Here is a 246,973-nt window from a genome sequence, read left to right as displayed (position 1 = left end):
TATTTGGCAAAAGAAGTAAAAGTGATGTGCTGAAAAATATTTTCACCCAGACCATGGTTGGAGTCTGGAAATGACTTCCTGAGAGAGTGTTGGAGGCAGGTCCGATTGAATTATTCTAAAGGAATTGGATTGCCAGCTGAAAAGAAAGAATAAGGGATAAGGCTAGGGAGTCGGACTGGGCAGAATGCTCTTTCAGAGAGCTAGTGCAGGTCAATGAGCTGAATGGCCTCCTTCTGCACTGTGAAGGTTCTTGATTTGATTTGATTTGATTTATTATTGTCACATATATTAACATACAGTGAAAAGTATTGTTTCTTGCGCGCTAGACAGACAAAACATACCATTCACAGAGAAGGAAACGAGAGAGTGCAAAATGTAGTGTTACAGTCATAGCTAGGGTGTAGAGACAGCTCAACTTAATGTAAGGTAAGTCCATTCAAAAGTCTGACAGCAGCAGGGAAGAAGCTGTTCTTGAGTCGGTTGGTACGTGACCTCAGACATTTGCATCTTTTTCCCGAAGGAAGAAGGTGGAAGCGAGAATGTCCAGGGTGCGTGGGGTCCTTAATTATGCTGGCTGCTTTGCCGAGGCAGCGGGAAGTGTAGACAGAGTCAAAGGATGGGGGGCTGGTTTGCGTGATGGATTGGGCTACGTTCACGACCTTTTGTAGTTCCTTGCGGTCTCAGGCAGAGCAGGAGCCATACCAAGCTGTGATACAACCAGAAAGAATGCGCTCTATGGTGCATCCGTAAAAGTTGGTGAAAGTCATAGCTGACATGCCAAATTTCCTTAGTCTTCTGAGAAAGTAGAGGCGTTGGTGGGTTTTCATAACGATATTGTCAGCATGGGGGGATCAGGACAGATTTTTGGTGACCTGGACACCTAAAAACTTGAAGCTCTAGACCCTTTCTACTTCGTCCCCATTGATGTAGACAGGGGCATGTTCTCCTCTACGCTTCCTGAAGTTGATGACAATCTTCTTAGTTTTGTTGACATTGAGGGAGACATTATTGTTGCCGCACCAGTTCACCAGATTCTCTATCTCGTTCCCATACTCTGTCTCGTCATTGTTTGAGATCCGACCCACTACGATGGTGCCGCCGGCAAACTTGAAAATCGAATTGGAGTGGAATTTGGCTGCACAGTCATAGGTGTATAAGGAATATAGTAGCGGGCTGAGAACACAGCCTTGTGGGGCACTGGTATTGAGGATGATTGGGGAGGAGGTATTGTTGCCTATCCTTACTGATTGTGGTCTGTGAGTTAGGAAGTTCAGGATCCAGTCACAGAGGGAGGTGCCAAGACCCAGGCCACAGAGTTTGGAGATGAGTTTCATGGGAATAATGGTGTTGAAGGCTGAGCTGTAGTCAATAAATAGGAGTCTGACATAGGTGTCCTTGTTATCTAGGTGTTCCAGAGTTGAGTGCAGGGCCAGGGAAATGGCGTTTGCTGTGGACCTGTTGCAGCAGTAGGAAAACTGTGGTGGATCCAGGTTGTCCAGGAGGCTGGAATTGATTTGTGCCATGACTAATCTTTCAACGTACTTCATAATGATGGATGTCAGAGCCACCAGCCAATAGTCATTAAGGCACGCCGCTTGGTTTTTCTTAGGAAGATGGTCATCTTCTTGAAGCAGATAGGGAACTCAGATTGTTGTAAAGAGAGATCAAAGATATCTGTGAATACCCCCGCCAGCTAATCCGCGCAGGATCTAAGTGCACGTCCAGGTATCCCATCCGGGCCAGTCGCTTTCCATAGGTTGACCTTCAAGAAAGCTGCTCTGACATCTGCAATGGTGACCCCAGATGCAGGTTCATCCAGGGCTTCTAGGATGGAGGGCATGCTCTCGCTGACCTTTTGCTCAAAACGGGCGTAGAATGCATTGAGCTCATCAGGGAGGGGTGCGTTGGAGCTGGTGATTTTACATGCCTTTATCTTGTAGCCAGTTATGTCATGCAAACCTTGCCATAGTCGGCGGGTGTCGGTGTGGCTAGCCACAGATTCTGTGATCTGTCTGGTACCTCAGCTGCTAACAATTAACTCAACAAGAACCAGGGACTGAACACAAAACCTTTCTGGTCCTAATGGCTCAGTCACCCACTGGTGTGTGCATTTAACATCATAGGATCCTATTAATTTAAATATCTGCATAGCAGCGGATTCATTGTGGGAACATTTACAAATTATAATATGTTTACAAAAAAGTCAATTAATTCAATTTTTTTATTTGTTTATGGGATGTGGGTGTCACTGGCTGGGCCAATATTTATTGCCCATCCCGAGTTGCCCTTCAACTGAATGATATGCTCGGCCATTTCAGAGGATAGTTGAGAGTCCTCCCAGTTAAACATCACAGATTGAGCCATCTTCCTCTAACAAATATCATGCATCAATTTGTAATTGTATATACAAAACTAATAGATGTCACACAAGCTTCAATTAATAAATTCATTTTGAAATGTTTCTGACTCAACAGTTCCAATTTCAGGACTTGCACACTCTGTTGCCTTTATCTTTATTTCTGCCGCCTGCTGTATCTGGCCATCCTCTATAGTACCAATTCAGAGCCAGTTTTGTGTTGTGGTCCACTAGGGATGGGAGTAGACTCTCCAAACTCATCCTTACATTCAGGGGAGTCTTTCATTTCATTACATTGGAGCTGTTGAAACAGGGTCCCAAAACTGAAAGTTATGAAGAAGTGAACTGTCGAAACAATTGAAAAGCACAATGCGAGTCAGGTTTGCGTTTCTAGAAGCAACGTGTATAATGTGTTCACTCAGTGGCTTGATTATCCATCATGACAACAAAGAAATGTTTTCTTGCTTTGTATCTCCAGATAGCTCTTTATAGCTTCTGTCAAAATTAAATGTAACAACTCTGGCTATAAAAATGCCAATTTAACTGGCATTATTTAGACATGAAAAATAAATTTGAGTCATTCTTTGTCTGTTGAGGCCTTCAATTTGCTGTAGTCCCATCCTCTTGTATGCATTATAGTTTTATTAAGTTGGCTGTGGGAGTTTTAAATATTGTAACTTATAATATAGCCTAGCATTTGTTTAGCCAGATGTATCCAACGCAAATCTATTCCGTGAGCATGTTCATTCCTCTCCAAAATACAATTGCTGCTGTGGCCAGATTGATGATATTTTTCATAAGGCACTCATTGATATGAATTTAGGTCAAATGCTTTGAATGCTTTGCCTTTAGTTGTATATTTCAGGGTGGCATTGTGGCACAGTGGTTAGCACTGCTGCCTCACGGTGCCAGGGACCCGGGTTTGATTCCCGGCTTGGGTCACTGTCTGTGTGGATTTGCACATACTCCCCGTGTCTGTGTGGGTTTTCTCCGGGTGCTCCGGTTTCCCCCCACACTTCAAAAGATGTGCAGATTAGGTGGCTAGGCCATGCTAAATTGCCTCTTAGTGTCAGGGGGACTAGCTAGGGTAAATGTATGGGGTTATGGGAATAGGACCTGGGTGGGATTGTGGTCAGTGCAGACTTGATGGGCCGAATGGCCTCCTTCTGCACTGCAGGATTCTATGTCGGTGGGATAATTGGAGCTCTATATGTTGGATAGGATATGATTTTATAACTGTTATCCTTACCATTAATAAATTCATAATTTCAGCTGATGATCAGGGCATTCATTCCCCGCGTCATCATGTGCACAACAACTCTGTACTGGAAATATCTAAATGACCTTATCAGAGCAGATAAGATAAGAGGAATCAACCACGCAGTCCAGTTCAGGATTCCTGTGCATCTTCTTTTCTACAAAAAGGTGGTGAATTATGCTAAAGATTATATTTTGAAACAATACGTTGGCCAAGCCCACATCCCATGAAATGATTAAAAAAACATAAAAATATACGTGTCTTGTTCTTGAGCAAACTGATTTCTTCAGTTAGTAGAATCTAGGTGAGATTTGATTACTATTGCTACTCTTTGATATTCACAGAGAAGTGCCAAGCTTCAGGAATGGAATGTAAAATAACAAAGGGTACGGAAGGATAAAAAGAGTTAGTAAAAAACACAGAAATAACAAAGGTAGCACCTTTGTAAAGTGGTTCACCTTGAAGAACTAAAGACTGCATTCCTCAAATCATTTTCTCTACTAAATAACACTTCAAAGTTAACATTTCCCAATGCAACCAATTGTTTCAAATGCAGTTTTCCATTTTTGAGGTAATTGAAACAAAAGGGATTCACACTGAAATAGAGTTCCACAGGTGATGTTCCAGGAAAAAACAAAAGAGCTTGCATTTATATATTGCTATTCACAAGCCAAAGTGCTTTTCAGTCAATGAGGTAGCTCTGGAGGCATGAGCACTGTCATAATGTAGGAAGCAAAGCTGGCAGCCTAAATTTTCCATTCAGGCAAAATATCAACTAGAGATGGGCAGATACAATATAGCTCCTCCAATCAGCCCTATTTAAGTAATGATGATATGCTTCAGAGTTAGGGATGCCCATTACTTGGACCAATGTTCTGCTTTAGTACTTAAAAGCCAACAGAACTTTAAAGAGGCAATGCAGGACTGCAGGAAGGCCTTGGTCTTTAGCTTCACTGATGAAGATGTAGAAGTATTTTTTCGATGAAGTTAAACAAAGGAAGGGAAAGACACACAGGGATGCAGTACTGTTAGCTGATGATCAGGGCATTCATTCCCCATGTCATCATGTGCACAACAACTCTGTACTGGAAATATCTAAATGACCTTATCAGAGCAGATAAGATAAGAGGAATCAACCACGCAGTCCAGTTCAGGATTCCTGTGCATCTTCTTTTCTACAAAAAGGTGGTGAATTATGCTAAAGATTATATTTTGAAACAATACGTTGGCCAAGCCCACATCCCATGAAATGATTAAAAAACATAAAAATATACGTGTCTTGTTCTTGAGCAAACTGATTTCTTCAGTTAGTAGAATCTAGGTGAGATTTGATTACTATTGTTATTCTTTGATATTCATCTCGTGAAAAGGAGAAGCTTAATGATTTGTATCTATTCTTGGTTCACCAGATGTTTCAGTCTATCTGCGAAAAGTTTGGATTACAAAAAGACTTGGTTGTTACAACTCCCTACCAAGCTAGTGCTAGAACAACTTGTGTTTATACCACATATTTAATGCAATAAAACATCCCAAGGTGCTTCACAGGAACATTAAAAAACAAAATATGAGACTGAGCGAAGGAGACAGACATTAGGGCAGATGACATTTGTATCCCTAGATCTCTTTGTTCTGTAACTCTCCCCAATGCCCTACCATTAACTGAGTAAGTCCTGCCCTGGTTCAATCAACCAAAATGCATCACCTCGCATTTATCTAAATTAAACTCCATCTGCCATTCGTCAGCCCACTGGCCCAATTGATCAAGATCCTGTTGCAATCGGAGATAACTTTCTTCACTGTCCACTATGCCACCAATCTTGTTGTCATCTGCAAACTTACCTCCATGCCTCCTATTTTCTCATCCAAATCATTAATATAAATGACAAATAACAGTGGACCCTGAACTGATCCCTGGACACCCCACTGGCAACAGGCCTCCAGTTTTAAAAACAACCCTTTACAACCACCCTTTGGCTTCTGTCATCAAGCCAATTTTGTATCCATTTAACTACCTCATCGTGGATCCCGTGAGATTTAACCTTATGCAACAACCTATCATGCAGTACCTTGTCAAAGGCCTTGCTAAAGTCCATGTAGACAACATCAATTGCACTGCCCTCATCGACCTTCTTGGTTACCCCTTCAAAAAACTCAATCAAATTTGTGAGACATGATTTTCCACTCACAAAGCCATGCTGACTGTCCCTAAAGCATTGTGTCTCTAAATGCCTGTAGATCCTGTCTCTCAAAATACCTTCCAACAATTTACCCACCACAGATGTGAGGCTCACTGGCCTGTAATTCCCAGCTTTTCCCTGCAGCCCTTTTTAAACAAAGGTACAACATTTGCCACCCTCCAATCTTTAGGAACCTCACCTGTGACTATCGATGATTCAAATATCTCTGCTAGGGGACCTGCAATTTCCTCCCTAGCCTCCCACAATGTCCTGGGATACACTTCATCAGGTCCCGGGGATTTATCTACCTTGATGCACTTTAAGACTTCCAGCACCTCCTTCTCTGTAATATGTACACTCCTCAAGACATCACTATTTCTTTCCCCAAGTTCCCTAACATCCATGCTTTTCTCAACAGTAAATAAACTGTCGCCACTGTTAACGTCAACCTTTCCGTCAAAATCATGTGCAGATTTAAATATGGCTCTATGATTAGAGTTTCACTGATAATATTTGTTCCCTTTCTCAGTGTAAAGAACAATCAGAAATAAACAATCTTTTGAAAAGTAACAGCTGCAAATGGCAACAATTGTTGGTTCAAGGATTTGTGTCTAGGTGCTGCAGACAGCGTGACTCACAGTTGATTAAAGACATTGATCTATCCACATGTTCTGCTTCAATCTAAACACCTTCTGGGCAAAATTCCCTCTAATATTATCTATTTAGTTAAACCGATAAACTCTAAACTTAATGAAATAAATACGTTGACTAATTAAAAACTAAAACAGCATCCTGAAACAAATTGGATAATAAATATGGCTTCAAACAACGTCACAAGGTTAATTGGCCAACTATAAGTAGCCATTTAATTAATGTCAGTTAAACAGACACAGGGAGTCACCTTTATGAGTTTATGTGAACAAGTACAATATCAAATGAGATATCAAAAAATGCACCCCTTCAACATCCGGAATAAAGCCTCCAGACTCAATTCACTGAAAGACAGAATTACCTGGATCTAGAGGAGCAATCTGCAACTTAAGTATTGACCTAATAAAGGTTAGAAGCTGGCAAACCAGATTCTGAAATGAAATTCAATCTGGATTGAAATTAATCACCTCTTCTACAGTACAATGAGCATTCGTCATTACATTGAGCATCATCCCTCCAATTAACCCAAACCGCCCACTTAGCCCCTTCACCTGCCATATAACAACCATCGATTTTTTAATATTAAGGCACGGATGCTTACCTCGGTGGCTTAGGGCAAGTAACACATCAAATCAAATGTGTAAACAGAAAGCCCAAGACAAATGCTTTATTGTTTTGAGAAAGAGTATACAAAGTTGGAATGGGAATGTGAGGAGTGCATAGCATCGACAGGGAACAGAATGATTTATATACTACATTCTAAATGCAATTTAGAACATACACTTGACTTTGTATACTGCCTCTAAACACACATCCATAATGCAAGTTATGACATTCTAAATATCATTAAAGCATTTAAAAGATCATACAGGTGGGGAATAACCATGAATTGCACTAGTGGCCTAACACATTTGCTCAGCTGTTATTTAAGAGTGATGCCTTGCTTTGAGGTAATTTTTCTGTGAACTGTGGTAATTTCTTGGCTACATACGCTGTCAACATTTTTTATTTTAAAGTCAAAGTAAATCCCTTTGACATTCACCCAGAGAGTGGTCAGCCTGTGGAATTCACTACCACAGAAAGTAGTTGAGGCCAAAACATTAAGAAGCAGTTAAATATAGCACTCAAAGCGAAGGGGGTCAAAGGATATGTGGGGAAGGTGGGATTAGGATATTGAGTTGGATGATCAACCATGATCATAATGAATGGCATTGCTGGCTCAAAGGGCCAAATGGCCTCCCCGTGCTCCTATTTTTTATGTTTCTACAGAAAATGGCAGAAATTACAAGGTTCTGGAAAGAGAAAATAATAATCTTGGGTTTTCACCATTTGAAAACCTTGCCATGTACCAAATTAATCCCAATTGTATGGATAAGACTTTCCTTATTTATGCCTAGAGAGATGGACAATCTTGGCTTAACTTGGGTGTAAGTTACAAGCATTATAGATGACAAATTGTCCACAACATTTTGGTCCAGATTTTGCAGTCAGCACCACTTTTGAGTTGCTACATCTGTTCTAAATCTGTTCCATTTAACACGGTGGTAGTGCCACACAATACAATAAAGAGTATACTCAAGTTAGGACTTGGTCGACTGTAAGGTGGTTCACTCCCACTAATACTGTCATGGACAGGTGTAAATGCCAGACATAGATTGCTGAAGATGAGGTCAACTAGGTTTTTCCCTCTTGTTGGTTACCTCACCACCTACCACAGGACTTTTCCAGCAGTGATGTCCTTCAGAATTCAGCCTGCTCAGTCAGTAGTGTTGCAATTGAACCATTCTTGGTGATGGACACTGAAATCTCCGACCTGTAGTACATCTGAAGCCTTGCCACCTTAGAGCTTATTCAGTTGGTGTTAAACATGGAAGGGTACTGATTCATCTGCTGAGGGGTTTGGCGGCGGGGGGAGGGGAGGGTGGTGTTGGTGGTGAGGGGAAGTGCAGTATGTGGGAATACCATCACCAGCAAATTCCCCATCAAGGTGCATACCATCGTGACTGCAAACCATATTGCCATTCCTTCACTGTTGCTGGTTCAAAATCATGGGACTCTCTTCATAATAACATTGTGAGTGTACCTGCACTAGTGGATTGCAGCGGTTCGAGAAGGTAACTCACCATGACCTTCTCAAGAGCAATTATGATGGACAACAGATGATAGCGTTCTCAGTGCCACACACACCACATGAAAGAATAAAGACAACAGGTTTTCCATGTTTGACCCGATGCTATGGGATATCATGGGGCCAGAAGTCAATGTTGCTGAATCCCTTGGCAACTCACTTCCAACTGTATACGAGCTTGCATCCATCTCTAGTGGATGTGTCCTGCCTGTGGGACATGACATTCAAACAGATGGTGATGGTGGTGTCTAGAACATTGTTAGGTATGACTCAGTGAGTATGACTATGTCAGGCTTGACTAATCTGTGAGACAACTCTTGCAATTTTGACACAAGCTCCCAGGTTGTTAGTAAGAAGGACTTTGAAGGGCTGAAAGAGCTGAGTGTGCCACGCTCTGATGCCTAGATCTATGCAGGGTGGTCGATCCAGTTTCATTCCTTTCTCAGTTTTCTGTAGAAGTTACTACCCAGTTGCTTGCTAGACCATTTCAGAGAGCAGTTAAGAGTCACCATATTACTGTGGGTCTGGAATCACATCTAGATCAGACCAGTTAAGGATGGCAACTTTCTTTCCCTAAAGGACCAAAGATCCTAAAGATCCAACAATTGGCAATAGTTTCAAGGTCACGAATACCAGACCAGTTTTTAATCAGACTTACTAATTAATTGAATTCAAATTCCACCTGCTGACTTGGTGAGATTTGAACCCATGTCCCCAGAGCATTCGCTTGGCCCCCTGGATTACCAGTCCAGTGAATTTACTACTCTGCCACCACCTGAAGGCCTTCTTTCAGGGATAACATATATCAAAGAGTGGGTTTGCTCAAACAATGGGTTGACATCTTTTCTGGTTGTTTAACAAATTAAACTCTGAGCGACATAAACTACAAATATTAGAATAAACAGGCCTTTTTCCAAATGGCAAGCAATGACTAGCAGGATACTGCAAGGATTGGTGCTAGGGCCCCAGCTAATCACATTATATTAATGATTTAGATGAGGGAACTAAAGGCAATATCTCCAAATTTGCAGGTGACATAAAGCTCGGTGGGAGAGTGAGCAGTGAGGAGCTTGCAGAGATGCTTCAATGTGATTTGGACAAGTTGACAGAGTGGGCAAATGCATGGCAGATACAGTATAATGTGGATAAATACAAGGTTATCCACTTTGGTAGCAAAACAGGAGAGCAGATTATTATCTGGCTATAAATTGAGAGAGGTGAGTGTGCAATGAGACCTGGGTGTCCTAGTACACCATCACTGAAAGTAAACTTGCAGGTTGTAATGTCCTAATTATGTTAGGTGTTGTGGTTTTTAACAGAAAAAGAAAAGATTTGATTTGCACACATAGATTCAAACAAACACAAAACAGGTTTCATTGAAGTGCTGTTCTCTGTGCACTGCAGAATAAAAAACTGAAAATAATACAGCAACCTAAGCACACACTCAAATGACATCACCATCAAGTCATGTGATCATCTCTTAAAGTAACCTGTAACCCTATTAAATATATAACACAAGTGCAGCAGGCGCTAAAGAAGGAAAATTGTATTTTGGCTTTCATAGTGAGAGAATTCAAATACAGGTGATAATGCCTTGCTCCAATTATACAGGGCCTTAGTGAGGCCACACCTGGAATATTGTGTGCAGTTTTGGTCTCTTTATCTGAGGAAGGATGTTCTTGCTATAGAGGAGGTGCAGCAAAGGTTTACCAGACTGATTCCTGGGATGGTAGGACTGAAGTACGAGGAGAGATTGAGGCGATTAGGATTGTATTCATTGGAGTTCAGAAGAATGAGGGGGGAATCTCATAGAAACCTATAAAATTCTTCCAGGATTAGACATGGTAGATGCAGGAAGGATGTTCCCATTGGTGGGGGAGTCCAGAACCAGGGGTCATAGTCTAAGGATAAGGGTAAACCTTTCAAGACTGAGATGCGGAGAAATTTCTTCAGCCAGACAGTGGTAAGCCCATGAAATTTGCTAACACAAAAAGCAGTTGAGGCCAAAACATTCTGTTTCCAAGGACATGGATATAACTCTTGGGGTGAAAAGTATCAAAGGATATGGGAGAAAAGCAGGATCAGGATATTGAGTTGGATGATCAGCCATGATCATTCTGAATTGCAGAGCAAGCTTGAAGTGTGAACAGCCTTCTACTGCTCCTATTTTCTATGAAAGGCAAACCACAATGTCCTGCGAATATACCACAGCTGTTGCGACATTTTAAAAAGACATATTGGCCCATAAACCCCAGTAGAATGGCATATGAGTTGGATTTCCCCTCCACTCCTAGTTACTTACCTTGAAATCCAACCACTCATATCTGACCTGACCTTCCAGCTCAGGCCGGGCAAGATTGGTACAGCACAGCGAGTTCTTGTGGCCTGCATTTGAGAGCAGTTCAGTTGAAGATAAGTAAGCCATTATTGGCAGCACCAGCTATTGTAAACCTGGTACATATAAAGATCCAGTCATTTGACAAACCAGTAGGAAAGTATATCTATGAGGTAAGGTGGGTAGGATTTTGGGGGCTGGGGTTGGGGTGGGCCTGGGCAAGAGGTTGTGTAGTCTGGGCAAGGAAGAGTTGGGGAGGGAAGGTAATCAAAGAGTCCTATGGAGGTGGGGTCATTCGTTGAATGGTAGTGAGGAGGGGTTGGGAGTGTTCTGTAAGAGTTTGGGTGACCCATGGGTGTTGGGGGGGTCATACTGAAGGTCGGGGGGAGAGGGGAGGGTTCTGGGGAAGTCAGTACAACAGTTAATCAGAAGCTAGAATTCCTCTAACTTTTTATGGGTAACAATTGCTGTATGACAGTCGGAACCATTGAAAGTTTGTGATTTTAATCACATTTTCAGTTGGTTCCCAGTGAGGGGGAAATTGCCAAAAGGAAGTTTGAACTTCTCAGGCAATTACCATGCAGTCCTTACCTGGGAATGTCTGAGGCGATGATCCCCAGTGCATCATTGAGGTACCCTCCACCCCAATACACTGCCCTGGAACTCAGTTATGCACTAATAAAGAGATAAAAATTGACAGATGTGTGGGGATTATCTTCGTGAGACATCTAAAAATTTAAGTTCCACCAACCATTTGCCATCTCTTTTACTTTTGCATTGAATTTTTGGCTGATGGTGGGATTTCTGTTCCAACAAACAGAACACTTTTTCATTTTAGACTCCCTAAAACACACGCCAACATCTGGCAGGGTACGATTATGAATGTAACCTCTTCTGTCCACCTGAACAACGTGACTTATTTCAAACCAGAACAGCAGCCCACACAAGAAGCAGAACACAAAATTACAAATTGCCCACCAGTTTTCCCTTCTCCTGCCCCTCTTCTGTTAAAGGATTGTGAATTTATTACAGATAATCAAGTTAATATTTTAAATCAGATAGCAACCCACACAAGAAGCAGAACAGTAGAAAAATGCCCACTTGTTAGCTCCCTCCAGCACCTCTTCCTTTATTAAAGGGTTTATTAAATGTAACTAAATTAATATTAAACATCCTTTACTAATAAAGCTAATAAAAAATTCATAAGTGAGATAATTGTATGTGACAGTTTACTTGAGACTGGAGGGTATTTGTGGGTCATTAGTTCTATTGATTTATTTTAATATGGAATCCAAATCTACTGTCAAAATAATAACTAGGTGAGTGGCGCTTACTGTTAATTATGCATAAATGGGATAGCAATTTCACAATAAGAGCTGATGCAAGATTAAATGCCAATACCAAATAGTTGTGGTCTAATTTGCGATCTTCCACCATTAGCTTATTGGATGGGATTTTACGGACTCGCTCATCCTGAAACCGTAAAATCCCACCCGAGGTCAATGGACCTTTCCATTGTCCACCTCTCGTCCACTCCGATTCCCATGGCAGGCGGGGCGGTAAGATTTCGGCCAGCATCGCACTGTCTGTCTCACCAATGAATTGCATCAAATGGTATGAAGTTGTTGATTTGCATTGTGGATATGATCAGAATTCCAGGTGGTCTTGGAATTTCAATGAAAGTAACATTTTAAAGATGTAATAATACTTGATTTATTGCCTATCAACATCGCTGCCACTGCAAACTAACTATTACAGGTATAGACTCTCATTCCTTCAGATATTAATTGTTGTTGGAAATTTTAAAGTATGAAACTTAATTTTCTTTACTTTTCCTTTCTGTCCTCTTTTCCCTTCTCGCTTAGTCCAAACTTTCTAACCCCCCCATTTATTTTTGTTTCTGCCTGACTTGACATTGCATTCACCCACCCTAATTTATATTTCCATCCTGCCTCCTGTCTACTTCTCAAGCCTCAAACCTAAGGATTTACACAATTGCTTGCCTATTCACCAAAGTCCAGAAGCCCTGTATCCCCCACTGTGCTGTTATCACACATTCAACCACTTGCCATGCAAAAAATATAATACCTAAACATTCTAGTCTATGTCTAACTACTGATGCCTTGCTACATCAATGTTTTGGCCACTGAGTTGTCCAAGACACACCCACAAGTTCTTTTTTATCAATCATGCAAAGCACTTTCCAATTTCTTCCTTATTTGCATGCGTGTCCATGTCAAATTCTACTTGGTCTCAGTTCTTGGAACCATCTGAGGCTAAGAGCATTTCTGATTGGCAGATTTATAGTATATTTGTATGCATGAATGCATGGCTAATTGACCAAAGACATAAAAATGCATCTCTTTTCAATTAAGTTCATTTTTCCAAATATGGATGAGATTTGCTAATACTGGATTTCAGCTTTTCAAATAGTCCCTGAAATATATTGGACTGAATTTTGCAGTAATAATAATGGCATTGCTATCATCATTCACCATCATCTTGGGGTAAATTGGATAGCAACTTCTGGTGTCCACTTATACATAATGAATGGTGCGCTGCTCACCTAATTCATTATGCAGTCGGGAGGATTATGTCACATGGTGGGGCAGGCATGAGATTACGCACCCCACCACCATGTCTGGGTGCCATATTTAAAAGGCATCCAGACAGCAAATAAATAATCAAAACAGGAGTCCAGGGCACGTTCCAGAAAGCAGCAAGAACCACCCCACCATTCAGTGATGGCTCTCTGGAGACTCTCCGACAGGCCAGAGATGGGAGCAGGAAGCCCACCAGATTCAAGGAGAGGTGGTGGCAAAGTGTAATTGTTGCTGGACTAGTAATCCACAGACCCAGGTAACATTCTGGGGACCCAGGTTTGAATCCCACCATGGAATATAAATCTGTAATTAAAAGATGACCATGAAACCATTTTTGAATGTCATAAAAACCCATATAATTCAGTAATGTCCTTCAGGGAAGGAAATCTGCCATCTTTTCCTGCTCTGACTCCAGATCTCGTTGCACATCCCACTGCCCCCTCTAACAATTACAGTGCCTTCCCAACACCAGTACCCTTGGTTTGCCCCTTAAGATTCTAACAGACTCATCCCTCTGAACATTCCCACCCCTTCAAGGCTCCCTGGGTTTGCAGCCCCATCCCGCCTTTGTTTCCAGCTGGAGGACAAAGTGGGAGGCTGGTTACTGGCAAGTGAAACTGGATGAAAGCAGCAGCTTTCTAACTAAATTCTGGATGCTGTGTAGGAGATGCACATGGTTACACATGCTAAAAGAGTATCATAGCAGACAGCATGCGTCAGTGATGTTCCTGGAGTGGAAACCAGAGTGGATGACCCGCTAATCCATGGATGTGGAAACACAATGAAAGAAGCCGCAGCTAACCAGGATCAGAATTTAATATAACTGTTGGCAAGAGCTTGCCAATGAACCTGAAGTTAAAGAAGAAGAAATTACAATTGAAGAAGCTTTAAGTCAAGTACATAGGCAATGTACTGACAGCAAAACGTTTTTGCCTGAATCCCGACAAGATGAGAGCTATGGCAGCAATGCAGTGACCAAAAGGTGTAAAAGCAGTGCAATAATTTGTTGGATTCATGAACTATTTAGCAAAATTTCTGTCTAATTTGTTGAAGTGTGAACCATTATGCAAGCTCACTGCCAAGAGTGTGCAGTGGTATTGGGGAACACAATAAGAAGCTGCAAATCAGATCAAACAACTAGTGGTGACAAGGCCTACGCTGAGGTACCATGACGTTAATGATGAAGTCACCTTGCAGCAGGACGCCATTGAGACAGGTTTTGGAGCAACCCTAATGCCGCAAGGGTAACCAGTCTCGTTTGTATCCAGGGCACTAATGCAAACTAACAACACAACACTCAGATTGAGAAGGAGCGCCTGTCCATTGTTTTTGCTTGTGAGCATTTTCATCAATATCTGCCTGTGGGAGACAAAGTAACAGTGGAGTCCGACAACAAGCCACTTCAAAGCATTGTTCTCAAACTGCTACTACCTACCTCATAGCATTTGCAAAGAATGTCACTTCATTGACAGAGATATCCTCTGTATGTGGCACACAGGGTAAGGGAAAATGATGTACATTGCTGACATGATGTCAAGAGCAGCACTCCCCAGGAAGTAAGTTGAGGATGCTACAACAGAAGGCAACATCTTCTAGATTCAATGTAGTGCAACAGTGAGACATGCTCTGGCAGTTATCAAACCAGCAGGGACATTGAATCCAACAGACAAGCACCTTGCTCAAATTAAACTACTCAACAAGATGCAACTCTCCAACTGCTACAACAGGTAGTGCTGAAAAGATGGTCTGACAGCATCAAAGACATGCTTGTGATCACAAGAGCACGTTGGGCATATTGAGATGAACCGACAGCCCAAGATGGATATATAAAAGGGGATATTTGGATGTCCAAAGGCATTTGATATGGTGCCCTATAAAAGGTTATCACATTATGATGTTGGAAGTAATATATTAGCATGGAAAGAAGATTGGCTAACTAATAAAAAAGAGTCAAGATAAATGGGTCATTTTCAGGTTGGCAAAATGTAACTGGTGGGATCTGTAACTGTCACAGGGATCAGTGCTGGAACCTTGATTATCAACAATTTACATTAATAACTTGGGTGAAGGGACCAAGAACATTGTAACCAAGTGTTCTGGTGAATCAAAGACAGTTAGGAAAGCAAGTTGAGGAGGACACAAAAGGCCTGCAAGAGGTGTAGATAGGTTAAGTGAGCGGACAAAAATTTGGCAGATGAAATATAATGTGGGAATCTGTGAGGTTGTCTGCTTTGATGGGAAGGATGAAAAGCATATTATTTAAATGGAGAGAGACTGCAGAATGCTGTGGTGCAGAGGGATCAGGGTGCCTTCATACATCAATCATAAAAAGTTGGCATGCAGGTACAGCAAGTAATACAGAAGGCAAATTGAATGTTAGCCTTTATTGCAAGAGGGATTCAGTGTAAAGAGGTTTGGTGTGAGGCCATACCTAGAGTACTGTGTACAGGTTTGGTCTCCTTATTTCATGAGATATACTTGCATCGGGTGCAGCTCAGAGAAGCTTCATACGATTGATTCCTGGGATGAAAGATTGAGCAGATTACGCTTATACTCACTGAAGTTTAGAAGAATGCGAGGTGATCTTGTTGAATTATCAAATTCAGGGTTTCACAGGGTAGAAACACAAGGATGCATCCCTTTGTGGGAGAATCAAGAACTGGTGGGAGGAGGTCAGAGTTTCAAAATAAGGGGTTTCCCATTAAGATGGAGATGAGGATGAATTTCCTCTCTAGAAGTTGTTTGGTAGCACAGAACTGGAGTATTGCTGAAAGAGACATACTATTACAATTTATACTGTATGAGAAGATAGTGTTGACTGATTGGAATATGAACTCTGTGACTGGTGGAGATGTTGCCACGGAGAATGCAGCAGAGAACAGTTAACTGCTAATTGCTACATTTTTGTTTCAAATTCAAATCAGGCAGGTTAACTCAAATTGGTTAAGGTATTGCCGTACAGAGACTGTGTCATCCACTGAGCCCCCTCCACAGGACGTCTCGAGTGTGCCTGCTGCATGGAAATAAAGTCAGTAAGAAGTCTCACAACACCAGGTTAAAGTCCAACAGGTTTATCTTGTAGCAAAAGCCACTAGCTTTCGGAGTGCTGCCCCTGACGAAGGACTTTAACCTGGTGTTGTGAGACTTCTTACTGTGTTTACCCCAGTCCAACGCCGGCATCTCCACATCATGGAAATAAAGTGCCACTGACACTTTCGATGCAACAGGCATCAGATAGCCCCCGAGTCAGTTGGATGTGATTTCACTTGCGAGCAACTCACAGTCATATTATAGTCACCCATGAAAACCTAAGTCTTCTTCTGCACGGAGTCTCATCATAATACACTCCACAAAGTGGGAAAAACTTCAGATCTCAGAATGTAAAACTTCAGCTCATTAACTCTGTTTCTCTCTCCACAGATGTCGCCAGACTTTCCAGCATTTTTGTTTTTATTTGGTTTTAACAAATCTATGTGGCTTTTCCTTTTACACCCAGAGGGTGGTAAGCCTGTGGAATTTTCTACCACAGAAAGTAGTTGAGGCCAAAACACTGTTTGTTTCCAAGAAGGAGTTAGATATAGTTCTTGGCATGAAAAGGATCGAAGAATTTGGGAGGAAAGATGGGATTAGGCTATTGAGTTGGATGATGGGTCATGATCATAATGAATGGTGGAGCAGGCTCAAAGGGCCAAATAACCTCCTCCTGCTCCTATGTTCTATGTTTCTATATTTGCTTGCCAGACTATCCAAACTTCCGCCATTTCTCTTCTTGTCCTTTTCTTCTTTTAACTTCCTTTGCAACAGATGTAACTTGTTGCCTAGTCCTTTCTATCTCTAAAATAGGACTTCACAAACATTTAGTTACTTAATTTTTTCTTACCCATTGTTTCCATCTTCAATTTGGAATTACAAACAAGTATTTTTAATAGGTTTTTAATTAGTTAAAAACTAACTTAGTACTTGCCAGAGCCTGACAATTCTTGGGCAAATAAACACAGCCAAGACGTTGGAAAATTAAATTAATTCCACATAATATTTTTAAAATCTTTTTCCAGGATTGTGCTTAATTATAGTTGTACAACTGATGCCAAGAAATATCTAGACCAGAGAGCCCAAACACAGTAACTGGATCCTTCCACTGAACCCATGTTAAAGCAGGGATATAACTTCTACACAATATGTACAACAAAATCATGAACCCATTTCTACAGAATAGATTTTGCCATTTTGTTACATATACTTGGAAGGAAATCTTTCTCATCAAAACCTTGGAGAAAGGGAGAATGACTGAGAACGAGTACTTTGCATCTGTCTTCACAAAAGAGGGCAATATAGCATCAAAGGAAGGTACAATAATGTTTTTGGATAGAATAAAATAGATAAAGAGGATGTACTTAATATGTTGCCAGTCCCTGAAATACACAAGTCATCAGCTTTGGATGCAATGCACCCTATTCAGGCATATAAGACTGGAAATTGAGGAGCCTCCAGCCACAATCTGTCATTTCTCCTTGGATCCAGGGATAGGCCACTATTTAACAAATGGGGACAGATGAAGACCTGGCAACACTAGTCAATCAATCTGGCGACAGTGTTGGGGAGCATTTAGAGACAACAAAATGGGTCAAAGTTAATTGGCTTTTGGGCAAATAAATGAAAGTCAGCATGGATTTAGCTAACTTACTAAAGTTCTTTGATGTGGTAACAAAGAGAGTTGATTAGGGTAATGCAGTTGATCTGGCATTTATCGACTTCCAAAAGTATACAAAACAGACTTGTTAACAAAATTAGAGCCTATGGAATTAGATACAGGCCGAAGGTGCAGATCTTATAGATAAGCATCTTGGTCCTGTGGGTCAATTTGTTGTTTTTGTGTGCCTGTTGTTGGTTGGCCAAAGTTAGTAGCTGTCATTTCAAGGCATATGTTGAATTCTCTATCAAGATCAAGGTTGTCACAATGGATCCAAGGTAGCAAGATTTACTGACTGTTTCTGATCACAATCTTGTTCTATAATTAGTTTTCTTGATGCTGATGGTGAGGGAGAACATGACATAAGCAGGGGACAGATAATCCATGAGCCTTTGGGTCAGGCCTGTCTGGATAACTAATGCAGCATCATGAACATACAGAAGCTCTCTGATCAGGACATGCTTGCATTTTGTCTTGGTTTTCAGTCTTGATAGGTTGAAAACTTTCCCATCTGATCATGTGCAGAGGTGCATTCATTTCATGTCAGCAGGGGAAGCTTACATCAGGATGAGAGAGAGAAAGATACAAAACAGAATAGCGGTAAAGATGCAGCCCCCCCCCCACTACCAAACTCCACCTCCAGCCATCAGTAAGCACTTCCCCATCTGCATTTTTCAAAGTAGCAGCTTTGGGGATAGTGGGGCTGAGTACTCTTCTGAAACTGTCAAACATAGCATGAAGGTTACGATTGCCTCTAGCAGTTTGTATTTCTTCATATAGATTGTTCCAACACTTGTTGGCACAGTACCTTGCTGTCATCTGCCCAAGTGCCTTGGCTAGCATGAGATTGTCACGTAGTTTAGGGTTAGGAGACAGGTTGTAACCAGGTGAGCTGTGCTCTTCACTACAATGACAGGAATAATGTCTGCAAGATGGGTCTTGAACCAATCTTTGTTTCTGTTTCTTCCTTTGCCAAACGAGGTTATTTCTGATTCATAGATGATTGACAACAAAGGTTTCCATTGCCTCATCAGCATTATCAGATAAATCTTCAGGTGGAAGGGGCTACCCAAGAGTTGAGAATTTCTGACCTTTCTCATCAGCCCTTGTGCATGAAATGTTGATATGTGGCTTGCCATTGTGTTTGGACATTTGTATTTTCTGTGGTTGCAATTTCATCCTGCTACTGACAAACAAATGACTGGTACCACAATCTTCACTCTGAAAATCCATATAGGCAGAATTTCCATTTGTCCAATCTGAGGTACAAATGCTCTCCTCATAGGCTGAAATCCCACTTACTTAAGGACAGGGAGCATAGGCACAAGTTGTCAGTATCATGGTTCAGTAGCCCCAAGAGTGCACAGAGGCACTGTTGGAGTTTAACCATCTGAAACCAGGCAACAAGGGTGTGGCTTTTGCTACCAAATAAACCTGTTGGACTTTAACCTGGTGTTGTTAAACTTCTTACTGTATTATATTTCTGCCTGTCTCAGGTTATTCGTTACGTGGAAAACTGCTTTATAACTCTGTGTTAGCATCCCAAACTTTGAGTACAAAGATATGATTATTTTGGTTTGAAGAATTTAGGCGGCACAGTGGTTAGCACTGCTGCCTCACAGCGCCAGAGACTGGGTTTGATTCCCGACTTGGGTCACTGTCTGTGTGGAGTTTGCACGTTCTCCCCATGTCTGTGTGGGTTTCCTCCCACAGTCCAAAGATGTGCAGGTTAGCTGGATTGGCCATGCTAAATTGCGCCTTAGTGTCAGGGGGACTAGCTAGGGTAAATGCATGGGGTTATGGGAATAGGGCCTGGTGGGATTGTGGTCGGTGCAGACTCGATGGGCCCAATAGCCTCTTTCTGCACTGTAGGATTCGATGATTCTATGAATTTGAGATTTTATTGCTAATGAGAGTGCAAATCAATAGCTGGCAGGAGGTATTCAGATACATCAAAAATCCTCTTGCGCAAGACACTGATGTGGAATTATGCCACACAGATCTAAAGGTCTAAACATTGACCTGTGGTTTGTATTGAGTTCCCTAATTTCAACTAGTCAGCAATTAGATCAGTAAAATAATCTCAGCAACTCTTCCTGTTCAATATTTATTTAAAAAACACTTAAAATAGCCAATGTTTCTAGTCCTGATTACGTCATCAGAGATTGTTACTGAACATTAGGTAAGATTAGGATCAGACTTAACTCTTGATGACTGAACAGATGAAATAGGAGCAGTAGTAAGCTATTCAGCCCCTTGAACCTGCTCTGGGATTTGACACTATCATGGCTGATCTGTTTGTGTTTTGAGTTCGACATTCCCATTTATTCCTAATAACCTTCGATTCCCTTACTTAACAAGAATCTATCTCTGCCTTAAAAATATTCAGCAGCTCCACTTCCACTGCCTTCTGAAGCAGGGAGTTCCAAAGTCACATAATCCTCAGAGCTAAAAATTCTCTTCATCTCAGTCCTATAAGGGTGACCCCTAATTTTAACACAGTATCCATTAGTTGGTCTCACCCACAAGAGGAAACATCCTTTCAACATCCACCTTATCAATACCATTCAGGTATTGTCACACTGGTGACAAGGATAAACTGATCAATGCTGTGTACTTCACCCTGGTTGCTGAGTACCTGGATGTTCAAAAACAGCTGGGATGTTTTAAAACGTTGGCAGGCTTGAAGGGTGCAGATTTGCAAAAACAGAACAAAGAATTGCCCTGAAGTCCAATAAATCGCTGCGGTGTTCTAAAACAGGAGACAGTTTTAAAAGTTTTTTTAAAAAGGGCATTGCTACAGAGTTGACAACTCGCAATATTGAAGAAAGCACACTTGCCGAGATTTCAAAAGCGCAGGAAAGTCAAGGACAGAGAAAGCTGATAGAATTCAAAATAAACTGGAAGAAAAAAATAAATCAATGTTCTTACCTTAAAAGTTTGGCAAGGAATGCGCATGGTTGCTGGGGAGTGTGCCTAAGTTAGAAAAGAGCGGGAAAAACATAGGGGCACAACCAACAAGCTGCAGAGACAGCTGAATGACTGCACCGATGCTCTTAAAGCAGCAACGCTATCAAAGCAATAGTAAGAAGTCTCACAACACCAGGTGACCTGATGAAGGAGCAACGCTCCGAAAGCTTGTGATTCCAAATAAACTAGATTTTAACCTGGTGTTGTGAGACTTCTTACTGTGCCCACCCAGTCCTACGCCGGCATCTCCACATCATCAAAGCAATAAACACACAAAAGTACACAGCCAGCAACTGCAGAAACAATAGAAAAAGACTTACTGATCTTGCCATTGTTCAGGAGGGTCGATCCATACAATGTAAATGCTGAGGATTGGGGTCAGTATGTCGAAATGTTCAGTTTCTGCTTCACGGTGAATGAAATTACTGATGAACGTTAAAGGTAGAGCTATCCCGCTGAACGTGTGTGAAAGTAAAAACGCATAACCTTATCAGGAATCTCACTGCTCCGGATGCACCAGGTATTAAGTCATACAACAACTTACTGGAGCTTGTGAAGTCCCGTTTTCAACCAAATTTTGCCAAATCCATTTGTAATTATGCAGCATTTCAAGTTCAAGATAAAAGTTCATGCTCCAGGAGAATTTATTGCTACCGTTACGGTGAACCATACCCATTTGATGTCTGCTGGAATTCCAGGGCTTTTGAAGAAATATGACATTGTTTTTCAGGATGAAAAAAGTTTATTTCAAAAGTTTATTTATTGGTCACAACCCAGGCTTACATTAAAACTTCAATGAAATTATTGTGAAAATTCCCTAGTCACCACACTCTAGCACCTGTTCGGGTACACTGAGGGAGAATTTAGCATGGCCAATACACCTAACCAGCACGTCTTTTGGACTGTGGGAGGAAACCAGAGCACCGAGAGGAAACTCACACAGACACAGGGAGAACGTACAAACTCCACACAGACAGTGACCCTAGCCAGGAATTGAACCCGGGTCCCTGGCGCTGTGAGGCAGCAGTGCTAACCACTGTGCCACCATGCCACCCAATTGGAAAAACTGAAAGGCATGCGAGCTAAAGTACACACTCTGAAGAAATGTTGTTGCCAGGGGATCGGCTAGGCTGGTGCATTACTCCCTAACAGAAAAAGTGGAAGCAGAATTGTGTAGGTTTGAAAACTTGGGGATAATTCAGCCTGTTCAGTTTTCTGAGTGGGCCGCAGCCATCGTCCTAGTGAGACCAGACAATACATCTATGTGGTGACTACAAACCGATGGTCAACAGAAAAGCAAAAATAGACAAGTACCTCATTCCCAAAATCAAAGATGTGTACTCCAAGTTAGCGGGAAGCAAGTAATTTACCAGCTAGATATGTCATACCTAGCAGTGGTTGGAGTTGGACAGCATGTCAAGAGAGGATGTGACAATCAATGCTCACAGAGACCTCTACCACTACACCCAGATCTCTTTTGGAGCTTAATCCACATGTGCCCTTTCTCAGTGAACCACGGAGTCTCCCGGTGGGACTTCCATGTGTGGCCGTGAACCTAGATATCACTGGACTGACTGAAGCTGAAAAGTTAGCTAACCTCGAGGAAGTGCTTAAAAGATTTATGGAAGCTGGTGTATGTTTGAAATGAGAGAAATGCACATTCCAGGCCTCTGATGTAACCTACTTGGGCCACAGAGTGGACACTATGAAGTTGAATCCTGTTGAAGACAAGGTTCAAGCCATTAAAGATGCACCATCACCCTGACAAAGTTTAAGTCATTCTTAGGGATATAAATTACTTCAGCAGTTTATTAATTAACCTGTCCACTGTGAAGGACACTCTACCTGTTACTGAGGAAGAACCACTGCTGGTCATGGGGTTCACAGCAAGAAAAGGCCTTCACAGCAGTGAAGAAACTTTCAGTCATTGTGTTTGGTGGTACGTTATAACCCAGCTAAAGAGCTAGTGTTGACATGTGACATTTTTCCCTATGGCATAGGAGCTGTACTGTACCATTGAATAGAGGATGGATCAGAAAAGTCCAGTGGCTATGTTTCGAGAACATTCTCCCAGGCTGAAAAGGGCTCTTGCCAGCTGGAGAAAGAAGCGCTGTTGTTTGTGTTTTGTGTCAAGAAGTTTCACCAATACCAGCACGGGTGACATTTTACACTTGTGTCTGACCATAAGCTGCTGACAGTGAATTATTCAGTGAAGACAAAAGTATTCCACCTATAGCTTCAACAAGAAACCAGCATTGAGCACTGATACTAATGCTTATGAAGACACATTCATGTACCACTCTGGCTCATATATAACCAATGCAGACATATTTAGTTGTCTTCCATTACCAGGTAGTTCTGCCAACACAGCCGTTCTTGGATTCATCACCCATATGCGTTAAAGGGATCAAGAATTGGATGAGCAGAGACCCAGTACTGTCGAAAGTTAAAGACTTTGTTTTACAAGGTTAGCCAGGTATTGTTGCGTCTGATGGCCTGCGCCCCTTTTATTCCAGAAGCACTGAACTGAGTTACAAGGATGGCATCTTGCTGTGGGGTTCCAGAGTCATAGTCTCTTCCCAGGAGAGGAATACTTTTGGCAGAGCTCCACAGCACATCAAAGATGATGGCACATAGTTATGACTGGTGGCCAGGGTTGGACAGTGGCATTCAGAACATGGTTACATGCTCTTCTCTTTACCAGAAGCAGCCTCCTTCAGCTCCCCTTACCCACGGGAACGGCCTGGATGTCCTTGGGTCAGGCTGCATATTGACTATTTGGGACAGCTTCTAGGCACCATGTTCCTGTTGGTCATTGACGTACATTCAAAGTGGCCTTGATGTCTATGAGGTAAAGATGTCAACCTCAGCTGCAACTATTGAGAAGCTGCATCATTCCTTTAGTATACATGGGTTGCCTGAGATTATTGTCTCTGACAATGGGACAGCTTTTACCAGCACAGAGTTGTTTCAGAGACTCACAGAACCTGAATGGCATCCAGCAAATAAAGACTGCCCCCTGGCATGAATAAGTTGTCTGGAGGTACTTTGGAGTCTTGTCTTTCCAGATTCCTTCTGAGTTACCACACAACACCACAGACTACTACTGGCTCCACGCCATCAGAGCTTCTGATGAAACATCACTTACCTACATGTCTGGGTTTGGTGTTTCGTAATTTAGGGGGGGGGGAAGGTAAGATGGGAAAACGCGATCAGAAACTAAACCACTACATGCACAGCAAGGCATCTACATTCAAAGTAGACGACTCTGGATCTTGACTGTTAGTCTGTTCTTTAGGTTTTTTCTCTCTTGCTCCTTCCTGCCAATCTCTGACCTTCATTTCTCATGTTACTGTTTTGCTCTCCTGCCATGACTAACTGTAACACTAGTTTACGCAACTGGACACTTGGATGAGATGTCAGACGCCACAGAAATGTTCTGCTTACAAAAGAGAAGAGAGAAAACTGGAAAGTAACAGGAATCTTTCTGCCAACTGATCACATGATAGCATTACTTTACTAAAGGATGCCTCCCTGTGCTGACCACCTTCTTCTCCCCAATAAAGTTGGAATTACAGAGAGAACCATCATGACTAACGTCCTAAACTGCAACAAATAATCAATAAAATGCAAACAATGACAATTCAATCATCCATCTTTAGCATTTTGACACCAATTAACTTGGAAAATCAGAAAGCCGTGAAGAGAGCAATATTACATAAATATTTAAAAATAACAATGCCTTTAAAATATGTTTGATAATGAACAGCATTGAATTTTTTAAAATTTTAATTTCATTGAAGACATTGAATGGGGTAACTGGCATCTTTTAAATATGGATTAAGCCACCTGAAAACAAATATTGCTTTAATTTTAACTCAATTATATCTGGTCTCAATATCCCTAAGGATGCAGTTATACAAGAGACACGTGGCCAAAGAAAATGGAACATTTCAAAAGAGTACTTAATACAAACATAGAGAACCTGACAAGTTAGCCTGCAGCAGAATTAAAATAAATGAACATTGTTTCACACGTCCTTACAGTGGCCTCACATTTATTACATAAGTTTGAATGAAATAACCTCTCACTTGAACTCACTAACAAAGCTATGTCAGAAAGAAAAGCAGAGATGATTCATACTATCCTTTTGTAGAAACTACATGATCCCCTATTGCAGCGCAACCACCTTTCCAGAGCTTTTGTCTTCAGTATCCTACCTGGAACACCATTCTGGATATTAATTTTCTCTCCTTCTGGGAAAATGTGGTTCCTAATATAATCCTGAATTTACTTTTCACCAGTTTGCATTTATATTCTCTGTGCTGCTGTCACAATCTAACCTGAAATAGGATTAACTCTTTTTAAACTTTTAAAGTTTATTCTCTTTCACATCCTTTCAACACTAGAAACCTCTCAATCGGAAACTAAAATCACTTCACATTGTTGGGAAATATGTAATACAGTTAGCATTAGCACCTTAATCTCTTCTTTCTTATCTACAGATTGAGAAATGTTTAAAATGGCCACTACCATCTGGAGCAGGCTTATTTATTAAGCTTCTCAGTTGCAGTCCAGTAATAAAAGGTGATGCAAGTTCAGTTTCTTCACAAACTCACTTTATTCTCTTTTACAACTCTGCAGCCTTATCCAACACCCAGTGCCACCTTTCTATATCCTAGTGAGTACTATTAAACAATTAACATACAAATTAGGTCTAAAGTGGAAGATTGCAGTTAACCCATTCCTGACATTGTTCAACCTTTTCGCACAGGGCCACATTTCAAAACTTTTCTCACTCAAGGTGCTGAGCAAATTTCAGAAAGATAAAAGTTCGGCACAACATTAAACATGAATTTCAAAAACAACCTTGAGGTATGAAAAGAAACAACTTGCTGAGCAAAAAAACCAATGAGTAGTAATTAAAGATGAGTGCTAGAGTGTGATAGGGTGAGAGTGCGTGTTTCCAGCTCACTCCCAGGTTCAGAATGCTCACTCAGTCACCCTCATCCACTGTGAGAGTGCATAATGGTGTGTGTGGGTGAAGGTGAGTGAGAATATTTCTTTCATACAGTCTCCAGTCACTCACTCAGTCAGTTTTGGATACTTTTGAGGGGGATAGCCTGTCAAGGGCAGAAGCCAGACCCGTGGCACCACAGCTGGTTCTGCTGTAGGGCAGGGTCGGGCAAAGAGCAAGCGATCAGTAGTAATAGGGGACTCGCTAGTTCGAGGCACAGACAGGCGTTTCTGTGACCACGATCGAGACTCCAGGATGGTGTGTTGCCTTCCTGGGGCCAGGGTCAAGGAAGTCTCTGAGCAGTTGCAGGACATTCTTAAGGGGGAGGGTGAGCAGCCAGAGGTCGTTGTACATATTGGTACCAACGACATAGGTAGGAAAAGGGATGAGGTCCTGAAGTGTGAATATAGAGAGTAAGGCAGAAGGCTAAAGTGCAGGACCTCGAAGTTAGTAATTTCTGGACTACTACCGGTGCCATGTGATAGTGAGAGTAGGAATAGGAAGATTAGACAGATGAATGTGTGGCTTGAGAACTGGTGCAGGGGGCAGGGATTTAGATTTTTGGATCATTGGGATCTCTTCTGGGGAAGGGGGTGACCTGTTCAAGAGGGACGGGTTACACCTGAACTGGAGGGGAGATTTGCTAGAGCCACTCGGGAGGGTTTAAACTAGTTTGGCGGGTGTGAGACCCAAAGCAATAGGGAGACAGAAGAGAAGGTTGAGGACAGCACAGAAGTTAAAGAGAGCACATTAAGTAGTAAAGGCAGTGTCAGTAATCCTATACCAGACAGATCAGGCAAAAGTAGAGCAGAGAGCAAGGGAAGTCCAGATTAAACTGCATTTATTTCAATGCAAAAGGCCTGACGGGCAAGGCAGATGAACTCAGGGCATGGATGGGTACATGGGACTGGGATATTATAGCAATTACTGAAACATGGCTAAGGGAGGGACAGGACTGGCAGCTCAATGTTCCAGGGAAAAGATACTACGGGAAAGATAGAACAGGAGGTAAGAGAGGAGGGGGAGTTGCATTTTTGATTAGGGAAAACATGACGGCAGTACTGAGAGGGGATATATCCGAGGGTTCGGCCACTGAGTCTATATGGGTAGAACTGAGAAATAAGAAGGGGGAAATCACTTTGATAAGGTTGTACTATAGGCCCCCAAATAGTCAGCAGGAAATTGAGGAGCAAATATGTCAGGAGGTTACAGATAGCTCCAAGAAAAATAGGGTGGTAATAGTAGGGGATTTTAACTTTCCCAACATTGACTGGGACAGCCATAGTATTAGAGGGTTAGATGGAGAGAAATTTGTTGAGTGTATTCAGGAGGAATTTCTCATTCAGTATTGGATGTCCTGACTCGAGAGGGGGCAAAACTTGACCTCCTCTTGGGAAATAAGGAAGGGCAGGTGACAGAAGTGTTAGTGAGGGATCACTTTGGGACCAGTGACCATAATTCTATTACTTTTAAGATAGCTATGGAGAATGATAGGTCTGGCCCAAAAGTTAAATTCTAAATTGGGCCAAGGCCAATTTTGATGGTATCAGCAGGAACCTTCAAAAGTTAATTAGGGGAGTCTGTGGGAAGGCAAAGGGATGTCTGGTAAGTGGGAGGCTTTCAAAAGTGTGTTAACCAGGGTTCAGGGTAACCACATTCCTCTTAGAGTGAAGGGCAGAAGTAGGGAACGCTGGATGACTCAGGATAGTGAGGTCCTGGTCAAGAAGAAGAAGGAGGCACATGCATAGGCAGCTGGGATCAAGTGAATCCCTTGAAGAGTATAGGGCGTGTAGGAATGGAGTTAAGAGAGAAATCAGGAGGGCAAAAAGGGGACATGAGATTGTTTTGGCAGATAAGGCAAAGGAGAATCCAAAGAACTTCTACAAATACATAAAGGACAAAAGAGTAACAAGGGAGAGATTAGGGCCTCTTAAGGATCCACAAGGTCATCTATGTGTGGATCCACAAGAAATGGGTGAGATCCTAAATTAATATTTCTCATCAGTATTTACTGTTGAGAAAAGCATGGATACTAGGGAACTTGGGGAAATAAATAGTGGTGTCTTGAGAAGTGTACATATTACAGAGAAGGGGATGCTGGAAGTCTTAAAGCACATCAAGGTAGATAAATCCCCAGGACCTGATGAAGTGTATCCCAGGACATTGTGGGAGGCTAGGGAGGAAATTGCAGAGATATTTGAATCATCAATAGTCACAGATGAGGTGCCTGCAGATTGGAGGGTGGCAAATGTTGTGCCTTTGTTTAAAAAGGGCTGCAGGGAAAAGCCGAGGAACTACAGGCCAGTGAGTCTCACATCTGTGGTGGGTAAGTTGTTGGAAGGTACTTTGAGAGACAGGATCTACAGGCATTTAGAGACACAAGTACTGATTAGGGACAGTCAGCATGGCTTTGTGAGTGGAAAATCATGTCTCACAAATTTGATTGAGTTTTTTGAAGGACTAACTAAAATGAGGGCAGTGCAGTTGATGTTGTCTACATGGACTTTAGCAAGGCCTTTGACAAGGTACTGCATGGTAGGTTGTTGCATAAGGTTAAATTTCGCGGGATCCAGGGTGAGGTAGCTAAATAGATACAAAATTGGCTTGATGACAGAAGCCAGAGGGTGTTTGTGGAGGGTTGTTTTTCAAACTGGAGACCTGTGACCAGCAGTGTGCCTCAGGGGTCGGTGCTGGTCCACTGTTATTTGTCATTTATGTTAATGATTTGGATGAGAAAATAGGAGGCATGATTAGTAAGTTTGCAGATGACACCAAGGTTGGTGGCATAGTGGACAATGATTGCAATGGGATCTTGATCAATTGGGCCAATGGGCTGACGAATGGCAGATGGAGTTTAATTCAGATAAATGCGAGGTGATGCATTTTGGTCGATCGAACCAGGGCAGGACTTATTCAGTTAATGGTAGTGTGTTGGGGAGGGGTACAGAACAAAGAGATCTAGGGGTACAGGTTCATAGCTCCTTGAAAGTGGAGTCACAGGTGGACAGAGTGGTAAAGAAGGCATTCAGTATGCTTGGTTTCATAGGTCAGAACATTGAATACAGGAATTGGGACATCTTGTTGAAGTTGTACAAGACATTGGTAAGGTCACATTTGGAATAATGTGTACAGTTCTGGTCACCCTATTGGACTGCGCTCATGCTGTCTTGTGCTCTGCAGGTGTTGAGGTCTAGTGAGAGGTTTGCGAGGTTGAGCAGCACTGAGGGAACATGGTGCTGCAGAACAGTGGGAGGCTGAGACCAGAGCAAGTGCAGGTCATGGATAACAACTACCTGTGAGTTTGACAATTTTTAGCAGTTGGGGAAGAGCGGGAATGACGGGGAACAAGTGTTAGTGCCAGCTTTTGGGGGATGAGAGATATCTCCAGTTAAAAACAGACCCAATAGAATTTCTGGGTGCTAGAATGTACCACTTGGTGGAGTGCTGATTAACAGATGTTTTACAGCAGTACATTAGATAAAAGATAACCAACAGATGCCGTACACTTAGATTTGCAAACGTTATTCGATAAGGTGCTACACAAAAGGTTAGTGCACAAGATATGCGCTCATGGAATTGTGAGTAGTATGTTAGCATGCATAGAGGATTGATTCATAGATAGGAACAGCGGGTCAAAATAAATGGGCATTTTCAAGTTGGCAGGTTGTGACTAATGGAGTGCCGCAAGGATCAGACTTAAATGAAGAGACCAAGAGTAGTGTTTCTAAATTTGCTAATGATACAAAGCTAGGTGGGAATGTAAACTGTGAGGAGGATACAGAGAGGCTACAAAGAGATATAGGCAGGTTAACTGAATGGGCAACAAGGTGATCAATAGAGTAAAATGTAGGGAAGTGTGAGGTTATTCACTTTAAGAAGGTAGACCATACATCGAGTCTGCTCCACCATTCAATTATGGCTGATCTGAGGTTTCAACTCTACTTTCCCACCTGCTCCTGATACCCCTATTTTCCTGAGAAACCAAAAATCTGTTTCAGCCTTAACTATATTCAACAATAGAGAACCATCAACCCTCTGGAGGTAGAGAATTCTAATGATTCTGTCAGAGCTAAAATGATATTCAGACACAGCACTGCAAGTGATGGATCCTTTATTGCCTTCTTGTCGATAAGGAGAGGAAAGCTAAAGAATTCCTAAGGCTTCTTCAGTCTGTTCTGCTCAATTGCGTACGGTCAGCTTTTTTTTATAGGGCACAACTTCTAGTAAAGATAATTGTTTCTAGTCACACACACACACCGGTAAATTATTTACATGTGACACAAAGAGGTAGGCCCGAGGCAATAGCTGTTTAATCGCATCCAATCGGTAACGTCATAATCTTTAGTGGTAGATGGATGGAATGTCCGTTCAGACAATGGTCATTTAATCATGTCTTTTATTACAGTTACGATGCTGTTAGCAAGGACATTCAGCTGTGCCCTGTTGATAGATATAGTGAAACATCCTCTTTGTCTGCGCTGACTATTTCATGTATATGCAGAGACAGCCAGTCTACAATGAGGTGCTGCTAATTTTCTTGGCCCCTTGGCTGACCCCCTGTCGAGCTCAGTTCTCCTCTCCCACAATTCACAACCCTTTGAATGACTTCTCAGCTCAGTTCTAAATGATCAGCCTCTTATCCTGAGACTCTGTTCCTGTGTTTTAGATCCCCAGTCATTGAAAACAACTACTCAGCCCTCTAGAGATAGGCTGGGAGGCAGGAGACTTAGTAAAATGGTGTAAGAAGGGAAGCCAGAGGATAGGTGGTCACATAAGATACTCAATTGGCTTATTGACAATCACTTTGTGCCTTTGCCAGCATTTTGCTAATATCAGGTAAAATTCTGATTGTTAACTCTGTTTCTCTTGACAGATGCTGGTATTTATTCTCAATACCATAGGACATGCAGCATTCACTCACTGAGACAATGGCAGAATTGTTGGCAATTTATTCTGTCAAGTGAGGAGATGCTGCATTTTGCCACGATTTACGTCCTCATCTGTTGTTCGTAAAGATAAAAATAAAGTTTGTCAAAAACTTTGATGAACCAAATGTACTTAAAATGATCAATTTGAATGCACTTGGGATACATTAATAAAAATTTATAACAGAAAAGTGAATTTGCTAAAATCTTTGACAGAGACATTAAGATAATAATTGCTAGTGAAATGAACTGTCAATATGTCAGTAGACTGTCTAAAGATCAAGTTTTTAATTCAAATGTTTAGGTGTGATGTGATTACTACTTTTATTGTAAAACCTAGGTAAAGAGGTCCAGGCATCTAATATAATGGAACATCAGCAATATTGAGGAGAGAAAGAGCAAACAAAGAAGCTGTGGTTGGGTGGTTTTGACTTTTAAAAACCTTTTGTTGTCAAAGGAAAGAATAACTGAAGGAGATGAAGAGTTCCACAGAATGGAATCCAGATAATTAAAAAGAATGAGTCAGAATGTGGGAAGATGTGAAAGGCCTTCATTTCAACATGTATAGAAATGGCTGAGTATGTGGGACAGGATAGAATCACAGAATGATTACGCACCGAAGGACACCATTTGATTCACCGGCTTTCCAAATGAACATCATGGGCAGGATTTTCTGGCCGCATTCACCCCAAGACCGAAAATCACGCCCGAAGTCAACAGACCTTTGCATGGTCTGTGTCCCGGACGCTACAGTTCCTGTAGTGGGTGGGGTGGAAAATTCCGCCCTATGACTTAGTGCCATTCCTCTGCCTTTTCCCCATACCCCTGCACATTGTTTAAATTCAAATAATCATCTAATGCCCTTTTGAATGCCTTGATTAAACCTGCCTCCCCACACTTCCAGACAGTGCATTCCATACCTAAACTACTCTTTGTGTGAAAAGATTTTTCTCGTCATATTTGCTTCTTTTCTAAATCATATTAAATCTTTTCTTTTGATCCCTTTCTGACAATAGTTGAAGCTCTGAAAGCAGGGAGCAAAGTATGAACGACCAACAGCTATAAGTGGATGTGAATGAATTTATGGCTCTACACTTTGGGCTCGCTTTTACCATCGTGTTGCACGAAAACTTGGTAAAGTCGGGCGTGAGGTGAGTAGCGTGATCTGCGCCCACCTCCGCACCGATTCCCCCTTTACCAAGGCCCGAAAATGGCCGCGATCGGGACTGTGACCGAAATGAGCGCAACGGCCATTTAAATGCATTTGCATGTGTTTAAATTTACGTAATGGGCTGCATGTCCAACCTTACCGGCACTTTCCCCTTTACCACCCCGTTTGCCCATCCAGAATCGGCGCGAAACAGACATGCTCCATAGAAGTCTGATTCGGACGCTCCAGTTAGTGAGGAGGTAAGTGCCGAGCGTCCGACAGCTCTCTGCTGGAGATCGGTGGGGGGAAGGGAGGGGGAGTCCACTGCCACTCTGCCTAAGATCAGTGAGGGGGAAGGGGGGGGATCCGTTGCCACGTTGCCTGAGATCAGTGGGGGGGAAGGGGGCGTTTGCTGTTACTCTGCCTGAGATCAGTGGAGGCGGGGGGGGGGGGGGGGGGGGGGGGGGGAGGGCGGTCCGCTGCCACTCTGCCTGAGATCAATGGGAGGGAAGGGGTGGTCCACTGCCACTCTGCCTGAGATCGGTGGGCGGAAGGGGGAAGGGGCCTGCAATCAGTCTGGGTGGCTGGGGGGGTGGGGTGATAAGGGGGTCAGTAATGTTGTGGGGGTGGGGCAATGTCTGTGAGGGCTAGGGGAAGGCATTATCTGGCCTGGAGGGATGTGGCAGGGGAGAGCATTCTATCTTTTTTTTCTGCACATGTGCAGTTGGAAACGTCAATCAGAGCTGCAGGATTTTGGGTACGTTAAGCCCCGCCCACAGGCTTGTGCAGCGCGATTCGGAATCGCTGATATTTTTTCAGGCAGAGTGCGTATGGGGGCGCCTGAGAACAGGTCTAAAAGTCAGATCTGAAACACTCCCAGTTTCAAGTCCGCCCAGCAATTAGAATCTAAATAGTAAAATAGGGCTTTTTGAGTACACGTCACACACTCCATACTATAAAATAACAAACGTTAATTTACTAGTAACACATTCTTAACACATGCTAACTGACTTCTAATCTCTGTAGTCCAATCCTCTCAATATAAATCCTTAAATTCTATTTGTTTTTTGATTACTTTTTGTACCACAACATTTTAATGAGGCATGTATATTGATCTCCAAGTCTTTTTGGACTGCCATGTATCTAGCTTTCACTATGCAGAAATTGTTCTGATCTTTCCATTTTTGGTCCAAAGTGGGTGATCTCACACTTGCCCACATTGAAATAAATTTGCCTAACAGTTTTGCCTATTCCCATATTCTATTCCTATCACATGTAATTTGATGATTTATGATTTACTGCTTGCAATGTTGTCTATCCTGTGTCACTGGCAAACTGGCTTATAGGTACTTGTACAGAGTGACTGAGAATGCAAATTGTGGAAAGGTCAGAAAGATGAAGGGAGAATTTTCCACCCCTGTTTTTGGGGGACAGGAAAGGCAGAAGGGACGAAGGATAGTGTGGGAGTCCCAAAACGGCTTTTGCACCAGTGGGATTTTCCTGATCAATTGTCTCTGTACCCTACTAATGACATAACTGAAATCCCAACATTTGCGTTCATTTAAATCTCATTATTAGGCTTTCACGCCTGATAGTTAACACACGTGAGGGCACACCGACATGAATCACAACAGGTTCCCCATGACATGTTCCTGGTCAGCAGAACATGTCAGAGGTGTACAGGTGAGTACAATCCCTGGGTGACAGGGTCAGACCCAAGAAGTAAGCTGGCAGTGCCTGGGCCCCAATTTTTCAAAAACCAAAGTTACTGGTGGGGTGACTCATTCAAAGGCTGTGCCATCAGCATGGCATCAGGGAACCCACCTCTTCACTTCTTTTTGGCAAAGTGTTCAAAAATACAGCGGGAAAACCTGACAGCACAGCCAGCGGGCTCTCCTCCGCCTGAGATGACACTTTGCCAAAAAAGTGGCAAAACCCACCTGAAGGGATATAAACAACAATATTTAAAGATACACAAGTGATGGAAATCATTCCCAATGAGCTTTCTCACCTCTGGATGAAAATGTTCCGTCTGTCTTGCTTTTCTTACTCCCCATCAAACAACAAATTGCTATTGCTTTGCCAGAGTGAATCAAATACTTCTGCCAATTGTGATAATTCCATCCAGAATCTTGAAACTTTTAAGTTCCCTCTTTTCAGACAGAGCTTTGTTCTTGGAAGTCCTGTCTACTAGGACACAGGTTAAGGCTATCTAAAGGATAATTTCATTTTAGGATGTCTCTACTCAATATAGAAAGGAAGATTTTACCCTATTACTGTGACCTGGATTCAAACCCAGGTTCAGAAATTGAAAGGATAGGAAGCCTACTTCTCGTGAAACATCAGAGGCGAGGTCAGAGCATTCACCGTATTCTACAGTTAATGATTAAACACAATTTTTTTAGAATCTAAAATTGATCATCAATGCTGAAAGTAACAGCCTGCTGCATAAAGTCTATTTTTGGAATTAGTGTTTTTGTTGGCATTTGTAATTGGCATATTGGTCTAAAGGAAATTCTTTGTGAATAAAATGATTGGGAAAGGTGGAAAAGAGTCTAAGAATTTGGACAAATATGCAGAACAATATAAAAGTTATTCATGCACATCTCTAGTTCCGTTGTTCTTTGAGCCACAAAGATTGAAAGCATTATCTTCTTAAATCTCTCTGCAACTCTCAGTATAATTGTTAGATTTACTTTTATGGCCTTAACAAAAAAGCTAAATGAACCAAACTGCATAAAGAACATTGCAATTGCTAGCTTAAAAAAATAGCAAGGCCAATTTAGTTCAACATCTGTTCTCCTGATGCAATGTTAATGGAGTTGTTGACTAATCGTAGCATATCAATGAATCTACAACAGACCCAGAAATGACACAAGAAAAATCCCAGTGGTGGAAAGATTTGGAAACCAGCAATCTAAGATCATCATTACCTCCCAAGCATGGAGCACTTATTACATGCCACATCTCATGTTCAGGAATGTTATTTTCTGAAGTATTCAATTCATTTGCACTTAAATTAATCTACAATTATTGCTTGCTTTGATTCTGTAGGGAATCAATTCAATGGATTCACTGGAATACTGGGGCAGATTTTGCTGTATTATGGTGAGGCTAACCGCACTCACTGTTGTTAATGCAAAACTTCCAATGGGCAGCAAAATACAGAAACCTATAAGTTGCTTTCCAAAACTTTCCTGAAAATGGTATCTTGCTGTTTGATTCACTATTCAAATACAATGGGGCCGATTTTACCAAAACTTCGCGCCCGTTTTCAGGCGTGAAATCACGGTAAAGTTCGGCGTCAGGTCTTTAACGCGATGCGCACCCGATTCCTAGCAGAGCACAGCTTTACCAACACCCGATTCAGTCGTGGGCATTTAAATTGACTTAATGAAGCGCGCACCCAACTCTACCACCAAATCCCACTTTACCACCGTGCGGCCCAATCCGTGAGCGTGTTTTTAACGACCTGGTAAATAAAAGTCGGAAGCTGGCGCTTCCTCAGTGAGGGTTGGCGAGGAGGTAGGCGCGTTGCGTTCGGAGGCTCCCCGGTACTTACGTGTGTCTTGAGTCGCGGCCATTCCGCTGTCCCGGGTCCATGGCGACTCTACGAGTGTGTGTGGGGGGGGAGGGGGGGCTGTTGCTGTGCACGAACTCCGATGTCCGTGTGGCAGCACGGACCTCGGGTCCTGCAGTGCAGCTGGGTCCTAGCACTGCAGCTCACTTCAGGCTGAAGGCTGAAGATGTGCACACAGTGCAGATAGCACTGCTGCAGCCTTCCAATGTTACCAGGGACTGTGACTGTGTGCTGCATGTGGCTGGGGGGGCTGGAGGGCATGGGGGGACTGTGACTGTGTGCTGCATGTGGCTGGGGGGGCTGGAGGGCATGGGGGGACTGTGACTGTGTGCTGCATGTGGCTGGGGGGCTGGGGGCATGGGGGGCAGATGGACTTGGGAGAATCTTGCAAACTGCAAATAATGTAGCATCCTCTTTGTGCTGCCTAATTAACTATGAGAAAAGTAATTAAACTACAGTGTCCTAGTGAGCAAGTACTGACCTGTATTATACATTTGTGGTCTGTAACGGGATTATTGATGCTCGAATGTTCAAAGTCCTGTGGTGAACTTGGCAGAATTGTCCCCGTGGTGGAACTTGGTTGGAAATAAGATTCAAGGAGATTACTACATCGGGAAACCAACCATAGTGAAAAGAAGTTTGTATTGGCAACTCTTTCTCACATGCCATGGGAGATGTGCCCCTACTTATGAATGTGATTTGCATGGGCAACATTGGGTGCAGCTAATCTGCCTCTGGAGCAGCCTTGGATCCTTTGTCATCTTGTTTTCATCTGAACATTGCACAGAATTAGAGGAATCCAGTTTGGAAGATAATGTCAAAGTTATAATCGCAGGGACTAAAAACCTGACAGTCAAAAATCTGGGATAATATTCCAGAACATGGACGGGGGGATATACATTTTGAAATACTATCCCAGATTTTTGACTGTCAGGTTTTTAGTCCCTGCGATTATAACTTTGACATTATCTTCCAAACTGGATTCCTCTAATTCTGTGCAATGTTCAGATGAAAACAAGATGACAAAGGACCCAAGGCTGCTCCAGAGGCAGAGTAGCTGCACACAACGTTGCCCATGCAAATCACATTCATAAGTAGGGTCACATCTGCCATGGCATGTGAGAGAAGAGTTGCCAATACAAGCTTCTTTTCACTATGGTTGGTTTCCCAGATGTAGTAATCTCCTTGAATCTTATTTCCAATCAAGTTCAACCACGGGGACAATTCTGCCAAGTTCACCACAGGACTCTGAACATCTGAGCATCAACCATCCAGTTACAGACCACATTATACAAGTCAGTACTTGGTCACTAGGACACTGTAGTTTAATTACCTTTCTCATAGATAATTAGGCAGCACAAAAAGTATGCTACATTATTTGCAGTTTGCAAGATTCTCCCAAGTCCATCCGTCCCCCCCTCTCTGCTCTCTCTGCTGTTTTGTATTTCGCACCCGGGCGCGCTGCTTCGTATTTTTTTCGAATTGCGCATGCGCAGTTCACAACTCAGATCGGTCCGCCAGCGCTAAGCACCGCCGACAGCGCACATCGGGCCAGAGCTGGCAAAACACGTATGGGCGCGCTGCAAAGAGGATTCCGGGCTCAGATCCGTATTATGCCCAGATCCCGCCTTTAGGCTCCGATTGGTAAAATCGGGCCCAATGAATGGCATAAAGTTGATTCAAGTTTTCAACCCATTGAAAAACTATTAGTTTCTCTCTAACTCTTCTAATTTTGCTATTCTTCCTACCTCATAAATGTAGACTAACTTGCCAGATGAAATAGGGATTGTAAATACCATTTTTTAAAGTATTCCACGATGGGGTGTGGGCATTGCCGGCAAGGCCAGCATTTTAATGGTGCTGTAAGTGTTAATTACTGCCAAACAAGCTGTCTGGTATTTTATCTTTCTGAACCTTTCATCTCTCTTCCTTAATCTCACATTTCTTTTCCTCTATTTTTTTTTAATGTACCTGATTTAAGATTGAATTTAATATTCCAACATAAACGTTCTCGTTTAGACTCTACTGTTCATTAAAAAACCACCAATCTGATTGGTTAATGAGATACACATTGTTTGCCCTGTTCACACAGATCCTAGATGGTCTGGAGAGCAGCATTTTCCAAGCAATTCTCCAATACAATCCCATTCTAACACTTGAAAATTAACATGACCCCAGATGCCATTAAAACCAAAACACCAATAAAGTAGCATTGTAACATCCAGTATATACTTAGTAAAGTTCACATACTATAGATCACTATATAATGCAAAGAAATATGAAAATTTGTGTTTTTAAAGCACATTGTAAAAATGTAATTATTGTATGTACTCACCAGATCATTACTTCATTTGAGCCACTTTAGCTTATGGACCTCAAATCAGGAATAAGCAGAAGTGCAAGTTGTGGGTCTTAAAATGGCTGATGTGGGAGCTCAGTTTGTTTTGCAGTGCTAGATTATGGGGTTGGGCTAAGATAGGCAGCGGCTCAGTACCAGAGGCTTTGCCACTGGGTTCTTGGTCAGGACCAGCTTTGAGAGTCAGTGAACCAGCCATGGACAGGAATCCATGGTGTGGAGAGAGACCAAGAGAAGAGCAGGCAAGGACAAGGTCAAACACCGCCTCTGTGCAGGGCACAGTCTTGAAAGAGGGAGGGGGAATTTATGATTCCAATTGCTGTTTCTGCAAATTGAGGTCATGACCCACAGTCTGGGAACTGCTAAATGTTCTGAACTTTTTGGTTGACTGCAACTTGCCACACACAAGCCCAAGACAAAAAGTCATAGACAAGCAAATGTCTGATCAACATCTATGCCCTTGATTCTGCTCAAAGTGAAATCTAGCCCAAGATTAGTTTTGTATGTATCCTGCTTTAAGCTTAGACAGAGTTCTCTTGTTCTACCAGTGTGGACAAGTTACAATAGATTTTATGGTCTACATTATCTTAGTCCCTTTGGATCTCTAAAATCCAGTGAAAATCTGTCCAATTTACATAATTGCTCCTCATAACCCAATCCCACCATTCTGCTGGCTCTCTTTCCTATCCTTTCAATCACTACAATACGCTTTTTGTACTGTGGCAACCGGAACTGCACAAGTATTCCAAGTGTGAATGCATCAGTGATTAAAAGTTACACGATTACTTTGCTTTTTCATCATTTTTTTTATTCATTCATGGGACATGGGCGTTGCTGGCTGGCCAGCATTTATTGCCCATCCCTAGTTGCCCTTGAGAAGGTGGTGGTGAGCTGCCTTCTTGAATCGCTGCAATCCACGTGTTGTGGGTTGACCCACAATGCTGTTGGAGAGAAATTTCAGGATTATCACCCAGCAACTGCAAAGGAAGGGTGATATATTTCCAAGTCAGGATGGTGAGTGGCTTGGAGGGGAACTTGCAGGTAGTGGTGTTCCCATATATCTGTTGTCCTTGTCCTTCTAGATGGAAGTGGTCATGGGTTTGGAAGATGCTGTCTAAATATCCTTGGTGAATTTCTGCAGTGCACCTTGTACACACTGCTGCTACTGAGCGTTGGTGGAGGAGGGAATGGATGTTTCTGGATGTGGTGCCAATCAAGCAGGCTACTTTGTCCTGGATGGTGTCTTCTCGAGTGTTGTTGGAGCTGCACCCATCCAGGCCAGTGGAGAGTATTCTATCACATTCCTGACTTGTGCCTTGTAGATGATTGGCAGGCTTTGGGAAGTCAGGAGGTGAGTTCCTCATCACAGTATTCCTAACTTCTGACCTGCTTTTGCAGCCACTATTTATGTGGCAAGTCAGGTTGAATTTCTGGTCAATGGTAGCCCCAAGGATGTTGACAGTGGGGGATTCAGTGATAGTAACACCATTAAATGTCAAAGGGCGGTGGTTAGAGTGTTCCTTATTGGTGAGAGTTATCGCCTGGCATTTGTGTGGTGCGAATATTACTTACCACTTGCTAACCCAAGCCTGGATATTGTCTAGATCTTGTTGCATTTGAACCTGGACTGCTTCTGTATCGGAGGAGCCGTGAATAGTGCTGAACATTGTGCATTCATCGGTGAACATCTCCACTTCTGACCTTGTGACGGAAGGAAGTTCATTGACAAAGCAGCTGAAGATTGTTGGGCCTAGGACATTACCCTGAGGGACTCCTGCAGAGATGTCCTGGAGCTGAGATGACTGACCCTCTACATCTCAATATTGGCTATTAATTTTGATTTGCATTACTCACTACTGCCAAGCATGTGGTTTCTTCTATTTATGTCAGTCAAGATTCCCCAGGGTTATTACATTTTCCATGCACATTAATTTCTTTCCATTTAAGTCTGAGTCCTTAATGCACTTTGCATTCTTTCTCTCTGCCTTCAGAGTTCAGGATGGAGTCCGCTCGCAAGACTGGATCCTGGAACACCGCAGCAGTGGGTCAGGAGTGCACTTGCAGATCAACCTTCCAGATTAGATGTCCTGGAAAGAGTCCATATTCTAGCCTCAGAACATTTCTAGAGTCCATCTTAATTCTCAGGAAGTCCATCTTCTGGTCTCCCAGAGATCTGTCTTCGTTATCAAGAGGTCCACTTTCTTTTTTCAATCTTGGATCAGTGCTGTTGGATGCCATTTCAATGTGGCACCCAGACACAGTGGCAGACTATGCATCATCCAGGTTTGCTCTACCACTGAATATGGCATGAAATACATATGAAGCTGGGACCAGAAGATTTGGCGTGTTTTCTCCCCAGACATCAAAACTGGACTCAGTCCCAGAATGGGAGAATTCAGCCCATAGAGTATAAACGCCAGAAGGTTGTGCTGGAGTTATAAAAGGGACTTTTTCAGCTCCAGCTGGAATATTATAATCATTTCTGAGAACCGCACTTTATCAAGGACATGAAGGTTTACAAAGGATACAGGAGGGGTGAGTTTTTACTTATTTACTTTTCTCTGTGTACCTTGGTATAAAGGGTCAAATATGAGTGTGAAGCCAGTGTGTTGTTCCCAGTGTAGGATGTGGGAGGTCCTGGAGGCACCTGGCCTCCCGGACATCCACATCTGTGAGGGGTGTGTCGAGCTGCAGTTCCTGAGGGGCCGTGTTACGGAGCTGGAACTGCAGCTCAAGGATCTTAGGCTGTTAAGGGAGAATGAGGAGGTGATAGACAAGAGCTATCATCAGGTGGTCACACCAGGGCCACGGGTGGAGGCCACGTGGGTGACGGCCAGGAAGGGTAAAGCTCGGGTGATTGAGAGCACCCCGGTGGATGTGCCCCTACACAACAAGTACTCCTGCCTGAGTACTGCTGGGGGGGGGACAGCCCGCCTGGGGAAAGCAGCAGTGGCCGTGTCTCCGGAGTGGAGTCTAAACACATGATTAAACACATTGACGAAGGGAAAGCGGTAGAAGTGGTTTATATGGATTTTAGCAAGGCGTTCGATAAGGTCCCCCATGCAAGGCTTCTAGAAAAAGTGAGAGGGCATGGGATCCAAGGGGCTGCTGCCCTGTGGATCCAGAACTGGCTTGCCCAAAGGAGGCAGAGAGTGGCTATAGATGGGTCTTTTTCTAAGTGGAGGTCGGTCACCAGTGGTGTGTCCCAGGGATCTGTTCTGGGACCCTTGCTGTTTGTCATTTTCACAAATGACCTGGATGAGGAAGTGGAGGGATGGGTTGGTAAGTTTGCCGATGACACGAAGGTTGGTGGGGTTGTGGATAGTCTGGAGGGATGTCAGAAGTTACAGAGGGACATAGATAGGATGCAAGACTGGGCGGAGAAGTGGCAGATGGACTTCAACCCAGATAAATGCGTAGTGGTCCATTTTGGCAGGTCAAATGGGATGAAGGAGTACAATATAAAGGGAAAGACTCTTAGTAATGTAGAGGATCAGAAGGACCTTGGGGTCCGGGTCCATAGGACTCTAAAATCGGCCTCGCAGGTGGAGGAGGTGGTTAAGAAGGCGTATGGTGTGCTGGCCTTTATCAATCGAGGGATTGAGTTTAGGAGTCCGGGGATAATGATGCAGCTTTATAAGACCCTCGTCAGACCCCACTTGGAGTACTGTGCTCAGTTCTGGTCGCCTCATTACAGGAAGGATGTGGAAAAGATTGAAAGGGTGCAGAGGAGATTTACAAGGATGTTGCCTGGATTGAGTGGCATGCCTTATGAGGATAGGCTGAGGGAGCTCGGTCTTTTCTCCTTGGAGAGACATAGGATGAGAGGAGACCTAATAGAGGTATACAAGATGTTGAGAGGCATAAATCGGGTGGACTGTCAGAGGCTTTTTCTCAGGGTGGAAATGTCTGCTACGAGAGGACACAGCTTTAAGGTGCTGGGGGGTAGGTACAGGGGAGACGTTAGGGGGAAGTTTTTCACACAGAGGGTGGAGGGTGAGTGGAATCGGCTGCCGTCAGTGGTGGTGGAGGCAAACTCAATAGGATCTTTTAAGAGATTCCTGGATGAGTACATGGGACTTAATAGGATGGAGGGTTATAGGTAAGCCTAAAAGGTAGGGATATGTTCGGCACAACTTGTGGGGCCGAAGGGCCTGTTTTGTGCTGTAGTTTTTCTATGTTTCTATGTTTCTTCTATGTTTCTATGAAAGAGTTATTTACTAGAATGGTTCCAGGACACAGGGATTTCAGCTACGCGAATAGACTAGAAAAGCTGGGTTATTCTCCTCACAGCACAGAAGGCTAACATAAGATTTGACAAAGGTGTTTAAAACACTTAAGAAGAAAAGAAAGATTTGAAATTGAATGGGAGTTTTAATGATCACTGAGTGTCCCAAAGCATTTCAAAGCCAATGAAATATTTTTCTGAAGTAATATCGCTAAATGTGATAACTGCACACTTACAAACCATATCAGTTTCAAACTTAATGGAATTTTCCATCATATTATGGTCACTCTTTCCTCAAGGCTCCTTTATAACAAGATTAATTAGCCTTTTCTCATTGCACAACACTAGATCTAAAATAGCCCTTTCTCTAATTGGTTCCCAAACATATTTTCTAGAAAACCATTGTGTATACTTTCCAGGAATTTGTCTTCCAGAACATTAGCACTAATTAGGTTTCCCCAGTCTATATGTAAATTGCAGATTACTGTATTACCCTTGTTACATGCACCTCCAATTTCCTGATTTATACCATGCCCTAAATTATCACCACTTCTACCAATGTTGCCTTTCCCTTGCTGTTTCTCAGCTCCAACAAACTAATTCTACATTCTGATCTTCCGATCTAAGATCCTCTTTCACTAATGGACTGATTTTATCCTTTATTAACAATCCCACCCCATTTACTCTTCTTTTTACCTATCATTCCTCAATGTAAAACAGCCTTGAACATTCAGCCTTGTAGCCATGTCTCCGGAATGGTAATTAGATCATACTCGTTACTTCTACTTGTGCTGTCAATTCACCTACCTTATTGTGGATACTGTATGCATTCAGATATAGTGCCTTTAATTTTGTCTTTTTTTATTTTTCGAACCTCTATCCATTTCGGCTGGTGCACTCCGAAGTTTGTAAGCTCTGTCCCTGTCACACTCAGATGATCAATTTCCTTTTCGCTACCTTGCTCTCTTGCCTTTTTCTCTCTCTTTAATTTATCACATCTTCCCTCAATCCCATGATTTAGTTTAAAGCCCTCTCTACTGCCCTAGTTGTCCAACTTGCCAGAACACTGGTCTCAGCAAAGTTCAGGTGAAGACCACCCCAATGATACAGTTCCCACTTTCCCCATTGCTGGTGTCAGTGCCCCATGAATCAAAACCCATTTCTCCCCCACAAATCATTGAGCCACACGTTTAACTCTCTCATCTTATTTACCCTACTCCAATTTTCCCGTGGCTCAGGTAATAGTCCAGAGTCTGTAGGGGATGTAGGAAAACTGTTTCCAGTGGATGAAGTCCACTGGTAACCAGAAAGCACAGATTTAAGGAGATTGGCAAAAGAATCAGACAACGGAGGTCATTCTCCCAGTGCAATGGGCCGGGAGACTCAAGCGCAGGCCGTGTACCGGGCTTCCCGCTGGGTGCGACGACCTCCGCGTGACTCTGGCCGCTGGATTTCCAGCACTGTCAGCTCCACGCCAGAAATCGATGCGGAGCTGCATGAATTATTTAAATGTTGATTTAAGTATAATTGGAGGGCCCGGGGCTGAAGTCTCCGGCCCGCTAGAGTCTCCCCCCGCCAGGAGTGTTTAACTCCATCGCGGTTTGCAATAGTTCCCCACTAGCAGGGGGCTGACATCCCAACCCCGTTGGAGTGAAGGGGGCCATCAAGGCCCAAAGGAGGTTGGGGAATGGGATGGTGCCACCTGGGTATTGCCAGCATGGCAGTGCTAGCCTGGCCCCCTGGCACTGCCCAAAGGGCAAAGTGCCAATGCCGAGGGTGCTCCTTGGCACTGCCCACTGGGCACCGGGCAGTGGCAAGGGGGTGAGTCCAGACTGGGAGCAGGGCCTAAAGGGAGCAGGGCCTCTGGGGGGAGATCAGTGCGGGTCATGTGTCCTGCTGCCACTGCATTCGGCGGTGACAGAGGGAGGGAGGTCAGTGATCGGGGCTGGCCATCGGAGTGGGGGGTGGTGGTCGGCCTGCTGGGTGGGTCGGGATGATGGGGGGGTGGTCGGGAGATCAGGACTGCTAGGGGCCGGGTTGGGGAGATAAAGGCAGGCCCAGGGGGTGCTGGGGGGTGGCTTGCTCAGACACTTTTGGGCAACCAGCAATCGGGGGTGGCAAGGATCGCATGGCCAGCGATGGAGGTTTGTGGGACTGGACAGCGGTCAGGCTAGCCAATGATCGGAAGGCCGACAGTGCAGGGCCACTGCGCATGCGCCAATCTTGGCACTGACAGGTAGGTGCATGCGCAATGGCCCGCTCTGCGCTATGCTGCCGGTCACGCCAGCGGGAATGGGCCCCACCCACAGCGTTTTAATGAGATTCACACTCGTGCACTCTGCAGTGCACAGAGTGTGGGAGATTCATTTTAAAAATCCCACTGAAAAAAACAATGGGATTTACTTCAGTTTTTATGCAAATTCAATCCTTAGAATCTTTTGGGAGGATCCGACCCAACATAGGGAAAACCTTTTTTATGCAATCATTTGTTAGAATTTGGAATGTATTACCAGATAGGGCGGGGGAAATAGATTCAATTCTAGCTTTCAAAAGTGAATTGGTTAAAAACTTGAAGAAAAAGCTCCAGGGATAGGATAGAGCATGGGAGTGGAATGAACTGGATTGTTCTTTGAACAAGCTGGTGTAGCCTCAATAGACCGAATAGCCTGCTTCTGTACTGTACTAACCATGATTCTAGAAAAAAAACTTGCATCTAAACAATGCCTTTCATGACCACAGGACTGTATGAAATACTGTACAGCCAAAGTACTTCTAAAGTACAATGGCTGTTGTAATGTAGGCAAGTGTAAGGAAAATATTGGCAAGGAAAGAAATCACCAATCAACAGATGCGTGCAGCAAAAAGATCAAGGTAAATGAAAATGTAAAAGATAAATCAATTAAACAGAAAGTTTTACCTGCCTTCAAGAGGCTTACTTGAGCAGGTCAGGTCCTGAGATTCCTTCCTGTTGTTTATGGGTGAGGCACAGAATGTGAATCAAGTATATAGCTCTGACTGAGATAAACATATTAAAATGAGGCCATTAATTCTAAAAGTGTATCCTCATAATCTGTGCCTAAATCACCCATCAGAAAGTTGGACACAGAACAAATAGATCACATGAAGACAGGCATGCAATTCTTCACTGTCTGCAAAGTCTAATTATATTGAAACTTGTGTTTTGTTTCTCTCTCCCTCAGTTTAAATTAAGAAAAGGAACAGCGCATCTGGAAAATATTTGCAAAAACTCTGCGCCAATTGTGGGCTGTTTTCTCTACTTGGCATAAACATGATAATATGGGTGATTCTAATCCTGCCAAAAACCAGGCGGGAAGATGGTTAGTTAAAAGCAATTAGTTAAAATTGCTTGTGGAATTCAACCATCAACATCCCACCTTGTGAACAAATGAGCAAGACACTCACATGCAATCAGCAGGGTCTTGCTTAAATTGCAGATATGGCTCTAACTATGTCATCAGGGTCCAACTATTATTTAAGCAAAGCAGCAGCTATGGATTTCCTGCCAGATTTATCAGCTCGACATGCAACTCTCACAAATGTATTTCAAGAGACGTGAATTCAAAACAAAATGGAGCCTCACTCTCGATCTTCTGACAGAGCTCTTATATGTCCAGATATTTGTAGTGATCTGGAAAAGCAATTCGCAAATGCTCTCTGTCAGGGAAGGGGACAGTGCCTGAAATCTGGGTGTGGCGGCCTGCATGCACAGTAATTCAGTCAAGGTGGTTGTGAGACCTGGAGTGACCCTGTCTCCTTCCTCTTGATGTCTTTCCGAGCCTTGGTGAAGGTCATGACAGCAGTGGCTTCAGGGTTTGAGGTTGGGCTGCGGCGTGGGCTTCGGGTTGGCTGTCCCATAAATCTCTCTCTTTAAACTGCCCCTCTATTTTATTCCCTTGTGTCCTGCCTGGAGCTGCAGCAAGTTAACATCCGTCCCTGGGTCACTGTTACAGGCTTTAACATCAGCACTGGGATACTGTGGGAAAACCCAAAAATAGGATACATTTTTAAATGAGAAAAGAGAGACAGAAAAAAACCTGAACTCGTGACTTTACCTGATGGTACCTAACTGAAACGAGTGTCTGCAAGTTGTGAAATGGAAAAATAATGCCTATACCATGTAATCAGATCTTAAATAGCTCACCTTTCCCTGACCGTTTACTTAAAGGCTATCTGTTCATATTAAGATATTGTTCAAAGGAATTACTGGCTGTGGGGAAAAAAACTCACCTTCTGTCAGCGTGATGGAAATTAATTTATTCTTCCACCTCAGAAGAATATTAAAAATTAAAATTAAACAAGGATAAGGAGGAGGAAAAAAATAAATTGCTTTTAAAAACCGCACCTTGTTCAGGCTCAGATAAGTAAGTGAATGTGTTTAAAAAACATTCTGAAACTTAAAGGCTAAATGGGGCAGCAGCTTGCTCATAAAAAAACTGCTTCACCTTTTCATGAGAAGAAGCAAATCCTTTTGATTTGATTTTAAGTACGGTAAGCTGGCTGTGGGGGTTTTTATTGTCCTTTATTTTATAAAAGTAAACATTGTTAAATGCTTGTTTTTATTACTTCCCAAACTCAGACTTGCTGCCCTTTCCTCCATCTGGTAGATGTGACGCATGCAGGTTTTGTTTTGGTAAATTTGAAATTCCTGATTCAACAAGTAGTAGACTAAATGCACCTCAGCTCTGGTTCCCCTACTGGTTGAGAATTTTCTCAATGAGTAGTTAAGCCCCATAGATCAGGACTCACCCTCCTCCTTCCGTAAATCCCTTTTAGCCCCCAGCATTACCTCAAGTCTGGTCTCTTGCTCATCCCACATTTTTAATCCGTCCACAATTGGTAGCCGTACCTTCAGCCATCAAGGTCTTGAACTCTGGAATTCCCTCGCTAAAACTTTCTTTCTCTCTTCTTTCTCTTTCCTTTTAAGATGCTAGCTCTTTGTCCAAGCTTTTGGTCACCTGTCCTAATATCTCCGGCTGTGACCAGTGGAGTGCCATAAGGATCTGTGCTGGGGCCTCAGCTATTTACAGACTATATTAATGACTTGGATGGAGTGATCTAAGTTTGCTAATGTTACAAAGCTAGGTGGGAATATAAACCCACCAGAACACAATTACCCCAAAGAGTTACCTTTGCCCCAACATCCTACAGATAGGGTCACCAACATTCTGCTGCCTTCAAAGATCTTCAGGGCTTCTCCTGAGCCCCCATTACTTAGTCTGCCAACCGCAGCCCTTTTTCTGCTTGGAACCTCTTTTTCTGCTCTTCTCTCTTTTGTTTTAACTGGGACTTCATTCTTCTCCAATTATGACACTCCGCTCCCAGTCACATGCTTTTCTTTCTTCACGCAGATGCACTGGGCCCATACACGTCCCAATGAACTTCAAAACACCAAATTATGCATGAGCCACCCACTCCGAGTCCGCACACATTGAATCTCCAGTTGCCGCCTGCCCTGCTCAATGAGGTAAGTTTGGATCTCATAACAACAAATATACTTCCATTGGAGGCAACAAAGCAAAGGTTCACTAGATTGATCCATGGAATGAGAAAGCTTTCCAGTGATGAGAGGTTGAGTAAATTTGACCTATATTCGAATTTAGAAAAATGATAGGTGTTAGAAGGTATTCTGAGAGACAGGGTCTACAGGCATTCAGAGAAGCAGGGACTGATTAGGGACAGTCAGCATGGCTTTATGAGTGGAAAATCATGTCTCACAAATTTGATTGAGTTTTTTGAGGGGGGTAACCAAGAAGGTCGATGAGGACAGTGCAGTTGATGTTGGCTACGTGGACTTTAGCAAGGTCTTTTCAAGGTACCGCATGGTGGGTTGTTGCATAAGGTTAAATCTCACAGGATCCAGGGTAAAGTAGCCAATTGGATACAAAATTGGTGGATGGCAGAAGACAGAGGGTGGTTGTAGAGGGTTGTTTTTCAAACTGGAGGCCTGTGACCAGCGGTGTGCCTCAGGAATCGGTGCTGGGTCCACTAGTTACTTATCATTTATACTAATGATTTGGATAAGAATTTAGGAGGCATGGTTAGTAAGTTTGCAGATGACACCAAGATGGTGGCATAGTGGACAGTGAAGAAGGTTATCGAGGATTGCAGCAGGATCTTGATCCATTGGGCCAGTGGGTTGATGAATGGCAGATGGAGTTTAATTTAGATAAATGCGAGGTGATGCATTTTGGTCGATCGAACTAGGACAGGACTTACTCAGTTAATGGTAGGGCGTTGGGGAGTGTTATAGAACAAAGAGACCTAGGGGTACAGATTCATAGCTCCTTGAAAGTGGAGTCACATGTGGACAGAGTAGTGAAGAAGGCATTCGGCATGCTTGGTTTCATTGGTCAGAACATTGAATACAGAAGTTAGGACATCTTGTTGAAATTGTACAGGACATTGGTAAGGCCACACTTGAAGAACTGTGTGCAGTTCTGGTCACCCTATTATAGAAAGGATATTATTAAACTAGAAAGAGTGCAGAAAAGATTTACTAGGATGCTACCGGGACTTGATGGTTTGTGTTATGAGGAGAGGCTGGATAGACTGGGACCTTTTTCTCTGGAGTGTAGGAGGCTGAGGGGTGATCTTATAGCGGTCTATAAAATAATGAGGGGCATAGATCAGCTAGACAGTCAACATCTTTTCCCAAAGGTAGGGGAGTCTAAAACTAGAGGGCATAGGTTTAAGGTGAGAGTGGAGATACAAAAGGGTCCAGAGGGGCATTTTTTTCACACAGAGGGTGGTGAGCATCTGGAACAAGTTGTCAGAGGTAGTAGTAGAATCGGACACAATTTTGTCCTTTAAAAAGTGTTTAGATAGTTACATGGGCACAATGGCTACAGAGGGATTATGGGCCAAATGCAGGCAATTGGGACTAGCTTAGTGGTTAAAAACAAAGGGCTGGCATGGATAAGTTGGGCCGAAGGGCCTGTTTCCATGCTGTAAACCTCTATGACTCTATCTGATTGAAACGCACAACATTCTGAAGGAGTTGACAGGGTAGAAACTGTAAGGTTGTTTCCCTTGAATGCAGAGTCTAGAACATGGGCGCACATTTTCAGTATAAGGGCAATCATTTAGAACTGAGATGAACAGAAGTTTCTTCCTCAAATGATTGTGAATCTTAGGAGTTTTCTACCACTGTGAGTTGTGGATGCTCCATCAATGAGTATATTAAAGGTTGAAATAGGCAGGTTTTTGTTCTGTCAAGTGAGTCAGCGAGAAAATGGAGTTGAGGCAATGAGCATAATACATGGTGCAGCAGACCCGAGAGGTCATATGGGTTACTCCTGTTGCTATTTCCTCTGTCTTTATATATATGGGTCAGTTTCAATGTTTTCCTGATAATGCTTTCATGAAGCACCTTGGGCATTTTATTACATTCAAGATGCTATATAAACGTAAGCTGTCTGTGCTACATTTTCAGATTTGGGTCAAGATGGTGCCTGAGATGTCAGAATCCCTGGATTTTATAGATTAAACATTGCTTAGGTTCTTAGTCCTGATTCCCACTGGGCAGACCCACTAGAAGTGTTTGTGTGGAGATATTGATTGAAGGGAGCTGGGATGGAACCCAATATCTTCCTGTTCCTTCTGAGGCTCAATAAGCTTTTTGCAAAATCATTTTCAGATGCAATAATAGGTTTGGTAAAGAGCTCTAACCTCTTGCAAATTAAGTAAGCCATTTATGAGATTTATAAACCGACTGTCAACTGATATTTGTTTATATTCGAAAAAATAGCAAGCCATGGTTTTTATATCAAATCTCTTAATATTTGAGATCCTGGGGTTGGCTTTAATGGTTAACAGAACGAGGAGTTAGGGCCAAAGAGATCAAAGAAAGTAAAGATTTTTTCCTTCTTTGTGCTTTTGTTATGGTTCAAGTCAGAAACTCCAAAGTGTTTTATGGAGCCCGCCTGGATCATAAGTTTTGCCTCTTGAATTTAGCTAGGATAAGCATGATATGTTTTATTTCACGTATGATTCAAATGATCCACTAGGGAGCTTTTATCAAACAAGTTTATTTAAGAATGCAGTTAACATATATAGTATGAAAATTAGCAAGAATTTATATCAATTACAAACAAGAAACAGAACAACCACTATAATGTAACCCTTAGCAATATATCTAATATGTTTCAATCAAACCAATCCCATAGACAAATTACCGTTTTCACAGGTTTAATACAGCAAAGACTAATGCTCACATAATACTGGACTTGGGTCCTTTGGATGAAGTCTGCAGTTCTCTGGATAGACTCAGAACAGTCTGAAGTCAGAACAGCTCCCCAAAACACCAGGAACTCTAGGCAAACCATCAACAGCTGATTTCCCTATTCAGAAAGGCAACAACTTGCTTTCAGCTAACTAGCAGAATTTCCAAAACCAGAGAGAGAGAGATTTCTTTTCAGCTTGATGCCCCTTCTAAAACTAAAATTGAAACCTGCAGCTCCAAACTGAAAATGAAAAAAAAACTTTCACCTGACCTGCCAACCAGATTTTCTCCTAACAATGCAGAGTCATAAACGTCCCAGTAAAAATAAACAAACCCCCAGTTTCAGCAGCAATAAAGAGACTCTCGTAGACAGCCCGGCAACAATGAGAAAAACAAACTGAGGCTGTGAGCTGAGAAACACTGAAGCTGTGAGATCTGCAGAGATTATGATTTTAAAAGAAAACTTTCTTAAAGGTACACTAACATCACACTTTCTTTGTGAGGCCATTAAAAGCAGGAGTGCTCCTCCAGGACAGATGCAGAAACTTTAGACCACCCTTGCCTTAGGCTACATACACTGATCAACTCACCCAGGTGCTGAGGTTGATTTCTTCAGTGTCTACTGCAGTTTCCTGCCACCTGACATTGCAATCTCACCCTGTGATCAGCTGCTGCTTTCCAATTGTTTTGGGTGTAAACTGGCCACAGCATGCCTTAGGAGTTAACAAATATTGGGCCTTGTGCTGCTGAGGTTATGAAGATTTGACACCCTTCCCATATAATTTCTGTCTCAAATTAAAATCTGGAAGCAAATTTCACATTCTAAACCCTTAGTTGACAGATCACTATTAGTCATTAGACAGGCTTTTTGAGCCAATACATTTACGTACATCAAACAAACTTCAGATATTTTTACAAAAAAACAATATATGGGATAGTGGTTAAGGCTTTTAAACTTTCCTACTTACCCTGATTTATACCATTTCAGGGAAAAGAGCAGACTATTGTGTGGAAGAATAATACAGATATGAGCATGGAAATGTTTCTTGTTAATATTTAGGACTGAGAACATCAATAAAGATCTTCCCGGACATACTCTCTCAGTGGCACAGTGGTTAGCACTGCTGCCTCACAGCACCAGGGATGCAGGTTCAATTCCCAGCTTGGGTCACTGCTTGTGCAAAGTCTCCCCATGTCTGTGTCGGTTTCCTCCGGGAGTTCTGGTTTCCTCCCACAGTCCAAAGGACATGCTGGTTAGGGTGCATTGGCCATGGTGTATTATCCCTCAGTGTACCTGAACAGGCACCGGAGTGTGACGACTAGGGGATTTTCACAGTAACTTCATCGCACTTTTCCTGTAAGCCTACTTGTGACACTAATAGATAAATAAACTTAATACCTTTTTCCATCAGGAAAAAGATACAAAAGTCTGAGGTCATATACCAACCGACTCAAGAACAGCTTCTTCCCTGCTGCCATCAGATTTTTGAATGGACCGACCTTATATTAAGTTCATTTTTCTCTACACCCTAGCTTTGACTGTAACACTACATTCTGCACCCTCTCCTTTCCTTCTCTGCTATGTACTCTATGAACAGTATGCTATGGTTGTATAGCGCGTAAGAAACAATGCTTGTCACTGTAAACCAATACATGTGACAATAATAAATCAAATCAAAAAACCAATTAGAGTTGGAAGTGAGGGGATGATTTTTGACAGTTCTTTACAGGCACTGAAGAGCCTCTGAGATAACACAGATTTTGTCTTGAGCTGAAAAACTGATATAGCCCACATTTGTTACAATATGCCAGCTTGGTAAAGGAGTTAGGCTTGTGCTAAGAAAAGTTACCTGAAGAATTGTTAACTGCTGGGTGTCGTGTAAGTTGCTTGCTAGTGCTCATTAGCAAAGACTGCATGGCATTTTGATACCAGGTTAAAGTCCAATGAGCTTTGACAAAGAGTCATCTGGACTCGAAACGCCAGCTCTTTTCTCTCCTTACAGATGCTGCCAGACCTGCTGAGATTTTCCAATGTTTTCTCTTTTGGTTTATGAAGTCCAACAGCTCTATTTGGAATCATGAGCCTTCAGAGCGTTGCTCCTTCATCAGGTGAGACTCACCTGAGGAAGGAGCAGCGCTCCGAAAGCTCGTGATTCCAAATAAACCCTTTGGACTTTAACCTGGTGTTGCGAGGCTTCTTACTGTGCCCACCCCAGTCCAACGCTGGCATCTCCACATCCATGGCATTTTGATGGCCAAGACTTGATTTAACACTCTCTAACCATGACCAACTGATATGGAGTAAGCAAGTTGTGGCTGAAGATTTTAAATACTATTTAAAGGTAAGTCAGCTTTTGGTGTTCACCTGCTGCTAAATATTTGCAGAAGACTTTTCAAACATATTGGCAGACATTCTGAGACACTTCACCAACACTGTATCAATAATTATTCCAGAAATTGTGTGAGACAATACCAAAAAAATAAGCACTGTGTTACTCTACCTTATTGAACATGGAACAGTATTCACCTGTAGAAAGGGAGTCCTTTGTCATGCTCACCTTACTGTAGAGTGCTCCATGGTCTGCAGGAGGAATGAGAGGAGAACATGAGGTCAGGCAGAACAGCACCAGCTGTGGGAAGACGCAGTCAGGCAGGCGAGCTGGACTCTTTCCACCCCTGTGGGAATGGGATATCCCTTCTCCACTGGATTCTCCTCCAAAGGAACAATCAGCGCCACATCCACCCTTGTGATGTACTGCCTTCCTACATGAATTGGAAAGCAACCCCATAGAGCAGTGGATTTCATGTATCCACTTCCAATATCAGAATAGCTTGAGGACTGTATAGGGTTGCCAATCCTCCAGGGTCCACCTCGAGTCTCCAGGATTTGAAGATGAATCTCCAGGACACTGCTGTGTGTGACTCTGGAGAGGAATGATCAGGGCATTAAAAATATATTGTTTGTGTCATTCTCTGAACATTCCTCTTCAGCAGACATAAAGAGATTGAAAATGGGATGATCAAAAGTGAATTTCAGTATATAACAATGACCATATATTAGATGACCCAGAATTCCACCTACATTTTGTATCCAGCGATATTCATCTCCTTCAGGAATACATCCAGCTCTCTTTTGAACATTTGGAGCAAATGTGCACCTATCGCATACGCCAGTAACTTGTTCCAAAAGTCTGTAATCCTCTGAAAAAAATCCCATTGACATCATAGTTCTATGCTTAGGAAATTTATATGCATGTCTGCTCATTCCCCCTAACTTATCTAATTCAAATCATGTGTTTAACTGAACAAACTCATCATTTTTAAATATTTTCAATCAAGCCACCCTGAAGTCTCTGCTTTGCTGGAATAAAAAGACTCAGCTGCCTATCATGCCAATTAATGATATTTATCGAGTGGCCTTTCTCCAAACATTTCCCAAGGCCTGATGTGAGGACACTGGGATAGGGCATAGGATTCCAATTGAGGCCTAATGTGAGGAGACTGTTACCTTTGCTTTGCTTTTTGATTGTTCCAACTATGCATCACAATATTCTTATTTGCCCTCTCTACAATATATTGGTATTGGCTGTGAAACTTTCAAGATTCATGCATGATAACACTGAGGCCTTTGTCATGCTCAGCTGTCTTTGATTTAGAATCCAGCATGGTATACATATGCTTGGCATCAGATCTACCATGTACATTGCAGGACATTAATCCACATTAAATGTCATCTACCAGATGTGGGGCTGTTGCCCCATTGCCTGTAGATAAGATTGTAATTATTTTTTCTTCAAGAGCTCTGACATAAATCTTTGTAGTAATATTGTGAGGTGACAATGTAAGATTACAGAAGCCAGGTTTCTCTTCTTTGGAAAGGAGACTTCAAGTTGCCTAAACGGAAATGCAAGGTTATGAAAGGGATTAACGTAACTACTCCAAGCACTTTATTTAGAGATTAGGAATAACAAGTTAGATCTAAAATGGTAGTAAAGCATAAAATGTGCGACAACTTCCCATGGACAGTCACTATAGATGGGTACAAGAGGGAATGTATTTCTTGAGAATGAAACAACTGAGGCTAATGGTGAATGTTGTATAAAAGATAGACATCCTGGGTCAAAATTTTCTTTCCTGCTAGTGAGAATTCTTATACACATGTGCATCACAGATTCCTGGTACACAGTTGAATATTCACTTTTTGAAATCACATAAACAATATCTTCTACAGCTAACAAAATATCAAGGTCATTAGACAGTGACCTAGATATCATAATTTAGAAAATGTTGTCGAATGTGTTTGATTTTGAAATACGATACATTTATCCACAGACTTATCAATGAGTAGCATCAAGATATAAGATTTCCATAATTCAATATTCTACTCTGATATTTTTATAAATTAAAAATTGACATGCAGAATGTAGAAAACATCTGGAGAAATGTGAGCCAATTATGCATGATTTTTTACTACATTTTGTATAACTCAGATGGCGTGTCTTGTTCCAAACCTCATGCGTAGATGAGGCTATTACAAAGTACATTTCCCAGCCAAAGAATTTATTTATGCCAAATAAGTTGCAGACTGTGTTATAGATCAACATTTTGATACATTTACTGCAGCAAAGATCACATCTGGTACCACCCTATACTGTTGCTCAAATGTTGTTTGGTGATCATAGAATTCCTACAGGCAGAAGGAGTCCATTCAGCCCATCGAGCCTGCAATGACTCTCTGAAAGAGCATCCCACCAGGCCCCTGCCTATCACATAGCCAATCCACCTAACTTACACATTCTTGGGACGCTAAGGGGGCAATTGAGCATGGCCAATCCACCGAGCCCTGCACATCTTTGAAATGTGGGAGGAAACCGGAACCCACGCAGATACAGGGAGAACATGCAAACTCCACATAAACAGTAACCCAAGGTGTAATTGAACCTGGGTCTCTGGCGCTGTGAGGTAGCAGTGATGCAGGGAGAGGTGGAGGTGGTGATGGTTTTATCAGGAAGAATGTGAGGATAGTTGAATGTTTTCGAGTTTAACCTGATAACATTTAGACACTGCGCAATATTGATGGAGTTTAAATGAGTTTAAAGGGATTACACTCTCCTTAGGTTAGACTTCAACTAGAATACTGAGTCCAGTTCTTGTCCCTTTACAAAAGATCTTCAAAAAGGTTTAAAGAAGGCCAATGAGATTAAAACAATTAGTTATTATGATAGACTCAGGGAGCTGAGTCGTTTATTCTGAAAAAGCATGAATTTCAACGTGATTTGGATTGAGATATTTAAAATTATGAGTCATGAGATTTAGTCCAGACCCTGTCCATCATATGGGAAAACTTTACAAGCTCTGTACTGACACTGTATTGACTCTGAAAAGAACACTGCATGTGTTCATGCAGCATAGAAGGAGAACATTTGGACCATCATATTGGATAATAATGTAACCTATATCATTCTCAGGCAACTTGTGCACCACTCACAGTGGAACAGGTTTGCTATCAGGAGCCTACAAATGTAGAATGAACCTTACAACACAGGATAAATCTATTCAGCCCATCACACCCATGCTGGCACTTTGAAAAGTACTTATCTCATTCCCCTGCTCTTTCCAATTGCCTGTGCAAATTTTCCTTTTCAAGTATTGATCTAATTCACTTTCAAAAGTATTCGAGTCCTAGAGTTTTACAGCATAGTAATAGGCCCTTAAGCCTATGGTGTCTGTGCTGGCCATCAAGCACCTATTCCAATCTATTGTTGAGTCTGCTGTGAACTGGCATCTTTTACTGTTGCTAAAGCCAGATAATGGACCTTTTGTTTATTTTTAATTTCAGCTAATGCAGTGTTCTGGAGCTCAGGACTCTTTTGAGAATTGTTGATTTGCGACTGATTGACAGGTCAGGTGATACCTTTGGGTAGTTTTTTTTCACAGGAGGAATCCAAAAGTCTTTACTTTCAGTTTGACAGAAGTTGTTGGGACCGCAGGCTGAAAACAGTGTTTCCGTCTCTCTCTCCCTGATATTGGAAATTCAGCTCTTGGTGACTGGCTAGCGAGAAGCTCGAGGCAAGTGGTGTCCCTGTCTCTCGAAATGTGCTGAAAGTTCCAGGGGAAGAAAGCCTCTGAATTTCAATTCCATATCCGAAGGACTAATTCACAGCAGGTGTTGCAAAGCTGCAAGATCCAGCATCACTTGAGCATACTTACTTTCTGTGCTAAGCCTAGAATGAGTGGTATGTTTGCAGGGATGTTTGTTTTGGAACAGCATTCTTCGCTGTTAAGGGTTACACAATATTATAGTTGTGTTTTTGTAATTCATTTAAGTTATTGCTAGTTTTCTTACTATGTTTTAACTGTATTCTTAAATAAACTTTGTTTGATAAAAGCTCCCTAGTGGGTCATTGGAATCATACCTGGAGTGAAACATCTTATGCTTACCCTAGCCAAATTCAAAGTGCAAAACTTATGGTCTAGGGTGACTTCATAAAACACCTTGGAGTTTCTGGCCTGGATTATAACAGAGGTGAATATCAGAGTGTGACCTCAAACCTAAACTAGATCTATGACCCACTGAGGAGTGAGTCTCTGGATTAAATTAATATCGCCTGGGCTACAGATTTAATAGAAAATAAAAACTGCAACACAATCATCATCATCAAGCATTTCAAGGGGAATGTACTGCATACTTACAATTAGCAGAACTACAATTTCTTAACATTGTAGTGTAAATGTATTACATTATAAGAAATTATTCAACCATAATATAATATTTCTACAACATAACAACATATTGCAATATATTGTGCTATAGGGGAAACGTGAACATTTACTCATTTTCTGCTAATATTGTTGGCCCAATTGGAGATATCATCTTAATGATCACATCATAAATATTAGTAAGGGAGATATCTGTGCAGCTGTTGGTGTTTCTCTGTCGTCTCTGATGCAGCATCTTATGCTTGAAAACTGCTACACTATTACCCTAGCAACAGTTGCTTGTTTAGAGCTCTTCTTCCAATTACGATAGATAAGTGCTGCCATTCTCCTCTGTTCGCCATTCATCAGCGAAATTGAATTGGAGCTTCATAATGACACCAACGTGTCAAGTGTAAAAAGTAGAGGGCAGAAGTTTCCCAGCTCCAATGGATAAGGTAAAAGGCATCATCCAAAACACAAAGTTACCCAACTCAAGTTACCTGAGGTTTCCACTTTGATTTCTTTAAGTTTCGGAATTTTCATTTCACAGATATCTTTGATATGCATTGGAGGCTCAGGGCCTTGAAAAATCCATCCTCAAAATTAAAGCCCAAAGGTAAATTAGTGATCTTAATGCAAAATTATAACACTTGGTTTCGGGAAATAAAGTGCATTCCCTTCAAATACCAAAATGACATTATGTACAAGTGTACAATAGAATGCGAGCAGCAAATAGTGACAGCAGAATTCTAGGCCAGAATGGAGATGATTGAGTACCTCACCCATCAATCACACACTGCTGCATGTGACTGACATTGATTTTATCCACATAGTTTGTGTACTTAACTCCTCCACTCACCACATTTTGCTGGAGAGTTCACCCAGTTTTTGCAGAATTTGCTGTAATTTTAGTCTTGAGCTCTGATTACTGCAGTTCACAGAGATCATTTTTAAATAGACTTTGTAAATAAACTATTTTTTAATGTTTGCCAAGGGAATAAACTCATTTTGCTGTAAAATAGACTGCTGTAAATCCTGACATTCTTGCCCTGTTCCCAACTCATTGCCTGATACAGTGGTGTTAAAAAACACATTGTAGAATGTTGGAATTGTAATGTCAACATTTGGTTTGCAATTTTAAATATAATTTCTTAAAACCATGCCAAAGATTTTACAAACTAACAAAGCCTTTTAATGATAAAATAATTATTTTTATTTTCTCTGAAAGCAGTGAAACAAATCCTCCAACTGCACACCGACTAGAGCGAAGAACCTCAATGGACACAACCATACCCTTAACACCACAAACAACTCTCACCGTCTCCCAGGCTCGAAAAGAAGCAGACACTCCAGGAAGCGTGGAAAAGTGCAGGCCTGCAGGTGAGAGTGAAACAACATGGTCCCAAGGCCCCTCTCTCCAGCTTATTGCTTGCAAATGTCCAGTGTCTGGAAAACAAGCTAGACGAACTTAGAGCCAGACTCACTTTCCAAAGAGGACTGAGGGATTGCTGTGTATTCTGTTTCACAGAGACGTAGCTCACTCCTGCTTCACTGGACAGTGCCCTACAACCAGAGGGCTTCTCAATCCATCGAATGGACCGTACAGTGGCCTCAGGCAAGGCTAGAAGAGGTGGGATCTGCTTCCTAATCAACACCTCGTGGTGCTTAGACGTAGCAATGCTGGCAACTTTCTGCTCCCCAAACCTAGAATACCTGATGCTAAAATGTCACCCCTACTACCTTCCGTGGGAGTTCACCTCCGTTATCCTGATGGCAGTTTACATCCCACCCCATGTAGATGTGAAGATCGCGCTGGCCAAAATATACACTACTACAAATAACCTCGAGATGAAACATCCCAAGGCCTTGTTCATCATGGCCAGAGACTTCAATCAGGCCAAGCTCAAGAGCGTACTACCAAGTTACCACCAATATGTCTCCTGCTCCACCAGAGGTCCAAACATCCTAGACCACTGCTACACAAATATCAAACATGCCTACCGCTCTATCGCCCGCCCACACTTTGGCAAATCAGATCACAATGCTGTGCTCCTGCTCCCAGCTTACAAGCAAAAGCTGAAACAGGAGAATCCATCAAAGAGAGTCGTGAAATGTCTGAGGAATCAGATGATCTCCTACAGGGCTGAGAATCCTTGTACAATAAAATTCAACTCACTAACGTTACTCCTGAACTAACTGAATAGTTTAGTGACCATAGTCTAGTGTAGTATTTTCCTTGGCCATATAGCACCTCTATAGAACAGTAAATGGCCTGTTCATTTTTCCAAGTCAGAGTATGTCACATTATTAATGTAATAAAGGTCACAGTTACATTCAATAGGTCAACAAGTCATTTGCTGAAACTGTACATATTTCATTCTCAAAGTTCAATATCTTAATTATTTATTGCTAGCCTCATATTAATGAGTGAAGACTATTGTGATTATATAGACATTACTATACTTGGAGCAAAACCTAAACAAAAGCTGTGGTTGACATGTTGACTAACTCTTGTTTAATATTTATTCTGGAGCAGCAATGAAGATTATAAGGTTAAAAGGATGAGACTAAGCATATTTTACAGGACCCTGGAAATGTCGTACCATGGAGAACAATTATGTATCAAAAAATGATCATTTTGCTTTACATAGACACTCTGGAGTGTTGTTTAGAAGTGAAATTACAATTTATTTTCTCAAGATCAATGGATCGATTACAGTCCATGACTCAAATATAATCTATGAAAGGGTGAACCTCATTACAAATTTCAGTCCTGCATAATTGATTTTCAGCTTCAATATGACCAGTTATTGCCACAACCCCTGTAAATGTAAAATCCTCAAAATCAAATGAAACAACCTTGGGGAGGTGGGGAATGGTTAGAGGGAGAGGCGGATGGTAACGCTAAAATTCATTGATGGTGGATCCTGGGGTCCATGATCTTGCACCTCGCAGCATGTACTTTCTGCTTATCTTCAATGAATTTAATGAGGTGAGGTCAATTGTGAACCAATTAAATTAAACATACAAATCTGCAGAATTTAGCTCTTTAATTAAATACATTTATTTGTTCCTGTTCTTCAAGGCAGTGAAGTAACACATCTTGGAGCCATATGGTCATTTTCCTAACACTTGGAAGTTAATCATCCCTTTTCTATTTGTCTTTTACATAAAATGAGAGGCTGTGTTTTGCACTCAGTGAGAAAACAACAACACTCACTGATGACCATGAACAAAGCTGTCCAGAAAGATTTAGTATCCTCTGTGTTATCCTCTTTCCCAACAGCAGTTTAAATCTGTTGGTATGTCAAACAGATCTCCAAGCTCTCAGCAGCAATGATGTTAGCCACAGGGTAAGCAGTTACACTGACAGAAGGCAAGCCAGTATGTGCGGGTTAGGTTGATTGGGCCATGCTAAATTGACCCTACTGTCAGGGGAATGGGGCCTGGATGGGATTGTGGTCGGTACAGACTTGATGGGCCGAATGGCCTCCTTCTGTACTGTAGGGATTCTATGGATTCTATGGAGGAACGTGAAAGCACATATTATGGCCGGAACTCTATGACCTCGCTCGCCACGGAATCGGCATGGGCGAGGGTCCAACAATGGAAATCTCCGTTGACCTCGGAGGGGGGGGGAATTTCCAGTCTTGCCCGAGCGAGGCCGTAATCTTTCATTTTGAATTTTTAATTTTCAAAAAACAGACTAAATAGTTATGATTGGATTAAGATAGAAGCTAAAAAATCAAACAAACTTTATATTTTAAAAATGTGTTTTTTTTAAATCATGATGGAATCATTTGACATTCCACAAATATCTGGCTTTTCAGGATCAAGCAGAGCGTTTAACAGTGATTATGAAGTTAGTACACTGTAAACATTCTGCCCTGCAAAGTGGAGAATATGACCTCAATCTTTTCTAACCTATTGGTTGAAACTAACTGTTTGCTAAACACAATCTATTCCCTTTGCCATCCTGTCAACCTCAATCAAAACATTCCTACGTCTACACATCTCTAATGTGGCCACCATAGTCCCAGAGGACATAGGCTGCTCTCCCCTTTGAGAAAGAATTCACTGGTGGTGAAGGTCACCACACCTCAGACGAAGGGCAAGGTTGAGAAGGCGGGACCTTTGTGGATAACCTCCGTCTAAGCTCTCTGAACCTATCCTGGCAACGAAGATGATTTAAACTTCTAAGTAAACTTGCGGCCCAGCACATTGCAATCTATCTAAGCCTCAGTGTTTCACACCATGTGAGATAACCAAATCTGGATGCAGAATTTTAACTGTGGCCTAACCAAGATCTTGCACAAAGAAAATTAGAATGTTTCATATTAGTGAATTGGCCTATAGTAGCCTATTTGCACCGGCCTTTGGTTCACCGCATTGTTCATGAATCTTTAGAGAACTAAGCATTAGAAAATCCAGTTCTCTTTCTTGCTCCACTGGATTTAGTGCATTTCGCTAAATATGGTCAAGATTAACTCGACCCACATGCAGAACACTGCACTTTTTAAAAGTAAAGATCCTTTCCCCCCGCACATCAAATTCTGTCTATAGTAGTCTATTATTGTTGATCAAACTCCCAATGTAACAATAAAGGAAGAGGCAGTAGAGAAATTGGATAGGTTAAAAATTTAAAAAAGTATGTCCTGGGGGGTTGGAGGTAAAATGATACAAAAATAGTAAACAGTGTAGAAATGGTAGATCTAGAACTTCACTTTAAACTAGACCATTATACCAAGACAATGAGACACAGCTTTAAATAAGTTAAAGGCCGGAATGTTATTACAGGTCTAATGTCAGGGAATTCTCCTCACAACATGACCCCAAGGGAGAGAATAATAATTCAGGAATGAAATAGGCATCAGCTGGATACTATACTTAGCAGAGAGAGGGACAGTAGGGTCTTCTTCATAGATGGATTAGTTAAAATGGGCTGAGTGGCCTTCTTTACCTGTGTTGTGATCTCCAGCTGCAACATTCTGAAAGAAAGTTGATCTTGAGCCCACATTCTCCATCTGTGGAATCGGTGGCAGGGGTTCAAAGTCCAGCGAAACACAGAAATCACGAATCTCATCAGTGAGATTATGATCACCGATTTCAATCGCCTCTCACCGGCGATGTAATCAGGTTCATGCCCTAAATGGGCGAGAACCTGATTTTATTATCCTTACATACAATATGCACCCCCTTCGCCCCAATCTCAGTGCAAATGGCTTCACCGGTGTATTTTGGCCCACCCTGCAACATGATGGTGTGAAACATGCCCACCTGTTTTTTTCTTGACAAAGTGTCCTAAGATCTGGAGAGAAAACCTGCCTGTTTCTCTGGAGAGAAACACACTGGTTTTCAGTCAGATCCTGACACTGCCGTCAAAACCCAATATTCCAACCACGGAGGAGATTAAAAATGCAAAGTGCTGAATTTTAATCAACAGTATAGAAAATGGGGGCTGTTAACCAGCCAGATACATCCAATATACACTGAGGGTGTGGTCTTACCAGCCGTTCACGCCACGCTCCCGCTGCAGCGAGGTCAGAGAATTGGCACCCAGCCAAATCTCCATTCACTGCAGTGGGATGGGAAAATCCCACCGACATGAACAGTGGTAACAGTCTGGCCTTAAACTCCTCTGTGGAGAACAAAATAACCCCAACTCCTACTGGTTTCTCAATCTTTAAATAAATCAAATAACCTGGGGGACAATTTGCCAGAGCATTCATAGAAATCCTAGAAACCCTACAGTACAGAAAGAGGCCATTCGGCCCATCGAGTCTGCACCGACCACAATCCCACCCAGGCCCTACCCCCCATATCCACCCACTAATCCCTCCAACCTACGCATCTCAGGACACTAAGGGGCAATTTTTAGCATGGCCAATCAACCTAACCCACACATCTTTGGACTGTGGGAGGAAACCGGAGCACCCGGAGGAAACCCACGCAGACACGAGGAGAATGTACAAACTCCACACAGACAGTGACCCAAGCCGGGAATCGAACCCAGGTCCCTGGAGCTGTGAAGCAGCAGTGCTAACCACTGTGCTACCGTGCCAACCCTGGGTCCTCTAATTCCTCTGGGTCTCGGAATTACTAGTCCAGTGACAATACCACACTGTGACCAGCTCCCCAGTATTGGATGTTGTTGATATATTCAATTATCAAATTACATGGGAAATTCCTGAATATTTTATATCGAACTGAGTTCAGTTCCAATAAGTCCCTGCTGTTATTTCTACATCTCATAAATGCCACCAATGTAAATTTAGTTCAACAATGATACAAAGATCCACTATCAATATAAGAATGTTATGTCTGCACATCTTGTTAACTTTTTAATTATAAATTCCTATGTTCACATTTAAAGCCTCCATAACATTTGTCATGCTTAATTACATCCTTTCCCAATTGAGGCACTGCAGCACCATCAAGTGGCAGGAGGTCACAGCTGCAGTGAAACAAATGTAGTCTACATTATAAACTGTGGATATAAGAATTTATAGAATTAAAGAAATTTACTGCACAGAAGGGGGGCATTCCACCCATTGCATCTAGGAAGGGGAGAAGCTGTTAGAAATGACTAAGGAATGGGCCAGTGTGTTATGGAGGGAATGGTTTGTTTAGAATGCTGAAAGGGGAGTGCAAGATGCGTTTTGGTGGTGGCATCATGCTGATGATGGTGGAAATAGCCAAGGATGATGGATAGAAGGTGAGAGGGAAAACTTATTATAGTCCTGAGAAAAAGGGATGAGAGCAGAGTTGCTGGAAATTGGCTTAGGGCCCTGTGGGTGGTGGGGAGGATGTGACGGGGCTGGGGGGGTTGCAGGGAGTCTTCTTTTGAGGAAGAAACAAGATATCAGAAGGGCTGTTGTAGAAGGTTAAGTCATCTTAACAGATGCAACAAAGACAGAGAAACTAGGAGAATGAAGTGGAATCCTGACAGGAAGCAGTATATGAGAAATTATGGTCGAGTTAGCTGTGGGAATCAGTATATGTTTAGTGATTACGGGTTGATAGCCTAAGCCTAGAAATGAGGAAAGGGAAGAGTTGGAGATGATGAAGGTGAGAGAAGAGTGCAAATTGGAAGCAAAGTGAATTAAATTTTCCAGTTAAGGGCAGGAGCAGCAAATAGCAATGACACAGTCACCAATGTACAGGAAAAGGAGGTAAGGAAAAGGAACCCAAGCAGGTCTGGAACAAAGAATGTTACACATATTCTACAAAAAGGCCAACATAGCTGGGACCCATGCAGGTGCCCATAGTAACATCTTTTAATTTGGATGAAGTGAGTGGAGTTGAAGGAGAAGCTGTTCAGTGTGAGAACGAGTTCAAACAGGTGGAAAAGTGACTGTTTGGACCTTTGTTCAAGGCAGAAGCAGAAAGCCCTCAGACTGTGCTGGAGGGAATGCAGGTCTAAAGAGATTGAATATCCATGGTGAAGAGGAGATATTTAAGGCCAGGAAATGGTCACTGTTAAAGTGACATCGCATGTCGGTGAACAATAAGAGAAAAAAATAGAGTCGAGATAGGAAACAAAAAGTTTGATAGTATAGGAGCAGTCTGAAATAATAGGTCTATCAGGGCAATCCTGTTTGTGGATCTTGGGAAGGAAGTAGATGCAAATGGGGTTGGTGGTCTATGAAGGTGAAAGCATTGGAGATGAGATCTTCAGAAGAGATAGCTTGATATTCAGTGATGGGGTCATGGCTGAGGGATAGGTAGGATGTTGTGTTAGAAAGTTGGCATTCAGTAAGATAGAGGCTGGTACACCAAAGAACAACAGCATCACACTTGTCAGCAGTTTTGATGGCAGTATAAGGAGGGTTGGACCTGAGAACAGGATGTTGTAATTTCAGAGGGAGGTACGTGAGAGAGAATGAGAGGCAAAGCGAAATTGAGATGATCAATGTCAGGCCAGCCAGCAGTTCACAATGAAAAGATCAAGCAAGGGTAAAAGGCCATTGGTGGGAGGATCCTGAAAATGGGCAAAAGGTCTTGTGGTGGGTGGGGAAAACTCCTGCTTAAAGAAGTATGCATGGAGACAAAGGCAACAGAAGAGCTCAGCATCATGCCGAGCTTGAAGTTCAATGATATGGAGCATGAGGTGAAGATGAGGCCTTTACTGAGCACAGATGGTTCAGAGTTAGAGAGTGGAATGTCAGGAGGCAATTACAAGGGAGGAAGTGTTAGGTTTTTTAGGAAACATTAAGATAGACAAATCCCCAGGGCCAGATGGCATCTATCCTAGGCTCCTCAGGGAGGCAAGAGATGAAATTGCTGGGCCTTTAACAGAAATCTTTGTCTCTTCACTGGACACAGGTGAGGTCCCAGAGGATTGAAGGATAGCAAATGTGGTCCCGTTATTTAAGAAGGGTAGCAAGGATACCCCGGGTAACTATAGGCTGGTGAGCTTGACGTCCGTGGTAGGGAAATTGTTGGAGAAGATTCTTAGAGATAGGATATATGCACATTTAGAACAGAATAATCTCATTAGTGATAGACAGCATGGTTTTGTATGAGGGAGGTCATGCCTCACAAATTTGGTTGAGTTTTTTGAGGAGGTGACAAAAACGATTGACGAGGGAAGGGTCGTGGATGTCGTCTATATGGATTTTAGTAAAGCGTTTAACAAGGTCCCTCATGGCAGGCTGGTGCAAAAGGTTAAATCTCGCGGGATAAAAGGTGAGCTAGCTAGATGGGTGGAGCACTGGCTTAGCCATAGAAGTCATGATGTGGAGATGCCGGCGTTGGACTGGGGTAAACACAGTAAGAAGTTTAACAACACCAGGTTAAAGTCCAACAGGTTTATTTGGTAGCAAAAGCCACACAAGCTTTCGGAGCTGCAAGCCCCTTCTTCAGGTGAGTGGGAATTCTGTTCACAAACAGAGCATATAAAGACACAAACTCAATTTACATGAATAATGGTTGGAATGCGAATACTTACAACTAATCAAGTCTTTAAGAAACAAAACAATGTGAGTGGAGAGAGCATCAAGACAGGCTAAAAAAATGTGTATTGTCTCCAGACAAGACAGCCAGTGAAACTCTGTGGGGGTTACAAATAGTGTGCCATGAGCCCAATATCCCGGTTGAGGCCGTCCTCGTGTCTGCGACCGCACACACCTCAACCGCACAACCTCAAACAGACCATTGTCCGCAGCAAACTACCCAGCCTTCAGGAGAACAGTGACCATGACACCACACAACCCTGCCACAACAACCTCTGCAAGACGTGCCGGATCATCGACACAGATGCCATCATCTCACGTGAGAACACCATCCACCAGGTACACGGTACATACTCTTGCAACTCGGCCAACGTTGTCTACCTGATACGCTGCAAGAAAGGATGTCCCGAGGCATGGTACATTGGGGAAACTATGCAGATGCTGCGACAACGGATGAATGAACACCGCTCGACAATCACCAGGCAAGACTGTTCTCTTCCTGTTGGGGAGCACTTCAGCAGTCACGGGCATTCGGCCTCTGATATTCGGGTAAGCGTTCTCCAAGGCGGCCTTCGCGACACACGACGGCGCAGAGTCGCTGAGCAGAAACTGATAGCCAAGTTCCGCACACACGAGGATGGCCTCAACCGGGATATTGGGTTCATGGCACATTATTTGTAACCCCCACAGAGTTTCACTGGCTGTCTTGTCTGGAGACAATACACATCTTTTTAGCCTGTCTTGATGCTCTCTCCACTCACATTGTTTTGTTTCTTAAAGACTTGATTAGTTGTAAGTATTCACATTCCAACCATTATTCATGTAAATTGAGTTTGTGTCTTTATATGCTCTGTTTGTGAACAGAATTCCCACTCACCTGAAGAAGGGGCTTGCAGCTCCAAAAGCTTGTGTGGCTTTTGCTACCAAATAAACCTGTTGGACTTTAACCTGGTGTTGTTAAACTTCTTACTGTGTTAGCCATAGAAGACAGAGGAGGGGTGGAGGGGTCTTTTTCCAGTTGGAGGTCTGTGACTAGTGGTGTTCCGCAGGGCTCTGTACTGGGACCTCTGCTGTTTGTGATATATATAAATGATTTGGAGGAAGATGTAGCTGGTGTAATCAGTAAGTTTGCGGACGACGCAAAGCTTGCTGGAGTTGCGGATAGCGATGAACATTGTCAGAGAATACAGCAGGATATAGATAGGCTGGAACATTGGGCGAAGAAATGGCAGATGGAATTTAATCCAGATAAATGTGAAGTGATGCATTTTGATAGATCTAATGTAAGGGGGAGCTATACAATAAATGGCAGAACCATCAGGAGTATAGACACAGAGGGACCTGGGTGTACAAGTCCACAGATCCTTAAAGGTGGCAGCACAGGTGGAGAGGGTGGTCAAGAAGGCATATGGCATGCTTGCCTTTATTGGACGGGGCACAGAATATAAAAGTTGGCATATGATGTTGCAGCTGTATAGAACGATGGTTAGGCCACATTTGGAATACTGCGTCCAGTTCTGGTCGCCACACTACCAGAAGGACGTGGAGGCTTTGGAGAGAGTACAGAAAAGGTTTATCAGGATGTTGCCTGGTATGGAGGGTCTTAGCTATGGGGAGAGATTGGGTAAACTGGGGTTGTTCTCCCTAGAAAGGAGGATGAGGGGCGACCTAATAGAGGTGTATAAAATTATGAAGGGCATGGATAGGGTGAACAGTGGAAAGCTTTTTCCCAAGTCGGAGGTGACGAACACAAGGGGTCACGGGTTCAAGGTGAGGGGGGCAAGGTTCAACACAGATGTCAGGGGGACGTATTTTACACAGAGGGTGGTGGGGGCCTGGAATGCACTGCCAAGCAAGGTGATTGAGGTGGACACGCTGGGATCGTTTAAGACTTATCTAGATAGCCACATGAACAGATTGGGAATAGAGGGATACAAACGAATGGTCTAGTTGGGCACATGAGCGGCGCAGGCTTGGAGGGCCGAAGGGCCTGTTCCTGTGCTGTATTGTTCTTTGTTCTTTGTTCTTTGAGGCATCCTGAATATACAACAAAAGGTAAGATTGGAAGAAGGGCTGGGGTCAGAGGAAGTGAAGGGGAAGAAGAATCTTTTACATCGAAAGGAAGAAAAAGTTTTTGTTAAAGTGTTGGATGAGACGAAAGATAAAATGAAACAGTGGAGCAGGACCACTTGGAGATAAGAGTGAGTCAGTGGTGCTGAAGAGAGGTTAAGAGTGCACATGCGGCAGCGCATGATATTGAGTGTGGAGCTCAGGATGCAGTGAGAAAACGGTTCAAGAGTGTTGTAAATCTAGGAGATAACTATAACTGTGAATGGATCTGACACACGAAGGGTGGAATTTCAGCTGGAACCCACATGGAATAAGTCAGAGCCAGTGACAATTGCTGAGGAAGGAGATGTCGATGTGAAAGTGAGTTTTCACAGATACTTGATCAAAGGCCAAGAGGGGAAGTAGGAAGCAATAATGGTAGAGAGGAGACAAATGTAAATTCCTTTAGAGAAAATAAATATTTTTCCTTTAGTTTAAGAAAGCAACTAAGCTCTTGGGAATAAACCAAAAAGTAAACATAAACTAATGTTTGCTCTTTGCCTTTTCAGTATACCTTTCTTAAACTTCCACTTTAAACAAACCAGCATTGTTGTGACTTTAATTTTTATTCTACTCTACACCTTTAAGAAACTGAAGAAATAAGTCAGCAGTAAATCTGGTACTTTAACATGAAGGAGCCAGGGATTTATACCAATCAAAACAATCTGGCCATTTTACTGGCAGGAATATTTTGGTCACAGCAAGAGTTCTGTTACATTGAGTAGCACCAAAGATGCCTCTATGCAGTGTTTCAGAAACACTGCTTAAGGCTGCTACATGCGAAGGACACATTTAAACTGCTGAAACATTCTGGTGTCCTTTTTAGATAGTTAAGAATCAAATAAGCATTAGCTGTTTCCATTCTGGAACTCAGCCGTCATCAACAAACTATTGCTCCTGCCCTCTTCCTCATCTCCATTTATTTGAAACTTGCAAAACTTCATTCCAAGCAACTTTCACAGTTAAAAATAACCCTGAAGCACATTACATAACACATTTGAAATACTTGCTTTCTTTTTATTTGTATTTAGTTAGAGGCATATTGTTTGCTATCTGAGTACATCATAAATTATGCTTTAAAAATATTGAGTTAGAGAGAGCGTAATCACACTGTTTCCTGTTTGATTTGTACAAATTCCTATTAAAGTTACGGCTACACCCAGATTGGAAACAGAGTGTGATTCTTCACCTTTTCAAAATCTTCCAGCAACAGATGTTTCAAATTATTATTTCCTTTTCATGCACTACACCACAGTAGTAGGGCGCCATTTAATGCCTGATTTTCAAAATCCCAGTCAATCTATCAAGTACTAAGTGGATAAGAAGTACACAAGTCTCCCTGCAGAGAAAACTGCCATCACTCTCTTTTCTCTGCTACCTTAAGCTATCCCCACTCCACCGCTCCACCTTGCCCCTGACAAAATATGCACGGACCTCTTTATCATTCAGAATTGAAGCCAGGTTTTGGTGCTTTCCTCCATTCCTCACTAAGCTCAACTTCACTCCAGGTTATCATAGAATCCCTACAGTGCAGAAGAAGGCCATTCGATCCATCGAGTCTGCACCAACCACAATCCCACCCAGGCCCTATTCCCGTAACCGCACATATTTACCCTGTTAATCCCCCTGACACTAGATCAATTTAGCATGGCCAAACAACCTAACCCGCACATCTTTGGATTGTGGGAGGAAATCAGAGTATCCAGTGGAAACCCACGTAGACATGGAGAGAATGTGCAAACGCCACACAGACAGTGAATCGAGGCCGGAATTGAACCCAGGTCCCTGGCGCAGTGAGGCAGCAGTGCTAACCACTGTGCCACCATGCCACCAATCCTCACTTGCCCAATCCTCAGAAATCTCTAGTTTCTCTCCCATCTCTCTTCAGGTCCCTTCTATATTTCTCTCAACTACAAAGCATAATTCCTGCTCCCTTAAACCCATTTCAGTAAACTGCTGATCTACCAACATCTTTGCCTCTCCGCCGTGTTAGCTGACATGATCGATGCTTCCCTTCCCTCAGCAACTGTCCTTCTCCTTCAGAACCATCATCATTCTTACTCTTTCATTTGTTTGGCATCCTTCCCTTGTGTCTTTGCGAAACATCTTATGTTTTTCTATGTGTTAATTAGTGATTTGATTTTTACAGCTAAGTGGCAAATATTCTTTTATGCATCTAACTTGAACATTGTAGATGATGGAGAGGTTTTGAGGGGTCAGGCTTGATAAGTGTTTTCAGCCTGCCTTCTGCAAAAAGAGAAGAACACAGTGTAGCGTGTATGATATTTTAGTAAGCAGCATACAGAGTAAAAATTCTTTGTTTCAATCTGCTGGCTATGCTACCATTAAATTATATACTGATCAATAAAATGTGCTCTCTAGTTCATATGGGGTGTCATGAACATAACATATGTGCTCTCTTAATGCCTGTGATCAAGAAGATGGAAACAGGTATGTATTTTCTTGCCCTTGGGGCATGTATTTCAATTAAATAATTCAGCAGCAAACTATTATGAGTTTAAAATAAATACTTACCCTGAATTAACATAATGTCATATACACAGTCTCACACTCACAAACACATATGGCACACATTGGATATAGATAAAGATATTGCCCTTATATAGATCACAGTTAATTCAGTCTCTGATTTACAAGTTGCCAGGTGGCAAGGTCAATGAATGGATTTAAAGTTGAAGTGAGGATCTTGTAAAGTGAAGGGTTCACAGCTGATTGAGAGGTTTATTGTAATCGAGTATTTGACAAATTGGTTTCAGGTAAACTTTGAAACTGAAACAGGTTAAATACTTTGGCTGCTTGATGACTAGTAGCTAGTTTCAGAGTCTGGTTCTCAGACTGGCTGACGACTGATGGTTCTTAAAAGGCAAAGAAGGCACGACCTTTAGCAAGTTCCTGCAGACTTTCCTGGTCTCTATTGTTTATTAGATAAAAGTCATTATCACAAGCCAGTTTTAATTATATGACCAATACTGGTATCATCCAATCAGAATGGTTTGCAAATCCATAATAAGAGATAAAGATGGTCTTTCACACTTAACTTGTGTGAATAACTGACCTTGCCAGCTTTCTTCTGTTAAATTGCAAATGTATAGACAGAAAGCCATTGATTCTGTATTTTGAGTAAGCTTCAAACAATGGCATGTGTGAGTTCCACAGAGAGACAATATCTGGATATGTCTATTCCTGGGGAGGTCACTGACTCAGGTTGGCTCAATTAAAACTTTCCAGAGGCTTGATAGAATAACCTGACTTCTTGGCAGCCACGTTAACAATTCGTCAGTTTTCATTTTAAACAAGTAAAACACAGTTCCATACAAGTGCAGTCCATGTTTGAAGTTTGACTATCAGATGCTTTTACTGGGCATGACAGTAAAAGACTCCCAACAGTAGGATCATTGACGTTAAACTTAAGAGAACAGCTAGCATAAAAACCCAAGCATCGTGACAATGACCAAGGTCAAATAAATCGCTTCAGCCTAAGACTATATTCAACCCGGTTCATTCACATCCTTGCCAGTAGAATACTGGGAAGTACAAACATATCGTGACTTTATAAAATATATATCTCAACATAAGCTACTCAATACAAAGAATCATGTAGACACTCCAAGGCTAGTCCTGGAGATAGCATTGTACATTCCATGAAATTTCTAAATAAAAGTCCATACTATTTGCTGTTTTTTTCCTGTCGCTCTCCTCTTTCCTCCAGCGAGAACATTCTGTCTCTGGACAATACTCTGGGATAGTACATTGTGTCTACAATCATCACAGTGGTTTCCCTGTCCTTCATAAGCAATTGATGAGGAAGGGACATATTATTCACATGGAGTGATGTAACTAAAAGCTATACTTAACTGTCATTACCCTGAACAGTGATGGTGCTATCCAATTTATTGAAAGTGAATATAATTGTCAAGAAAAGTAATTATGTTATGCAGCTTATTGAGACTGAATATAATTGACAAGCACAAAACCACGAGTCACATTAATTTGAACATTTCCAGGTGTTAAAGGCATTAATGTAGTAATGGTTCCAAAGGGATAGATATGTTAAATTTACTTGCCACATAGTAGGCCAATTATGCTACTTTGAATGGGTATCATACTCTTTCGAGTTTTATTTCGCCTTCACGGTCCATCTGGATCCTGAGCCTGGAGAAACCGGAGCTCTGATCATGCATATTCCAAAGTATAAAGAAGTATTTCTCTCCAGCCAGACTTCTGGCACATTTCTAAAGGATTGAACTGTGCTCATTGTTCAAATGTGAGTGGAATTGAAAATTAGGAGCAAGAGTAGGCCATTCAGGCAATATTTACATGCACAGGCTTGTTTTCACCATCAAACACTTACCTTTATTGCCAGAGCTTTGTTTGCGTGTTGCACTCACTGAACATCTTTGCCAGTGCAAGACCTTCTTCTCATCAAAGAGTTCAATTTAAATTACCCATTTTGAGTCTCCATTTTTAGTGCTGTTTGATACCCAGAGGGGTGCTATCCTGGGGCAGGAATAGCGTGGTGGTGGGGTTTGAATTTCTGGTGCCCACTGACATGCTGGTTTCCCAACACCATTCCTGGTACTGGTCATTTTCACTAGGGCCCCACAATCCCATCCAATCCATTAGAAAGCGAATTACGATGGTTAAGGAATCCATTAAGAGCTAGTTGCTAATGGACGATGTTGTGTATCTTGTAGGAGCACATGGACTGCACTGTCTAAAGCAGATCACCAGAATGGAGGCAGGATGACAAGGGGGGCCATTCATGGCTACCTTAGAGAATCAGCTAAATCCCACTAAAAGGTTGAATAGCGCAGAGGGGAATTTAGCCAATGGGAAGAAATGACTTGATTGAAACATATAAGATCCTGAGGGGTATTGACGGACTGGACATGGGAAGGATGCTTCCTCTTGTGGGAGAATCTAGAACCATGGAGCACTGTTTAAAAGTAAGTGATCACCCATTTAAGACAGAAATGAGGAGATTTTGTTCTCAGAGAGAGTTAAGAGTCTTTGAAACTCTTGCTCAAAAAGCAGTGGACGCAGAGTCTTTGAATATTCTTTATAGAAGAAGTATATAGATTCTTGATAAGTAAGGGTGTGAAAGGTTATAGGGGGTAGGCAGGAATGTGGAGAAATCAGATCAGCCAAGATCTTACCAAATAGCTCAAGGGGCCAAGTGGCCATTCCTTCTGCTCCTAACATGTATCATTTGATTTGATTTGACTTGATTTGATTTATTATCGTCACATGTATTAACATAGTGAAAAGTATTGTTTCTTGCGCGCTATACAAATAAAACATACCGTTCATAGAGAAGGAAATGAGAGAGCGCAGACTGTAGTGTTACAGTCATAGCTAGGATGTAGAGAAAGATTCATTTAATGCAAAGTAAGTCCATTCAAAAGTCTGACAGCAGCAGGGAAGAAGCAGTTCTTGAGTCGGTTGGTACGTGACCTCAGACTTTTGTATCTTTTTCCCGACAGAAGAAGGTGGAAGAGAGAATGTCCGGGGTGCGTGGGGTCCTTAATTATGCTGGCTGCTTTGCCGAGGCAGCAGGAAGTGTAGACAGAGTCAATGGATGGGAGGCTGGTTTGTGTGATGGATTGGGCTACATTCACGACCTTTTGTAGTTCCTTGCGGTCCTGGGCAGAGCAGGTGCCATACCAAGCTGCTCCTTTACACTTCCTGAAGTCGATGACAATCTCCTTCATTTTGTTGACATTGAGGGAGAGATTATTGTCGCTGCACCAGGTCACCAGATTCTCTATCTCATTCCTGTACTCTGTCTCATCATTATTTGAGATCCGACCGACTACGGTGGTGTCGTCAGCAAACTTGAAAATCGAATTGGAGGGGAATTTGGCTACACAGTCATTGGTGTATAAGGAGTATAGTAGGGGGCTGAGAGCACAGCCTTTTGGGGCACCGGTGTTGAGGATGATCATGGAGGAGGTGTTGTTGCCTATCCCTACTATTGTGGTCTGTGAGTTAGAAAGTTCAGGATCCAGTCGCAGAGGGAGGTGCTGAGGCCCAGGCCACGGAGTTTAGAGATGAGGTTTGTGGGAATAATGGTATTGAAGGCTGAGCTATAGTCAATAAATAGGAGTCTGACATAGGTGACCTTGTTATCTAGGTGTTCCAGGGTTGAGTGCAGGCCAGGGCGATGACATCTGCTGTGGACCTGTTGCGGCAGTAGGCAAACTGTAGTGGATCCAGGTAGCCCGAAGGCTGGAACTGATTTGTGCCATGACTAGCCTTTCGAAGCACTTCATAAGGATGGATGTTAGAGCCACCAGCCAATAGTCATTAAGGCACGCTGCTTGGTTTTTCTTAGGTATCGGGATGATGGTTGTCTTCTTGAAGCAGATAGGGACCTCAGATTGTTGTAAAGAGAGGTTGAAGATATCTGTGAATACCCCCGCCAGCTGGTCCGCGCAGGATCTGAGTGCTTGTCTGGGTACCCCATCCGGACCAGTCGCTTTCCATGGGTTGACTTCGAGAAAGCTGCTCTGACATCTGCAATGGCGACCTCAGATACAGGTTCATCCAGGGCTTCCAGGGTGGAGGGCATGCTCTCACTGACCTCTTGCTCAAAACCTGCATAGAATGCATTGAGCTCATCAGTGAGGGGTGCGTTGGAGCCGGCGATTTTACATGCCTTCATCTTGTAGCCTGTTATGTCTTGCAGACCTTGCCATAATCGGTGGAGGTCGGTGTGGCTAGCCTGGGACTCTAGCTTGGTCCGGTACTGTCTTTTAGCTTCTTTGATGGACCTTCTTAGATCGTTTCTGGCTTTCTTGTAAAGGTGACTTGAACGTCTCAGACCTGGACTTCAGCAAGCAGTGGATATCCCTGTTCATCCATGGTTTCCGGTATGTTCTTATGTATGACACCAGTGCCATCGGTGGCATGCAGGTGGCAGCAATTGTGAACAGTAAACACTCAGGTACTGCAGGGGGTCACCACCCTCCTGATATTGTGGGGCAGAAGAGTAGGCAAAGCTGCCAAACACAACTGGAAACTCACCTGAGCACTAGAAGCGGCTGGCAATAAAGGCAGAACTGAGAATTTGGGCTCAGTGGCAATGATTGGCAAGAAAGATGGAGTCATGAGCATCTGGAAGGCAAGGAAGATAGACAAGGAGCAGGATGGATACAGAGGCCGATTCCTCAACATAGGATTTACAGCCAAAGACGGAGCTACCTGGAGATAACCAGAAATCAATGACGCTGGAGACACCCCAGGCAGATAGTCACAGACTTTTGAATCCTTGTCTCTAAAGACATAACATCTTTCAGCACTGTCTTGCCAGTAGCCATCAAACTCACTGCTGTCTTGAACCTCTTCACTTTTGCCTTCTTCCAAGGATCAACTGCAGATCTCAGTGGCATCTCACAAATGTATCTCACAACTGCATCTAGCAGGTTATTGATATCCTATTACATCTGGGGAGCTCGCATGCAGGTAGGGCTGTAGGTTTTGCTACTATCATTGATTTTCCCCAAGTTCAGGGTAGCATCAATTACATCCACATGACTAACTGGCCACCCAGTCTCTGACCACTCAGATTCATCAATAGAAATTACCAATACGACCAATGTTGCAGCTGAAAATCTAGTAGTTATATTTGAACCTACAGCTGTGTGCAGATTTTCCATATGCACCTTAATGTGCTCCATCTCATGCTTAAATTCACCTTTGAACTGGAGCTGTCTAACAAGCTTCCTTTCCTCAATGAGCTAGATGAGAAATCTACTGAGTTCCCTACTACTATCTACCACAAGACTACGTTCACTCGTCAATATACACGTTGGGATATCTATAACTCCACACACGACAAGACTGGCCTTAACTGCAATCCTGAAAATAAGGCCTGATCCATTTGGTCACCATGCAATCTGACAGCAAAATAGGCCGCATCAAAGCTACCATGTTGGATAATGGCTGCCCTTGCTGTGTATCACGCATACTCACGAATGGACCTCAGGTCACCATTTTTCGACTAGAAAAGTGCCCAGTCTACTTCAAATTACCCCGCAAGCGGAAAATATCTCAGAAGTTTAAGAAACAGGTGAAACTAGCCGTTTCATGCTACCCCTATGCAGTGGCAACTTCAATGGTGTTTTCCACTAACAGGATGTTGCTGTCAAGCCAAAAAGACATTCTGCCTACCACACAAATGAATAACGTGATATATTAATTTCATGTCTGGTACAATGCCAGATGCGTCAGCCATATGTCCCAACTGGTGATCATATCAAACAGCACATCCCTTTGGCTGTTCACAACAGACAGAATATTGTCTGTATTCCACAAACTCATGTTTGCAAAACTTAAAACATAATGTCTAATGTAATTCCACAATTAGGCAGCATTTTCTGAACAATTCTGAGTGTGCTAAGAATTATACTAACAACCTAATCTAATATTATCAGTCATGCTTGCAATGTAGCTCACTTACCCTTGCCAGAAGATACATTATTCATATCTAGGGACCTGTTCTCTGCATATGGCAAAGGAAATATGTCGAGACATTGCACCAGTTTTGAATAAACAGAAGAATGGGTGAAAATAACTTCCTGGTCCATAAACCATGGCAATGTCTTGACCTATCATAACCAACATGCCAATCATAGAGTCATAGGGGTTTACAGCATGGAAACAGGCCCTTCGGCCCAACTTGTCCATGCCACCCTTTTTTTAAAAAAACCATAGAACCATAGAACCATACAACATTACAGCACAGAAACAGGCCTTTTGGCCCTTCTTGCCTGTGCCGAACCATTTTTGTGCGTAGTTCCTCTGACCTGCACCTGGACCATATCCCTCCACACCCCTCTCATCCATGTACCTGTCCAAGTTTTTCTTAAATGTTAAAAGTGAGCCCGCATTCACCACCTCATCTGGTAGCTCATTCCAAACTCCCACCACTCGTTGGGTGAAGAAGCCCCCCTAATATTCCCTTTAAACTTTTCCCCCCTCACCCTTAACCCATGTCCTCTAGTTCTTTTCTCCCCTAGCCTCAGTGGAAAAAGCCTGCTTACAATCACTCTATCGATACCCATCATAATTTTATACACCTCTATCAAATCTCCCCTCATTCTTCTACGCTCCAGGGAATAAAGTCCTAACCTATTCAACCTTTCTCTGTAACTCAGTTTCTCAAGTCCCGGCAACATCCTCGTAAACCTTCTCTGCACTCTTTGAACCTTATTAATATCCTTCCTGTAATTAGGTGACCAAAACGGCACACAATACTCTAAATTCGGCCTCACCAATGTCTTATACAACCTCACCATAACATTCCAACTCCTATACTCAATACTTTGATTTATAAAGGCCAATGTACCAAAAGCACTCTTTACGACTCTATCTACCTGTGACGCCACTTTTAGGGAATTATGTATCTGTATTCCCAGATCCCTCTGTTCTACTGCACTTTTCAGTGTCCTAACATTTACCTTGTATGTTCTACCTTGGTTTGTCCTTCCAAAATGCAATACCTCACACTTGTCTGCATTAAACTCCATCTGCCATTTTTCAGCCCATTTTTCTAGTTGGTCCAAATCCCTCTGCAAGCTTTGAAAACCTTCCTCACTGTCCACTACACCTCCAAACTTTGTATCATCAGCAAACCTGCTGATCCAATTTACCACATTATCATCCAGATCATTGATATAGATGACAAACAACAATGGACCCAGCACTAATCCCTGTGGCACACCACTAGTCACAGGCCTCCACTCAGAGAAGCAATCCTCCACTACCACTTCCTGGCTTCTTCCATTGAGCCAATGTCTAATCCAATTTACTACCTCTCCATGTATACCTAGCGACTGAACCTTCCTGACTAACTCCCATGCGGAAAACCCTAAACTAATCCCAATTGCCCGCATTTGGCCCATATCCCTCTATACCCATCGTACCCATGTAACTATCTAAATGCTTTTTAAAAGATAAAATTGTACCCGCCTCTACTACTACCTCTGGCAGCTTGTTCCAGACACTCACCACCCTCTGTGTGAAAAAATTACCCCTCTGGACACTTTTGTATCTCTCCCCTCTCACCTTAAACCTATGCCCTCTAGTTTTAGACTCCCCTACCTTTGGGAAAAGATATTGACTATCTACCTCATCTATGCCCCTCATTATTTTATAGACCTCTATAAGGTCACCACTCAGCCTCCTATGGTCCAGAGAAAAAAGTCCCAGTCTATTCAGACTCTCCTTATAACTCAATCAATTAACACTCCTTTTCTCATGCAGTATTAATCATTGTTCCCTTTGAAATTTGGCATTCTTGTATTGTCCTGATGAGCGCAAAAAAAAAGCTTTGACAGCTTGGTATCTTTTTTTCAGCAATATTCGAGTTCTGTACTACCAAGTGACTCGCTATTTAAATATTCTAAATTCTTATGAATCTGAGTGGCGTGGTTATCTATTGTTTGTCAAGACATCAAATTTGCATTATCTGCACACCTGGCAACTTTACTCATGATATCCTATCCAAATGGTTAGCACATATTAAAAGCAGCTTGGAACGTCTCTCTGGAATTTTCCAATCACAGTTACTCTGTTTTGAAGCCAACATTTATGCCATTCCATACCTTACCTCCTACTTCATGAATTTTTAACCATTAATTACCAATATGAATGTCTCTAAAGCTTTCAGAAAACCAAAAACATCAATTATACTTCAACATCCACCACATCACTGTTATATTTGGATCTTGGAAAACACCAACAGTTTAGTTAAACATTATTTCCCATTCCCAAATTCTGTGCTGATTAGATAGAAAGGAAAACATTGATAAGGAGCATTTATCCAGTAGATCTTCCAAAAAATTCAAAGACTTCCCATACAATTTGTGTTAAACATATGGGACAAAAACTAGTGGGAATAAACAGCAGGTTCACAGTGCCTGACCACAGAAATAATAGCTTTCAGGCACATAAAGGTCTCCATTCAAAATTAACAAGAGAGTCTGTATTCGAAACATAAACTTTTCATTTTTTAAATGCTGTTGGACCAGCATTAATTTTTTTCAGATTTATGGCATTTTTCACACTTTCATCTTAAAGTTAATGGTTTCCAAGCATGGTTTTTGATCCTTTTTAAACAAATCACTTTTTTTTGTAACATATTTCCAATCTTAGGAACCTTTCCTAAATTTAATACATTTACAAAACTGTAGGTTAAGGCTTTATTGATTTCAATGTTCATCTCCTCCAAAGCTTTGATTTAAGTTCCCAAGTATTTTGCTCATTTTAGCATTCAGCTTTTTTTTCAAACTCTTCATATATCTATCATTATTTTCATGCTATTCAGTACCATTACAACCATTCCTAGAAACTTACATCTGACTGAGGCAACTGTTCCTTCACTTTCTAGGATGTGAATTAACTATTTAATAGCTTGTATGTCTCTGGATTCTAGTGCCACCCCATAATTTTTCAGTTGGCTAGGACTTTCTTTCAGCAGTTAACTATTGCGTGTATATTTGAAACCCTCTAATTAGCATTTGAAATGCTCTCAACAATTTGGGCATTGATGTTCAATGTTCATCCGCTTTTGCTTGTCCTCATAATTTACCCAATATTTCAATTAACCGGTGTCCTTTTACATTCTGAAAACATGTTGCAGATCCTTGTGCTATTCTTTGCCTACTTACCAGGGTGTTATCTGCTTTTCTTCAATCTGACCTGTTTTGGCCAGTACGATTTTTGATTACACTTTCAACAACAATTTCTTAAATATTTTTCTGATAACAAGACTGTTTATTTATGCTAAAATTGTGACAATACTGTGCCTTTAAGAAATATATTTGAACCAGGATCTTGTTGTAGTTCTATGCACGCGAAGCCATTACGTCTATCGGCACCATGTATTTTGCTGCAGCAGCATAATTGCTTCTAATGGCTAGAATGTTGGTTTTAATCTGAACTAATGTAGTTCTGCTGCTTTCCCCTAGGGTTTTGCAGAGTGGGGCTTGATTGGGAAGATTGGTAGGTATGGTCATGTGATGGGGAAGCTGGGCTTACACAGAAAATTCAAGCTTTGATGCTGCTTTTGGAGTTGAGAGAGAGCAGTGCCTCTATGAAGTTGGAGACTGAAATCAGTGAGGAGATAAATTTATTTCTTGGAGATTCTGCTGTATGAGGGAGGATCTTTCTCTGAGAGTTGGTGTTTTGGAAGCTGCGGACAGAGAGATATATCCCTTCCTGTCCTTGAAGTCTGGAGAGTGGGAGTTGCCAGAGACTAAGTTTACTTCTCTGAAGTTTTGCTGTTTTGCAGATATATCCTTCTCTGGAAACTGCTGTCTGTATCTCTGTCCAGAAGTATTAAAAGGCTGTAATTCCAGATTCCTTGAGCATACTTTCTTTGGTGCTAACTAATTCTGAAGAAGGGTGTATGACAATGAGGTATTGCTTTAAATTGGAAAAACAGAGATAGCTAGCTGTTAAAGATTATACTTTGCATGTCTAAGTATTTTAATTGTGTATAAAAGTTGTGCTACTTTTTTGTTATACTCTCTAACTGTGTTCTTAAATAAAGTTTGTTTTGATAAAAGCTTCCTAGTGGTTCACTTGAATCATACTTGGAGTGAAACACATTATGCTCACCCTAATGCCAAAATCAAATGCAAAAATTGAGGTCTAGACTAACTGCATAATATACCTTGGAGTTTCTGGTCTGGGTCTTAACAAAATAGAAAATGCTGGAAAGATTCACCAGATCTGGCAACATCTGTGGAGAGAGAAACAGAGTTAACATTTCAAGTCTGTTTGACTTCTTCAGAACAATACTGTTGATGTTGACCTTTTTTAAAAAAAAATCTTATATTACATACAGTCCCTTGAAGTTTGCCATTGTGAATTCTAATAGTTTTGTTTGACTGTCCTTGTCACATGTCCTGATTATTAAGGTAACTGAGATCTAAATGTTCCTTTACCCTCATGTATCTTTACTACAGTTTAGACTAGAATGGGAGCCATATTGGTTGCAATATCTGTTAAGTGAAAAAGCAAACTGCACTAGTTCCAATCCAATAAAGTGATATTTATTTACTCGATTGTTTCTCTTGTCTTTATCTGAGTAAATCAGCATTTTTAACATTATGGCCTATTTATGGGCTTTAAGCCTATAATTGATATTTATCATTCTAATGCCTTGGATGTAGCATATAATAAAAAAATCAGAGCTTTAATGGCTCACTTGGAAAGTGTACTGCCTGGCTTGGGAGCCAGATTCCACTCCAATCTGTACTACATTTTTCTCAGTCAAGGCAGCAATAAGGGCACTACGATTGGCTTCAATGCACATGGACTAGAACAGGGGAGGGTGCGTGAGGGAGGTTAGTAGAAATGTCAGTCTGAATTTCTGCACCTAATCACAATTTACTACAAAGTATCCATGTAAAGACATCAGGAAATGACAATTTCAGACTTTGATACCCTCAGTCCCCCAAAGTTGAATAGTCAGCATTTGCTACTTGCAGTATAATGTGGATAAATGTGAGGTTATCCACTTTGGTAGCAATAATAGGAAGACAGATTATTACTTGAATGGGTGTAAATTGAGAGGTGGATGCTCAGCAGGACCTCGGTGCCCTTATGCATCAGTCGCTGAAAGTAAGTGTGCAGGTACAGCAGGCAGTAAAGAAGGAAAATGGTATGTTGCTGTTCACAGCAAGAGGAATTGAGTATAGGAATAGAAATGTTTTACTGTAATTATGTAGGGCATTGGTGAGGCCACACCTGGAGTATTGTGTGCAGTTTTGGTGTCCTTATCTAAGGAAGGATGTCCTTGCTATAGAGGGAGTACGGTGAAGATTGACCAAGCTGATTCCTGGGATGGCAGGCCATATGAGCAGAGACTAAGTTGGTTTTCATTATATTCATTGGAGTTTAGAAGAATGAGAAGGAATCTCATTGAAATGCACAAAATTCTAACATGATTAGACAGGTTAGATTCAGAAAGAATGTTCCTGATGGTGGGGGAGTCCAGAACTAGGGGTCATAGTTTGAAGATAAGGGGTAACAACTGAGGTGATGAGAAATTTCTTCACCTAAAGAGCAGTAAACGTATGGAATTCACTACCACAGAAAGTAGTTGAGGCCAAAGCGTTGTGTGATTTCAAGAAGAAATTTGATATAGCTCTTGGAGTTAAAGGGATCAAGGGATAAGGGGGAAGGGGGGAATCAGGATATTGAATTTGATGATCAGTCATGATCATAATGAATGGTGGAGCAGGCTCAAAGGGCCGAATAGCCTATTCCTGCTTCTAGTTTCTATATTTCTATGCTACCTAGTTCCCACAGCCTTTACAGGACTTTTCTAGATGTAATAAGCCGGTCTGAAAACCTCAGTTTTTGACAATTATAACAGGAATATATAGGTATGTGAAAGAGTTCAGTCCAAATAGTCAGTTACTAGGTGTAGTGAGTCATATCCAACCAGTGGCATTTTTGATCCAAATTATAGACATTTATCACATTTTTTGGAAAGTATCATAACTTTGGTGGCAAATTAGTGACAATTTACATCATTTTACCAGGGTTCCCACAAATCATCTTTGCAAAATTATGATGATTGGGAAAACTCTCAGAGAAATTTCAGGCCCAAGTATGTCCAAAGAAACATTTTTCACTATCTAAAATCATTTTAATTGTAGGGAGATGATGGTGCCGTGGTAATGTCACTGGACTAGTGATCTAGAAACCCTGGCTAATACTTTGGAGACATGGGTTCAAATCCCATCACAGTAGCTGATGGATTTAAATCCAACTAATAAAATTGAAAAGCTGCTCTTAGTAATGGTGACCAAATAACTGTCATCAATTGCCATAAAAACCCATCTGATTCATTAACCTCCTTTAGGGAAGAAATCTGCCGTCCTTACCTGCTCTGGCCTACATGTGACTCCAGACTCCAAGGTTGACTCTTAACTGCCATCCGCAATGGCCACTCAATTCAAGGCCAATTAGGGAAGTTTTGTTTTAAAGTTTATTTATTAGTGTCACAAATAGGCTGACATTAACACTGCAATTGTTGTGGGAAATTTACTACCGGAGTCAGACTGGAGGTTCAACAATACAGTTTTATTTCGGATACGAAGCTTCGGGAGAAAGCACTGGTACTCCACAGTACTTGGCAGCTACCTTCTCAATCATACAATGGCAGTTGATCATTTTTATACCTTTTAGACAATAGGCAGTACGGACATTAGCAGTTAATACATCGTTATAAGTTGAGTAGACAGATCATGGTGATCGATAGTTAACACATCGTTACAATCAGACAGGTACAGACATGGGCAGTTAACATAGCATTGTTCATAGAATGGATACATTTCCTCTATCAATGACTGGTTTCGACCTATACATTCAGTGATTGGTTTTGTTGCATTTATGTATTTATGTTCCCATCTAGGGCTGATCTTATTATTAGTCTTATTGTTCTGGGTCTGCCCTTATCTTAAAGTGCCTCAAGCTCTGACTAGCTTCCTGCAGCATTTTGGTTACTGCATGTTTTAACTTTAAGTAACTTGTCTGTGCTAAAAGCCAGTGCCTGTTTAATGTCCCTTCCCAGGTAACCATTTTGTGTGCCATGCAACCATTTTGTGTGTCAGGTAACCATTTCTTTAATTTCCCCACAACACAATGAAGTTACTGTGAAAATCCCCCAGTTGCCACAGTCCGGTGCCCCTGTCCAGATACACTGAGGGACAACTTAGCGTGGCCAATGCATCTAACCAGCACATCTTTCAGACTATGGGAGGAAGCTGCAGCACCCGGAGGAAACCCACACAGACACGGGGAGAACATGCAAACTCTGCACAGACAGTGACCGAAGCCAGGAATTGAACCTAGGTCCTTGGCGCTGTGAAGCAGCAGTGTTAACCATTGTGCTGCCCAAATGCTGGCCTTTCCAACAACACAAAGAATGAAGAAAATACAAAAGGCATCCTCCACACATCTCTGATGACACTGGCATTAGGTGGGACCAAAAAACTGAGTGGCGCAGAGGGCTTGACACTTTCATCTCTTGAGCTCTTGGTCAACTCATTAGAGAAAAGTTCAATCTGGTCGCTGTAAAGTACTTCAAAGGATGACAATTATTCTTTATTCAGCATCCTCCACACATCACTGGAGACTGACTAAAGGAATTGACTCCTGATGAAATTGAGGCTTTATCTGCCAGCACGAATCTGCCGGATCGTCATCAATGTTAATTGTAAAGAGTTTTGTTTGATGAAATTAATGCTGGGTACAAAGCAGGGATGATTACAGAATAAGCGAAGAATGCCCTTCATGCACCTTAAAGGCTTCTGCGAGAGGTAATAACAAAGGAAAATATATTCCACTGTTCTGTGTGACAAGCATATTAACAAACTTAAAACCTTATGTTTCACCTTTTAAAAGCCAGCTTGAGGGGGCAAATTGGTACCCAGAATCTCTTATAGGCAGAGATGCCAATCTGTCTAACACAAAATATCAAGACTCATTCTCTTAAAAAGCTAACAACTGGTCTACCGGCTGAATTAAAACACAATCAATCTATCGGTATGTCAGGAATAAAAGAATTCTATAGGTATGTCAGGAATAAAAGAATTCTATAGGTATGTCAGGAATAAAAGAATTCTATAGGTATGTCAAGAATAAAAGAATGACTAGGGTAAGATTAGGGCCAGTCAAGGACAGTAGTGGGAAGTTGTGTGTGGAGTCCGAAGAGATAGGAGAGGCGCTAAATGAATATTTTTCATCAGTATTCACAAAGAAAAAAGACAATGTTGTCGAGGAGAATACTGAGATACAGGCTATTAGACTAGACGGGATTGAGGTTCATAAGAAGGAGGTGTTAGCAATTCTGGAAAGTGTGAAAATAGATAAGTCCCCTGGGTTGGATGGGGTTTATCCTAGGATTCTCTGGGAGGCTAGGAAGGAGATTGCAGAGCCTTTGGCTTTGATCTTTATGTCGTCATTGTCTACAGGAATAGTGCCAGAAGACTGGAGGATAGCAAATGTTGTCCCCTTGTTCAAGAAGGGGAGTAGAGACAACCCTGGTAATTATAGACCAGTGAGCCTTACTTCTGTTGTGGGCAAAGTTTTGGAAAGGATTATAAGAGATAGGATTTATAAGCATCTAGAAAGGAATAATTTGATTAGGGATAGTCAACACGGCTTTGTGAAGGGTAGGTCGTGCCTCACAAACCTTATTGAGTTCTTTGAGGTGACCAAAGAGGTGGGTAAGGGTAAAGCAGTTGATGTGGTGTATATGGATTTCAGTAAAGCGTTTGATAAGGTTCCCCACGGTAAGCTATTGCAGAAGATACGGAGGCATGGGATTGAGGGTGATTTAGCGGTTTGGATCAGAAATTGGCTAGCTGTAAGAAGACAAAGGGTGGTGGTTCATGGGAAATGTTCATCCTGGAGTTCAGTTACTAGTGGTGTACCGCAAGGATCTGTTTTGGGGCCACTGCTGTTTGTTATTTTTATAAATGACCTGGATGAGGGCGTAGATGTAATGTAACGCCACTGTTTTAAAAAGGAGGTAGACAAAAGGCAGGTAACTACAGGCCGGTTAACTTAACATCCATAGTTGGGAAAATGCTGGAATCTATCATTAAGGAAGAAATAGCAAGATACCTGGAAAAGAATGGTTCAATCAAGCAGACGCAGCATGGATTCATGAAGGGAAAGTCATGTTTGACTAATTTACTGGAATTCTTTGAGGATATAACGAGTGCGGTTGACAGAGGGGAACCGGTGGATGTGGTGTATTTAGATTTCCAGAAGGCATTCGATAAGGTGCCTCACAAAAGGTTGCTGCATAAGATAAAGGTACACGGAGTTGGGGGTAAAGTGTTAGCGTGGATTGAGGATTGGCTATCTAACAGAAAACAGAGAGTCGGAATAAATGGGTGCTTTTCCGGTTGGCAATCAGTGACTAGTGGCATGCCGCAGGGATCGGTGCTGGGGCCTCAACTATTTACCATATACATAGACGATCTGGAGGAGGGGACCGAGTGTAGGGTAACAAAGTTTGCGGATGACACAAAGATGAGTGGGAAAGCAAATTGCGTGGAGGACACAGAGAGTCTGCAGAGAGATTTGGATAGGCTAAGTGAGTGGGCAAGGATCTGGCAGATGGAGTATAACGTTGGTAAGTGTGAGGTTATCCACTTTGGAAGGAATAATAGTAAAATGGACTATTATTTAAATGGTGAAAAATTACAACATGCTGCTGTGCAGAGGGACCTGGGGGTCCTTGTGCATGAATCACAAAAACTCAGTTTGCAGGTGCAGCAGGTAATCAAGAAGGCAAATGGAATGTTGGCCTTTATCGTGAGAGGGATGGAGTATAAAAACAGGAAGGTCATGCTGCAACTGTACAGGGTACTGGTGAAGCTGCACCTAGAGTACTGTGTACAATTTTGGCCCCTTTATTTAAGAAAGGATATATTAGCTTTGGAGGGGGTACAGAGAAGGTTCACCAGGTTGATTCCAGAGATGAGGGGGTTAGCTTATGAGGAGAGATTGAGTAGACTGGGCCTGTACTCATTGGAGTTTAGAAGGTTGAGGGGAGACCTTATAGAGACATATAAGATAATGAAGGGGCTAGACAGGGTAGAAGCAGCGAGGTTATTTCCACTTACAATGGAAACAAGAAGTAGGGGGCATAGCCTCAAAATACGGGGGAGTCAATTTAGAACAGAGTTGAGGAGGAACTTCTTCTCTCAGAGGGTAGTGAATCTTTGGAATTCTCTGCCCAATGAAGTAGTAGAGGCTACCTCGTTGAATGTGTTTAAGTCACAGATAGATAGATTTTTAACCATTAAGGGAATTAAGGGTTATGGGGAGCGGGCGGTTAAGTGGAACTGAACCCACTATCAGATCAGCCATGATCTTATTGAATGGCAGAGCAGGCTTGAGGGGCTAGATGGCCTACTCCTGCTCCTATTTCTTATGTTCTTATGTTCTTAGAAGGATGGGTTAGTAAATTTGCGGATGACACTAAAGTCGGTGGAGTTGTGGACAGTGCGGAAGGATGTTGCAGGTTACAGAGGGACATAGATAAGCTGCAGAGCTGGGCTGAGAGGTGGCAAATGGAGTTTAATGCGGAAAAGTGTGAGGTGATTCACTTTGGAAGGAGTAACAGGATTACAGAGTACTGGGCTAATGGTAAGATACTTGGTAGTGTGGATGAGCAGAGATCTCGGTGTCCATGTGCATAGATCCCTGAAAGTTGGCACCCAGGTTGATAGGGTTGTTAAGAAAGCGTACGGTGTGTTAGCTTTTATTGGTAGAGGGATTGAGTTTCGGAGCCATGAGATCATGTTGCAGTTGTACAAAACTCTGGTGTGGTCGCACTTGGAGTATTGCGTACAGTTCTGGTTGCCGCATTATAGGAAGGATGTGGAAGCATTGGAAAGGGCGCAGAGGAGATTTACCAGGATGTTTCCTGGTATGGTGGGAAGGTCTTATGAGGAAAGGCTGAGGGACGTGAGGCTGTTTTCATTAGAGAGAAGGTTAAGAGGTGACTTAATAGAGGCATGTAAGATGATCAGAGGATTAGATAGGGTGGATAGTGAGAGCCTTTTTCCTCGGATGGTGATGGTTAGCACGAGGGGACATAGCTTTAAATTGAGGGGTGATAGATATAGGACAGATGTTAGAGGTAGGGTCTTTACTCAGAGTAGTAAGGGCGTGGAATGCCCTGCCTGCAGCAGTAGTGGACTCACCAACATTAAGGGCATTTAAATAGTCATTGGATAAACATATGGATGATATTGGAATAGTGTAGGTTAGATGGGCTTTACATTGGTTTCACAAGTCGGCGCAACATTGAGGGCCGAAGGGCCTGTACTGCGCTGTAATGTTTTATGTTCTATGTTCTAAGAACACCTCATGTACAATCATAGAATCCCTACGGTGCAGAAAGAGGCTATTCAGCCCATCGAGTCTGCAACAACAACAATCCCACCCAGGCCCTATCCCTGTGACTACACTTTTTACCCTGCTAATCCCCTGACATTAAGGGGCAATTTAGCATGGCCAATCAACCTAATCCACACATCTTTGGAGTGTGGGAGGAAACTGGAGCACCCGGAGGAAACACATGCAGACACAGGGAGAATGTGCAAATTTCAGTTACTTGAGGCCTGAATTGAACCCGAGTCCCTGGTGCTGTGAGGCAGCAGTGCTAACTATTGTGCCACCATCCACAGCATAAGCAAAATGATACATTGAACAGTGTCCCTCTGTATTCATTCCACTTACAGGTATCAGCTGTAACACTGACCCCATGCTGAAGAAAGATTTCACAGGTGTGGGTATGCCAGTGACTGTTCTTTTCGGGTGTTGTCCTGAAGCATCACAACTAACTTGAATTCAGTACCCAACTAATCAACATACGCAACTTAGTCACTTTATTGAATTCCACTGATGAGCAGAAATTTTGACCGGCTCTGAAGAGTCATATTGGACTTGAAATTGTTTTTCTCCTCACAGATGCCAGCCCTGCTGAATTTTTCCAGCATTTTTCATTTTTATTTCAAAAATTTTGGCTGACACCTTTTCATCATCAAAGACCAATTTTAGCCCCATTACCATCATCCCAGCTGAGACAAGCTACTTCAGCGAAGATTGGTTGCAAGATGCTCCTGGTTCTGGGACAGTGGGTTTAGGAAATATCTGAGAACCACAAACAGACAGCTCCCTATGGATTGTCAACACTGGCACAGTTCACAGCAGCAGGAAAGGAGGTGCATAAACTACCCAGTGAATGGAGGCAGGCAGCCAATTTGCATGCTTAACACCCCAATTAGGTACATTACAGCTCAACAACATTTTGTTGGCAGCAGAGTATCCCCTCTCCTGTGTGTGGAGGCAGCCCCCATGGCAGTCTGAGGGTGATATGGAGGTGGGCCATCAGAACTGGAGGCCTCATTCTCCAAAAAGGGGGACCAGGCTGGCAATAGCCTGCCTGCTTGGCACCGCGGAAATGCTGTTTTAAACACATCCCTTTGAGGGTACCTTCACACTCAAGAGCCCAGCCCTCTTGATCCCCAATCTGCCTCAGCAACACCCACCTCTCCCAGTGGGGCTGCCAAGGCTTTAAAAGCTGCTGGCCACATAATTGGGAGCCCACGTGCCATCTTTAATTGGACAGCAGATCCAGAAGTGGCCACTTAGGAGGTCACCTCTTGGAAAAATAGTGGCCCCCTCCCAATCTTACTGCTGGCAAGTGCAGGCTCAGGGTCCCCAATTGGTCTTCTCGGCCTTTTGGCTAAGATCAAGTGTAGTATGGAGAGGATGCTGCACTTGGTTGAGGTCATTAGGTTACGCTGAGGCTTCATATGTTTCATATGAAGCAATTTTTAAAAGCGGCATCTCGGCCTTTTGGCTAAGATGCAAATGAGCCCAAGTCTTGGAGGAGGAACCTCCCCCTTCTCCAATCAGCTTGGCTCATGCAGATCGGGCCCAGGTCAGGGTGGTTTGGTCGCTTGCCCTGTCTTGTCAGCCTGGATCTGAAATGTCTCAACTTGTTGAGACTCTGAATTGGATTTGATTTGATTGAATTGGAAAAGTATATAAAAAAAAAAAATTGGTCCTCCAGCCCATTGTAAATCCTGCCCAAGGTGTCAAACCTGAAATGTTTCTAGCCTGATACAAAAGCAAAATACTGCAGATGCTGCAATTCTAAAATGAAAACCACAATGTCAGAAACACAGATCTATGGAGAAAGAAACAGAGTTCATGTTTAGATCTATGGAGAAAGAAACAGAGTTCATGTTTCAGGTCTGACAGGTTATAGGCCTAAACGTTATTGCTGTAACTTGCTGACTGTTTTCAACACTTTGTTTCTACCTTCCGAGCATGTATGGTTCATCGGTACACTGGGGGAGAGGGGGGTGCACTTAACACGTGAATCAACAAGACAGTTCAAAGTTTTTATCTTTTTCCTCAATTCACCCATCTACCACCTCACCCAACATTCCAATTAAGGAGGATGGAAATTTCAGATCAAACAATGAAATCTATCAGAGATGGAGTGCTGCAAGTTTTACTCAGAGGGCCTGATTCTTGTTCTGATTCGCTATATCTTTCCCCATTTTTGATGCCAGCCCAGCGCTGATGGATTTAGCAAACCGTTCTTCTGCTACTCAAGCATGTTGTCTCATGATTTCCTTCTCCAATACATTTTCATATATCTGTCTGCTATTTACATTTTAGCAAAGAGAGTCTTTGAGAACTAGTTGTCAGTCAATTGGGTGATTCCAGATACAAGAACAAATGCCTAAGCAGTTAATACCAGCAACTAGCAAATTATCAGAGGTTAACTTCAACTGTAGAGCAGTTAACTTGTGGAATTGTCTCCAAGTGCTGTAGATGCTGGCTGAAGTGTTTGAAAGTGGCTTTCTACATTAAAAGGTGGTAAATATATATGAAAATGATTGTTGGGAAAAATGGGCAGGTTCCCAATGTGATGATGAGCAAAGAAATGAAGGTTAAGAATTGGGACATCACACCGAATGTTGAAATAGGTTGTGGAAAATGGATTGCAATGAATGGTTAGAAAGTCCTTTGCTTTTATGCAGCTTTGTTACCATTTGACAAACAGTGAAACTACTTTACGCTGAAGATTGCAAGCAATAGAAAACTCAACCTGATCCAAGTAATATTGAAAATGCAAGCAACCTTTGCCACTCTCAAAACTCACTCAAAAACATTTTCTTGAATTTCGTATTGATACTATCGTGATCATTTCTCCTTTGCCCAGGCAGACAGTGCTCCCACTATTCCTTTTACCTGATGGATCAGTGAAGTTTAGACTTGGCTAGCATACCTTGAGAATCAGTCTCAGTCCACCTCTTTGTGAGCAAAAGCCAACAGTGTGAAAATGGCAATAAACTGATGAAAGAGTAAGTGATACGGTGATCAGAAATGTCACACTGGTGATGGGGGATGCGAGGTTAATGTACATTGTTCGAACAGAATAGAGATCGAATCTGCATCCAACCATGTATCTGATTTGAGTGCCTGATATCACAAGATATTTTATTTCCCCACCATTAACATCCTTTACTTAGATATGCAAACAATTCAACAAATAGCAAAAAGGTTTATGTTTGCATTTTATTCACATACATTTAAATTCAGCACAAAACTATTTAGAAATAAACTACAGACACCAAACTATTTCATTGTTTTACATTGGAGTTTGTTAATTTACATTGTATACAGTGAAAAAGTATTGAAAACTTATTGACAATAACATTCAGTAAACAGTTCACATATAAAAGTTTAAAAGTAGTTTGTGACGTTTGAAGCTTACAATGTTCCCACAGTTATAATAAACTTCAACCAAAGGGGCACTATTTAAAAAGATCCTCCTCCCAAAACATAGTTTGCAACTTATGAAAAGAAAAAAATAATTTATCCAGTAATTTTGAAAAGATGAATAATCAATATGCCATTCTGGAATGCTTTATGTCAACTGCACAATGGGGAAAGTTACTTAAACAGGTTTATTTCCAATTTAGTGCAATATTTAGTTAAAGTAATCCAAAGGCAAGGAATTGAGTAGCGATCTATTGTCAGCATACAAAATAATAGTATATTTTGATTTTAGTTTCTACATATGCAATGACTGAAAACCAACATTATTTAAGATACTCAACATTTTCATTTCCAAATGTTACTGCACAATTGACATTAACAGCTGATAAATGTTTGGCTGAAAAATCCATCTATCTCAGAAAAAGGGACTGATTTAAGACATTAAATAGACAAAGCAATGGCATAATAGAAAATATAACTCACGTCAGAAAATTTTAGCCCAATTAGATTTTGGTTGGATTTTAAATTACAGTTGACAATATTAATACACGAACAAAACGTATACTTTGATCACCATTCTTTTTTTAATTTAATTTTACTTTGGGGCATTAATTCAATGCCCCAAAGTAAAATGAACATGTGCAGTATTAGACAGTCATCTAATATTACCAAATTCTAGCCTTGAGTAATTTAATTGGATGCCTGTTATACTGTATTTTGCAACTGTGTATAAAGCTTCCTCTTAAAAAGAACACATTGCATGGCCTTGGCTGCAAGTTACCAGGTCACTCAGGACATTGAGAAAGCAAATCCAGTAATTGTCAAAGTGCCCACATGATTTAAATTTGACCTTTTTTTGTTCCATTTTAAAGAGTGAAGCTGAATTAAGTACAGTAAATGTTATTCCATGTACACCAAAGAGCAAAGCATGGTAGCAATGCTCTGAACAAATATGCAATTCTACAAGCATGGCATTCAAAGTCGCATTTATATATAGCTCTTTGGGCTTGACTTAATGCTGAAATTAAACAATTTGTCAAGGGGACACACTAACCAAATGCTGAGGCAACCCATAATTCATTGCCAAATTATCATTGTTTGCAAGCAGTACATAATGCAATGTTTTAACTTTTCATAATTCCTTCACAAATTTCAGATGCTCAAATTATGCACACCTGTATGAGCTGAACACAGCACCTTTATAGTGCAGAGATCCTACTCTCAAAATTTAATGTAAATACACAGATGAAATGATAAAGGAAATGATAAAGGTCAGCACTTTGTCAATTAATCCTGCCCCCCCCCCCCCCCCCACCGCGCCCCCCCCTTCAAAATATGTCAGTTTCAGAACGGGTAGAACATTCTGTTAATACGATACCAAAAGTGCCCAGAAAATTTCAAATAAAAAACAGTAATGCTTCCATTTTATAACATTTCAAACCCTTTGACTATTGTGTAACTGCTAAAGAAAAAGATCCGGGGATCGAAGATGCACTGCGTTTCATTTACTAACACGATCTGGTTCTTAAAAAGCATTACGAGTCTTTACATAAGCATGTCAAAATTGTGGAGACTGAAGTGTCTAAAGGAGTGAACACTAGCATTCTGCCCATTGGAAATGTATATGGTTACACATGATGCATTGAAAAGGCTTTGGCACCAGGATACGTATTAAGGTTAAAAGGGGTATCTGTGCAAAGTGTGTTACCATGTCAATGTATGTTCCTTTTCTTAAATAGAGGCAGCACAAATAACTGTCCCATAGGAGTTTTCATCCCTATACTTCCAGTCTGATCAATCACAGGTCAGATACAATAGCATGAGTGTGATAGAGATCACGTCAGGAGTCAGGTCTCATCTTTAGGCTTTTTATTTATACAAGCCATGAAACAAAAATATTTTTAAAAGGGATTTGACCTGGGACAGATTTAGAAGTGACCCGAGGGGCTATTTCAACCTCCCAAAAGTATTGTCGCCACAACATACAAAAATTTAAATTTTGTGGAGCTGATGGCACCATGTAATTTTGTCCATTGGTCTACACAAGAATCTATTTGCATATTTCCATTTTCAGTTCAAGTAAAATTGCCATTTTGGAGATGTGACAGCTTAGTAAAGACCTGGATAAAGAAATCACTAAAATACCATAATGATCCTTGGTTCTTAATGTTTACAGTTAACTGCAAATGCAACATTAAAAAGTGTTGCATACTGCACTTTTATGCTTGGAGTTTTAGTAATACAATTCAGTTTCAATGCCAATCAAAGGGTCGTCATTCCACATTCCATCAGAACACTACCACTGCTCCCAGCTAAAGTCATCCCCTCTACCAAATACTAAGAAAAAACCCAAAATGGTGAGGAAGATTACTGCATTGCCTGCCAGCACGAGTCCACAGGCTCCCCACTGGATCTGAAATATGAAACACAGGACAGAAATATTATAAAATATTATAACTTGTACTTAAACTTATTAATACGTATTAATACTTATAACAATTAGAACATTGTACAATGTGCACATTCAATTAGATTAAAGTATTTTACATGCAGCTCACATGACTGTCATTATATTCTGTCTGAGGGCTGTCCTCTTACACTCCCTGTCTAGCCCTCCATAATGAGGGAAACAATTCAGATGAAGCATCATTGCTGAAACAATTGATGGAATAAACAAACTGTAATTTTTAAGCCAATCAGAAAGAGCTGCCCAGATGCAACATATTCCCCAGATTAGAATCTATGGATCAAAAGCAAGAAAGAATATTGTTGGATAGTAACAATTTGCATATAAACTTGAATTATAGTGTATAGTAGTCCTGCTTATGTATGTTTGATTTTTCTCCTTAATCCTGGGAGTGGGGTTACAAATCCTTCCATCCTTTTTCCCCTGTTGTTTTTTTTTAATAAGTGAAACTTTAGCCAAATTTTTTATTGGCAAAACAGGAGATGAACAAGACATGAGTGAAGGAAATAGACCTAATGTTGGGACTCCATAACCTACAAAATATAGATTGTGTACATAATAAACCACACTTCAGAGTTCCTCATTTTCAACAATGCTGCCATGCGATGGTACAATTGGAATGCATGATGGAAGATTAAAACAAATAAAATTCTCCATCAGGCATCCATCATGTTTTTCTGATAGTCCAGTCAATGGGCACATAGATTTATTTTGTTGACGCAAAATCATTTTCATACATATATTGATTGACTGGTCTGCCCTAGACTGCAATCGAAACTGTTTCAGTGAAAGATAATGGAACAATAAATTGCAAAATATAAAATAGATATTATAAAACTAAATGGATAATGCTACTGTGAAGCACCTTGGGCTGTATTACTACATGAAATGTGCAATATAAAAAAAAGCTGTTTTAAGCTGGATCTTAAAAAGGTAAAATGAGACATGAGAAATTATGAACAACAGGGATCAGGAATAAAGTCAGTAGAAGACTATGGAAGTGCACAATTCTAGTGAGAATCCTAAATGAAAGAAAGTTTGATGTCCTGGGTGAGTTGCAATTAAGCATGCCACCCCAAAGATTAAACAATTGTTCTCTTGTGATGACCAAAGAGCAAATTAACTTGAATATCCAGCATCTTTCAATACCTTAGGATGTGCCAAAGTAATACTTTTGAAATGTAGTACCTGTTATACCACAGGAATCCATTGCTGAATATGCCATGGAATTCCTGCTTTTTCTGATTATTTTATGGGTTTATGTTCAGAAAATGTACAGATGTTTGGAAAATTAAAAACTCTGTAAATCAACTTATTAACACATAATAAAGATGGCAGGGCAGGCAGGTGATGTTTTGAGACTATAGAATGTGGGTGCTCCTGGATGCCGTAATCCAGGGCAAACACGTCTGCAGTAAATGTCTGCCGCTTGAGGAGCTCTGGCTCAGAGTCATTGAGCTGGAGGCTGAGCTGCAGACATTGTGATGCATCAGAGAGGCTCAAAGTTAACTGGACAATTCTACAGGATGCCGCCACACCCCTTAGGATAGGGTCTCCTGATTTGGTCAGTGGGCATGAAGGGACAGGAGGGTGTGATTGCGAGTGACGCAGGAATGCAGACCTAGAGGACAGAAGTGGAGGAACCTCAACCTTTGTAATCATCCAATAGGCTCAAGATAACCAGTATGATGAAAGCAGGGGCTGCAGGGTGGATGAGCAAACTGAGCATAGCACCATGGTAGCCGTTGAAGCAGGGGAGGTAATAGAAATCATAGAATCCCTGCAGTGCAGAAGGAGGCCATTCGGTCCATCAAGTCTGCCCCAACCACAATCTCACCCAGGCACTATTCCTGTAACCCCACATATTTACCCTGCTAATCCCCTGACACTAGGATCAATTTAGCATGGCCAATCAACCCAACCCGCACATCTTTGGGCTGTGGGAGGAAACCGGAGCACCCTGAGGAAACCCATGCAGACACGGGGAGAATGTGCAAATTACACAGATAATGACCCGAGGCCAGAATTGAACCTGGGTCCCTGGCGCTGTGAGGCAGTAGTGCTAACCACTGTGCCGCAGTGTAGTGGTAGTAGAGGAGACAGAATAGTCAGGGGGGACAGACAGTTCTCTACAGCTGAGAGCAGAGGTCCAAGCGGCTGTGTTGCCTGCCTGATTGCAAGGTTTGGGACATGTGCTCAGGGCTGAAGAAAAACCTGAATTGGCATGGGGAGGATCCAGCGAATGTGGCCCACATCACTACCAACAACAGAGGTAGAATTAGGAAAGAAATTCTGCTGAGGGAGTATAAGCAGCTAGAGCCTAAACTAAAAATCAGAACCTCAAACGTTAATAACCCCTGGATTATGACCTGAACCACGAGCAGGTTGGCGCAGAATAGGTTAGATAGTTAAATACGTGGCTGAAAGATTAATCTGGAAGCAATGGGTTTCAATTCATGGGGCACAGCACCAATAGTGGGGAAAGTGGAGGCTGTACAGTTGGGATGGTGTAACCTGAACACATAGTGGGACAAGTGCTCTGATGAGCAGTATAACTCAGGCTGTAGAGAGGGCTTTAAACTAAATAGTGGTGGGCGAAGGATCAAGTTTGGGAAGATATGATAAGTTAAATAGGGAAAACAAAGCAAAAGAGCAAGGTTGGAATAAGGAAAATGATGATAAAAGCATGGCAGGAAGGGAAGAGTGTACAAACCCAAGAGTGCATCAGTAGATAAGGCTAGAGGTTACAAAAATATTAAGACAGAAATAAAGGTTCTGTTTCTAAATGCATATCACATTCATAACAAAACAGATGAACTGACAGTGCAAATATTTATAAATATGTATGATCTGACAGACATTACAGAGAATGATCTGCAGAATGACAGACTAGGACCTGAATATTCAAGTTACATGACATTTCGGGGGGACAGGAAGTTAGGAAAAGGTGGAAATAGTAAAGGTAAGAAGTGACTTGTGGGAGTGGTTTATAGATCCCTTAACAGTAACCACACTGTAGGATGGGGCTTACAAGCAGCTTCTGAGAATGGTTCGGTGACAATCGAACCATTCTCAGATTTTGATTCTTCCCATGAATCAGCTTGGCAAAAATAGCCTGGATGATTAGTTCAGAGTGTTTTCAGGGCAGTTTTTTTAGAGCAGCGTGTCCCAGCACCAACCAGAGAGCAGGTTATTCTAGATCTGATAAATGTGCAATGGGACAGGATTAAATAATAACTTTACAGTGATGGCATCCCTAGGTGGCAGTGATCATAATATGATTGAATTTCACATTCCGTTTGAGATGGGGATCTAAGACTAGTGATTTGACCTTATTCAAGGAGAATTATGGGGGCATTAAGATAGAGCTGCCTAAAGTGAACTGGAAATAAGGTTCAGGGAAAGAGCAGCAGAGATGCAGTGGCAGACATTTCAGGAGATATTTCAGAATATTCAGAAAGGTAGAATTTTTCTTTCTCACTAGAAATTAAGAGACGGATGCACCATCCACGGCAAACTAAGGAAGATGGCATCAAGTTGAAAGAAATAGCGTATAATTCTGCAAAGTTAAGGGGTAGGTCAGAAAATTGTACAGAATATAAAGAACAGCAAAGAATGACTGAAAGATTAATAAGGAGGTTGAAATTAGAGTACGTTGGCTGTCAGTCTTTTCTCATACTGCTTTTGCCTCCTTTTCACTTCTGAATTTTCTTTGTACACCCTGGTTCCTGCTTGCATTATCAGCCTGGCATCTGTCATTTGCACCTTTTTTCTGTATTACCTTAATTTCTCTTTTACCATCCAGAGAGATCTGTCTTTGGTTGCCCTCCCTTTCGCCACCTCAGTGAACCTCAACTGTACCCAGACCATCTCCTCTTTAAAGGTAGTCCATTGTTCTGTTACAATTTCACCTGCTACTCTTTGCTGAAAAATTTACCTGGGACAGATCTATTCTCACCCCACTAAGACTGGCCCTTCCCTAATTCAGTATCTTGACTTCAGGTTGTTCCACATCCTTTTCCATAAACATTACAATTCCCAGAACCAAATCCAGTGATACCTTTTCCTTCCTCGTTGGGTTAGATTCATACTGATCAAGAAAATGCTCCTGAACACACATCATAAACTCTTCCCCCTTGTTGTCCTTTACACTATTACTATCCAAGTCTCTATTAGGATATTACAATTACTCTATAATTCTTCACCTAATTCCCCTGCAAAACTACTCTATATCTTTCAACCCAGTCAGTGACCCACAGAATGCACCGAGTGGTGCAATGGTACCTCTATTGCTTCTTAATGCTAGGCTAATGCTAAATAGATTCAATTCTTGATCCTTCAGAATATCTTCCATCTCCAGCACCATTATTCTTCTTAATTGCTATAGTCACTCCTCTTTTCTTTCCTGAGCTATCCTGAACACTTTGTAGCCAGGAATATTTAGTTTCTAATCCACTTGTTTGAGCCAGATCTTCATTCTCGCCATAACACCAAATTCCCCCATGACTATTTGCATCTGCAGCACACCTGAGTGCTCATGAATTAGCAAAGACCTATGAATAATTAATCTGTCTTCTTTTTCCCGGCTGGGGAAATAGTTCATCATTTGGGAAATGAAAATGAAATAGACATGATTTCAGTCAAGTAGTCATTGGTGCATCCTCCAACTCTCTCTGTTGTACATCAATTATTATTTCTTTTTGGTCTTCTGGCATTGCTGATAGAAATTCAAGCCTTTACAGACCCTTTTCGAATTTCACATTAAAAAAAAAAAATTAACATTCCAAGTACTCCACTTTTGACATTCAGAAAAACAAGAGTGGGTAATAAAAGGCGGCATTTGTTGGAAAGTGTTTGAATTGAAACTTACCACTGAAACTCGAGCAAGAATTATTGGGAGCCCAAAGGCAGAAACAACGATCCCTGTGGTGAAGAAATATGCAAGTTCACGACAGGCACTGCTCGCTGCATCAGTGTCATCCCCCAATCTTCGTGCAATAAAGCTCGGAATAGGTGACAGGAAGTAAAATATCAGCACAAACAATGGCCAGTAAACACTGCGGTGGGATTAAAAATGAAAGAGAAATTTAATCAAAATGGTAAAATAATTATTAAAAGCCTATAACACACTCTATTGGAACAACCATTTGTATGTGGCTGATAAAAGCAAGATATGGTTCTGCCAATTTGATATTGATGTCATAAAACTGTTAGCAGAACAAACTGTTAGCAGAACAAACTCCAAAGCCTTTTAACAAAGGAACCCAAGTTAATAGCCATTATGTAAATAAAGTTTAAAGGAATAGTAAAAATGATAAGGCACCTCGGCAAGAAGTTTGGGATTTAGAACTTGCAAACAGTAGGAAAGAGGTAACAGTCAGGAAGATGGAATGCTAAAATAAATTTCCACTTTGTGAGTATGCAAAAAATGTGTTACTAAGGAATGCTGGAATTGAGAGCATTTCACTTTCTAGTTGGCAGTTTCCTAGGATTTGTTTACTTAACTTCCTATAACTCTCTGAAATTCCAATTGTCTGACAGAATTCTCTTGTGTAATGCAGCTTCTAATGTACAGACAACCCGTGAATTATTTTTCTCCAGACTTAAGGGATGTCACAAAATTATAAATTCAGGAAAAGGGAAGTGATGGCATTTATACAGCAGGGCAATGAAGGGGACACAAAAGTGAGACAACAGAAATGAGTGCAAACCAAAAAGAGTAAGAGAGAGCACAACAGGAACTGACAAACAATGGGAAAAGCTGTGAGGAATGTAATAGGAACTATGGACTGGTCATGGAAGAATTTGATATTTGGGAAGGCGATGAAACAGTGGCAGTTTAGGTTCCATTTTCCTGGATACCCCTCCTTCACAAGACTGCTAGGCCTTGACTACACTCGCCCCCACCACTCCCCAAATGCTGCCAACTCCCATTAGCCCATTAATACTTGCACACTCCATCCTCTCTAATGCTCCCAACCCTCTCCCCTCAGTTCTGTTGGGAGCCCTGAAATTGTCTCCAAAGCTCCAAGGTGCCAGTGCAATTGGAGTGTTCTCCAATACCAAGGCTGAGGCCAATTGGATCATTGTTCCCGACGTCCATAGGTCTAATACACCTGCGCATTATCTGAAGAATTCCCCCTTTATAGGCTTCCAGACCTTGGATCTCCCCTCAAGATATTAGTTTAAAGTTTTAAAGTTTATTTATTAATCACAAGTAGGCTTATATTAACACTGCAATGAAGTTTTTGTGAAAATCCCCTAGTCGCCACACTCCAGCACCTGTTCGGGTACACTGAGGGAAAATTTTAGCATGACCAATCCATCTAACCAGCATGTCTTTCGGACTGTAGGAGGAAACTGGAGCACCCAGACACGGGGAGAACTATGCAGACACGGGAAGAACGTGCAAACTCCATATCGACAGCGACACAAGCTGGGAATTGAACGAGGGTCTCTGCTGCGTGGCAGCAGTGCTAACCACTGTGTCACCGTGCCCCCAAGAAGCTATCCCAGTACTACCAAAATCCAGGCCTCAATTTCAGTGCTTCCATATCCAAAGACTGTATTCGCACATCAACAAGGAAAGATCAGTGCTCCTAAAACTACTAAATATCACTTGTGAATAGTAACCAGTACCTCTAGCACCCACAGGTTAGGGAAAAGACAAAAAACAGCCAAAGTCAAGGAAATAAACCATGAACCTTCAGCATCATATTGATCTAATTGGCAAACTACACTTGTTATTTGAGTGCTTTAATGTTTAAGAAATAAACCTTAAACTTAATGGTTTCACTTTCTCAAACCAAGTTTGGGAATTTTGAGAGCAAAAGAGCAATAACAGAAATATGATAATTGATCAAGCAATATGAAAGGTTAAAAATAGTCCTGTAAAAGGAGCAGAGAACTACACTCAAAGACATGCCCACATACATACAAGAGATATTTCCTGGTACAAACTGTGGTCTTTATCAATGAAAAAGTGAAAGTCAGAATCTTACCCATATTGTTCGAGTGCACAGCCTAACATGAGAAAGGTCAGGCCTATGGCACCACTGAAAGATAAGCCAACCAGAGCTGCAACAAAAGTGAAAAAATTATAATAGTGATGCACCTGCATAGTATTTACATTAGAAGTTATTTACATAATAATGAGAATACCTGGCCATTTTGTTCCTTACCCTTGACAGGATGCAGAAATCGTTATAGAAAATGCTGGAAAAGCTCAGCAGGTCTGTCTAGCAGCATCTGTGGAGAAACAGGGTTAATGTTTCTAGTCTAACATGACTCTTCATCAAAGTCATATTAGGCTTGAAACGTTAACTCTGTTTCTCTCTCCACAGTAACTGCCAGATCTGCTGAATGTTTCTGTTTTTATTTCAGATTTCCAGCATCCGCAGTATTTTGCTTTCATCTAAATCCCTTTGCTTCTCCAGTTTAGAGTCACTTGCCATCTGGAAAATATTCCAATCCTTTCTTGGATCCCAAGTTGATTACCTCATACAATCGCAACTTCATTGAACTTCATTTCCCACAGTTGTACCTGCTCATCTTTCAAGATGAAAGACTTGGGGTAGATTAGCCAGTTTGGGCACTATTGCAATCAGGACACACATAGCACTAGTTTTGAAAAGTGTTTCTTTCCTCTCAGGTTTCTGCTCACTCATTTGCATATTACCAAATGTAAAGAACGATGGTCTAACAAGGTTTTTTTTGCCAATCCTTGATATACGAATAGTGATAACTTGGTAATTTGATTAATAAAGCTGAAAATGGTTTAAATATCTAAAATAGCCACTTGTTAGTTATATGAAGACACACTAATCAGTTTCTTAATAAATTACAAAAAAAATTCAAATCCTATAGCATGTGCCGATCAGCGTCCTTGGACCCCAAGGATTTAGCTTAATTTTTGGAGCCTCCTCGAAGGTCCTAAAATAGGCACGATGAGTGGAAACTCCCAAATATGATTAAAATAACTTGTATTTACATAGCATTTTTAACACTGTAAAATGTCCCATTATCATGGAAAGTTTTAAAAAATGATATTGAGCTACGTAAAGGAGATTAGGGCATGTATCAAAAGTTTGGCCAAAGTGATAAGTTGTAAAGTTGTAAGGGGTGTCGTAAAAAATGGAAAGAGGGATTTCAGGAATATATCCTATTACTTCAGGCCTTAACAATTGAAGGCACAGCCGATAATGAAGGAGCATTTAAAATCGGGGATGCACAAGTGGCTAGTCATGAAAATACCACCATGCCAGTGCCATGGAATTAAATGCAAATTAGACAATCAACAGAAAAACAATTGGACTTAGTATCAAAGAGAATGTCAGTTTTCCTGGAGTGCTTCTTTACAAGAATATCAACTGAACGAAGCAGGAAGAAATCTGGCTTTTGAAGAGCTCCACGTTGGAGTGAAAATGTAAAAAAGAATTGCACTACAGTACCATCTAGTGTCCAACTAAGATAACCAAGATATTCAGCAACAATTCATGACTCCAAGATCATTTGTTGCCATATTGTCCCATTTCCTTTGCCCCGCACCATGAAATCTTTTGCTCTTTAATTTTTCCTGATCTCCACCAGCACAGTGGTTAGCACTGCTGCCTCACAGCACCAGGGACCCGGGTTCAATTCCTGGCTTGAGTCGCTGTCTGTGTGGAGTTTGCATGTTCTCCCCGTGTCTGCGTGGATGTCCTCTGGATGCTACGGTTTCCTCCTACAATCCAAAGATGTGCAGCTTACGTGGATTAGCTATGCTAAATTGTCCCTTAGTGTCATGGGGACTAGCTAGGGTAAATGCGTGGGATTATAGGGATAGGGCCTGGGTGGGATTGTGGTCGGTGCAAACTCGATGGGTCGAATGGCCTCCTTCTGCACTGTAGGATTCTATGATCACAGACTCTTTCGTTCTTTTCCCCACCTTCCTCATCTGTCACTTGCTTAAAGCCTATCACATTTCTAACTTGCCCCAGTTCCAATGAAAGATCAAGGGCCTGAAATGTTAACTGTTTATCTCTCTGCAAATGCTGCCTGACTTGCTGAGTGTTTCCAGCATTTTGTGCTTTTTAATATAATCAAGAGTCTGCCAAACATTAGTTTCAATGGGGAAATACAGAACAGCATAACCATTCGTAAAGAAAAGCTCACGACTTTCCAAAAGTCTCAAAAATTTTATATCATAAGACCATAAGATATAAGAGCAGAATTAGGCCATTCGGCCCGTCAAGTCTGCTCTGCCATTTAATCATGGCCGATAAGTTTCTCAACCACATTCTCCTGCTTTTCCCCCGTAATCTTTGATCCCTTTACCAATCAAGATCCTATCTGTCTCATTCTTAAATGACCTGGCCTCCACAGCCTTTTTTGGCAATGAATTCCATAGATTCACCACCCTCTGGCTAAAGAAATTCTTCCTCATTTCAGTTCAAAAGGATCGCCCCTTTACTCTGAGGCTGTGCCCTCAGGTCCTAGTCTCTCCTACTAATGGTAACATCTTCCCCACGTCCACTCTAGCCAGGCCTTTCATTATTCTGCAAGTTTCAATGAGTTCACCCCTCATCCTTCTATGCTCCATTCAAGTACAGATCCACAGTCCTCAGATCCTCCTTATACGTCAAGCAGCCACTCCTCATACGTTATTTTACCTATTCCATTTATGCTTTCTTTAAAGAAGAAAATAAAGTTGAAAGGAATACTGGGGTAAGATTCCTTGAACTGTTTGAAAAAAAAGTACACTTTATTCGCAATTTATTTTAATTAAATAAATATTGGGACATGGTAACATATGGCATTGTGGTGAAGAGAGAAGAAAAAGGGTTGAGCCAAGTCTTGGCAATGGAATGTCATATTTGTGCCCAAACCTCAGGACCACTGAAGAGATGGTGGCCTCAAACACTTACTGCCAAACACATTTTTATGGTCTAGCAGAAATAAACAACAGCACTGGAATAACCAATCTAGTCCGTCCACATGCATTTTATTTACTATTCCTGGTATTTCATCTTTGTAGAGTCTCACTCTGTATTAATTAGCTTAACATTTTTGTTTCAGTCATGTCCAACTGCATTCAAAATTCAATTATTTTTAATTGCATTTCCATTTGAAAGCGCTTTCTGAACATAGTAAAACCTACAAGTTTGTAATCAGTAGTGTTTCTTCTCACATTAAAAGACGCAAAAAGGAAATTTTGTGCATGAATTTAGCCATTGTGTACTTTTTGTTTATAACCTTATTTTACATTATAGAATTTCAGTTAGAGAAAAAATAGCAAAGGAAATAAAAGATGAACTTGCATTTATATAGTGCTTTTCACAACACCAGAATATGGGCGTCACGTTGTCACAGTGATTAGCACTGCTGCCTCACAGCGCCAGGGATCCAGGTTCGATTCCCAGCTTGGGACACTGCCTGTGTAGAGTCTACACATTCTCCCTGTGTCTGCGTGGATTTCCCCCAGGTGCTCTGGTTTCCTCCCAGAGTCCTAAAGATGTGATGGTTAGGTGGATTGGCCATGCTAAATTCTCCCTCAGTGTGCCCGAACAGGCACCGGAGTGTGGAGACTAGGGGATTTTCACAGTAACATCATTGCAGTGTTAATGTAAACCTACTTGTGAAAGTAATAAATAAACTTAAAACTTAACGTGCTAACCAGGTCATGGTGAAAGAGGAGGTAATTAATCCAGTAGAAGGATTTGAAATTGATAGGGTGGTGGTATTAGATAGGTAGTCCATACTTAAAATGGATAAGGCATCTTTGATTAACTTTGGTGGTGGGAAAACGTCTAGAAATAATAATCTGGGACAAAATTAATTGTCACTTGGACAAATGCAGGTCAGTTAATGGTTTGAGAGAAAATCTTATTTAACCAACCTGGAGTTTTTCAAGAGAAAGTTGCTGAGGGCAATGCTGTTGAAGTGAAGCAGAGGGGCTAGGGTACTAACACAGCGAGTGGTTAGGATCTAGAATACACTGTCTGAGAGTGTAGTGGAGACAGATTCAATTGAGGCTTTCAAAAGGAAATTAGATAATTATCTAAAAAGCAGGAATGTGTGGGTTTCAGGGAGAAGGTGGGGGAATGGCACCGGGTGAATTGTTATTTGGAGAGCTGCTACAGGTACGATGGGCCAAATGGCTTCCTTCTGTGCTGTAATGATTCTATAATCAACAAAACTGGTAAAAGCTAACCGTAGTCTAATTTTACAGTTTGCACATTATGTCACAATAGGAGTATTTAATATGGTGGGAGATGACGTCAAGCCACAACAGAGAGTAGACAATTGGCAAATGCAGCTTCACGTAAACACAGTAAAGTCATGCATTCAATAACATAGAATGGGCAGAAAGATTACAGGAGTAAAGGGGGAAAAACAGACCAAAACAAAAAGCTAATGGGATGCTCGGCTACATAAAGATAAATGGAGCGTCGATCAAACGCAGTAGCCTTGCCATTTCTTGCACTGGTCAGGCCTCACCTAGAATATTGTGGGCAGTTCCAGAATCCACATAACAGAAAGGATGTGTTCTCAGCTGGAATAGATTGAGAGCAGCTTTAAACAAAAGGTAGAAAACATGAAGACAAGGTCAAAGAACTGGAACTCTTCACCTGGGAGAAAATGCTGAAGTTTTCCAACTAAATGTGGCTTCAGACTGTAGAGGATCAGTCAGGAGGATATCAATTAACGTGAGACTGCTGAACAATAGGACCTGATTAAAACGGTTTCTTTCAGGCAGAGTGCAAAGGGACGGAGTCAATGGTGAGCATTCAGAATTTGTGACAAGAACCAAAATGGCTTCCATCATCCCAACGCTTAGCTGAATGAAACTGTGAGCTCTCCAAAACTAGAGGATAGACTGTCAGGCTGACAACATAGTGCAGCGGCTAAGGGAGGTAGCAGTCAATTGTTAACAGTGTACACACATGCAGTGATGATCATAGCCTCAAGAGGGGAGGTCAGGAATTCATCGAGGAAATCAGCACTGTCAACGTATGGTTAAAAAGGAAGATCAAGGGTTCAGATGCTGGGAAATGTAGTTTGAACAGACTGACAGATTCATTTTCCCAGGATAGGCACTCAAGGATATGTGGGTGGTGAGGGACACAGGAGGTGGTTGAAAATAGCCTCGTCAGCGATCGATGTCATAGGGGGTGAGAGAGTACTGTCCCTGTGTTCTAATTTATTAGGTAAATTCTTTCGGTGGGAGTGTCACTGAGGCCATGTTTATTGTGTGTTTCTCACTGCATTTGAAGATAGTAGTGAGTCACCGCATCGAATCACTGCAGGCCATGTGTTGTAGCAATATCCAATTAGGGACACAGTTCCAGAACTTTAACTCAGCAACAGGGAACGAATGATGATAAAGCTCCAAGTCAGGATGGTGGCTGATTTGGAAGCAAAATTGTAGGTGTTGTTGTTCCCATAAGCCTGCTATCTTGTCTTTTGAGGTGCTAGAGGCCACAGGTTGAAAGGTATGCCAATGGAGCCTTGTGGAAGGGGATTTCTAACCACCTAATTAGATTTATAAGCAGAATGCAGTCTTTTAGAGGACAAGGAATCAGTAAAGAGTTAAATGATTCTTAGACCTGCTAACACAAGCAGCTTACACACGTGTGAATGCAGTAAATGAATCAAAACAAATAATTATGATTTTAAAACATATATGCTGATATTTTATGATATTTCAACGTATTTCAAATGCATTTAAGTTACCGAAAGACGTGATGGTAAGTGTCAATAGTTTAAAGCCAATGGTCTGGAAACTTGTTAGCAGCAGTCTTATCGGGTGGAATTCCTACGAGGTACGCATCATACAACATTAGTGAATAGATGCATTCATTGCCCAGACACGAAGATAGACATGACCCTGGATGCAGGAACACCTGTCTATTAACTTGGCAGTGAGCCGGTGGGAATGTCCATTTTGACCTTGCGGCGATGTCTGCTGTTACCAGGGAACAGGGATGATTTAGTGCCAAGAGGAGAGACTACATTCGGAGTCAGAAGGACAAACAAAATATCACTGTGCTATTAAGCATCATATGGTTGGTTGAAGTATTTGACAGATTTATACTGATGCATCACTGTTAAATGAAATTGATTTTAAGCTATTGAAAGGCAGAATTATTGATTAGAAAAAACTATAATTGATCTGCTTTTGACTATGTATGTCAAATCTTTCGGAGAGTTTCTGTCGCTCTGTTCCAGAGCTACTTAACCCTTCGTGAGACTCCAGGCAGCTATACGTTTGTATTGTTTTATGTCTTACATGTTAAATAATTTTTGTTACGTCTTTTGCAGAGATATTTGCCTTGCGAGTTTTGAATTGTTTAAGACAATTAAGACACAATTGGCCACTTTATGAAATTTCCTCACAACAAACCTGAACAAGTTGCTGCAGTGCACCTTCCAGAGGGGACACATGACAATCACCATATGTATGCTTGTGGTGAAGGGAGCGAATATTTAAGGCAGCCAATCAAGCAGGTTGCTTTGTCCTGGTGGTGTTGTGCTGTGTGTGTGTTATTGGAACTGCACTCATCCAGGGAAGTGGAGTGTAATCCCACAAATTCCCGCTTGCATCTTGGACTGGTGGAGTGTCTTTGAGGAATCAAGAGGTGAGTTACCACAGAATTCCCAACCTCTGACCTGTTTCTGCAACCACAGTATTTCTATGGCTAGTTCAGTTAAGTTTCTGGTCAATGGCAACCCTGAAGTTGAAATTATTGGCCTCCAACAACCGTAACTATCTTACTTTCTGCTAGGCATGAATCCATCCAGTGAAGAATTTTCCTCCTACTTCCCATCAACTTCTATCTTGCTTGTGCTCCTTGATGCTATGCTCGGTCAATTTCTGCTCTGATGTCAGGACAGTCACTCACCCCCACCATTGGGATTCAGCTCTTTTGTTCATGTCTGAACCAAGCCTATAATGGAGTCAGGAGTCAATGCCCTGGCAGAACGCAAACTGAGTGGCGGCGAACAGCTTATTGTGGAGCAGGTGCACGTTAATGGTAACTTCCAGCATTTCACTGATGATCGAGAGTAGACTGATGTGGTGGTAACTGGTTGGATTGGATTTGTCCTGCCTTTTGGGGACTGGACATATTTGGTCAATTTTCTACATAGTCAGGTAGAAGCCAGCATTGTAGCTCTGCTGGAGCAGCTTGGCTAGGGTCATGGCTAAACTTCAGTGCTACAGATAATATGTTGCCAAGGACCATAACCTATGCCGCATCCAGTGCATTTAGCTGTTTCTTGACGTCACAAGGTGAACTGAACTGGCCAAGGGCCAGCATCATTATGCTGGAGTCCTCAGGAGGAGGCTGAGATAGATCATCTACTCTGCACTTCTGGTTGAACATGATTTCAAATGCTTCAGCCTCATCTTTTGCACAGACCTGCTGGGCTCTCCTTGTTAGTTGTTCAATTGCATATTATTAATTACAACTGGATCTATCAGAACTGTAGAGCTTGGATCTGATCCATTGGTTGTGGGGTCACTTAGTTCTCAGTCTACCTTATTTAACACAATACATCATCCCTTTAAAAAGTGATGGTATCAAAAGGATACAAGTCAATATGAACTGGTAAAAATATTAGAAAGGCACTATGAATTGAAAGAAATGCTGTGAATATTCAAAATTATTTTTGATGTTTCAATGAACCTCTTGCTGGTACAAGTTTTTAATTTTTAGCTAGATACGATACATTCGTAGCTCTTCCTGTGCCAGTCACTCAAAAAAAGAACAAGTTGGTCAGTGCACCCATCCAAAGATAAAATGAATTTTTGAATCCTATGTTAAAGAATTAGGCTTTTTCTTCAAACTAACGGCAGACAGTAACAGCTTATATGAAAACTGCAGACATTTGATTCAAGGGGAAAAAAGGAAAGTCTGCAAAACTGGAAATCTTAAACAGAAAATGCAGAACTGCATATGTTGAAAATGAGACTATTATTCTCTTTAGGAGAGAGAAGGTTAAGGAGGGATTTAGCAGATATGTTTGAAATTGTGAAGAATCTTGAGTAAATAAAGAGAAACAATTTCCATTCTCAGGAGCGAGTGAGATCGGGGAAGTTAATTGGCAAAATAACCTGGAGAGGGACCTCTAGCACAGGAGGTGCCCTCTTTAGAAGAGTCTTATATCTACATTCCCGCTCTTTGTCCATAGCCCTTTAAAATTACTCATCCTCAAGAACTTGTCCAACCTGATTTTAAAGGTATTTATGGAATTAGTTTCCAACACCTTTACAGTATTTCAGATCCTGACAATTCTGTGAAAACATTTTTCATCTCCCATTTAGCCATTTGTCAATGATTTTGAATATATCAAGACCCATCTGTGGCTTACTCAGGAAGTTAAGGACAGTATTAGTTTTTTAAAAAAGGCTTATAAGAGTGCAAATCTCAGGATTGGCAATGTGTTAGAACCAGCAAAGGATCATCAAAATGTTCATACAAAAAGGGAAAAAATAGAATGCAAGAGCAAACTAGCCAGGAATATACAGACTGTAAGAGCTTACATAAAGGAAGAAAGCAACTAAATGAAGTGTTGGTTCCTATAAGCAGAGACAAGAAAATTATGGGGAAAGAAGAAATGGCAGAGACACTGAACAAATATGTTTTGACTGTCTTCAAAGTTAAAGACACAAGTTGCACACCTGAAATAGAGGGTAACTAAGATGCTAAAAAGTGAAGAAATTAAGAAATTAATATCAGAAAAAAAAAAGGACAAGAGAAACTTAAGGGACTAAAATCTGATAAATTCCCAGGAACTGATGGCCTATGTCCTTGGGTCTAAATGAGACAGCTACAGACGTAATGCTCTGGTTATGTTTTTCCAAAAATGCCTAGATTCTAGAACAGCCCGGTGGATTGGTAGTTAGCAAATACAAGTCCACTATTCAGGAAAGGCTGGAGAGAGAAAAAAGGAACTACAGGCCAGTTAGCTTGACATCAGTCATCTGGAAAGTGCCGGAATCTATTAAAAAAGTCTGAACAATTCACTTAGAAAGTCACGATACAAATCAGGCAAAGTCAACATGGTTTGCAAAATATGGTGTTTTGAATAGATAACTCGTATGTAGATAAGGTGGAATCACGAAATGTAGTATTCCTAGATTTCCAAAAGGCACAAGATGACAAAAGATTTACAGGCAAGGCAAGGGCTCATGGAGTTCGGGTGATACATTAGCATGGATAGAGGATTAGCTAACAGACAAGAAACAATACTTAGGCACAAATGGGGCACTTTCAAGCTGGCAGACTGTGAATAGTGGAGTGCTGCAAGGACCTGTGGTGGGGCCTCAGTTATTTAAGAGACAGAGCAATTTATCTTTTGCTGATGCTACAACACTGGGTGGAAATATAAGTTGTTAGGAATACAGAGGCTGCAAAGAGATATAGATAGGTTATGTGAGTGGGCAGATGGACTATAACATGGGTAAGTGAGAGGTTATTTACTTGATCAAAGTAAGTGTGAAACTTGTAAATGTTAATGCTCAAAGAGACCTGGGTGTGCTCATACAAGGAACACAAAATTAGTATGCAGGTACAGCAAGCAACTAGGTAGGAAAGTGGCATGTTGGTCATTATTGAAAGGGAGTACAAGAATAAAATAGTCTTGCTGCAACTGTACAGGACTTTGAATACTATCTGCAAATTTGGTCCCCATATTTACAGAAGGATATAATTGCATTGGAGGCAGTACAGCACAGGTTCACTGGATTGAGTGGGCGGTTCTATATTCTCTGGAGTATAGAAGAACAGGAGGTATCTTATTGAAACATATAGAAGGGGAAACACTGTAAAGTTGTTTCTGCTGGCTGGGAACACAGTCTCAGCATGAGGGATCGATTATTTAGGAGAGAGACGAGCAGAAATTTCTTCACTCAAAGAGTTATGAATCTTTGGAATTCTCTACCCACAGGGTTGTGGATGTTCTATCGATGACTAGATTTAAGGCTGGGATAGACAGAATTTTGGTCTTTCAGGAAATCAAAGGATATGGAGAACAGGCAGGGAAAGTGGAGTGAAGCCCGAGATCAGCCATGATCGTATCGAATGGCTGAACAAGCTCGACAGAGCTTCTGGTCTATTCCTGCTCCTTTCTCTTTAGTGTTGCGTATTCTCTAGTTATTAGCTCACTCAAGCAGAAGAATAATTTTGCCTCATCCAGGCTTTTTAAACCTCTTATCCATGGAATCCCTACAGTGCAAAAGGAGGCTTGTATGCATTCACCTCTTAACTTATCCTATTTCAAAAACAAGTCATCTTTTCCAACCTCCCTTCAATAACTGAAGTCACTCATTCCTGTTAACATCCATCGCAAGCAGCAGCTGAGGCTAAAGGCACAGATGCACTTAAAGGGAACCAAGATAAGCCCAAGAGAGAGAGAAAGGAAAGGAAGGACAAATTAATGTGGTTAGATAAAGAGGGTGGAAGTAAGTGTGTCTGAAGCATAAACACTGCATGGACCTACTGAACCCAATGGGCTGTTTCTGAGCTGTAAATAGGTTGTGTATAATTGTGTAATATCCTGGTAATCGTGCTACACATGTACATCATTCTTGAAATGTGCTCTCCATAAACGTGCACAATACTTCACTAAGACCTAATCAGTGATAAATTCAAGCACAATCTTTCCTTTTATATTCAAGGCCTCCATTTGTAAACTCAAGTAACTCAATCTGCCCCGCTAATCGCAGTCCACGAATCATTTGCAATGGCTAAAATTGTGCACGACCACCCCATTACCTCTGCCGACCCCAAGAATCTATTCTTAGCTTCCTCCTATTTCTCATCTACATGCTGCCATTTGGTAACATCTGAAAGCCCAGCACCAGTTTTCATGTGTACGCTGATAACACCCTGCTCGACCTCACCGCCACCTCTCTCAACTCCACCACTGTTTCTAAGTCAGCAGTCTGCTTCTCCGACATCCAGTACTGGATCAGCAGAAAATTTATTCCAATTAAATACTGGTAAGATTAAAGCCATTGCTTTCGGTCCCCATCCAAACTCCATTTCCTAGCTGCAGACTTCATGCCTCTTCTGAGCACCAGTCTGAGATTAAGGCAGTCTGCTCACAACTTTGGCGTCACATTTGATCCCCGAGATGAGCTTGTGAATTCAAATGCAGGCCCTCACTGGAGTGCCCATTTCCACCTCCATAACTTCATCTCTTTGTCTGTCTCAGCTTATCAGCTGCTGAAACTCTCGTTCCTGTCTTCATTGCCTCTAAACTTACCCGTTCCAAAGCACTCCTAGCTGGTTTGCCACATTCCACGCTCTTACAAACTTGAGGCCATCAAAAACTCTGCCGCCTATGGCTTAACTTGCAAGCCCTGTTCCCCTATCATATGGACCTGTGCACTTGCACACCAAGATCTCTCACTTCATCTACCCCTCTCAGTATATTCCATTTATTGTGTATTGCCTTTTACTGTTTGACCTCCCCAAATGCATTACCTCACACTTATCAGAGCTGAACACCATCTGCCACTTTTTTGCCCACTCTACCAACCCAGCTATATAATTTTTGGAGCTTACAGCTATCTCTACACGACCAATTATTGTGTCGTCTCAAATTTCCCAATTGTGTCTCCCCACATTCAAGTTAAAATCCTTACTATATTAATCAAACAGCAGGGGTCTCAACACCAAGCCCTGTGGAACACCACTTGATGTGGGGATGCCGGCGTTGGACTGGGGTAAGCACAGTAAGAAGTCTCACAACACCAGGTTAAAGTCCAACAGGTTTATTTGGTAGCAAATACCATTGAAACAGTTTTCCATTCGCAAGGACAGCCATCAACCATTATCCTTTATTTCCTGTTACTCAACCAACTTTGGATCAAATTCACCACATTACTCTGTATCCCATAGGCTTTTGCTTGTTTCACCAGCCTGCCATGTGGGACCCTGTGGGGTGGCATGGAGGCACAGTGGTTAGCACTGCTGCCTCACAGTGCCCATACAGTCACGGGCATTCAGCCTTGGATCTTCAGGTAAGCGTTCTCCAAGGCGGCCTTCACGACACACGACAGCGCAGAGTCGCTGAGCAGAAACTGATAGCCAAGTTCCGCACAGATGAGGACGGCCTAAACCGGGATGTTGGATTTATGTCACATTATCAGTAACCCCCACAGCTTTCCCCCTGATCTTGCAGAATCTCACTAGCTGTTCTGTCTGGAGACAATACACATCTCTTTAACCTGTGTTGAATGCTCCCTCCACCCACATTGTCTGTACCTTTAAGACCGGGCTGGCTGTAGAGATTTGCATTCTAATTAGTATTCTGTAACTTGATTTCTGTGTCTGTGCACTGTTGGAGAACAGATATCCACTCCATCTGACGAAGGAGCTGTGCTCCGAAAGCTTATGGTATTTGCTACCAAATAAACCTGTTGGACTTTAACCTGGTGTTGTGAGACTTCTTACTGTGCCTCACAGCGCCAGGGACTCGGGTTTGATTCCCAGCTTGGGTCACTGTCTGTGCGGAATCTGCACGCTCTCCTCGCGTTTGCGTGGGTTTCCTCCAGGTGCACCAGTTTCCTCCCACAGTCCAAAGATGTGCAGGTTAGGTGAATTGGCCATGCTAAATTCTCCCTCAGTGTACCCAAACAGGTGCCGGAATGTGGCGACTAGGGGATTTTCACATACTTCATTGCAGTGTGAATGCAAGCCTACCTGTGACTAATAAATAAACTTTAACTTTACTTTAAATGCATGTAAACATCATCCACTGCACTACCCTCATCCATGCTTCTTGTCACTTCTTCAAAGAATTCAATCAAATTTGTACGGCATGACCTTCCCTTAAAGCCATGCAGACTATCCCTGACTAGTCCATGCCTTTCTAAATGACAGTTTATCCAATCTCTCAGGATTGATTCTAACAATTTGTCCACCACTGAAGTAAGGCTATGAGTCTATAATTATTTGGCATTTCCTTTGTAATCTTTTTGAACAACAGAACCATATTTGCATTCCTCCAGTGCTCTGACACCTCACCTGTGGCGAGCGAAGATTGGAAATTAATCAGAGCATCTACTATTTCCCCCTGACCTCCTTCAACATCATTTTGGGGCGGCACGGTAGCACAGTGGTTAGCACTGCTGCTTCACAGCTCCAGGGACCTGGGTTCGATTCCCGGCTTGGGTCACTGTCTGTGTGGAGTTTGCACATTCTCCTCGCGTCTGCGTGGGTTTCCTCCCACAGTCCAAAGATGTGCGGGTTAGGTTGATTGGCCATGCTTAAAAAAATTGCCCTTAGTGTCCTGAGATGCACAAGTTAGAGGGATTAGTGAGTAAATATGTAGGGATATGAAAGTAGGGCCTGGGTGGGATTGTGGTCAGTGCAGACTCGATGGGCCGAATGGCCTCTTTCTGTACTGTAGGGTTTCTATGATCCGAGGGAACGATCCATCCGGCCCTGGTGACTTATCCACTTTCAAGGATTGCAACTCCTCTAACCCTTCTCTCTCGTTACGATTATTTTACCCAACATTTCACACTGCTCCTCTTGGATTACCATATCTGCACTATCCCTTTCCTTTGTGACTATGGGGACAAGAAATTCATTTAAAACATTTTACATATCCTTTTGCTCTTTATATACTGGTAAAACATCTTTGGGTTTTCCTTCATCTTTTTTTTCATGCCCTCTTTGATTTCCTTATTGACTTGATCCCTGTACTTTCTATACTCCTCTAGGCTATCTGTAGTGTTGACTTTTTTGTGACTATCGTAAACTTTCTTTTTCTATTTAATCTTCCCCTGTATTTTTCAAGACAACCATGGGGGTCTAGATTTGGCAGTACCATTCTTATTTCTGGAGGGGACATGTCTGCTGTATACCCAAAGGATCTCACTTGTTAGTGATTCCCACTGATTCATCCTTTAGCAAGTCTTGTCCATCCAATTCAATAAAATCACTTCTCGGTTTTGTAAAAGTTGCCTTCCCCAGTTTAAAAACCTTACTGCTGATTTATCACTGTCCTTTTCCATAAATATTAAATCTAACCCAATTGTGGTTACTATCACCAATACGGTTGCCCACTGCCACTTCACCCACTTGCCCATCTTCATTTCCCAAGATTAAATCCACAATTGCATCTCCTCTCGTTGGACTTGTCACATACCATTTTTTTAAAAATCCAGGACACAGTACGTGTATTTTTCACCCTCAATGCCCCCGATATTGTTTGAAACCTAGTTGATATCAGAAAAGTTAACGTCTCCTACTATTATTGCCCTCTTATTCATACAGGCAGAAATTTGTCTACATACATGTTCTTCTATATCCTTCTCTCTATTTGGAGGTCTGTAGTATACTCCTTAGTAGTCCCTTTTTTATTCCTATCCATAAAGCCTCATTTGTTAATCCGTTTAGTATATCATCCCATTTCACAACTGAAATTATTTCTTTAAATCAATAATGCTACCCACCTCCTTTTTTGTCACCCACTCTATCCTGCTTGAAAACTCTATATTCAGAGATTTTGAGCTGCAAGTTTTGCCCCTCCTTCAACCAAGTTTCCGTTATAGCAATGACATCCTGTGCCATCTGTCTCCTAATTGATAGTGAAATGTCATGATATTGAATGCACTGCCTGAAAGGGTAGTGGAAGCAGATTCAATAATGACTTTCAAAAGGAAATTGGATTCTATACTTGGGGGAAAAAAAGGTTTGTAAGGCTATAGGGAAAAGAGAGCAAGACTCACTGGATTTCCCACATAACAAGCTGGTACAGGTACGATGGGATGAATGGCCTCCTTTGTGCTGTAAGATTCTAAGATTGACTGTCTAGCTGGATGAGACCGTCCTAACCTGCCTCATTCCTAACTATCCAGTTATCACTAGAGTATCACATGTAATGATTTCTCTTCCTGCTCCCACATTGTTACCTTTGAAGCTGCACAAAGATTTGTCCTTGCTCCCTAACATTTCTCATCTGTAATGCTGTCCCCATGGTGAAATCATTTGAAAACACAACACAAGCTCTCACAAACATCCTGATGATATCCAGCTCCACCTCATCACTACCTCTCTAAACCCCTCCACTGCCTAATTTATCATACAGCTTTGACCAACATTCAGTACGGGTCGCTCAGCCTTTTCCAAAGCCATTGTCATCGCTCCCCACCAAAAATATTGTTCCCTATTCATCAACTCTGACCCCCTCCCTTGTCACTATCTGAGGTAGAATCAAATCAGTTCACAACCTTAGCTCCCTACTTGTGATGAGCTGCCACCATCATGACTGCCTATTTCCAACATTGCTTCAGCTTATCTGGTGCAGACACGATGGATCAAATAGCCTCTTTGTGCTGTAACAATTCTGAGGTTCAGTGAAGTGCTGCTGAAATTCTCATCCATGCCTTTGGTAACTCAATGTTTGACAATTCTAATGCTTTCCTGGCCAGTCTTCCATAAACTTGTGCTAACCCAAGACTCTTACTGCCACTTTCCACACTCAGAGTCCCATTCACTCATCATCCCTGTGCACTGACCCCCAGTCCCACGATTATTCCAGTTTAAAATTCTCATCCCAGTTTTCAAATCCCTCTATGCTTTGGTCCTTGCTTTCACCATAATCTCCTGCAGCCGGTCAAACATTCCTTTCCTGAGCACCTTCAATTCTAGCCTCTTGCACATCCCCAATTTTAATTGATCCACCACTGATAGTCAAGCTGCCTAAACTCTATGTTCTGGAATTCCCTCTCCAAACCTCTCTGCTTCCTTTAACACTCAACAATTTGCTGTCATAAAACATTTCTCTCCTCTCTTTTCCCTCTCCTGGCAGCTTCACACCATTTATTCCTTCCACCTTCCCCCTCAGCCCAGATTCTCTCCTGCATTTCCACATCAATCCCCCACCCTCTATTCTCTCCCCCACCCTTCCAATTCATCACCCCAGACTATTGCAACCTCCTCTGCCCATCAGCTCCCCCAACCGAGGCAATCCCCCTCACCCACCACCTCACAAACTCCTAACCCTTCCTCACCTCCCCCACCAACCCCAGCCTTCACCCCAAATCTCACACAACTCCCTGCCACCCAGGTTACCCCCACCACCTGCCAAGTAATTCCCTAGTTACCTCCAATCTCCCCCAGCTAAGTTATTCCCTTAGGTTAACCCATGCTTTGCCAAGGTCACCCCCAGTTACCCCATCCCCTTCCTCAAGTTACCCCCCAACCCCCCTCCACCCACCTCACTCCAGTCACCCCTCCCTCACCCCTGGTAACCACCCGGCACACACCCCACCCCTCGCCCCAGTACACTTGGTACCTCCCCCAAAAAAAATCAGGTACAAACGGTACCCCTCCCTCAAGTGTCCCCCAGAACTCCCCCTTCCGGGTACATCCCCCCCAGTCACTACACCACTCCCCCCCTCCCCACAATCAGGTACCCCAGTACCCTCCTGTACCACCGCCCCTAGGATATGCCCCACCCATGTTGCGCCCCCCACCCACCGACTCCCACGCAGGGAGAACCATCGCCCTCTTACAGACCGAGCCCTCCACACTCGGCCCGTGAAGCCCCAGCAGCGCTGCTCCCGGCGGCACCATGAGCAGCCAGCGAAGTGCGGAGGCCAGTCCCTACCTTTAATCCCCGCCATCTTCTCGCTGCCTCCGACTCTGCCCTCCCCCTTCCGGCCCACCACCAGCCAGCCAATCAACGCCTGTCCTCACTCCCAACCAATCGGAGCAAGCGCACTGCGAGTCCTTCAACCAATAGGTGTGCACATTCTGTTGGATTTGCAGCCAATCAAAACTGCCCTACCGAACATTCCACCAATCAGACAGCAGTTCCGGCTCCTCAGCCAATCATCTGTGAGACTTGCCTGCCGGGTTCTCCAATCAGCGGGGCTGGGGAGCCTGTCGATTGTTCACTCTGACCAATTGGCGGCTCTGTTGTCAGCTGTGGTATCGAGGCTAAGCTTCCCAGAAACTCGCCTGGCATCCCAGAGTAAAGGAGCTGGATGCAAGCCTATGTCTTGCCTCATCTTGGCAGCTTGGATCTGGTTTCAAGCACAAGATGGGGTGTGTGGTGAACCATAGATGGTTACCAGCATCAGGGTGCAATGCCTCATCTTGGCAGCTTGGATCTTGTCTGTCCCTCTGATGGGGATCATGAATTGGATTCAATTTCTTAGATCTTAGAAATCTTAGAAACCCTACAGCACAGAAAGAGGCCATTCGGCCCATCGAGTCTGCACCGACCACAATCCCACCCAGGCCCTACCCCCATATCCCTACATATTTTACCCACTAATCCGTCTAACCTATGCATCCCAGGACACTAAGGGCAATTTTAGCATGGCCAATCAACCTAACCCGCACATCTTTGCACTGTGGGAGGAAACCGGAGCACCCGGAGGAAACCCATGCAGACACAAGGAGATTGTGCAAACTCCACACAGACAGTGACCCAAGCCGGGAATCGAACCCAGGTCCCTGGAGCTGTGAAGCAGCAGTGCTAACCACTGTGCTACCGTGCCGCCCAATTTGAATTTTTTTTTGGATAGAATAAACATTTTAAAAAAGAAAGCAAGTAATTTGTCAGCAAATTTACTTTTAAAAATACTTCCCGCACGTGAAAAATGAGTAACCAATTTCCCTCTCTAATAAAAGTAATGGGGCAAAAGCATTCTTTCTGGTTGTATCACAGCTTGATATGGCTCCTGCTCTGCCCAAGACCGCAAGGAACTACAAAAGGTTTTGAATGTAGCCCAATCCATCATGCAAACCAGCCTCCTATCCATTGACCCTGTCTACACTTCCCGCTGCCTCAGCAAAGCAGCCAGCATAATTAAGGACCCCACGCACCCTGGTCATGATCTCTTCCACCTTCTTCCATCGGGAAAAAGATACAAAGTCTGAGGTCACGTACCAACCGACTCAAGACCGTGCTGCCAACAGACTTTTGAATGGACCTACCTCGCATTAAGTTGATCTTTCTCTACACTCTAGTCATGACTGTAACACTACATTCTGCACTCTCTTGTTTCCTTCTCTAAAAACGGTATGCTTTGTTTCGCATGCAAGACACAACAATTCTCACTGTATGCTAATACATATAACAATAATAAATCAAATCAAATCAAAATCAAGAGTTTAGAGACAAAAATAAATATTGACTCTTAATTCTGCCACTTGAAAGTTTCCCATCATTTACTCTTTCAAAACCATTAATGATTTTCATCTCATCTATCGAATCTTCTCATCATCTTCTCTGCTCTCAGGAGAACAGCCCCAACAAATTCAATCCCCCCCACGTATAAACACATTGCTGGTACCATAGAATCTCGATGGCACAGGAGGCCATTCAGCCCATTGCATCTGCACCAACTCTCCGAAAGAGCATTTTACCCAGGCCAGCACCCACTCTCTGCCCACGCCCTATCCCTATAATCCCACGCATTTACCATGGCTAATCCACCCAACCCACACTTCTTTGGAGTATAACAAGAAATTTAACAATGTGATGTTTTGATTTGATTTTGATTTGATTTGATTTATTATTGTCAGATGTATTAACATACAGTGAAAAGTATTGTTTCTTGCATGCTATACAGACAAATCATACCGTTCATAGAGAAGGAAACGAGAGAGTGCAGAATGTAGTGTTACAGTCATAGCTAGGGTTAGCGTGGATTGGGGATTGGCTATCCGACAGGAAGCAGAGAGTCGGAATAAATGGGTGCTTTTCTGGTTGGTGGATGGTAACTAGTGGCGTGCCACAGAACAGCTAGTGAGATTCTGTAAGTAGCTGTTCTGTCTGGAGACAATACACATCTCTTTCACCTGTGTTTAATGTTCCCTCCACCCACATTATCTGTACCTTTAAGACCTGTCTGGCTGTAGAGATTTGCATTCTAATTAGTATTCTGTAACTTGATTTCTGTGTCTCTGTGCACTGTTGGAGAACAGATTTCCACTCCATCTGACGAAGGAGCTGTGCTCCGAAAGCTTATGGTATTTGCTACCAAATAAACCTGTTGGACTTTAACCTGGTGTTGTGAGACTTCTTCTTGTCGGATAGCCAATCCCCAATCCACGCTAACACCCTACCCCCAACTCCATGTGACCCAATCTTCTTCAGCAACCTTTTATGAGGCACCTTATCAAACGCCTTTTGGAAATCCAAAAACACCGCATCCACCGGTTCCCCTCCGTCAACCGCACTAGTCACATCTTCATAAAAATCCAACAAGTTCGTCAAGCACGACTTTCCCCTCATGAATCCATGCTGTGTCTGCTTAATCGAACCATTCTTATCCAGATGGCCTGCTATTTCTTCTTTAATGATGGATTCCAGCATTTTCCCAACTACAGATGTTAAGCTAACCGGCCTGTAGTTACCCGCCTTTTGTCTATTTCCTTTTTTAAACAGCAGCGTAACATTAGTCGTTTTCCAATCCGCCGGCACTACCCCAGAATTCAACGAATTTTCATAAATAACCACTAACACATCCGCTATTACCTCTGACATTTCTTTCAGTACCCTGGGATGCATTCCATCCGGGCCCGGGGACTTGTCCACCTTCAGTCCCATTAGTCTACCAAGCACTGTCTCCCTGGTAACATTAATTGTATTGAGTACCTCTCCTCCTACCAACCCTCTATCGTTAATATTCGGTAAACTATTTGTGTCTTCCACCGTGAAGACCGACACGAAAAACTTATTTAAAGTTTCAGCCATTTCCTCATTTCCCACTATTAAATCCCCCCTCTCGTCCTCCAAGGGTCCAACATTCACTCTTGCCACTCTATTCCTTTTTATATATTTGTAAAAGCTTGGATGGAAAAGTGATGGATTGGGCTACATTCGCGATCTTTTGTAGCTCCTTGCGGTCTTGGGCAGAGCAGGAGCCATACCAAGCTGTGATACAACCAAAAAGAATGCTTTCTATGGTGCATCTGTAAAAGCTGGTGAGAGTCGTAGCTGACATGCCAAATTTCCTTAGTCTTCTGAGAAAGTAGAGGCCTTGATGGGGTTTCTTAACTATAGTGTTGGCATGGGGGGATCAGGACAGGTTGTTGGTGATCTGGACACCTCAAAACCTGAAGCTCTCGACCTTTCTATTTTGTCCCCATTGATGTAGACAGGGGCATGTTCTCCCTTACGCTTCCTGAAGTTGATGATAATCCCCTTTGTTTTGTTGACATTGATGTTAGTGTACCTTTAAGAGTTTTTAAAAATTTATGCTCACAGCCTCAGGTTGATGTCATTGTTGGGAGGAGAAACAAAACAATTTGGGCAGGTCAGGTGACAGATTTCATTGTTAGCTTCAGTTTGGAGCTGCAGGTTTGAATTTTAGTTTTACAAGGGACAGCAAGCTGAAAAGAAGTGTTTTCCTTATCTGTTGTTTTGAAAATTCTGTTGGTAGCTGAAAACAAGATCTTGTTTCCTGAAGGGTGAAAACTTGCTGTTGGTTGTGGCTGGACCAGCGACTCTCTGGTGTTTTGGGAAACTGTCTTTAGTCTCAAGAGCATTTGACTGCAGAATTCAACTAATGGCCTCAATCCCAGTATCAAGTGAGCATTAGTCTGTGCTGTGTTAAACCTGTGAAAAGGGTCTTTTGTCTATGGGATTGGTTTGATTGGAACATTGTAGATTTGTTAAGGGTTATACATTATCATGATTGTTTGTTTCTTGTTTGTAATTGATAAAAGTTCTTGCTAATTTTCTTACAATACATGTTAGCTATATTCTTAAATAAACTTTGTTTGATAAAAGCTCCCTCGTGGGTCACTTGAATCATACCTGAAGTGAAACACCTCATGTTTATCCTAGCCAAATTCAAAATGCAAAACTTATGAATCAGGTGGGCTTCATAAAACACTTTGGAGTTTCTAACCTGAACCATAACAATAGTCATTCCACCTAACCTGCACATCTTTGGACAGAAAGGGGCAATTGATCATGGCTAATCCACCTTCCATGCACATCTTTGGACTGTGGGAGGAAACAGGAGCACCCGGAGGAAACCCACGCAGACACAGGGAGAATGTTCAGACTCCTCACAGGATCTGTTTACAATCTGTTTTATTTCCTTATCAAACCCCTTCGCATCCTTCCCAAAACCGGATATCTTGAATTGGCTGCAATTCAACAGATGAGGCCTAAACAGCATTTCATGAAGATTTAATATACTCATTTATTTTTGTCTTCTATTGCTTCATTAATAAAGTCAAGGATCCCATATGCCGCCTTATCTGCCTTTTCAATTTGTCCTGCCATCTTCCATGTATTCATTGTATACATATATCCTTAGATTTCTCTGTTGCTGCATCTCTTTAAAATTATGCCATTTAGTCCATATAGCCTCCCCTCAATCTTCTTATTAAAATGTATCACTTCCATTTCTCTACCTTAAATTGTACCTACCATGTGTGAGTTATTCAAGAGATGTGGGCTTCACAGGCTAGGCCAGTATTGTTTGCTCATTTCTAATTTCCCTTAAGAAGGTAATGGTGAGCTGCCTTCTTGACTTGCTGCAGTCCCTGTGTATTGTCTCCAATATACCCACAGTGTTCTTAGGAAGTTCCAGGGTTTTGACCCAACAACAGTGAGTGACTTGGATGGGAACTTCCAAGTGGTGGTGTTCCCATGTATCTGCTGTCCTTGTCCTTCTAGATGGTAGTAGACATGGGTTTGGAATGTGCTGCCCCAGTAGCTTTAGTGAGTTCCTGCAGCGCATCATGTAAATGGTACACATGGCTGCTACTGTGCATCAGTGGTGAAGGGATTGAATGTTTATGGATAGGGTGTCAATTAAGCATGCTGTTTTGTCCTGGATGGTGTAACGCGTTGAGTATTGATGGAGCTGCACTCATCAAGGCAAGGGAAGAGCATTCCAACACACTCCTAACAGTGTCTTGTAGCTTTGGGGTGTCGGAAGGTGAGTTACTTGCTGCAGGATTCCTAGCCTCTGACCTGCTCTTGTCGCCACAGTATTTATATGGCTAGTCCAGTTCAGTTTCTGGTTAATGGTAACTCCCAGGATGCTGATAATGGGAAATTCAGTGATGGTGATGCCATTGAATGTCAAGGGGCAGCAGTTAGATCCACTCTTGAAGATGGTCATTGTCTGGCACTTGTGTGGCACGAATGTAACTTGCTGCTTCTCAGTCCAAGCTTAATATTGTTCAGGTTTTGCTGCATTTGGACATGAACTGCTTCAGTATCTTTGGAGTCACGAATGCTACTGGACTGTGCAGTCATCGATGAACATCCCAATTTCTGACCTTATGATGGAAGGTCAGTGATAAAGCAGCTGAAGATGGTTGGGCTGAGGACACTGCAGCGATTTCCTGGAGCTGAGATGATTGGCCGCAAACAACCACAACCATCGTCTTCTGTGCTAGGTATAACTCCAACCAGTGGGGAGTTTTTCCCGATTCCCATTGACTCCAGTTTTGCTTGGGCTCCTTGATGCCACAACTTTGTCAAATGCAGCCCTGATGTCAAGGGCAGTCACTCTCACCTATGTCCTCATGAAATCTGTTGCATTCCTCTTGTTTGCTAAATTTCTGAGCTATATATTTTCTATGAAATTTGAAATTATGCAAATAATCCAAGTCCATGTCATTAATTTTTTAATCAAAAACAGCTGGTACTGACCCTTCCAGGATGAGAAAACTGTTCATTTCTGTCCTCTGCATGCTGCCACAGCCAATTTTCAACTTATAAGTTTCTTTTCACACACTCTTTTCATAGCTTTTACTCTCACTTGTTAAAATTTGCTGTTCTTTTCCATTCACTGGGATCTATCACTTTTTTGTATTTTGAATATTTTTTCATTCAGTTTTATGTCATTTTTTACCTCCTTAATCATCCGTGGCAGTTTTTTTAAAAATCTGGCATGCTCTTGCCCCTCAGGTCTATAAACTGGTCATATAACAAAATTATTTTTGAATATTTCTTACTGATTTTCTGTTGTTTTATCTCCTGGTTTAATCACTTTGTCATTTATTTTGCCCATTATCTGCTTTGCCTAAACACAATTGCCAACTCTGCTCTCCTCTCTAGTCTTCCTTTTATTTTCAAGCTGTTATTTGTATTACCTTTCTACTTAATCCTCCACCACCCACTTGCTGTATTATAGTAATTGTGACCATTTTATTTCTAGTTGGCTACTGCTTAATGTGACCTTGTTTCTTGCTGTCACAGTTCTGATGCTAGTGTCCCATGAAATGGAACGTATCCTCTCCCTCCAAGGCGCAATGGTCCATATTTCAGCTGTCCTTCCAATCATCTCTTGCCCTCACAGGTAGTAAGTAATAGTATTCTTGTCGGATCAAATCAGTTTCTGCAGATCTGAGCCAGATACATCAACTGCAGATATATTCACACTACACCACAGACACACAAACAGATTTGTCATATCTTAAATCCAGATTATGTACAATACAGTATTCCCTACTTTTGCTCCTGATTTGCAATACACTGCTGTTGCAACCACCATATGCATCAGCAAATATTATTTATAGATATTAAGCCATACACAAGTCACAAGTGCTCAGATTTCTCCACACAGTAATTAGTATGTGTTCAGGCACTTACAGCTGATCAACAGATAACTGGCAGACTCTGCCATTTAGCCCAGGGTCTGCACCAACTCTCCAACTGAGCATCTTACCCAGGGCCACCCTCTGCCCTATCCCTGTAACCCCACGTATTTAATTACCCCACTAATCCCCCTAACATGCACATCTTGGGACACTTAAAGGGCAATTTAGCATGGCCAATCCACCTAACTTGCACATCTTTCAACTCTGAAAGGAAATCAGAGCATCCAGATGAAAGCCAAGCAGACACACGGAGAATATGCAATCTCAGTCACCCAAGACTGGTAGGCAATCTCTGCTAGTGTGAAGTTTCTGTTACAGTTTATTGTTACAGGGTGGCATAGTGGCACAGTGGTTAGCACTGCTGCCTCACAGCACCAGGGATCCAGGTTTGATTCTCAGCTTGGGGCACTATCTGTGTGGAGTCTACATGTTCTCCCCGTGTTTGTGGGGGTTTCCTCCGGGTGCTCCTGTTTCCTCCCACAGTCCGAAAGACGTGCTGGTTAGGTGCATTATCTATGCTAAATTCCCCCTCAGTGTACCTGAACAGGTACCAGAGTGTGGCGATTGGGGGATTTTTCACAGTAACTTAATTGCAATGTTAATGTAAGCCTACTTGTGACACCAATAAAAGAAACCTGAGTTTTTAAAGCCAAGTTAATTTCAAAAGTGAACAAAATTTCAGTTCAAGGTATACTTGACAGGAAATTCCCACTGTTACCAAGTTCCCAACTTTTGCACTCCTATTCCAATCACTGTGACAGCATACTCCATAAAAATTCACGATCACTGCCATCTTCACAGCTGGTGGCAATGTTGTCATGTTCTGAGGCTGTAGCTATGGTTGCAGCAGGAGGTGGCAGATTTCAGTGAGAATGTTCCTAGTGGAGTAAGATACACTCGCTGGAATTCTACCGCCTCACCTGCCATGGAATTGGAGTCGGGGGGTGGGGGGAAAGAGGAGAGATAACGGAAATGTCCATTGACTTTGGATGGGAATTTCCAGTCTCACTCAAAATCCCGCCCACTGTTCCTCACAAACATCCCCGTAGGAGAGTTCCCTGAACACTCTTGATCTGGGGCCGGATTCTCCAACCTCACTAGCCGTTGGATTCTCCCATCCCACTGCAGCGAACGGAGATTTGGCTGAGCGCCAAACCGTCGTCCTCACTGGCAGAGGCAGTGGGGCGTGAACAGCTGGAGAACTCCAGCCTTGATCTCCCACTGCATGGGAACACTTCCCCCTTCTTCCAGCAACTTTTCTTCCTCTGTCACCTCTTTTTATTCTCCCCCTCATGCATTCGAAGGGGTGGGGGATAAAAACCACAGTACCCATATCTGAGAGCAGTGGTCTCTCTAGATCCCTTGAAATCAGGGCAAAGTCATTTAAGCAGACCACGCCACTCCCTGTGGACATCAGCAACTTTACTCCCAACACAGCAAAAAAATTAGCAACCAGCCTTGAACTGGTTGATGATCCCTTAAATCAGTCTGGTGAAGGGTTTTTCCAGAATATGTGTTCAGCTGTGTATGTGATAGGCAACATTAGCTGGATTTTTGGGCTCCAAATATGCTGCACTCACATTAAATCAGCATTACACATTGACTGACATCAGCTCTGCCTATTCTGCATACATCCAGCAGGTGCTCTCTTCATGCAAATTATTGCCCTCAAAATAGCTTCCAATACAGCCTACACCAGAAGTGTACATGCCACTTTGAAGACCAAAATAGCACCTCTCGTACCAAAGAGACAGAAACCACCTACTTGAAATTTGTGGCCTGAGGGTTTAAACAGCAAAGACAGTCAAAAAAAAGTAAAAGTAAAGTTTATTTATTAGTCACAAGTAAGGCTTACATTATCACTGCAATGAAGTTACTGTAAAATTCCCCTAGTCGCCACACTCTGGCACCTGTTCAGGTCAATGAACCTAACCAGCAAGTCTTTCAGACTGTGGGAGGAAACCGGAGAATCCAAAGGAAACCCACGCAGACACAGGGAGAGCATGCAAACTCCACACAGACAGTGACCCAAGCCGGGAATCGAACCCGGGTCCCTGGCGCTGAGAGACAGCAGTGCTAACCACTATGCCGCCCCAATAAACAGAATTCACTGAAGAAGCTTTGAGAAATTTCTTGCAAGTCTCTGGTTTCCAAAAACAGATGGAGGAGGAAAGAAGATAAATTGTACAGGGTTAAAACTATATAATGGTCAAAGGCTGCGAAAGCATTTGGAATAATCAAGGTACAGATGGCATTGATAGAGTCTGCACATGGTAAGAGAAGCTTACGCATTCCAATTATCTACGAAAACAAGTGAGATAATGCCATCTTTATTTACTATCTGGGATAGTTGAATAATATTCGACTAATAGGCAAATATCCATTGTTGATGCCGAGCACCAACAGGTGAGTGGTTAAGTTTTAAATTTTACCCATGCCCCAACTAGCAGGAGCATTTAAAATGAGATATGGAATATAGCATGTCAGGCAGCCCAACAACACTCCATCAAGAGAACTATGTCCCAAGTACCACATGAGAGCCTACCATTCTGCTACTTCAATATTGATTCCTCAGTTTAAAGGTTAAAGTATTGCCTGATGCCATCTTTGTGTTTCTAGTTCAATACTATGTGTAATATGAAATCAGTAAAGGTAATTTTGATTAATTAAAATACAAATAAGTGTGATTTTCTTTGGCTGGCTATTATACAGGTTTATGAATCACTGGAATATCTGTATCCCAACACACATCATCCATCGAGTAAATGAAATGATTTTGTTCAAAAGTGTTCTTTTGTAAAGAGACATTTACTCAATAATCATTTGAGGAAAAGCAGAAACCAATAGAGTTTGATCTGCACTACAACTACAAAAGTCAACTTTCAGCAATACACATTTATGTTTATTTCATATCAATTACAGCCAGTGTTATGTACAAGTTGGAATGAAGACAATAATCTACAAATTACAGACGTTTTCTTAATAGCCATATTTCAAATAACTTGACATCAGATGTAGCAAACACAGAGTGCATAAACTCAATATTCTCTCAATCTACCTCTCCCTCGTCTCCCCACCCCACAAGAACACACAAGTAATAGATCAGGGTTAACATGACATTTCCTGTACTGTATACGCAGGCATAAAGATTACACTGTAAAGCTCTTGTACTCTGTAGTATTAATGATCCACATGATTCACCCAGTCTGTAATGAATGGACAATAAATCTTTTAACTGTTCTGCAATATTGCAGATTGCATAATAAAGCATCTTAAAAATGGAATATTCCAATAAATCATATATAGTACATATGAACAAAATGGTATATGTTTTAAATAAAACATTTGGAATAATGCTCTAGAGTAAAGATCTGATTTTTCCATTAAAGTAAATACAGGAAGTTGTCTGAAAATGGTTTTCCATCTGTACAAATAGTGCTCATAATACAGTCCAAGGCCATTTGCAGACATGCTTCCAAAAGATTTTGTGTGTGTATGTCTCTTGGCATTCATTCACAGCCTGTCAGTTTGTGAGAGGTTGATCTTCCAGAGAATCAATGCTAAATTCCTTTCCTTCCCTTCACTTCAGCAAAAGAAGCTAATGGAATGTTATTGGTTACTTCAGCTTCGGTACAGCAGGTGAAAAGATTTCACTGAAATATATGCTAAGTAGAATTATTGGTCCTGTATGTTTTCCTCTTGTTCCTGTGAGGCTGCATGTATCCTCCACTTGGCAACTGTTCACAATGGCGTTATCAATAGCTGGAGTCAACTTGTGGGAAACAGGGCCACACCATCTTGGTTCACAATAGAGCATATTGCAACAATCCCGAGTGGCCTTCAAGCCAGGTGCTGACTGAGGCTGAAGGTGTAATACTGATCAATATTATCTGGAGATGATTCTAGATATGACTTCGAAAAGCTCGTCAGAAATGTGTTCTTTTATTACAGACCCAGTGATGTTACATTGTCCAGCAATTAGTAACAGTCTCAGCTACACTATTATATGGATTTCAAATGGAAAAACAACACATGTACAGGTGTAATGTGAAGAATTTGAAGTCACATGCAACATATTCCAGAGCAGAGTGAAAAGGTGTGCATAGAGATAAGATTTAGGCAGTATGCTACATATTACATTGCAAACAAAAATAGAAGTTGAAAGGAAAGAGTCAAGTATCACCTTTATCTCAAAAGATATTCCCATGTTTGCATTTCTATTTTCAATATATTCTTTACAAAACCTCATGTGAAAGGACAACAGGTCATTAAAACAATAGTTCATCACATGAGTGGCATCTAAATAATTAATGCAATTAATGCCTGTATACAGATTTACCAAAAGTGAAGCAATGTACATCAACATTTAAAGCAAAAAAAAATACATTCAGCACAGGTACAGAGAGTCAACTGGAAACACAGGCAAGTCATTTGCATTAAATTAGTAGAGAGGTTTTTGACCTTGACTTTCAAACTCTGACCAGGCATCATTCAGTTCCATGAATATCATCTTGGCATATTGTTCATATGGCTCACCAGTGGCCTACAGGGATAAAGTGAAAATTAATATGTCAATTAGTGTAGAGAACAATTTGAGAGATAAACTACCACTAGCTAAACACTAGAGTTATTCTATCTGCTGATTTTTCTCTCTAACTTAAATGCGAGCACAAGGTGAATAGCTCATAAGTTGACTACATAAAACGATGATTTCATACATTATTCACGAGATAATATGAAATGAGAAAAGGACATTAGAGCCTAATAGAGCCAAGCCATTCTATTTACAATGCCACCTTCTATCACTATCTTTCTTACTATGACACCTAATCAAATACAGTCTATTTAATCTCCTAAGAGACAGTATTTGAACATAAATTTACAAATCCGATTTCCGTGTGCTCGTCTGGTATCCTAGTTATACAGTGTTAGTGCATGCTGTGAAGATCACAGCTAAAATATATTCACTAAGCACCCCTGCACTGGCACGTAAAGTCACACTCTCTCCGATTGCTGGGAGTGAGTGAGCAGAGCCACAGTTGGAAACTAAGGAGGACAAATCCTTTTAGTTAACCTGCAGTACTAAGAACCTCCAAACCAGCTGCTCAACTGCCGAATTCAGCGTTACCAGAATTACCCAACTTACCCGCAGTGTTTCACCATCTACTCCTCATGGACAAGTCAAACACTGATTCTTATATCTTTTTAAAAAGTTTATGTTTGGACTCAGTTCTCATTTCTAATGGGTGTACGTACGTTGCATTTATTATAACTCACTCTTTTAACTCAAAAAAGCCTGGTTAAATTGGCTCCTTATAAAACATAAATACATTTGGACTGGGAAAAGGTATCTACAAGGACAGGGATCATTTTTAAATTAACCTTGTCGCGACCAACCAAAGGGATTAGATAAAGAAAGGGGGCCAGTTCATCCCTCCTCACCCAGGGACAAGACAATTTGGGGTATCCTGTCTTGGGATAACAAATTTTGGGACCTCATCCAGGATCTGGTCATATTGCAATCATGGTTTTTGCTTTAGAACAGGACATTGAGACAAACTGTTACATTTCAACCACTGCCCCAGCTGAGATCAGCTAATCCAATGCAAACCGTGCCATTTTAGCACTCAACATTTGCATTATATAAAAAGCCATATCTGCCTTCTCCGGCATTTACAATTCTTTGCTTTCCGTTCGGTGAATACCTTGGTTATTTGTCTCTGTTCAGACCTACACACTTAGCCTGCCAAACCTCATTTACTTATACCTTAGGGCGGCACAGTGGCTAGCACTGCTGCCTCTCAGCGCCAGGGACCCAGGTTCAATTCTGGCCTTGGGTGACTGTGGAGTTTGCATGTTCTCCCCGTGTCTGCATGGGTTTCCTTTGGGTGCTCCGGTTTCCTCCCACACTCCAATTCATGCGGGTTAGGTTGATTGGCCATGCTAAATTGAACCTTAGTGTTAGGGGGATTAGCAAGGTAAATGCATGAGGTTACGGGGATAGGGCTTGGGTGGGCTCATTGTCGGTGCAGTCTCGATGGGCTGAATGGCCTCTTTCTGCACTGTAGGGATTCTATTCTATGATTCTATATCCATCATATCAGTGCAAGTTTATGACATTTTCCTGTTAGCAAGGTAAGTCAAACTGAACAAGGTTACCATAGTAATAAAAGCAAAATTCTGCAAATGCCAGAAATCTGAAACAAAAACAGAAAGTGCTGGATAAACCCAACAAGTTTGGCAGCATCTGCAGAGATAAAAAGAGTTAACATTTTGGATCAAAATGATCCTCTGCAGAAGGATCATTTAGATCCAAAATGTTAACTCTGTTTCTCTCCACATATACTGCCAGACTGCTGAGGTTACCATGGTTTTCAATCCACAACCTGATGGTATTCTGGAAAGTCATGCAACAAATGCACCCTTAGTTTGTTCATACTGACCAACCCTTTGAACTGCTTCATGCTTTCAATCGAGTAACACTTTAAAAACAAACCCAAGTTCATTTCCCATCTTGTAATTTTCTTCAGAAAAGTCTTGATGGTTCGATGCATGAGAAACCTCCTTGCTAATGTGATTTTTGAATAGTCTACAAGAGATTTGTGGAAGCAGCTCAGCTCTCCAAATTTCAAGGCCCATATTAAAAGACTCTCGCTCCAACAGGACAGTGATTGAGTTCACCCAATCAGCACCGCAGACGAATCCATGCATCATTCCACTCTATAGCATCAGATGTTGATGCTCCATTAATGATATATAATTCATAGTTTGACATTTTAAAAACTTCGAGATAAGGTAAATCTAATACTTTCCATTTCAGGCATCCAAAGTCAGCATTCCTGGATAAGTACATGCTTCAACTTTTATAATCACCCACATCTCTTGAACACTGCACACCAGTCCAACCATCATCAGGAAACAACACTCCATGGCATGGGTATATAACCTCAGGCTTCATGAGGTCCTCAAACCCTGGAAATTTGGCTGTAACATTCTATGTGTATTCAATTCTTAATGAGACAGATTTTAATATGCGCGGTGAATTAATAACATTGGTTGTTCATTAGACTTACACTTACCCATAGACTTTCTATAGGTTTTTTTACACAGCAAGTTGTCTGCCATGTTCAACATGGGATCTTGGATCTGATCAAACAACTGTGCAACTCAATCGATCAGATTGAAGAATGGCTAATGAAAGTAGAGTTTGAATCAGCGGGTGAATTAAAAGTCATTCCAACTTGGACACCCTCAACAAGAGCCCACCTCTAGGTTTCAATCTCGTCTCCAGACAGTCTTCCCCTGGATTCCTGTGTCTGCATTCCAGCACCAACACACAAACATTACCCAAGCTCTTCAGTAATGAAGTGCAGATCACGACTGTTCCAAAGGGTTCCTTCCATTTCAACAGCCTGCAGTACGAGTTGCCAACCTTCTGTTACCTTCTTAGCTCTTCAAGGCTTCTCTTGAGCCCCTATTACTTATTGTCCAACAACAGCCAGTTATATGCTCACAATCTCTCTGTCTGTTCCTTCCCTTTTTCTTTTAAACTGGGACCTCGCCCTGGCGCTTGTCCAGGACCTACTTTGGGACCTCTCCCTGGCTCCAGTCTGGGACTCTTCTCCGAAATTGCACTCTGCTCCCAAGTCACATGATTGGTGGTTTTTGCACTATTTCCTTTTTACATAGGAGCACTGGGCCTGTCCTCGACCTGAAGAACTACAAAAAGGCCAGACTGTATGCATCGCTTACTCCTGGTCTGCGCACATGCGGAAACTCCAAGCATCTATCAAGGTTTGGAATTGCCATCCCTGACTCACCAAGAAGGCAAGTTGGATGCTGTAACAAAAGTATTTGAGAGGGGCCAAATTTTAGAGTCCCAGGGCAATATTTCAGGATGATTTGGCCAATCTCCAGGTTTGGACTAATAAAAGCAAATACTTTGTGCACTATATCATAGAAACTCTACAGTGCAGAAGGAGGCCATTCGGCCCATCGAGTCTGCACCGACAACACCCCAGGCCCTATCCCCACAATCCCACACATTTATCCCACTAATCTCTCTAACCTACACATCCTGGGATACTATGGGCAATTTAGCGTGGCCAATCAACCTAACCCACACATCTTTGGACTGTGGGAGGAAACCAGAGCACCCGGAGGAAACTCACGCAGACACGGGGAGAATGTGCAAACTCCACACAGACAGTGACCCGAGCCGGGAATCGAACCCGGGTCACTGGAGCTGTAAGGCAGCAGTGCAACCACTATTAACTGGCAGACAGTGACCCAGCTCCAACATGAAAAGCCCAATCAACTCTTTCTAATCTTCAATGGCAGCACAATTACAGAGTCTTTTATCTTAAATATCCTGGAGATCACCACTAACTGGATCAGTCAATTCAGCACCATGACTACACGATTAGGCTTGGATATTCAAGTAGCTCCCTTCGTAACCTATCAAAACCATGGCCCATAACTTCTTCAGACCATCAATCATTTGTGGATTGCCACTCCATACTGACTTATCTGTACTTAAATTCTAAGGCACCTAACTCAGGCCAATTGAGACTCTAGAAACGAAGCACATCCTTAGCTCCAGCATCAAAGTATAAAAGGAGCAGAATGAAGGAGGACATGCCCCCTTTCTACAGCACTGGCTGCCATAAAACAGGTGAGTTTAAAGATCCCATTGAAAGGGAGAAAGTAAGTATCTAAGGTAAGTGAAAGGGATGTGGGGGTGGGGGAGTTTGGACATCAGGGGGATGGCGGGAATTCAGAGTTCGAGGGGGCGTTGGGAGAAAATCGCATAGGAGGCGGGGTGTTTAGTAGGGGGCTATCCCATGTGGGGATTGGTCTGGGTCTTTAAAAATAGTTACTCTGAAGTTAGAATTTCTTTTTTTCCTTCAGAGTCACTCTTTCAGAGTAACTATCAGCTTAAAACTGGTAGAACCATCTGAAGTTAGCGATTTAAATCATTTTGTTGGATGGTTTACTAGTGCATGACAATTGTCCAGGGAAAGTTAGTCCTTCTGAACAATTGCCGGGTAAACTCTTCCCTGGGAACTTCCAGGTGGGATTCCTCAGCGCATCTTTTGGCTACCCCCTTCCCCCAATTCTGATGTTGGGGACACAGGAAGTTACAGGCCCCATCTCTCTATTTACAAAGTTAAAGTCAGGAACTTCGTAAATGCAAACCACTTAATTGGGTGAGTGCAGCCACAGCAGAAGAGGCTCAAAATCATTCAGAATACAATAGTTCACTTGGCCATTGTTCCTGACACAAGAATCACAGCCCATTTTTCGTGCACTGTGGTTTAAATGTGTGCTATCTCCATGAGGTGCTACCCTTAACAAGGATAAAAGCATTAATGCTGTGGGAACACTATTACATACAACTATCCACCCAATTCACTATCCTGACTTCAATGTATATAGTCTTCCTTCAAAGTTGCTGGGACCTCATCCTGGAATTTGTTATTTATCATGATAGGAGCACTGTCACAAAAGCCTTAATGGTCAATAAGGTTGCCCTTCACCCTCTATCACCACCGCATCCTCAACATGCTTTTGCTAGTGTTGCCTTCAAATATAACAAAGAAAATCCCAGCTACATTGCAATATAATGACATTTCCATTTTTCGCACCAATTTGTGATCAGAGATTATTCTTCCATATTAAATTGGTAATATTTGTATCTCTATGAAATATGCCATAGTTATGTCAGACGGGCCATTCATTGGGAGGGGACATGGTCTAACCCAAGATGTTGCATTCCAATATTCATGATCCATGCATTGTAGGGTGAATTGTCTAAAACAGTCTACCCAATACCCCAAACAATAATGATTCAAATATACTGAGAAGAGATCACAAGTGCTAGCACTTAAATTGAAAAGGAAACTTACTTTATCAGGATGAACAACAAGTACTGCCTTCCGATAGACTTTTTTCACTTGTTCAGGAGTCACCAGATCGGCCATACCTACAGGCTTCCATTTGGTCTCTCCTTCCCATAGAACAGTATGCATTGTTGACAGCAATGCACGTATATTTCTCTCTTTTCCTTCAATCCAATCCAATAACTGAAATAATCAAAAGAATTAATCATCGCTTTATGAATAGCATATAACCAACAGAACAATAGATGACAAAAGCAAAATATGGATACTGGAAATTTGAAATAAAAACAAAGTGCTGGAAACAATCAGAAGATCAGGCGGCCTCTGTGGAGAGAGAAAGTGAGTTAATATTTTAGGTCAATGAGCTTTAAACATTAACTCTGTTTTTCTCTCCACAGATGTTGCCTAATCTATTTCCTCTCCACAATGCTGCCTGACCTATTAGGATAGATGAAGAAATTTATTTCTGGACATTGTGAAAAGACATTACAGTGAAAACCAATGTATTTCTAATGTAGCTTTATCCTCAAAAACTCAAGGCACATTCATACTAGGGATACTAGGGAAGCACAGTGGTTAAAACAGGTTTGATTCTGGCCTTGGGTGACTGTGTGGAGTTTGCACGTTTCCCGTGTCTGAGTGGGTTTCCTCCAGGTGCTCTAGTTTCATCCCACTGTCCAACGATGTGCAGGATTAAGTGGATTGACCATGCTAAATAGCCCTTTAGCATCTCAAGATGTGTAGGTTAGGGGGATTAGCAGGGAAAATATGTGAGGTTACGGGAATAGTGTGAGGGGTAAGGGCCTGGGTAAGTTACTCTGTCAGAAAGTGAGTTGGTGCAGACTCAATGAGCTGAATGGCCTCCTTCTGCACCGAGGGGTTCTATGAACTTCTATTATAATTCTGGGTAGAGATTCATTCTTCTGGTACAGTATCCACATCACATATGCCCTATTAAGGTGTGGCATGAATCAGATAGAAAGTAAAGTGAATTTTACTTTACCCCAACAGATAAGAATCCTGACCTACCCTGAATTAATAAAAAAATATATTGTGGAATGGTGCAGCTACATAATGCTGAAGGTGAATACTTGTCGTTATGTATGCGCATCTTTGTTGTAATGATTAAAGTGAAATTTACTATTTTATTGGAAGTATTGTTTTCCTGTCAAATCATGTTTAAATTTGCATTGTTTCAGATTCTTGATAAAGTAACAATTACAAAACAGTGAAATCTTCTTGGTGGTTTCTTCATTTAGCGGTTGTTTGGTAAATTTGGTTTACAATTTCCCCCATGGGGATCACAAAAAAAGACCCATCCTGCCAGTCAAACAGAAGACTTTCCAACTCACATATCTTGGCTATATTAAGGTACTTTCCCATTGCAAGGATAACATTTCAACAGATAATGCTGTAAATCAGATGGCCACTGCATCGTCTTGATGTACTTCCAAGATAGGATTTTGTTTTTGTCTAGTCTTAGAATGGAATAAAGAGTAATAAAATTTGGTTGCTTAGCTGAGATTCCAGTCTCTTCTTTTTTGTGCTGGTCTATTCTTTAACATTCTTTCCATCATAATGCAGACAGCCAAATTCAAAATGCAAATTAGAAATGCCAAATTCTACTCCGTGTTCTTGAACTTGTATTTTTCTTTGGAAATATAATTAAAATTTAAGGTCCTGAATGTGAGTCAGGAAATTTGCTCAAAGTTGACAGATAGAAATTGCTCACTTACAAAGGATGGGCTAAATTCCCTCAAGGCCTTTTCCTATTCCTAAAAAATCTTGCATTCCCATACCCAATTCCATTTTTTTTGTAAATGGAGATAATACTTTTTGACATCTTTTTCTTCATTTTGATTTTGAAGAGCGGTTGGAATATCATTCAAGTGGCCATTTCAAGAATGTAAATGACAGGATTCATCATCAAGGTCTCAGCCTCTGATTTAAGATTCTTCAGATGCAGATGTAGTCCCTTCAGTTTTTTGGGCTTGCTCCCACCATTCAATATTATGGCTGATCTGATCGTGGCTTCAACTCCACTTTGCTGCATGCCCTCCATAACTCTCAACTTGCTTGTAAAAATCCATCTAACCAAGCCTTGATTACATTCAAATTCCTAGCCTCCACTGCTTTCCAGGGAAGATAATTCCAAAGATTAACAACTCTCAGTAAAAAAAATCTTCATCTCCATTTTAAATAGAAGGCAGTTATTTTTAAAACTGTGATCCCTAGTTTTAGACGCCCAGGAGGGGAAACATTCTCTCAACATCTACTTTGTCAAGACTCCTCATAATTCTATTTGTTTCAGAAGATCACCTCTCATTCTTCTAAACGCCAATCTTTCCTCATAAGAAAGCATATTCATCCCAGATATCAATCTAGTGAACCTTCTCTCAATTTCCCCCAATACAAGTATAGCCACCCTCCTTAAATAAAGATTCCAAAACTCTCACCGATGCCGTGTCCATAGAATCCCTACAGTGCAGATGGAAGCAATTTGGCCCATCGAGCTGCACCGACTCTCCAAAAGAGTATCCCACCCAGACCCTTCCCTCCGCCCTATCCCCATACCCCACGTATTTACCATGGCTAACCCACCAGTTGGATTGGTGGTGTTAAATTGCACCTGCTGGGTTAGCCATGGTAAATCTTGATCTTCTAAGGTAATATCATTTAGCACTAATGAGCTCATCCCATTCTTTATTAACAGAGTTACCCCATCTCCCTTTATTTTCTTCCACTCCTCCGAAATATTAAGTACCCCTGAATATTTTCAGCCTTAGACATTTTGCAACCATGTCCCTGTAATGGCTAACATGTCATAACCATCCATTTCTACTTATTCCATAAAATTATCCATCTTGTTACCAAAGCTGTATGCACTCAAATAGAATTTAATTCTGTATTTTTCCCTACCATGACCCTATTTACTGGTGCACTCTAAGTTTGCATATTCTGTGCCTTCCTGTCACACTCTAGTCATCATTAACTGTAGTGCTATCCTACACTATTGTGTTGTTTTTTCTGTTAGCTTTCTAAATCTCCCCTCAGATGAACCCTCCCCTTCCCACTATTTAGTTTAAAGCTCTCTCTACAGAGTTAGTTATCCAATTCACCAGTCCAAATCTCAAGTTAATTAATCTCATAATTCTGCACTGCAGTGCAATTAAGATTGGCAATCGTGTCAATGTTTTGTTGGTATGTATCCCACACAGTGCCACCAACGTGGGCAGCTATCATTCAGCGCCAAGTGAACTGTACTGAACGAGGCTTGGAAGCAGTCTGGCCATTTGCCCTGGGAAGCTGTAGAGCTCCAGAAGGCACAAGAATGACATTACAGAAGATATCTTAACAAAATGGTTTTCTCCACAAGGAAAAATAACTGAAGAGAGTTTTATGAAAGACTGCATTTGCCCATTTTCATTGCTTGTATAGTTAAAAGTACCAGTCACCTTTAGTTTCTCTGGATCCATGTCTTTAGCCATCTCCTCCTTTCTCATTTCAGATATTGTCTTAGGACCTTTATCCTTCTTCTGGGAAGCAAACCCTTGGCTTGAAAGCAAGTCCTCAAAGTTACTATCTGCAACCTTTGGTCGTGTTCCTAAAATAAATGCAACATCAATACTATAAATTACAAGGTGCTGGGTTAGCTAAATACAAAGGTAAAACAGTCACTTGATGAACAGTTTTTGGCTGGAAAGCTTGCCTGCAATTTATTGGACCTATCAATACTTGATAAACCAAAATAGCCAATACCTTTTAATTCACTGTAAATGTAATTTTAATTAATTTGTAAAGTACCATGATCCTAACAAACATCTTGCTTAAGGGTCATTCTACAGATTAAGGCAAAATTATGGTGGGATATGTTAGACCTGATATCAACTATGCATCTGTGGACAGAGAAATAATAAAAATATTTATTTTCAAACAAACTGTGTTGAATTGGTTTGCTTCACTATCCAATCGGAAGCTAGAATAACCGTTCGAGCCAAATGTGTTCCCTTGCTTTACTTTTCTGATGGGCAAACACTGAATTCCAGCTAAGTTAATATCCTGCTGCCAAAACAGTCTTAAATTATAGGCACATTGGACAGCAAGTCTTACTCCAGTTTACAATAAGTCTTTGGGTTGAAAGTAATGTCTACCCCCCCATTTTGTGGCACTTTTTACTGAAAACACTAACTCGAACAGGAATATAGTCCCATAGATATTGATTGCCCTCTGCGAAAGGAGTTCCCCACCCCACCAACCCAGCAAACTTGCCCCACCTAGCCACCTGATTCTTCATGTGCAAGCACAAATGGTAAAGGCTGCAATTGCATATGTATGCACTTTCCAGGCGGGGAGCACTAGGTAGCAACCAGAAATAGATAACATGATTGATTGATCCCTTCCTTACTCGAAAAGCACCGACTCCAATTTCAGTAGCCTTACTTCCCCCCTGAAATCAACTAAATTGATTACTGCCTTCCCAAATGTTTTCACCTTTTCCTGTCTTCCTGGGTCACACTTCTTGGAGTCAAGGATAAGTACGTGACCTGGTGCTCACAGCCAATGTTTCGCAAAACATGCACAGGAAGGTGCACAAGAGCTATTACTTTTCCTTTTGTTTGTCCCCCATGGATGTATTTTATGCCTCAAATTAATGCAACAGAAATCAGTTGATGGAATTAAGGAAAACAAAACTGCATAAAACCAGTCCACAGTGAAGACAAATAATTAAATGGATGGGAACACGCTTTGATCAATGAAAATCAACAAGTGAAATCTTGGAAGACCAGCAACATGTTGCTGTAGTAATAAATTACGTAAATTCAACACAAGTTTATAATTCTGTTATCCAGTAAGCTTTGAATTTCAGCCGGGCATGATAAGAAACTGGCAATTCCAAAAGGGAAGGAAGGAAAAAAGGGGTAATCTTGAAGATGCGCTTGGAGGCATCTGCCAGTTCCCGCCTTTGGCTCGGCAGACATAAAAAAGGGAGTCAAAAAACATTCATACTTACCATAGGCAGGGCCTCGTGGCCCACGTTCCTCGCGAGTACCCATCATGCCAGTAAAGCTCACATTATAGTTGGGTCTATTTTGTGGAGATGATTGGGGTATTGGTTGTTGGGGCTTTGTTTGTTGTGGTTTAGCTTGTGGCTGTTGCCAGGCAGATGAGCCTTGTTGCCAAGGAAATCCTGCGTTCTGCTGCCAAGAACCTCCTCCCGCTGGTTGAGGGGATTGTTTCTGTGGAGAGCCCATTGGTTGAAAAGATCCTCCCGGTGTTCCGGTGGGTGTGGTGGGTTTGCTTGAGAATGCAGAGCCACCTATCGTTGGAGCACATACAACAATTAAACTTGTGAAAATAGCTCTCAACACAAATGATTCTTCTTTTGCTATTCATCCCAAATTTCTAGGAGAAACAGTGACACGTGTTTATTCTTTCTTTCCACGAAAATATGTGGATGCCTGACTAACCCAAAATGCTGCTGTTTTGGAAGCATCCCAATGCATGCACATTATGCTTATGAAAGAAAAGAGCTTCAATTCAGCAAGTCCCAGTTCACAAATCCAGACTGAAGAATAGACATCCGAAATGCTGGAACACTGTAAATTGCATGCAGGATACACCCATTGTCAAATGAGGATTTGAATAACATAACCACTATGGGGCTGTACGTGGCTCAGCACATCAATGGAACAAGTTGCAAGTTGAAAGACACTTGCACCTTCCATGCACCACGAGCTGACATATCCAATGACTGTGGCAGTCTGAAACTGAAAACTGGCTTCACTGTCTTCCAGGCATGCTGCATAACTGAATTATTGAAATGGTGCTGTGAAAGAGTACAGTTATTCCACTCTCATCACAGCCACCTTACCCATCTTCACCTCCATTAGATAAGTAGCCAGATGCCGAACCACTTGTTGGTGTATCCATAGACTTGAGGCGGCATGGTGGCACAGTGGTTAACACTGCTGCCTCACAGGACAGGGACACAGGTTCGATTCCTGGCCTGGGTCACTGTTTGTGTAGTGTGCATATTCTCCCCGTGTCTGCGTGGGTTTCCTCCGGATGCTCCAATTTCCTCCCTCAGTCCGAAAGATGTGCTGGTTAGGTGCATTGACTATGCCAAATTCTCCCTCAGTATACCCAAACAGGCGCCAGAGTGTGGCAACTAGGGGATTTCCACAGTAACTTCATTGCAGTGATAATGTAAGCCTCACTTGTGACTAATAAATAAACTTTAAACTTTGTACACACCCGTTGGGTTTCTCTTTTTATTTTTTGCCCGTCACTTCTTAGTCTCAGTTATATTTTTGAGTCTTTCCACTCTTCAACTCTAGATTATTTTGTGTCTTGCATCTTAAATCACTGTTACTGCCAAGTTGCAACTCCCACATTTTTGTCAAGAGTTTTTTGAGATCCAAGGCAAGCTCTCAGTAATTTGTCAGGAATATCAGGCACAGACTTTACAAGCAATTTTAACCCTACACCTTCACATTAAAACAGTCTGTTATTTACCCATCTGACTGCCTCCAGGGTCACATTATCTATATTTTTAACCTGCTCTCCTAAGCTAGCAGTGGGAACACCCGCCCAAAGTAGATGGAATTATTCCCTACAAATACGTGTCAAAACCCAATGATGCCCCTCGGAAGCAACTGCAATTTTAACAGTCTTGAATAGGGAAGTTTCCTGACCAGCACTCCAAATCAGCTTTCAATGCTTGCTTTCTCCCCACCCAATCACAATTTTATGTGGGGCAGACAAGGCCTAGGCCCTGGTTCCATTTGAAGTCCCAAGTGGCTAATTATTGGCCACACAAGGACCACTTCCCGCCTGGCCTCAATTCAAATCTTCCATTTTGATTACAGCTCTGACACCCAATAGATGTTTACAACCTATTTGAATACCAGGTTCTAAGGAGTTGTCCACAGCACATTACAAGTTCAACGTGAGACAATTTCCTTTTCTGGGCTTTTGAGTGCATTACCTGTGGGTGTATAGTCAGGAAAGTGCACCCAAATTAACATCCATTTGTGGGCCCATTTTGCCAGTGTCTGTTTATACTCCAATTTCATTGGTAAAATTGGAACATAAAAATGGCTGCAAGTAGAAACCACTATAAACATTTGGGGCCTAAGGAAAACATTGAACTCACCATATATTTCTTCTTATATGAAAATTAAAATTTAAAGCCATCCAACTTCAATTCATGCACATGAGCCACAGTGAAAGCTTTTCAATGTTTAATGTGACTTCCATTGATGTCACCAAAATGCATTAAAACAACAGAAGATATGAAGCCAGTCTCTATAAGAGCAAAAAAACTACAATTGCATAGCCAGCTGCACTTGGCATTCAGAGCTTAAATTTACACTAATTTACACCAGCATAATTGCTGGAATTCCATGTGTACTGCTCTTTAGTCTGGGAGTGGAGCCATTACAATGATGCAAATTGTATATGAGCACATGGATAGAGTGCAAAAGGAATGGGGAAATATGGATATGGGGAAAGTACCTGTGAAAAACCCTTACACCCCAGTTTCCTTGATCTTTTATACTGAGTGTTTACTTAGGCCACAATTATATGCATCGCTGAGTACAAAAACATGGGAAAATTCTACCAGATGCGGTTTTTCCATCAAACCATTTTTGACCGCTGCATAATTCTGTACAATTATTTTAATTTTTATTGGAAAGAAGATTTGTAAAATAAAGACAAAAGAACAAAAAAAAATTACAAGAAAAGATTTGAACTCTTCTTAAAAACAGCATCTTGGTCCCAGTAACGTCCTTAACAATACCAGAGGCCGAAACCTATGTGAAAATCCCCAATCTTGAACTTACATAGGTTCCAGAACCATCACAATTACTTGGCGGATCCAAACTAACGGCTCCCATCATACAGTATTAACAACTTCCACAAACGCATTGAGAATAGCTATTCATACAGCACAACAAAACTTTTAAGATCTGGCCCCTCCAGTTAAAAGTTACTCACAACAAAAATCATCTTTCAGTAACCATTTTTTTTGCATGAAAATTAAAACAAGATGAAGCATTGAGAATTGTGCTATTATTCAAGTTGAGGAAAGGTGTAAATAAATACCTTGGATTTAAATTTTTAATTTATTTTGGAAGTAACATTTTGTTGCAGATATTTTTGTTTATGGTTCTTTCATTCATTCATGGGATGAGAGTGCCGCTGGCTTACATTTTATTGTCCATCGCCAATTTTCCTTCAGAAATTGGTGGTGGGCTGCGTTCTTGAACTGCTGCAGTCCATGTAGTGTAGGTACACCCACAATACTGTTAGGGAGGGAGTTCCAGGATTTTGACCCAGTAACAGTGAAGGTCAAATGTTTCCAAGTCAGGATGGTGAGTGGGCTTGGAGGGAAACTTCCAGGTGGTGGTGTTCCCATGTGGCTGCTGTCCTTGGCCTTCTAGATGGTGGTGTTGGGGTTCGGAGGTGCTGTCTAAGGAGCCTTGGTGAGTTCCTGCAATGCATTTTGTAGATGGTACACACTACTGCTGCTGTGCATTGGTAGAGAAGGGAGTGAATGTTTGTTGGCAGGGTGCCAATCAAACAGGCTGCTTTGTCTTGGATAGTGCCAAGCCTCCTGAATGTTGTTGGAGCTGCACTCATCCAGTCAAGTGGATGCGATTTGTAATCTGCAAATTAATTTAGTCTTAAATAGGTTTAGTTCTTTGCTATAAAACCCATTCAGTAAATGGATAATAAAAAATGGCTTCTCCATTCTTCATAGTTATTTATTTACATCAATTTGGTAAGTGAGGAAAACAAACTTCTTTATCATTTATTCCCAGAACAGGGAAATAAGAATACTGATCCAAACTGTTTTTTCCATCTGGATCTGCAGTGGGCAGGGGCAACACAACTGATTCCCCATTCCTCAGGAATCCAAAAAAGTTACCTTTACTGTTTCTGGAACATCTCTTACAATTACCTTTCTAAATTCAACCCCTGGCTGAATATCAAGGAAAATTGGTTAATGTATAAAAAAATCTTGCTTATATTATGCATTGTGTCTCAATTTTCACCTTGAGTAGCATGCTTGTATATATGCACATTTCTTATAATCGATTAGGTTACTAGTTCAAAGTTTTGCATTTTTAAAATAGCAACAAATCCTAACTAGGAAGCTAGAACACTAGTACATCAGAAAGGAAAGGATAAATGCCATCGAACTCTGGGTATTTATTTGTTTGACCTTTTCAACAAATCTATAGTTCCCATCTCATTTGCATTGAAGTCATGAATTTTACCTTAGTTTTCTTATTAGAACCATGACTCATGAGACTTCACTCAACAGAATCAGTTTTGTGTAGTTACATGTTATTGAGGATGGCTGCAACACACTGATCTCCATTCATCTCTCTAATGACTCTCCTAGCCTCACAATACACAGCATCATAATTCATCTTTATAGCAGTTTCTGATTGTTGTAAAGAAATTTGAGGACCACTTAAAAAGCACTTCAATTTCGCCCAGCGGTTCTTAGTGGATGAGTGAATACTGGTGGATCGTTTCAGCTCAAATTTGACTTTGGCTGCAGAAACAAAACCAAATTGAATAGGCTGCAACATCTGCTGTTGAGGCCATTCAGCAACCATGCACCCGAGTTTCAGATGAGCAATATTATTCTGATGGATGATTCCCTTAGCACAATCAATGCAAAGCCTGTCAAATCCTCGAATCTGGCTCTTACAAAGCCAGCATCTATCCTAAAGTAGCTAAGGACTGACCTGAAGGGAAAAGGTTAACAGACGGTGACCTCAAGTTTCCCCACTGGCATTATACATTAACATTATTGGTAAACAAAGGGTGTAGTTATTCACAACGACATAATAATTGCTGCGCTGGTCTCACTCACACACCAATGGTGATTGAACCTTGAGACTGTTCCTGAAGGGATTCCTATGACCTTCAAAGCTCAAGGCTAGGAACATTCCACTGCTCGATGAAAAAAGTTCAGGAAATCATTTTGACATACCTACCGGCATTATGCTGGGAAATATTTACTTATTTTTGGACAGATAGTGAAGTGAGCATGCTCCAACAACTAGATATTCAATGATTTGGTATACTTGGAACCTTCATCAGGAGAATATTTAAATATTTGTTTGCCTCTTATTTGGAAACATAAAGCTTATAATCAACCCCATTAAAAAGGTACACTATACTGCCATTTGTCCCTCTATTTTGGCTGTGACTTCAGTCAACTAAACTCCACAATCAGAAATTTTCCTCTCAAGTTCCTCCACCTCCCTCTCCTTCTTTCTAACCCTCCTTAGAATTTCGTCTTTGACTCCGCGTTTTTTTTTCTTGATGCTTCCGTAGAAGGCCATGGAACATTTTTCTATTTTAAGAGCCTAAGTTGTCGTTGTCCTTGCTGAGATTACAATGCCTTCTTCTTCATGATCATTCCCACTAGGAATTTCAGTAAGCATATTTACAGAACTAACCTGCTAAATTGGCACCAAGAGCACCCAAGTCAGCAAACGGATCCAGTGTCTGTGGCTTGCGCTGATGAGTAGGAGTACAATGTAATGAGCTGGTAGGACTGGTATTTGCTGATCTGCTGACACCCCTGACCCCACCTGTTAGGAAAAAGAAACAGGAAAATAATCTCACTTGTCGACCAAATCAGTAAATCAGTGACATTCCATTCCTCTAACCCCAACTAGCTCACCAAATGCAATACATCAATTTCTGTCATAGACAGCAAGAAGACTATCCGTCCGCAGGTTTATATCAAAGTCACGTGAGGAAACAAAAGACAAACTTAAACAGCCAGTGACCACACGTTATTAAAGCCTCTTTCTTCATGGATAAAGGCCCTAAACTCTCAACATTCCAAAACTTCCAACATGGGGAATTCAGAATGCCTTCACCACACACTTATCCACCAATGTGCAATCTCACTGCAAAATAGTAATTTAAATGATGATTCTGGACGATTCCCCATGCTCAAATGAATGTGCTGTAACATTTCTACTTTTAACACTAACTCTCCTAGGATAGGAACAACGTGGGTTAGATCGAGATGAAAGTTCTCCCTTCTCTGCGCAATTGGTCTTAAATTCCATCTTGTGAAAAGCACTGTATGTTTCCATTTCTCAGAGTAACCAATTTTTGAGTGCGATTGTCGATATTTTATGTTTTGAATTATGGTCATTGATGTGCTGTCGGCAGCTGCCTAAATGGAACCATTTCAGATACCCAAAGTCATCAAATTCTTGCAGAGTGAAGAGACTTTCAGGTTATCGTGCAAACATATCCTCAAACTGGAAAGAAGCCAGTGGAAATGTAATAAATTTCTCCATACTTTCCCACGCCCACCCCACAAAATATATAAATGCTTTTTGGGGATCCGGAAATAAAAACCTGATATTAATAACTGACCACAAAACTGTTAGATTATTGTTAAAAAAAATCTGATGTACCAATTGCTTTAAGAGGGGGAAAACCTACTGTCCTTACTCAGGTTAGCCTGCGTCTGATTCCAATCCCACACCAGCATAGTTGACTTGTAAGTGGTAAGTGCCCAGAAGTGCCCATCTGAAGCCACTCCATTGCAACAAACTGCTGAGCATTTTGATCGCACTAACTGCAGCAGTTCAAGGCATCAGCCCATCACCACCTTCTCAGGGTAACTTGGGATGGGCAATGCCACCATTATCAGCACTATCCAAATCCAGATAATTTTTCAAACCACGCCCCCTCTCATGCTCCTTTCAACCTTGGTGGTGTCCTGTATTCCCTCAATTCAGTTTTCCAATGTTTCATTTTTAAATAGCTCCCAAGTTCAACCTGCAAAGATAGAGTCAAAAGAAAAAATATCACCCTTGATGCCTCTGAGAATGGGATGGGGCGGGGGGGGGGGGGATGGACGAAAGAGGAAATGAAAATAGAAAATGCTTCCATTCAAATTCCTCACAGTTACACTAAAGTTGTCACCTCACACGCTGAACTTGTGACAAGAGCAAAAGTGACGGCCCTTTACCACAGAAAAAGAATTGAAAGTAATGTCAAGTGAATCCAATTTGTTCTTATGTGCTTTCCAAACTTTACCTGGGTGTTATAATGTGAGCTGACTGCTGAGAACAGATCAGTCAAAAACACTTGTGAACACAAACATAATTATTGCTTTTTCATTTTTACCTGAGGGAGTTGTTTTGTTTGCCCAGGTTGCCGAACCTTCAGGTAGATTTGAGGATCCCAAGCCCCAACCTCCCATTAGATCTGACTGAACAGACACAGTTGGAGTACAAGGCAGACCAGGGGAAACTCTACCTAAGTAAAGTTAACATTTTACAGTGCATCACAATGTTTTCACAGAAGGTTTTAAAAGAATTCCAAAGTACTAATGCAACATACTCCTGTGGGAGTCACTTGAAATTCTGTAAAAAGGATTTCAAATGTATGCACTGCTGGGGTATCATCCATTTACCAATATGTATGAACATACAAAATAGGAGCAGAAGTAGGCCACAATATAAAGGGAAAGACTCTTAGTACTGTAGAGGATCAGAAGGACCTTGTGGTCCGAGTCCATAGGACTCGGAAATCGGCCCCGCAGGTGGAAGAGGTGGTTAAGAAGGCGTATGGTGTGCTGGCCTTTATCAATCAAGGGATTGAGTTTAGGAGTCCGGGGATAATGATGCAGCTATATAAGACCCTCGCCAGACCCCACTTGGAGTACTGTGCTCAGTTCTGGTCGCCTCATTACAGGAAGGATGTGGAAAAGATTGAAAGGGTGCAGAGGAGATTTACAAGGATGTTGCCTAGATTGAGTGGCATGCCTTATGAGGATAGGCTGAGGGAGCTCGGTCTTTTCTCCTTGGAGAGACGTAGGATGAGAGGAGACCTAATAGAGGTATACAAGATGTTGAGAGGCATAGATCGGCTGGAATCTCAGAGGCTTTTTCCCAGGGTGGAAATGGCTGTTACGAGAGGACACAGGTTTAAGGTGCTGGGGGGTAGGTACAAGGGAAATGTTAGGGGAAAGTTTTTCACACAGAGGGTGGTGGGCGAGTGGAATTGGCTGCCGTCAGTGGTGGTGGAGGCAAACTCAGTAGGGTCTTTTAAGAGACTCCTGGATGAATACATGGGACTTAATAGGATGGAGGGTTATAGGTAGGCCTAAAAGGTAGGGATATGTTCGGCACAACTTGTGGGGCCGAAGGGCCTGTTTTGTGCTATAGTTTTTCTATGTTTCTATTCAGCCCATCAAGCCTGTTCCACCATTCAAGAAAATCATGGCTGGTCCGTTTGTGTTGAGTTCCACATTCCCCAACTATCCCGATAATCTTGGATTCTCTTGCCGAACAAAAATTTATCTACTTCCGCCTTAAAAATATCCAGTAAACCCTGCTTCCTTCTGAGGCAGAGTTCCAAGTCACATAACACTCAGAAAAAAATTCTCCTCATCTGGGTCCCATTAGGACACCGCTAATTTTAAAACAATGGTACTGAAAAGGTTAGGGCAAGTGTAAAACATATCCTCCTCATTTCCTTCCAAGAAAATTATACCTCCAGATGTGTTTCCGTGATATCAAGAGGTCATACTATATCCTGAGAATCTTATAGCTTATAGAGAGGGATAAACTTTTTAGCCAAAAAGAAAAAACACATACAGGAAATGTGAAATAAAGCAGCAATTGCTGCAAAATGCACAGCAGATTGATCACTGTCTGAACAATGCCACCTTTGTTAGCACTATCCATCAAGTTCTGGCCAGGAAGATTGACCTTTCTGGCCAGTCATTAACTGAGGTCATTAAGTGACTGATTAAGGACCACCAAAAGGTTGCCAGCAGTAGGTGGGCCTGCACGGCAGGTACAACTCTGCGGAGAGCCACTTTCCTGGAGTGTTCCATGATCAAAGTTATTCGGTACTGATTTTGGAAGGGGGTGGGGTGTGGTCGAGGGTGCTAAGGGCCATCTCTGTCCTTTGCTGCAATCCCCCCGAACGCCTCTCCCTTCAACTCCCAAAACCCATTCCCCCCTATTACTTATCTGTGTTACTGTTGGGACTCCATTGCCTGTAATTCTGGCAGCAGCCACAGCACAGCAGTGGCACTGCTGATCACAAGAGATAGGCAAGACTTTTGCCCCAGGGTCTTGATTCTAGGATTAAGTCTTGAACTGGCCTCAGCACCGCCTGACTGCCGTGTGGTTTGGCAGGCCTTCCCGAAAATAGACAGCAGGCACCTCCCACTGGCTCTCCAGTCGGCAGGTGAGATCCTAGATGCCTCAATAAGATTCTGGCCTATATTTCTGTGCAACAATTGATACACCAAAATACCATAGTTGAGTGTTCTCAATCCTGCCCATTAGGATTATCTAGGTAACTAAACAATTTATTATTCTCAGTTACAAAAATAAATTTTCAAATTAATTTATACACAGTTTCTGAACTCTAATCAGGTTGATAAAATTATACAGGGAATCTAGACAAAACCAGAAATATTTTCAGTTCCACTATTCCAACCTCCCATGAGTATTGGAGCCCAAAGGTTCAATGAGACTCATTTAGTGAGTGCGTCAGTCAGTCTAGAATAGATCCCAAATTCAAACAGTAGTCTGTGCTTCAAACTGCAGCTGTGGCAATGATACGGCACCATAATTTTCATCAGCATCCCCAAGTTTGGCAGAGAGAGAGAGAATATGCTTGGGTTCCTGATTTTGATTGCAATCCAGCAATTCCTCCTGGATGGAGGCTGCAAGACAATGAATGGAACTGGCGTCAGCTGAACAGCCTGCCATCATTCACTATCAGTGTTCACACTGGTGTACAGTGCTGGAGGACAGCATACACTTGCAGAACACTACCCCCATTGTAACAGAGGCTGGGGTGGCTGGAGGGAAGATTTTTTAACGAAACAAAAAATACTATTTTCATAAAACAATAGCCTATTGCAAGATATGTATCATAATTCAATTTTATAACACTATTAATTTTATCAAAGAGTTCTATTACATATTGTTGGCAGATTGGTTGTGCTATAATCTTGCAATGCATAAGCAGCACCCAGGTAACTACTCTCACTTAATCAACTGTAATCAAGCTAACAATACCTAAACACTATTGAAGCAGAAATAGTCACAATAAACTCCAAGTACAGGCAGTATTTACTTAAAAGCCATGCAGCAAATTCTTACCCATGTTGAACGGATCACCAGCAGTGCTTTGCGGAGTAGGAGATGGTGTCCTGGCTGTTTGCAGGAAGGGATCAGCCTGTCCAACTGGAGAACCTGCATCACTCCGGCTAAGGAAAACTCCGAGTAAATCCTGATTGTGTTGCTTGGCCTGGGAATCAAATGGATCAAATGCAATTCCTAAAGATTAAAAAGACACAAAATGGTTAGTAGGACAATATAACTTTTCAGGAACACTAATTATTTTTTTAAAAATATTACATGATTACATTGTTTAGCAGTTAACATCTAGGCATTCACATGGCAATGTTTTCTGAATTCATTTTCAATATCAATTCACTAAAGTCCAAACTTTTCTATAGTACGGACATTTAAGAATATTCAGAATGAACAAATTTTAACTCTTTGGCTGTTCGGATACTTCCCGCTCCCAGCGCTGATGAATTTTAAAAAGTTTTCAGCTCTTAGAAGACAACGTTGAAAAATCAAACTAGTTGTATTAAAGCTACTCAATTGTCAAGAATTGCCTTGTTACAGTTACACGAAACCAAAACTTTAAACAAATAATTTAAATCATTTTAATACAAATAGTCACTTCGTAGTCCAGAAGGCGTTTTGTCAAAGCTTTTAGTCTTGCACTCATCAGGGCAATCTCAAGAATATCAATGTAAGGGAAAGCAACAAATTTATACTGTATGAGAAGAGTGCTGCTTGGTGACCATCAGTCACTACCAACTGGTGCATTTCCCATGCCATCCCCTCGACCAATCGGCACTCACTTTTCATACAGTGTAACGTTTTATTTCCCTCAACATTGGTATTCCTGCAAAGTGTCCTGATTGGGTGCAAGACAAAAAGCTTTGACAAAAATATTTTTTTTTCAGCAATACTCAATTTTTGATACTGTCCATTCTGTCCCTGTATTGCTCTTCTCCCTTCCCCCCCCCTCCCCGCCCCCCTAAAACACTCCATTCTGTCCCTGTATTGCTCTTCTCCCTTCCCCCCCCCCCCCCGCCCCCCTAAAACACTCCATTCTGTCCCTGTATTGCTCTTCTCCCCCCCCCCTCCCCGCCCCCCTAAAACACTCCATTCTGTCCCTGTATTGCTCTTCTCCCTTCCCCCCCCCCCTCCCCGCCCCCCTAAAACACTCCATTCTGTCCCTGTATTGCTCTTCTCCACCCCCCCCACCCCCCTAAAACACTCCATTCTGTCCCTGTATTGCTCTTCTCCCCCCCCCCCTCTAAAACACTCCATTCTGTCCCTGTATTGCTCTTCTCCCCCCCCCCCTCTAAAACACTCCATTCTGTCCCTGTATTGCTCTTCTCCCCCCCCCCCCCCCCTCTAAAACACTCCATTCTGCCCAAGTTAACTGACCTCTTCTATTTTTGTTCCATTATTCATTTGTGGTACAAGCAGCTTTCAAAAGACTGCCATTAACAATTGGTTTCAAAGGTCACTTTTCCAACCAACCATATGGCAAAGGGCGAAAGATTAACATGGTTGTGTTCTCAACCAGATGAAACTCTGATATCTTTATGATGTGCAAACAGGAAGGATCTGCTGACCTACAAAATGCTTACAGTAGCTTCCAGAAGATGATCAAACAGCAACATTCAACTGCACCAAGCCAAGGTTGTAAGCTTGCATCCTTTACATATACCGATGTGAGTTGCAGGTCTATTAGCTTCTAATGCCTTCACCCGTAATATGGTTGGCGCCATTGTTAAGTCTTGTGCACTTCTGGTTAACCTTATTCAGGAAATTAACTGCCACATAATAGTTTAAACTACCGATAAAATTACTGCAGATGCTGGAATCTGAAACCAAAAGAGAGAATGCTGGAAAATCTCAACAGGTCTGGCAGCATCTGTAAGGAGAGAAAAGAGCTGATGTTTCGAGTCCAGACGACCCTTTGTCAAAGCTTTAACAAAGTGGCCAAAATCTTCCATCCTCGTTCACAGCTGGGATTTTCCGGTGCCGCTGCAAGTTAATGGAACACCAAACTTTCCATTCACTTGCAAGTGGATAAGCTGGATAAGCCCGCACAGAGGGCTAGATTTTCCACACACCCCCGCTTCTTGTGGTGTGTTTTGCATGGCAGAGTTGGCCTATCATTGGCTGGCAGTGGGATCTTCTGGTCCCGCTACTGTCGATAGGATTTCCCGTCATTCACACCCTCCACCATGAGGGAACCCATGGTCGGGGCTCATTGTCAGTGCAACCGGAAGATCCCGTCAGCGGACACAACCAGAAAATTACAGCCAATGAATGATACAAACTACAACATTGGTACCTACCCATTAAGGTGGAAAATTGCCCAGTAATGTCCAATCCACAAAAAACAGGACAAATCCAACCCAGCCGATTACCACATCACCAGTCTATTTTCAATCAACAAGTGACGGGAGGGGTCATTGACAAAGCTATCAAATGGCACACAGATACTCAATTTGTGTTCCATCAGGTCAATCAGCTCCTAGCCTCATTATAGCCGTGGTTCCAAACAAGGACAAAGGAGCTGAACTCCTCAGCTGAGGCTGAGGGTGATTGCCTTTGCCTTCAAGGTAGCATTTGATCGAGTGTGACATCAAGGAGCCCTCGCAAAATTGAAGTCTATGGGAAACAGGGAAAAAAACTCTACTGGGGTTGGAGACGTACTTAGCACAAAGAAAGATTGTCATCTCAATCCAAGGATATTATATGGCAGGAGTTCCTATGCCAAGCCATCTTCAACTGCTTCATCAATGACCTCCCTCCATCGTGAGTCAGAAGTGGGGAGGTTCACTGACGACTGCATGATGTTTAGTATCATCCATGAATCCTCAGATACTGAAGCAGTCCATGTCCATTTGCAGCAAGACTTGGACAACATTCAGGTATGGGTTAAGTGGCAAGTAATATTCGTGCACAGAACACCCAGGCAATCACCATCACTAACAAGAGAGAATCTAACATTTATCCATGACAGTTAATGATGTTACTGTTATAGTTCAGGTCAGAAACTCCAAAGTGTTTTATGGAACCTGTCTGGACTATAAGTTTGCATCTTGAATTTGGCTAGGATAAGCATAATATGTTTCACTTCAGGTATGATTCAAATGACCCACTAGGGAGCTTTTATCAAAAAAAGTTGAATTAAAAATATAGTTAACATGTATGGAAAGAAAATTAGCAATAACTTCTTTCAATTGCAAACAAAAACAAAACAACCACAATAATGTATAGCCCTTAACAAATATATCTAAGATGTTCCAATCAAACCAAAACCTTCCATAGACGACAAAATCCTTTAAACAAGTTCAACACAGCAAAGTCTACATGATACTGGAATTGAGTCCTTTGGTTGGAGAATTGAAAACTCTCAGTCTTGTAAGTTCTAGTGGTCCTCTTGATACACCCAGAACAGTTTGAAGTCAGAACAGCTTCCCAGAACCCCAGGTAGACTCTGGTCAAGCCACCAACAGCAGATTTTTTATTCCAGTGAGGCTTTCAACTATCCTGTCGAATTTCCAAAACTAGGGAGAGAGAGAGAGAGACACTTCTTTTCAGCTTGATGGCCCTGCTAAAACCTCAAACTGCAGCCAAACAGAAAAACATTAAACTCCTTAGGAAGGGAAAAAAAAACTTGTCCAGAACCCAGAATTTTTTCTTCTAACAATGCAGGGCCATAGAACCAATTCCAGAGTAAACATAAACAACCCCCATTTAAACCACTTTAAGGAGCAATAAAAATGACTCCTCGTAGACATCCCGGCAACGATGATATCAACTAAGGCTGTGAGCTCTTAAAGGTACACTAACTTCACAGTTACCATTGCTGAATCCTCCACTATCAACATCCTGGAGCTTACCATTGACCAGAAACTGAAATACAAAAAAAAACATTGAATCCGGTGGCTACAAGATCAGCTCAGAGACTGGGAATTCAGTGGCAAGTAACAAACCTCCAAACTCCCCAAAGCCTGTCCACCATCTAAGAAGCACAGATGAGGAGTGTAATGGAATACACTCTACTTGTTTGGATAAGTGCAGCTCCAACAACACTCACAAAGCTCAACATCATCCAGGACAAAGCAGCCTGCTTGATTGGTACCCCTTTCACCAACTTTCCTCTCAACCACCAGCAGGCAGTGACAGCACTGTCCCAGTACAAGATGCATTATACCAACTCACCAAGGCTCCTTCGACAACACTTTCCAAACCATGACCTCCACAATTTAGAAGAAAAAGGGCAGTGGATGTATGGGAAAAGTATGACATGGAAGTTCCTCTCCAAACTACACACCATTCTGACTTGGAACTACATTATCCTTCCTTCACTGCCTTCCTAACAGCATGATGGGTGTACCTGCACCTGACGAACTGCGGTAGTTCAAGAAGGCCACTCACCACCACTTTCTCAAGGACAATTAGGGATGGGCAACAAATGCTGGCCTGGCCAGAAACATTCAATCCCATGAAAAGAATAAAATAAAAACCATCAAGTAACAAGTACACTGGAGTGAAACAAAATTTCATTTCACTAAGTAGAATTTTCTGCACCCTAGAAAAACAGAAAATTCTACACAAAGTACATCTAATGTCTATGGTAAAAATAGTTTGATTATGATCCATTTTAATTGATAACTTATTTGTATTCGCTGATTAACCTACTGAGTTACAAATGAGCTTTTGAAACCATCAGACAGATGGGTACTGGACCAAGACCCTTACAGGTGATTCTATCATATGAGAAGAATCTCATCTCTACCAGAACTTTAAACATTTTCTGACAATGACATTCACAGAAGAAACAAGTTACATACCAGAAATAGAGTGTGCCTAATCACTATCAATCAGCAGAGATAAAGAATTTAGAGAGACTTAAGGGATGAAAAGCCACCAAATTCTCAGGACGTTATGTGCTACATCTCAGGTTTCTAAAAGAGGCAGTTTCAAAGATAATGGATGCACTGATCATGATTTTCCAACATTCCCGAGATTCTAGAATGGTCTTTGTGGATTGGTAGTTAGCGCGGAGGTAATTCACCAGCATGTTGCCTGGGCTGGAGCATTTCAGCTATGAAAAGAGGCTGATTAGGCTGGGGTTTTTGTTCTCCTTAGAGCAGAGAAAACTGAGGGGGGGGGGGGGGTGGGATCTGATTGATTATCAGGGACATAGATAGGATAGGGGGGTCAATAACCAGGTGGCATAGATTTAAGGTGAGGAGGGCATTTGAGGAAAATCTTTTTCACCCAGAGTGGTGGGAATCTAGAACTCGCTGCCTGAAAGGGTGGTAGAGGCAGAAACCATCACAACATTTAAGTAGTATTTAGATGAGCACTTGAAATGCCATAGCATACAAAGCTAGGGATCAAGTGCTGGAAAATGGGATTAAGATAGATGGGCCAAAGGGCTTCTTTCTGTGCTGTAAAACTTTGTCTCTCTATGGCTCCGTTGATATTTTTCTGTAGACTACAGCTGTGTTCCTCAGTATCAACTGCCGTATCTCACAGTGCTCGTCAAAGACCTGGATTCTCATGATGCCTGGACTGACATTCTTCTCTCACCAACATCACTTGATGAAGGAGCAGCGCTCTGAAAGCTCGTGCTACCAAATAAACCTGGTGTTGAGAGACTACTTACTGAACACCATCTAAAACAGATTAACGTGACATTCACCGCTCTGCTGTTTGTGGGCCCTTGCGATCAATAGTTACCAATGAAACTAAAGAATTAATTATAAGCCATTTCAGCATCTTTCCAAGTTATGAAAACGAACATCACTCTTTCTACTCGGTCTGAAATTAAGTCAGAACTGAAATTGCTCAGTTAACACGAGGCTTATTTTCAAAGTTTGCAAGGCTCAGTTTTTATAGCTACAATACCTTCACTAATCTTCGGTGATGATGATAGAGAGGGAGAGCCTGCAGACCTGCGAGGGGTGGAATGTGTGGAGCCTGGAGCACCGCTACTCCCCTGTGTTGACGGGATGGAAGAGTTGCTACCAAACAAGTCATTGAGTAGGTCAGAGTTAGTTGGTGGAGGTTTGGCTTGAACAGCATTAGGAAAGGTCTTGCTTGTAGCACCTCCATTGAAGTCAAGAAGATCCACACTTTCAGGTGCTGTAGATCGAGAAAGTGCCTGCTTCTTGCCACTTTTCGGGGTCCCGTGCTGTTTTTCCATGCTAGCAGTACTGTGCTGACTTGAGAGGGACAGAAGTTCATCATCTGATGGCTCACTATCCTCATTCACGAGGGCTGTTCGATCTTCTGATGGTCGACTAGCACCATTCTTGTCACCTTTTGTTTCTAGAAAAATATGTTGAAAAAGTTACAATTTAAATTAAAATCCTCATTGGGTAGTTACAGTATATCTTGCTAAAAAGGAATTGCCATTTGAATTTTTTAAAAATGGAGTGGAAAAAACTCTTCCCCCAATAAATATGGACAAAACTTTGCAGAGTTAGAGCTTCCAGTCAAGCCTATGATTTTTTTAAAAATAAAAGACTTATTTTTGTCACATTACCGCAATTGGTGTGAAAACCAAATGGGATGAGATTGCGGTCTAGAAATGGTTTCACACTCTTATTAATATAGCCCGCAACCAGGTCTTTGACTCAAATCCCACATGACACTTGTTTTACATTGTACAAAATTGCTTAGAAGTCACGCAAAAGTTGGGATAATTTTAACTCCTGATGATATAAAACAACAGCACACTGCCCAAGTTTTCTTTCCACTGAAGTCAATGGGAGTGAAAATTTAAGATGTGAAATTTGTTATTGTCCATTTTATGCCATTACGAAAAGAAAAATTAAGATAACACCCAATGCAACTAGTTTATTAATTCCTAAAGCTATTTGTAGCTCTCTGCCAAAGTTAATTCACAGTTTTAAACTACAGAAAATAGTTTTTAGGATATATTATAAAACGTAGCCTGAAGTGTCAGATAAATGTGCAGCAGTGCTTAGGTACCTTGCCAGGCCAGGGATGGAAAAAATGTACTTTGTCCTGCACTCTTTATATTATCTGAAGCGGTTTCCACTTCAACAACAGTATCTAAAGCAGCTTTACCTGCAACAAGAAAAGTCACATTACTGGAGAATTGATGCGTCACTGCTTTATTTTCCATTTCAATTCTCAGCAAAGAGTAACTTTTTAGCCTCACCAAAGTAACATAAAGGAGCATCTGACGCATGGTGAACAATGTAGGGTTTCAATTATCTGGACAAGATCAGATACAACTGCAGTTCCCACTATCCATAGACATTTTTTAATGACACCAAAAATTATTACATGGCAATACTTCTCAGTGTAATTCTATTTTCGTAAAATCATTAACCTAACAAGAACAGGCGTGCACATCAGAAAATGGAGTGTAGAAGTGATAGCTGCAGAACTGTAGCACAGTGGTTAACACTGCTGCCTCACAGCACCAAGGACCCAGGTGCGATTCCAGCCTTGGTTGGGCGACTATCCATGTGCTGCTTACATGCTCTCCCAGTGTCTTCATGGGTTTCCTCCAGGTGCTCCGGTTTCCTCCCACAGTCCAAAGATCTGCAGGTTTGGTGGATTAGTCATGGTAAATGCGCAGAGTTATGGAGAAAGGGTGGTGGGGAAGGCCCGAGTGGAACGCTTTTTCATAGAGTCAGTGCAGACTCGATGGGTCAGGTGGCCTCTTTCTGCACTGTAAGGATTCTACGGATCTATGCATCCGAATTCTCAAAAGCACTTCAACATGCAAAGTTCTGCACCACTATTACCAAGGGGAGAAATTGTGATATTTGTAAGCTAAAATTCAATTAAAAAAAGAGGGCCTTGCTCTTGCATGTAGGTTTCTCTTTTTAAAGTCAGCCAACTCAAGTGATGTGTTTTGACTATTTGTTGGGTAAATCCAAAAATATGGATTCTAATATAAAAATATTAGACAATAGAATATCTAAATAATTTCAACAAAAACCAGGAGTGAGATTTTCTGGCCATGCACGCCCCAAGGCTGGAAATTCCCATCCGACCTTAACGGAACTTTAAATGGTCCACCAAATTTTCTGTCTCACTAGCTACAATTCCGTGGAGGGCGGGACAGGAAATTCCAGCCCAGATCTCACCCCGCAGATAACTTAGCTACTGATTATGAATTCAGATTATGCAAAAACTTTAAAATATTTAAAACTTTCCATCATGAAAGTAATTTTACAATCATTTACTCACTATTTTTGAAGTTCCAATCTAAAAGTGGTTAACAAAATTAATATTTTTGGGCTGGAGGAAGAAACATGCCCTTTGTTTTCTTCTGTAATTAATTTCCCTTTCAAATCTCCATGAGTAATGCACACAGCACAACTGAATGGACAGTCGAACTAGATCACTGAACAACACCACTCGCACAGTAATAAGGCTGGATGGTAACAGTCGTGTAGTATATTGCAGTTGCAAACTCACTCCCCACCTTTACATGCTGATAAATACTGCAGCAGCAAAGAACTGTCCATGTCTCATAATCAACATTAGATCCAATATTTTAAAGGGTATAATTCTGAAAGCAGGTTTCTGTATTAACAGCAGGGGAATGAGTAAAAGCTAATCCACATGTTAAATACACTCACCATAGATAGTGCTGATTCACAATGACAAAAATAGTAATACCTGTTGATAATGTTTCTTGATGTTCTTGGTGACTTGAGAAGAGGATGTTGGGAGTAAGATCTTTGGTGTTTAAATGTTCCCAGGGAGGAGTCAGATCAAATCGTTTATCAGCGGATTCAACCTCTACTTCCAGTATCACATGAAACAAAGGAGGATATTTCTCTGGAGAATCACAGGCATCTAATTCGGGTCTAAGGGTGAGATAGAAGCATGTTTTAGTGACTCAGAAATTTCTTACCAACTTTTCCTTATAGTCTTTAAATTGCCGTCAAATCTGGGCTTTCTCCCAAAAAAGAACAGGTATTCACAAATTCAAAAGTCCTTTTTTCAAACATTTATTTCAAGAGGTATGGACAGCGCTGGCTAGGCCAGCATTTATTGCCTATACCCAATTGCCCTTGAAAAAGTAGTGGCGAGTCACCTTCTTGAACCACTGCAGTCCACGTGCCAATAGGAAGGGAATTCCAGGATTTTTACCCAACGATAATAAAGGAACAGTGCCATAGTTCCAAATCAGGATGCTATGTGGTTTGTCTGGGAACACGTGCAATTGATGGGGTTCCCATGCATCTACTGCCCTTGTCTGAAGTCATAGAAGTTGTAGGTTTGGAAGCTGAAGAATGTATGTTATATTTATTTCTTCCTTCAACAGCCCATTTGAACAATGTTGATTCACAAGCAGAAGAGTTTGAATTTTTATTATTTTACATACAAAAATAATCTAAGTAGAACTTATTTGCATACTAATGCTTGAAACATCACCTAACATATCACAAATATTTTGGATTGATACAGAATGCTGAACTGTAGCTGTAGATAAATAACTTGTATTATAGTCATGGTCACATTGTCATTTGACCTCTCTAATTGGGAAGGTTGACTCATCTGCAGTGATCCTCATTGGGTCTATTTTCATGGTATTTTGTCCAGGAACAGAAGATGTCCCATGATTCTTCAAAAAAAAATGCATCTCCTATAGTATTGCTCACAACAGGTTGAATGTTATATCATGTAACGCACAGCATATTATGCTGTTCCTTCAAAGTCACAAAGTTAAATTAAATTGTTTAGTTATCTGGTCAAATAATTTGGCAAATTGGATTATACTTGTGCTCCACCTTTGAAGTTTATGCAATGTAAGATTCTAATCTTGCATAAATAATCAAATAACCTAATTAAATCATTGCACTGATTAAATAAACACAGAAACTGAGTCAAAGATCAACCAATTAACTGTGTAATCTGTATACTGGCATTGAAACCTGGCTTTATGCAGTGAAACTACTTTGTTCCATGATTAATTTACTTTTGTGAGTATGCTTTTGCCATCCATCCCTGACAAATGGGTTGAAAATAAAGTATGAAATAGATATTTTAATGCCTCGCATCACTGAAGCTTATATCATGGATAGACTATTCCACTTCCATGTGCATCTACAGCTGAAATTGACAATTAGTCCTTCTTACTCAGGGAATTTCACTCAGTGATTACTTGTCCTGCTCGGTTTTCTCTGTTGATCTCGGAGTCAGGTAGTAACGACGGGATAATTTGTTCATGTACTAGGTTGCTGCTTCTAATTTGATGATCCTCATCCCTCACTTGCTTCACTGTTCCAATAAATACTGCATAAGCAGCATGCGGTTCCTAACAAATATGATCTTGGAAACTCATGCCCTTATTGTATACTATTGCCCTTATTGCATTTGTAGTGTAATTTTTAAAAGATACTTTGTCATAGATTTCTGTTTTCTTTTACCAAATCATTGGATGTTTCTTCTCACTTAATAGCTCAACATCTCAATTATTAGTGATTTTTTTGCAGGTTGAGGTATAGGAGTCACATGTGAATATTTATGCAGTATAAGTCTTTGGGTACACAACAGTCAAATCTTCCAATGTCCTGCTGAGGTAGCTTGAGGCATGCGCACATACAGAGCCATGCGTTAATTTTAAAGAGACAGCACAGTACACAGCAAAGAGAATTTAGAAAGAATATCAGTCAGGTGGTGGCCTAGATGGGTCATCTACTTGGCACTTTGTCTTCTCTTCTGCACTCTCATTCTAGGCTCCATCACAGGAACGGGATGTTCATGGAACTCCCCTTCCCATTAGTTATACACACTTATCCATCATTCAAAATTGGATATGCCAGGACTATAGAGTATTGATCTGATCCATTGATTTGGGATCATTTGGCTGACTACACAGCTGTTTCTGCTGATCTGCATGTAGTCATCCTGTGCTGTAGCTTCAATAAGTTGGCACCTCATTTTTGGTACATCAGATACTACTCCTAACATGTCTTCCACACTTTAACTCAATTTCAGAAATAATGTGATGATAATGGCCGAGTGTGGGATATGCAAGGTCATGAGGTCACAAGAGTGATCTAATGCAATTCTGCTGCCATTGCTGGCCCAAAGCACCTCATAGATACCCAGCTTTGATCTGCTAGATCTGTTCTGAATCTATCCCATTTAGCATGATAGTAGTACCACACAACACAATGGAAGGCATCCTCAGTGTTAAGGTGGGACATATTCACAGGGTTGGTGGTCACTCCTTGTCCTACGCAGGTGCATATGATAAGTAGGTTAGTAAAGACAAGGTCAAATACTCTCTTGCTGATTCTGTGGTAAGCCCAACCTGGCAGATATCTCCATTTTCACTCAGCCAGCTCAGTTGGTGGTAGCGCTACCAAACCACTATTGGTTATGGAAATAGCCCTCACCCAGACTACATTATGTGCCATGCTACCCTTGGTGCCTCTTCCGAGAATTGTTCAGTGGTATTGATTCATCAGTTGAGGGAGAGTGGTAAGTGACAATCAGTAAACAGTTACTTTGCCCAAAGTTGCCATGAAACTTTACGGGCACCAATCTTGAGGATTCCAGGGATCACTCTTTCCTGACTGGGTAGGTCTGTCCTCCCAGTGGTACAAGACATATCCAAGGATGGTGATGGAGAAGTCTGGAATGTTGGTTGATAGGTATGATTTTGAGAGTATGCCTATGACAGTCTATTGACTAGTTTGAAACACAGATTTAATTTTGACCTAAGTTGTGAAAAATTCAGAAGCTGCTACTAGGCTGAGTGCACCCTTGTTTGTCTGTGTCTAACGTCTGGCTCAATGCAGACAGGTCTGTCTCATTTTATTCTTATTGTAATTTTTTGTAGTGGTTTGATACAACTATGTGGCAATTTTAGAGAGCAGTTAAATGTCAACCACACTGCTATGGGCCTGACGTCACATATGGACCAGACCAGATAAGGAGAGCAGGTTTCATTTCCTAAAAGACGTCAGTGAACTAGTTGTGTTTTATCACGATAACCTTCATACTCACCATTACTGGTATTGGCACAGTCCTGACTTATTTAATTAACTAAATTCACAAACTGCTGTAATGAGATTTGGACTCGTATATACCAGATTATTAAATCAAGTCTCTGGATTACTAGCCCACTAATATAACCACTATAATTACCAGAAAGAGGCTGAAGCAGATCTTTTTAAGCAGAGACCAAACTCATCAATCCTGCTGCTTACAATTTTACTTTACAACCCATCATGTAGGTATCTTTTCACTTCGATATTTGACGACAAATAACTTTAAAACAAGCCCAAATAAACATTCCACTGCTGGGCTGAAGTGCTTTGGAGTCCAGTTATTATAATTGAAAAGCAGAATATCGTGAATGCTGGAAATCGGAAATGAAAACGTAAAATGCTGAAAACGCTTAGCGGGTCAGGTAACATCTGTGGAGAAATTTTATCAGAACTGGAAAAAGTTAGTGATGTAATAGGACTGGAGGAAAAGAAAGGTGGGTAATAGGGTGGAAGACAGCAGACTTTGTCATCCAGAAACTAAAGGATTGGTGAGGGGCAAGAACAAAAGAATGAACAAACGCACAAAAAGATGTGTGCTACTATCCAAAAGCAAAAACCCAAAACACAAAACAAGGGGAAAGACCTCTGATGAAGGGTCATCCAGACTTGAAACGTTAACTCTATTCTCACTCCACAGATGCTATCAGAGTTGCTGAGATCGCCAGCATTTTCTGTTTTTGTTGTGTGGAAGAGTTGTTGAGTCTGGAAGATTGTAAAGTACCTAATCAAAAGGTGTGGTGCGGTTTCTCAAGCTGCCTTTGGGTTTCACTGGAACAGTGCAGCAGGCCAAGGACAGGGATGTCAGCATGAGAGCCAAATGGGGAATTTAAATGACAGGAGGTTTAAATGACAGAGGTTTTCCAATCTGCATTTAATCTCCCTAATGTAGAGGAAACTGCATTGTGAGCAATGAATACAGTATACTAAATCAATGCAAATCACTACTTCAGCTGGGGCCTTGGATTGTGAGTGGAGAGGATATAAAAAGGGCAGGTATTACTCTCTTGTGCTTGCATGGAAAGGTACCAAAAGGGAAGGTTCAGGGCATTGGAGGTGATTGAGGATTGGACCAGAGTACCACAGATGGAACGGTCTCTTTGGAATGCTGAAAGGAGCAGTTAAGTGTTGTTTGGTGTGGCATCATGTAGGAGGCAGTACAAATGACTTGCTGTATTTTGAAGCTGGTGGGATGAATGGAGAGGACAAGGGGAATTCTATTGTGGTGTAGAGAAGGGCAAGGGGTGAGAGCAGAAGTGCAGGAAATGTGGCAGACATGGTTAAGGGCCAAGAAGAAAAAATGGCATGGCAGAAAATTCTTTCAGTTAATAACTGCAAATTCATTAAAAAAATTAATGGGTCTCTCTCGAGTTCACTATATTACTAAGAATTTATACAAAAATTGTTTGGGACATTGACACAAGTCCATTACTTCTGCTTTGCAAAATATCTAGAAAATAGGGATAGGTATGGGCATTTGTTACAAAAATAAAGGTTGGTATCTCTATGCTCACAATATTCCAGTTCCTTTATTCAATAAATGGAAAATTAGAAGTTGGCGAACACAGAAGTGTGAAACTCTGTCCAAGTTATCCACAGCTCCATCTGCAATATGTACACGTATTACCCAATACTTGGCAAGATGCTACTTATGAAACAACGGAGAAATTTCATAATTCATCTCAGTGGAAAACTTTACAGACAGCAATTCAGCCAGTAACATTTCTAATAAAAAATGAAAAATTCTGGAAAGGAACAGGTCAGTCAGCTAGCATTTTAAAAGAATAAAAGTTTGAATTTTTTTGGCACGATTCACTATATTGCACTATTGAAGAGTTTCTTCCCAAAGAGAAACTTATCTTTCTCTTTTCAGATGCTAATTGAACAGCTGTGCATTGCCACATTTTGAAGCTATTCTTGGTTTTAAACTGTAATAGGCGAATATCTGTGATTAAAACGGGAAGTGATGAAAAACTCCATAGTTCCAAATTGACTGACTCTACGAAAGAAATTGACAAATTTAACTCAGCAAATCTAGAATTTCAAACACAAATTCCAAAATGCACAGACTGCAGCAAGTATTGGAAGTATTAAAATCTCACAGTCAACAAATATTGCCCTTGGAGCACAAATTCTTTTCTGTGGAAACAAAACATCTATAGACGTATTTTCAATGGATAAAATCACATGAAGCAAGTTATTACTCACTTTGTAAACTTTAATACAGAAGTTCCAGGAGCAATGAATCCAGTATGGACTTGGATCTGGAATATTTGTGTGTTTGTTAACTAAAGTGGATAGGGAAAAAAAGAATCTCAAGTTCTAATAGGAGAAAAGGCAAAGCTCAAGCTATAGTGTGTACAGACCAAGAATTCCTGATGCAAAATTATGAATACAGTTTTTTGCACTAACATGATAAGTACCAATCAGTTTCAACCACGTTGTCATTTTTACAGACAGGCTATGGTTTGCAATTATATAGATTGCAGTGTCAGATTGGAGATCTTGAAGCCACAGAATTCTACTAAGATTATTTCCTTCAGTCTACAGTCAGTTACTTGGAAGATTGAGGCTAAGCATCAGATTGGGCAAAACAGATAATGAAAATAAGGGTGCAAAAGGTTTTCATGAAAGAATACGCTATCAGCAAAAAGACAGAGGATGGGAGAGTGATTGGAAACGGCAGAGATGCACTATATTTGGCAAAGAGGTTGCGCTGAGGTGACCAACATTTCTAAGGAATGGACAAAGTGGATCAAAGCAAATTGTTCACTGGGGCGAAGAGTTCAAGTAACAAAAGGAGCATTATTTTCTTTTAAGAACAAGTAACGAGAACACCTTCACCCAGAGTTAATGGAGTTACGGAATACATTTCACAAGGCGGCTGTTGAAGCGGACAGTATAAATCTGTTCAAAAACTTATCAGAAGGATTTGCTGGAGAGAAAGAGAGAGATTGAGAATGGAATGAGCTACAAGATAAATAGGAGAACTTGTTCTGCCTGGTAGTCTTTCTTGCCATTTTATTTTTAGATTTTTGATGTCTTTATCCCCAGTAATCCTTTCCTTCTACTCTCCTATTTTCCTGTTCAATTCCCCCATTGCTGATCTAATCTTCATTCCCTTGTGATGAAGGGATATTTGAGTATATCCGTGCTTCACTGGTTAAACTATCCGTGACCAAATTTTGTCGGACTACATCAAACCCAACTGGGGCTTTCTTCTACCAAAACCACCTTCTCTGGAATGATCCTGGAGAGCGAAGGTAATCCTCAGCTTTGTTTCTCCTCTACCGATTGTCTTCCACCCTCCCCTTCAACAAATGTGAGGATCTCATGGATTTCTTCATCATTGAGATGGAGACCATGGCCGAAATTCTCCCCAAAAAATTTTAAGTGCCGAATTTGCGTGAAAACTGGAGTAATTCACATTGGTATTTACAGTGAGAGTTCAGAGAAGAATCTCCCACATTCTGTGCACTGCAGAGGTCACCAACGTGTATAATCATTTTTTAAAAAAATCAGTGGCTGGGGCCTGTTCCCACCGGCGAGGCCAGCAGCGTAGCGCTGAGCGGGCCACTGCGCATTGCACCGATCTGTCAACGCCAAGATTGGCGCATGCCACGGGCCCAAGCTGGCACTGCCAAGGTGACAGCCCCCCGCTGCCCAGCCCTCTGAGGGCCTTGAACGCCCCCCTTTACTCCAGCGGGGTTGAGCTGCTAGTTCTCCGTTGATGGGGAGCTAGTGTAATCCCCACTGGCAGTGGCGGAGATGCTAGCGGACACGGAGACTTCAGTCCTGGGTCTGCTAATGATATTTAAAATATATGGAAATACCTACTTAAATGGTCTTGTCGCCTCTCTTCCCATTTCCGGTGGAGAGCTGACGCCACTGGAAATCCAGCGCTGGGAGACGCTATCGGGGCGGGAATGCATGTGCGAATCCCATGCATCAGTGACCGTGAGATTCTCCCGGCCCGCTGCAGTAGATGGGAGAATTCCCCCCACTATTTGTTCAGTGTCAGCTGTGATATAACTGTCACCTCTGAATCAATGTCCTGGGTTCAACTTCCATTCCAGGACTTGAGCACAGAAATAAAGGCTGTTGGAGGTGTTGTACTTTGGATGAGATGTTCAACCAAGGCCCCATCTAAAACATCTAAATGTTCCATAAACTTCCCTTAATCAAAATTACAAAAACAGATTATCTGATCTGGGGCAGCATGGTGGCACTGTGGTTAGCACTGCTGCCTCACAGTACCAGGCACCCAGATTCGATTTCGGCCTTGGGTGAGTGTGTGTGGAGTTTGCACATTCTCCCCGTGTTTGTGTGGGTTTCCTCTTGGTCCTCTGTTTCCTCCCACAGTCCAAAAATGTGCAGGTTAGGTGAATTGGCCATGCTAAATTGTGTCCTAAAACATGTAGGTTCAGGGGATTTAGAGGGGTGAATACATGGGGGTTTGGGCACGGATGAGATGCTCTGTTGTGAGACAATGCAGACTTGATGGGCTGAATGGGCTCTTTCTGCATTGTAGGGATTCTATGGATCACTTTTGGTGGGAGTTTTCCTGTGCACAAATTGGTTGCCACATTTCAACAAAGATTATATTTCAACAGATCCTCATTGGCTGTAAAGTGCAGCAAGGTGACTGGTGGTTTTGAAAGGTGCTACATAAATGCAGGCCTTCTTCCTTTCTTCTTTGTTTGTTCAACTACTAATTCTCAACCCGCTACACATGGCCCAAACCAAACCTCCCCCATCTCCTCCCCACATCCTCAGGTTCGATTTACCCACACCCGAGTCCACATCTTTCGAGCTTTTCTCCCGTCTATTCCTCTGCTCCTTGCAAATACATCTTGCTCAGAAGATCTATGTCCTACTCCTTTGACCCCATTACCACCAAAAGGCTAACAACCCAGCTTCCCTTTCTGATTGTCATGTTATCTGATATTTCAAATTGCTCCTTTTGTTTGGGTACTGTCCCCTACCAATAGAGGTTATGGAATATCAATGGGAACTCCAAATAATTTTCAATGCTTCTAACCTTGGGGATGGAGAAAGCATGAGCTTCTCCATTATTTCAGTGACGGCAAAGTCTCTTATGCATTCCAGAACAACACTCATTTTATACTAGAGGCTTCAACTTCAGAAGCTAGAAAATGACAACTTTGTGCTTTCCTTTTGTGTGGCTTATAGAATTCACATAATACTATTCAAGTTAATATTTGATACAACATGGACCAACCTTTGCTTGAAGTCTTCCGCCAATTGTCGATCGCATATGAAAGGCACCAACAACGACATCACCATGGGCACTAACACCCAAAGAAGCAAATATTTTCCCCTCTTGAATTCTGTGTTCTCTTTGGGATTGAAGAAATTTAAAACCTGTAAACTCTCGAAATTAAAGGCTTTGAAGAGGAAAAAAAATCAAGACTTATTTGGCCTTATTTTATACACAGCTCTCATGAGGAGGAGGAAAACAGACTGCTTGACAACAATATGCAATCTATACATTTAAGGTATTATGAATCTGAGGTGCAGCATTAGGAACAGATGCATAGTAATTTTCAGAGGATTCAAAATATTGGGATGTAATGACCAGGAGCATGTATTAGACGACTCTCCCTTCTCTATTCAATCTCCTAATAAAAATCCCCAAATCATCTATTTCTAATTGCTTTCAATTAGATGGGCAATAAATGCTGGCCCAATGGTGCCCCTTTAAATGAATATAAATAATTAGTGTATGCCCATTATATCAATGTTGTAGGAAACTCAAAATTAAACAAAAATCACAACTGTAATTTTGAAACTTAACAAAATTTACTTCATACTCACTTCGTTGTCTCTGAACTTAGCTCAAAAATAATCAAATATTTCAATTACATTTAACACCAGTTATATTAGAAGATATACTATATTGTGCAAGTTTAATGTATGAAAACATTTAGGAAAATACTTTAAAAATCAAGCCTAAGGTCGCATGTGTATTCTACTTCAAATGTTTGCTTCTTTAAAAATGTTTCTTTTACCATCCAATTCACTCTCACTCCTGAAGGTGCTAACCAATACTTTGACATAGTACCAGAGGCCAGAGTCAGGGACTGTTCTCAGAGTGGAAGGCGGCTAATGTGGCCTATTTTTCAAGAGCGGAATAAGGCTAAACTAGGTAACTCGAGTATCTTCCCTACCTATGATCCCAAGGGGATCATTAGGGATACATCAGATGTCCACATGGATAGAGAACACAATAGCAAGGGCAACAGACAAAGCCTCCAGAAAAGGCGGCTGTGTCTTGCCAATCTGAATAAATTTTCCAATAATTAGTTTAATGAACGAGGGCAATTCTGCAGGCATTGTCCACTTGGACATTCAGGCCTTTGATTCAGGCTCAAGCGTAGATTTCACCACAAGACTAAATCATGTGGATTTAGTAGCAAGGTACTGAAATGGATTAAGATTTGGCTGGATGCCAACAAGCAGAAAATGTTTGTAGACAAATTATTGTTCAGACCTTTGATGTTTATTATTTAAAATCAATGAACTACATGTAAATGCTCCGGGAATGATCTGCTAATTTGTGGACTACCTGACAGTTAGAAACCTATCAGTTGCTTGATTATTACAAACACATCGGGATTAGGGTTAGGGGTATTAAGCCAGTGTTTGGTAAATTATATTTAACTTATGGGCAGATCGAATGCAAAATATGCATACACCCTAGGAGGAGAAGAATTAAAACCAGTTGTTAAGGGAAGGATGTTACAATCTTCATGTTCTTGAGAGAAATTTGAACTTGCAGCTATTAGCTGAAAGTATGACATGTGAAGATTCCATATTTTAAAAGAACTTTTACTGCAACAATGAGTAAAGACAAAACACTGAATTAATTAAACATCGAATATTGCTGAAGAAACATATTTTGTCAAAGCTTTTTGCCTTGCAATCATCAGGACAATCACAAGAATACCAAGGTCAGGGGAAAGGCAACCTCCCTTCTACGCTGTTCGTGATGGGCAAAGAACCTGTGCTTGCAAAACTCAAAACACAGTGTCTAACATTGGATGTGATTCCATGATTGGACAACATTTGTTAAATAATCTTCAGTGTGCTGACACTGACAACCAATTTAAGAACATCATTCAGGCTCGCAGAGTAGTGCATTTGCTGTACCAGAAGCTGCATAGAACCATAGAATCCTTACAGTGCAGAAGGAGGCCATTCGGCCCACTGAGTCTGCAACAACTTTCCAACAGAGCATCTTACCCAGGCCCAGCATCTGCCCTATCTCTGTACCCCATGCAATTACCACGGCCAATCCTAACCTGTACATCTTTGGACTGTGGGAGGAAACCCACACAGACATGGGGAGAACGTGCAAATTCTACACAGTCACCAAGGCCGGAATCGAACCCGGATCCCTGGCATTGTGAGGCAGCAGTGCTAACCACTGTGCCACTCAGCTGCCCTTGACATTAATACATATATTAACACACAGGGCTGTGCTCTTTGCAGACAGAAAGAACATGTACACACATTGCACCTGTTTCTGCTAAACAAAATAAGTGCTAGTGGGCAGCACCTTCTTCTCGTACAGTATAATTTGTTTCCCCGACATTGATATTCTGGAGATTGTCCTGATGAGTGCAAGATGAAAAGCTTTGATAAAAGGCATTTTTCAGCAATACTCTATACTACCAAATGACTCTAATTGTTAACTTTTTGTAGGTAACACACCCTTTAAACAAAGTTTGCCCCTTCCTATATTTATTGTGAATGGAAAACCCCAATTTTATTACATTATTCAGTCTTTAGATAGACATTCACTTCTCCTGTAACTACCCCAAGGTATTGCATAATTTCCAAGAGTTTTAATTCTACTTTTTTGTCTTTCCCAATATGATCTTCCACTGAGTTTTCCAACTGAGATTTCAGCTCGGTGAACCTTCCAGCTGTGTTTTAACTCCTCATGAACTAGGTTTTCAAACTGTGCATGGGCTCCCACCTGCATTCTGCATGGTGAATGATAGAGTCAGCATTTTCCCTATGCAAGGTGCCAACCTATTAAGGCCAACATCTATCGTCTTGCCCTCCCCCTCCGAGTCAGCTGCCAATCACGCGAGACCAAAATCTGCTACTGGCCTTCTTTCTATGATACCTCCAGTTAATGGAGAAACTGGTAATCTGATCTCAAAATGACTTCCTCCACATTCCTCTCCATATGGCAACAGGAAACATACAAGCACAGTATCCAAGTAGAAATGACAATCAGCTATCTTTAATTACCATGGCTTTTCATCTTAGAAACATAGAAACTAGAAGCAAGAGTAGGCCATTCGGCCCTTCAAGTCTGCTCTGCTATTCATTATGATAATGGCTGATCATCAAATTCAATACCCTGATCCCTCCTTCCCTTGATCGCTTTAGCCCCAAGTGCAACATCTAATTTATTTTCGAAATCACACAGGAAGAAACAAAGGGAAAGGTTCCATTGCAACTATTTACAACTTCATAGTGATAACACCTTTCTAAGTTTAAGTTCTTCTTGGTGTAGACTTAAAAACAACTGTCATTGTCCCCAGGTATTAATATTTTGCACCTCACTTTCAATAACACAATGACCCAACAACCAGATCATTCGCTGCATTGCTTCAAGCAATGAACCTGTTTCTGGCTGGGTTGCAAATCACTTCATACAGAAAGTCAGTATCATGTTACATAAATCAGAGCCAATCAGATCTCCTGGGCTAGTTTTGATTTATAATTTTTTTTCCATCTGGTTAACCAGTGTTTTTAATTCTCCCAGGGGAATACATGGCTCCAGATGGGATGGGGTACATATCTACTGTGATGCATAAAGAATCACAAGTGTGTGGGCTGGATGGTGCCAAGTCTTTACGGTCTTTCATTTGTACATGTTCATAAATCAGCCCACCCTCTGATAGCTTGTCTAAATCATTGCCTAGAATGGGAGTGTTAGCATGTTATTAACCATGGAAAGAGTAATGCAAGCAAGCTCAATTCTGTCCTCATCTAAAGCCTACACCAGAGTCATTCGACAATGATGCCCTGCTGAGATCAATTAACTCCGCTTACAAAGTTTAGGTTTTTATGGTCTGTATGGCACACACTTTCACTGGCCAACGAATTGATCACTCTGCCATTCAGAATACTACCATTTGTTGTTTCATTGCTGTATTGTCAAAACTCTGTGCCACCTCAAGGGAGTTCCTGGATTGTGATTGACAAAAATTGAGCATTCTCATTGGGGAAGGCACCAAACACAACAAGACACTTCATCAGGAATGTAGAGGCAAAGTTGGGGCATCAGTGGGAGTGCACAAACACCCAAACAACCCACTTACTCAACCCTTCAAGTAACACATGTGGCAGAGATCTGTAGATTGGCACTTGATTTATTAACCATCTCCGAATCCATTAAAACCAGAAAGGAAGTCATCATCGATTCCAAGGAGCTGCCCAAGAAAATAGAGCTGTATTGTGTGTAGCACCCTTATGAATCCTTCACACAGTCACCCCATATTCAAGGCTAAAAATCATTGTTCACAATATTAACAAACACTCGAAAGCATGTATGTCTCACTCCTCTATCTACTATTTTAGCAATACTACTATGCAGTTTCTTTTATACGGATTACTGATTGTTAAACAACGACATACTACAACATTGTTGTCTGTCCTTTCTAAGCTCTGATACTTTGAACATAGTGGTAACAATTTTGGTATGACACATGTCACCCACTGACCCAATGCATACAATATTCACAAAGTCTACATAAAAAATTATCCAACTACCTACCTCATTTTATCATAATCTTGTGCAGTTGAAAAAATCTTTGTTTCACCAATAAAAACCTCAAAGAAAGGTCGGCAGCCATTCCTCTGTTTGTTGAAACATGGGACTGGGCTCACAGTGACAGTCTTAATGATGAGGGGTTTGCAATGTGGGAGTGTGGGCTTTTCAGAAACCATTTCACAAATATATCCTATATATCTGAAACATAAAAACACAGAAAGCAACAATTTTTGTACACTTTGTAAAGATGAGTAATATTCATCTTCAAAATGAACTATAATCAGCCCTACCAAGCTTGAAGATGGAGAGTAACTGGGGAGAATTCCCATATTAAAAGACATATGGTCATATTGATCAGTTCAAAATGCATTTAGACCTTTAAAGAAGAGTTTCAATTACAAACAAAAGGTTGTGACTCAAAAGAGAATGAAAGAGGGGGGAGAAGATGCTGGGCAAGATAGATTGTTTCACATTAACCATTGCGTTGAAATTAGGAAACTTAATTTAGACCAGTTATAGTACAATCCTTCTTGTAGTTTAATAATGAGATGGACCCCAATTATTTGTCAAGATGTTCCCTATAGGCTTATGGCACTGATCAAATAAATATTTCTGGTCTTGTCAACTTCTCCTCTGAAACATACTTTCGTACAATTATTAGTTGCAAAGCCAGTACCTCACATGGACTGTATTTCTTTACACGTATTCTGACAAAATCACTCATTTATGGTGGAACGGAGTTCTACAGAAGCCAGGTAGTCTCCAGCACCTTGCTGGAAATGGTTATTGTTGTGATACTAGTTATGTTATTAGGCCTGGACTAATGATCTGGGGAGAAGTTCAAGTTCCACTACAGTTGCTGGGGGATTTAAATTCAGAATCATAGAAACCCTACACTACAGAAAGAGGCCATTCGGACCATCGAGTCTGCACCGACCACAATCCCACCCAGGCCCTACCCCCATATCCCTATATATTTACCCACTAATCCCTCTAACCTACACATCTCAGGACACTAAGGGCAATTTTTAGCATGACCAATCAACCTAACCTGCACATCTTTGGACTGTGGGAGGAAACCGGAGCACCCGGAGGAAACCCACGCAGACACGAGGAGAATGTGGAAACTCCACACAGACAGTGACCCAAGCTGGGAATCAAACCCAGGTCCCTGGAGCTGTGAAGCAGCAGTGCTAACCACTGTGCTACCGTGCCGTTAAAATAAATTAATCTGAAATAATAATTCATTACATGTATTATTACTGTGAGTGGCGACCATGCAACTCACTGGATTGTGATTATAAACTCTATCTGGTTCAATAATGTCCTCTAGGTAGCAAATCTGTTGTGCTTACCCTGTCTGACTACATGCAATTGCAGACTCAGTGCACTTTCTCCAACTTTTAAATGTTCTCTGAAATGGCTAACAAGTCACTCAGTTATCAAAAAAAAACATAGCTCGCCAACATCACCTTCCTAAGAACAAATGGTTAATAAATGCTGGATTTTCTGGTGACTTCCACATCTAGTGAATTAATATAAAGGCATAATACTGTGATGTCGAAATCTGAAACAAAAACAGAAAATGCTGGAAATCTCAGCAGGTCTGACAGCATTGGTGGAGAGCGAATAGAGCCAATGTTGTGTCTGAATGACCCTTCATCAGGGTTGCCTCACTTCTGCTGATGACAGCCTTGCTCCAGCATGTCACAACTGAATGGATTAAAAGGTTTACTTTGGTGTTTTAAACACTACTGGTTATGTTTTTGGTTATTATGAAGCTGAACCGAAAACATAATTTCTCTCTCTTTCCACCCTTTCTATCAAAGAGCTATAAATATGGCTGATTCTCCATATCCACCTCCTCACAGAACAGAGAGAGTAAAGGCACAATTTTAACCCACCCTGTCTGGTTGTTATGGGACACGCTCAGTTCAAATGCCAGTTAGTCTGATCTTGCACTCTTGAAGTGGAAAATCAGCAGGTTATTAAATGGGCATCTAACCAAAGCCAATTTCTACAAAGTAGATTAGGTTAGAATTGGGGCTGCTGGTCTTTTATTCCTCGTGCATACTTCCCAAGCTCTTAGGTTAGTCCTCACATATTCTATTGCAATTAAACCCAGGGTTCTTAATGTGTACCAAGCCAAGGATGAGTATTGGAATCTGGTGAGAAATGGTGCAGGGAGACTCTGGCCCTGGGGATAGAAGTTGATGACTGCTAGGAGTGGTGGGATATGCGGTGGAAAAAGGTAGCAGAAGGCTAGGATGTACTGAAGGGATGGCTCATTGGCCGGTGGTTTGGGATGAAGGCAGCAGAGTTTTATGTGGCAGGTGAGCAGAAAATCAGGATTAGAGCCACTCAAAGCCATTTTGAATCAGTCAGTACATTTTGACTTATGGGTAGAGTGGGCATTTTCCCAAAACTGTGAGCGGGCTCAATTCTTCTCTTAATCACTACTGTCTACACCTCACTCTAATAGTTCGAGTCCAAGGATCACTTCATAAACGAGAACTTGACTTTCACCAACCGCTTACTCCAATTCAGTGTCACGGGGAGTCGGAGTCTATCCCGACACACACTGGGCTTTCGGCAGGGTACACCCAGGATGGGATGGCAATCCATTAAGAGAGAACGTACTAGAAAAAAATGACTCGGAAAGTATCCTTGGGAAAGAATACACCCATTGTGATCAAGACCTTGTAGACGTTGCCTCAAACTCTTAACCTCAATTTCCTTAAGGATGGTGCACTTCCAAGACGATGGGTTCTGTGGAATTTTTCTTTAACACCAGAATAATTAAACAGATTGCTATCCACTGTTGTATCATTTAACCCAACTGGATGTCACACTTGTGGTCTCGACAGTAATCATCATGTTGCAAAGAGCATCTGACAGGACCAAAACAATCACAAAAGGTTTTATATTAGAAAATCAATGAAAGACTTCTCACAGTTAATCTCTTAAATTACTTACCTCCTGTGCGAAGGCCAAAGTGCAGGCCCTGGTTTTTTTGTATTGAACAACTGGATTGCTGGAACTGGGCAAGAGAAAAGGTGGCAGAAGCAGAACATCCCACAGACTAAAATAGCAGAGGCAGGACAACCATCCTAGAACAAAAATAAACATTTCCAATTCATCAACAGTTACAAAATACATTTCAAGAACTTTACGAACTAAAACAAGATGAAACTTTGCTGCCCACCTCCCCCTACAAGGTGGTCTTCCTACTCCTGATGGGATGAACAGGTATTCCATGTTACTTGACCATACTTATTCCATCTTGTGAGAGCAACGTAAATCTGATGCCAGCTTTGTAAGAATGCTTTAATGACAGCAGTGCAATAGAATACATATACCGCTGAGGTCAGAGATGGAGACAGCTACCTCAAGAGTTAACGAGAACAGTGCCACATGGAAATGGCCAACATCCAGCTTGTTTTGTTGGTGCTTCCAACCTGCATATTTGGATTTTTACACATCTGACCTATAATGAATCATCTGCAACTACCAGGAAAGGACAACAGATCCTGACTGCATGGGTGTGCACAGAATTAAGAACTCCTACACATTACAGAATCTTTCCACAATGTACTATAATATTCCATAGTTACCCAATGAGGTAGACAGGAAATCTTCATCTGAAACTAGTGCACCTATCATAAATAGAAAAAAACACAATCTTGCTACCGAATTTACTTTTCAATTTTCAAAAGTTAATTAATAACAAATATTACTGGTATCCAAGCTCTTGATCATAAAATGACAGGTACTTTCATTTATACTGCCCTCCCCCACCAACTCTTTCTTCTGCTCTACAGGTGCTCGCTCTAAACTGTGTACAAGTTCCACAGACAACTGCAGTCCTCTATGCCTTGAAGTACTTACTTTACATGTGCAAGCCAAATCGGTATCAACTGGTGAGAAACACCAGTTATTCAAAAGGACATGACAAGCACAATTTAGCAGATACATGTAGTTTCCCGCAAGAGACAGTGTATTGTGAGTGATCATAAACAACCTGGATAATGTTTCCCCCCTCCGGTCCAGAGATGCCAAACTATAGTATCCCAAAGACTTTCCTAGTTAACCAGCTAACTCACCACAAACAGGGGATTGAATCTGAAACCGGTCTTCATTCAGCTAATGTTTCAAGTGCTGAATTTACCCAATACTGTTTTTCAGTGTTGCTGATTCTTACCACACAGTGTATAGCACAGACATTCTTCGGGTTCTGCTGCAGCCAGTGATGCATGTTCTTACACACTGCGTACAAATTGTGTAAACTGGGAGCCTGTCGAGCTGGCCAGCTGCATTCAGATATCTATTTAAAAGAAAGGAAGATTGTGACGAGAGGGCAAACAGAAACAGAAGACAAATCCATGCGTGTAGCATCAAATTCTGCTTGCCAAAAGATAAGGAGCATGGAGGCAGGAGAACAGCTGCAGGAGAGGAGGGCGGCAGCTGTGCATCATGTTCAAATGCAATGAAAATTACGCATTTGCAACAAGGATGCCAGCCATGGGTCAGTGGGTAGTACTCCTGCTCTGAAGATCGTGGGCTCGCTTCGCACTCCAGATGTGAATATGAAAACGTAGGCTAAGACTTCAGTGGTGGAGGACTACACTGTTGGAAACGTCTTTTGGTAGGGGACAGGAACCAAGGTTTCATCTGCTCTCTCAAGCGTGTATAAAATAAATCCCATGGTACTATACTGAAGAGCAGCAGGAGAATCATACCTGATTTCCGAGCCAATATTTATCCCTCAGTTACATCACTAATAGACAGATTTTCTGGTCGTTATAACATTGCCGCTTGTATGACCCTGCTGTGCATAAATTGGGTTTTTGCAACACTTACAATCCCAGTTAATGTTGCTACTGGACAGACCGATCCCCAATCGGAACCCTGGCTCAATAGATTGTGACTCTTGTTTATTTTTTGTTTAAAGATGTGGATGAACAGAAGCACAGGGCTGCCAATTAACCTTTAACAAAATAAAAACATTAAACATGAAAATATTGACTATAATACAATACTCCTGCACCCCCGCCTACATCTTCACAGATGTACATAGATTAAGGATAACACAAGTTACAAACAATATCGAGAACATTATACTATAAGATAAGTACATGGGATAGAACACTCCTGCCTCCCAGCAGCATGTTTCTTGGCACCAGGAGGTAACGTGCTGTTCTCTGGCAGCTGGCTTCTCTGGTCCTGCTGTTGTCAATGGGATTTCACATTAACGTCACCCCACGCTGCCGCAAAACACGCAGGAAAGGGTGCATTGCCAGCGGGACCAGACAATCCTGCCGGCAGGAACAGCCAGAGAATTCCCCCCACAAAATCCATATAAATCAGTGATAGACATCCTAGGCTGGTGAGTGGGATGGGACATGAGTGACCCTCCTTCATCTCAGTGGGTCACAAGATTGAAACCAGGCTTCTTCATTAACCAGGACTCTATGAATAAGATTGAATACATTTAATATAAGCTGAATATTTAATACAAGCTGAATATTTCATAACAAATTACAGAAAATGCTTAATTATTCACATATTTATAGAATTGTCAACTTAAAATGGTAGAAGTAAAATAAATATTTACATCTCTCACAGCCAGTGCTGTATGTAATCAGTATGCACCTCACTTCACTTGCCCTTGCTTTACATGCATATCACGTTAGTCATACCAGTGCAGACAGAAATCAGTGGAATGTGGAACCCTGCATGCAGACAACAGTCAAGAAAATGTTTTGTGGGCTTCACTCAGGCCACATTCAGTCCCCAGGCCATAGAATGACAACCACTGGTGTAAACCAACAGGCCAACTGTGGTCAAACACACCACACACAAATTAAGTAGCAGATGCCACCCAATAGATCTGCGGATTTCTCATCAAATCCTCCCAGATGAGTGTCACACTGCGAGTCAACTGGTCTCACTAGAACTCGACTTCCATACAAGAGTTTCCAAACTCCATTTTCAAACAACACACTTTGAAGTCTTCTCCCATGCAAGGTTCTCTCTCAGATGCCTTCACCAAGGATCCATACCCAAGATTTCAAATTCTCCTTTCAGTATTCCTCTGCCTTGGATTGCTGCGTGCATTCATGCTTCCACACAATCTCTCAGTTACCCAGCCACGCCAATATAACACCACTGCTTCACAGGCTGTATTCAGGTGTCACCAAACTTACGTCAGATATCTGGCTTTTCGCTAGCCAACTTAAGTTGGTCTGCATCTTTCAGCTCAGTCTTTAACTGGGAGCTTTTCTCTGCCCTTTTCTTTAACCTCAGTGAACAATACCTTGTTCAGATTACAGTTCTTTGTTGCTTTGACTTCAGTCTTCCTGTGACTTCACTTTTCAACCTGGTTTCTAGAACTATCTGTTCTTTAGCCTCTGGGACTTGCATTCTGCCCTTTACTCTATTTGAGAGCTGTTTTCTTCTCAGGCTCCTAGTTCCAACTGAACCACAAGTGCTTATGCTTTACAGTGTGAGCCCCTGGTTGCTAAGCAACTGTGTAGTCTCTCTTTAAAGCCTGTTTGTTTTCACATTGCAAGCCTTTAATTTAAAATGAAATCAAAACCCACAGACACCTTTGTTTAACATGAGCTAAGTGAAATTTCAACCCTTTCTTACACAGGAACAAAATTAAACTTATTTAAAGTTACACCTTATTTCTAATACCCACAAATGCAAAATGTAGATTACTTAAAACCACCTTTGCTTCCTGACACCACAGCAGTACTTCATTAGCCAAATGCACTTTTTGGGATGAGGTCATGAAAATAATTTGTTATTTTAAGTTATTACATGGCATTGTTACCTTTTAATTAAAACTGAAAGCAAATTCAAAACTTTCATTAGCTGAAAGGGGTCACTATAAACCGATGGTGGGATTTTCCACACATGTGTTCTGTGATGGAGGAGGTGGCTCACCACTGACTGGTGGAGGGATAATCTGGCCCCACCCTTGTTGAAGAGGTTTCCCATTGAATGCACACTTAACTTCTGGAAACCCGTGGCGGGGGTGTGCCAGATCCTGCCGATGTAAATGGCTGGAAAATTCCAACCTGAAAGTCATAAAAGTGCGAAAATAAAATTTTAGAACCTGGATTTCTAATCAAGACAGAAAATATCTCTAAGCTTCTCCCATCACTTTGCAATGAAATGCCATTGAGTGTCTGAAATAGAGAGGGTTTCAGCGGAAGAAAAGAATCAATATTTTGGGTCTTGATCCAGTGACATGCATGTGTGAAAATCAGAGTAAAACTTGCTAATGGCCTATCTCACAATCAATCAACAAGCACCATCCAGACCCACGCCAACACATGTCCATTTGGGGCAAGTCCCACTCGTGCAACTGAACCTCAATGTGAATAAGTTGCTTCAAGAGGGACGGGGAGAAAACAAAACAAAAATAAATCATGAACAATAATATATTTACATTACAATAACATGTGGCAATTCTAGTTTGGAAACAATTTTCATTCACAATACACACAAGTCCCACAAACAGGAAGAGAGAAGATGATGTTTCATCTCAGCTGATATTTGTTGAGGATGAATTTTTAGCCATCAGCGCCAGAAAATTCCCTGTTCTTTTGAATAGCGCCTTGGGGTCTTTTACATACTCCTAGATCAGGCAGACAAGGCAAGCCTGTTATAAAAGGATAAATTATGAGGGCGAACAGCTGTTCCAGGCAAGACAAAGTATCAATAGTGGTTAAATCAGTGCACCAAGGTCACCAGGAGCATGGAGCAGAACACAATGCCAAAGTGTGCCAAAGAAGCAAATCCACGTGTTTCCCAACTGGAAACCATGAATGAAGGGATATCCACTGCTTGCTAAAGTCTAGGTCTGAGGCGTTCAACTCAGGCGACCCTGACCTATACAGGAAAGCCAGATACGATCTAAGGAGATCCATCAAAGATGCCAAAAGACAGTACCGGACCAAACCAGAATCCCAGGCTCGCCCCACAGACCCCCGCCAACTATGTCAAGGTCTGTAAGACATAATAGGCTACAAGATGAAGACGTAAAATCGTTGGCTCCAATGCATCCCTCCTTGATGAGCTCAATACATTCTACACCCGTTTTGAGCAAGAGGTCAGCGAGAACATGCCCTCCACCCTGGAAGAACCTGTATCGGAAGTCACCAGACTGCAAGAAACTACGAAAGGTTGTGAATGTAGCCCAATCCATCACACAAACAAGCCTCCCATTCATTGACTCTAACTACACTTCCCGCTGCCTCGGCAAAGTAGCCAGCATAATTAAGGACCCCATGCACCCTGGACATTCTCTCTTCCACTTTCTTCCATTGGGAAAAAAATACAAACATCTGAGGTCACGTACCAACCGACTCAAGAACAGCTTCTTCCCTGCTGCCGTCAGACTTTTGAATGGATTTACTTTGCATTAAGTTGATCTTTCGCTCCACCCTAGCTATGACTGTAACACCACATTCTGCACTCTCTTTTTCTTCTCTATGAACAGTATGCTCTGTCTGTATAGTGTGCAAGTAACAATATTTTTCACTGTAGGCTAATACATGTGACAATAGTAAATCAAATCAAACAATGCTACAATGACACCTCATTTTAACTTTTTTGCACCCCTGGTTTTGGGATATTTTACTCTTTTAAAAAAAGGTAATGTAAATGCAGCCTGTTGACCGACATCATAGTTTTACAGCTCAGATCACGTGACCATTAACAAAGAGCCTGCCAAACTTTTATTGCAACCAAACAAAAGACAATATACTAATAATCTCTTACTCAAACAAAATTCATAAAATGCTCGTGTATCAAGCCAGCACTAGTATATACTTACTCTATTGTGAAACTTGGCACTTCTGTAAGATCTCTGGGATAAGTTGAAGATTGTATAATGATCCAGGTGCCGTGAATCCAAAAACGATCGGACTTCATCAATTTGATTCTTGAAACTCAACTCCACGCCTTCAGCAGGATAGGATATCACTGACAGATAGTGAAAACTAGTGTCAGACAGATATGCTGACCTCTTAAACACACTTAAGTAAAGCAAGATTTCCTGTTCACATACTTCATATTACTGTACTATTGCTGAATGCATCTATTTGCAATACAAAACCTAGAGTTAGCAAAAGTTCTTCAGCTCCAACTATTCTATCCTTCCAGAGTCCCTTTATACACTCTACCCAACTTAGTTTGTCTATCAAGAAAGACTACCCAATTTAGCGCGAGAAAGAGACGGAAACACAATCAGCTGTAAAGCACATTTCTAAAAGATATTTCCATTTTTATTACATTTGTTTCCATTTCTCTCCATCTTCTTTTCCCTTTCTTCACACTCCTTCCACTCTCCAAAAGAGTTGAGTGTCCAGGATGTATGGCTTCATGAAGACATTATTTCAGCTCTGTAACTGGTTGTGAAAATGAACTTTTAGTCATGTCACAGGCAAGCCTTCCCTGCCATATGGTCAATTATTATGTATACCAAATTGTAACTGAGCCAGCAGAGACTCATCACTGTTTAGGTCACGCACTTTGGGAAGCTCTCAAATATGCAAATCTGGATTCTATAGCAGTCAGCTTCAACAACAATCGCCCAAAAACCCTGCACAGGTGAGACAACTGCCTTTACAAGCCTCCTACACACAGCCAAGTACTTTTAGGGTCTGGAAGCAAAATATCCCAACTCATTCCAAGCGCAAATCATATAAATATTTGAGAACTTAAAGTTGAATCTCTCCATGCATCAATGTATGTGAACAAGAGGTACAATGCACTTGAAATTTTGAAAAACAAAGTGCATAATGCCAAAAACAAATGGAAAATTTTCACCAAACTACCTGAGGAAATCCTAGTAGCCTTTGAAAGATGGCTCAACGCAGGTTACAAACTGCCCAAACCATCCTCTGGAAATGTAGACTGTGATCGGTGAGATCCCTTTGTACCTCTACCCCATCTAAACCTGCAACTATTCTTCCTACCAATATGTAATATTTCACATTATCTATGTTGAATTTCATTTGCCAATTATTTGCCTATTCTGAAAGTTTATTAATGCCCTCCTAAAATTTGTTGTAGTCCTCCTCTGTATTGACTCTCATGCATATTTAGAAATTTTACTTTTGTTTGCAAAGTTTAAGTTCTTAATGGTCCCAGCACTGATCCTTGTGGAACACTCCATCCCAGCTCTTGCCATTTTCTACCCTGAAGCCAATCCATTCTGTCACTTGTCCACTGATTCCACAATTTCTGATCTTACTCATTTGTTTATTATGGGGCACCTTATCAAGGATAAAACTTTTTTTGAAAATTAGTTATTTTGTATCTACTATATTACCATTGTCCACTTCCTGTTACTTCTTCCAAAAATTCAATAAGGATAGTCAATAAAGATTTTCTCCTTTGAAACCTTCATTTTCAGATGCTCTCTTATTTTCTATTATTTTTCCTACCGCTGACGTTAAACTGATTGGTCCATAATTTCCTGGAAATGTTCCACCCCCTTCTTATAAACAGGAATTACACTGACGATCAGCCAGTCCTCTGGCATATGACTAGTAATGCCTCCACTATCCCTGCTATAAGCTAATAACTATAATAGGTTTAAAATTGCAAAAAATGAAAGCATGCATTGTACCTATTATCCGTGATGTGATGTAAGAAATATTAAGTTCTCCCTTGGCGTAACTATAACAAAACAAAAAGGTTAAATTGAACAAGACATTATTTAACAATTCTGAAAATTCTATAACAATGACATACAGGTAAATACCTAAAGGAGGAATGGTTATAAAAGTTAACATTTTTGGTGAATTATATACAAGAATAAGGGACGTTAACAGTGGGAAAGGAAAGGCAACCCATTTCAAGAACCTAATGTAAACATCAAGTACTCCCAAGCTAAAAGCCATAGGTCATCACACTCGTCACAATAAAGCATTTCAGATTCACCTTCTGAAAAGTCTCCTTAACTGAAAGAAATTGGCTCCACTTCTTGCAGCAATTGTTCTAATGGTCTACATGAACGACATTACCAATTTAATACCAATTTATACAATTAGAGCGGTTTTTCAGTGCGTTCCTGTTCACTAGGATTGTTCAGAATGTGTATATTAATTTGCAGCACGGTGGCACAGTGGATAGCACTGCTGCCTCGTTGCGCCTGGGACCCCAGGTTCAATTCCAGCCTCAGGTGACTGTCTGTGTGGAGTTTGCACTTTCTCTTTGTATCTGTGTGGGTTTCCTCCACTTTCCTCCCACAGTCCAAAGATGTGTGGGTTAGGTTGATTGGCCATGTTAAATTGCCCCATAGTGTCAGGAGGCAAATACCTGTTGTGTTAAGGGGATAGGGCCTGGGTGGGATTGTGGTTGGTGCAGACTTGATGGGCCGAATGGCCTCCTTCTGCACTGTAGGGATTCTAATGATTCCATAACACCAAGATTTGGTGCATAGGTTTTTTTTTTATATCCCCCTTTTTCATTACCGAAAGGAATCCACTCCTCTTTATTGGAAGCAGTTATTTTTGCATTAGATTAGAAATGACATCTGCTGAAGTAGGACTAGGATCCCTTTACAAATTGCTCATTGGAGGTCGGCAATCAGATCAACCCGCTAAGAATACCGGGAAATAAACCATTTAATTTTCTTTCAGAGACACAATAACAGGACACAATGCCGGACAGGGGAAGGTGGACATTCTAGCAGTCACGAGAAAGCAACTAGGAAGACAACCAAATGAGAAAATGCTGGAAAATCTCAGCAGGTCTGGCAGCATCTGTCAGGAAGGAAAAGAGCTGACGTTTTGAGTCCAGATGACCCTTTGTCAAAGCTAAAAGGCATAGATAGTGGGAGATATTTATACTGCAGGGTGAGGGAATGAAAGAGGAGTCATAGCCGTAGAAACCAAGCTTGTTTTTTTTCTTTAGTGCCTTTACCACCATGTTGGCTGAGCACGAAATAAAGATCAATGCTGAAAGCTTTCAAATCACCATGTTTAAATATCACTGCAGTCCATGCCTTGACTTTCAAACCATAGTCACAGCTGGAGATTTCTTTATAATGAATGCAATTGTATTTTGGACGTCAGTAGATACATTCTGTCTGAAACACGATTCAGACTGGTTACAAGAAAGCTATTTTAAAAATGGAAAAAAGTAGAATTTTCTGTCTCATTTTATAATGCACTATTATCCTCCATTTTCTTGGTTTTTCATCCGAATCACTCCCATCCACAATTATCTTTTACTTATCGAAGTAAAGGAAATCCTTAAAAAAAAAATCAACAGCTAACCATTATTGGATTTAGAAGTATTTTTCCATTAGTTAAACTCGGACAGCCCAGGCTCCCAAGTGAATGAACGGCAAGGGCTCCAAACGGCATGCTACATCTTTTAGATCTGCCTTGGATGTTTTTCTGGGTACAGCAGGACTGGTTATTTCTGTAACCTATCCACACATCTTTCATTCAGCACAGTGCCTGTTCTGAACAACATCAAATTATACGATAGCATAGTCCAGAGATGTCGCAACAAAATGCTTGAGATTTGAACTAAATATTGGCGTCTTTGACATGGAAACTCATGTATAAGAAACATTTCAATGAGACACAGACAGATGTAAATTGTTAAAATGCTTTATTTTGGAGTTAGCAAATGCATATACAGAATAATAGTTGTAATCAAATCTCACCTCATTTCAACAAATCTACCTCAACATTATGAAATAATGGAAATATACCACTCTACTCTATTCACAGTCTCTCAAACTTTCTTGTTCAGTCTTTTTGATGCTGCCCAGTTCTGTTTGAAGTAACCAAGTTTATGCCTGGTTTATTCCTGCTGAGCCAAGCTTCCTTTCAGCTGCCTGGCTCATCAACTGACCACCCTTGGCTCCTCTGACTTAATTAGGCCACTTAATAAAAGAAGTCTGCTTTTCTCCCAGAGATGAGAAACTCCTTGGATTCTCAATATAAATAATGACTGTCACGCCTTAAAGAATCTGGGATGAGTCAAAGGATTCTCATCACCACTGTTTAAAATGGACTGCAACGCTACAATTCAGAAAGTGGCTGGACAGTGTTACAGATCATTCGGAGTTGGAGTTGGTGAGACAACATTTAATTTTGCATGCATGTTGTAGTCTGGTTTAAGGATAGTGATCATGATGTGGAGATGCCGGCGTTGGACTGGGGCAGGCACAGTAAGAAGTCTCACAACGCCAGGTTAAGGACTCACCTGATGAAGGAGCAGCGCTCCGAAAGCTCGTGATTCCAAATAAACCTATTGGACTTTAACCTAGTGTTGTGAGATTTCCTACGGTGGACAGTGATGGTGGGGGTTCCAACTTTCCTGCCATCACATGGTGGACCAGGAATCTCTCACGCTCTTCCACCTGCCACTGGTGTACGTTCAAAGGGACTTGCAGATAATCAACTTGTCTAGCTGCATTATGAACACACCTTCCTTGGCCATCAAATCCTGGGGTGAGACTCGAACCCAGAGCTTCTGGTTCAGAGGCAGGCATAGAATCACCCAGCCTCCCTTAGAAAGCGGCTAGTCTAGCGTCTTTAATCCTAAAGTTGCAGTTTTTAAAACAATTCCAATTGTTTTATAGCTCAGCACTCAAACAGAATTAATTCTCCCAATTCTTTTCTGTGAGGAAAAATGAATGGAAATTCCTGAAATGTGAACAGTTCTGATTAAAAGCTCATAACGGGAAATGTTAACTGTTTTTCTCTTCACAGGTTCTGCCACACCTGTTCAGTAGTTCCAGCATTTTTTGATTTTCTTTCACATTTTCAGCAGGTGTACTATTTTGTCTTAAAGAAGTTTGCGGATCCTAGGCAGCAATTAGAAGTTGGGTTCCCACAACCCACTGGACAAGGGCTACCTAAAAGAAGATGTGGAGATGCCGGCGTTGGACTGGGGTAAACACAGTAAGGAGTCTAACAACACCAGGTTAAAGTCCAACAGGTTTATTTGGTAGCAAACGCCACTAGCTTTCGGAGCGCTGCTCCTTCGTCAGGTGAGTGGGAGATCTGCTCATAAACAGCAAACAGGGCATATAAAGACACAAACGTTTGCTACCAAATAAACCTGGTGTTGTTAGACTCCTTACTGTGTTTACCTAAAACAGCAGTCACGGGCATTCAGCCTCTGATCTTCAGGTAAGCGTTCTCCAAGGCGGCCTTCACGACACACAACAGCGCAGAGTTGCTGAGCAGAAACTGATAGCCAAGTTCCGCACACATGAGGACGGCCTAAACCGGGATGTTGGATTTATGTCACATTATCAGTAACCCCCACAACTTGCCCCCTGGACTTGCAGGCTGTCCTGTCTGGAGACAATACACATCTCTTTAACCTGTGCTTAATGCTCCCTCCACCCACATTGTCTGTATCTTTAAGATCTGGCTGGATGTAGAGATTCGCATTCTAATCAGTATTCTGTAACTTGATTTTTGTGTCTCTGTGCACTGTTTGAGAGCACATTTCCACTCCATCTGACGAAGGAGCAGCGCTCCGAAAGCTAATGGTATTTGCTACCAAATAAACCTGTTGGACTTTAACCTGTTGTTAAAACTCTTACTGTGTACCTAAAACAAGGATACCTTATAATCTTAATCTCTAGCCAGTGAACCTTGCTGTGGACATCAAATAACAGGATTTTCTTTCCAGTATGCCCAACTGATTGTGCAGCATACCAATTCAGTCTAGCATCAAACACACAGACCAATCAGTTCCTCAATGTACTGGAGGACTAATCGTACCTGCAAAACTATGTCTCAAGAAGAATCACTATGTTCAGGAACAGCAGACAACATTAATAGCAAATAAAAATGAACTGTTAAAATGAAAATAAATCAAGATAAAATGAAGGATGCAACAAAAAGGAATGGTTTCACCACAGCCATAAAAGCATCAAACACAGTCAAATCATTTTTTGGACAAACTAGTTATACATCTTGTGGCATTACTTACAGATACCCCAAGGCAGAGGCAGAGGCAGAAGAGCAGCAGTGGGTATCTAAAGAGCCATCCATTGATGTATGTATATTAGTGTGATTTGTGTTATGTTTCATACTTTTTAACTAATCTGCGCTTCAGTTCCGTACTCCATCAGAAACAGGAGACAATAATTGATCTTATTGCAGAGGATCACTCTCCAACAAGCCCCTCATCTTTATAACACTTCCATTTAACCATACAACTGACATCTCAAATATTCATGAAGCATTGCTGCCTTTGTTTGCACAGTTAATTCTCTACAGGAAAATAGTCTTAGTCAATGTTAAGATCCCCAGGTGTTCTTTCATAGCTAAACTTACAGGCAAGTGCATTGGAAACTTCTTGCTTTCACCAATCTAATCAACATATACTAATGAACAATGGAACTCCTATTGCTAGGAGTTCTGCATGCACAAAACACTGGGAACCAGTAATCACGTGCATTAGATAGAAAACATTGTGACAACGCAAAGAGCAGCACAGGCCTCTAACCTCTCAGACTGTATGGTGCAAGGACAAGAAACACATCCGGGCATGGCACCGCTGTTACGATCTCCATAAAATCAATAACTTTTAAAAAGAAATTTGAATTTCCAGTGACCTATTTAAAAGGATCATACAAGATTTCACATTTTACAACTTTTACTGCAACAAATGAACTAAAAGCAACTTGATTAAACACTATTTTTGGCGGCAGCTAATACTTTAAACCATAGAAGAGAACTTTCCCTTTTACAGTTTAACACAAATCAAAAATCCCACTCCAAAGTTATACTATAAACTGTCCCTCAAGTAGATATTCAATTTTCCTGAAACCAGTCCAAAATAATTTTTGGTTCCCAAGGATTTACTTCTATTTTTTCCCTTTCCCAGCCAGGAGCATTAGCCCCAGCAATGTCTTTCACAGTGATGGGTTTTCCTAGATGTTCTTCCTCCAGCTCAATGTAGGTAATCTTACAGCCTCTTTTTAAATCTTCATCTATTGGATCTTTTTAATCCAAGCGGAAGCTCCTACCTGCATTTCTGCGTAGTGAACCATATGAGCTGTGTGACCTGTTATCTGTTCCATTTCCCTCTTCAAGGCTATCTTTAAGGAGAATCTTGTAATCCAATCCTACAATGGCTTCCTCTGCATCTTTCCCTCTCAAAAGCCTATCTCTCCATTGCAACTTGAACCACATCAGCCTCCTATCTAGATAGCATGCTGATTAGCAATTCTTTAAGCTCCCAACTTCATTTACACTGGAAATTAAATAAACCATTGAAGTATAGCTGTTTTGAAAAAAAAATGACATTAACACCTTAAGACTTTGACAACTAACAGTTTATCCTCTGTAAACACAGATGCTTCTGCCATTGTCGACGTGTTGTGAACACCTTGCATCTTCTTTGCCGTGAAACAAACTGGGGTGCCCTTTAGTCTTTAAGAATCCAACCACTCAGCTTTGCTGTCAGCAGAATTCAGCACAGGTCATAGGATCCTTTTCATTTTTCCCCAAGTTTAAACACAGTCCCAAAACATAAAAATCATCTAAAACTTGTATTTGTCACACTACTCAAAAAGTTACTGAATGAAGCAGAAGACATTGTCCAAGGCCTGAGAGATGGGATGGTTAGGAAGAAAGAATTATTGGAGATTGTGATGAACATCCATTCTGAGTTGGATTTTTAAGTTTTGAATTTCTAGAAACACATTGTGTCCTCGAGTCCTTGCAAAATATTTCTCAACAGAAATGCCACCTGTCAATATTTCTAAAGCCAAAAGAGTGGGTTGTTCAAATTAACTATTTAATTACATAGAACATAGAAGCGCAGTACAGGCCCTTCGATCCTCGATGTTGCGCCGACCTGTGAAACCAATCTAAAGCCCATCTAACCTACACTATTCCAATATCATCCATATGTTTATCCAATGACCATTTAAATGCCCTTAATGTTGGCGAGTCCACTACTGTTGCAGACAGGGCATTCCACGTCCTTACTACTCTCTGAGTAAAGAACCTACCTCTGACATCTGTCCTATATCTATCACCCCTCAATTTAAAGCCATGTCCCCTCGTGCTAGCCATCACCATCCGAGGAAAAAGGCTCTCACTGTCCACCCTATCTAATCCTCTGATCATCTTGTATGCCTCTATTAAGTCACCTCTTTACCTTCTCTCCAACGAAAACAGCCTCAAGTCCCTCAGCCTTTCCTCATAAGACCTTCCCACTATACCAGGCAACATCCTGGTAAATCTCCTCTGCACCCTTTCCAATGCTTCCACATCCTTCCTATAATGCGGCAACCGAACTGTACGAAATACTCCAAGTGCTGCCACACCAGAGTTTTGTACAGCTGCAACATGATCTCATGGCTCCGAAACTCAATCCCTCTACCAATAAAAGCTAACACACTGTATGCCTTTTTAACAACCCTATCAACCTGGGTGCCAACTTTCAGGGATCTATGCACATGGACACCCAGATCTCTCTGCTCATCCACACTACCAAGTATCCTACCATTAGCCCAGTACTCTGTATTCCTGTTACTCCTTCCAAAGTGAATCACCTCACACTTTTCTGCATTAAACTCCATTTGCCACCTCTCAGCCCAGCTCTGCAGCTTATCTATGTCCCTCTGTAACCTGCAACATCCTTCCGCACTGTCCACAACTCCACCAACTTTAGTGTCATCCGCAAATTTACTAACCCAGTAGTCATAGAAAATGGAATGCATACATTTTCTAGCATTTTTCCATGAGCTCTGTAAAAATCAAGTTGGGTTTGTTTTACAAATATATTTTAAATTTATGAGTCACAATTAGCTTACATTAACATTGCAATGAAGTTACTGTGAAAATCCCCTCGACTGTAATCAATTTCTACAAATATACTGTGAGTGGGAAACAAGAAACGGCTTGTATTCCCACTGCAGTTTATTTCCCAACAGCTTACCTGGCCACAGACTGTATCACCTTTGAGGAGGTGTCTTTCAGGTTGTCCTTCAAATTGCTGAAAAGTCGTCCAGCTCCACCTTTTACCATATCCAGCAGCCCTCCCCCAAAGGTGGGTTCCATGTCTGGAGAGGAGGTACCTAATAAAACAGCAAATGGATCATTACAGTCATATTGATAGTTAAAAATCCAGTTCCAGAAAGACAGGCAAAGTCCAAGTTATTATACAGAAGTTAAAAGATTTTATTTAATAGGAGAGTCCAAAATTGCTTCAAAATATAACTGAATGGTTGCTTAACAAAGTGAACCAGCAGGAGAATGGCATCAGTCTAGGTGTAGAAAAGCACCTGCCTGTTTGTGTTGTAATGTTATTGATGAATAAGGAGTAAGGAAATCAAAGGAAAAATACCCTGTTGAAAGAGATAAATAAATTAAATAATTTTTTTTTCAAAATTGAGGTATTCAGGGAATTCCAACTACCAGGAATAACACCCTCAAAGATCTAACTTCTGTTTCGTTTTAATATACCTCCACACTTGTCAAGACCATCAACAATACCAGGGTTCTTAATTTAAAATAATCGGGTGAGATGAATTTGAAGGAGATGAAACTGAGCATAATGTTATATCACGATAGATATGCCCTTCACCTGTGGCTGGAGTGCCCATTTCAAAGATAGAAAATATTACTTTATTTAGGCAACTATCTGACATGAGCTCTGAGGTATGGATTTCCGTTGTATATTTCAGAGCATCCAGAAAACCTGAGGGGACATTGGGTGGTGCAATGGATTACGGTCCATGTCCCTCACCTCTCCAATGAGTATTCTAAAACATTCCAGTTCAACAGAATAAAGGATTCTCCCTAGAGGTTGAAAGGGATCAATGTGAAATAAAAATTTGAGACAACTGAAACTAACGCATGGTGGGATATCAAGCACAACAGCTTGCAATAAAAAGGTACTAATTTTCATACAAAAATAAAGGGAAACAATGAATTTGATTCCCAAGATCAGCAGATACAAATCCAAGAATCAATTAGGCTTATTCAGCTGGTGTAAATCAATGGTCCTGCAGTTGAATTGCAATGAAATTAAATGAAACATTGAGCAAAACAACATGCAATGTTCCATTGCTGTACAAGTGGTACATACACTTTGACATGTTATCAATAATGCTATTTCTAGGTGGCATCACAAAGCAATCGCTCAGACATGCAGAATCATCATTAAATTCATGACCTCAGCCAATGAAAGTTCATAGCACCATTAAAAAAGTATCCTGATCCCACTGCCTAGACAATACATTTAGTTTTGGTGGAAATGACTCAAATGACACAGCACCAGACTTGCTACACTATTAGCTACTGTTGCCTTATTTCAAATGCAAACACTTTATAGAATCAGAGAAATTACCGAACAGAAGAAATGAAACCATTCAGTCCATGATGCCAGTGATGACTCAAGCAGTCATCCTTAATCCTACAACCCTTCCTTTTTGGCGTTTCTTCATCCTCAAGTACCTGTTCAATTCATTTTTTAAATGATTTATGGGATCAGTTTGCACCTCTCGGGTATAACATTTCAGTCCAACTCAAGAGTGAGAAGATGTAGAAGAGAGTGGGGAGAATTTCAGCCATTATTTTAAATCTACGGCAGCCGTTGACCCACTTGTCAGAGGGAGTTTTTCCTTATTTATTCTATCGAAACATCTCTGTTGAAAACCGACATGAGGCCACCTCTTAAAGTTCACTGTTCCAATGAGAATAGTCCTTTACACCTCTCCTCACAACTAAAGCCCTTCATCCCTGGTCACATCCTGGTAAACCTACTCTGTACCCTTTGCAAGGCCATCACATCTTTTTTATTACTCAGTGCACAACACTCAAGCTAAAGTCAGATCACAAACAAAATTCTAACATGATCTCTTTTTTTATATATTCTATGGTCATTATTTATTAATCCCAGTATCCCATATGCTTTTTGACCACCTTATCAACTTGCACTGTGAGCTTTAAGAATGTGTGTATATAAGCACCAAGGCCATTCTGCTCACCTACATTTTGCAAAATTCTGCCACTGTCTATGTTAATCCTCCCAAAGTGCATCGCGATACATTTTTCCACACTGAACACCATTTCCCCTGCCACTGCGCATTTCACCACCTTACTTGTCTCACTTTGAAGTTTACAACTACTCATATCACTACCTGCTCAGTTGTCATGTTTCTAATCATCTTGTTACAAAATCTGAATCGCCATGGAGGGAAGGCTGGAATTTCCAAATCCCAACAGGCTGGATGTGGGCAGAGCATACACAATCCAGCAGTTAAAGGGCTCAGCCATCCTTGCAGGAGTGCACCTGCACAAAGGAAAATGGAGGGTATGGCACAAAACTGAATCATGTGACTTGAGAACAGAAGACCATCCCCAGTGATGAGATTAGCAGGCATCCAGACAGAATCAGGTGTATATAGACCTATCAGGAAATAGCTTACCTAAACGACAGTGATCAGAGGAGGTATACAGATGCTAATTTTGAAAAAGATGGAATGTGACAGATGCAGCCAAACCAAACACACAGAAGGGAGAATCAAAGAGGAACCAGGGTATAATTGCCAGCACCTGCAGGAGCAAGCAGGCATTGTAAAATCTAAGAGGTAAGAGACCATCCAGTGCCTCTGTCTACACTTTCCGCTGTCTCGGAAAAGCAACCAGCATAATTAAGGACCCCACGCACCCTGGACATTCTCTCTTCCACCTTCTTCTGTTGGAAAAAAGATACAAAAGTCTGAGATCATGTACCAACCAACTCAAGAACAGCTTCTTCCCTGCTGCCATCAGACTTTTGAAAGGACCGACCTTACATTAAGTTGACCTTTCTCTACACCCTAGCTATGACTGTAACATGATATTCTACACCCTCTCCTTTGCTTCACCCCTATGTACTCTATGAATGGTGCACATTGGTACCAATGACATAGGTAAGAGAAGGGACGGGGGACGGGGATTTAAAGCAGGAATTTCTGGAGCTGGGCTGGAAGCTGAGAGCCAAGACGAAACATGTGGTCATCTCTGGTACGTTGCCGGTACCACGTGATAGCGAGTTGAGGAACAGGGAGAGAGTGCAGTTAAATATGTGGTTGCAGGGATGGTGTAGGAGGGAGGGTTTCAGATACGTGGATAATTGGAACACGTTCTGGGGAAGGTGGGACCTGTACAAACAGGACGGGGTGCACCTGAACCAGAGGGGCACCAATATCCTGGGAGGGAAATTTGTTACGGCTCTTCAGAGGGGTTTAAACTAATTTGTCAGGGGAGTGGGAAAGGGAGTTGTAGTCCAGAAGTCAGTGAGGGTGGTGAGGTATTGGGGAAGGTATCAGGGTCAAGGGTGGGTACTGGTAGACAGGAAGGTGGGTTGAAGTGTGTCTACTTCAATGCAAGGAGCATCCGGAACAAGGTAGATGAACTTGGGGCGTGGATTGGTACTTGGGACTACGATGTTGTGGCCATTACGGAGACGTGGGTAGAACAAGGACAGGAATGGTTGTTGGACGTTCCGGGGTATAGATGTTTCACTAAGTGTAGGGAAGCTGGTAAAAGAGGTGGAGGAGTGGCATTGTTAATCAAGGATAGTTTAACGGCTGCGGAAAGGCACTTCGTGGGGGATCTGCACACTGAGGTAATATGGGCTGAAGTTAGAAATAGGAAAGGAGCGGTCACGTTGCTAGGAGTTTACTATAGGCCCCCAAATAGTAATAGAGATGTGGAGGAAGAAATTGCTAAGCAGATTATGGATATGTGTGGGGGTCACAGGGTAGTTGTCATGGGGGACTTTAACTTTCCAAATATTGATTGGAACCTTTGTAGGTCAAATAGTTTGGATGGGGCAGTTTTTGTGCAGTGTGTGCGGGAGGGTTTCCTGACACAATATGTGGATGGGCCGACTAGAGGTGAGGCCACATTGGATTTGGTACTGGGAAATGAACCGGGCCAAGTGTTAGATTTGGTTGTGGGAGAGCAATTTGGAGATAGTGACCACAATTCGGTGTCTTTTGTTATTGCAATGGAGAGGGATAGGGCCGTACGGCAGGGCAAGGTTTACAATTGGGGGAGGGGTAATTATGATGCGATTAGGCAAGAATTAGGGGGCATAAGTTGGGAACAGAAACTGTCAGAGAAAGGAACTAATGAAAAGTGGAACTTTTTCAAGGAACAAATACTGGATGTCCTTGATAGGTATGTTCCTGTCAGGCAGGGAGGAAATGGCCGAGTGAGGGAACCATGGTTCACAAAAGAGGTGGAATGTCTTGTGAAAAGGAAGAGGGAAGCTTATGTAGGGATGAGGAAACAAGGTTCAGATGGCTCGATTGAGGGTTACAAGTTAGCAAGGAATGAGCTGAAAAAGGGGCTTAGGAGAGCTAGGAGGGGACATGAGAAGTCCTTGGCGGGTCGGATCAAGGAAAACCCCAAGGTTTTTTACTCTTATGTGAGGAATAAAAGAATGACCAGGGTGAGGTTAGGGCCGGTCAAGGACAGTAGTGGGAACTTGTGTATGGAGTCAGTAGAGATAGGCGAGGTGATGAATGAATACTTTTCTTCAGTGTTCACCAAGGAGAGGGGCCATGTTTTTCAGGAAGAGAAGGTGTTACAGGCTAATAGGCTGGAGGAAATAGATGTTCGGAGGGAGGATGTCTTGGCAGTTTTGAATAAACTGAAGGTCGATAAGTCCCCTGGGCCTGATGAAATGTATCCTAGGATTCTGTGGGAGGCAAGGGATGAGATTGCAGAGCCTTTGGCTTTGATCTTTGGGTCCTCGCTGTCCACGGGGATGGTGCCAGAGGACTGGAGAATGGCGAATGTTGTTCCTCTGTTTAAGAAAGGGAATAGAAATGACCCTGGTAATTATAGACCGGTTAGTCTTACTTCGGTGGTTGGTAAATTGATGGAAAGGGTCCTTAGGGATGGGACTTACGACCATTTAGAAAGATGCGGATTAATCCGAGATAGTCAGCACGGATTCGTGAAGGGCAAGTCGTGCCTCACAAATTTGATAGAATTTTTTGAGGAGGTAACTAAGTGTGTTGATGAAGGTAGGGCAGTTGATGTCATATACATGGATTTTAGTAAGGCGTTTGATAAGGTCCCCCATGGTCGGCTTATGATGAAAGTGAGGAGGTGTGGGATAGAGGGAAAGTTGGCCGATTGGATAGGTAACTGGCTGACTGACCGAAGACAGAGGGTGGTGGTCGATGGAAAATTTTCGGATTGGAGGCAGGTTGCTAGCGGTGTGCCGCAGGGATCAGTGCTTGGTCCTCTGCTCTTTGTGATTTTTATTAATGACTTAGAGGAGGGGGCTGAAGGGTGGATCAGTAAATTTGCTGATGACACCAAGATTGGTGGAGTAGTGGATGAGGTGGAGGGCTGTTGTAGGCTGCAAAGAGACATAGATAGGATGCAAAGCTGGGCTGATAAATGGCAAATGGAGTTTAACCCTGATAAATGTGAGGTGATTCATTTTGGTAGGACAAATTTAAATGTGGATTACAGGGTCAAAGGTAGGGTTCTGAAGACTGTGGAGGAACAGAGAGATCTTGGGGTCCATATCCACAGATCTCTAAAGGTTGCCAGTCAAGTGGATAGAGCTGTGAAGAAGGCCTATAGTGTGTTAGCTTTTATTAACAGGGGGTTGGAGTTTAAGAGCCGTGGGGTTATGCTGCAACTGTACAGGACCTTGGTGAGACCACATTTGGAATATTGTGTGCAGTTCTGGTCACCTCACTATAAGAAGGATGTGGAAGCGCTGGAAAGAGTGCAGAGGAGATTTACCAGGATGCTGCCTGGTTTGGAGGGTAGGTCATATGAGGAAAGGTTGAGGGAGCTAGGGCTGTTCTCTCTGGAGCGGAGGAGGCTGAGGGGAGACTTAATAGAGGTGTATAAAATGATGAAGGGGATAGATAGAGTGAACGTTCAAAGACTATTTCCTCGGGTGGATGGAGCTATTACAAGGGGGCATAACTATAGGGTTCATGGTGGGAGATACAGGACGGATATCAGAGGTAGGTTCTTTACGCAGAGAGTGGTTGGGGTGTGGAATGGACTGCCTGCAGTGATAGTGGAGTCAGACACTTTAGAAACATTTAAGCGGTTATTGGATAGGCACATGGAGCACACCAGGATGATAGGGAGTGGGATAGCTTGATCTTGGTTTCAGATAAAGCTCGGCACAACATCGTGGGCCGAAGGGCCTGTTCTGTGCTGTACTGTTCTATGTTCTATAGAGCACAAGAAACAATACTTTTCACTGTTTAGCAATACACGTGACAATAATAAATCAAATCAGTTTAACATCTCTCAGCCTATAGGCCAATTTAACATCTAAGAGCCAAGATGGTGCAGAAATCTTCATAAAGGCAGTTTAAATATCTTCACTGGACCAGGAAAAAATGTTTCCCAGACTTGATCATCTGCCACATACTGACTGGTAGCTACAGAGGATGTGAATTATAGGTTTATTTAATTTGAATGTTATTTGGGAATGGGAAAGTGTTAAGGAGTTCAGGGATCGCAGATGTATATTTTGGAAGAAGGGGTAATTTCCATATAAACTGCAAGTGTGTTTAGTAATTCAGATATTTAATTGTCTTAAGAGTACTGTAGTCTTATTCATTTCTATTTGTTTCTTCTTTAGTGTAATAAATAGTCTTTAGTAATTGTTACACAATGATTGGACTGGTTGTTCTCAATGAAGGTTTCATGTGACTCCTCACACTATTCCAAAAACAAAACCACATATCACCATGAACCAATGTTTCAAGTTGAGGCACCCTCGCAGATAACATCCACGCGGCTTGTGTCATTTCCTATGCAGTGTGGTGTGATTGACTCTCAATTTGTCTACTAATTCATGTGTACCTCATATTAACCCTGAATGTTAGACTAGAAGATAGATATTTCAAATTATTTCAGCTTTCTGGCCTTGTATAGTGAAGTTTATTTCAAAACTTGCAGCTTTATTCTCTCAGCTAGTGTTTTGAATTTCAAACTTTGTCTCCTTTAAACAAATTATTACTGGTCCCTTACCCAGATCCTACCAAACATTTGGCAGCCTGGTCTAGGATCCTAACAATCTGCAAACTTCATAATGCTGCTTCCTACAGCTGAGCCAAGGTGTTCTAAAAAAAATTGAAACCGTAACAGACTCAAAACTAACCACTGAGGAACACCACTGCAAACCACCTCGCAGTCTCAAAAACATTTACCCAATATCACACTCTGCTTTCTGTCACTGAACCAACTCCGCATCCATTCCTGCAATTTTTCATCAATTCCATGGGCATCTCTCTGCTTGAAAAGCCTCCTGATGGTACTTTGTTGAATGCCTTTGGAAATCTTTGAAATTGTGCCCTATACATCAGGGTCTAGGTTGTTAACATATAGCAGAAAAAGCAGCAGTTCCAACTCTGACCCCTGGGGAAATCCTTCCTCCAGCCCAAAAAACATCCATTAACCACTACTCTACTTCCTATCAGTCAATTTTGTATCCACGTTGCTAATGTCCCTTTATTCCATGAGCTATAATTAATTGTTTGCAGCACTATATCAAATTCCTTTTGGAAGACCATTTACACCACATCAACTGCATTACTCTCATCAATACTTAACTCTTTAAACGAAAGTTCAACTAGTTAAACATGATTTTATCTTAAAGAAATCCATGCTAGCTTTCTCTAATGAATCCACATTTGTCCATGTGACTATTAAGTTCATCGTGAATTACTTTTGGTAGAAGTTTCCCGTACCTCAAATTTAAACTGACTGAGCTTATCTTCACACCCTTTTATTGAACGGGGGTGTACCTTTTTCAATCTCCTGTCCTCTGGCACCAACCCCAAATCTAAGGAAGACTGAAAACTTATGGCCAGTGCCTCTGTAATTTCCACTCTCACTTACTTCAGTGTCCATGGATGCATCTCATCCAGTCCTGGTGCCTTGTCAGCTTCAAGTACAGACAGTCTATCCAATATCTCTACCTTACAAATTACTTCCCCTTTCACCCTAACCTCGGTAACATCTTCTTCCTTAGTAAAGACCAATGCAACGTATTCATTTAATACCTCAGCCAAGCCCTCTGCCTCCATGAGTAAATCCCTATTCCTCCTTTTACCACCCTTTTACTATTTATACGCTTATAGAAGACTTTGCAATTCCCTTTTGTGTCAGCTGCCAATCTCTTTTCGTGCTCACTCTTCCTCTGCACCTTCAAAATTCAGCCTGGTTCTCAATTGCATTTTCGACCTGACACCTGTCATACGCAGACTTTTTCTTCATCATAATTTCTATCTCCTGTCACCACTGGGAATTCTGGGTTCATTCTTCCCCAGAGTCTTCATTTTCCTTTTGAGAGGATATACCTTGGCTATGCCCAAAATCTCTCTTCTTTGCAGATCGTCCATTTTTCAGCCCCCAATTTATTCGGCCCTGATTCGTTCTTACTGTATTGAATTTGGCTTTCCTCCAGTAAATTATTCTTACTCTGAATTGTTCTGTGTCCTTTTCTATACTCAGCCTAAACCCAATGATACAATGAACACTGTCCCCTTAATATTCTATTGACACTTGGTCCACTTGACCCACCTCATTCCCAGAAACCAGGTCCAGCAATGCCTCCTTTCTCATTGGGCATACTGCTGCAGAAAAATATACTGAACACACTCAGAACTCATGCCCGCCTCTGTCCTTTTACCTTAATTACCTAAATATAGACACCCCCCCAACAATTGCAAGTATTCTATTTTTTTTCACCTCTCTTGTAATTCGCAAATTTATTCCTCTACATCCTTTCCACAAGTTGGTGGCCTATAGACAACACCAAGCAATGCATTTGCGCATTTTCTTATTTCTTAGCTAAAACTAAATAGAGTCTGTCCTTGACTCCTCTAGGGTATCCTCTTTCTCCCATTTCTTTGTATACAGGAATATTTTAAACACCTACACTTTGTTGAATGCCTTTGGAAATCTTTGAAATTGTGCCCTATACATCAGGGTCTAGGTTGTTAACATATAGCAGAAAAAGCAGCAGTTCCAACACTGACCCCTGGGGAAATCCACTACAAACCTTCCTCCAGCCCGAAAAACATCCATTAACCACTATTCTCTACTTCCTATCAGTCAATTTTGTATCCACGTTGCACATCATTGAGCCAGGTCTCTGCTTTAGCCACAGCACATTTCCACATGGCAATCTGTGCCTGTTACTCACCAATCTTATTTATCACACATTGCATTCATATACATGCACTGTTGCATCCACATACATGCACTGTCATCCTGATTTAGACATTACTACTTGTTCCCTTATTTTGAGCCCACCTATTAACTTACCATTACTTATTCTAGTGATTTCCATCTCCCAATGCTATTTTATCTCTTCCCGTCCTCCTTAATTAACCCATGCCTTTCCAAGTGAAAGTTCATTTGTCCCTGTTACTGTTTTCCAATAACTTTCTCACTATTGATGCAAGGCTGACTGGCCTGTACTTTCCTGATCTGTAGCTCTCCATTTTCTTGTAGTAGTATGCCATTAGAAATGCTCCAATCCACCAGCATTACTTCTCTATCAAATTATGAAAACTTTCCAAATTAAGTAAATTAAACATTTTAAAGAACTTCTAACTAAAATTTTCAATTGATCTGTATGGATCAAGATGGGCATTGGAAGTTTTTGCAGATAACTATGGACAGAGGGAGGAAAATAATCCACAAAACACCATCTGTGCTTCTGGGAGTAAGGAAGCATCTGTGGATATAAGCAGCTCAGAATCAGAATTTGCAAATTCACGTAGAGAAAACCAAAAATATTGCATTATATAGTACCTTTCACAACCTCAAGACATTCCAAAACACTCCACAACCAATGATATATTCAAACAAGTAGTCACTGCTGTGATGTAGGAAATTTGGTGAACCAATTTGCATACTAGATCTCACAAACAGCAATTTAATAAAGACCAGATAAATTCATTATTAGGAATGTTAATTGAGAGATAAATATTGGCCAAGGCACTAGAGAGAACTCACTACTCTGCTTTGAATAGTGGCACGGAATCTTTTAGGTCCAGCTGAGAGGATACATAGGACTTCAGTTTACGGTGTGATTTGAAAGACACCTGTCAGTACAGCACTTAATCTAGGTTTATAATCCAGTGCAGTACCACGTGCTCAAATCTCTGGAATGAGGCCTGAACCCAAAATCTTCTGGCTGAGGCAAGAGCGATACCACACAGCCACATAAAAATTCACGTAAATAATGTTTCACACAGAATTTACAACATGAAAAGATCCCTTGGCCCAACTGGTCAATGATGCAGTTTATGCTCAACACAAGTCTCCCCCCACCCTTTTAAATCCAACTCTATTAACATAGATTTGAATTCCTTTCTCTCTCATGTGTTTATCTAACTTCCCCTTAAATGCATCTGTTATTTGCTTCAACTATTCCTTTTGGTAGCAAGTTTCACACTCTATTCACTCTTCCTCGAGAGGTTTTTCTGGAATCCTGAACAAGTTGGCACTAGTGAAATTAGCAGGCAACTTGAATCAACAAGCAAATGAACACCACAAAATGTTGCCTTAAAAATGTTAAAAATTACATGGCTCTGAGCTATTTACGTGTAGACTTACAAGATGTCACAACAAATAATTTATATCACTGACATGTATCACTGCGTGGGTTTCCTCCGGGTGCTCCAGTTTCCTCCCACAGTCCAAAGATGTGCAGGTTAGGTTGATTGGCCATGCTAAAATTGCCCCTTAGTGTCCTGGGATGCGTAGATTAGAGGGATTAGTGGGTAAAATATGTAGGGATGTGGGGGTAGGGCCTGGGTGGGATTGTGGTCGGTGCGGACTCGATGGGCCGAATGGCCTCTTTCTGTACTGTAGGGTTTCTATGATTTTCTATGACATACAGCAAAGCCCATCCTATGTAAAAAATTACATTTGTTCTGTGAAATCTATACTGCATGAAATTCTAAACAAAAACTTTATCTACATTATAAGTTAAACAGTTCCTCAGCAGCCAAAAACAAAAACTCTACCAACAGTGCAGAAATATGCAAAATCTTATCAAGTCGAGATAAAAGAATGTTGAGCAAGAAGGTTGAAAGATGGTTCTTTAAAGGTCATCTCTCTGACTCAAAATGAAGTTATTAAATACAGTTGAATCCAATCTCTTTAGATAAAACAAACGTGTAGATAAATGTTTTTCTTAAAATCAGTCACTTAAGCATGAAGCACACTAAACAAGTCAGTTAGGATGAGCGGAATAAACCAGAGGAATCTGATGTTCATTGCACAGTGCTAATTGATACAAATTGCCTCATCACATCGAGTTAGTGAAGGCAAATGAATGGTGAACATTTTTCAATAAAAGCCATCACTTTTAATTTCACCATTTGACCGAAATTCCCCACTGATGATTAGCATTTCAACTGAAGGACAACTTAACCATTCCAATAGTCTTCAGTGAAATATTTATAAGTAAGCAGCACTTCATTCGGTTTAATTCCTTCAAATCAACCATATAGCCAATTTCCCCTCTTCACACAACAAAACAAAGTTTATTTTCACAGTTAGCAAGGACCATTCTGTAAAGCCTGGTTTTCATTGAATGCCAATAGATTGAACGTATGCCCACTCTCCTAAATATAAGGGATCACATGAAAGGTAGTTGGGCAGTGTCAATTGCTAGGGGAAAAGGGATATATATTGGTAAGCATTAGAAATAAGGTATAGATTTAAGTGGGTTCAATTTAATGTTTCTGTGCCTTTGGACAAAGGTGTTTATAGGTTGGGGGCAGGGGGGGGTGGTTTGGTTTCAATTCCAACTCTGTTTAGAGAGGACTATGGTGTGCTGTAAAGTGTCTATAAACCAGCAGTTGTTGCTCAGCAACTGGTGCTTGGAAGATAGAGAAGCTTTTAAGTTTTAGTTTAGCTCATTCGGTTGCAGTTGGAGATAGGTAGTGAGAGAGAAGGCAGCTCTCAATCACTCTGCTCAAAGCAGTTGGCTTTCTATATGACAAATTACTGGCAACAAGTGTTGGCCTTGCCAGTGATGCCCACATCCCATGAAAAGAATTTTTAAAAAATAGTTTACATGTTATTACATATTCTAGCTTACAATTCCTGGTTAAAATTTGATGCGCAATTAATTCACACGGGAGGCTAGGTCGTACCCAGGAATAAAGACTTTTATTCACAACAAGAACGAAGCATACTGCTTAACAATACAATCCCAGACTAAGGGTCACTAGGAAGTGGCAGTGACCTTTATACTCCTATAAAAAGGCGGAACCAAACGGAGTGTACCACAGAACAATGCTAACAGGTGGAACACCCCAACCCTAACCCCAACAGTAACAAGAGTAACATATGTACAAGTACCCATAGTGATAACCATCTATGGTTCAGTACCCATAGTGGTAACCATCTATGGTTCACCACAAAACTCTGCATGGTTTGGTGAGGATTCTCCTATGATTAGTTAGGAGAAACATTGTTCTTTGCCCTGTTCACAGTGGTCCCAGATCCCCCGTAGCAGGTGCCACACTGATGCCACTCTCTAATAAACGCAAGTTCCAGTGAGAAAACCTACAAAAAGGCTGAGAAAACATAAGTGTATTGAATAACAAGTAATTTCTGTTTGTTGCTGGTGCAATATTCAGACTAACATGATATATATATTGTGAGCATGATTGTATTTAATTTTGAGCTGATATTCAGACTGCCAGCGGCTCACAGCACAGGCACCAATAGTGCATGCACTTCATAATGGCATCTTCAATGATTCTGCAGTAATGCTATCGCAATCTTGCAGGCAGATTTTTGAATTACAGTCTTTTGTTTGCAGCTCTGAAGTGGACAATCACCCTTCATTTCATTACAATGAATATTAACCTGCATAGCTAAGCTTCACTGACAATCATAGGTGACAAAATGAGACAATGTCAGAAGGGAGATTTATGAACACAGAGCAGGACAAATTGCAAAATCCATTTGACGCTATGCAGCATTGCTTACTTTAAGCGTGATAGGTATAAATGTCGCGGTTCAATTAAATGCATGAATACCATGACATCATCTTGGTAACTTAACAGATGGTTATCATAGTAACCAATAGCTAATTCAAATGAGTCATTACTAATTAACCACCTTACAGCAGACACTAGTTCCCCGATAGCCCGCAGTATTTGTGTGGGTTATCATGTAATCCAAACTATTTTCTTTGATCAAATGATCACGGTTGTGTTTGAAGCAAATTATATGATGCTGATATTACAAAAAATAGTCAAACCATAAACCTAAAATCTTTCCAATCTTCAGCCAGTTACTATTGAGAAATCATCCATAGATAAATTATCTTCCAAAAGTTCTGAAGCTTATCCTGGACCGTCAGAAAATCACCAGTGCAGTAGAGCTACAGGGTCTTGTGGATGAAGCTAAGAATGTCAGAAATATGGAACAAAAGCAATCTCACTCCCCAAAAGAACACGTTACAATCTATAATCAAATCTAAACAACATATTTAAATCTAGGGAAGTTTTTTTTAAAAATTGTTTTTCCCCCATTCACTTCAGTCCCCTTCCACTCCCCAATATCTTACCCACTCCACCCCTGCCCCTAAACCATGGAAGGTAATCGAATTAAACTTCAACGTATGTAAACTTAAACCTGAACAATTAATGTCTGAGCACTTCCTTCTAGTGCGTGGATACTTTTACAATCCAGCAGCTCTGGAACTGGTTCAATATTATTGGAATCCGTATACATGTCCTGCTCACCATCTCCCAGAGCTCAACTGAATTGGGAATTTGGAATACGTGAAATCAAAGGATCCCAGAGTATTTAGTAATTCCATCTACATTTCTTTGCAACCTTTAATTTCATTCCCAGATATTTAACCAGCTGCGTTTTGAAAAAATTAACAAATACAGCATGACAGCAATCTGTCTGCATATCCATTACCCTGTGGTTGAAAAACAATTTTTTTTTGCTGATCTCAATTTTGAGGACATGCCTAATACTCGGTCAAGTATCTCGTTGCATCATTACCATCCAAGCCTGTCAGCATTTTTTAAAAGTTTGGCAGGGAAATTCCCTCTAATTTTAGAAAGTTCAGTGGCAATACAACACCAGGGCCCTGAACTTCAAAGTGGTACTGCCTCTCTGCTCCTGGCTACTTACAGTAAGAAGTCTCACAACACCAGGTTAAAGTCCAACAGGTTTATTTGGCAGCACTAGCTTTCGGAGTCTCAAGCTCCTTCATCAGGTGAGTGAGGACTTGTATTCACAAACAGGGCATATAAAGACACAAACTCAATTTGCAAGATAATGGTTGGAATGCGAGTCTTTACAGGTAATCAAGTCTTAAAGGTACAGACAATGTGAGTGGAGAGAGGGCCAAGCATAGGTTAAAGAGATGTGAATTGTCTCCAGCCAGGACAGTTAGTGAGATTTTGCAAGCCCAGGCAAGTCGTGGGGGGTTACAGATAGTGTGACATGAACCCAAGATCCCAGTTGAGGCTGTCCTCATGTATGCGGAACTTGGCTACCAGTTTCTGCTCAGCGATTCTGCGTTGTCGTGTGTCATGAAGGCCGCCCTGGAGAACGCCCACCCGAAGATCAGAGGCTGAATGCCCATGACTGCTGAAGTGTTCCCCGACTGGAGGGGAACACTCCTGCTTGGTGATTGTCGAGTGGTGTTCATTCACTGCTCAACAATCACCAGGCAGGAGTGTTCCCTTCCAGTCGGGGAACACTTCAGCAGTCATGGGCATTCAGCCTCTGATCTTTGGGTGGGCGTTCTCCAGGGCGGCCTTCACGACACACATCATAGAAATCATAGAAACCCTACAGCACAGAAAGAGGCCATTCAGTCCATCGAGTCTGCACCGACCACAATCCCACCCAGGCCCTATCCCCACATCCCTACATATTTTACCCACTAATCCCTCTAACCTACGCATCTCACGACACTAAGGGGCAATTTTAGCATGGCCAATCAACCTAATCCGCACATCTTTGGACTGTGGGAGGAAACCGGAGCACCCGGAGGAAACCCACGCAGACACGAGGAGAATGTGCAAACTCCACACAGACAGTGACCCAAGCCGGGAATCGAACCCAGGTCCCTGGAGCTGTGAAGCAGCAGTGCTAACCACTGTGCTACCGTGCCGCCCAACAACGCAGAATCGCTGAGCAGAAACTGGTAGCCAAGTTCCGCACACATGAGGACGGCCTCAACCGGGATCTTGGGTTCATGTCACAGTATCTGTAACCCCCCATGGCTTGCCTGGGCTTGCAAAATCTCACTAACTGTCCTGGCTGGAGACAATACACACCTCTTTAACCTGTGCTTGACCCTCTCTCCACTCACATTGTCTGTACCTTTAAGACTTGATTACCTGTAAAGACTCGCATTCCAACCATTATCTTGCAAATTGAGTTTGTGTCTTTATGTGCCATTTGTGGACACAAGTCCTCACTCACCTGATGAAGAGCTTGAGACTCCGAAAGCTAGTGCTGCCAAATAAACCTGTTGGACTTTAACCTGGGGTTGTGAGACTTCTTACTGCGCTTACCCCAGTCCAACGCCGGCATCTCCACATCCTGGTTATTTACCCAGAAATTCAGCCGTTCCTTTCTCACACAAACGTCCGACTCAGGCCAGGTGAGAAATGTATAAGGCAATGCGCTTCTGGAGCCTTCAGTTGAGGGCTGCAGAGTTAGAGGTACAGAAGCTACACTTTTTTTTTTAAATGGCAGGAGCTAAAGCAGACAAGTTTAAACATTCAGCCAATTTCAGAGCCTGGGAGGAGATGGGTTTACAAGGCAAGTAGGTAGGATTGAGGTTGAGTGTCAGGTGGTTGGGAAGGGTGGCAAAGCTGGTGATTAGGAGTGATCAGTACTCCAGTTTCTGGGACAAGTGGTTTTAATTCTACTAACGTTTCCACAATGACTATTCTGGTAAGACAGTCGGAACTAAAGTTTAAATTATTTGATGGTTCCAATTGCAGTGTAATTGACTGAAAAAAGCTTGAACTTCCTGGATGATTGCAGGCAATGTTTCTTGGGGACTCTGTTTTAGAACATAGAACATAGAAAGCCACAGCACAAACAGGCCCTTCGGCCCACAAGTTGCGCCGATCACATCCCCACCTCTAGGCCTATCTGTAGCCCTCAATCCCATTAAATCCCATGTACTCATCCAGAAGTCTCTTAAAAGACCCCAACGAGTTTGCCTCCACCACCACCGACGTCAGCCGATTCCACTCACCCACCACCCTCTGAGTGAAAAACTTACCCCTGACATCTCCTCTGTACCTACCCCCCAGCACCTTAAACCTGTGTCCTCTCGTAGCAACCATTTCAGCCCTTGGAAATAGCCTCTGAGAGTCTACCCTATCCAGACCTCTCAACATCTTGTAAACCTCTATCAGGTCACCTCTCATCCTTCGTCTCTCCAGGGAGAAGAGACCAAGCTCCCTCAACCTATCCTCATAAGGCATGCCCCCCAATCCAGGCAACATCCTTGTAAATCTCCTCTGCACCCTTTCAATGGCTTCAACATCTTTCCTGTAATGAGGTGACCAGAACTGCGCGCAGTACTCCAAGTGGGGTCTAACCAGGGTCCTATAAAGCTGCAGCATTATCTCCCGACTCCTAAACTCAATCCCTCGATTAATGAAGGCCAGTACGCCGTACGCCTTCTTGACCGCATCCTCCACCTGCGAGGCCGATTTAAGAGTCCTATGGACCCGGACCCCAAGGTCCTTCTGATCCTCTACACTGCTAAGAATGGTACCCTTCATATTATACTGCTGCTTCATCCCATTGGATCTGCCAAAATGGATCACCACACACTTATCCGGGTTGAAGTCCATCTGCCACTTCTCCGCCCAGTCTTGCATTCTATCTATGTCTCGCTGCAACTTCTGACATCCCTCCAAACTATCCACAACACCACCTACCTTGGTGTCGTCAGCAAACTTACCAACCCATCCCTCCACTTCCTCATCCAGGTCATTTATGAAAATGACAAACAGCAAGGGTCCCAGAACAGATCCCTGGGGCACTCCACTGGTCACTGACCTCCATGCAGTTTTGGGGGTACCCCCCCACCCCCCCAAACCCACCCCTCCTTCCCCAAATTGGCGATGCCCAAATGTTACTTTTGTATGCAGCCTGAAATTTTAATGAAATTATGGACAGGAAGAATTGCTTATTTAGGACATTTGCAGCAATATGCTAGAGGACAAAGTATTACACTTCAGGCTGTCAACTTTAACATGGTGCTAACACACAAGCTCAAATCCCTCCCACTACAACTACCACTGAAAAATAAGTTAACATCGGTACCCCAGCCGCCTGTTATATACCTAAAATGGTCCCTTCTGACCAGTCCAATTTCTGAAGGGAAAAGATCAATAATCAAACTGTATTTATCCCATTTTTCCTGCTTCAATAAACATAAAAACGGCAATTTCCACTATATTTTAGTATGACATTGGTGACAAGAATAGGATGACATTGCAATAAGCAGTTTCACAACCAGAACTATAATAGTCATGATTACTAGTATTAGCAGGCGCAATCCTTATGCACCTGAATTAACCTTATGCACCTGAAACTGGAGGCCTTACTGGTCTACCTTCTGCGTTTGTGACTGATCTTAACAGATGTGGGCTTTGCTGACAAGGCTGGCATTTATTGTCCATCAAGAAGATGGTGGTGAGCAGCATTCTTGATGGCTAAATGATTCGCGAGGACATTTCAGAGGGAAGTATTGAGTTAGCTCCATTGCTGAGAGTCTGGAGTCATATGTTCGCTAGGCTGGATAAGGACACCAAAAGGGACATTAGGCGAACCAGATGAGTTTTCACAACAATAATGGTTCCATGGTCATCATTACTGATAGAATTTGTTTTAATTCTAAATTTATTCAATTAATGGAATTTAAAATTCCCAGCTACCGTGATTTGAGCTCATGTCTCCAGATCATATGTCACTGGATTACTAGTCCAGTAACATAACCAGCAACCAAAGAGAATCTGGAGGCAGTAACCAGCACCTAGAAGAGTGGGTGAAAAGAGAACACGAAGACAGTAAACACCACCCCCACCCAGCCAAGATATCCAATCCAGTCCAGTTTGTGGCTCCAGGGAACAGTGGCTGCATTCAGTGTCACATCACAGGAAACCAGACAGGAGGTGAATGGTTGATGAATATTTTGTTCATAGATCTTCAAAGCCTGTGATTTATTAATTGTCAGGTTTTATTAATTGTAACAAAGTTTACTAGCAGCAATCAAGTTAACTGGGTGGAGCAGTATTCATTAATTATAAATTAAAGTAAATTAACATAATAAGGATGATGTGTCACAATTGCAGAATGAGAGAGCTCTTGGACGCTGGGGTGATCCAGAACAAACACCTCTGCCGTAAAGTGTCTGCAGCTCGGAGATTCTGCTCAGAATCATTGAGCTGGAAGCTGAACTGTAGACACTGCAATGCATCAGGGAGAGGGACAGTTACCAGGAGGCAGCCACAACACTTTAGAATTTGTGGTCAGTGGTCGGGTGAGACTCCAAATGAGGCAGGTATGGGGGAAGATAGAAGTGGGGGATCCTCAGTCACAGAGGTTTACAGCATGGAAACAGGCCCTTCGGCCCAACTTGTCCATGCCGGCCTTTTTTTAAAAAACCCTAAGCTAATCCCAATTGCCCGCATTTAACCCATATCCCTCTATACCCATCGTATCCATGTAACTATCTAAATGCTTTTTAAAAGATAAAATTGTACCCGCCTCTACTACTACCTCTGGCAGCTTGTTCCAGACACTCACCACTCTCTGTGTGAAAAAATTGCCCCTCTGGACACTTGTGTATCTCTCCCATCTCACTTTAAACCTATGCCCTCCAGTTTTAGACTCCCCTACCTTTGGGAAAATATATTGACTATCTACCTTGTCTATGTCATTATTTTATAGACCTCGATCACCCCTCAGCCTTCTACGCTCCAGAGAAAAAAGTCCCAGTCTATTCAGCCCCTCCTTACAACTCAATCCATCAAGTCCCAGTAGCATCCTAGTAAATCTTTTCTGCAATCTTTCTAGTTTAATAGTATCCTTTCTATAATGTGACCAGAATTGCACACAGTATTCCAAGTGTGGCCTTACTAATGTCTTGTACAACTTTCAGAAGACGTCCCAACTCCTGTATTCAATGTTCTGACCGATGAAACCAAGTATGCCGAATGCCTTCTTCACCACTCTGTCCACCTGTGATCCCACTTTCAAGGAGCTATGAACATGTACCCCTAGATCCCTTTGTTCTGTAACTCTCACCAACGCCCTACCATTAACTGAGTAAGTCCTGCCCTGGTTCAATCTACCAAAATGCATCATCTCGCATTTGTCTAAATTAAACTCCATCTGCCAATCGTCAGCCCACTGGCCCAATTGATCAAGATCCCGTTGCAATTGGAGATACCTCTCTTCACTGTCCACTATGCCACCAATCTTGGTGTCATCTGCAAACGTACTAACCATGCCCCCTATATTCTCATCCAAATCATTCATATAAGTGACAAATAACAGTGGGTCCAACACTGATCCCGGAGGCACACCGCTGGTCACAGGCCTCCAGTTTGAAAAACAACTCTCTACAACCACCCTCTGGCTTCTGTCAAGAAGCCAATTTTGTATCCATTTAGATACCTCACCCTGGATCCCGTGAGATTTAGCTTTATGCAACAACCTACCATGGCTCACTGGTCTGTAGTTCCCAGGCTTTTCCCTGCAGCCCTTTTTAAACAAAGGCACAACATTTGCCACTCTCCAATCTTCAGGCACCTCACCCGTGACTATCGATGATTCAAATATCTCAGCTAGGGTACCTGCAATTTCCTCCCTAGCCTCCCACAACGTCCTGGGATATACCTCATCAGGTCCCGCAGATTTATCTACCTTGATGCGCTTTAAGACTTCCAGCACCTCCTTCTCTGTAATATGTACACTCTTCAAGCCATTGCAATTGTCCAACAGGTCTGAGGTTCCTGCAGCCTGTATGGATGAAAGTGGTGGACGAAGGGGCGGTTGAGAAAACTGACCATGGCACCATGATACAGGAAGCCGTTCAAGTAGGGGGGAGTTAATAGAAACATAGTGGTAATCAGATCATGGACACAGTTCTCTGCAGCCGAGAGCAAGAGTTCAGTCTGCTCTGTTGCCTGTCTGGTGCCATGGCTTGGGACATCTGCAGAGGACTGAAGAGAAACCTGGAGTGGGGATCCAATGGTCGGGATCCACATGGTCCTACCTATGTCATCGGTACCCAAGAAAGATGTTCTGCCAAGGGACTAAGAACAGTTAGGAACTAAATTAAAAAGCCAAACCTCAAGATTACTACCCAAGCCACAAGCAAATCAGATTAGAGCGTTAAATGTGGGTCTTGGAATTTGGTGCAAGAGAAAAGGGTTTAAATTCATGGAGCACGGTCACCCGTACTGGGGAAAGTGGGACAACCTTCACCTTAACCATGCTGGGACCAGCGCTCTGCTTTTTCGTATAACTACAGCAGTAGAGGGGACTTTAAATTAAATAATGGGACCGACAGATCAAGTTTGGGAAAATGTGATTAAATAGAGAAGACAAGACAAAAGAGCAAGGTAGAAATAAGGAAAATGATAATCAGAGCATGGCAGTAAAAAACAGAGAGTGTACAAACTTAAGAGTACACCAACAGTTAGGGCTAGAGGTCACAAAAGACCAAAGGCTCTGTATCTGAATGCACATTGCATTCATAACAAAACAGATGAATTGACAGCGCAAATAGAAATAAATGTGTTTGATCTGATCGCCATTATAGAGATGTAGCTGCAGAATGACTGGGACTTGAATATTCAAGGGTACATGATATTTAGGGAGTACAGGAAGTGCGGAAAGGATGGAGGGCGGCACGGTGCACAGTGGTTAGCACTGCTGCCTCTCAGCGCCAGGAACCTGGGTTCAATTCCTGGCTTGGGTCACTGTGTGGACTTCGCACATTTTCCCCGTGTATACGTGGGTTTCCTCCGGGTGCTCCGGTTTCCCACCACAGTCCAAAGATGTGCAGGCTAGGTGGATTGGCCATGCTAAATTGCCCCTTAGTGTCAGGGGGACTAGCTAGGGTAAATGCATGGGGTTATGGGGATAGGGCCTGGGTGGGATCGTGGTCAGTGCAGACTCGATGGGCCGAATGGCCTTCTTCTGCAATGTAGGATTCTATGGTCAAAGATTACTATGCAAAATAAGAGCTCATGGTGTAGGGGGTAATATTTTAACATGGAAACAGGATTAGTTAGCTCACACGAAACAGAGAGTAGGGATAAATGTGTCTTTTTCAGACTGGCAAGATGTGACATGTGGAGCACCACAGAAATCAGTGCAGTGGCCTCAACTATTTACAATTGATATCAATGACTTAGATGAAGGAACCAAACATATGGCTGTTAAATTTTCTGATGACACAATGATCGGTGCGAAAGTAAGCTGTGATGAAGACATAAGGAGCCTGCACAGGAATAAGTTAAGTGACTGCATACAAATTTGGTAGATAGAGTATAATGTGAGAAAATGTGAACTTGTCCGTATTGGCAGGAAGGGCATAAAAGCAGCATGTTATTTAAATAGAGAGCAATTGCAGAATGGAGGGACCTAGGTGTCCTGATACATGAATCAGGAAAAGTTAGCATATGAATACAACAACTGATCAGGAAGGCAAATGGAATGTTGTCATTTATTGCATGGAGAATAGAATACAAAAAGTAGAAATGTTTTGTACAGATATACACGGAATTGGTAAGATCACATTGAGAGTAGAGTTTGGTCACTTTATTTAAGAAAGAATATAAATGCGTAAGCAGTTCAGAGAAGGTTCACTCACCTGATACCTGGGGAGGGGGATTACCTTACAAGGAAAGGTTGGACAGATTGGGCCATTGGAGTTTAGAAGAATGAGGGGTGATTTTATTGAAACACAAGATCTTGAGGGGACTTGACAGGGTGGAATCTGAAAGCATGTTTCTACTTTTGGGACGACTAAAAGTAGGAAAGACAGTTTAAAAATAAACGGTCCCCTATTTAAGACAAGGATGAGAAGAAACATTTTTCTTGGAGGGTCGCAAATCTTTGGAACTCTCTTGCGTGGAGAGTGGTGGAGGTAAGGTTAATTAGCATTTTTAAGGCAGGAATAGATAAGATTGTTGATTTACAAGGGAGTCAAAGGTTGATTAGAGGTAGGCAAAATGTGGAGTTGAGGCCACAATAAAATCAGCCATGATCTTATTGAATGGAGCTGGTTCAAGGGGCCAAATGGCCTACTCCTGCTCCTAATTCATTTGTTTGCACATTTGTATCCTACGATACAACAACTCTGCCTCACGTTTTAAATATATTAGCTTACTAATTCCATAAATCAAATTTAAAGACAATAATCCTAGAAGTGACATTTGGAAAAGAACCAGTTAATACTTTAGTCAGGATGAATTTGTTAATGGTAAATTGTGTTTGAATAACTTAATTGAGCTCTTTGGTGAAATCATGGAGAGGGCTAAAGAGGGCAGTGTGTTTGATGCTGATGGACTTTCAGAAAAGGTGTTTGCAAAAGTACCACTTAATAGAATTGTTAGAAAATTGAGTCCATGAGATTAACATGACAGTATGCATGGATCCATGGCTGCATGGATCCAAAATTTAGGGACAGAAAGAGGAGAGCAGCAGTAACAGCTGTATGGAAGGAAATATACAGCATCTCCCAGAGGTTAATTTTAAAAGAAAAAGAGCATCAGTATTAAGGACGTTGGTATACTGGTATAATTTCAAAGTTTGTGGTGTTACAAGTATGAGAGATCAGAAATCAGAATGCTGTACAGAAAACAGGCTGCAAAAGATGGTTTTCTCTCTCTCAAAAGTATTGTGCCCAAATTTGCAAAGTAACCATCTTGAGAAGAAAAATCTACTGCAAACCAAGATATTACAGGAATGAAATGTGGAAATATGGTCCATACAACTACACCCAGGACAATTGAACAAAACGGTCGCGATATAAAATTACCGCATTAAAACCTGCCAAAAGACAGCTAACCTTACCTCCCCTTTGTTGCATCATCTTCAAGGAAATGTAAAAATCCTTCAGCTATCCTTTTATTCTTCCAATCCCAGTGCACGTGAGCCCAGGCAATGGGTATGACGTGTGAATGGTGGTTGCTATTTCCCAAGCTTTTTTCAAATTCAGGGAATAGTTTCAATAAACTGAGAGAAGAAAACCTGTCTGATTCTCTACAATCTTAAAGTCTAATAGTGGGAATCCTGCTGCATTGGCAAAGGACTTCCTCCCCAAATTCACAAAAAAAAGTTAGTCAAATTTGACAGGGAAGTCATTTTACCCCTCCTCAGATGGCCGTAACTGAGTTTCTGATGTTGTGGGTAATAGCAGATTTCAGGAGGACATAGACTGGTGGAAAGGGAAAATTTTGATTTTATTTTATTTATTATTTTCACATGTATTAGTGTTCAGTGAAAAGTATTGTTTCTTGCGTGCTATACAAAGCATACCATTCATAGAGAAGGAAACGAGAGTGCAGAATATAGTCTTACAGTCATAGCTAGGGTGTAGAGAAAGATCAACTTAGTGTGAGGTAGGTCCATTCAAAAGTCTGATTGCAGCAGGGAAGAAGCTGTTTTCGAGTTGGTTGGTACGTGACCTCAGACTTTTGTATCTTTTTCCAGACGGAAGAAGGTGGAAGAGAGTATGTCCGTGGGATCCTGAATTATTCTGGCTGCTTTTGAGAGGCAGCGGGAAGGGTAGACACAGTCAATAGATGGGAGGCTGGTTTGCGTGATGGATTGGGCTACATTCACAACCCTTTGAGGTTTATCGCGGTCTTGGGCAGAGAAGATGTGTGAAAGATAAAATTTAACACAAGGGTGAAGTGATGAACTTTGGTAGCAAAAATGAGTAGAGGCATAATGAACTAAATGAACTAACTTTAAAAGAGGTGCACAAGAGAGAACTGGGAATGTATGTATACATATCTTTCAAACTGGCTGGAAAAGTTGAAACAAGCATATATAATCTCTGGCTTTATTACTACAGTAAGAAGTCTCACACCAGGTTAAAGTCCAACAGGTTTATTTGGCAGCACAAGCTTTCTGAGCCTCAAGCTCCTTCTTCAGGTGAGTGAGGACTTGTGTTCACAAACAGGGCATATATAGACACAAACTCAATTTACAAGATAATGGTTGGAATATGAGTCTTTACAGGTAATCAAGTCTTAAAAGGTACAGACAATGTGAGTGGAGGGAGCATTAGCACAGGTCAAAGAGATGAGTATTGTCTCCAGACGGGACAGTTAGTGAGGTTGTGCAAACCCAGGCAAGTGGTGGGGGTTACAGATAGTGTGACATGAACCCAAGTTCCGGCTCGAGGCCGTCCTTGTGTGCGGAACTTGGCTATCAGTTTCTGCTCAGCGATTCTGCGTTGTCGTGCGTCGTGAAGGCCGTCTTGGAGAACGCCTTACCCGAAGATCAGAGACTGAATGCCCGTGACTGCTGAAGTGTTCCCCAACCGGAAGGGAACACTCCTGCCTGGCGATTGTTGAGCGGTGTTCATTCATTCGTTGTCGTAGCGTCTGCATGGTCTCCCCAATGTACCATGCCTCAGGACATCCTTTCCTGAAGCGTATCAGGTAGACAACATTGGCCAAGTTGCAAGAGTATGTACCGTGTACCTGGTGGATGGTGTTCTTACGTGAGATGATGGCATCCGTGTTGATGATCCGGCACGTCTTGCAGAGGTTGCTGTGGCAGGGTTGTGAGATGTCGTGGTCACTGTTCTCCTGAAGGCTGGGTAGTTTCCCATGTTGGAGATCTCTACTGCCTCCTGAAGATACACAAGGTCAACACACCCGGCCGTCCCATCGTATCAGGCAATGGGACCCTGTGTGAGAACCTCTCCGGCTACGTACAGGGCAGCCTGAAACCCATTGTACAAAGAACCCCCAGCTTCTGTCATGACACTACGGACTTCCTTCAGAAACCCAGCACCCATGGAGCAGTTGAACCAGGAGCACTCCTCGTCATAATGGGCGTCTCAGAACTCTACACCAGCATCCCCCACGACGACGGCATTGCTGCAACTGCCTCAGTACTCAGCGCCGACAACTGCCAATGTCCAGATGTAATTCTACAACTCATCCACTTCATCCTGGACCACAACGTCTTCACCTTCAACAACCAGTTCTTAATCCAGACACACGGAACAGCCATGGGGACCAAATTCGCATCTCAATATGCCAACATCTTTATGCACAGGTTCGAACAAGACCTCTTCACTGCACAGGACCTTCAACCGATGCTATACACTAGATACATCGATGACATTTTCTTCCTTTGGATTCATGGCGAACAATCACTGAAACAACTATATGATGACATCAAGTTCCATCCCACCATCAGACTCACCATGGACTACTCTCTGGAATCAGTTGCATTCTTGGACACACGCATCTCCATCAAGGACGGTCACCTCAGCACTTCACTGTACCGCAAGCCCACGGATAACCTCACGATGCTCCACTTCTCCAGCTTCCACTCTAAACACGTTAAAGAAGCCATCCCCTACGGACAAGCCCTCCGTATACACAGGATCTGCTCAGGCGAGGAGGATCACAACAGACACCTCCAGACGCTGAAAGATGCCCTCATAACAGGATATGGCGCTTGACTCATCGATCGACAGTTCCAACGTGCCACAGTGAAAAACCGCACCGACCTCCTCAGAAGACAAACATGGGACACGGCGGACAGAGTACCCTTCGTCGTCCAATACTTCCCCAGAGCGGAGAAGCTACGACATCTTCTTCGGAGCCTTCAACAACATGTCATCGATGAAGACGAATATCTCGCCAAGGCCATCCCCACACCCCCATTTCTTGCCTTCAAACAACCGCACAACCTCAAACAGACCATTGTCCGCAGCAAACTACCCAGCCTTCAGGAGAACAGTGACCACGACACCGCACAACCCTGCCACAGCAACCTCTGCAAGACGTGCCGGATCATCGACACGGATGCCATCATCTCACGTGAGAACACCATCCACCAGGTACATGGTACCTACTCTTGCAACTCGGCCAATGTTGTCTACCTGATACGCTGCAGGAAAGGATGCCCCGAGGCATGGTACATTGGGGAAACCATGCAGACGCTACGACAACAAATGAATGAACACCGCTCGACAATCACCAGGCAGAAGAGTTCTCTTCCTGTTGGGGAACACTTAAGCGGTCACGGGCATTCGGCCTCTGATCTTCGGGTAAGCGTTCTCCAAGGCGGCCTTCACGACACACGACAACGCAGAATCGCTGAGCAGAAACTGATAGCCAAGTTCCGCACACATGAGAATGGCCTCAACCGGGATCTTGGGTTCATGTCACACTATCTGTAACCCCCACCACTTGCCTGGGCTTGCAAAATCTCACTAACTATCCTGTCTGGAGACAATACACATCTCTTTAACCTGTGCTTAACCCTCTCTCCAAACACATTGTCTGTAACTTTAAGACTGGATTACCTGTAAAGACTCGTATTCCAACCATTATCTTGTAAATTGAGTTTGTGTCTTTATATGCCCTGTTTGTGAACACAAGTCCTCACTCACCTGAAGAAGGAGCTCGAGGCTCAGAAAGCTTGTGCTGCCAAATAAACCTGTTGGACTTTAACCTGGTGTTGAGAGACTTCTTACTGTGCTTACCCCAGTCCAACGCCAGCATCTCCACATCATTATTAGTACAGGAATAGAGCAGCGGTTGTCACAAATGTGGTTTGCAGGCCGGTGATGTGCGTGAGCATCTTCCAGGTAGGCCTCAAATCACAAAACATACAAATGCCTGCCAGTGCTGAGGCCATAGGAGAAGACAAGCCAGAAGATTCATCTCTACCACTCACGTTGCACCACACAACCAGATCATCTCCCATGTACAGTCATGAGCACATCAAACAACAATGTAGTTTTTAAAAGGAAGAGTTATGTTACTATTACAACATACAATTGCAAGATCAGATTTTCAGCACTAGGTGACCTAAAAGCAGGGGAGGAACTGGTTGAACATGAAGCCTGACACGAGACCAAAGTTCTTCAACTTGGAACCAGACATTCCTTCATTAGTACCTTACCAAAACCTTGCTTCCCAATGTTGGCTTATCATGCTTCCCAATGATTCTGGTATTTTTTTGTGGTGCCAGCAAAAACAGTGGGGCAGGACTGGGAGATGGTCCACAGGGTCCGTTTCCCTGCCTCAATAGTCTGCAGATGAAAAAGTTTGAGAACCACTGAAATAGAGTAGAAAAGCAAGGATGTTTTGCTTTATAAAATATTGGTTAGGTCTCAGTTGGAGTATGGTGGTCAATTCTAGGCATCACACTTTACAAAAAGCTGTCAAAGCCTTGGAGAGAGTATAGAAGGATTTTTTCAGAATGGTCTCAGGGATAAAGTATCACAATTATGTGGAGAGTCTGGTGAAACTGGGGTTGTCCTCCTAAGAGCCGAGAGGTTAAGAGGAAATTTGATAGTGCCATGCCAGCTCAGTACCAATGTTCAGGAAATCTACAAGGCTGGAGAGGACAGTGGAATGGGAAGAAAATGATTAAGCTGTTCTTCAAAATCATGACAGTACTGGAAGAGTAAGTAAGGAGAAACAGCTTTCAATGGCAGAAAGGTTAGTACCAAGGGAACAGGACTGGAGGTGCTTCAGGGAAAAAAAAACAGATGATGCAAGCAAGTTGTTGTGATATGGAATATAATAGCAACATTCAACAGAGAATTTGAAAATATTTGATGGGAAAAAATCTTACACAACTATGGGAAAAGAGCAGGAAATGAGATTAATTGACTGCGCTACCAAAAAGCTGGCACAGGCCCAATGGATTAGATAGCCTCCATCTATGCAATATCATTCTATGATTCTATGTATGGTTTTCCAGATATATGAACTGACTGCATTTAAGTAGTGCTGAATGTAATTATTTTATCATGTCCAATAAATGACAAAAAAGGTTGCATGTTGTACAAAGAGTGCGAACATTTTTCAGTCAAATGTCAAGACCATAAGACATAGGAGCAGAATTAGGCCACTCGGTCCATTGAGTCCACTTCGCCATTCAATCATGGCAGATATTTTTCTCATCCCCATTCTCCTGCCTTTTCCCCATAACCCCTGATCTCCTTCTTAATCAAGAACCTATCTATCTCTGTCTTAAAGACACTCAAGGACCTGGCCTCCACAGCCTTCTGCGGCAGAGTTCCACAGATTCACCACTCTCTGGCTGAAGAAATTCCTCCTCAGCTCTGTTTCAAAGGATCGTTCCTTTAGCCTGAGGTTGTGCCCTCTGGTTCTAGTTTTTCCTACTGGTGGATCTATCCTCTTCATGTCCACTATATCTAGGCTTCGCAGTATCCTGTAAGCTTCAATAAGATCCCCCATCAGCCTTCTAAACTCCAACGAGTACAGATCCAGAGTCCTCAACCGTTCCGTCAAGAAACAAATTCAGACTGCAGCAAAGTTTTCCTTAAAATAAGGAATGCAACTTTTAGACAAAATTATCAGAGAAAGCGGTTTTTCTGAAGAGAAGGGATTGAAGGATATGGTGCAAAGTTGGGATCAATCTATTAAAGTCAACTTTAACCTATTTCTAAAAATTCACATGAAAGGTTACCTCAGAAAACAAGTTTTCTACCAAAAATGTCTAATTCCCCCATAGCCAAGTCACATCTCGCAATCATCTTTTTCATCTTCAGTTTACACTATCAACCATCCTTCCAAAAGAATCAAGTCTCTGAGAAGTTTAAATACATCACCCTGGTGAGATAGACCAATTTGTCTGTGATGTAGTCTTACTCTGACTGAAGGCAGGACTGCTTATGCAGTTTGACAGCTCCACATTTCACAATGTCAGCACACTATTCCCAGAGATAGAAGAGGAGGGGGAAGCCATGTCGGTTTTGTTATTGGAGGAGGCATTTGGATTATCACACAAGGAGCACTTCTGTTTTGCAAGCACCCAATTAAGTCAAATGAGGCTTGCAACAAGGTGATAAAGATACTTCAACACCCAAGTTAATTGGAGTCAATTGATACTTAAGGAATTAGGGCATGTGACTGCAGACAGTATCTGTGTCATCTCCATGATTGGCAACTTGATCTGACTTTTAAAAGAAACAAATTAAGTTTCCTCTGTTCCTGTCAAAGGTGAAATGTGATGCAAAGTGCCTCTCATCAGCTGTTTAGAGATCATTTTAATAGGGATTGGCAACCCCATGGTTGTTGCAATACCTTACATATCAGTTGTGAAAGATTATATTCATAGAATCCCTACAGTGGAGGAGGCCGCCATTCAGTCCATTGACCCTGCACCAACAGCAATCCCATCCAGGCCCTATCCCATGTATTTACCCTGCTAATCCCCCTGACACTAATGGACGATTTATCGTGGCCAATCAACCTAACCCGTTTGAAGTGTGGGAGAAAACCCAAGCAGACGGGGGAGAACGTGCAAACTCCACACAGAGTCACCCGAGGCCGGAATTGAACCCAGGTCCCTGGCACTGTGAGGCAGCAGTGTTAACCACCGTCACCTTGCCGCCAATATTGTTATTTCTCTATCGAAGAGCTGTAACTACCTTCTATATATGACTGCAATCTGCTGTGTTGTTTTGTTACTGCTTGTGTTTTTTAATAAACATGTTTCATAGTCTGATGGTATGTTCTGCTCAATCCCTGAACCAAGCTGTATTCAGTTTTATACTCAGGCTTGTATGGAGAAGGGGTTTGCTTATGGGAATGATTCTTTATGCTCAGCCAAGAGGGATACATGTGAAGCTCAAAATTGTTAATCGTGATTATATATTTTTTTAAATTGACTCAAGAGGACTTGGAAATCTAACTCACAAACCTGTGATTAACAGGAGTACAAAACTCAATTGAGCATTTTGTAAACAGAATACTATGGGATCAGTTTTCACCCGATACACCCATTCAGAAATATGTGCATCAAATTTCATGTTAACAGCATTATCATTCAGCTTAAGGAATTACAATAAGGAGGTCACCATTATATGCTGGTTATTTGATTACAAATTAGAAAAAAGGGAGGAAAATATATCCTGAAAATCTAACCTAGATTTTCCATTCCAAAATGATTGATGAACAGCTGGGACATTTTAACGTTAAACTCTTCATTCTTTAGAGAGTTGGGTTTTTTTGTTTTAATGTTTTATTATAGACTGGCTTCACGCTTTAGAAAAACTTCCCAGGATTTTTACTCCCGTATGTTTTCAATTGGCCTCTTCATGGTCCATGATGCTGCTGAGGCCGTTAGAACGAGGTACCCAAGCTGGCGGGGAGGTAGTAGACCATTTTGCCACCATTCTGGCTCCTTTACTTGAACATCAAATCTGGGGCTAATGACATCACACTTGTTCAGTCTGTCTGTGAGATCAACAACTATTTTTCCCCACCCCTGTGGTTATCAATGATCTCAAACTCTCCAATGAAGCCATGCTTCATCATTAGTCAGGAATCTCTCAGTCACTTTGGAGCATGGTTGGGTGAGAACCTGCCATTTTCCACATTTCTCTGCATTGTCGGTACTTGTCTGGGTATCGGTGAAAACATTCATGTGCACCATGATTCCGCTTTGTCAGTTTGACTTCCAGAATAATGAACTATTCAATGCACAGACCAGATCATTCTGGTGAAAGATCCTCATCTCATTTCAACACCTGGGACAATCACCCACTGCTCCTATCCAAGTAAATGATTATCCACTGCTGAACTATTCTCTTGAAGTCAAGTCAGTTGATGCTGGTTCTTGTTTCTTTGTTGGCATCAAGAGAATGGTGGACAATGACAGAGTGCAAAAGAGAGAAATTTAAAACGACAGCAAGGGAAAGAGAACAAGGGAATTTGGCTCCTTTTAAATTGAAGAAAATAAGTTAACAGTGAAGGCTCATGGTGCAGACCGAAATCAAGACTGAAGTGTACTGAAAAGGGACAAGACAAATCTGGATGTAGTAGCCAGCTGATGTAAAGCGTAAATTGTTTTCAGTTTTAGAAGCCTGTAGATAATAGTTATAAAGCAAAATGAGAAAAGCTTCGAGATTCTGGGAATAAATTAATTGCGAAAAGAAACTAGTTTTTGTACTGTTGAAACCAAGAGATGAGAAAAACACCCGAGATATAGAATACTCTATTTGCAGTTTAGAAGGAAATAGAAAATAAAGTTTATTTGGACCAATAACCTTAGTTATATTGATTAAACATGACTGAAGATGTGGATTGTGCTGGGGGTGGACAGGAATTTCTAATGAAAACCAATATAATTTGGAAGAGATTTCAGATACACGAGTACATGGCTCCCTATCAGATTCTCCAATTGATCCTCATGCCTGTATTACTCTGTATGCCTCAGGTAGATGTAGCATAGAATCCCTACAGTCTAGAAGGAGGCCATTTGGCCCATCAGGTTAGCACCAACTCTTACCCAGGCCTACTGCAACCCCATCCTTTCAACCCTGCCCATTTTACCATGGCTAATCTACCTAACCTGCACATCTTTGGATTGTGGGAGGAAACCGGAGCACCCAGAGGAAACCCATGCAGACAACGGGAGAACATGCAAACTTCACACCGTCACCCAAGGCCGGAATTGAACCCAGGTCCCTGGCGCTGTGCATCATCAGCAGTACTAACCATTGTGCCACCATGCTGCCCCTATGGAGTAAAAGTTAAAAATAAAGTTTTAAAGAAAGCTATTAGTCACCTGTCCGAATATCTCCACATGAATCAGTGACAAATTTTATTCAGTCCATTCTTATAGAGCGCACTAGGATGTTTTATCATATTCAAGAAGCTATAGAAATGCAAGTTATTGTTATGTGGGTTGAGTTCCCTCTACCTGAGTACTACTAATCCACAATCAAAAGCCTCGGGTGCCTCAGGCTGTAAAGGATCTGCTGTTAGTTTCAACTCAACAGCAGTCCTCTGCTACAGTGCATGTTGGTCCCAGCTTCATCCACAAAGCTCTTTCCCATTACTCACAGGGACTATTGGAAAGCTTGATTGAATGGTTGTAATGTAGACAGTAAATCTTTGTACCATAGGCAGTAAATCTTATACCATGCACTAAAATACAGCAGTACTATTGCCCTCTTGCTAAGATTGGGATGAGCAATAAGGCCTCAATAGCAAACAGCAAAGTTGGTGATCTATTTGACAGAGAGGTTACGATAATGAGAGCGAGTCAAGCCAGAATGGGTGACGTCCACACATTCTCTGTTGCTCTCCCTCCCAGAGTTAGGATCAGGAGTGGAAACGTGGACTTGTCTTTACATTTAAGCCCCTCCCCAAGGTCCTCCACTGCCGTAATTGAGATCAGCAAATAAGGCACACACACAGCAGTGATTGAAGCCAGCATCCATTGAGCTGAGTCTCCCCCTGACCTGGTAAATCGAGTCGAGAAGTTACATCAAATACGTACATTTATAAATTAAAAAAGGTCTTTCCATGATTCACTGAGTGAAGTTAATATTTCAAAGTCTGGATTGATCAATCTTCCAAATGACACACAAAGCCAGACTACAGTTTGACTTCTACGCTGAACAAACACACAGCCAGGAAAACTTTAGAAAAAGTTTCTTTTTTAAATGCCCATGGTTCTGACATTCAATTTTACAAACAGCAACATCCCAAACGAAACAACCCAATGTCTTGGACCAACATTTCTGTGACTTGCTTGAATGGTTAGTCATGAATTGCAGGAAACAAACCACATTTGGATTTTGTTCTTGGAGTCAGTGAGTTACAGTAAAGTCTTGGTCAAAAAAAGTTGCCGTCTTATCAAGGTTTTCTGACAACCTTCTCTCTAGCCCCACAACCCTCTGAAATCTATGTGACATCCTCCAGCAGACTTTATTGCATCTATTTCAAAGAAGAGCAAGTGAGTTTGGCCAGTGTCCTGGCCAAGATTTATAACCATCATCATCAAAATGGATTATCTGGTCATGCATTCAATTTTGGTTTCTGGGATTTTGCTGTATGCACACTGGCTGCTACATTTACCTACATTACAACAGTGAACAGTAGCAAAGTTCTTTGGGTTATCCGGAGGTCAAGAAAAGATCATAATGGGCAAATACTTTATCTTCCCTTTCATGCTGATGGCAGTGGCTCCGGACATGAAGCAAAAATGCTTAGTGGCTCAGCCCTAAAACATTGGTACATAAACTGGACTGTGTCCATGATGCACGTGCACACACACACACACATACCTACCACATCCAAGCTCAATCCTGTTATTTACACATCTACTTACTGATTAGAATCACTAACTAGCAATCATAGAGTGGTGGTGGATTTCTACCCTTTAAGTCCATTGAACAAGGAGGTCAGGTGCAATTATTTTGCCTTTCTAGCCAGCACCCCAGCTAACAGCTAATTAAGTACAAAATAAGATTGAAACCGTAGATCATTTGGAAGTAAGGCACAATGCCGTGCTTTGAAACAAGTTGATGAATTGAGCGACTAATTTTGTTCTTTTTAAAGGTAATTCAGCGTATGGGATAATGTCACTTATCACAATAATAGTTCGACAAGCAAATAATTCACATTTTATGTGAATTGATTTTGTTTTGATAACCGTTGTATACCTGGACTAACAGGCATATTATTTAGACTAGAGATTCAAGTATTTTCATGATGCAAACTAGACATCAGTAAAACAATCCTCAAAGGAATAATTGAAGTTGGCAAAGCCTGCAAAGCGGAGCACGAAATACATCAATGCACAGAATCTAGCGAACACGAGTTCACTTCACCATGTAGCTGTCCAGCTCATCATATTTTAGTTACCATTAAGAAACAGTTCTGTAATTCAATGCTACTCATCCTATAAAATAGCCAAAATGTCTGAAATGGGGGCTTAAAATAAAGCAATGGAATATTGGAATTTTTTTTAGGAAGCACAAAGAAAGCAGATATGCCACAGAATAGATACCGTTGCCCAAACTGGCATAAATATGGAAAGCACTACTTGCAACAGCTGTTACTTTATTTCCTTCCCTTCTGAATATGCTGAATCATGCAAAGGATAGAATTCCTCAGATGTCAAGAAGCTCTCTGGCATTCGACCAGAATTCCCTTACACCAAAACTCAACTTGCTTCACCAGACATCTGCAGTGTCACTAAAAAGCACACAGTTTGGAGAATTATGGCTGTTCCTTTCTCTTCTTGGACAAAGGATGAGGAGCCCAGTTGCAGCACCACAACAGTCATTCATCTGAGATCACCCAACTGAGCACCGATATAGATCAAACCTGGAATCTTAGTTCTCGGAGGCTCTGCGTTATTGTGGAGTATTGACAGAGTGAAGACACTTTGAAACTTGCCCCCATTACTGACACTGAACCCAGGAGTTAAAAATTCATTGCAAATTTCAACTGAAACAAGCAAATGACAATACAATTGTCCAAGAAACTGTTATCAATTATTGTAAACATTACCCATTTTAAATATTCTACAGTGATAGCAAAAAGGGAACAAAAAGGTGCAGAGCATATTTGAAAGAAAATTAATTTGAAAAGGACCATTAAACAATCATTCCAGTATAAAATAGAGGCCTGTCAACCTTGCAGGAAAATTATAAATGAAGTCAGTCTTTTCTAAAGTTTATTTTCTCTTACTTTCACTGTTTCTTCAGCCATTTGTTCTTTTTATGCTGTGTTTTTCGTCATTGTGGTCTGTCTTAGTGTCTGTGGTCCTCTCCTTCACTGATGTAGGATAACAAAAGAAAGACCCAAACTAATTGCATCTTCAAAATTGCTCACTCTTTGTAAATTTCGCAATTGGCTTGATTATTAAGCAGCTTGTGAACTTAAACTTTGCAAAAATACCAATCACTGGTCATCAGGTTTAAGAAGCTCTAAATGAGATTTGAAAGCCGAACACCACACGAACTGCTCCTGGTCACTAATATCAATGCTGCCATGCTTTCAGATGTCTTTGTAGCATTTTCTTTATCTTCCCTGGAATGCTGGCCATTCGAGAATTGAAAAAGAAACAGTATCTGGTGGAGGAGATACTTCTCAGCCATCTGGACACAGTGTCCAGTCCATTGTGTTTGATTTTGAAAGAGCTTTGCCCGAATGGATCCGGAGCTGGTTCCAAGGAGGACATCAGTACGTGTTTGACAGTCCTCCCATTAAAATCAGGTGGATGTGGCAGAGGCACTCTTTGTGGAATTTCTCAACTATTTCTCTCTAATGTACCATCTAGCTCCCATTTCAATAAAGGAGGAGTGTGGTGATAGTGTCTCTGTACAATAGGTCTTTGTTTTCAGACACTTGCTGCCAGAGCTTGTAGAAGGCGGAGCTGGCACAGCTGATCCAGTGTTGGATCTCCTTGTCAATGGTGGCCCTTTGAGAAAGGTAGCTGCCAAGGTGTGAGGAGTGCTCAACATGTTCCAGAGTGTCTACTTCCACAAAAATGGGGGGGTCTATTTTTTGACTGACCTGGTCTGGGTTGATATATTGAGTTTTGTTTTGATAACATACAAAGACAAATTCAGTCTCTTGCATGCAGAATTGAAGAGAATGAGTGTGACTTGCAAATCTGGTGTAGAGTGGGCAACAACACTGCAGTCAAAGAACAGTACAGCACAGGAACAGGCCCTTCGGCCCACCAAGCCTGCACCTACCTAGACAACTGCCTGTATCCTCTATACCCCTCCTGTTCATGTGCCTATCCAGTTAAGTCTCAAATGTCGCTAATGTATCTGCCTCAACCATCCCACTTGGCAGTGCATTCCAGACCCCCATCACTGTGTAAAAAAAACTTCCCTGTACATCTCTGCTGAACCTTTCCTCCCTTACCTTGAACCTGTGTCCCTTGTGATTGTCATTTCTGACCTGGGAAGAAGCTTCCAACTATTCACCTCATCTATGCCCCTCATAATTTTATAAACTTCTATCGGGTCGCCCCTCATCCTCTGTCTTTCCAGGAAGAACAATCCCAGTTTATTCAATCTCTCCTCGTGCATTATCTAGTTTGTGGAGTGCTGCATGTCTATGGTGGTTAGTTTTTGTGCAGAGGTTTACGAGTTTTCCATCTATGTGGTTTTTAATACTCACACCAGAGGACAGTATCTTTAATGAGATGAATAATGACTGACAGGCAGATTGTAATAAGCATAGGAGCCATTAAACAGCCTTGCTGAGCACCAGTCCGGATTCACAGAATCCTACAGTGCAGAAGGCAGCCATTCAGCCCATAGAGTTTGCACTGACTACAATCCCACCCAGGCCCTACCCCCACAACCCCATGCATTTACCCTAGCTAGTCCCCCTGACATTGAGGAGCAGTTTAGCATGGCCAATTCACCCAACCTGCACATCTTTGGACTTCTGAAAGGGATGGTTGCAGATTTCCGACTCAACACAATTGTTGTCATATCATCATGAAATAGTTGAAGGATTGTGAGGAAGTTTCTTGGAAATCCAAATCTCTGGGGCACAGTCCACAGACCCTCAATGATTTTCCAAGTCAAATATTTTGCTCAGATCAATGAATGCAACTTAGAGTTCTGGTGTTGTCCTTGAATTTTGCTTGGATTTGTCTGGCAAAAAAGACCACATCAAAAGTTTCTCTGGAAGATCTAAAGCCACACTATGTTGCTGGGAGGAAGTAGAGGATTCAGGAGAATTGTCAGGATTTTCCTTCCAATGGACAAGAGGGAAACAACCTGACTGGACAGTCCTGATTAAGTAGCATGGCTTTCAGGTGTGATGCCTTTGAATTCCATTCCAAGAGTGGCTGCAGTTTAAAAGTACTTCATTGGCTGTAAAAATGCTTTGTGACATCCTTGGGGAGCAGGATTCCCACTTGTAATGATCCTTTTATTTAAAATTTCATAACTCATTATAAATGAATGTTGAACAGTTAGCAAAACCTTACTTATGAGAACATTACAGTTCACTACTTCGCAGAGCTTGGATTGTTTTTCAATTCAGAAATGTAGGGCTAGGGCCAACAAAGAAGGTTGAAAACAGAAGAAGAAATCAGATAAAAAGAGCAGTGGTTCGGTGCTATCGAGACTGGGGACAAAAACTTTCAGACAGCAGGGTTTCCCACCTTGCCACCGATCACAGAAGCCCTACAACCATTTAATATTCCATGGAGTGTTAACAGGCTAGGGATAGGAATTCCACTGCACACTCAGGTGGCTGGTTGTGTTGGTAGCTCTGTAATCCCAGCAATGCCAGGGGCAACACCATCCAGGACTAGAGCCACAAACAGTCCCCAGTTTCTAAGGACCAAGTAAGTGTGGGGGGTTCTCACAGCAGGGAGGGGAGGTAGTCTTAATGCAGAGAACATGGAAAAGGGTGAAGATGCGGAAAGGGGAACCTTAAGGGAGGTACTTCAAAAAATCATAGAATCATACAGCGCAGAAGAGGTCCTTCAGTCCATCGGGTCCGCACCGACGCATTAGAAACACCTCAACTTCCCCCTAATCCCATCAGCCAGCACTTGGCCCATAGCCCTAAATGTTATGACGTGCCAAGTGCTCATCCAGATACTTTAAGGGATGTGAGGCAACCCGCCTCTACCACTCTCCCAGGCAGCGCATTCCAGACCGTCACCACCCTCTGGGTAAAAAAGTTTTTCCTCACATCCCCCTAAACCTCCTGCCTCTCACCTTGAACCTATGTCCGCTCATGACTGACCCTTCAACAAAGAGGAACAGCTGCTCCTTATCCACTCTGTCCATGTCTCTCATGATCTTGTACACCTCGATCAGGTCACTCCCCAGTCTTCTCTCCTCCAACGAAAACAACCCAAGCCTACCCAGCCTCTCATAACTTAAATGTTCCATCCCAGGTAGCATCCTGGTGAATCTCCTCTGCACCCCCTCCAGCACAATAGCATCCTTCCGATAATGTGGTGACCAGAACTGCACACAGTACTCTAGCTGTGGCCTCACCAAAGTTCTATATAACTCCAACATGATTTGCCTGTTTTTGTAATCTATGCCTCACTTGATAAAGGCGAGTGTCCAATATGCCTTTCTCACCACCCTACTAACATGTCTTCAGGAATGCACTTCAGGAAGCATAGTCGGGAACATGCTCCTGTCTATATCAACAGTGACGAAGTAGAAATGGTCGAAAGCCTTGATTTACGTCGGGAAAAAGATACGCACTGACTCAAGAACAGCTTCTTCCCTGCTGCTGTCAGACTTTTGAATGGACCTACCTCACATTAAGTTGATCTTTCTCTACACCTTAGCTATAATTGTAACACTACATTTTGCACTCTCTCATTTCCTTCTCTATGAACGGTATGCTTTGCCTGTATAGCGCACAAGAAACAATACTTTTCACTGTATACTAACATATGTGACAATAATAAATCAAATCAAATGCCCTTCCGCTTTCTGAGATCTGTGGACAAACACGCCAAGGTCCCTTTGTTCCACAGAACTTCCTAGTGTCCTACCATTCATCGAGTACTTTCTTGTCAAATTATTCCTTCCAAAATGCATCACTTCACACTTTTCAGGGTTAAATTCCATCTGCCATTTATCTGCCCATTTGACCATTCCATCTTTATCTTCTTGTAGCCCAAGACACTCGGCCTCACTTAACCACCTGGTCAATCTTTGTGTCATCCCCAAATTTACTAATCCTACCCCCACATATTCAATGTCATTTATGTAAATGGCTAATAGGGGGCCCAAACACAGATCCCTGTAGTACGCCACTGGACACTGGCTTTCAGTCAATAAAGCAGCCTTCTGTCATCTTCCCGTCTCCTACAACTGAGCCAATTTTGAATCAACTTTATCAAATTACTCTGTATCCCTTGCAAATTTCCCTTCATTACAAGTCTCCCATGTGGGACCTTGACAAAGGCTTTGCTGAAATCCATATAAACTACATCGACTACACTACCCTCGCCTACACACACGGTCACCTCCCCAAAAAATTCAATCAAATTTGTTAAGCATGACCTCCCTCTGACGAAGCCATGCTAACTATCCCGGATAAAGCTTTGCCTCTCTAAGTGAGATAGATGCTCTCCTTCAGAAGTTTCTCTGATAGTTTTCCTACAACTGACTTGAGACTCACTGGTCTGTAGTTCTCTGGTTTATCTTGACATCCCTTCTTATTTGGTGGAACCACATTAGCTGTTCTCCAGTTGTCCCGTGGCCAAAGAACAAGGGCCCCTGCAATCATCTCCCTTGTCTCCCACAGCAGCCTGGGGCACAATTCATCTGGACCTGGAGATTTGTCCACTTTTAAGGCTGCCAACACCTCTAATACTTTGTCTTTCCCTATGGCAATTTGCTCAAGAACCTCAGTCTCTCTCCCTGAATTCCATACCATTGTCCTCATTCTCTTCTCCCCCTCAATCCCACCCGAGACCCAAGTAGGGCAACATGTAAGGCTTCCTCCTCCTGTGAACACCTTTCGCCAGCATCAAAATTGAGGCCGGATGCAAAGCGGACCTTAAGTAGCCGATAATTGACCACTTAATGGTTTGCTAATATGTAGTTTCATGATTTATATGTTTTAGGAATATAACTTTTAAGCTGGATATTGAAATTTTTGAATGCAAGATAAATTGAGAAGCTGGCAAACAGACCTAAGCTAATTGCAATTCAAAGGGTGGCCTATATTTATTTAATAAGATCAGGGTTAGAAGTGGGGAAACATAAAACAATGGGTGATCTATTTAAGTTTCAGGGTGGAGATGGGATCTGACAGCTATCTCAATAAGAGATTTAAATTATTCATTTGCTTTCCCAGAACAAAGTGACAGTTCGGCAGTTGGGGATAATTAGTTTAAATTTCTATCTGGGGCATTCCAGGTATGCCATATTGCCATGCAAATAGACCACTGGGAAGTTTTTTTTTGGTTGGATTTTATCTGTGTGATTTCTCACAGAAACAGACAGTTGGAGTTGTAGTCAACCTGGTAGCAATTTTGAGGCAAAAGCAGAAAGAGGATCAGTAGCAGTGGGCTATTAGAAACCAATTTCTGATTTGAAGTCACCATGCAATCACCATGCAAAAAAGCAACAAGAACCATGCTTGAGCTAGGGAACCTACAATCATGAAGTATTGAAGGAGAGTTGGAGAGTCACATAGCCAGATCATAGTGTGTTGATGAGATATTCAGATTTAAAGTACAAGTGCTTACGGAAAGAGAGTCATAGTAGTGCTTGCTTTGTTTAAATCTTAAGACAGTAAATATGTTTTGTTTAAAACATGAAATTGTGCAAAATTATTTGGGTAAATAACTGGGAGTTCATATATTTTTTAAAGTTTTGGGTCCCTACCAAGATTATATCAGACCTCAATTGGGGTGAGGGTCGGCCCTGGGCCTCATCCACCCCATATAAAATAGAGTGCAGATTGGGGGATGGTGGGAAGGCCACCTATGGGGAATGTAACATGTAACAGAGCATTGTTGGAGTTTAGGAATTAGAGAAGAAAGAGGAAACTTTCAAAGATATAACAAAATGGAATACAAAATGAGTTTTTCCAGATGCACAAGAATGAAATCAATCAGCAATTACTGTTTTGGATTCAAACAAAATCATACTGGAACATTTAAGCCAGGAAAATCATACACTACAGAAGATAAAATGCACTACACCCCAGATCAATTACTTATTAAATTTGAGACTGTTCAAGATTCAAATAAGCAAAAATAGCATTCTCTCAATCATAGAATCAAAGAATCCCTACAGTGCAGAGGGAGGCCACTCAGGCCATCAAGTCTGCACCAACCACAATCCCATCCAGGCCCTATCCCCATAACCCCATGCATTTACCCGAGCTAGTCCCCCTGACACCAAGGGGCAATTTAGCATGGCCAATCAACCTAACCCACACATCTTTGGTCTGTGGGAGGAAACCGGAGCACCCGGAGGAAACCCACGCAGACACGGGGAGAATGTGCAAACTCCATAGAGCGACCCCAGTCGGGAATTGAACCCGGGTCCCTGGCGCTGTGACGCAGCAATGCTAACCACTGTGCCACCCAATTAAGATAAAGGCAAAATACTGTGGATGCTGGAATCTGTAACAGAAACAGCAAATGCTGGAGAAACTCAGCAGGTCTGACAGCATCTGTGGAGAGAGGATAGAGCCCATCTTTGACTTGAAATGTTGGCTCTATTCTCTCTCTACAGATGCTGTCAGACCCGCTGAGTTTCTCCAGCATTTGCTGTTTCTCTCAATCATTGTTGTGCACTGTTGGCAGGCCTTCTGAACAGTTCTGGTAGAGACACAGTTACCTTTAGTGACAGCAATACAAAAGAGAAAAAAATATCAAGCACCGTCAGTTGACAATATCATCACAAGCTCTTAACAGTTTTATGCATATTTTATTTCACAAACTGGACCAGACCATGTTTTCAACTAAGACAAAGCAGAGATCATTTGGAACAATCCTATGTGTAGATTCTGCTGCTCAAACCCCTTGGCATTGTGACTCATGAATTTACAAAGTCAAATTCATTAATACAAGATTTCACCGCCCATTAAAAAAAAATCAACTCCACGGATGCAAGTGAACCAGAATGCTACGTGAGAAACAAAAGAGAACAGGCGGGAAAGTATAAACCTAAAGACGATTAGAAACTGTAACAGAAGGATGCCATGCTGTGAAATGTACAGAATTTGTCAATACACTGCCCCTCCCCCAAACATTTTCTGTCAGGATGTGTGGATTAAATTGCTGTCAAGAATATGAATGAGGGGAAGAAAGCACATAAGTCACATACTTAGGTAATAAAATAGTAACTAAAGCAATGCATGAATATAACAGAATCTATAGAAATGTATGTTTAAAAGCGTTTTCTAATTACAACTATGCTACTCTAAATAAACACAAGGCAACATTTGCATTACAAAAACGAATGTCATACGACATTGTATAGACGCTAAAAAAGACACGGCTGGTTGAATTCAATACATGAGAAGCAGATTATTTGTATCAATATTTGCAAGAATAAGGGGTTTAAAATAAATTAAAGGATATGCATGCGTTAAAAAAAGGGCACATGGCCACAAGTGGTGACAATAGCTTACCTGAGCTGTCCATGGTGCTGCAGAGGGTTGGCTGCGGTACTGGGCCACTCGCTGCTGTCGAGGCTGCTGCTAGCACTGGGGCTGGGCTCACCGTCTGGACTGCTTCACCTGCTCGCACCTTGCTGTCCAAATCCCCTGTCCTGCTATCCACCAAATGCAAAGATTCGTAACCGTCATAATTGGTCTTCTTGCGATAGTTTCCAAGAAGGCTCATGGGGCACCAGGAGGGGTCAGCAAACAGCTCATTTATAGACAAAGGGGGGCAGAGCCAGGCATGACCTTGTGCGCTGAACTGACTTCTTCAAAGAAAAATAAAAGGAAAAAATAAGGAATAAGGCTTTTGTTCCCTTGTCAAAAGCCAGAGGAGGGCGGAAATTAATAAGGGCAAACAGCCTGCCGTTCCCAATTCTCCACTTGCAAAGCTCGCCGCCAGTTTTGCTCTCGCTGCTTTAGCGGCTCCTTATCTGAGCTTCCGCCTGGCTTCCTCGCCGGAGAGCTCAGTGGAGGCGGTGTCACCTCCAGCCTAGAGCTGCCTGCAGCCTGCCTGCAATCCTGTCTGCCTTTCAAAATGCTATTGCTGATGCAAGAATTCACTTATCATTACTTGAGAAATATTGCACCCGATTTAAAATTAAAAACAAGCTCGATTTTGACCAGCCTCGTTTTTCCCCATTAATGGTGATAGTGATGGTCTTATCTAGCGCTGTCCCTGGGGAATTATTCCAGTGACGCCCAGGCCTCTGGCGTCTCACGCGATTCACTGTTCTTGAAGGAGGAGGCTATTCAAAAAGACATTGGAACCTCATCTTATCAGTATCCCTACACACGCCTTTACTGCAGTCGCTGCTGGATAGTAGTGAGGAGAGAGGTGTTCTACCCTTCATAATCTGCAATGTATTAAAGTCAAGCATATTGCATTTCTCCTTTAAAAAAAAGTGACTTCCATTTTCTTCATTCCTTGTAAGAGTAGCTCTCACTTATTTTACCATTCTTTTCCTCGAAAAGACAATCATTTAGCGGTGAAAACCATAAATATATTAGCAAGCCAGCTTACTGATACACTTAGGGGGGGGGGGGTAAATAAGACTAAATGATAAGAAACAGGCAAACTTCATTCCTCACCCATCAGTTTTTAAACTGGATGTGTGAGAATTGTTCCACACACAGCTGAAGCACGAGAAAAAACGAATGTGGCCCATTTTATCGCGTCACCCTCCCCCCACACACACACCTCCCCACCACGCCTTCTTTAGCTGAAATGAACATCAGATAGAAAAATCACAACTACTGGAGACACAAGATAAAAATATACACCGAAATTGACAGCTGATCGAGTAACATCTACAAGAGAAAGGTTTGTTAATATTTTAGGTGTACTTTCCCAGGTACAGGTCTTCTGGAGAGTTTTACCAGAAGAAATGTTAATATTTATTTGACTTTTAAATGTTGATTCCCCTGCTGTGCTTGTCTGGTTTTGTTCAGAAAACAGTTGCATCCCTCAAGGAAATATGTATCAATACAACAGCAAAAATTCCTATCGTTTGTTACTTGCAGCAAAATCAGAAATCCATTCTCATACATAAAGAGAAAGCTCTTTCCCCACTGTCTTTGTACCTGGAAAGACCCCCACTAAACTGACTGCATGCCTTTATTATAACAACACGAGTTGGCAAGCACAATTCAACAAAAGGAAAAGATAAAGTTTGCAACGACATTTGGATAAAGATTGTGCCTCCTTAATCTCCTTTCCTAATGATGCTGATGAATGTCAGATTATCATTACTTTTGGTGAGGAGTCAAGTTCAGCATGTTGCAAATATTTCTCATCACAGATCACAGCCACGAAGGTCAATCATAATCAAAGATTGCACTTTCCAAGTTTTGCTTCCAACACTGGAAATAGACTTGTGGACCATCTGAACATTTTGAATGCAAACATTTTCTGCTCATATGAGCAATAGGTTACTCTAAAGTCTCCAATGGCTGGAGTCGTACCCACCACAAAGGAAAATAGTCATTAGAGGACAATCACCTCACCTCTAGGAAATCACTGCAGGAGTTTGTCAGGGGAGTGTTCACGGCTCAACTATCATCAGCTGCTTCATCAAAAAGGTCAGAAATTGATTTGTTAGCTGAAGACTTCAATGCTCTGTCCATTTGCAAATCATCAAATGCTAAAGCAGTCTATGCCCACATGCAGCAAGGCCTGGACAACATTCAGTCTTGGCTGCTAAGTGGCAAGTGATATTTGTGCCACAAGTACCAGGTAATGACTATTACCAACAAAAAAGCACCTAACCACCTACCCTTTACATTCAACAGGGTTACCACTGAATATCAACATCCCAACACTCAGCACTGACCAGAAACTTTACAGGACCAGCTATATAAATATGGCAGCTACAAGAGATTGTCAAAGGCAGAAATGTTACAACAAATAATTCATCTCACTCACATAGCTTTTCTACCATCTACAAGGCACAATTTGTTTTACCCAGGGCTGAAATGGTTACCACAAGAGGTCACAGGTTTAGGGTGCTGGGGAGTAGGTACAGAGGAGATGTTAGGGGTAAGTTTTTCACTCAGAGGGTGGTGGGTGCGTGGAATCGGCTGCTGGTAGTGGTGGTGGAGGAGGCGGATTCGATAGGGTCTTTTAAGAGACTTTTGGATAAGTTCATGGAAGTTAGTAAGATAGAGGGTTGTAGGTAGGTGATGTAGTATCAATCGAGCAGAGAGTAGTTGTGAGCAAGACAAATAGGCTTTTATTAGCAAGAACGTGGAGCCATCCCTGTCGGTGATCTGGTCTGAACTGAGAGCAAGGTGGAGGAGCCACCGCCTTTATACCCAGACCAGGGGGAGGAGACTTGGGCGGAACCGACAGGGATGTGCCACATATACAGGTACTGAGAAATACTAACTACGGTGGTTAACCACTACAGATAACAGTGGTTTACCACAGTAGGGACATGTTCGGCGCAACTTGTGGGCCGAAGGGCCTGTTTGTGTTGTAGCTTTTCTATGTTCTAAATCAGGAGTGTGGTGGAATAGTCTCCATTTGCTTGGATAAGTGCAGATCCAATAACAGTTGAATCAGCCAGATTGATTAGCTTCCCATCCAGTCTTAAATGTGGGAGCAATGTGTACTATCTACAAGATGCAATGCAGTAACTCAAGAGTGATTTATTTGTCTCATTTGAAAAGTCACCCCTGGGGAGAAAAATTGGTTGCACAAGGCTGGAGGCCTTGTTTTCTAACCCACAGCCTGTTAACAACTGCTGGCAATGCCTTGGAATTCAGGAGTCACAGAGCTGTTTGTTATATTTACTTAAGCCCCCTTTTTTAAAAAAAATTGTACAGGTAAATAGCCAGAAAATAAGTCACAATTGAGCCTGCCTAAGGTCCGCTATAAATCTTAAAGATGTAACTAAAGGCCAAAGTGACAGGGATTTCTGGGCGAGAGTAAATAGGCAGTTAACCTTGTACTCTGAAATCATCTGCAAGTTATAAATGAAATGAATACCACAGCACAGAGAGCCCCAACTTCAAGAGGAAGCGATTCTGGAATGCAAACTGTACATTTGTAGCTTAACTGTTTGTTAAGTATAAGCACTACAAAAAGATTCCAGTTTGTTGTTTGATGGAATCGATGATTACAAAGCTTGTGTTTTTTGAGACAGACTCTAACTGAAAAGAGAAACAGAAATGGAGACTGATGGCCTTGCAGTTTCTAAGAAACTAAAACAGATAGGAAACCAAAACTACTGGAGAGTCTCAAAATGGGTTGAGAACCATCAGGGCTCAATAGTTGATCATTCCAGTGATGCAGCACAGACAGACTGAAGAAGAAAGGCTAGATCAAGAAGCTGAGAATAAGCAAATCTACAGTTTCTGCAGTTGTTTCTGTTACTCAAATATCACACTGGTGGATCTATGCCATCCAAACCATCATAAGCAGAGTTGAGCTGGTTCTGAGTCTGAGTCAATTTTGGTGAAGTCTATGCCCACAGAACTCACGTTCGTTGTACACTGCTGTCGACTGGAGATCAGGTTAAATTCCTAGAAGAGGCAGAGCTGAAATTGTGTATTTGGAAGACAATTTTGAAAGACTTTGAGACTGAAATTGAAGACAAATATGCTGAGTGGACTGCTGAGCCAATTCATAAGATTTGGCAAATATAGTGTGTAATTTATAATCAACAACAATTTGCCTTTTAATTCATGTTCAACTCATGTTGATTTTGGGTTTTAAAATGTAGGTGGTTACCTCTCTATAGTGTTTGCCTTTTTTGTTTCTTGTAAAAGTAAAAATTATTTTGATTTAAAGAGTGGAATCTTGTGGCTTCATTCATTCAGTAAATAACTGGGATTGCAGATAATTTTCTTTTTCAGAAGTTACTGATATCAAACAATACAACAACGAAATTTAATCACAACAATTGGGAAAACAATTTACCATCCAAGATTTAAAATAATATACACACCTCCTTATTTATTGTATAAAATATATAGCACAAAAACTGTGGATGTGTATTTACATCTCTCAAATGATAGCAATATATTGGAGCAAAAATTGTTTTTTGAAATATTTTTCATCCCTGCTTTCACGCCTTCTGTTCAATAACACCTGACAGTGTGGGCGGGTAACTTTAGTGCTGAAGAAAGATGCCTGTACACTAATTGTCTTTCATTCTGTTCTGTGTGTCTTATGCTTTCAAACCACTGTTTAGAGGCAGCCTGGCAGCTACCATTTTGTGCAGACTGTACTTTTCATTGAGAGCTATTTATTGCATTTAACAATTTACATATCTCAATCCAAACAGTAATTTAAAGTAAGGCTTACATTAACACTGCAATGAAGTTACTGTGAAATTCCTCTAGTCGCCACAGTCCAGCACCTGTTCGGGTCAATGTATCTAACCAGCACGTCTTTCAGAATGCGAGGGGAAACCGGAGCACCCAAAGGAAACCCACGCAGACACAGGGAAAACGTACAAACTCCACACACACAGTGACCCAAGCTGGGAATCGAACCCGGGTTTCTGGCACTGTGAAAGGCACTGCTAACCACTGTGCTAAAACCAAAAGAAAAAAAGAGCATCACAATAAATTAGTTTTTCCCATTCTTTGGATGGCTTTACAGGGAAATGAATTCCCTGATAGCACATGGCCTTCGAGACAAGTTAAAAAACAAACCAGCTTTTGCTCCAATATATTATGCATAACATATATTTCAATACACTTGGCAATCAGTTTTTGCATTATATTTGTTCTTCAGTGTCCAAAAGAGATTAACATATTACTTTAAATCTTGAAAGGAAAATGGTTTTGCAATGAACTAGAATGCTGATCTTGGGGTGGCCATCACTGTTTAGAATGTAAGAGCACTTTGAGAAGGCTGGCAAAAGATGTTCAGTCCTACTCTAATGTCATCCATTGATCAGTGGCGGCACTCTTGCCTTTGAGTTCAAGGCCGCTTCTTGGAATCGATTGTATTATCTAGGGTGACACTTCAACACTGTACTGAGTGGGAGCTGCACATTTGTAATATCCTATCATTAATGAGGCGTTAAATCAAGATCCTGTTTGCCATCATATAGATTTTTTTTTAATCCCATGAAACCAGGTTCTTCCCAGCATAATAACTGTTTATCCCTAGTTTGTCGATACTCTCTGTCTCAGTTCACACAAGCAGGAGTGAAGCACAAAAAGCTGGTAACACCCTGGAAAATAGGAACAGAAGTAAGCCATTTAACCCCTCAAGTCTGTACCATTATCCAGTTAGGTCATGGCCAATCTGTATCTCAAATCCATTACTCTGGTTTGTTAGCCGTGCCACGTGATAGTGAGGAGAGGAATAGGGAGAGAGAGCAGTTGAACACGTGGTTACAGAGATGGTGCAGGAGGGAGGGTTTCAAATACCTAGATAATTGGGGCTCTTTCTGGGGTAGGTGGGACCACTACAAACAGGATGGTCTGCACCTGAACCAGAGGGGTACCAATATCTTGGGGGGGGGGGGGAATTTGCTAATGCTCTTCGGGAGGGTTTAAACTAATTCAGCAGGGGGGTGGGTACCTGAAGTGTAGCTCCAATGTACAGGAGGTTGAGAGTAGTGAGGTCATGGATGAGGTTTCAGGGTCGCAGGAATGGACTGGCAGGCAGGAAGGTGGTTTGAAGTGTGTATACTTCAATGCCAGGAGCATCCGGAACAAGGTGGGGGAGCTGGCAGCATGGGTTAGTACCTGGGATTTCGATGTTGTGGCCATCTCGGAGACATGGATAGAGCAGGGACAGGAATGGTTGTTGCAGGTTTCAGGGTTTAGATGTTTCAGTAAGTGCAGGGAAGGTGGTAAAGGAGGGGGAGGTGTGGCATTGTTAGTCAAGGACAGTATTACGGTGGCAGAAAGGACTTTTGATGAGGACTCGTCTACTGAGGTAGTTTGGGCTGAGGTTAGAAACAGGAAAGGAGAGGTCACCCTGTTGGGAGTTTTTTTATACACCTCCAAAAACTTCCAGAGATGTAGAGGAAAGGATTGCAAAGATGATTCTGGATAGGAGCGAAAGTAACAGGGTAGTTGTTATGGGGGACTTTACAAATATTGACTGGAAAAGCTATACTTCGAGTACTTTAGAGGGGTCGGTTTTTGTCCAATGTGTGCAGGAAGGCTTCCTGACACAGTATGTACATAGACCAACAAGAGGCGAGGCCACATTAGATTTGGTACTGGGTAATGAACCAGGCCAGGTCTTAGATATGGAGGTAGGTGAGCACTTTGGAGACAGTGACCACAATTCGATTACGTTTACCTCAGCAATGGAAAGGGATAGGTATATACCAAAGGGCAAGAGTTATAGCTGGGGGAAAGGAAATTATGATGTGATTAGGCGAGATTTTGGTGGCATAGGTTGGGGAAGGAAACTGTAGGGGATGGGCACAATTGTAATGTGGAGCTTGTTCATGGAACAGCTACTACGAGTCCTCGATAAATATGTACCTGTCAGGCAGGGAGGAAGCAGTCGTGTGAGGGAACTGTGGTTTACTAAAGAGGTTGAATCTCTTGTGAAGAGGAAGGAGGAGACTTATGTTAAGATGAGACATGAAGGCTCAGTTAGGGTGCTTGAGAGTTACAAGTTAGCCAGGAAGGACCTAAAGAAAGAGTTAAGAAGAGCCAGGAGGGGACATGAGAAGTCTTTGGCAGGTAGGATCAAGGAAAACCCTAAAGCTTTCTATAGGTATGTCAGGAGTAAAAGAATGACTCGGGTAAGATTAGGGCCAGTCAAGGACAGGAGTGGGAAGTTGTGCGTGGAGTCTGAAGAGATAGGAGAGGCACTAAATGAATATTTTTCGTCGGTATTCACACAGGAGAGGGACAGTGTTGTTGAGGGGAGTACTGAAATGTAGGCTGTTGGACTGGACGGGATTGAGGTTCATAAGGAGGAGGTGTTAGCAATTCTGGAAAGGGTAAAAATAGATAAGTCCCCTGGGCCGGATGGGATTTATTCTAGGATTCTCTGGGAGGCTAGAGAGGAGATTGCAGAGCTTTTGGCTTTGATCTTTGTGTCGTCATTGTCTACAGGAACAGTGCCAGAAGACTGGAGGATAGCAAATGTTGTCCCCTTGTTCAAAAAGGGGAGTAGGGACAACCCTGGTAATTATAGACCGGTGAGCCTTACTTCTGTTGTGGGCAAAGTTTTGGAAAGGATTATAAGAGATAGGATTTATAATCACCTGGAAAGGAATAATTTGATTAGGGATAGTCAGCACGGTTTTGTGAAGGGTAAGTCGTGCCTCACAAACGTTATTGAGTTCTTTGAGAAGGTGACCAAAGAGGTGGATGAGGGTAAAGCGGTTGATGTGGTGTAGAAGGATTTCAGCAAAGCGTTTGATAAGGTTCCCCATGGTAAGCTATTGCAGAAAATACGGACACATGGGATTGAGGGTGATTTAGTGGTTTGGATCAGGAATTGACTAGCTGTAAGAAAACAAAGGGTGGTGGTTGATGGGAAATATTCATCCTGGAGTTCAGTTACTAGTGGTGTACCGCAAGGATCTGTTTTGGGGCCACTGCTGTTTGTCATTTTTATAAATGACCTGGATGAGGGCGTAGAAGGATGGATTAGTAAATTTGCGGATGACACTAAAGTCGGTGGAGTTGTAGACAGTGCGGAGGGAAGTGGCAGGTTACAGAGGGACATAGATAAGCTGCAGAGCTGGGCTGAGAGGTGGCAAATGGAGTTTAATGCAGAAAAGTGCGAGGTGATTCACTTTGGAAGGAGTAACAGGAATACAGAGTACTGGGCTAATGGTAAGATACTTGGTAGTGTGGATGAACAGAGGGATCTGGGTGTCCATGTGCATAGATCCCTGAAAGGTGGCACCCAGGTTGATAGGGTTGTTGAGAAGGCATACGGTGTGTTAGCTTTTATTGATAGAGATTTACCAGGATGTTGCCTGGTATGGTGGGAAGATCGTATAAAGAAAGACTGAGGGGCTTGAGGTTGTTTTCGTTAGAGAGAAGAAGGTTAAGCGGTGACTTAATAGAGGCATACAAGATGATCAGAGGATTAGATAGGGTGGATAGTGAGAGCCTTTTTCCTCGGATGGTGATGGCCAACGCGAGGGGACATAGCTTTAAATTGAGGGGTGAGAGATATAGGACAGATGTTAGAGGTAGGTTCTTTACTCAGAGAGTAGTAAGGGCATGGAATGCCCTGCCTGCAGCAGTAGTGGACTCATCAACATTAAGAGCATTCAAATGGTTATTGGATAAACATATGGATGATATTGGAATAGTGTAGGTTAGAGGGGCTTTAGATTGGTTTCACTGGTCGGCGCAACATCGAGGGCCAAAGGGCCTGTACCGTGCTGTAATGTTCTTTTTTCTATGTTCGATGACTCAGCTTTGATTCATATACCTCGATACCTTCATCCAGCAAAAATCTTCCAATATGTCTGATGCGCTATCAATTAGGCAAAAGACTACTTGTGTGCCAATACAACTGTAGGCTTTTATTCATTACAGAACCAGGAGCACATCCCAACAGACAACCGACCCGAACTGAACAAAGGGGAGGAAACAGCCACCTTTATACTAGGTGACAAGGGGAGGAGTCAAGCCGGCAGGGGATGTGTCCAGGCATGACAAAGGCACAACTGAAGTCCACCACAATGTCTTGAAAACTTGACCCAGCATCGGAATCCTTTTGTTGGGGCAGGGAAATCCAGATTTTCACTATAATTGGAGTCCTTCCAAATATCACTTCTAAATAGCCTAGCTCTGATTTTTCCTTGTTTGGATTCTCTTCCCATCAGTGGAAATCATTGCTCTGTACTCTTGAATCCTATTATCTGAAACATCTTAATTAGATCATTCCTTAACCTTCCAAACTCAGGGGAATTCAACCAAGTTCATGCAAGATCCCCGCACCCCAGACATTCTGTCTACCACCTTCTTCCTTCGGGAAAAAGATACAAATGTCTGAGGTCACATACCAACCGACTCAAGAACAGCTTCTTCCCTGCTGCTGTCAGACTTTTGAATGGACCTAGCTTGCATTAAGTTGATCTTTCTCTACACCCTAGCTATGACTGTAACACTATTCTGCACACTCTCATTTCCTTCTCTATGAACGGTATGTTTTGTCTGTATAGCGCACAAGAAACAATACTTTTCACTGTATGTTAATACATGTGACAATAAATCAAATCAAAATCATTCTGGTGAATCTTTGCTGGATCGCTTCTCGAACCCCAGCTTGAGCCAATGTTTCCTGAAGGGGGAGGGGGTGAAGAAAAATTGAGAAAATTTGAAGAAAGTAGGTACAAAGGGTTGATTTCTTGTTCAGTGGAAACAGGCGGAGAACATGTTGGTTCTCAAAATTTGAGACATTTCAAGCTGCAGGGCTCCTTAAGGCAGATAAAGAACCTGCCGAAAGCACATTAGGGTGCGTGAGGGTGGTTTTCTTCATGTATTTATACAACTTGATGTTCTATATGTCAATGAAACTTTGATTGCATTTTAACCAGGGTCTGAACTGGGCAGCTGCAATCTCCTTCCCGCCAGGCTGAACTAGATGAACAGACAGCAGAAATGTGATAACCTAAAAGCTTTCCTTTTCAGGGCCTAGCATGTTCCTTCAGTAGCACAACAGAAAATTGCAGGCTTTCTGCCCTGTACACCCCTGCTCACCCCAAAACTCATTATCCCAAAACCTCCTTCAGCGAGACATCTGGATATAAATTGTCCCATTGATAAGACGCAGCGTGGGTTCGTGAAGGGCAGGTCATGTTTGACTAATTTGGTGGAATTCTTTGAGAACATTATATGTGCAGTGGACAATGGGGAACTGTGGATGTAGTGTATCTGGATTTCCAGAAGGCATTTGACAAGGTGTCGCACCAAAGACTGCTACACAAGATAAAGGTGTACAGTGTAATGTATTAGCACGGCCAGAGTATTGGTTAACTAATAGATCGCAAAGAATGGGGGTAAATGGGTGTTTTTCTGGTTGGCGATCAGTAACTAGTGGTGTGCCTCAGGGATCAGTGTTGGGACCGCAATTGTTTACGATTTACATAGATGATTTGGAGTTGGGGACCAAGTGTAGTGCATCAAAATTCACAGATGACACCAAGATGAGTGGCAGAGTAAAGTGTGCAGAGGATGCTGAAAGTCTGCAAAGGGATATAGATAGTCTAAGTGAGTAGGTGAAGGTCTGATAGATGGAGTACAATGTTGGTAAATGAGGTCATCCATTTTGGTAGGAATAACAGCAAAATGGACTATTATTTAAATGGTAAAAAATTGCAGCATGCTGCTGTGCAAAGGGACTTGGGTGTCCTTGTGCAAGAATCACAAGGAGTTGGTTTGCAGGTGCAGCAGGTAATTAAGAAGGCAAATGGAATTTTGTCCTTCATTGCTAGAGGGATGGAGTTTAAAAACAGCAAGGTTATGTTGCAGCTTTATAAGGTGCTGGTGAAGCCACACCTGGAGTACTGTGTACAGTTTTGGTCTCCTTACTTAAGAAAGGATATACTGGCACTGGAGGGGGTGCCGAGGAGATTCACTAGGTTGATTCCGGAGTTGAGAGGGTTGGCTTATGAGGAGATACTGAGTAGACTGGGGCTATACTCATTGGAATTCAGAAGAATGAGGGGAGATCTTATAGAAACATAAAAGATTATGAAGGGAATAGATGAGATAGAAGCAGGGAAGTTGTTTCCACTGGCGGGTGAAACTAGAACTAGGGGGCATGGTCTCAAAATAAGGGGGAGCAGATTTAGGTCTGAGTTGAGGAGGAACTTCTTCACACAAAGTATTGTGAATCTGTGGAATTCCCTGCCCAGCGAAGCAGTTGACGCTACCTCATTGAATGTTTTTAAAGCAAGGATAGATAAATTTTTGAACAGCAAAGGAATTAAGGGTTATGGTGAGCGGGTGGGTAAGTGGAGCTGAGTCCACAAAAAGATCAGCCATGATCTTACTGAATGGCGGAGCAGGCTCGAGGGGCCAGATGGCCTACTCCTGCTCCAAGTTCTTACGTTCTGCCAATTAACTGCAAGTTAGCAGGCAGCCCTGGAGGAGTCTTGAGTTAACATGTCATTCTCAGCACCACACAACACACTTATGATTGTCCATAAAGCGCAATTACAGGACAAGCAAAGTAACTTCACACACAACAATCATATCAGATTGGGATTGTAATATTGTGCCCAATGTTATTGCTGTGAACAATTTCTGACTCAGCACTGAAATAAAATAAAGGGCCTAAATTTATTTTTAAAATATTATTCTCAATAATAATGCTTTTTTTGTTCATGTCCTCCTCGGGCAGTCTCCTTCAGTTCTATTTCCAGTACAGTAATGATTGTATCATTGCCATTTCCTGCTTTCACCCTGAACTGGAGAATCTCTTCAACCTTGCTACCAATTTCTTCTCTTTCATATGGCCCAATTCAGGCTCTCCCTTGCTTGATTTCTGTTTCCATTTCTGGAGGTAGGTTATGAACCAATATCGGTCCATAAGTCCACTGATTCTGATAAATATCTTGGCTATACTTCCTCATACCCCAATTACTCTAAGGATGCTATTCTATTCTCCCAATTTTTCCAACTCCATTGCAACTCTTTTGATGTTACAACATCCATACCAACATTTATGATGCTTCTTCCTTCTTCCAAAACAAAGGATGCACCAACCCCCCCTGCCCCATGGTTGACAATGGCCCTCAGCTGTGTCCATTCCATTTCATGCACTTTCGCTCTCACCCTTTTCCTTCCTTCTCAGAAGCATTGTTAACCCCACCTGCTTCCATATTCAACAGATCAGTCATTTCCACCACCTCTAACACATTGAAACCAAACACATCTTCCCCTCCCCACCATTTTCGGCATTCTGAATGGACTATTTCCCCCCGCCCCTCACCTTTGACACTCTCCCTAGTCACCCCCAACAGCCTCTCCCTTTCTGACAGCACCTTTCCGACAGCACCTTTCCATGCAAACTCAAGAGATGCAACACAGATTCCTTTAGTTCCTCCCTTCTCATTTCCAGTTGAAACCATGAATTACATTTACTCCTTTCAGTTTAGCACACTGCATTTGCTGCTCATGATGTGGTCTTTACATCAGGAAGACCAAATAGACTGGGTAATTGTTTTGTGGAAGGTCTCTGTTCAATTCGCAAGCAAGATCCCCAGCTCCCAGTTATCCTGGCATTTTAACTCACCACCTCGCTCTCGCATTAATTTGTCCTCTGGTCTCCTGGAATTCAATGCAAGCTCAAAGAGCAGCACCTCATCTTTAGACTGGGCACTTTACTGCCTTCCTGACACAATGTAGAGTTCAACAACTTTAAGTCATAACTTCTATCCCCACTGCGTTTCCTTTTCCGACTTGGATTTTTCACTCTCGTATTTTTCTTTTTTTTAATTTTGCTTTTAGATAGCATCCAATCATTACTCTGCCATTTACACCTACTCTACACATATTCCCTTTGTTTCTTCGCTTGTCCCTTTGGTTTTGTACCACAAAGCCTATTGTAATTTAATCTCTCCTGTGTTCCATCCTATCACAGACCTTCCCTTTTGTTTTTTTTTACCCCCAACTACACCATAACCCCCTTTCACTTTCTTTAAACCAACAACATTTTGAACTTTCCCAGCTTTGAAGAAAGTTAATCAACCTGAAACATTGACTCGGTTTCTCACTCCACTGATACTGCCAGGTCCATGGCGTATTTCCAGCATTTTCTATTTGTATTTTTAATGCTCATGTAAAATAAAGAGTACACACCCGAAATGCCAAATCTGTCCCTTCTCTTTAATAATTCTACCCGAGTTTGGTGATTTCCAGCAATTTCTTCCCTAATCTCGGACTTTGCTGAATTTTGAAAATTGGGTTCCCTCTTTGCTGGGCAGAATGAGATGGAGTATAACTTGAGCTTAAAGAACGGGCATTGAACTATACAAATATTGATCTGACAAATACTGGTCTAATTGTTCCCTAATAAAGCTCACAGACCCTTTGAAAGTAAAACGCTTTGTTGCGCAGAATGCCCCCTGGTGATACCAAATCTTTTGTTCATAAATTCAGAAATGTACAAAGGGATTGTTTGACCCATTGCTGAACTCATTTCTTACATAGAAACAGACGTGAAGCACCAAAACAAAGTGGAAAGCTCTGCACCAAAAATTCTCCTCAAAAAAGTGTACGGGTGGCTTCTACTGAGATAAAACATTTTCGAAAAATCTCAAGCCCAAATGAAGTGTCCCAAGCCTACGTTAGCCCGAACAGAAATCAAACCTGCACAGTTAGTGTATTCTGAACCACATTCTAGCTATCTAGCCAATTAGCTAACAGTCCCCTCCCGTCAGCTTTTATAATCTATATTAATGACTTGGATGAAGGAACTGAGTGTATTGTAGACAAATTTGCTGACAATACAAGGATAGGTGGGAAAGGAAGTTGTGAGGACACAGAGACTGCAAAAGGAAAGAGATTGGTTAAATGAGGGGGGATAAAATGGCAGTTGGAGTATAATATAGGAAAATGTGAGGTTATCCATTTTGGAAGGAAAAATATTTAAATGGAGAGATACTACAGAATGTTGCAGCACAGTGTGATCTGGGCATTCTTATAAATGAATCACCTAAAAAAGGATATATATGCAACAAGTAACTAGGAAGGCAAGCAGAATGTTCACTTTTTTAAAATCCAATTCAATCAAATCAAGTCCAATTCAGAGTCTCAACAAGTGAGACATTCCCGATCCAAGCTGACACGACAGGACTCTCACCTGCTGTCTGGATCTACAAGATCCAAGCTGATTGGAGTAGGCATTGCACCTCCTCCAAGGCTTGATTCATTTGCATCTTAGCCAAAAGGCCGAGATGCCGCTTTTAAAAATTGCTTCAAATGAAGCTAAAATGTAACCCAATGACTTCAACCAAGCACAGCATGTCGATACTACACTTGATCTTAGCCAAAAGGCCGAGAAGCGACGTTCACTTTTTAAAAATATTTTTATTCCAATTCAATCAAATCAAGTCCAATTCAGAGTCTCAACAAGTTGAGACATTCCCGATCCAAGCTGACAAGACAGGGCTCTCACCTCCTGTCTTGGGCTTGGTCTACATGATCCAAGCTGATTGGAGTAGGCATAGCTCCTCCTCCAAGGCTTGATCTCATTTGCATCTTAGCCAAAAGGCTGAGATGCCGCTTTTAAAAATTGCTTCAAATGAAGCTAAAATGTAACCTAATGACTTCAATGAAGTACAGCATGTCGATACTACACTTGATCTTAGCCAAAAGGCCGAGAAACGATGTTCACTTTCATTACAACCAGTTTGGAATATTGGAGTATAAAAGTAGGGAAATAGTTGCTACAGCAATGCAGGGCATTGGTGAGACCACACTTTAAAAGTAGAGATATACATGCATTGGGGACAGCTGAAAAAAGTTTCACGAAGTTGATTTCTGGGATAAAGGGGTTGGCTTACGAGGA

The 246,973-nt window shown here is 41.8% G+C and overlaps 2 protein-coding genes, 2 non-coding genes and 1 pseudogene across 5 annotated transcripts; all 5 read right to left on the bottom strand.

Moving 5' to 3' along the window:
• Positions 1 to 91,573: 91,573 nt before the first annotated feature.
• LOC144497324 (leptin receptor gene-related protein) lies at positions 91,574 to 117,951 on the bottom strand. The gene is made up of 4 exons (XM_078218424.1): positions 117,876 to 117,951; positions 101,264 to 101,339; positions 99,133 to 99,319; positions 91,574 to 94,208 (listed from the first exon to the last, which is right to left on the bottom strand). The coding sequence occupies exons 1-4, from the start codon at positions 117,889 to 117,891 to the stop codon at positions 94,092 to 94,094; spliced, it is 396 nt and encodes a 131-aa protein (XP_078074550.1). The 5' UTR covers positions 117,892 to 117,951; the 3' UTR covers positions 91,574 to 94,091.
• Positions 117,952 to 127,735: 9,784 nt separating this feature from the next.
• On the bottom strand, positions 127,736 to 232,435 carry dnajc6 (DnaJ (Hsp40) homolog, subfamily C, member 6). Of its 2 annotated transcripts, XM_078219367.1 has the most exons (18): positions 231,970 to 232,435; positions 189,726 to 189,864; positions 182,419 to 182,468; positions 180,619 to 180,767; positions 175,972 to 176,094; positions 174,747 to 174,880; positions 171,774 to 171,968; positions 167,196 to 167,313; positions 164,162 to 164,241; positions 158,568 to 158,758; positions 156,897 to 156,995; positions 155,808 to 156,230; positions 149,943 to 150,119; positions 145,242 to 145,376; positions 139,766 to 140,071; positions 138,210 to 138,358; positions 134,761 to 134,937; positions 127,736 to 129,395 (listed from the first exon to the last, which is right to left on the bottom strand). In XM_078219367.1, the coding sequence occupies exons 1-18, from the start codon at positions 232,181 to 232,183 to the stop codon at positions 129,294 to 129,296; spliced, it is 2,961 nt and encodes a 986-aa protein (XP_078075493.1). In that variant the 5' UTR covers positions 232,184 to 232,435; the 3' UTR covers positions 127,736 to 129,293. The 2 variants fall into 2 exon arrangements, with proteins under 2 accessions (XP_078075493.1, XP_078075494.1); XM_078219368.1 differs by lacking the exon at positions 156,897 to 156,995.
• Positions 220,104 to 220,501, bottom strand: LOC144497601 (small ribosomal subunit protein uS8 pseudogene; annotated as a pseudogene).
• A 13,845-nt stretch (positions 232,436 to 246,280) lies between the features above and the next one.
• Positions 246,281 to 246,471, bottom strand: LOC144498023 (U2 spliceosomal RNA). The gene has a single exon (XR_013498609.1). It is a non-coding gene; the product is annotated as a U2 spliceosomal RNA (small nuclear RNA).
• A 123-nt stretch (positions 246,472 to 246,594) lies between these two features.
• LOC144498022 (U2 spliceosomal RNA) lies at positions 246,595 to 246,793 on the bottom strand. The gene has a single exon (XR_013498608.1). It is a non-coding gene; the product is annotated as a U2 spliceosomal RNA (small nuclear RNA).
• Positions 246,794 to 246,973: the final 180 nt, after the last annotated feature.

The sequence above is a fragment of the Mustelus asterias genome, chromosome 8, assembly GCF_964213995.1.
Source record: "Mustelus asterias chromosome 8, sMusAst1.hap1.1, whole genome shotgun sequence".
Taxonomy (NCBI): Eukaryota; Metazoa; Chordata; class Chondrichthyes; order Carcharhiniformes; family Triakidae; genus Mustelus; species Mustelus asterias.
The sequence above is the reverse complement of the archived record's forward strand: the minus strand, read 5'-3'. Positions and strand labels throughout refer to the sequence as shown.

What these genes read in the sequence shown, in the direction of transcription:
- LOC144497324 (XM_078218424.1), bottom strand. An exon ending in TGTGCACTCGAACAATATGG is followed by an intron (nt 99,320 to 101,263) that starts GTAAGATTCTGA and finishes ATCCCACCGCAG; the next exon opens with TGTTTACTGGCCATTGTTTG. An exon ending in TTCTTGCTCGAGTTTCAGTG is followed by an intron (nt 94,209 to 99,132) that starts GTAAGTTTCAAT and finishes TTCATATTTCAG; the next exon opens with ATCCAGTGGGGAGCCTGTGG.
- dnajc6 (XM_078219367.1), bottom strand. Translation starts at nt 232,183, where the DNA reads ATGAGCCTTCTTGGAAACTATCGCAAGAAGACCAATTATGACGGTTAC. An exon ending in GTGCCAAGTTTCACAATAGA is followed by an intron (nt 176,095 to 180,618) that starts GTAAGTATATAC and finishes TCTTTTAAATAG; the next exon opens with ATATCTGAATGCAGCTGGCC. An exon ending in CAAGATTATGATAAAATGAG is followed by an intron (nt 167,314 to 171,773) that starts GTAGGTAGTTGG and finishes TCAATCCCAAAG; the next exon opens with AGAACACAGAATTCAAGAGG.